General features: G+C 41.8%; 2 protein-coding genes, 2 long non-coding RNA genes and 3 pseudogenes across 24 annotated transcripts; 4 read left to right on the forward strand and 3 right to left on the reverse strand.

Moving 5' to 3' along the window:
• Window positions 1-19,400: 19,400 nt before the first annotated feature.
• Window positions 19,401-73,422, forward strand: IWS1 (interacts with SUPT6H, CTD assembly factor 1). Of its 16 annotated transcripts, none has more exons than XM_084998564.1 (16): window positions 19,401-19,696; window positions 21,354-21,533; window positions 22,134-22,252; window positions 44,793-45,942; window positions 46,761-46,953; window positions 47,526-47,583; window positions 52,706-52,803; window positions 54,871-55,021; window positions 56,282-56,364; window positions 58,287-58,416; window positions 59,409-59,526; window positions 63,513-63,624; window positions 64,193-64,249; window positions 67,377-67,488; window positions 67,895-68,049; window positions 73,053-73,422. In XM_084998564.1, exons 2-15 carry the CDS (start codon window positions 21,524-21,526, stop codon window positions 68,021-68,023), a joined length of 2,520 nt encoding a protein of 839 aa, XP_084854690.1. In that variant the 5' UTR covers window positions 19,401-19,696; window positions 21,354-21,523; the 3' UTR covers window positions 68,024-68,049; window positions 73,053-73,422. The 16 variants fall into 16 exon arrangements, with proteins under 16 accessions (XP_084854690.1, XP_084854691.1, XP_020932087.2 ...); XM_084998565.1 differs by having other exon boundaries at window positions 22,137-22,252; XM_021076428.2 differs by lacking the exon at window positions 67,895-68,049.
• LOC146395913 (uncharacterized) lies at window positions 28,015-33,068 on the forward strand. The gene is made up of 2 exons (XR_014829034.1): window positions 28,015-32,216; window positions 32,978-33,068. It is a non-coding gene; the product is annotated as an uncharacterized LOC146395913 (long non-coding RNA).
• Window positions 73,423-77,255: 3,833 nt separating the features above from the next.
• LOC146395914 (U6 spliceosomal RNA) lies at window positions 77,256-77,353 on the reverse strand (annotated as a pseudogene).
• Window positions 77,354-100,564: 23,211 nt separating this feature from the next.
• Window positions 100,565-104,707, forward strand: LOC100625336 (voltage-dependent calcium channel gamma-like subunit pseudogene; annotated as a pseudogene).
• A 6,437-nt stretch (window positions 104,708-111,144) lies between these two features.
• LOC146395915 (uncharacterized) lies at window positions 111,145-222,849 on the forward strand. 6 transcript variants are annotated; one of them, XR_014829021.1, is made up of 5 exons: window positions 111,588-111,714; window positions 117,088-117,279; window positions 133,367-133,528; window positions 135,260-135,390; window positions 136,062-138,943. XR_014829021.1 is itself a non-coding variant. In XM_084998581.1 (5 exons), exons 1-4 carry the CDS (start codon window positions 111,789-111,791, stop codon window positions 135,372-135,374), a joined length of 591 nt encoding a protein of 196 aa, XP_084854707.1. In that variant the 5' UTR covers window positions 111,729-111,788; the 3' UTR covers window positions 135,375-135,390; window positions 136,062-138,059. The 6 variants fall into 6 exon arrangements, 1 of the variants encoding a protein (XP_084854707.1); XR_014829022.1 differs by lacking the exon at window positions 136,062-138,943 and adding an exon at window positions 221,254-221,406 and having other exon boundaries at window positions 111,592-111,714; XM_084998581.1 differs by lacking the exon at window positions 111,588-111,714 and adding an exon at window positions 111,729-111,910 and having other exon boundaries at window positions 136,062-138,059.
• On the reverse strand, window positions 143,072-143,625 carry LOC110257007 (transmembrane protein 230 pseudogene; annotated as a pseudogene).
• Window positions 222,850-228,364: 5,515 nt separating the features above from the next.
• On the reverse strand, window positions 228,365-235,928 carry LOC110257062 (uncharacterized). The gene is made up of 3 exons (XR_002339235.2): window positions 235,670-235,928; window positions 231,718-231,882; window positions 228,365-230,829 (listed from the first exon to the last, which is right to left on the reverse strand). It is a non-coding gene; the product is annotated as an uncharacterized LOC110257062 (long non-coding RNA).
• Window positions 235,929-243,875: the final 7,947 nt, after the last annotated feature.

Raw genomic sequence — 243,875 nt, forward strand, 5'->3', positions numbered from 1 at the left:
GTAGAGCTCCTGGGAGCAGAGGGGGCTGGCTTGGGCTGGGACTTGAATGAAGGAGGGATTTCCACCAAATACAAACCCTTCTGAAAGAGGGGGCATCAGGTGGTGTGCCCTGGAAGAGGCCAGATTGGAGGGTGATGGTGAGGGCTTTGAAGGTGGGTGGAAAATGAGTCCACGGGCAATACCTGCTCCACCTGGGTAAACAGAGGATTGGTGGACCTCACCTGGCCCAACCAGAGCCAGTCAGGTTCTTTCCCTTTCCCAGCACTTTGGAGGGACCCCAGGCAGAGGAGTGGAGACCAGCTATCTCCTTTCAAATTGGGTAGAGGCCACAGCAGGGCAGCAACACTAAACTTGGGCCTTTTGGGAGACCAGGTTCCAAATGCTGGTGGGAGAGTGAAGGGAAAAGTGGAAGAGCCACAGAGATGGAGACCACTTGGTCCCAGAGTGAGGCAGTGGTCACTGTTGTCTGAGAGCTTTCTGTGCTTCCTGTAGTGAGAGCCCCACCTCTTCTGCTATACGTTCCACTGCTGAGACAGTTCGAAGGAGTTTCTCCTTCTTCTTTTTTTTTCTTTCTTTTTTTTTTTTTTCTTTTTAGGACTGCACCTGATGCATATGGAAGTTCCTAGGCTAAGGGTCAAATCAGAGCTGCAGCTGCCGGCCTACACCACAGCCACAGCAATGCAGGATCCAAGCCACACCTGCAACCTCCACCACAGCTCACAGCAGCGCCAGATCCTTAACCCACTGAGTGAGGCCAGGGATGAAGCCCGTGTCCTCATGGATACTAGTCGGGTTCCTTCCACTGAGCCACGATGGGAACCCCAGAGTTTCTGCTTCTTACAACCAACCAGGCCAGGAGCAAGGTAGGGGAGTGAGCTGGAGGTGACTTAAGGAAGGGCCACCTGTTTAGAGGAAGTGTGGGTCCACTCCCTACAAGGGCTGTGTTCAAATTCTGCCTGGTTCCAACCAGCCTCCTGCCCCTTAAAACCTCATCCAGTTTCTGGGCCAGTGCTAGCTTTTGGGGGGGTGGTTCACAATAGAAGGTGGCTTCTCTGCTTTAAAAAGATGCCGTGTCACTCCCACAGGATTGGCACTGCTGATCCTGGCAGCTCCCAGAAATAGTGAGCCCCCAGCTTTGGGACTCCAGAGACCAGGCTAGGTCCTTGATAGCCCTCATCCTACTGTCCTCTTGCCAAAACAACAACAACAAACCACCCAAAAAACAGAACCCTGTCCCCCCAAAAAACAAGAAACAAAACAAAATGAAACAAAAAAACAACAGGGGAACAGAATATCTGTGTAGTACAAAATGATTCATGAGATGTCTCTGTCTAGGAGTTCCCATTATGGCTCAGCAGGTTAAGAATCTAACATTGTCTCTGTGAGGATGCATGTTCAATCTCTGGCCTTGCTCCCAGTTGTTTAAGGATCCAATGTTGCTATAAGTTATGGCATAGGTTGCAGATGCAGCTCAGATCCAGCATTGCTGTGGCTGTGGAGTACGCTGGCAGTGGCAGCTCTGATTCAACCTCTAGTCTGGAAATCCATATGCCACAGGTGCGGAATAAAAAACGATATCTCCTTCCAGATCCTGTCTTAAACAAAATTTGATAGAAATACATTTTGGATACATACAAACTCGTCTCCTGCTTTTTTTTAAAAAAAAAAAATTTGACATTGAATCATAAGCATTTTCTTATGCTGTACCAAACTTTAACCACCAGTCTTTAAAGACAGCATGGTGGTCCACCCTACCAGTGCTCCATCATTTGTGTAACTGTCATCCCTGGCTAGACACCGCAGGCTGCTGGTCCACTGCTATCACCCACAACAGTGCAATGTACAAGTCTGGGCTCACAGCTTTGTATGCATTATGTCATTACAGGGAGATTCCAGAAGGGAACTTATTGAAACAAGGGGCTTGAATGTTTTGTCACTAATCTTTCTCAAGTGGTGCACCAAATCCTCCCTGCCAGCCAGAAGGGTCCATGGAACTGCAAGTACCTGTCTTGACTGCTATGTGGATTGGCAGAGCTCAAAGGGGAATACCCTGGAGTTCCCATTGTGATCAGCAAAAAATGAACCTTACTAATATCCATGAGGACGTGGGTTTGATCCCTGGCCTTGCTCGGTGGGTTAAAGATCTAGTGTTGTCATGAGCTGTGGTGTAGGTTGCAGACTCGACTCAGATCTGGCATTGCTGCAGCTCCAATTTGACCCTTAGACTGGGAACTTCCATATGCTGCAAGTGAGGCCATAAAAATTAGGAGGGGGCCACCCTGAGGGGCATTTCTCTGAGAGCCTCAGGTTCTCTGTTGCTGAGATACTCCAAACCCTGGAAATCAAAGTGGAAATCTGGGCCCTCAGGGCAGGACCTCAGCATCACATGTGTGGCCAGATTGTGCTTTCCCACAGCTTAATGCTACTTTCACAATTCTCAAGATGCAAATATTCTGCTGACCTTTAAAAATATGTTTCTTCGGAGTTCCTGTCGTGGCTCAGTGGTTAATGAATCCGACTAGGAACCATGAGGTTGCGGGTTCGATCCCTGGCCTTGCTCAGTGGGTTAAGGATCCGGCATTGCCGTGAGCTGTGGTGTTGGTCGCAGATGTGGCTCCGATCCCGCATTGCTGTGGCTCTGGTGTAGGCCAGCAGCTACAGCTCTGATTCAACCCCTAGACTGGGAACCTCCATATGCCACAGGTGCGGCCCTAGAAAAGGCAAAGAAAAATAAAATAAAATAAAATAAAATAAAATAAAAAATAAGATAAAATAAAATAAAATAAAAATAAAAATGTTTCTTGGAGTTCCCCTTGTGGCATAGGAGAAACAAATCCAGCTAGTATCCATGAGGATGTGGTTTTGATCCCTGGCCTCCCTTAGTGGGTTAAGAATCAGGGGTTGCTGTGAGCTGTGGTGTAGGTTGTAGATGCAGCTCAGATCCTGTGTTGCAGTGATTGTGGTGAAGGCTGGCAGCTACAGCTCGGATTCGACCCCAGCCTGGGAACCTCCTATGCCTCAGGTGCAGCCCTAAAAAGCAAAAAAAAAAAAAAAAAAAAGGAAAAAGAAAAAGAAAAAAAAGAAAACTGTTTCTTATTTGAGCCGAAAAAGCCTCTATGGGACAGCCTATGTTTCGTTCCATTTCTGTCCCGTGATCAAGGCTATGCTAGTAGCACCATAGCAACTAAAACAGAGAACAGGGAGTAGTTCATTTCAGTTCTGCCAACACATCATAGAGTGGCCTGAAGTGGCTTGTTTCCTGGTGACCCTGATCATCCCATCTTGCCTACAACAGCCAAGTTATCCATTAACGGTATAAAACGGCATAGCTGTGAGCATAGGTGCCTGCAGTTGAGTTTCTCTTTAGAGAATGTCATACTTCTCAGTCTCAAAGAGAACGGGCATTTTATGACTATTTTCTATGTACTGGGTTTCTTGCATGTGCCATCTTGCCCAACCCTCACCTAAGCCCTGCAAGTTAGGGGTGTTTATCCTCGTTTCACAAGAAGGAAATGAAAACCAAAGGAGTTAAGAAACTTGGAGTTCCCATTGTGGCTCAGTGGTAGCGAACCGGACTAGTATCCACAAGGACAAGGTTCGAGCCCTGGCCTTGCTCAGTGGATTAAAGATCTGGTGTTGCCGTGAGCTGTGGTGTAGGTCACAGACACGGCTCAGATCCCTCATGGCTGTGGCTGTGGCATAGGCCAGCAGCTGTAACTCCGATAAGACCCTAGCCTGGGAACTTCCATATGCCACGGGTGCAGTTCTAAAAGGACAAAAAAAAAAAAAAAAAAAAAAAAGAAAAGAAAAAGAAACTTTCTTAGGTCACGTGGCTAAAGTAGGTGGATGGGGGCAAGATTTGAATTGAGTCTATCTGACTCCAGGGCCAGTGCTCACAGCACTAACTGACACCACACCAACTATCAAACCATCCTCGGCTCCGCCTTCCCTCTCTCAAGAATGGATAATACACCCCATTTTTAGAGATTTTCAGGGAAAGTGCTTTCCCCTCCCGCCACCGCTTGCTCACCCTAGCCCAGGATCTGAAGGGCCCTTCCTTCCCCTTTCATTTCTGTGATATCCGAGGTGCTAGGGCCAAGGAACATCTGGGAAGAAGCAGGGCTTAAGTGCCTCTTTGGAAACAGCTATGCACAGCACAGGAGTGCTTGTCAGAGAACACATTCTATCCGGGTAGTGCAGAGTTTCTCAACCTTGGCATGATTGACACTTCAGACTATATTATTCTTTACTAGGAGTTGAGGGGAGCTGTCCTGTGCACTGTGGGATTTTTAACAACATCCCTGGCCTCTACCCGCTCTATGACCCCCTTGGTGGTGCAATGAAATTGCCTCCAAATATTTCCAAACGTCTCCTAGGGAGCAAAACCATCCTCCATTGAGAACCAGTGGGTAGCTCATAGGTCTGAGTGCAGTTAAGGCTGGGAGAGAGAGGAGGCCAGCAAGGGCCAGAACAGAATGTCATTCTGGAAGACATGACATCAAACTTGGCTTCCTTGACAGGCAAGAAGATACAACTCAGAAGATGTGGGAGGTATAGGGAAGGGGCTATTGGATTAGTGCTCCCTGAAGGACTGTGGTTCTGACAAGCCAAGGAAGTGCCTGAATCAACAGATCAGACCGAGTACTTCATCCTCCCTGGATCGGCATGTGTGAGGTAGGCATTGCTAGACTGGGTGGACCTCAGATCCAAAGTCCTGATGAGCTGGGGGGTGGAGGAGTGGGAGGCGTCCACCATCTCAGTCCATGAGGAATGACATTTCTATTTTGTGTGTTTGTTTGTTTAAATTTTTAGGGCCACAGCCATGGAATATGGAAGTTCCCAGGCTAGGGGTCGAAGTGGAGATATAGCTCCTGGCCTACACCACAGCCACAGCAATGACAGATCCCAGCAGCATCTGTGACCTACACCACAGCTCACGATGTTACCCCTGAGCAATCATGGGAACTCCTAGAGGAATGGCTCATTTCTAATTATGCTTTATCACCAGCCTTCTGAGGAACACACCCAGAGGTTCGTCCAAGGTAGCAGGAGGAGCACAAAATATAAGAAACATAAGAGTACTTTCTCTTCTCTGGAGAACTGTGGTCAGTCCAGCGACTAAATCTCAGTCCTCAGAGAGTTCCCATTGTGGCTCATCAGGTTAAGAACCTGACATAGTCTCTGTGAGGGTTCAGGTTCAATTCCTGGCCTTGCTCAGTGGCTTAAGGATCTGGCATTGCGGCAAGCTGCGGCATAGGGCACAGATGTGGCTCCGGTCCAGTGTTGCTGTGGCTGTGGCATAGGCAGGCAGTTGCAGCTCCTATTGGACCCCTAGCCTGGGAACCTCCATATGCCATAGGTGCAGCCTTTAAAAAAAATCTCAGTCTTGGGCCCTGGCATTTTAACTCAGGCCTCTGGTCATAAACAGGGAGGACCTCTGCTCCATGACCAGTGTCAATGGCATCCTGGTGACTAATTTGATTGCCCTGGGGAGGCTGAAGCAGTGGAAGGAGAAAGCAAAATTGATTATGTGCCAACTCAATAAAGCAGCTAAATTATGCTGATGATACTGATTGTGATGATGATAATAATGCTTTGTCTAGATCTTGGAAGAGGTTGAGGGTGAGTGGCCCACTGCTAAGAGTTTTAGTTATGAAAATATGAAGCATTAGGATGGATTTCTTACTCCTGGCTGGAATGCTCCTTTGTGCACCAAGGTCAAGTTCTTTCCCTTTTTTTTTTTTTTCTTTTCTTTTTAGGGACACACCCACTAGCATATGGAAGTTCCCAGGCTAGGGGTCCAATAGGGGATGCAGCTCCCTGCCTACCCCACAGCCACAGCAACTCCAGATCCTTAACCCACTGATTGAGGCCAGGGATCAAACGGGCATCCTCATGGATACTAGTTAGGTTTGTTAACACTGAGTCAAGTGGGAATTCCCCAAGGTCACTTTCTTTTCCTCTTGGTCCCACAGCTGGGATACACTTTCCAGCCTCACTCATGATTAGGCTTGGCCACGGAATGAAGGTTAAGTAATAAGCTTCACTTCCAGGCTCAGCCCATTCAAACTGCCGGTTACCATCCTTCACTGTCTCTCTTCTTCTCTCTGCTGGTGGCATGTGGAACTGCATGGGGATGGGGAGCCACAGAGTAGAAAGACCCTGGGTTCCTGAATGACTCCTGGGTGCAGAGTACCACTTCTATATTATCACTGACCCCACTGCCCATTTGCAAGAGCAAGAAATAATTTTTGGTAAGGATAACCTGACCCCCTTGCTGTACAGTGGGAAAATAAAAATTAAAAAAAAAAAGAAATAATTTTTGTGTGTCAAGCCACTGAATTTGTTGTTGTTATAATAGGTAATGTACCATGGTTAAAATGCAGTCCCTCTCCCATCCAAATCTGCCTTTGTGTTTCAAATAGCAGCTCAAATATTCCTTCCCCAGGAAGTTGGCTCTGACTGTTACAGTTCACTCTAGCCTCACCCTCTTTCAATTTCTAAGGCACTCGTTACCAAAGTCACATAATTTACCTACTAGCATGTTTTATTTTTTCTTTTTACAGCTGTACTTGCAGCCTATAGAAGTTCCCAGGCTAGGGGTTGAACTGGAGCTGCAGCTGCCAGCCTACACCACAGCCACAGCAATGCCAGATCTAAGCCACATTGTGACCTACAAGCTCGGGCAACTCTGGATCCTTAACCCACTAAGTGAGGCCAGGGATTGACCCTATATCCTTGTGGATACCGGTTGGGTTCTTAACCCACTGAGCCACAAAAGGAACTTCCTAGCATGTATTTTTTTTTTTATAGCACTTCCTGATGGACTGTAAGTTTCTCAAGGCAAGAATCACATGTTAGATTTTTTTTGGCGGGGGGGATCATCATAGTACCTGGTAAGAATAATGATAATAACTAGTGTATACGATGTCCCAGGAATCATTACTTATACATAAACACACTTATTCCTCGTGACAACTCTATGAGATAAATACTACTACTATCCCCAACTTATAGATGAGGACATTTAAGCACAGAGAAGTTCAGCCATTTGTCCAAGGTCACAAGGTAGAAAGTGACAGAACCAGGATTCACACCCAGAAACTTGGGTAAGGAATGAGTTTCCAGGTATCATATCATTTTAACCATAATATTTTCAGGTCTGTTAGCTTACCTGTTCAGTGAAACTGCAGCCCCCCTTGAGCAGGGAGCAATGGTATTGATCCCATTTGTTCCAATACTTGAAGCCGGCCAGTCCAGAGGAACTGCCACCCTACACCTGCTAACTGAAGGAACTGCAGACCAGCTGGAAGCAAATTGTGTGGGCAGGGCAGAATTTGCTCTCAGTGCTGGTATGTATTTACCATCTAGAGCCCTGGAAAAGGTCTCACTGCTACTTTAAACTAGTTTTGTAAAAAACAAGCATTTTTTTTTTTCCTGTGTGTTCCTTAAATCTAGAGACTACAACTCTTGGTAACTTCTCCTAAATTTTTTTTTTTTTTTGGTCTTTTGTCTTTTTTAGGGCTGCACCCGAGGCATATGGAGGTTTCCAGGCTAGCGAACTAATCGGAGCTGTTGCTGCCGGCCTACACCACAGCCACAGCAATGGCAAATCCGAGCCTCATCTGAGACCTACACCACAGCTCATGGCAATGCCAGATCCTTAGCCCACTGAGCAAGGCCAGGGATCAAATCCGCAACCTCATGGTTCCTAGTCGGATTCTTTTCTGCTGCGCCACGACAGGAGCTCCTCCTAAATCTTCTTTTAATTTTGTTATATTTCCAGCTTTGCATGTCAGGTTAAACCAGACTCTTGACCCAAAAGGAAGTCCAGAATCTCAAGGTGTCCTGTCGTGGTCCCTCACTGGCTGGTTCATTCAGTCACTTGCTCAGTGTGTGTTTACTGAGCCCCTGGCTTTCCAGCATACCATTCTGGGTTTCAGGGTGCAGGGTGGGGATGGTGAATCATGTAGTTTCCACATCTTGAAGATTGCATGGACACAGGGAAAATGGAAAGAACTTGCGTGGGAAGCTTCTACTTGCTCGTCTGATTGTTTTTCATCAAAGAATTTCACACATCCCCCCTTGTAGTCTGGACTTAGTGACTTACTTCCAAAGAATAAAATATGGCAAAAGAAAAATACTAACTTTATGTTAGGGAAATCTGGAAGACACTACCCTAAGTGGTGTGGCCTGAATTGTGGTACCCCCAAAATTCACATGTTGAAGCTGTATTCTTCCAGTAACTCAGAATGTACTCTTTGGAAATAGGACCTTTAAAGAAGTAATAATTAAGGTTAAATGAGTCTTATGGGTGAACTCTTGATCCAATCTGACTGATGTCATTATGAGATTAGGACACAGACAAGAAGAGGAACAAGGCAGAGACAGTAGGAAAAGGCAGCAAGCTACAAGCCAGGGAGAGAATCCTTAGAAGAAATCAACCCTACTGCCATGTTGATCTTGAACTTGCCACTTCTAGAGCTGGGAGAAAGTCTCTGCTTATTAAGCTGCCCAGTCTGTGGTATTTGTCACACCTTCCCTAGCAGGTTAATACACCAAGTGATCAGGTTTAACATCTCTTGGGATATGTCATATTCACATGCTGTGATGAGAAGATACCTCACCCCTTCCCCCAAACCCCATAACCCCAGTCTAATCATGAGAAAAACATCAGACAATCCAAACTGAGGGACATTCTACAAAATATCTGAATAGGATGCCTCAAAACTGTCACAATCATGAAAAAAAAGGGAAGTTTGAGAAACTGTCATAGACCAAGAGACAAAGGGGCATGAGAATGAAATGCAATATGGTATCTTGGTTGGGACCGTGGGACAAAGAAGGACATGAGGAGAAAACCTGTTAAGGGAGTTCCTATTGTGGCACAGCAGAAACGAATCCAACTAGGAACCATGGGGTTTCGGGTTCAATCCTTGGCCTTGATCAGTGGGTTAAGGATCCTGTGGTATAGGTCGCAGACAGAGCTCAAATCTGCCATTGCTGTGGTTCTGGTGTAGACTGGCAGCTGTAGCTCCAATTAGACTGCTAGCCTGGGAACCTCCACATGCGTTGAGTGCGTCTCTAAAAAAGACAAAAGACCAAAAAAAAAAAAAAGAAAAGAAAAGAAAACCTGTTAAAATCTAGGATTTCTCTTCTTGGCTTGGTGATAATTAACCCAACTAGTATCCATTTGGACGTGGGTTCGATCCCTGGCCCTGCTCAGTTGATTGAGGATCTATGTTGTCATGAGCTGTGGTATAGGTCGCAGATGTGGCTTGGATCCTCTCTTGCTATGGCTGTGGCTGTGGCTGTGGCTGTGGCCGGCAGCTACAGCTCTGATGTGACCCCTAGCCTGGAAACCTCTATATGCCAAGGACGTGGCCCTAAAAAAGAAAAAAAAAACAAACAATAAACAAAAAACTGTTGAAATCTAAGTAAAGTCTGGAGTTTAGTTCATAGTATGTATCAGTATTGGTTTTTGGATTTTGACAAAAGTGACAACAAATGGTAATGTAGGTTGCTAATATTACGGGAAATTGGATAAGGGATATATGGAAACTATCTGCACAAATTTTCTATAAACCTAAAATTATTGTAAAATTTAAAATACACAGAAAAGCAGAGAATCTATGTGAGCCCCTTCTTTCAATTCTTTGGGATCCATACTAAGGAGTAGATTTATTGGGTCATATGGTAATCCTGTGTTTAACTTTTTGAGGAATGGCCAAACTTTTATACAGTGGCTACACAATTTTACATTCCTACTAGCCACTGTGTAAAGATTTCAATTTCTCTATATTCTCATTAACACTTGTTAGTTTCTATTATTTTGATTACAGCAGCCATTCTAGTTGGTGTGAAATGACGTCCCACTGTGGTTCTGATTTGCATTTTCTAATGACAAATGATGCCGAGCATCTTTTCATGTGCCTGTTGGCCGCTTGTGTATCTTCTTTAGAGAAATGTCTGTTCAAGTCCTTTGCCCATTTTTGAACTGGGCTGTTTGTCCTCTTGTTACTGAATTATAGGTGTTCTTCATATATGCTAGATATTAAGCCCTTATCAGGTATATGATTTGCAAAAATGTTCTAATCTGTGGATTGTCTTTTCACTCTCTTGATAGTGTTCCTTTGATATACTAAGGTTTCTAGTTTGAACAAAGTCCTATTTATCTATTTTTGTTGTTATTGCCTATGCTTTTGGTGTCATTTTTAAGAAATCATCACTAAGTCTAAGGTCATGTAAATTTGCTTCTATGTTTTCTTCTAAAAGGTTTATAGCTTTAGCTTTTACATCAAGATCTTTGATTCATTTTGAGTTAATTTTTGCATTTGGTGTAAGATAAATGTCCAACTTCATTTTTTTTTTTTGTAATTTTATGTCCAGTTTTCCTGTCACCATTTGTTGAAGAGATGGTTCTTTCCCCATTGAATGGTCTTAGTATCTTTGTCAGAAATCTGTTGACCACAGATGTAAGGGTCTGTTGCTGGATTCTCAATTTTATTCAATTGTTCTATATGTCTATCTTTATGCCAGTGCCACACTGTTTTGACTAATGCAGCTTTGTAGAAAATTTTGAAATCAGGAAGTGAAAGTCCCCCTAATTTGTCTTATTCAAACTTGTTTTGACTCTTCAGGAGTTCCTTGCAATTGCATATGAATTGTAGGATAAGTTTTTTCTATTTCTGAAAAAAAAAATGCCATTGGGATTTCACTGAATCAGTAGATCATTTGGGGTAGTGTTAACATCTTAACAATATTAAGTCTTCTACTCCATGAACATGAAATACCCTTTTATTTATTTGGTTTTTTTTTTTTTTTTTTTTTTTTTTTTTTTGTCTTTTGTCTTTTTGTTGTTGTTGTTGTTGTTGTTATTGTTGCTATTTCTTGGGCCGCTCCCGCGGCATATGGAGGTTCCCAGGCTAGGGGTCCAATCGGAGCTGTAGCCACCGGCCTACACCAGAGCCACAGCAACGCGGGATCCGAGCCGCGTCTGCAACCTACACCACAGCTCGCGGCAATGCCGGATCGTTAACCCACTGAGCAAGGGCAGGGACCGAACCCTCAACCTCATGGTTCTTAGTCGGATTCGTTAACCACTGCGCCACGACGGGAACTCCCCTTTTATTTATTTCTAACTTCTTTAATTGTTTTTAAGTAATGTTTTGTATTTTCAGTGCACAAGTCTTCCACTTTCTTGGTTAACTTTATTTTTTAAGTATTTTATTCTTTTTTTTTTTTTTTTTTTGCTGTTAGAATTGTTTTCCTAATTTTCTTTTCAGATTGTTCATTACTAGTGTATAGAAAAAACCTAGGAGTTCTCTTGTGGCACACTGGGTTAAGGATCTGGCATTGTCACTGCAGTGGCCCAGGTCACTCCTGTGGCACAAGTTCAATTCCTGGCCCTGGAACTTTTGCATGCCTTGGGCATAGCCAAAAAAAGAAAAAGAAAAAAACTAATATTTTTATATTAATTTTTTTTTTTTAGGGCCACATCTGTGGCATATTGAGGTTCCCAGGCTAGGGGTCGAATCAGAGCTGTGGCCACCAGCCTACACCACAGCCATAGCAATTCGGGATCCGAGATGTGTCTTCAACCTACACCACAGCTCATGGCAACGCTGGATCCTTAACCCACTGATGGAGGGGCCAGGGATTGAACCCGTGTCCTCATGGTCACTAGTTGGGTTTGTTAACCACTGAGCCACATTGGGAAATCCTGTTAATTTTGAATCCTATATTTTTGCTATTCATAGCAGCACTGTTCATAGTAGACAAAAAGTGGCAACTATTCAAGTGTTCATCCACAGAAGAATAGATAAACAAAATGTGGTATATACATACAATTGAATATTTAGCCATAAAAAATGAAGTCCTAACACATGCTGAAACATGGATGAACCTTGAAAATAAGCTAAGTGAAATAAGCCAGTTACAAAAGGGCAAATATTATGGAATATCTAGAATAGGAAAATTCATTGAGAAACAAAGTAGATTAGAAATTACAAGGAGTTATAAGCAAGGGAAATGGGGAGTTATTGCTTAATGAACACAGAGTTTCTATTTGGGATGGTGAAAATATTTGGAAATAATGGTGATGGTTACATAATGTTATGAATGTAATTAATGCCAATGAATTGTACACCTTAAAAAATAGCTAAAATGGCAAGTTTTGTGTTTTATATATATTTTTTACTACAATAAAAATAATTTTAAAAAGGGGCTGTGAAGGTCACTTGGACCAACCATGGTTCCAAAGCTAAATTTCTTTATGACGCACTGGCAGTCTCTACTCTTACACTTCCGGTGACATTGTGCTCCCCACAAACCAAAATCAAAACCAAAACAAACTAAAACAAAACAAAAACAAAGACTCCTTTTGTAGCTTGAATAATTCAGCCACACACACGTAATTATGCATTTACATAGGCTTTGCTCAGTGTAGGGCATATGTCTATGGTTTCTATACAAGGTGAAAGAAGAATCCATGAAGACATCACTGCCTGGATCACTGGGCCTAGAGATGGGGCCCAATCATGGCAAATAAATGTGGGTTGCTTCCATACCATGGACAACTGGAGAATGGCACTTCTAGTTTTCAAATTTTAGGCTGGAACCATTAGTGGTCTGTGACTTGTTTTGCTGACCTAAGGCAATAAAACAACCAATGATTTTATCAGCAAAATTAGTTTATTCAGGAACAGCAAAGAATTGGGGTTCACTGAATGCAATCACAGGCAGGTCCAAAGAACAAAAGAGAGGACTGTTTTTTATAGAGAAGGGGGAGGTGGAAGGGGCTGTTAAACAGGGTCCATTGAAGGAAATTAGGAGTTTGGAGTATAGTGGCTTTTCTTTGGCTGAGTTGTGATAATCTCACTAGCTGGCTTTTGCCAGGCAAAGAAAAATTCTTCTTTGCTTCTGCTGTAATCTTCTTCCTATTGGAGATGTAAAGATACTCCCCTTTCTTTTCTTTTCTTTCTTTCTTTTTTTTCTTCTTTTGCTTTTTTAGAGCCACATCTATGGCATATGGAAATTCCCAGGCTAGGGGTTGAATCAGAGCTGCAGCTGCCAGCCTACGACACAGCCACAGCAACACCAGATCTGAGTGTCTGCAAACTACACCCCAGCTCCTGGCAACGCCGGATCCTTAATCCACTGAGTGGGGCAGGGATTGAACCCTCATCCTCATGGATTCTAGTTGGGTTCATTACTACTGAGCCACAATGCGAACTCTGATACTTCTCTTTCTGTTGAGTCTGCAACTTATTTGGAATAGTAAGGCATAAGAGTTCCCCTTTCTGACCTCCTAACTCCATTTTAAATGAGGCTCTAGGAGTTCCTGTTGTGGCGCAGTGGTTAACGAATCCGACTAGGAACCATGAGGTTGCGGGTTCGATCCCTGCCCTCTCTCAGTGGGTTAACGATCCGGCGTTGCCTTGAGCTGTGGTGTAGGTTGCAAACGCGGCTCGGATCTCGCGTTGCTGTGGTTCTGGCGTAGGCCGGCGGCTGCAGCTCCGATTTGACCCTAGCCTGGGAACCTCCATATGCCGCGGGAGCGGCCCAAGAAATAGCTAAAAAGACAAAAAAAAAAAAAAAAATGAGGCTCTACTTGTCAATTTTCATAGATATGACAGAATTAAATAGTATTGAATAAACATTACCATGTGGAGCAAGAGTGATATGTTATTAAAAAACTAAAAAGCAGAGTTTCTGCTCAGCAGATGTGGAAGTGTGGGTTCGATCCCTAGCCCAATGCAGTGAGTTAAACTATCTGGCATTGCTGCAGCTGTGGTGCAGTTCGCAGCTGTGGCTCAAATTCAGTCCCTGGCCCTGGAACTTTAATATGCTGTGGGTGTGGCCATAAAAAAAAAATGAAAACAACAACAAACTTAAAATCTTATTTCCACTCTTTTCCTTTTCCTCCCTTCAAAATTTTGTTTCTTGTACAATTTTCAAGTTTAAAAAATATGGTTACAGGCAAGAACAAATATATGTTCTCCTCTCCTTTGCACAAAAGATGGCATATTCTAACATAAGTTCTGCACTTTGCATTTTTTCCCCACACTTAGAAATCTTCTTATATATCAGTACATAAGAGAGCTTCTTTGATTTTTTTTTTGTTAAAGCTACGTAACATTCCATTGACAGATGTATCAGATCTTTGTGATCATTCCTGTTTGGATATTTAGGTTATTTCCAGTAGTTTTCAAATATTGCTGCAATGAATAATTTTGTAGATACAACATTTGTACATAGTCAAGTGTATTTCTGAAGTGAAATTGCTAGGTTAAAGAGCATATGCATTACTAATTTTTATAAATATTGCAGATCGCTTTTTTGTATAGGGCTGCACTAACTACTCTCCCCACCACCTTATTACAGAGCCTCTTCCTCCATGGCCTCGCCAAGGGAATGTTATCAGATTTTTTTCAGTCTAGAAGTGAAAAATATTACCTCAACATGATTTTAATTGGCTTTTATCTTATTTTAGGATATTTTTCACATATCAATATTTTCTCTTTTGTAAATTATCATATCCTTCGCCCGTTTTTCTCTTGAGTTTTAGTCTTTTTTTTTTGACTGTTTTATTAACACTTTATTTTTTAACTTAATTTATTTATTTATTTTTATTTTTTTCCCACTGTACAGCAAGGGGATCAAGTTATCCTTACATGTATACATCTTTTGCCCACACCTTTTGTTCTGTTGCAACATGAGTATCTAAACACAGTTCTCAATGCTACTCAGCAGGATCTCCTTGTAAATCTATTCTAAATTGTGTCTGATAAGCCCAAGCTCCGGATCCCTCCCACTCCCTCCCTCTCCCAACAGGCAGCCACAAGTCTATTTTCCAAGTCAATGATTTTCTTTTCTGTGGAGATGTTCATTTGTGCTGGATATTAGATTCCAGTTATAAGTGATATCATATGGTATTTGTCTTTGTCTTTCTGGCTCATTTCACTCAGTATGAGATTCTCTAGTTCCATCCATGTTGCTGCAAATGGCATTATGTCATTCTTTTTTATGGCTGAGTAGTATTCCATTGTGTATATATACCACATCTTCTGAATCCAATCATCTGTGGATGGACATTTGGGTTGTTTCCATGTCCTGGCTATTGTGAATAGTGCTGCAATGAACATGCGGGTGCATGTAGTCTTATTGTTCTCTAAGGGTATACATTCATTAGGGAGATTAGCCCTTCAGTCAATGATATGAATTGAAAAAAGATTTTTTTATCTTCCAGATCATTCATCTTTTGGTTTTGCTAATAGTGTGCTGTTTTTGCCATGCATATGTTTTCACATTTCTTTTATTATTATTTTAAGGTTTTTATATTTATGTAGTCTAATTAAAAAAAATTTTTTTTTGAGGGTCACACTCGTAGCATATGGAATCTCCCAGGTTAGGGGTCCAATTGGAGCTGCAGCTGCTGGCCTATACCACAGGCACAGTAACACCGGATCCTTAATCCACTGAGTGAGGCCAAGGATAGAATCCGAGTCCTCATGTTTACTAGTCAGGTTTGTTACTGCTGAGTCACAACAGGAACTCCTTTTTTCCTCTTTTTTTTTTTTTTTTTTGTCTTTCTAGGGCCATGTTCGCGGCATATGGAAGTTCCCAGGCTAGGGGTCCAATCAGAGCTACATTTGCCAGCCTACACCACAGCTACAGCAACTCGGGATCTAAGCCAAGTCTGCAATGATCTACACCACAGCTCATGATGATGCCAGAGCCTTAACCCACTGAATGAGGCCAGGGATCAAGCCCGTGTTTTCATAGATACTAGTTGGGTTTGTTAACCACTGAGCCTCGGACAGGAACTCCTTTTTTCCTCTATTCTTATTAAGGAATTCTTAGGTTGGGTTCTTGGTTGCCGTTTCAGTTGTTTACATAAATACAGTTATACCATTTATAGTATCCTATGACTGTTTCTTTCACATATTCTAGACATCCTTCCATGTGAGAGCTAAAGATTCAATTCAATTGTATCAGCAGCTGTGTGGTGTGCCATGGTACTGATGTTTAATGACTCATTATCCAGGATTAATGGGCTTTCAAGTGAGTCCCACTTTTCAGTACTAAAGATGGTTTGGCAGGACAAATCTCAAAACTTTCAAAATCTAGTGAGTTTTGAGGCTGGGATATGAGAATATAGCTGGGGAATGCAATTGTTTCATTTGTTTCTTTACCAGCAGGGCCCCCTAGTGGCTCAAGCACAGGAAAGTGGATCAGACTTGGAGACAGCTTCTCTTGACATAGAATAAAGGAAAGGGCCTTGAAATCTTCTGATTCAACTCCCTCATCTAACACAATAAGCTCAGAACTTGACCCAGAACTCTTATCTCTGAGCCCCCAACCCAAAGCTCTGCCAGTGCCAAGCTGTTCCTTATACTGTGTGATATTTCACTCTCAGAGGGGTTTAGCAAGTTACAGTGTATCAAAAGGCAGGTGGAATAAATCTTACATTCACTTAGGGAACTCCACGTCTCTGAGACAGTTAAAAGAGTTCTGGATAACTGCAAGCTTTCTTCTCCCTTCCTCTCCTCTACTCCTTAGTATCCTTGGTGGGAAAAACAGCCTGCCTTCTGAGTGCTGGCTCTGAGGAACAGCCAGCTGGTGAAAGGGGGCTCTGGAAAATCCTCCTGGAGCTCTGTTTGCATTTACAAGAATAAAGCTTTAACTAAGCACAATGTTTATTTCAAAAGTGTGTCTTGTGTAAGGTACTGGCTTCTTGAGTACAATAAATAGATTTGACATTTCCTCACAGCCTTCTGGGGCTGAGCACATTACTGTGTGTTCATTCAGCTTCTATCTTTCCGTTCTCCACACCACCATGTCAGTTAGGAACTTTATGCTAAAATTCAATAATTATCCTCTTGTTACAACAGCCAAAACATGGAAACAACCTAAATGTCCATTGACAGAGGAGTGGATCAAGAAGATGTGGTACATATACACAATGGAATATTACTCAGCCATTAAAAAGAACGAAATACCAGCACTTTTAGCAACATGGATGGACCTAGAAACTATCATGCTAAGTGACGTCAGCCATACAATGAGACACCAACATCCAATGCTTTCACTGACATATGGAATCTGAAAAAAGGACAGACTGAACTTCTTTGCAGAACAGATGCTGACTCACAGACATTGAAAAACTTACGGTCTCTGGAGGAGACAGTTTGGGGAGTGGGGGGATATGCTTGGACTGTGGGATGGAAATCCTGTGAAATCAGATTGTTATGATCATTATACAACTACAGATGTGATAAATTGATTTGAGTAATTAAAAAAAAGCAAAAAAAATAATAATAAAGAAAGAAAGAAACCATGTAAAAGGAAATACTTAAGGCTGTTGCCTAGTACTACATATCAGATACTGACTCACAGACTTTGAAAAACTTACGGTTTCCAAATGAGACAGGTTCAGGGGTGGGGGGATGCAAATGCTATAAAATTTGATTGTGATGATTGTTGTACACCTATAAATGTAATACAATTAAAAAAATAATAAAAATACTAATCCTCTTGTAATTGCATTATTTAGCCCAATTACTTTCATGACTGTTGATCTTGTACCTTTGGTGAAGTAACAAGATCTTTATTGGCAGGATTTACACTGCGTTCCCTTTCATTGAACCAATTCCTGGACTTCTGCCCTGTTCACTCTGCCTTAATTTACACAGGTATGGTCTCACCCATTCTCTTTAAAAGAGAACTTAGATACTGGGACTTCTTCTATTAGATGAATATTTAATTTTGTGCCTTTGGTTCCAGGCACTGTTAATTCCTTGCTCTCACAATTCTCAAAACAGCCTGAGATGTCATTCCTACCTCTGAAGGGGCAGACTTGAATTTAAAACCTAATTTCCACCATACAGGGGAAAGAATGCCCATGAACTCTCTTGCAAGAAAATGAGAATTTCCAGAGAGAAACCATCCATCTTTCTTTCTTCTCTTTCCATGTTCTTTTCTGGAGCCTAGCATTGGGTTCTGCCAGCATATTCTGACCGGCTAACAAAGTATTCCAGGGTTATCAAAGCTGAGATGTAGCTTGACTAATGGCATTCTGAGAATTCATAGCATAGCCAGCACCAGAGAATTCACATATCTCAACTCCACCGTATGAGGTGGACCTTTCAGGGCACCACCTGAGACCTTATAATAGGCTAGGCATGCCCAGAAACCCAGTCCAAGATATATGCTTTGTCAACTAACAAAAGGCCCTATTTCTGCAAGGCTATACCTCCTAGGAAATAAATATTTGCTTATACTTCCCCTGGCCCTCCTCCAATTAAAAGGCAATAACGTCGTCCTCTTTAAGACAAAAACAATCAAGCAAGGAAATAGACTTCATTCCGAGTATTGCAAATGAAGAGCACTCCAGATATGAAGATCAGTTTGTCTACGCAGGATAGTTTTATGCTTTCATAGGGAGGAAGGTAGAAAAAATTATGGATTGACTTGCAGTCAGGAAATATCAGTCAAGTAAACAGAATATGCTTATCTCTGTATCTAGCTAGTTTTAGAAGAGCAAAGATGTGAACAGGAAATTGAAGGGGTCTGAACCTGCCCTTATGAGCAGGTTCAGGAAGAAGGGGAAAGGTCTTTGACCTTGTCACAGGTAAGCAAGTGGGTCTTCTGTAAGTCTTATGGAACTCATGAAAAAGAGCAGAGAGTGAGTTTTACTTAAGAGACAAGGAGAAGAATGGTACTACTCTACAGTGAGTTGAACAGGTCTGTAAGTATCTTAACCACTGCTGTTTCCCAGGAGTATACAGGGCTCAAGGAAAGCACTTACAAGGCTCAAGTAAGGTTCAAAAATGTTACTCTTCTCCAAGATTTCATCCAGGGGCCCTTCTGGATGCAAAACCCTGTACTTCCTATCATTGACCAAAAGGCTTCTTAATATGGAAATTCAGTCGTTTTTTTAGAAAGGAAGAAAAATGCCTTGAAAAGAGACTCTTTTGTTCATGCCACTTAGTAAAGCATCATAGCGCGTTAGGCTTGGAACCACAAGTCCCAGAGAGCAATGCGACACTGCTTCCCCGTACTAAAGGCGGGAATCAGGAGCCTCGCTGCATGACGGGAACGATAGTTAATTACCGTAGCATGGAAATTTTAATTTTAGCGGGTCTTCATTTTTCGGAAGATCCTCAAACAAGGCGCAGACGGAGAGCCAATAAGGTAATATTATCATCTCCATGGGAACCAGAGATAGGTTCCTCCAAAGGAAGGTTTTAAACTGCAGTTTCGACTCCCGCTCTATTTTCCCACTAGTCTCCTTTCCGGCCGTGCCGTGCGTTATTACCGTCGCGTCTTCTCATTGGCCGGGTGACAGATGACAGCGCTTGCGCACTGCATTCTTTTGAGGGTCGTGGGCAGACGCCATTTTGGCCCTAGAGGTGCTTCTGGGAAGTAGAGCGCTGACCCACACGCTTTGCCCGCCCGCCGGGTTGGGCCTCTGCTGCTGGGATTTCTAGATCAAAGGGTTCTACCGCTGCCTGTTGCCTTATTCTCCGCACTCTCCAAACCCTTTGGTCGGGCGGGAGCCTCTGAGCACCGGGCCGCGCCATCGGTGGTCACAGCGCCGGGAAGGAGGTGACGGGGGCGGCGCGGGGCGCAGACACTCCCCGCCGAGAGCCGCCTGAAATGGACTCGGAATATTACAGCGGCGACCAGTCAGGTGGGGCAGGGACCTAGGATACAGGGCTGGGGGCGGAGTGGTTACTTGGCAGAACTTGGCCTCGCACCCGGCGGGAAAAGGGGGAGGCCCCGGAGACGTTCCTTTGCCGGACTCGGCCCGAAGAGGACCGAGGCAGAGCGGGGAGAGCCCGCCGACCGGCTGCGGGCCCCGAAGTTGGAATCTTGGAGAGAGGATTCTAGGGGGACAGCGGTCTTCTGAGTCGGCTAAAGGTGTTGAGATTGGGGAGTAACTTCTAGGTATTAGGCGCTTTCTTTGTGCAAAGTAATAGGGAAGGTCTCTCCTGATACGGGACTTTTTTTTTTTTTTTTCCCCCGTCTTTTCAGGAGTTGAGAGTATTTTTCGAGAATCCAAGGGGTATATGAGGGTATGATATCTTACCTCCTCCAGACGTTTCACTCGGAGTTGGGACTAATTCGATCTCGCCTGCAAACTAGTTTCTCCCATTAAAGAAAATGTAGAACACTTATTTGAGTTGTATACATATTTTAGAATATGTATCTCTGGGACCTAACTGGTGATTTTGGTGCCCGTCCTTCACATTGAGAGCTTTCCTTTTTCTCCTTGCTTGAGTTTGTTCTCCTTTCTTTGCCTGTTTACTCAACGAGCTCTCTGTCCCACTCCGCTAACTCTGTGCTAGGCACTGGAGATCAAGAGACGAATAAGGCAGGATCTCGTGGGGAATAAAAACGTTTCTTTTGCTTCCCTTTGTGTCCTAGTTCCATTGAGTATTCTTTATCAAAAAGTGCTTAAATAATTTTCTGAGCGTTAACTACCTTCTTTTCTGTTTTGAGTTACCTTCAATTCCTTATATGACGGCGAGTAGTAATGACAATATACTGCTTTAAACGTTTTTTCCTATGTTTTCAAATTAGTTGTCACTTCATTTGTGTTTTTAAATTATTTTTAAACAAGTACTTCATATAAAGTGCTGAAAGACATGAAAAGTTAGTTCCTTGAATGTTCATTTTTTAAGCTGTTTTTTGTTTTATTCCTGTATTCCTAATTTATGTTGTATCTTAGTGCATCTTTTTTAGGCATTTTGAAATGATTTCCTTTTATCCTAGGACTAGGATTTTAGCCTCTTCTGTGCCCTCTTCTCCCCCGTATTTTAACTGTTAAAATGTAATTTTTATTGACTAGTTAATAAAATATTAAATATATTAAAATTTATGCTTTACTCCTTAGCTAAGTAGTCATAAACATGTAGTGATTTCATTCTTAAACAAATTTTGGTTTTCTTGTAATTGTCTATAGTTCATTTTTGAAATTTATTTATTTTGGGAGTTCCCATTGTGGTTCATCAGGTTAAGGACCCAGCATTGTCTCTGTGAGGATGTGGGTGTGATCCCTGCCCTTGCTCAGTGGGTTAAGGATCTGGCATTGCCTCAGGCTGCAGTGTAGGTCACAGATGAGGCTTGGATCTGGTGTTGGCTATGACTATGGCACAGGCCTCAGCTGCAGCTCTGATTGAACCCCTCTCCCAGGAACTTCATTCCATATGCTACAGGTGCAGCCATAAAAGGAAAAAAAAAATTTTTTTTAATCAAACTTTCTAACCAAGGCTTCCCATGTCCTCCAACAGCCCTACATTCCTCTCAGTACAATTTTACCCTTTTTTTTTTTGGTTGATCTGCAGCATATGGAGCCCCTGGGCCAGGCTTCAGATCCTAGCCACGGTAGTGACCTTACGCTGAATCCTTAACTCACTGGCCTGAACTGGAGATCAAACCTGTGTCTCAGTGCTCCCAAGACGCTGCTAATTCCATTGCACCACAGCAGGCGCCCCTTACTTTGCATTTTTAAAGTATGCTTAAAGGTAGGTTGCAATTCGTTTTATAATAATAGTGTAGTAGTATACGCTCTCTCTTAAGGAGTTTGAACAATTTCTGGACTAGAGTTCTTTGTACTCTTCGTTCATAAACAAATACTGTACATCATGTACAGAGCAGTGTTCTGAGCTCCAGGGATTCAACAGCGAACCAAAATCCCTGCTCTTTTGGCACTTGCATTCAAGTGAGGAAAGACCCACATTAAACAAAATTAACTTGGTAAGTTGTGTAGTACATTTAGAAGGTGGTAAGTGTGTGCTGTGGAGAAAATAGACTGTTATTTTAACATAAAGATGAAATAAAGTGCATACTATTATTTAGAGTTTGTTGACTCGGTCCTCGTTGATATTTCCTAAGCTTCACATTCCTTTATGTATTTTCGCTGCCACATGTGTGAATAATACATGTTATCATTATTGGTGTTTGTACAAGTATTATACTGTTGTCTTATTCACAAGTTAGCATCATTAGTTATACTTCATCAGTGGTAACCTTTGCTCTTACATTATTCTTGATTCATTGTGTTCATTTCAGTTGTAGATGTCATCCATCTTACACCTTAAGTGGGTTTTTGTTTTATTTTTAAGCAGATGATGGTGGCGCTACCCCAGTACAGGATGAACGGGATTCAGGGTCAGACGTTGAGGATGATGTAAATGAGCAGCACTCTGGATCAGACACTGGAAGTGTAGAACGTCATTCAGAGGTATTGGCTAAACATCTTTGGGGAGGCTTTTCCCTTGCGTTCTCCGAGACTTGTTTTATTTAGGAGTTGAAGAGACCCCTGTCATAGGGTCTAAGCTTCAAACTCTTGAAGTAAAGGATTATAAAATAATAACAGAGAACTACTTTTAAAATAAATAGGGATAGTGTGGTTACTTATGTAATCACAGGGAAATAGTTCTGATTTAGTCCCATTTCAGATATTAGTCAGTTTCAACTGTGCTTATTGATTCAAAAGATAGGCCAGGCATTTGACATTTGACCAGGATTCCCCATTCCCAGAGTGATGTCTTAGGGCAGTGAGAGTTTGCAGTCTGAAGAAATACAATTGAAGTAGAAAGTAATGGGTGTTATCACCTATCAAATTTATATCAGGATTTGACTTTCTTCATGTGAACTGTACCAGTGTATACAGTGTATGTAATAACAGCAAACAAAATTTAAAAAGCTGTTTTGCTAATTAATAGAGAATAGTGTTGGATCTTGTGTACAGCATTTCAACATGTTTGGCCTAATACATAAATATATTTGAACTGTTTAATTTGCTTTCCTGGTTATAGAGTCAGTACTTCACAATGTTAACAAAATAAAATCGGGACTTTTCCAATAAATAAGCTGTAAGTTTTCAGAAAATACAAACTGAAACATGTAGGAAAGGTAAAGATGGCCAAATTTTCCTAAGATTCATATGCCATTTATTTGCTTGACTGCACATGCGGAGACTATTGTCCAGTTGTACATAGTACATGCAATCATTAGAGACTATATTATTGACTCTGCTCTTTGACATATTACCAGTATACACATATATCCAAATATTTATTGAGCACCTGCTATGTTTCAGGCTCTTTGGACATATCAGTGACTAAATGAGGTTCCACTGCCACCAAAATCCTTCTCTTCTTGGATTTATTTTCAGTAGGGGGAGAAAGACATCAAACAATACACATTTTTTTAAAAAATTGTGTAGTTTATTAGACGATGATAAATACTGTGGAGAAAGCAGAAATTTAGAACAGAGTGATGGGTGCCAGATGGAGGGCAGGTTTTGTTAAATTAGGAGAACCATGTAGACCTTATTAAGAAAGTGACATTTACGGAGTTCCCACTGTGGCGCAGTTGGTTAATGATCCAGCTTGTCTTTGGAGGTACTGGTTCCATCCCTATCCTGGTGCAGTGCGTTAAAAGATCCAGTGTTGCTGTAGCTGTGGTGTAGGTTGCAGCTCCAACTCACATTCGATCCCTGGCCTGGGAACTTCCAGATACCATGACCAAGAAAGACCAAAAAAAAAAAAAAGGAAAGTGACATTGAGTCAAAGCATGAAAGGAAGTAACAAAATAGCCACGTGGCTATGTGGGGGAGGAACATTCCAAACAAAGATCCTAAGGTGGGAGCCATTGTGGCAAGATAGAAGAACTAGGGAGCAGGTGAGATCAGAGGTAGGAGAGGAGGGCTTATCTTTTAGTTATTTTGATGTCATTCAGTTTTTTGTGTGCTCTTAAGCATTTAGACTAAATTCTAATTAATTATGTAATTGATAAGTAGAAATTGATAACGTAAACATTGTAAAGGTATATTTAATGTGTACTATCTTTCTACTTTGGAAAACAATATCAGGAGATTGACTCATGGCTTTATGCTTTAGTTATAAATGTAGTGTTGACTTTCTTTTTTCAGTTACTTTTTAAAAATTAGATAGATTCCAAATGAATGTGCATGTTGAAATTTGGAAATCATATAAAAATTTTAAAAGAAAATTAAAGTTAGCATGCTCCTGACAGAAATGACTGTTAGCTTTTTAATATTACTTCTCTTGGATTTTTACTCTCCTTTTTATATACAATGTATGTATACATTTTAAAGTTACTTGAGATTTTACTATATATATTTTGTATCTATATAACATTTTTATCCCTTTAAGATTATACTTATGTATTTCCTCATGTCATTAAAGATTCTCACTAAGCATAATTTTTTTGTACTTCTCTTTTTTTCTTTTTTTTTTAAACTAAGCGTAATTTTTAATGGTGGGATAATATTTCATAGTATGGATGGAACATTACTTATTCAACAGTTTCATAATTAATGTTTAGACTGTTTAGCTATTATAAGTTCTGCCATGAACATATTTTTGTGCTTTTCATAGATATTCCCCTCCAGGAGAGTTATCCTAATTTACTAAACTTGCAAATTAGTTTCACTTTGGTATCTAATTTTTTTTTTTTTTTTTTTTTTTTTGTCTTTTTGTCTTTTTGCTATTTCTTGGGCCGCTCCCGCGGCATATGGAGGTTCCCAGGCTAGGGGTCGAATCGGAGCTGTAGCCACCGGCCTACGCCAGAGCCTCAGCAACATGGGATCCGAGCCGCGTCTGCAACCTACACCACAGCTCACGGCAACGCCGGATCGTTAACCCACTGAGCAAGGGCAGGGACCGAACCTGCAACCTCATGGTTCCTAGTCGGATTCGTTAACCACTGCGCCACGACGGGAACTCCTGGTACCTAATTTGATACTAGCAAATTTGGTGCAATTTGCCAATTTTACCCTTAAAAGAGTACTATTATCTTAAATGGAGCAGTGCAGATTATAGGCCCAAAACTTAAAAGATATGTATTATTTTTCTGTTGCTGCCATAACAACCTGAACAGATTTAGTAACTAAAAGCAACAGAGATTTGGAGTTCCCATTGTGGCACAGTGGAAACAAATCCGACTAGGAAACATGAAGTTGCAGGTTTGATCCGTGGCCTCACCCAGTGGGTTGGGAATCCAGTGCTGCCGTGAGTATTGGTATAGGTCACAGACACAGCTTGGATCCTGTGTGGCTGTGGCTGTGGTGTAGGCTGCAGACCTCTAGCAGGACCTCTAGCCTGGGAACCTCCATATGCTGCAGGTGTGTCCCTAAAAACAAAAACAACAACAAGAAATTTGTTGTCTTAACAATTCTGGAGGTCAGAAGTCCAAAATGGTCTCACTGGGTAAAATCAAGTGTCCTGAGGGCTGTGTTCCTTCTCTAAGGGAAAATTTGTTTCCTTGCCTTCTCCAGTTCTACAGGCCACTTACATTCATTGGCATATGACTCCTTCCTCCATCTTCAAAGTTAGAGCCATAGCACCTTCAGATCTCTCAGATTCAGTCCTCACATCTGTGTCTCTTATTCTGACCCTCCCACCTCCCTCCTATAAGGACCCTCCCTCCTATAAAAACCCTACTCAGATAATCCGGTATAATCTCCCTGTCCTTAGTTATGTCAGCATATCCCTTTTACATATTCATAGGTTCTGGGAATTAGGATGTGGACATCTTTGGGGGAGGGCGTTATTTTGCCTGCTGCAAGATGGTACTCAAAACATGATTTTCCAAATAATGTGTTTTGCCCATTTGCATTTTGGAGTTTAGGCTAGTTGTTTTAATTCATTTCACTTATAGTACTCACTCAACATGTATTTTTTTAGACCTCAAAAGAAAGTGTTGAAAAAAATCAAGATAATCTTTTAAAACTTAAAATTAATGCAGGGGTTCTCTGGTGGCTCAGTGGGTTGAGGATCTGGCATTGTCACTTCTGTGGCTTGGGTCACTGCTATGGCTCCAGTTTGATCCCTGGCCCAGGAACTTCTGCCTGCTGTTGGTGCAGCCAAAAAGAAAAAAAAAAAAAAAAATCGAAAACTTAAGTCAGGATCTTTAACAGTTGTTTGTTGTTCCATATTGGAGTCTGAGGCAAAAGGAAAACTCAATACCTATCCTGTTACTTAAATTTTAATATTTTATTCATCATGAAATTTAAAGTGTGCAATTCAGTGGTCTTTAGTATATTCACAACAATCACTCATCACTGTAGTCAAATTTAGAATATTTTCATTACCTCAAAAAAAAACCTTATAGCTATTTATTACCTCCTTATCACCCCTGCCCCCTAATCCCACTTTGTTCTGGGCATTTTATGTGAATGGCATTATAAAACGTGTTTTGTGACTGGCATCTTTCACTTAATAATGCTTTCAAGGTTTATCCAAGTTGTAGCATCTATCAGTACTTCATTCCTTTTTGTGATCAGTAATATTCCATTCTTTGGATATAACACATTTTGTTGATTCATTTGTCAGTTGATGGACATGGTAAGTTTCCAGTGTTTTTGTTGCTGCACCAGTTTACATTCCTACCAGCAGTCTGTGAGGGTTCCCTTCCCTTCTACATCCTCTCCAAAGCTTGCTATTTCTTTGTTTTTTTGTGGTTTTTTTTTTTTTTGGTTTTCTTTTTTGAAAAGAGCCATTTTGACAGGCATGAGGCGATGTCTCATTGTGGTTTTGATTTGCATTTCCCTGATGATGAGTGATGCTGAGCATCTTTTCATATGTCTGATGACCACCTGTATATGTCTTCTTTGGACAAATGTCTAGTCAGGTTCTCTGTCGGTTTTGTTATTGGGTTATTATTTTTTTAATGTTGTATGAATGTATATTTTTTGGATATTAGCCTCTTATCAGATATATTTCTTAAAAATATCTTATCCCATTCAGTAGGCAGACATCATTTTGTTGATAGTTTCCTTTGCTGTGCAAAAGCTTTTTTTAAATTATTTTTTATTACTCAATGAATTTATTACATTTATATTTGTACAATGATCATCACAATCCAATTTTATAGCATTTCCATCCCACGACCCCAGCACATCCCCCCATCCCCAAACCTTTTTATTTTGATATAGTTCCATTTGTTTATTTCAGCTTTTGCTTCCCTTGCCTGAGGAGACATATCCAAAAAATTTTGCTGAGACCAGTGTCAAAGAGTGTATTGCCTATGTTTTCTTCTAGGAGTTTTATGGTTTTAGGTCTTAATAAGTCTTTGTTCCATTTTTAGTATATTGTATATGGTGTGAAAGTAATCCAGGTTGATTCTTTTGCATGTAGCTGTCCAATTTTCCCAACACCATTTATTGAAGAGACTGTTCCTTCCCATTGTATATATATATTTTCTTCCATTGTATATTTTTGACTTTTTTGTTATAGATTAATCAACCATATATTCTTGGGTTTATTTTTGTGCTCTTTTTTTCTGTTCTTTATATCTGTGTGTCTCTCTCTTTTTTCTCCTTTGTTTAAATGTGTCTCTTTTTAATGCCAATACCATACTGTTTTTTTTTTGTTTGTTTGTTTGTTTTTGGTTTTTTTTGCCCTTCTGCCATTTCTTGGGCCACTCCCACAGCATGTGGAGGTTCCCAGGCTAGGGGTCCAATCGGAGCTGTAGCTGCCAGCTTACACCAGAGCCACAGCAACGCGGGATCCAAGCCACATCTGCAACCTACACCACAGCTCACATCAATGCCGGATCCTTAACCCACTGAGCAAGGCCAGGGACCGAACCCGCAACCTCGTGGTTCCTAGTTGGAGTCATTAACTACCTAGCCACAACGGGAACTCCAATACCTCCAATACCATACTGTTTTGACTGCTGTAACTTTGTAATATAGTTTGAGAGCAGGGCATGTGATACCTCCAGCTTTGTTCTTTCTCAAGATTGTTTTGACTATTCAGGCTCTTTTGTGGTTCCTTACAAGTTTTAGGATTATTCTAGTTCTATGAAAAATGCCATTGCAATTTTGAGATGGATTGCATATGTCATCTTCAATTTCATCTGTGTCTTACAGTTTTCAGTTACTTTGTTGGTTAAATTTATTCCTAGATATTTCATTCTTTTTGATGCAGTTCTAAATGGGATTGTTTTCTTAATTTTGATAGTTCATTGTTAGTGTAAAGAAATGCAACAGATTTTTGTATATTGATTTGTATCTTGCAACTTTACTGAATTTATTGATTAGCTTTAACAATTTTCTGGTTGAGTCTGTGGTTTTCTGTATATAATGACAGTGTTCCTTCTTTCTTTCAGATTTGAATGCCTTTTATTTCTTTTTCTTGCCTAATTGTTAAGACTTCCATTACAATGCTGTATAAAAGTAGTGAGAGTGGGCATTCTTGTTTTGTTTCTGATCTTAGAGGAAAAGCATTCAGCTTTGCACCATTGAGTGCAATGTTAGCTGTGGGCTTGTCTTGTGGCCTTTGTTATGTTAAGATACATTCTCTCTTTACCCAATTTGTTGAGAGTTTTTGTCATAAGTTGATGTTGACTTTTGTTAAGCTTTTTTTTTTTTTTTTTTTTGCATCTATTGAGATGATTGTGTGATTTTTAGCCTTCATTTTGTTAATATATGTATTACGTTTATTGATCTGTAGCTGTTGAGCCATCCTTGCATCCCTGGAGTAAACCCCTCTTGATCAAGGTATATGGTTCTTTTAATGTATTATCGAACTTGGTTTGCGAATTTTTTGTCGAGGATTTTTACGTGTGTTTGTTCATCAGGGATGTTGGCTTGTAATTTTCTTTTCTGGTGTCCGTATCTGGTTTTGATATCAGGGTAGTGTTTGGCTTCATAAAATGTGTTTGTTTCCCTTTTTTTTGTTGTTTTTTTTGTTTTTTGTTTTTTGTTTTGTCTTTTAGGGCTGCACCCACAGCACAAGAAGGTTCCCAGGCTAGAGGTCAAATCAGAGCTGTTAGCTTCCAGCCTACGCCAGAGGCATTGCAATGCTGGATCCAAGCCGCATCTGTGAACTACACCACAGCTCACAGCAACACCGGATCCTTAACCCACTAAGCAAGGCCAGGGATTGATCCCACAACCTTATGGTTCCTAGTCAGATTCGTTTCCACTGTGCCACGACTGGGAACTCCCAAAAAATGAATTTGGAAGTGTTCCCTCCTCTTCAGTTTTTTGGCAGCATTTGAGAAGGACTGGTATTAATTCTTTAAGTGTTTGGTGGAATTCAACAGTGAAGTCATCTGATCCTGAACTTTTCTATGTTGGGAGGTTTTTGATTACTGATTCAGTCTCCTCACAGTAATTAGTCTATTTAAAATTTCTATTTCTTCATGATTCAATCTTGGTAGGTTCTGTTTTTCTATTAATTTATCCATTTCTTAAAGATTGTCCAGTTTCTTGGAGTATAATTGTTCTTAGTTTTTATGATTGTTTGTGTTTGTGTGGTATCAATTGTAATGTCTCCTCTTTCTTTTATAGTTTTATTTCTTTGCATCTTTTTTTTCCTTAGTAAGTCTAAAGTATTCTTTTTTAAAACAGATTTTAATTTTATTTAACTTTCTATTATCTTTTTAGTCTCTATTTTATTTCTGCTCCAATCTTTGTTATTTCTTTTCTACTAATAACTTTATTCTTTTATCTTCTTCTAGTTCCTTGAGATATAAAGTTGTGATTTGAGATTTCATTTTTTTTTAATGTAGGCTCTAAACTTCCCACTTATAACTGCTTTGCAATACAGCAAAACTTTTAGTATGTTGCATTTCAGTTTTCATTTGTCTCAAGATATTTTTTGAATTCTCTTTTTCCCCATTGGTTATTCAGTAACATGATGGTTTTTTTGGTTGTTGTTGTTTTTTATTTTTTATTTTCCCACTGTACAGCAAGGGGATCAAGTTATCCTTACATGTATACATTACAGTTACATTTTTTCCCCACCCTTTGTTCTGTTGCAACATGAGTATCTAGACAAAGTTCTCAATGCTATTCAGCAGGATCTCCTTGTAAATCTATTCTAAGTTGTGTCTGATAAGCCCAAACTCCCGATCCCTCCCACTCCCTCCCCCTCCCATGTTTAATCTCCACATATTTGTGAAATTTTCAGTTTTCTTCTTGTAATTGATTTCTAGTTTCATATTGTGGTCAGAAAGGATGTTTGGTGTGATTTCAATTTTCTTAAATTTATTAAAACTTTGTGGCCCAGTAGATGATCTGTATCGAAGATCGTTGCTTGTGCACTTGGGAAGAATATGTATTCTGCTGCTGTTGGATTGAATGTTCTGTAAATATCTGTTAAGTCTGTTTGGTCTAATGTACGGTTTAAGTCCAGTGTTTTCCTTATTGATTTTTCTGTCTGGATGATTTAACCATTATTGAAAGTGAGTTATTGAAGTCCCCTGCTATTACTGTGTTGATATCTTATTTCTTCCTTTAAGTCTGTTAACATTTGGGTCCTCTGATGTTAAGTGCATACATATTTACAAATATTAAATTTTTTGTTAAGTCTTTTATCATTATATGATGACTTTCTTTGTATCTTACAATTTTTGGTTAAAAGTCTCTTTTCTCTGATTATAAATATAGCTGTCCTTTCATTTGTTTTCCATATGTATGGAATATCTTTTTCCATCCTTTTTTTTTTTCAGCCTGTGTTTGTGCTACAAGCTGAAGTGAGTCTGTTGAAAACAGCATATAGTTTGGTCTTTGTTTTTTTGTTTTTTGTTTTTAAGGCTGCACCTGTGGCATATGGAAGTTCCTAGGCCAGGGATTCAGTCTGAGCTGCAGCTGTGACTCAGCGGCAGTCCCGAATCCTTTAACGCACTGTGCCAGGCTGGGGACCAAACCTGCGCCTCCACAGTGATTGAGCCACTGCAGTTGAATTATTATGCCGCAGTGGGAACTCCGGTCTTTTTTTTTCTTCCACACATTCAACTTTTGGTTGGGGAATTGAGTCTATTTATAGTAAATATTGGTAGATATAGACTTACTATTGCCATTTTGTTGTTTTCTGACTGTTTTGTCATTCCTTTGGTTTGCTCTCTTCCTTTGGTTTGCTGATTTTCTGTAACGGTATGCATAGATTATTTAAAAAATTTTTTTTATATAGCTAGTATATCTTTTTGCATTGTGACTGATATAAAATTTCTTGTACTAGACTTTAAGCTGGTAACTTCAAATACATACTGAAGTTATACATTTTTGCACTCCCCTCCCTGCATTTTATGTTTTTGATGTTAGTTTGTCTTTTTACCTAATTACCTAATCCAGTAATACATTCTTTCAGTGAACAGTTATTTTTAATACTCAGTGCATTTTAATTTCTTTGGTGTTTCCTTTTTTTTTTTTTTTTTTTTTTTTTTTGTCTTTTCAGGACCGCACCTGAGGCATATGGAGGTCTCCAGGCTAGGGGTCTAATCAGAGCTGCAGCTGCCAGCTTACATCAAAGCCACAGCAACGCCAGATCTGAGCCTCGGCTGTGACCTACACCACAGCTCACGGCAACGCCAGATCCTTAATCCACTGAACCAGGCTAGGGATCGAACCCACAACCTCATGGTTCTAGTCAGATTCATTTCCGCTGTGCCATGACGGAAACTCCTCCACTATATTTTTGAGGTTTGTTTTGTTTTGTTTTGTTTTTAGTGATTCTGGAGTTTACCACATGTTTTAATTTAACCAGAATCAGCTTTAGATTATGATAGCTTAATTCCAATGATACATATATTAAGCTTAGTGCTATGTAGCTATGTTCTTTTTGCCATTTTGTTATAGTATTGTTATACATATTATATCTATTAAAGTTAAAAACCCAACAATACATTGTTATAACTATTACTTTTCCAACAACAACAAAATGTAGTTCTCTGTTGGCCTCACAGTTAAAGAGTTGGCATTGTTACTGCTGTGGCTCAGGTTCAGTCCTGGCCCAGGAACTTCTGCATGCTGTGGGTGCAGCCAAAAAAATTTATTACTTTACCATCTGTTGTTTCCTTAATTTAATACAGCTGTCTTTTTCTGATAAATCTGATATCTGTTACCTACTTTTTTCCTGGTTATGGGTCAGATTTTCTGATTTCTTTGCATGCCTCTTAATTTTTTGTTGGAAACTGGATATTTTAGATTAACGTGTGGTATCAACTCTGGATACTGGTCCCGCCCAGACCAGGGGCTTGTTTTTGTTAATTGCTTGTTTGCTGACCCACTGGATTATTTTAGTGAATTCTCTTTCCTCACCCACAGTTTTAAATCTCTGATGTTGCATCCTCAGGAATGTGCAGTTTGGCAAATGTTCAAAGTTAACCTGGGATGATGGTAGTATTAGCAGGACTCTCTTTTTCTCTTTCTTTAACCAAAATCAGCTGTCCAACTCCATTGATTGCTCTGTTATTTTCTTTTACTTTTTAGGGCTGCACCCATGGCATATGGAAGTTCCCAGGCTAGGGGTCCAATCGGAGCTGCAGCTGCCTGCCTACGCCTCAGCCACAGCAATGCCAGATCCGAGCCTGGTTTGCAACCTGCGCCACAGCTCACGCCAGTGGTTTTGCTGGATCCTTAACCCACTGAGCGATCAGATTCACATTCTCATGGGTACTAATTGAGTTTGTTACCACTGTGCTGCAGTGAGTACGCTTGCTCTGTTATTTTCAACAATGCCCTACGGCATAAATTGCTCAACAAGATAATCTTATCAAAGTCTGACTCCTTTGAAGGAATAGTTTCTGAGGTCTGAGTTTTATTCGTTCTGACCCCAAGATGACTCCTCCCACCTTTCTTATTACCTGGTTATCTCTTGCAAACTAGCTGACCTATAGTTTATCCTGTATCTTGAATCTCCTCCCTGGTGCCTTCTACCACAACTTCCAGTGTTACTAAGAGTGCCTTAGCCTGAACTTCCCCAGGCTTGCCTAACAAATAAAGTCAGTTTCTTTGGGGAAAAATTAGAAGCTATCTAGGTGTTCCCGTTGTGGCCCAGTGGGTTAAGAACCGACTAGTGTCCATGAGGATGTGGGTTTGATCCATGGCCTCACTCAGTGGGTTAAGGATCTAGTGTTGCAAGCTGTGGCATGGGTTGCAGACATGGCTTGGATTCAGCATTGCTGTGGCTATGGTATAGGCCAGCAGCTGCAGCTCCAATTTGATCTCTGGTCTGGGAACTTGGATATGCCACAGGTGTGGCCCTAAAAAGAACCCAAAAAACAAAAAGAAAAAGAAATTAGAAGTTATCTAATTTATTCCCTACTTCTTTCCCAAGTAAAACTCTGAGCCAGGGCTCCAATTTAGTGGTGTGTTTGTATGTGAGATGGCAAGTTTTTCTCAGTGACATCCCACCTCTAGAAGCTGAGCTCTCAGTGTGGGGTGGGCATTGGTTAGTATCTGAGGTACTCCTGGCCTGTCTCTCTTGGCATGGAACCACTGTCACACAAATTGGGGCAAGGGTGTTAGGGCCCCAGTATTCTCAGCATGCTGTTCCAAAAGTAGCACCTTCTTACTGTGATTGAGGGCTGGCCAGAAGTTGGGAGCCCACACTTTCAACCACACTTGCCTAGAATTTGTCTCCAGCAACATGTAGCTGGCGGCAGATTGAGAAAGGATGACATCATGCTCTTTTTGGGAAGAACGCCCCGGGCCCCCCCGCCCCCCCCCCCCGGAAGCTGGAGAGAGAGAGAGAACCATCGGTTTTTGGCTGCAGCAACCTGGAGTATATTTTTGTGCATTTTTTGGGGTAGATGCTTATTTGCTTTTCCTTTAGGATCATTCTTTGGGCTTTTTTAAAAATACTTTTAACCGATTTTACTGGAAAGTGGGCCAGCTGAGGTTTTCATTCTCTCATATCAAAAAGCCTTCATTTGGTGTTATTTTTCTTTCTTTTGCTAACTGGTCAAAAGTCTATTATATTCCCCAGTTCACATCCCAGAAGAACCCAGGATGCTTTACTTGTCTATTACCACAGTCTCTATTGAGCCCTTTGGCTCTTTCATCTTATTGGGTCTCCTTCTTGTGTGGGTTTGAGTCCTGTCTGTGTCTTCCTCCTGCACCAAGAGCACAAGCCTTGTTCTGCTTTCCTAAACAGGAGATTCTGAGTAAGCCCACTCTTGGCATTTGGAGGCAGGCCTGCATATTCCAGGATGTTTAGTGTCTTGGTTCCCAAGCATTAAATGCAAAGATAGTAAGTAACATTCTCTCCAGTCATTGCCAACCAAAAATGGCCCCTCACATTCACAAATGGCCCCTTAGAGAAGGAGCCAGAACCACCCTTAGGTTGAGAACACTGAAGTGGACAAATGAAGCATCGAAAGCATAAGAAAGGAAACAGTAAATATCCAACAACATAAAAAAATGGATGATTAAAATATAAATAGAACATTTGTAAGAATGGCAGTGCAGCCATTAAAATTGTTTTCAAAGAATATTTCATGACTTGGGAAAATCTAACATGTTACTTGAAAGATACATACATACTATTAATTATAATTTTATTTTATTTTATTTATTTATTTATTTTTTGTCTTTTTGCTATTTCTTTGGGCCGCTCCCGCGGCATATGGAGGTTCCCAGGCTAGGGGTCGAATCGGAGCTGTAGCCACCGGCCTATGCCAGAGCCACAGCAACGCGGGATCCGAGCCGCATATGCAACCTACACCACAGCTCACGACAACGCCGGATCGTTAACGCACTGAGCAAGGGCAGGGACCAAACCCACAACCTCATGGTTCCTAGCTGGATTCGTTAACCACTGTGCCACGACGGGAACTCCCAAAATTAATTATAATTTTAGATCCTAGTTTACTTTTTAAAAGTAAATTCACACAGAGGAGATTAAGAGAACATTCCTTATAACAAAATGTAAATCATGTTGATCTTTGGGTTGTGTTATTAAAGGTGATTTTAATTTTCTTTATACTTTTCTGTATTAGCACATTAATATTTAAAATCAAAGGGAGAATAATTTGAATAGTTGTCCCGTCATTTAATGTGGTCACCTATTTTTATTAGGATGCATCAAATATTTTAAAATATATTTAAAAATTACATGAAGGGCACATGTGGAGGTTGGGAGGGTGGGCTAAGTGGTCTCTGAGGAATGAATGTGACATTACCAGATGGAAAAGCTGGTTAAGGGTGGTGGTAATAATTCTAGTTGGAGAAAGGGGCAGGTTCAAAGGCCTAGAATTGAGCAGAACCTGTTATATTTCAAGAATGGAGTATTGTGGCTGGAAAGTAGAAGAGCGTAATGGAAGATGATACTGAAGGGTTAACTTTGAGTTAGATGGTGTAATAGCAAATCTCTCTTGGGTAATGATGATATGATTTTATATTTGCATAACTTTTTAGAGTGAAAGGCAGAGCGATGGCCAAAATATGGTTTCAGATATTGGCTTTGTCACTTAATAACCATAATAACTGTCAACTAGAAAAATTATTTCATCTCTCTTAGCCTCAGCTTCACCATCTTGACAGTAGACTAAAAAAAGTTATTAGGAAGATAAAATAAAACTTACGGAACAGCTTTGAAAACTGTAATACCAGTTATAGTGTATGTAGGGAGGCAAAATTTTACCTCTACCCATCTTAGGTTTTCAGCTGGAACTCCTTAACAAAAAGACATTAACAAGAGAAAAACAAATGAGTTTTATTAACACGTGCAGCATACATCACACAGAAGAAAGAAAACCCAACAGGCAGAAATTCAAAGCAAAGCTTAAAATTCTAGCTTATATAGCATCTTCAACAAAGGATAACAATTTTGTGGAGAAATGACAGGACAAAGGAAAGCAGTTCTAGGCTTCCAAGGCTGGCCAACTGGAAAGGTAAATACATGGGAAGAAACTAATGTAGTAAAGTTTGTTTGCCAATTTCTCTGCTGTTGATGACAGTCTATCTCCAGTAAAGGGAATATCCTGCCTTTTAGGTAGAAAAAGGAAAAGGTAAAGAGAGCTACTCTTGGAATTCCCATCATGGCTCAGTAGTTAACGAATCCGACTAGGAACCATGAGGTTGTGGGTTCGATCCTTGGCCTTGCTTGGTGGGTTAAGGATCCAGCGTTGCCGTGAGCTATGGTGTAGGTCGCAGATGCGGCTCGGATCTGGCGTTGCTGTGGCTCTGGTGTAGGCTGGCGGCTACAGTTCCGATTGGACCCCTAGCCTGGGAACCTCCATATGCCACAGGAGCAGCCCTAGAAAAGGCAAAAAGACCAAAAAAAAAAAAAAAAAAAAGAGAGCTACTCTTGTGTTTTCTGCATATGAATTTCCTCTAGATCAAAATTTTTATGTCAAAGAGGCATATTTTGAGGTGACAGTGTGGTTCCCTTTCGTTATCTTATAATTATCCTCTATGGTGAGTAGGCAGATTATTTCTTAGGGGATAGTCCAGAGTTAATCTTTATGAGGTCGAGGCCACACTATTTTAAGGCAAAAGAAACTTACCATATGAAATAAAATTTAAAAGTAATGTTCTTAGGCTTAGGCTTGGTTTTTCTAAACCAATTTGTATATAAGCAATTGCAGTAATAAGTCGATTACATATTTAAATTATTTGTTTTTAAGTTATTAACATCTTTTTGGCTAGGTTCCTGAAAGACATATTAACATCAGTGGAATTTTCTTTTTTTATGATTTTTATTTTTTCCATTATAGTTGATTTACCATATTCTGTCAATTTCTTCTGTATAGCAAAGTGACCCAGTCATACATATGTATATATTCTTTTTCTCCTATTATCCTCCATCATGTTCCATCGTAAGTGACTAGATATTGTCCCCTGTGCTATACAGCAGCATTTTTGTTATCCACTCCAAATGCAATAGTTTGCATCTATTAACACCAGACACCTAGTCCATCCCACTCCTTCCCCCTCCCTGTTGGCAACCATAAGTCTGTTCTCCAAGTCCATGAGTTTCTTTCCTGTGGAAAGGTTCATCTGTGCCATGTATTAGATTCTGGATATAAGTAATATCATGTAGTATTTGTCTTACTCTTTCTGACTTCATTTAGTAAGAGAGTCTCTAGTTCCATCCATGTTGCTGCAAATGGCATTGTTTTGTTCTTTTTTACGGCTGAGTAGTATTCCATTGTGTGTATGTACTATATCTTAATCCATTCATCTGTCATAGACATTTAGGTTATTACTATGTCTTGGCTATTGTGAATAGTGCTGCTATGAACACAGGGGTGCGTGTATCTTTTTCAGTGAAAGTTTTATCCAGTTTTATGCCCAAGAGTGTGATTGCTGGGTCATATGGTAGTTCTATATTTAGTTTTCTGTGGTACCTCCATACTGTTTTCCATATTCGTTGTACTGTTTTCCACAATAGTTGTACGGATTTTTAAGTATATTTGTTCTGTGTAGAGCACTTTGAGACCTCAAAATCTTCACGCACCTTTCATGGTAGAGTAAATAGGGAAAAGGAGAAAGATTTATTTTAAATGTTTTTTTTTTCCTCTTCATGGCTGCACCCACGGCATATGGAAGTTCCTGGGCCAGGGATTGAACCTAAGCTGTAGTTGCAAACTAAGCTGTACCTGTAGCAATGCCAGGTCCTTTATGCCTTCCTGAGCTAGGTCAGGGATTGAACCTACAGCTCAGCAGTGATCTGAGCCACTGCAGTCAGATTTTTAATTCTCTGCACTACAGCGGGAACTCCTTAAAAATGTTTTTGAGGGAGTTCCCATCGTGGCGCAGTGGTTGGCGAATCCGACTAGGAACCATGAGGTTGCGGGTTCGGTCCCTGCCCTTGCTCAGTGCGTTAACGATCCGGCGTTGCCGTGAGCTGTGGTGTAGGTTGCAAACGCGGCTTGGATCCCGCATTGCTCTGGCTCTGGCGTAGGCCGGTGGCTACAGCTCCGATTCAACCCCTAGCCTGGGAACCTCCATATGCTGCGGGAGCGGCCCAAGAAATAGCAACAACAACAACAACAACAAAAGACAAAAGACAAAAAAAAAAAAAAAAAAAGTTTTTGAATAGTCATAAAAACATAGGGTTTGGGGTGTTTTTTTTTTTTTTTTTTTTTTTTTTGTCTTTTTTAGGGCTGTACCTGAGGAATATGGAGGTTCCCAGGCTAAGGGTCGAATTGCAACTGTAGCTGCTGGCCTATGCAACAACCATAGTAGTGCCAGATCCGAGCTATGTCTGCTACCTACACCATAGCTTACAGCAGTGCCAGATCCTTAAACCACTGAGCGAGGCAAGGGATCAAACCTGCATCCTTGTGGATACTAGTCAGATGCGTTTCCACTGAGCCATGATGGGAACTCCTGAAAACAGAATTTTTTTTTTTTTGGCTTTTTGCTGTTTCTCTGGGCCGCTCCTGCGGCATATGGAGGTTCCCAGGCTAGGGGTCGAATCGGAGCTGTAGACGCCAGCCTACGCCAGAGCCACAGCAACGCGAGATCCGAGCCGCGTCTGCAACCTACACCACAGCTCACGGCAACGCCGGATCGTTAAACCACTGAGCAAGGGCAGGGACCGAACCTGCAACCTCATGGTTCCTAGTCGGATTCGTTAACCACTGCGCCACCACGGGAACTCCTGAAAACATAATTTTTTAATAAAACAATTTGAGCATAATATGACCTAGTTGTCAGTTCGTTCGTTCTTTTTTTTTTTTTTTTGCTTTTTAAGGCTGCACCTAAGGCATATGGAGGTTCCCAGGTTAGGGGTTGAATTGGAGCTACGGCTGCCAGCCTGCACCACAGCCACAGCAACACCAGATCCGAGGCCAGGGATCAAACCCAAAACTTCATGGTTCCTAGTCAGATTCATTTCCACTGTGCCATGGTGGGAACTCCTAGTTGTCGGTTCTAATTTTTGTTATTTTACTTGACTATCTCTTGAACAGCATGGAATTAGTTGTAGATTGTGGTCACATGGTTTTTTCCCATGGAAAATTTATTGAAGGGAATATGCATTTTAAAATTCAGAGGCTTATATATTTCATTTGCGTAGAAAAGTAGTATTCCCATCCTGAGAGTCTCACAGAAAAAAAAATAGTGTGTGGGTCTTTTGAGTAAGAGGTTGTTTGGAAATGGTGCCTAGCTTCTCATTGTTTAATGACTGTAGCAAAGCCTAGAGGGCATGGCCATCCATCTGGCATTGAACTTGGTGACAGCCCCTTTAGCTCCAGCCTCACTTTGAATTGAGTAATGGTGGTGTCTCCTCTCATTTGATCTTTCCCCAGAGAGGCTGTGACTAATACAAGAAAGTATTCCTACGGGGAGTACATCAGAGCACCTAGAAGATTCTTTTTGGCCATTGCTGTCCTTGTTTATCTTATTTCTTACAAGCTCTTTTGATTCCATCTACACTTCCTTTCTTTGAGTTAGATTTTAGCCTTTGTCTTTGTTAGATTTTAGCCTTTGTCTCCTCCTACAAAATTGAGGAGAAAAACATGTTGCTTTGGTTCTTTTCTGTTAAGAATTCTCTTGTGGGGTTTCTGTTTTATTTAATTGGATTTATTTTAAGTATCTTCTGTATCCTGAAGTTAAATGCTTTAAAAAAGGTCTCTGGGGAGTTCCCGTCATGGCGCAGTGGTTAGCGAATCCGACTAGGAACCATGAGGTTGCGGGTTCGATCCCTGGCCTTGCTCAGTGGGTTAACGATCCGGCGTTGCCGTGAGCTGTGGTGTAGGTTGCAGACGCGGCTCGGATCCCGCGTTGCTGTGGCTCTGGCGTAGGCTGGTGGCTACAGCTCTGATTCAGCCCCTAGCCTGGGAACCTCCATATGCCGCAGGAGCGGCCCTAGAAAAGGCAAAAAAAAAAGATAATAAATAAATAAATAAAAGCATGAAGATAACAGTGAAGTTAATAGTTCTATGTGCCTGCAATAAATTTTTTTTTTTTTTTTTTGTCTTTTGAGGGCCACACCTGTGGCATATGGAGGTTCCCAGGCTAGGGGTCTAATCAGAGCTGTAGCCACCGGCCTACACCACAGCCACAGCAACACAGGATCTGAGCCGCATCTGCGACCTACACCACAGCTCACGGCAATGCCGGATCCTTAACCCACTGAGCAAGGCCAGGGACCGAACTCACAACCTTACGGTGCTAAGTTGGATTCATTTCCACTGCGCCACAATGGGAACTCCTTTTTTTTTTTTTTTTTTTTTTTTGGCAATAAAATTTTAATATGCAGTTAGAATCATTTGGATTAACTGTCAAAATGCAGGTTCTTTGACCCCCTTCCCCAGACTTACTGTATTACTGTCTATAGGTGAGAAGCACAAAGTTGGTTTTTAACCAAAGCTCCTCAACTGATTCTTCTGCAAAAATGTGGGAACTGCTGGTGGAATGATGCTGATGCTGGTGAAAGGGCAGAAATGAGTCTGAGAAGTAGAGGAGTTTGCTTCATCATTATATACAAGCTGTGTAGAAATTTTCTAGTACTGATCAGAGTGCTTTTTTTTTTTTAATCTTTTTAGGGCCACACCAGCAGCATATGGAGGTTCCCAGGCTAGGGGTTGAATCAAAGCTGTAGTCATTGGCCTACACCACAGCCACAGCAATGCAGGATCCTTAACCCGCTGAGCAAGGCCAGGGATCGGACCTGCATTCTCATGGATGCTAGTTAGATTCGTTTCCACTGAGCCAAAACGGGAACTCCTGCTTTTGTTTTTAACTGATTCTACGATCAGCCAGCTTTTGCAAAAGGATCCTCTAGTATAAAGCTTCATTTTATTATAGCTTCATTTTATTACATGCATGCTTGCTGTAAAGCTGGAGTTTCTCAAAGTCAAAGCTTTGCAGCGCTCCCAGAGCTATTATACTGTGTAATGAAACTGGGATTTCTCCAATTCTTCCTTATGCTGTTAAGATGATGTGTATTGACAAACTCTAAGATGAGGATTTCAGATAAATTTTTTGGAACTAAAGTCCAGTGAAACATGCTTTTGAAAATGTTGTTATAGGTATTTCCTCACAGAATTAACTTGTGTGACTTGATGATGAGTGTTTTATCAATCTGTGAAGGAAGGTTGGTATGCAAGTTCAACAATTTTGGGTTTAACTTTTTTTTTTTTTTTTAAATTATTTGTCTTTTTAAGGCTGTACCTGTGGCACTTGGAGATTCCCAGGCTACGGGTCGAATTGGAGCTGCAGCCACTGGCCTATACCACAGCCACAGCAACACCAGATCCAAGCTGCATCTGGGACCTACATCACAGTTCACAGTGACACTGTATCCTTAACCCACTTAGTAAGGCCAGGGATCAACCTGCAGCCTCATGGTTACTAGTCGGATCTGTTTCCACTAAGCCACGACGGGAACTCCCTTATTTACTCTTATGTGACATTCTTTGAAATTTATGAATAGATGTTTGCTTTACAGCAGTTTTATTATTTCCTTTATAATTTAAAAATGTTGTGGTGCTGGTCCATAAAGAGTGTGTTATTATTTGTATGCTGAGATAAAGGATCAGATCATTCATTATGGCTAACTACAGTGTGAATGATTGTAAGAGGGAGGTATGAGGCATTATAGACATTTCTAAAGCCTCTGAGGATGCTTAGAGGCTCAATTTCTCTGGCAGTTGAAATTATATCTTTTTTTAGCATTATTAAGAAATAGCATTAAAATGGCAATTTCTACTGTTGATTTGTTGTACTCGTATTTGACTTTTAAAAAACTGTATTTTGGATTTTTTAAACTTTTTTTTTGCTTTTTGGGGTGCCATCTGCAGCATATGGAAGTTCTCTCTAAGAAAAGAGAGTGGCTCCCAGAGCTGCTGCTCTGGCCATAACCCATTGAGTCACTGAATCATGACATCCTCTGTTGTTGTGGCTAATTAGGTCATGTCTCCCAGGAATTTAAAATTTAACTCCTGGATACTGAAATTTAGCGTGGTAAGAGCGGGGTCATGTTATTGCTACTGGTGTAGTGAAAGGGCCTTGAGTTTCCTTTTTTAACTTCCCTGAGCTGCCTTGATTCCTACCCTTCTTGATCCTTTAGCTGTTCATCCCACTTTGATTCTGGAGAGATTTTGTTTCTGGAGCTAGCCTGAGATGATTTCTGTTGTTTACATCTAAAATAAATTGAGTCACACATGATCATGTTGTTAGATTATGCCATGGGTGTGCATTCTAAAATCCTTTTACAGTTTTCCCTTTTGCCCTCTCCTTGAGTTGCCTCTGCTGGTACCCATATGTTTCACTTTCTGTCCTCAATAATGTAGTTAGTTTCTGAACTCAGTCATTACAAACCAGTTCCAAATACCTGTTGTCTTATTTATTTATTTATTGTCTTATTACGGCCACACCTGCAGCATATGGAGGTTCCCAGGCTAGGGGTCGAATCAGAGCTGCAGCTGCCAGCCTGCACCACAGCTACAGCAACACAGGATCCAAGCCACATCTGTGACCTACACCACAGCCCACAGCAAGGCCAGGGATCAAACCTGCGTCCTCATGAATACTAGTCAGATTCGTTTCTGCTGAGCCACAACCAGAACTCCCAAATACCTGTTGTCTTCACACCTTGTATAGCTCAGTCTCATATAGATCACTTCCTGTAGGCTTCCAATATATCACACCTCCCTTCATAATAGTGCATATTACACTATATTGCTGTGATATGTTTGACTGTCTTATTAGACAACAGTTTTGACTCTTAGGTCACACACTGAGACATTTTCATTCTTGGTTCTTAGCACCTTGCACATAGTAGACATTGAAGAAATACTTGTTGAGTTAATTATTCCTCACTTTAAACTATTCTCATTTAACTCTTTATTATTAATTCACAAATTCTTACTGTGATTTTGTATGTTCCAGACACCACTCTATAGTCTGAAGCACATAATGTGCCTTCTTGGTGAAGAAAACAGACCAAAAAATGCCTGCCTTCCTAGGACTTACATTAGATGGTTAATTTTTTCATCTATATTCTTTTGAAATATAAAAGAATTAAATTATGAAGTATGGCCAGAAGTAAGCTTTTAGCAGTGTATGGAGTATTGTACTGTATCACAAGATTCTGTGTTATTTCTTCTTTCCTAATTTAATAGATAAATGCCAGTTTTATTGGGATGATAGGATGTATAACTGATCAGGAATGGGTACTATGCTGTGAGTGTCCTGTGATAAAAAAAGAAAAATGCCTTTGGGAAATTTGAAAAGGTTATGATTTTAGAAAGTTTCCTGAATATATTTGAATGAATATAGCAGTTACCTTTTCTTTGGAACGCTGTGCTGTCAGGATGGTATTCAAATATGGAGGGGGAAAAAATCCTCAAACTTACTTTATAAGCTAATTTTATAATTTTTTGTATTCTTTTTGAAGTTGCAGACAGAGCATAATTAATCTTTAAATGAGCCTGAAGCAAGTTGAAGTGTGGATTTTGTGAAAACATTTTAATGCCATTAAGATTATCACTGTATGAAGTTTCCGTCATGGCGCAGTGGTTAACAAATTAACTAGGAACCATGAGGCTGCGGGTTTGGTCCCTGCCCTTGCTCGGTGGGTTAACAATCCAGCGTTGCCGTGAGCTGCAGTGTAGGTTGCAGAGGCGGCTCGGATCCCAAGTTACTGTGGCTCTGGCGTAGGCAGGTGGCTACAGCTCCGATTAGACCCCCAGCCTGGGAACCTCCATATGCTGTGGGAGAGGCCCAAAAAATAGCAAAAAGACAAAAAAAAAAGGGGGGGGGGGAAGCTTATCACTATTTTTTTGGTACTTAATTATTTCATTGCATGATATGCTGGGCATATACCTTATTAAAGACTTTTTGCTCCTTGGAAGTTGATCTGTGATCATTTCAGGTAATGTCAGCATGTATTCTAAAGAAAAATACTCAGCTCAGTAAATTTTTAAGGAGGAAAACTCAAGCACAGAAGTACTTTACTTTTTAAGTCAAAATATTAATTACTATGTTATTGAAAGTTCAGGTACTAGAAGGGAAAAAACTCCACATTCTAGTTATTAGTATTTTGGTCTGTTTAGTTTTGTATATTTTTCTCTACATTTTAAAAAATAAAGCTCTAATATGCTTATATCGTATTTGTACCATAGAGTTTTCAGATTACTTCATGTAACATTATATGTTAGTCTAGTTAGATTACTCACTGTTTTCCCTAACTTAAACTTTCGTGCCAAGGTTACTGGATGTATAACCAAGACTGCTCCAAGCCTCAGTTTTCCTATGAAAAATACTGTTGCGAGGAGTAAACTAGCAGGAGAGAGCTTGGCACGGTATTTGGCTATGTTAATTGTTCATCTCCTTATTTGTTCAGATTCACTTGGCAGAATGTACCCTATATATAATTTGGCCAAATAAAGTTTTATAATTTTTTCCTTAAAATAATTTTAACCTTTTAAAACCCCAAAATGTTCCTTTGTAAAAGAACTTGGAGGAGTTACTGTTGTGGCTCAGTGGTTTAGGAACCTGACTAGTATTCATGAGGATGTGAGTTTGATCCCTGGCCTCACTCAGTAGGTTAAGGATCCATTGAGCTACGGTGTAGGTCTCAGATGTGGCTCAGATCCTATGTTCCTGTGGCTGTGGTGTAGGCTGGCAGCTGCAGCTCTGATTCGACCCCTAGCCCGGGAACTTCCATGCTGTGGGTGCGGCCCTAAAAGGAAAAAAAAAAGAACTTGGATACATGTTTGCTTGTATTTATTTTTAAAATACATTGAGGAGCTAGAATTATGTGAGAAAGTTAGGATTTTCTTCAAAGTACAAGTGTCCTTTATAGTAATCTGGAGGGCATGCTTTGTAGATTTGGTGAAGGCAAGTTACCTTTCCTCATTTTGGGGTTTAAACCATATTAGCTATTTCACAGATAAAGGGCCTTCTTTAAAGTAGATGTTTCTTAGGATGAGAATTCTATATTTAGGCATGCATGTTCCTACATTTGAAAGAAAATAGTTGAAAATTTTTTTACATTTTTATTGCCAAACCCTTTTTTTGTTGTTGTTGCATTTTTCTAACTTTTTCTCCCTTAATTTTTCAGAACGAACATAGTGATCGAGAGGATGGCCTTAACAAAAGACATCGTGTGACAGACTCTGAGAATGATGACCCCTCAAATCTTAATGCCAGTGACTCTGAAAGTGAGGAGCTTCAAAGGCAAAAGGACAGTGACTCTGAATCCGAAGAGCATGTAGAGGCTCCTGCGAGTGATTCTGAAAATGAGGACATCAATCACCATGGGAGTGACTCTGAGAGTGAGGGGACCAGGAAATTACCTGTGAGTGACTCTGAAAATGAGGAACTTCTCAATGGGCATGCAAGTGACTCAGAGAATGAAGAGGTTAGGAAGCATCCTGCCAGTGATTCAGAGGTTGAAGAGCTCCCCAAAAGTCCTGCCAGTGACTCAGAAACAGAGGATGCTCTAAAACCTCAAGTCAGTGACTCTGAGAGTGAGGAACCCCCAAGACACCAAGCCAGTGACTCGGAAAATGAGGAGCTTCCCAAACCTCGAATTAGTGATTCAGAAAGTGAGGAGCTTCCCAAACCTCGGATCAGTGACTCAGAGAGTGAGGAGCCTCAGAGGACTCAGGCCAGTGACTCTGAAAATGAGGAGCTTCCCAAACCCCGTATCAGTGACTCGGAAAGTGAGGACCCGCCGAGGCACCAAGCCAGTGACTCTGAAAACGAGGAGCTTCCCAAACCCCGTATCACTGACTCAGAAAGTGAGGATCCCCCAAGGCACCAAGCCAGTGACTCGGAAAATGAGGAGCTCCCCAAGCCCCGTATTAGTGATTCCGAAAGTGAGGATCCCCCAAGGAACCAGGCCAGTGATTCGGAAAATGAGGAGCTTCCCAAACCCCGAGTCAGTGACTCTGAGAGTGAGGAACCTCAGAAGGGACCTGCCAGTGATTCGGAAACTGAGGATGCCTCCAGACACAAACAGAAGCCAGAGTCTGATGAGGACAGTGATGGGGAGAATAAGGGAGAGAATACAGAAATGAAAAATGACTCCTTTCATTCAGATACCCGTGCAGACAGGAAACGGTTCAACAGTTCTGATAGCGAGGAGGAAGAACCCAAAAAGCCCAAAATTGACAGTGATGAAGATGAAGAAAAAGAGGGGGAGGAGGAGAAAGCAGCAAAGCGAAAAGCTGCTGTGCTTTCTGATAGTGATGATGAAGAGAAAGCATGTAAGGAATTATTTTGGGCTGTTTATCCGTGGCTTTACTTACTGTCTAAACTTTTGAACTATGAAGCATTATTTCTTTTTCTGCAGTGTTACAGGTTATGTTCTCTCATTCAACTTGATATCACCAGGACACTGGTTTTCATTGGCAAGTCTTAATAAGTTTCCTTTGAATTGTTCTAGCAGTGTATGTTAACACTCAAGATGATAAACTAGACTGAGTTGCAATGGCAGTATGAAAGATTTATATGAAAATATTATTTTTTTTAACTGGAAAGGGTAATGTGTCAAAAAAATATGTTTACATGAAAACCCAACGGTATCCAGAATTAGCTGTGGGTCTCTTTGACAGCTAATGCATAACATCCCATCTAGACAGTGACTGAGCTCCCACAAAGTACCCATCTTCATTTGTTAAACATTGTTGAATGTCCAAATTCAAGGAAGTTTGTGAGGGACTCTATTTAGAGACTCTGTGTCTCTGCAGAGTATTCCAATCTTTACTGCTTGATTACTTTTTTATGAAACATCTTTTTTGGAAAAGACATTCCCTTAGAATGTGACAGTTGTTAAAGGAGGAGGGAAAGAGCATCACTTGTGTAGTTTACTAAGGGAGAAGAGAAAAAATCCAACTTGAGCAGTGACAGATGATTGAGGAACATGGGATTCCACAAAAGAATATCCAAGTCTGTTTTTGTTCTAAACGGTCTGTCATGAGCCTCTGGTTTTTTGCCACATACTGCCATTTTAGAGCACCTGTTGTACTTAGTTATGCAGTGACCATGATAGAATAAGATTAATGAGGATTTTCTTTTTCAACAGCAGCAAAGAAGAGTCGTGTTGTGTCTGATGCAGATGACTCTGACAGTGATGTTATATCAGACAAATCAGGCAAAAGAGAGAAGACTATAGAATCTGACAGTGAAGAAGAAGCAGGGAAAGAGGAGTTGTCTGATAAAAAAAATGAAGAGAAAGACCTGTTTGGGAGTGACAGTGAGTCAGGGAATGAAGAAGAGTAAGTGACAGTATAACCTTTATCTTCCAAGCATTTATATAAGGTGATAGAGAAGAGTTTGTTTTTCAAGTTTTTCACATTTATATTAAAATTCTGTGTTGAGGTGTAATACACTATACCCTGCCTAAAATTGCATGACTTTGGGGGATTCGAGATTTTAGTTCTTGGAACTGTTGCTACACACTACAACATGGATGAATCTCAAAAATGTTATCTTAAATGAAAGAAGTAAAGAGGATATATTGTTTGATTTCATTTACATGAAGTTCAGGAAAAATCAAAACTGATTTTTGATGGTGGAGATCAGAATGGTGGTTACCTTTTAGGATGTTGACGTTGAGGACTGACTAGAAAGGACCACAAGGGACCTTTCTGGGGAGATGGAATTGTTCTATATCTTGATTAGGGTACTGATTACATGAATGTGTTCTCTTTGTTAAAATCCACTGAAATGGACACTTAAGACCTGCACATTTTACTGTATGTAAATTATATCCAATTAGAAAAAGATTTTATAGTTCCTATGCAAATGAGAAGAAAGCAAGTTAAAGTTTTTTATATTTCTTTTCTAGAAATCTTATTGCAGATATATTTGGAGAATCTGGTGATGAAGAGGAAGAAGAATTTACAGTAAGTATAAGCTGGAAATATTTCTTCTTTGAGTATACTTTTTTTGTTTTTATGGCCGTGACTGTCTAATGGGTGATTCCAGTAAGTAGAAAACAACTATGATGTATCCAGTAGAGAAATCCAGAAGGGGGTAAAAGGATCTGCAAAGGCATTAAAGAAAAATAACAGGCAAAATAGAATTAAGAGGAGGGAGGAACACAACAAAAAGCACTTTATAATGCTGAAGAGAAAGATTCACAGTACTTATGGAACTTATAAATATAGTCATGACAGACAAAGTAATTTGGACCAACCCTTCTCGAGATGAATACAGAAGCTAGACAAAATTTTTTTAAAATGTGCTCATGATCGTAAGAACAGGATAACAAAAGAATTATGAAGCCAAAACCCAGCAAAAGATAGAAACCTAAAGAGGTAAGCTCAGCATTTAGAGCTGCTTTTTCTGGGATATTCACCTGTTCATGCCGAGGTGCTAAATGTAATCTTGATTGCCTCCAGGTTCAAGAGACAAAACTTGGAGGTCAGGACCTGCTGAAGTCAGAAGACCTAAAAATCCCATGCTTTGAATTGAAATTGCTAGGATTAAGAGTGAACTGGAAGTTATACTAGGCTTTGCTCAGATTTTAGGCCACACTTGAGTCATCTAGCAAGACAGAGAACCATGGGCTCAGAAATTTGATTACAATGATTCTTAACCCATTGGCTAGCTCTTAGGAACCTGACATGCAAGTGAAATCCTTTCAGCACAAAAGTAGCATCATCATAGACCTCAAATTATTTCTAGAAATTTTCACATACACAGTATGGTACACAATCATAGATAATGTTAAAAAAGAATAGTAACAACAGACAATAGAAGTAGAGCTAGGAGTTCTAGATACAGGAATTTTAGATACTGCCTTAAAAAAAATATATGTTCAGTGAGATAAAAGATTAAAAAGTTTCTCAGAACAAACGGTTTTTAAAAATACAAGGTAGATTCAGAAAAGAACCAAGTAGATATTCTGGAACTGTGAAAATGCAGTAACTAAAATTAAAAATTTGATAGATGAGTTTAACAATACATTAGACATATCTGAAGAGAAAATGAATGAAATGGAATGTAGGTTTGGAGGAACTATTTAGAATAAAGCACTGAGATCTATTAGTGTGGAAAATATAAAAAATAAACATAATTATACATGAGAAGGTTTAACATAATGAATTGGAATCCCGGGGGCAGGGGGAGATATACATACCCACACATAAATACATATATCAGAAGCAGTATATAAAGAAATCATTCAGGAGTTCCCATAGTGGCGCAGCAGAAACGAATCCAACTAGGAACCATGAGGTTGCAGGTTCGATCCCTGACCTCGCTTAGTGGGTTAAGGCTCTGGCGTTACCGTGAACTGTGGTGTAAATTGCAGACATGGCTTGGATCTGGCATTGCTGTGGCTCTGGCGTAGACCAGCAGCTATAGCTCCGATTCAACCCCGAGCCTGGGAACCTCCATATGCCACGGGAGTGGCCCAAGAAATGGCAAAAAGACAAAAAAAAAAAAAAAGTTTCATAAAGCCATAGATTCTAGAAGTTTTGCACATTATAAGCAGAATAAATACAAAGAAATCTACATGTAAATACATCACAGTAAAATTGAACAAAACCAAAGAAAACAGGAAAATCTTAAAAGCAGCCAAAGGGGGAAAAAATTACATTCAGAGAGGCAACCATTTTTTTTAACAGCTAACTTCTCAACAGAAATAATACAATTCAATAACTGCTATCTTATAATTCTTTTATATTCAGCAAAAGTACTTTTTAGCAATGAAGATTCCCTCTTTATTTCATCTTAGCAAAATGCCTGTTGAAGTGAAGGAAGTACTAAAGGCAGAAAGAAAATCTCAGGGGAAAGGTCAGGGATGCAGATAGGAAAAAAGCAACATCCTGTGGACAGGTCGAAATAGGTAGTGACCATGCAAAACAAAGTCATGCTGTGGTTTAAGATGTGTATAAAATTAAAGCATATGACAGCAATAACAAATTGTGAAATGCTTACAGGTCTTTGCAGATACACATAAAAGTATATTAGTAGTCAGTTGGTAAATTACGATGTGCTTTGTAATGTCTAAAAAGACTAATAGTATGTGTGACTTCTGGTAGAAAGGAAAAAAGAAATAATAAAGGCTAATCAATCTAAAAGAAGACAGAATATAAGAAATTTGAAAAAGAAATATAGGAGTTCCTGTTGTGGCTCAGAGGTAATGAACCCAACTAAGTATCTATGAGGATGCATGTTCGATCCCTGGCCCCACTCAGTGGGTTAAGGATCTGTTATTGCTGTGAGCTGCAATGTAAGTCACAGACTTGGCTTGGATCTTGCATTGCCATGGCTGCAGTGTAGCCCATGGCTATGGTATAGACTGGCAGCTGTAGCTTCAATTCCACCCCTAGCCTGGAAACTTCCATATGCTGCAGATGTGGCCCTAAAAAGAAAAAAAAGAAATAAAATAGAGGCACAGTTAGAAAACTGGAAATAGTAAGACAGCAGAGGTAAACTTTGATAATATTAGAAATCACAATGAAATGTAATAAATGCTCCAATTAAAGGACAAGATCAGACTGGATTTGAAAAATCAGCTATCTACTAATTTTAAAGTTCAACTGAAACAGAAGATAAAGAGAAGTTGAAAATGGAAGGATGGAAAAAGATACTCTATTTGAACACTAACCAAAAGAAAACTGGTGAAGCCATATGAATATCAAAGTGATAGACTTTAAAACAAAAAGCAATGTAGAAGATAAAGAGGGTCACTTTATATTGATAAAAGGTGAAATTGTACCTAGTAACATGGATTTAAATATGTTGTCTACAAAACAAAACCTGACACAACTGCAAAGAGAATGGACAAATCTCTAAGTGGAATGTAAAGAATAGAATAACCAGGCTAAAAAACCCACAAAAGATAGAAAAGGGAATAGCTCTTTTTTATATAATCTGGATATAAACCCTTTGAAGATTATAAAAGATAAAAATATCTTCTATTCAGTGGCTTGCCTTTTTACTTTCTTAATGGAGTCTTTGGTGAGCAAAAGTTCCTAATTTTAATGTAAGTCAACTTTACCAGTCTTTTCTTTTATGTGGAAAGTGTTTTGAATTCTAAGAAATTTTTGTCTATCCCCAAGATTATAAAAATATTCTCCTGAGTCATTCTTTAGAAGTTTGATTATTTCATCTGTCACGTTTAGTTATATAGTCCACCTGGAGTGGGTTTTTGTGTGCAGCATGTATGAGAGAGAGTCAAGATTCTCCTGGCCCCATGCCCCATTTCTAATATCCAGTTGACCCAGGTTATCCTTTTCCACTATTCTGTCGTGCCATCTATGTCATAAATCAAGTGTCGCTATATATTTTCTAATCTGTTTTTAATGTATCTTTTCTGTTCCATTGGTCTATGCTTGTACCATTAATGCATAACTCTTGCTATTTGGTTATTTATGTCCTTTAAGGTTGTTATTCTCTTAAGATTGCCTTAAATTTTTTTTGATTCTTTGCATTTCCATATAAATTTTAAATCAAGCTTTTGCAAAAAGTATAGACATTTTCTCTCTCTCTTTTTTTTGGTCTTTTCTAGGGCCACACCAGCGGCATATGGAGTTTCCCAGGCTAGGAGCCTTATAAGAGCTGTAGACACCGGCCTGCGCCACAGCCACAGCAACACAAGATCCAAGCCTCGTCTGCTGCCTATACCCCAGCTTATGGCAACACCAGATCCTTAACCCACTGAGCGAGGCCAGGGATTGAACCTGAAACCTCAGGGTTCCTAGTTGGACTCCTTAACCACTGAGCCACAACAGGAACTCCCTAGATTTTCTGAATGCCATGCATCGCAATTAGAAATTAATAGTAAGATCAACAAACATCTTTGCCACCCAAAAATTTAAAACATACATGTTATGCAGTTTTTGTGTTAAAAAAGAAGTCAGTACTTTGATTACTAAAGCAGAAGAGAATGAAAGTAGATGAATTTAGAGTCTAATTCAAGATGGTAGGAAAAAAAACCTAAAGAAAATAGAAAAAGAATTCATTCAGCAAATATTTGAGAAGTTGTATGCCAGAGATTGTTTGAACATTGCCCTCATGGAGCTTTTCCTCAGTTAAGCAGCATTTTACAAGAATAAGGTATGTCTCTAGTGTGGGAGAGTTGACAGTAACTGGTTATGGGTTCAGTCCAGTGAGAAAAACAGCATACCGGGTGAACCATTGAGAAGGCCTTTCTAAGTATAACATAAAAGACCATTTAAATTACATAAAAATTTTTAAAAATTATACCTGGAAAACATTACCATAAAGAAAATCATACTGTACAAATGTGAGGATAGTGCAATTTCTGTCATGTAGCGAAAGCTAATTTTCCTAATTTTTAAAGAGGTTTTCCATACCAGTAAGACAGAGATTCAACAGAAACATGGACATAGGATAGGATATAGATGGTTATTAAACACGAAAAATGCTCAGTGTTATCCTTTATAAGGGAGGGCAAGGAAAGCAACAGAAATGCTTTTTCTTTTTCACTTCAGATATTGCAAATATCAATGCTGCTATAGTAGTGAGAAGGTGGGGAAGAGGTACATTTATGCTTTGTTGGAAGGAGAGTTAATTGGTATAACCTCTGTGGAAGACAGTTCGGCAATATTTCTCAAAATTTCAAATACACATACCTAAATGTCAGTGGGGAAATGTATAAATTATGGTTGCAGTTATATGGTGAAATCATCCAAAGCCTTAAAAACAAAGATACGTGGTTATCGAATTGGTCTTCAGATTCTGTTGTTAAATGTGGGAAGTGCTGAACTGAGTATATCATACTCAGTGTGTAGAGTATGGTTCCACTTGTATAATAAAAGGGTGTAGTAAACACATGTAGTCTGTAAATGTAGACTACTCTGGAGGGAGACAGGAATACGTTGCTAATGGCTAGAGTGGTAGGAAGCTTTTTGCTATGTATCTTTTGGTATCTACTTAATTTTTGTTCTTTTTGAGTATATTACTTAGAAATGCAAAAAATTAAGAGCAGTTACACAGAATAGAGTCTGTGATGAGGTTGTGATAACTCTGGCTAACTTACCCTGCTTTTAGGGTTTTAACCAAGAAGATTTGGAAGAAGAAAAAAGTGAAACACAGGTAAAAGAAGCAGAAGATTCAGATTCTGATGATAACATAAAGAGAGGGAAACAGTAAGTTTGTTTTATTTTTTTAGAAAAGGACTTTGTTAAAGAGAACTTTAAAAATGAAGATAGAGACTAACGAACTATTTTCTTACTATGGATCCTCAAGTGTAGGAAAGAATCTTCCATTTTTTTTCCTTCCCTTCTGCTTCTCTATATACAGTGCTTTTGAAAATTATTTGCAGTTGCTATTTTTCTTTTTTCTTTTTCTTTTTCTTTTTCTTTTTATTTTTTTTGTCTTTTTGCTATTTCTTTGGGCCGCTCCTGCGGCATATGGAGGTTCCCAGGCTAGGGGTCGAATCGGAGCTGTAGCCACTGGCCTACGCCAGAGCCACAGCAACTTGGGATCCGAGCCGCGTCTGCAACCTACACCACAGCTCACGGCAATGCCGGATCATTAACCCACTGAGCAAGGGCAGGGACCGAACCCGCAACCTCATAGTTCCTAGTTGGATTCGTTAACCACTGCGCCATGACGGGGACTCCACTATTTTTCTTTCATTTGCCCTTTGCTCAGCTTTCTTAGTTTGTGGAGACATATAATGCCAGGCTTTTAACTTATATCCCATCAAGTAAGTTCTTTTGAAAAATAACCTAATAAAAACTTTGTTTTTTTTTTTTTTTTTTCCTCTTTGAGAGAGAGAGAACTCTTCGGGGGTGCCGGGGGAAAAGTTTTAGATACAATACTACTTGGTTATGTTTCATGTTCATTTGTTGAGATGGTTGGAATCAGTGTTCAGAAGAGTATGGTGTCTTGAAAGGTACCATTCATAGAATGATTTTTTTTTTCTTTTTTTTTTTTTTTTTCTTGTCTTTTTAGGGCCACACCCTCGGCATTTGGAGGTTCCTAGGCTAGGGGTCTAATCCAAACTGTTGCTGCCTGCCTATACCAGAGCCACAGCAATGCCAGACTGAGCTGAGTCTGCAACCTACGCCACAGCTCACGGCAAGGCCGGATCCTTAACCCACTAAGCGAGGCCAGGGATCGAACCCTCAACCTCATGATTCCTAGTCGGATTCGTTTCCACAGCGCCACGAAGGGAACTCCCATAGAATGATTTTTAAGTTACTATTTGTTGTAAAGATGATACTTTAAAAAATAGTCCTTAATTAGGACTCCTTAATAGTCCTTTGAATAGTCCTAGTGACATGCAAGAATTAAGCTGAACCAGTTTAGCAACACATTTGGAAATTAAATTATATAAACCATATTGTCTTATTTATACAGTAGTGGCAGGGAGCATGTTAGCTCCCTCGTTAAGTGTAAAAATTCAGGTGAAAATTGTGAAGGCTTTTTTGAGGCTCTTAGTGGGTTTGTAGATTTCCATCTTAATCTCAGTCACATTATGTTTTGAGAGTTTTATTTATCACTAAAAAACAGCATTTTATCTTTTTTTTTTTTTATGCTATAAGACAGAAATATTCAGATTATTGAACGCTACTTTATTCCCCCACAAAAGACAATGCAGCTAAATCTGAACCATAAAGTGGCAGGCAGTATCCCCTGAATGAGAACCTGAAATTTGAAATGTACCCTCTCAGACAAGTATATATGTGAGTGTGAACATAGTGTATAAAAAGTTTAGGACTGTTAGTATTTGATGTGTACCAGTTGAGGTAATACAGAAATTGAGCATAAAATCTATGATCAGCTATTCTTTTAAAAGAAATTTTAAAGGTACTTGTGCTTTAAAAGAAAGTAGCACTTTGTTGAGTTAGAATTAATAAAGTTGGTGGTTCTTGGGAGCTCCTGTCAGGGCGCAGTGGTTAATGAACCTGACTAGGAACCATGAGGTTGCAGGTTTGGTCCCTGGCCTAGCTCACGGGCGTTGCCGTGAGCTGTGGTGTAGGTTGCAGACACGGCTCGGATCCTGCATTGCTGTGGCTCTGGCGTAGGCTGGTGGCTACAGCTCCGATTAGACCCCTAGCCTGGGAACCTCCATGTGCCTCGGGTGTAGCCCTCAAAAGACAAAAAGACAAAAAAAAAAAAAAAAAGTTGGTGGTTCTTGACTGATGAAAGTAAATGTGTATTTAAAGGGGAATTCATATTTCACTTGATTTTGTGTTACTTCTTAGCATGGACTTTCTGTCAGACTTTGAGATGATGTTGCAGCGGAAAAAGAGCATGAGTGGTAAGCGCAGGCGTAACCGAGATGGTGGTACTTTTATTAGTGATGCCGATGACGTTGTGAGCGCCATGATTGTCAAGATGAATGAAGCTGCAGAGGTGAGATAGGTTACTTTTAGCTTCATCTTTCTCCCACGTGATTGGTTATGTGGAGCTTTTTTTTTTTATAATCATTTACTGTTCTAAATTTTAAGCATGGAAATAATTTTAATTTTTTAGTAATGTTTAGGGAAAAAGTGAAAAGATTTAAATATTAAGTAAAATGAGCCTTTTTTGTTCAGTGACTTCACTGGTATTATGGGGGAATGATTTTGTTCTCCGGTTTAGCTAGTTTACCACAAAATGATGTTTCTTCACATACAAAAAATTATAAACTTTATGATGTTATAAACCCATATGTCACTCTTTTACCTCTGATCAAGAAGTTGTATTTACCTCATTGCATTCTAAAATTCTGCCCAAACTGTAAAAATTGGCTAAGTATTATGCTTAAAAACAAGCCCTGCTCTTTCAGAGACAGTTGCTGAAGTATTATGAATCTAACTGAGGTATCTGGGATTTGTTCCAAAATAATTCAAAGGTGAAGGGAAAAGTAGCTAGAGAGATAGCTAAAACAAGGCTGGCCACATGTGTTTGACTGTTGGAATGTACATGACAATGAATCTACCATTTTGTTTTCTGTATTCGTAAAATTTAAAATTCTGTAAGTAAAGTAGGAAAAAAATAATCAGGCAAATAATAAAACTCTTCTTTAATAACTTTCTTTTATAAGCCTTATAGCTAGAAAATTATTCCTGGTGATAAACCAAAGTTTTCCGTGTATAATTTCTACCTTGAATGAACTCTTCAAAAATTTGACAGTTATGCCAATATAGTAAATTAAAATTGTTCTCCTTGATTTGTAGTTTTTGAAACTAGTTTTGTGGGTCTGGGCTGTCTATTCTTTTTTGCTTTTTAGGGCTGCACCTGCAACATACGGAGGTTCCCAGGCTCTAGGGGTCAAATCGGAGCTACAGCTGCCAGCCTACACCACAGCCACAGCAATGCAGAATCTGAGCCGTGTCTGCAACCTGCACCACAGCTCACAGCAACGCCATATCCTTAACCCACTGATCCAGGCCAGTGATCGAACCTGCAACCTCACGGTTCCTAATCGGCTTTGTTTCTGCTCCTCCACGACGGTAACTCTTGGGCTGTTTATTCTTTATGTAATTATTCTTATAGGAAAAATTTCAGTTTCTTAGAGAAATTGCTGCTTTATTTAAAGTTTACAATTAAAGTAGTTTAATAACAGTGGAATTCATTGTTAACAATTGCTTTCTTTTCTTTTTCTTTTTAAATCTCTTTCTTACTGAACAGGAAGACAGACAGTTGAATAATCAAAAAAAGCCAGCACTAAAAAAGTTAACATTATTACCTACTGTGGTCATGCACCTTAAGAAGTAAGTATTCTATTTTCTTTTCTATTTTTTTTTTTTTAAAGTATTCTGTTTTCTTGAAAAAGTGTTTTCCTTTTAATGGACTGATATTCAAACTTATGTACCAGTATTCTAGAGGGTTTAAAGAACGATCACCTCCTGTTGATTCACAGAAAACTGGCAATGAATAGAATTTCCTAAATTTGTTATTTCTTCACAAATTTTTCTTTTTTTTTTTTTTTTTTTTTTTTTTTTTTTTTTTTTTTTGTCTCTTTGCCTTTTCTGGGGCAGCTCCAGCGGCATATGGAGGTTCCCAGGCTAGGGGTCTAATTGGAGCCGTAGCCGCCGGCCTACACCAGAGCCACAGCAACGCATCATCCGAGCACTAATTGTGTTCTTTATAGACTATTTAGAGTCTGATAAAATTGTGTTGGTTTTCCCAATGTGACTGAGAACAAAGCGATTCCTGGAAGTCTACTTGAAGCATGTATTGTACACAACTCATGTGTCAAATGGCAAATGATGTTATTGGTCCTCCTGCAGGTTCTTCATTGATTTGCTCCCATTCCCAAGCAACTTTGAACGTAGCCATAGCCTTTTTTTGATGACTAAAGAAATGCATTATGTTTTTTGTTTTGTTTTGTTTTGTTTTTTTGGTCTTTTTGCCTTTTATAGGGCCGATCCCGTGGCATATGGAGGTTCCCAGTCTGGGGGTCTAATCGTAGCCGTAGCCGCCGGCCTACACCAGAGCCACAGCAACGCCGGATCCTCAGCCCACTGAGCAAGGCCAGGGATCAAACCCGCAACCTCATGGTTCCTAGTCGGGTTCGTTAACCACTGAACTATGACGGGAACTCCAAGAAATGCATTATGACACCAATGAGCCAAACACATGGTCTAGGACTTACTGCTGCCTCTATCCCAACAGACGAAATTATCTGTATCAAATTTCGTATATATAATCCTCATTCCCTGTTAACTTTTTTTGTTTTTTTAAGGCCACACCAGTGGCATATGGAGATTCCCAGGCTAGGGGTCAGATTGGAGCTATAGCTGCTGGCCTACACCACAGCCACAGCAACACCGGATCCTTAACCCACTGAACGAGGCCAGGGATCGAACCTACATCCTCATGGATGCTAGTCAGATTCGTTTCTGCTGAGCCACGAGGGGAACTCCCTGTTAACATAATTGATTCTAGTACATAAAATGGAATTTGAGTAGTATCACTATTTCATTGGGGTTTTTTTCTCCCAGGAGAATGGTATTCTCCCTGGTGTCCTGCAAAGAGTAGCACAATTCTGGGTTTTCTGTTAGTTGAAACAGTATGAGGATCACTATTCTAAACATTTTTTTTAGGTGTAATAATTAAAACTCATTATTCCTATTGTCTGAGTCATATCAGCATTAACCTAACTTGTGTAATTTTGGGGGTATTTTTTGTCTTTTTTTTTTTTGTCTTTTAGGGCCTCGCTGGCGGCATATGGAGGTTCCCAGGCTAGGGATCAAATTGGAGCTACAGCTGCTGGCCTACGCCACAGCCACAGCAACGTGGGATCTTAGCCGCATCTTCGACCTACACCACAGCTCACAGCAACGCCAGATCCTCAACCCACGAGCAAGGCCAGGGATCAAAACCCTGTCCTCATGGATGCCAGTTGGGTTTGTTAACCACTGAGCCATCATGGGAACTCCATGGGGTATTTCTTTGTCTTTAATAAATCATCTTTACCTATCAGGTCTGTTTGTTTCTTGAAAACAGGAACTAAATATCATATTGCTACTGAAACCTATGAATAGCTGCTCAGTAAATAATGATATGAGTAAGTTATTAGAAGTACTTTTAGGAAACACCACCAAATAGCCAAGAAAATCCAAAGGAAGCTACAGTAGAACCAACATTCATAGCCTTGACCTTCCTTTTTTTTTTTTAATTATTATTATAGGCAGGACCTTAAAGAAACATTTATTGACAGTGGTGTGATGTCTGCCATCAAAGAATGGCTCTCTCCTCTACCAGATAGAAGTTTGCCGGCTCTAAAGATTCGAGAAGAGCTCTTGAAGATTCTGCAAGAGGTTAGAGGCAGTTAATCTGACTTGTTTCTTTTCACCAATTTTCTGATGTGGTTTGTGTTATCATAACCTCTGTATTTTACCATATAGTTAGGTATTCTTTCTGCTGTAGCCTATCAGAAGAGATTTATTAAGTATGTTTATTTGGAACATAGCAAATAAAATGAGCATAAATAAAAGTAAGGCCTTTTAAAACTTCATGTAACTATAGTATTGAAGGAAAAAGATGTTGGCATAGCTCTGGTTTATCTGAGTAGTATAGTAGTGGTGGGCCTGTGCTGGGGAGGCACTTGAAGTAGAAGGAGCACCAACTTCAGCATCAGATAAGCATGTATTTGAATCTTGTCTGGGTCACCTTTATGTAGCTGTGACACCCTGGGCAAGCTACTTAACTTCTGAAGGAATTACTGAAGAACCTTCTATGTGCCAGGTGTTTTATATATACATAGGTTCATTTATTCCTCAAAACAAACCTGCGAGGTAGGTATATTTCCATTTTACAGATGAAGAAATTAAGACTCAGAGAAGTTAAATGCCTTGTCCAAGGTCACATGGATAGCCAATGGCTATGCTTGGGTTCAAATTTAGGTATATTTCCATTTTACAGATGAAGAAATTAAGACTCAGAGAAGTTAAATGCCTTGTCCAAGATCACATGGATAGCCAGTGGCTATGCTTGGGTTCAAATTTAGGTCTGTTTGCTTTAGAGGCCTGAAGTGACCCTTGTTTTAAACTGCTAACCCTTGAGAATGCCTGGTTTACACTTGTCACATTGTGAGTTTTACTTCAACTCCATAGTAGTACTGGACTCTCAACTCCTGATGTGAACATGAAGTATCTTTGTGCTCAATGTCTGTGATCCTGAAAATGGAACTTTTTTGGTTATTTATTCTGTTGTGAGTGAACCAGGTCTTCTTGGAGTCCCTCTAGAATAGAATGGCAGGACTCCCAGCTTCTGCATGATTAATATGTATGTGTGTGTTTATGTTCCCCAGCTACCTAGTGTGAGCCAGGAGACCCTGAAGCATAGTGGGATTGGACGAGCAGTGATGTATCTCTATAAACACCCCAAGGAGTCAAGGTCCAACAAGGACATGGCAGGGAAATTAATCAGTATGTACATTTTGCTTTCTGTTTGTTGTGTTTATGTATATAGACAGATGTGTGTATACAAAAGGTAACTTTTATTTTACCAATAATCATTTAAAATGAGTCAGTGAGATGGAATAGAAAATTTTTTTGATAACTTCTTATAGGTACCAAGCTTTTTTCCCCTGTAGTCTTAAAAGATTTCTCAGTATATTTAAGTGTGCTATCCAGTATTAAATATAACAAGTAAAATCATTTATTTTCTAATCGTGGATCAAGAACATGTAGAGAGAGAGGAATTAGAATGTAGGCCCTAGAGTCAGAGATTATTTAGTTCAAATTCACCACCTACCTTACTGCATATTCTTGGGCTAGTGATTTTTTTTTTTTTTTTTTTTTTTCCTTCTATTTTGGGGCCGAACCTGTGGCATATGGAGAGTCCCAGGCTAGAGGTTGAATCAGAGCTATAGCTGCCAGCCTACACCACAGCCACAGCAACTCGGGATCCAAGTCGTGTCTGTGACCTACACCACAGCTCATGGCAACGCCAGATCCTTAACCCACTGAGCAAGGCCAGAAATCGAACCCGTATCCTCATAGATCTTAGGTTCATTAACCACTGAGCCACGGAGGGAACTCCCAGGCTAATGATTTAAAGATCTAAGCCTTGCTTTCCTCCTCTGTAAAAGAGAATTATGTGTTTAGCTTGAATTGTAAAGAGTAAATAAGATGTATATAAAGCATGGTGCCTAGAACATAGTAAGTCCTTAAGAAATGTTAGCCATTGCTGTTATTTTGTTATTTTTATAATGGACTCCAAAGCCTTTTGTGTATTATTATTCAGTGTTACCAGAGAAGCCCAGAGCAGTCTAACTGAAATTCCTCTGGCCATATTGTTTATGACACATCACCTGTCTTCATCATCCTCCTTAACTCTTCCTGTGCTTCCTGTTGGGAAGGAATTTTTAAACTTGAAGACTAGATCAAAAATAGTAACTACTTCTGTATATGAATACAGTAGTTATTTTTCTTTTCTTTTCTTTTTTTTTTTTTTTTTTTTTTGTCTTTTTGCCATTTCTTGGGCCGCTCCTGCGGCATATGAAGGTTCCCAGGCTAGGGGTCTAATCGCAGCTGTAGTCTCCGGCCTACGCCAGAGCCACAGCAACGCAGGATCCGAGCCACGTCTGTGACCTACACCACAGCTCACGGCAACGCCGGAACTTTGACCCACTGAGCAAGGGCAGGGATCGAACCCGCAACCTCATGGTTCCTAGTCGGATTCGTTAACCACTGCGCCACGACGGGAACTCCAGTAGTTATTTTTCTATTGAATTTTTTTAATTATCAAAAGCTTTTAGAGAAATATAAATTTATAAACTATAGAAGTATTACCTCTTTGATCTTATTAATAATCTTTGACTTACTGCCTATTAAATAATGAACTTTTTGATGCTTTAATGCAGTGGTTCTCAACCTTCTTTTTGCCCTAGACAGAGAGAAGCAGACTGTTCCCAATGGTAATAAGTGATTCTGAACCCAGGGGTGGGGACAGTGGGTCAGTTTTCAAAGAGAGAGTTTTCAAAGTCTCCCTGAGGCACCTTCTTGCTTCCTTCTTAGTTTGGTAACACCTGAATTCTATCTGTAAAGGTCATTTTTTTTTTTCTTTTCTTTCTTTATTTATTTTTTTTTAAGTATACAGTGTTGGGCTTTTACTGACTAAACAGTAAAAGTTTTTGTTTTTGATTAGAATAAGGAAGTATAGGAATTTCAGTATTTTCTGTTTTCAGTATTTGTAAATGGTGCAACCGACAAGGGATTAATATCCAAAATATAAGGACAGCTCATTCAACTCAAAAAATAAAACAAAATCCAATCAAACAATGGACACCAGATCTAAATAGGAGTTCCCATCGTGGCTCAGCTAACGAACCTGACTAGTATCCATGAGGATTAGGGTTCAACCCCTGCCTTTGCTCAGTGGGTTAAGGATCTGGCATTGCTGTGAGCTGTGGTGTAGGTCACAGACACTGCTTGGATCTGTGTTGCTGTGGCTGTGGTGTAGGCCAGCACCTATAGCTCCTATTGGACCCCTAGCCTGGGAACTCCTATATGCCAGAGATATGGCCCTAAAGAGACAAAAAAAAAGATCTAAATAGACATTTTCACAAAGAAGACATAAAGATGGCCAATAGGCACATGGAAAGGTGCTCAACATTGCTAATTATTAGAAAAATGCAAATTAGAACCACAATGAGGAGTCACCTCACAACAGACAGAATGGCCATCATCAAAAAGGGTGCAAATAGTAAATGCTGGAGAGGGTGTGGAGAAAAGGGAGCCCTCCTACACTGTTGATGGGAGTTTAAATTGATGCAGCTACTATGGAAAACTGTTGGAGGTTCCTTAAAAAACTAAAAATAGAGTTACCATATGATTCTTCAATCCCACTCCTGGGCATATATCCAGAGAAAACCATAATTTGAAAAGATATAAGTACCCTAGTATTCATAGCAGCATTATTTACAGTAGCCAAGACATAGAAGCAATCCAAGTGCCAGGCAACAGACAACTGGCTTAAGAAGGTGTGGTGTATAATCCAATGGAGTGTTAGCCATAAAAAAGAATGAAATTGTGCCATTGGCAGAAACATGGATACAACTGGAGAATATTATACTTAGTGAAATAAATTAGGAAAAGACAAATACTATATGATATCACTTACATGTGGAATCTAAAAAATAATCGGAGCTCCTGTTGTGGTGCCGTGGTTAACGAATCTGACTAGGAACCACGAAGTTGCGGGTTCGATCCCTGGCCTTGCTCAGTGGGTTAAGGATCCGGTGTTGCCGTGAGCTATGTTGTAGGTCACAGACTCGGCTCGGATCCCGCGATGCTGTGGCTGTGGTGTAGGCCGGGAGCTATAGCTCCAATTAGACCCCTAGCCTGGCAACCTCCATATGCCAAGGGAGCGGCTCAAGAAATAGCAAAAAGACAAAAAAAATAATAATAATAAATAAAAATTAAAAACAATACAGGGGAGTTCCCGTCGTGGCACAGCAGAAACGAATCCTCTAAGAGCCATGAGGTTGCAGGTTCGATCCCTGGTCTTGCTCATTGCGTTAAGTATCCCATGTTACCGTGAGCTGTGGTGTAGGTCTCAGACACGGCTCGGATCTGGTGTTGCTGTGGCTGTAGCATAGACCGGCAGCTGTAGCTCTGATTAGACCCCTAGCCTGGGAACTTCCATATGCTGCAGGTTTGGCCTTTAAAAAGGCAAAAAAAAAAAAAAAAAAAAAAAACCTAAAAAACAAACAAAAGAAGAAAACAAATTATAGTTAACAAAGGGGAGAGAGGGAGGAAAGAGGAACAAATTAGGAATTTGGGATTAACAGATAGAAAATACTAAGCCTAAATAGATCAGCAACAAGGCTATACTGTATAGCACAGGAAATTATTATACCCAGCGTCATATAACCACCTATAAGGAAATATAATCTGCCCAGAAAACTGATACCTCTGTCATGATTACATGTTTTAAGTTATCTTTTTTTTATCTTTTGTCTTTTTAGGCCACACCTGCGGCATATGGAAGTTCCCAGGCTCGGGGTCTAATCAGAGCTGTTGCTGCCGGCCTGTGCCAGAGCCATAGCAATGCCAGATCCCAGCTGCATCTGCCACCTACACCACAGCTCACAGCAAGGCCAGATCCTTAACCCACTGAGCGAGGCCAGGGATCGAACCCCAAACCTCGTGCTTCCTAGTCAGATTTGTTTCCACTGTGCCTTGATGGGAACTCCTAAGTTATCTTTTTGAATTTTCTGCAGCTGGAGCTAGTTTTGATGCTGGTATTTTGTTGTGTTTATCCAATAAATGGTCCTAAAATAATGGTATCTTTAAGGAAAAAATATTCTAAATGCCAAAAATATGACATTACACTAGAATGTGATTATTTCAGGGAATGGTAGTAGAAGTGCTACTTTTATGGACTAAATAATTTTGCTTCATTGTAGATGAATGGTCCCGGCCTATATTTGGTCTTACCTCAAACTACAAAGGAATGACAAGAGAAGAAAGGGAGCAAAGGGATCTAGAACAGATGCCTCAACGGCGAAGAATGAGCAGGTATGAGGGAACAGGTATAAGTAAGTGGAGTAAATATCGTTGTGATAACGAGGTTTTTTTATAAATAAGATCATTTAGGAAACCTGAAAGATGATAAGATTTTCTTTCTTCTCAGCTTGATATATCTCATAGCACATAATATCCTTTAAGTTTAAATTTGGTGGTGTGTAGTAAACCATCACATCCCTTCCCAGCTTTTCTGGTTGGATCGAATCTCTACCATAGTTTTAGAGGTGGCTTATGTTGTTCCAGCCACTTACAGAGAAAAAACCTCCCCCCTCTCTCAGTCTCCTTTCCAAAATTCTTAAGAGAGAAAAATGTCATTGGTTCAAATTGTATCAATAAACTGGATGGAGTTGCATCCGCAATGGCAGGGTCATTACAGGTGAGTTACTGCCTAATGACACCTGGTGTGCAGATGATCGCTAAAATAAATAGTACCTTCGCAAGATTAGGAATTATTTTCCCTGATCCAACGTGAAGGTCTACGTTTGGTATTTAACTTTACTCTTTTCTTAGTTAAAAGAGTCTAACATTCCTAGTATCTCATCAGTTATTTTTTTCCCAGCACTGGTGGTCAGACACCACGAAGAGATCTGGAAAAGGTGCTGACAGGAGAGGAAAAGTAAGATTTTTATATTGATTTTCTACTTAGATTATATTGCTAATGTTCTGCTTGCTGCTTTGTTTTAAGAAAACAGCAAATGATGCTATGTTCACATTGGTGGTTGGGGGTTGATTCTAGTGTAACATTGAATATCCACATTGTAATGGGTGTGCTCTGGAGGATATAAGAAGATTGAGAAATAGTTCATTCAATAAAGATTTTGTTGCTGCTTGCTCTGTTAAGCTCTGGAAATACAGAATCAAATTAAAAGTAGTCCATTCTCTTAAAAGGTCTTTAGAGGGATTATAGCCACAAGGGAGAGTTTAAGCGAAGATGTGAGGTAAGCAGCAAGGCCTGTCTTAGCGGTGGCAACTAGACTAAAGTGGCCAGGCAGTAATGGGATGGAAGATAAGGTTGGAAATGCAGATACTGACCAAATTCAAAAGTGCTTTAAATCAAGATGAGGAATTTTCACTTCTCTTTGTGATTTCTTAGAAAGTTTTGGGAATGGACACGATGTCATCAGATTTGACCTGGAGTGCTGATGCTGATGGCATGATGTAGGGTGGGTTGCAGGGCAAAGGAACTGAAAGTGATATAGTTAAACCGAGACTATAATAGGGAAGCAGAAGGTTGAGAAGACCTAGCAGGCACAGAACTGCCGGGAGTTGGTGGCTTAGTGGGTGAAGAGTTAGCTAGAGTTTGAAGATTCCATCCAAAATTCTAACTTAATGTAGCCAAAATCATGGCGCTGCCATTCACTAGAGTGGCGAGGAGGAGTAGATATGAAGACATAGGTGAGCTTTGTTTGAGCATGTTAAATGTAAGATGACTGAGATAGTCCTATAAATATCCTGGCCTAGAATTGGAATTTGGGCTCGAGACATAGATTTGATGTAGTTACCTCCATAGCAAAGATTGTTGAATCAGGAAAGTACAGAGTAAGAAATAAGCTGAACTCTTCAGAAAGGGGTGTAACCAGAGTAGCCGGTGAAGGCCTGTGAGAAGATATGGTCCTGCAGGTTGAGGGAAAACCTAGAGGAGAAGGAAGCCACGATGGAGGGGCGGGGGTGGGTGTCAGCAGTCAGACAGCACCCAGATTGTAAAGGAGAATGAGAAATGAGCTCGAGAGAGCAAGTGTGCTTTGCTTATGCTTTGCCGATAGCAGCTGAGGGGAAAATAAGGGTTATGGGAAATTTTCTAGCCGGTTAATCTGTTCCTATATATGGAATTTACAGAAGCTTGATATTAACAATGGATAAACCATACAAGGGAATAGAAACTATTTAAAATTTTTCAGCCTCCTCTTCCTCTCCCCCCTCCAACCTCTCTACCACCCCACCCCCAGCACACACACTGACACAGACACACATATACCCACTCTATTTACCACTGGGGTGGGTAGTTACCTAAAAGTTGAGTGATTTGACTGCCCAGACATCAAATAGGCTTTACTCTTGAAGGATGGTAGTCTTACTTTAGTCTAGCATGGTAGTTCTCAAATTTGTACATAAAAGTTACTGTGTGTGATACCTTCAAATGCTGGCAAGGGTGCAGAGAAACTAGGTCATTGCTGTGGGTAAAATGGTATAGCTACTCTGTAAAATAATTGAGAGTTTCTTATAAGGTTGAGCTCGCAACTGCCATACAACCCAGCACTTTGCACAAGATTCTTGGGCATTCATCCCAGAGAAATGAAAGGTTAATGGTTGTGCAAAAACCTGTATGAGTACAGCTTTATTTGTAATAGTCCAAAACTGGAAACAACCCAGATGTCCTTTAGCAAGTGAATGGTTTATTCATACCATAGAGTACTGCTCAGCAATTAAATGGGACACAATTTTGGTAGATGTAACAACTTGGATGGATCTTCAGGGGCATATGTTGAGTGGATAAAGCCAATTCCTAAAGGTTACATGGTGTATCATTCCATTTATATGACATTCTTAAATTGCCAAAATTACATAAACAAATAGATTCACTGATCACCAGGAGCTAGGGACTAGGAAAATGGGGTAGGGAGGTGGTCTGTAGTGAATACAGGCACCTACACACATGATAAAATTACATGGAACTGAATATACACACACAAATAAATGAGTACAAGTGAAACTGGGGAAATGTAAATACAAGTTGGTGGATTATAGCAACATCAGTATCCTGGTTATGATCTTGTACTATAGTTTTGTGTGTTGTTATTTTGGGAGAGTCACTAGATCTCTCTGTGTTAATTCTTTTTTTTTTTTTTTTTTTTTTTTGTCTTTTTAGCTATTTCTTGGGCCGCTCCCGCGGCATATGGAGGTTCCCAGGCTAGGGGTCGAATTGGAGCTGCAGCCACCAGCCTACGCCAGAGCCTCAGCAACATGGGATCCGAGCCGCGTCTGCAACCCACACCACAGCTCACGGCAACGCCGGATTGTCAACCCACTGAGCAAGGGCAGGGACCGAACCCGCAACCTCATGGTTCCTAGTCGGATTCGCTAACCTCTGTGTTAATTCTTAAAACTGCATGTGAGGGGAGTTCCTGCCGTGGCACAGTAGGTTAAGAATCTGACCTCAGTGGCTTGGGTTGCTGCAGAGGTGCAGGTTCAATCCCTGGCCCGGTGCAGTGGGTTAAAAGGATTTGGCATTGCCTGGTGGGAACTTTCATATGCTGCGAGTGTGCCCATTTAAAAAAAAGAAAGAAAATAAGAAACAGACAAAAAAATTACTGTTTTGAGTTGCATGTGCAAAACCATGTAAAACTACTTTATGGGCATACTCAGTTTAGGGAGTCAGTTTGATTGACTACCTGATTTTTCACCTCACAAGTGAACATGGGTAAGCTCCATTAGACCAGAGAAATTGAGATTCAAAGTCCTGGTGAAGGAACCAGCCTTAGAAAGGAGAGGGTTATGATTATATCCGAAGCTGAGGAGAGGTGAAAAAGAATCCTGAAAATGCAGAGGAAGTGGGCTTTGGGAGGAAAGTTGAGCAGTTTATATACAGCAATAGGAATGATGGTGAGGCCAGCTAAAACATACAGCAGGAGGCAGGTTGGGTGACCTTTGGGGGGCAGAGGAGGTCCAACACATGTGCAGCCGAGAATGGATGGGCCAGGCCATGGTTGGCTACATAAGCAGCATGCTCTTCTTTCCGTTCTCAGGGCTCTTAGACCTGGAGATCCTGGATTCTGTGCCCGGGCAAGGGTCCCCATGCCCTCCAACAAGGACTATGTTGTCAGGCCCAAGTGGAATGTGGAAATGGAGTCATCCAGGGTAAGCAAACAGCCGAGGGGGGATGGGGGGGGAGTGAATCTCAAATGCAGGTTACTGTGTGTCTTTTACTTCATGTTGAAAACCCTTAACAGCTCTTAAGGTTTATCTGATTTAAAAAGAGCTATTTTCTCTTATATTGCTGATGAGCTTTACCCCAGACTTAGAGCAGCTTATAAAGTTGGGAAGATTCTTCTTACTAATCCTTTTATTTCAACTGACTCTTGAAGCCTAGAGTGTTCTGAGGGTTTTTTAGAACCCTCCCTTTCTCTTTAGCTGTTATAAGCAAATCTGTTGTGAAGTATTTAGGGTAGACACTTTCTCTGCCATCTCTGTAAATACCACTCAGTGATCCTCTTTGCTTCCAAGTAATCTTTTTTTCACTCTCCATTCAAACTACCCTTTCTAGCCTGGTATTCTTAAAAAGGGCCTAAGCCGATTGGAAAAGCATAAGAGGCGATTTGCAGAACAGAAACGGCTCAGCAAAGTGCACCGTGCTGTCAAGTTCAGCATTGAAGGCAACCGGATGCCCCTGTAGGCCTGGCCTACCAGAGTGTATGGGAGGTATCCACATGGAAGCATGCTCTGTGCATGGGCTTGAGTTGTCAGCAGCCAGAGTGAAAACAAGTGTGTGTGTGCTTACTTAACCAGAAAAGGCTGGGACCACCTTGAGTTTCTGAAAAAAATGACCCTAACATTCACTTATGACATTCTAGTCCTCTTGAATATCTAGAAATTGATATGGGATTCCCTTCCTTTATCCATACCCTAGAGAATAATAGATTACCTTGCTGATAAGTGTTTCCGAGTCTTTCTGACTGGTGCCCTTTTTATTAAAAGGTCTTTGTTAGGGCCTGGGATTATAGTGGTCTGCCTTACAGGCATATAAACTGGTCAGTAAAGTCCTTGGTGCCTTCTTGGAAGGGAGGTGGCTTGTTGTCAGTGGCATTTGAGGACTCGTTGCATAAAGCCTCAACACTCAATGTTTAGAAGATGAGTTTAATTAATACATACTCAGTACATGGTCTGAAATGAAAAAGACTTTGAAACATTCCTTAGGCCAGACTCACTGACTTGTCGTGCTCTGAGGTTAATAGTAGGGCCTTTGGAGTTACCGTGTGGTACAGTCAGGTTACAGACCCAGTGTCGTCACTGCAGCAGCTCGGGTTGCTACTGTGGCACAGGTTTGATCCCTGGTCCAGGAACTTCCTCATGTGCCGTGGGTGTGGCCCCTTTGTTGCAGTGTACACTTGAGAGTCCAGGTGTACTGCCTGCCTTTTGTGACTCTTCCATGACCCCTGCTTTGGCAGCTGTTTCCACATTCTTTTTTTTTTTTTTTTTTTTTTTTTTTTGTCTTTTTTTGTTGTTGTTGTTGTTGCTATTTCTTGGGCCGCGCCTGCGGCATATGGAGGTTCCCAGGCTAGGGGTCGAATCGGAGCTGTAGCCACCAGCCTACACCAGAGCCACAGCAACGCGGGATCCGAGCCGCGTCTGCAACCTACACCACAGCCCACGGCAACGCCGGATCGTTAACCCACTGAGCAAGGGCAGGGACCGAACCCGCAACCTCATGGTTCCTAGTCGGATTCGTTAACCACTGCGCCACGACGGGAACTCCTGTTTCCACATTCTACAGTCACCTTCCTGCCAGTTCACTTTGCTCTTAAGCTGCTATGAAAACAAAGTACACAGTCTTATTCACTGAGACTAAATAAAGGGGAGAAGAGCACTAGTTTGGCACTGAGAACCTCTTCGTCTTTACTTCCTTACCTTTTTCCTTACTTTTATTCATTCCCATGTCCCTTGCTATCCCTCCTCCCCACCAACCATCCCTGTTTCTCTTTACTTTTCTGTCTCTTCCTTCCTTTTTTCCCTCTTTCATAACACTTTTTCTTCCCTAGCACACTTATTTTTGAGAATTGAGAATGATAATATGGCAGAGAAAATGTAATAATAAAAAATCTTCTTTTTAATTGTAATCAATTATTATTTCCCCAATACATTTTTTTTCTACTGTACAGCATGGTGACCCAGTTGCACATACATGTACGCATTCTATTTTCTCACATTATCATGCTTCATCGCAAGTGACTAGGCATAGTTCCCAGTGCTACGCAGCAGGAGGATCTCGTTGCCAATCCATTCCAAAGGCAATAGTTTGCACCTGTTAACCCCAAATTCCCAGTCCATCCCACTCCTTCCCCCTCCCTTTTTTTCAATCACAAGTCTGTTGTCCAAGTCCATGATTTTCTTTTCTGTGGAAAGGTTCATTTGTGCTGTATATTAGATTCCAGATATAAGTGATATTATTTGGTGTTTGTCTTTTTCTGACTTAACGTTACTCAGGATGAGAGTCTCTAGCTCCATCCGTGTTGCTGCAAATGGCATTATTTTATTTTTTTTATGGCTAAAGTAGTATTCCATTGTGTGTATATACCACATCTTCCTAATCCAGTCATCTGTCAGTGGACATTTGGGTTGTTTCCATGTCTTGGCTGTTGTGAATAGTGCTGCAATGAACATGAGTGTGCATGTGTCTTTTTTAAGGAAAGTTTTGTCTTGGTGTATGCCCAAGAATGGGATTGCTGCGTCATATGGTAGTTCTATGTGTAGTTTTCTAAGGTACCTCCATACTGTTCTCCATAGTGGTTGTACCAGCTTAATAATAAAAAAATCTTAGTGACCAGTCCTTGTTGGAAGCATACCCTATGTCCTGAAGGGCAAGTGCCAGTTGCTAGTGTTGCCGGTTCTGATCCCACGCTCCCTGTAAGTGATGGGGAGGTGGGAAGAGGGGGTCCGACCACCTTCTAGAGCAAGAGGTGACCATATGAGGAGAGGGGAACTCAAGCAGAGTTCTTCCTTCATCGCCAACACTCCCCAGATCAAAATGAGCTGGTATTTATTTCAGCCTGTGTCTGGCTTCTAGAGCTCTGTCAAAAATAACAAGTATTAATGCATGTTTTAGGGACTGGTAGTCCTCTGAATTACATTTCAGTAAATTGTCCTTAAACCACCTGATAACCTTCCCTGTTGAAGAAGATTCCTTACATACTCAAGTCTTTCATGTTGCGTAGACATAATGAGTGCTACCTGGAAAACGTGTTTCCCAAAAAGAAAATTGGAGGGAGTAAAATGGCTTCCAAATTTTGTTTTAAATGTAATTTTTATACAAGTAAATATACTATAGACTAAACCCCATTCCCAGAGTCCTACTCTTCTCCAAGTCATGACTGTTAGCAATTTGATGTGTTATTTTTTAATTTTTGTTACTTGTTTTGCCTTTTGTCTTTTGTCTTTTTAGGGCCACACCCGTGGCACATGGAGGTTCCCAGGCTGGGGGTCTAATTGGAGCTGTTGCCGCCAGCCTATGCCAGAGCCACAACACCACCAGATCCAAGCCGAGTCTGCAACCTACACCACAGCTCACAGCAACGCCGGATCCTTGACCCACTGAACGAGGCCAGGGATCCAACCCACAACCCCATGGTTCCTAGTCAGATTAGTTTCCACTGTGCCACAACAGGAACTCCTTAAATATATTTTCAATAATGCTTTAAACTTAGTTTTTTCTCCTTATAAGGAGAAAATTTTGAGTGTAACAAGAAAAATCACCCAGCACTCAAAAGCAGTTCCACCATGCCTTAATGTTAACTTGGGGTTATTTCTTTTCAGTCTTTTTTGTATGCATACATGAACTTTATTACTGGTTTGGGGTTTTTTTGTTTATGGTGGTGTGTTTTTTTTTTTAACTTTTAAGGAAAATTATGATTGTATTCTTGTATACGTTATTGGGTTTGTGTTTTACTTAAAATGGTAAAAGTTCATTTGAGTAAACATTCTTCAGTGACTTAATATTGTATTGTAATACGATTGTAGCATATTTTTTTAGGCAAACCTGTCTTGCTAATAAGCTTTTAGGCTACTTTGGTTTTTCACTGAAAAAGCAGTGCAACACATAGTTTTACTGTCCTAAAGAAGTGGTATAGGGTTGACACATCAAGAGAGAAGTCTTTGAATTTGACATGCTAGGTACCAAGTTCTGTGTGTTTTCAGGCTTGGGGTACCTGGGCATCTGCCAGCTACAAGTCTTATGAGATGAAACTTGGAGGAGATTAGCACATCTTGGGTGTGTCCCAGTTGCTGAGGCTAGAGGGCTCAGACTTTTAGAGAGGTCCTGGGAGTGGATAAGGAGAAGTCCATGCTGATGTGGAGAGCTGCTGGGAATTGAGTAATTGTCAAAAGTCTGAGCAGGTAAGGTTTCCGATGTGGACTGACTACAAGTGCTAAAAATCCAGGCACATTGTCTGAAAGGAAGTCATATATTTGGGACTGTCCAGAAATCTAGAATATTCAATAGGGTGATAGTTGCAGCTCTTTTTCATCTGATAATGAACTTTTATGCTCCCTCAGAGTCTAGTGCCAAGTATTAAAATTGACATAATATTTGGAATTGGGATAGACCTAGAAAATCTAGGGTGGATGATCAACATAGCTCTAGTTCAAGAATGTTTTAGAGTTCCTTGCTTGTATCTGAGGTGGCATTTGAGTCCAGAGGAGAGATAAATCTTGAAGGGCTTTCCAGGTCAAAAGAACTTCACCACGCTGGTACCAACCCTAGAGTATCTCCTAGTCTCTACCTTATTTTAGCATTTCATGACTTGGGCTTCACAGGTGATTCAGTAATAAACATCAAATTCTAAGGAGAAGAATTTGAAAACCCCTCTCTTTTTAACCACTCAACATCCTTAAAGATTAGAATTGTTAGCAATACTGTAGTCAACAAGAAGAGTTTGCTCTATTCTTTGACATAAATGGCAGACTTTTTCAGCATTTCTAAAAAGTGTTGATTTCTTGGAGAACACATCTCTTCAAGACACACAAGCTTTTCAAAATATAAAAGAAAATTACCTAGCCAGAAAACCTTTAAACATAAAGGGCAACCAGGAAGAGATGCAAGTAAGCTCCTTGGATCAGGAGACTTAATTTAGTTTTCTTTCTGTGTCAAACTAGTTGATTGCAAAATAGCATTAAATAGTAGTATAGCTGATATTATTGTGAGCACAGGTTGACTGAATGCCAGCCTCTGTGTTTATCTGATATTATTATCTCATTTCCTTTTCTCAGCAGCCCTGAAAGTAGTTCAAATAAGGGGCCGTGATTTGCACAGGGTTATAGAACCCTGACCGGTGTCCAATCTGAAGCTAGAGTTCCAGCAAGTACTCAGCGTTTCTAACCTCATTTGTTATGCTTAAGCCTTTTTTCAGTGACTCTCCTTGCCTTAGAAGATCATTATTTTTTTATGCCAGCACTATTTGAAGGTATATATGTCAAGCGGTCACATCCATGTTTGGTCTTTGAAAGGGAGATGTTTTCTTCATTGAAATTTTAATATGCTTTTCTAACAGGGCTGTGTGCACTCTCTCTGTTGTTGGGGTCACTGACATATTCTGGTTATTCCAAACCTAGGAGCTCTTCTGACTGCTAACTTTCAGACAAAAAAAGATGAAAAACAAAACTAGCTTTATGTGTTTCACTAATTTGCTCTTTAATTTTTACCCCACTCTTAGTTTCAGGGGAGCTCCAAGAAGGGTATCAGTCGACTGGATAAACAGATGAGAAAGTTCACAGACATCAGGAAAAAAAGCAGATCTGCACATGCAGTAAAAATCAGCATCGAGGGCAATAAAATGCCACTGTGACTTTACCTGGGATGTTTCCTCATCTCTACTCTAAAGAATGCGTGATGGACTCTTTGGAGAAAGATATTTTAAGAAAATTTTTAGTGAAACTGTAAATGATTGAGCTTGTATCAAATGTTGTCATAGGACCCGCATTTCTCTCGGTTGTATTTAAAACCATTTGTTGTGCACTTTGTACAGAGGAATACTAGTCATACTTCTATAAACTTTACACAATAAAATTCCATTCTGGTTTTGGGGGGCTGTCTCTTCATTGTCTTCAAGGATGCATTCTCCATGGGGACGAATATTGGTTGTTGGTGATTGGGGGGAAAAAAAATCTTAGATATTTACAGTGGTTTGTGACCCTTCAAAGTTCAACCTACCCAACTGTGGTATAATTTGTCTGGTGTCCATCTTTGGTTCCTGACAACAAGCTTCTAAAACCCTTGGGATTTCCCAGGTGATGGGAATGTCTTTGTGATGCTAGTGAGGTAAGTCATGGTTGAACCCTAGATAACGTTAGGATTGGGGCTGGGCACCAGAAAGGGCCTACCACATGATTAGAGGGTTGGGACTTTGGGCAGGCCTGATGGAAATAGGAGGCCGTTGCTGGAGATTGGCTTATAGTCATGTGCCCAGTGAGGTAATCAGACATGCCCAAATGGTGAGACCTGGGTTAAAAACTCTGGACACAGAAGCTTAGTGGAGCTTCCAGGTTGGTGAACACACTTGTGTGCTAAAATGATGGTGTGCCTTGATTCCACAAAGAAAGGGTGCAGAAGCTCTGCGTTTCCTCCTAGGCCTCACCCCACTTTATGTGTATCTTCATTTGGCTGGTCCTCCTCATTTGAATCCTTTATAATATAACTAATCATAAATGCAGTGCTTTTCTGAGTTCTGTGAGTCATTTTAGCAAATTCTTGAATGTGAGGGGATTGTAAGAACCCCCAGATTTGTAACCAGTCAGTCAAAAGTGGGGATGGACTCCATTTGCAGCCATCATCTCCAGTGGGGCCAGTTGGTGGAGGACTGAGCCCTTAAACCATGGATCTGATGCTGACTTCAGGTCGTCAGTGTCAGAATTGAATAGCAGTGTCCTACTGGAAGGTGAAACAAAATGCTAACAAAATCTTATTTCTTAGTATTTCTCTTGTTAGAGAAAATTGTAATTATTTGATTTTAACTAAATTTGTTCTTCCTTGGGTGAATTTAATTTAAATTTTCCAGAATGAGAAAAAATTGAGAAATACTCTTAGAGGAAACATAGATACAATTGAAAATCACTTAAGTAATTGCTGATAAACAGTTGGTCGGTTGGGATAGAGAGTAATATAGCTTATGGCTATGTTGTTCAAGTCATTTTTATTAAAAAGACTCAGACTTATTTATGAAAAATCTGTGGTTAGTAAAGATGACTAAATCCAAAAATCAGCAACTTTTTTTTTTTTTTTTAATTGTCTCTTTTTACAGTCACACCTGTGGTATATGGAAGTTGCCAGGCTAGGGGTCAAATTGGAGCTGCATTTGTGGCCTCTGCCACAACCACAGCAAGGCTGGGTCCGTAACCCACTAAGCAAGGCCAAGGATCAAACCTTCATCTTCACAAAGACGTCAGGTCCCTAACCCACTGAGCCACAACAGGGACTCCAGTAATTGGTTTGTTGGGGTTTTTTTGTTTATTTTGTTTTGTTTTTTGTCTTTTCTGTCTTTTTAGGGCCGTACCCACGACATATGGAGATTCTCAAGCTAGGGGTCCAATTGGAGCTGTTGCCACCAGCCTACACCACAGCCACAGCAACTCAGGATCCAAGCCGAGTCTGCGACCTCCACCACAACTCACAGCCACGCCAGATCCTTAACCCACTGAGCGAGGCCAGGGATGAAACCCACAATCTCGTGGTTCCTAGTCTGTTTTATTTCCACTGCACCAGAACATGAACTCCCAGTAATTGGTTTTAAATATAAAATCTTATGATTGGGAAAGGGCAACCTTGGTTTTCAAAAACACGTGAGAATCTTATTTGTCATAAGAGCTTTTGAACAACCAAAATAGCCTGAAGTTTGTGCACTTTACTCATAAAAGGATCAGGATCACTTTTCCCTTCCTTTTTTTTTTTTTTTTTTAAGAGCCGCACCCACAGCATATGAAGGTTCCCAGGCTAGGGGTCTAATCCGAGCAGTAGCTGCCGGCCTACACCACAGCCACAGCAACACCAGATCTGAGCCTCATCTGCAACCTACGCCACAGCTCACGGCAATGCCAGATCCTTAACCCACTGAGCAAGGCCAGGGATCGAACCCACAACCTCATGGCTCCTAGTCGGATTGTTTCTGCTGCGCCATGACGGGAACTCCCACTTTACCCTTTCATCAAGCACAAATGTGGTAGTTTTAAAAAGCAGGTACATGAAGGTAACAGCTAACTAGTCGATGGAGATGGAGAACTTCTATGCAGTGTTGTGTGGCTTTATATTAAGACCCTCAAAAACACTTGTGAGAATAAAGCAGAACACAGCCATCTACTGAAGCAGACGTTGATGACCCTGATCGTTAAAAATTCTGAACAAGAAAAGTAAAGTACTTTTTAAAAAGATTTTAAAGTTATTAATACAGTAGTTTGGCATTTAATGGAATAGGTTATGCTCCAGACACCTGAAAACTTCACCTATGTAGGATAAGACCCCTGATGGTGCCGGGTGTTAATGTGGTAATCATACCTGAGGAATTAAAAAATGATAAGAAAAAATTACTAGTTTCTGTATAATTGATCATTGACACATGGTTGGAAGAGCCTTTAAAAAAAAAAAAATGGAAATAGTTCCCGTTTACAGTAATGTTGCAAGAATGGTAAACTCCCATATACCCTTCTATGTATACCAAGTGTTAACATTTTGCCACATTTGCTTCATCACGTATGAATAACTTGTTGACAGCTTGCGTCTTGATCCCCAAATGCCTAAGCAAATTTCTCCCCCAAAGAGGAATCTATAGTTTGTCCCAATGTTAATGTTAACTTTGACCACTTGGATGTAGTGATACAGAATCATATTTTTTTTCCACTAATGATTGTTGATTACTTTGGGGAAGTTGTATGTACATGTGTTAAATGCACATAAAATCTGCCATCATAAAGGACAATTTTTAAGAAAGAAATCTTTCCAGCTTGCAAAACTGAAACTACCTGTTGGACATTAACTTCTTATTCCTATCTCCCCTCAGCCCTGGGAAGCATCAGTCTAATTTTGATCACTCTATGTATCTCATGTAATCATACATTACCCTTTTTTGATTGGAATATTCATTCATAGCATAATGCGCTCAAGGTCTGCCCATGTTTGAGCATGTGAAGTGATTTCCTTCCATTTTAAGGCTGAATAATATTTGATTGTCTGTATATGCCACATTTTGTTTATCCATCTGTTGGACATTTGGTTGCAGCTACCTTTTGACTACTGTGAATACTACTTCCATAAACATGGGTTTAAAAATATTTGAGACTCTGCCTTCAATTCTTTAAAGTATATACCAGATGTGGAATTCTGGATCATAATTGTAATTTTTTTTTTTTTTTGGTCTTTTTTGTCTTTTTGCCTTTTCTAGTGCCGCTCTTGCTGCATATGGAGGTTCCCAGGCTAGGGGTCGAATCCCGGAGCTGTAGCCACCGGCCTACACCAGAGCCACAGCAACGTGGGATCCGAGCCACATCTGCAACGTACACCACAGCTCATGGCAACGCTGGATCCTTAACCCCCTGAGCAAGGCCAGGAATCAAATCCGCAACCTCATGATTCCTAGTTGGATTCGTTAACTACTGAGCCACGACAGGAACTCCAATCATAATTGTAATTTGATCTTTTTGATTTTCCTGAAGAACTGCTGTGCTATTTTCTATTTTACATTCCCACCAATGGTGCAGAAGGGTTCCAATTTGTCCACAAATTCACCAACACTTTTCTGGGTTTTATGTTTGTGTTTATTAAGATTTTTATTGGTGACAAAAGAGCTTAAAACAAATTGACCAGAAGTCAAAATTTACATTACCTTGGTACAGATACCCCTCAGTTTAGAAAAATCAAAGGAGCTGCTGCTAAAAATATGGAATGCTTCACAAATTTGCATGTTATCCTTGTGCAGGGGCCATGCTAATCTGTATCATTCCAATTTTAGTATATGCCGCTGAACTGAGCACTCCTCTGGTGTTTTTGTTTTTATTTTTCTTTTAGGGCCATTAGTGTGGCATATGGAAGCTCCCAGGCTAGGTGTCTAATCCCAGCTGCAGTGGCTGGCCTACATCACAGCCACAGCAACTCAGGGAGTCACATTTGTAGCCTACACTGTAGCTCATGGCAATGCTGGATCCTTAACCCACTGAGCAAGGCCAGGGGTCAAACCCACATCCTCGTGGATACTAGTCGGGTTCGTTACCACTGAGCCATGATGGAAACTACTCCCCACCCCCCTTTTATTTGATAGTGGCCATCCTAATGAATCATTCTAATTTTGATTTTGATTTCCCTAATAGCATCATTTTGTACTTTTTTTCCGTCTTTTTGGGGCGGCACCCATGGCATATGGAAGTTACCAGGCTAGGGGTCAAATTGGAGCTGTAGCTGCTGGCCTACACCGCAGCTCACAGGAACGCCTGATCCTTGACCCACTGAGCTAGGCCAGGGATTGAACCTGATTCCTCACTGATACTAGTCGAGTTCGTTAACTGCTGAGCCATGACGGGAACTCCCATTCTGTATTCTTATTGGTGCTTTGGATATCTTACTTCTTTGGAGAAATATCTATTCAAATCCTTTGCCCATTTTAAAGTTTTTTCTTGAGCTGTCAGAGTTCCTTATGAATTCTGGATAATGACTCTTTATTAAGTATGTGATTTGCAAATATATTTCCCATTCCTTGGATTGCATTTTCACTCTGCTTTTTGTACCCTCTGATTTTAACTTTGATATGTTTATCTTTTCCCTCTTTGATTGTGTTTTTCCAGTATCCAAGAAGTTGTTGCCAAATCCAGTGTTGTGAAGTTTTTTCTGTATTTTCTTAAAAGAGTTACAGTTTCTGGAGTTCCCATTGTGGCTCAGTGGAAATGAATCTGACTGGCATCCATGAGAACACAGATTCTATCCCTGGCCTCGCTCAGTGGGTTAAGGATCCAGCGTTGCCCTGAGCTGTGGTGTAGGTCAAAGATGCAGCATCTAGTGTTGCTATGGCCAGTGGCTACAGCTCCGATTCAACCCCTAGCCTGGGAATTCCCATATGCTGCCTGTGCGGCTCTAAAAACACACACACACAAAAAGTTATAGTTTCAACTCTTACTTACATTTAGGGCTTTGATCCATTTTGAGTTAACTTGATTTGATTTACAACTTTATATATATTTTTTAAACTGGATATCCAGTTTTCCCAATACCGTTTGTTGAAAAGATTATCCTTTCCCATTGAATGGTGTTAGCACCCTTGTCAAAAATTATTTGACCATATAGGTCTATTTCTGAACTTTATCATTGTAGGTCTGTCTTTATGCCAGTGTGATACTGCTTTGAGTACTGCAGCTTCACAGTAAAATTTTGAAATCAGAAAGTGTGAGTTCTCATAATTCATTCTTTTTTAAGACTGTTTTGGCTATTCTGGGTCCTTTGAGATTTCATATGAAGTTAGGATTAATGATACTGTTTCTGTAATAAACACTGGGGTTTTAATAGGAATTCCTTTGGTTCGGTAGATCACTTTGGGTAGTATTGACATCTTAACAATCTCTCAACCTATGAACACAGGATGTCTTCAGCTTTTACTATTTAACTTCTTTCAGCAACATTTTTTAGTTTTCAGGGTACAAATCTTACCTCCTTGGTTTAGTTCTGAGCATTTTATTCTTTTTGATGCTATTGTAATGGAATTGTTTTCTTAATTCCCTTTTAGAATTTTTTATTGTTAACAGAAACAAAAAATTTGTATTGTGCAGAAATGCAGCAGACTTTTGCATATTGATTTTATATCTTTCAATTTTGCTGATTTGTTTATTCTAACAGGTCTGAGGGTATTTAGGTGTAGAATCTTTTGACATGTCTTCATGTAAGACTATGTCTGCAAACAGATTATTTTGCTTTTTCCTTTCTAATTTGATATTTCTTTTTCTTGCCTAATTGCTCTAGCTAAGACTCCCAGTACTGTTTGATTAGAAGTCTCAAAAATCGGGGAGTTCCTGTCGTGGCGCAGTGGTTAACGAATCTGACTAGGAACCATGAGGTTGCGGGTTCGGTCCCTGCCCTTGCTCAGTGGGTTAACGATCCGGCGTTGCCGTGAGCTGTGGTGTAGGTTGCAGACGCGGCTCGGATCCCGCGTTGCTGTGGCTCTGGCGTAGGCCAGTGGCTACAGCTCTGATTCGACCTCCAGCCTGGGAACCTCCATATGCCTTGGGAGTGGCCCAAGAAATGGCAAAAAGACCAAAAAAAAAAAAAAATTCTCTGGATCACCTGTCTTACTAATCTATTATGATCCAGGAAATATTTTCCTTGTTGTTTTTTCCAATACCTAGAATCACACTATTACAATTACTCTATGTTGTGTTTATACATAGAATCTATTTCCTCAAGATGTTTAGCCATCGTCGGTTTTATTAGAGGCATGGTTACACACCTCTAATATGAGACAACAATCTTGTAAAATAGGGAGTTCCCATTGTGGATCAGTGGTAATGAACCCTACTAGTATCCATGAGGATGCGGGTTTGATCCCTGGCCCCACTCAGTGGGTTAAGAATCCCACATTGCTGTGGCTGTGGCAGAGGCTGGCAGCTGCAGCTCCAATGCAACCCCTAGACTGGGAACTTCCATATGCCATGGGTGCATCCCTAAAAAGACAAAAATAACAAAATAAAATAGAGTACAAGTAATACAGCTTAACATTAATAAAGTCATAGTGCAGCAGGGAGAAACAAAGCATAAAAAATTTGGAAACAAACAACAAATTTATTTTATTTTATTTTTTCTGTTGTCTTTTGTCTTTTTAAGGACACATCCATGGCATACGGAGGTTCTCAGGCTAGGGGTCCAATAGGATCTGTAGCTGCTGCTGGTCTACACCACAGCCACAGCAATGCAGGATCCGAGCCACGTCTTTGAACTACACCACGGCTCACGGCAACACCGGATCCTTAACCCACTGAGTGAGGCCAGGGGTCAAACCTGTGTCCTCACAGATACTAGTCCAGTTTATTAAACCACTGAGCCACGATGGGAACTCCTATTTTATTATTTTATTTTATTTTATTTTGTCTCTTTTTTTGCCTTTTCTAGGGCGCTCCCGCAGCACATGGAGGTTCCCAGGTTAGGGGTCTGATCAGAGCCGTAGCCACCGGCCTTCGCCAGAGCCACAGCAACGCGGGATCTGAGCTGTGTCTGCAACATACATCACAGCTCACGGCAACGCCAGATCCTTAACCCATTGAGTGAGGCCAGGGATCGAACCTGCAACCTCATGGTTCCTCGTCGAATTCGTTAACCACTGAGCCATGACGAGAACTCCTTTTTTCTTTTTTTAAAAACAAGTGGCTGTACTTGCGGCACATGGAAGTTTGCGAGCCAGGGGTCAAGCCATAACCACTGTAGAAGCAACACTGAGTAGTTATGTTGTGACCCACACGGGAAGTCTGGAAACAAAGAACAAATTTAAACAATGATTTTCATAACTAGATGTAATCTGGTTGCAACAAACCACCTAGTCTGCTGGAGAACTAGCTAGAGAAGCCAAATTCTGAAAGAGAGAGAGAGAAAGATTGATTTTTCACCTTTGTTTACAAATGTGCACTTTATCAACTTGTGGTAGGTCACAGCATAGAGAAATGTTTTTTCTGGACAACCAAAATTAAGCCAGTATTATTTTCCCAAAAAGTCATAAAAGTTATTGGAGTTCCCATCGTGGCTCAGTGTTTAACAAATCCAACTAGGAACCATGAGGTTGAGGGTTTGATCCCTGGCCTTGCTCGGTGGGTTAAGGATCCGGTGTTGCACTGAGCTGTGGTGTACATCTCAGATGTGGCTTGGATCCCACTTTGCTGTGGCTCTGGTGTAGGCAGGCAGCTGCAGCTCTGATTAGACCCCTAGCCTGGGAACCTCCATATGCCAAGGGTGCAGCCCTAAAAAGACCAAAATTTATATATATATATATATATATATATATATATATATATATATATATATCTCCAAAAGTTTTAAAACACATGGGTTCATTGTGAAACAATACTCATTCATTTAACCAAAGTCACAAAAATATTTCAAGAAGTAAATATAGATCACCCTTAAGGGCAGAGAAACTCACACAATCTGTTATCAAAAGCAGCACTCCAAAAATCTTTGTTCTCTTAACATTCCAAAAACACTTTGTTCTCTCTTTGTTCTCTGTTTCTTTTTAACAGAGAAAAATCAAACTCCAGTCTTGTACTAGCTTACGTTTAACAACAAATCCATGTAGTTAATTAAATCAATCTAAATTTAGTTAATCCTGACCATGCTTAAAACTCCTCTCAGGATTACTGTTCCACAACCTTCCATCACTTCCTCTATCCATGTTATTTGTTCCCTTATTTTTCCATCCAGAACAATCAGCTCTAGGAGAAAGTTTTTTTCTCCCATGCAGATTCCCAGGCTAGGGGTCGAATCAGAGCTACAGGGGCCAGCCCACCCCAGAGCCACAGCAACGCCAGATCCACTCCACATCTGCGACCTACACCACAGCTCATGGCAACACCAGATCCTTAACCCTCTGAGTGAGGCCGGGGATTGAACCTGCGTCCTCATGGATGCTACTCACATTCATTAACTGCTGAGTCACAACGGGAACTCCAAAGTTTTTTTCTCCTTAACAAAATATATTTCCACTCCTCGTATCTTCCTTTACTGAAAATATACATTCTACTTTCCTTGCATATTGAAATTTTCCTTTATTATTCCTAGTAGCTTTAATTACATATTACAAATTTAACCTTCAAAAACCTTAATCACTAACAAAATCTGTTAAGCAGTAAGTAATTGTAAACTCTCTGTCATACCAGAATTTCCTTGTGGAATTATCCCATAGCCTCATGAAATATATACCATAATTTCTTTCTTAAATATGGTATGAGGGGGAGTTCCTGTCATGGCTCAGTGGTTAATGAACCCAACTAGGATCCATGAGAATGTGGGTTCAAGCCCTGGCCTCGCTCAGTGGGTTAAGGATTGGGCGTTGCCGTGAGCTGTGGTGTAGGTCACAGACGCAGCTCAGATTCTGTGTTGCTGCAGCTGTGGTCCCTTTCCGACCCCTAGCCTGGGAATCTCCGTGTGCTGCAGGTACAGGCAAAAAACAAAAAACAAAAACAAAACAGTGGTATGAGAAGTTCCTGTTATGGCTCAGCAGGTTAAGGACCTGACTAGTATCCATGAGGATGCAGGTTTGATCCTGGGCCTGACTAGTATCCATGAGGATGCAGGTTTGATCCTGGGCCTCACTCAGTAGGTTAAGGATCTGGTGTTGACACAAGCTGCGGCGTAGGTCACAAATGTGACTCAGATCTGGAGTTTTCATCATTTCACTTAATTTAGCAAAACTCGAGAATTTCAAGTTACCAAATATCTGGAGAGATCTTTTTATTTTTTAATAACTACACTTGTGGCATGTGGAAATTCCTAGGCCAGGGGTTGAATTAAAGCCACAGCTGCCACCTATGACAGAGCTGCAGCAATGCCTGATCCTTTTACCCACCGTGCCAGGCCAGGAATTGAACCCATGCTTCTGCAGCAACCTGAAATGCTACAATTAGATTCTTAACCCACTGTCCCATGGCAGGAACTCCTGGAGAGATTATTTTTAAATAGACTTTTTTTTTTGCTTTTTAGAGTCACACCCATGGTGTATGGAGGTTCCTGGGCCAGGGCTCCAATCGGAGCCACAGCTGCTGGCCTACACCACAGCCATAGCAACGCCAGATCCAAGCCACGTCTGCAACCTACACCACAGCTCATGGCAACGCTGGATCCCTAACCCACTGAGGGAGGCCAGAGATGAAACCCACTAGCTCATGGTTCCTAGTCGGATTCATTTCCGCTGCACCACGATAAGAACGCCAGTAGGCATTTCCAAAACACAGTTATTTTTTAAAGAGTTTACCCCGAAGCTCTTACCTAACTTACTTTCAATTTACTTACAAGAATTTCATCATATCAAATTATTTTTCTTGCTGATAAATTTGCAACAGATATAGCAAGATATTATTTGACTTCTATTAAACCCAGGTACAGCAAAAGTATCATACTTGATGTTGATGTCTCTAAAGACTTGTATATATTAATTAGATCAAAAATCAACAGAATTCATCTTCTTTGTTTCAGGAAACTGTTCAAGGATGGACATGTGACCTGATCCCAGGAAACCTGTGCCTCAGCTTGCAATAGAACTCTTGTGCATGAGAAGCTCTCTCTCCTCTGGGGTCTAGCAGGCCACTTGCTGCTGACGAATCAAAGAGTGAAACCCACATGGAAAGCAGAGCAAAGGTAACTCCTGCTGTCATCCTTCAAGCCACTGGATCCAGCTGGACCTGAAGCTGACTGAAGCTCCATGGGCCTGGGCCACCTCGGAGCTCGCATGAAAACCATCAAAGCAAGGCACCACTTTGGCCACTGAGGCTTGTGTGTATCAGTGTGTTCAGCACAAACCAGGGCGGAAAAAAGGGTCCAGAAAGAGAAACCCCAAGAGTGTACCTGCCCCCCCCACACGCCTATGTACCCATGGTCACATGAACACACAGAGTTCAGGCCAGAATGGTGGGGATCATGGTGGGGTTGGGGAATTGCAGCCGACAGGGAAGAGGGTGGCTCCAGGTGGATGGGGGTGTTTCCACCTGGCATCTTTGCATGGTTCACAATTTGCTTGGAAACAGTGAAAATAAGAGGTACCTCAGGTGGGTAATAAATAGCTGAGTGCAAGTGGGACTCCAAAAAAGAAAAAGGCTATTTCCAAGAAAAGTCAAAATACCAGTTGCCCAGTGCTCTCTTAAAATCTGTAGCCAGACAGGAAAAGCCAACTTTGGGATGGTTTCCTTGAGGGGAAACATGGGAAATAGTTCAGGAAACAGAGAGAGAAAGAGGATGAGGGCTTGGGAGAGGCCTGGGGAGGGAGGCCTGGTGAGTCTGTGCTTTGGATACAAGGCTTTCACTGGGGGTGGGGGGATGAAAGAGTGTGAACTTAGACAGCGGTGGTGGTTGCTCGGCTTTGGGAATGGACTTAATGCTCCTAAATTGCACAATTTGAGAGATGACGTGGTTCCACTTTATTGTTTTAAAACATAGAGAATGTCATAAAGGACATGGAAGGAAAAAAAGGAAATTACAAAACACCCAAACACAAACCACAAGAGGGGAAGGAAAGTAAATTTCTGGATTGGGAGCAGGTTGCTAGTGCTGATGGGGAGCTGATGGGGATGACAATTGCAGGGGTGGTAGTGACCTTGGGGAAGGTGATTTCTGGAAAGGACCCAGGTCTCTTGCAAGAGCCAGTGTGGATTCTCCCCACAGGGATGGTAAATTAGGACCTACCACTGGGTGGCCTGCAGAAGTCAGTGCAGGCTCTCCCTGCCGAGGTGGGGAATCTGACCTGGCTCTTTGTATCTTGATGGAACCAGAGTAGCTTCTCCCTGCATGGGCTCTGCATTTTGACTTGGCTCTGGGTCTCTTGCAGAAACCAGTATAGCGCTCTCCCTGTAGGGGTGAACTTTGGTCTCCTGTGGGATCCAGGACAGTCTCTTCCACCAGGGGTTTTGAATTCTGACTGGCTCTGTCTCTTTTGCAGGACCAAGAGCAGACTCCCCCAGATGGGGTGGTCACCTGAAACCTGGCCCATAGTCTCCTTTTGGAGCCAGTGCAGATTCTCCCTGTGGCAGTGGCACCTCAGCACTGAGATCTAGGTCTCAGGTGAAGCAGGTACAGTCTCTGCGACCAGGAGTTTTGAATTCTGACTGGGCTCTGGCTCTTTTGAAGGAAGCAGAGCAGGCTGAGCCAGAAGGGGTGGTGGATATTGACTTGGCTCTTGTTCTCCTGCAGGAGCCAGTGCAGGGTTTCCCTCCAGGAGCAGTAAATCAACATTAATATCTGGGATTACTACCAGAGCGGTTCAGGTTCTCCCTTCAGCAGTGTTGAACTTGGACCTGGCTCTCTGTTTTCTGGTGGAGCCAGAGCAGATTCTCCCATCATGGGTGGTGAAATGAGCCCAGGCGTTGGTGCCCTGCAGGAGCCAAAGCAGCCTCTCCCTGCAGGGCCGGTAGATGAATGTTGAGAGCTGGGTTTCCTGCCAGAACAGGTACAGGTTCTCCCTGACCTGGTGGTGTCTTGTCATGTGGTTCTGGGTCTCCTGCTGGAGCTGTGAGAGAAGAAAAGATTCCCTGCCTTCCTGCCTCTCCATGGGCTAGTCCAAGGACCAAAACCTTCCCAGAACCTTGAGACAAATCCCAGCCCAGGAACTTCTCTGCCTATGGTCCACTAGGTGGGTGATGTGGGGTCAGTCTTTGCTCCTGGCCCAACACCATCCTCTGGGGACTCCCCCTTGTGTGGCCCAGAACTCAACCCCCACCCTCACTCACACTCACAGTGTCCCATCCCCATCTTCTCACCTTCAGGCTGTGCCTCAGTGGATGACAGACTGTCCATTGGACTCAGGCAACGGTTGACTCGGTTCTCCGTGCCAGAGTTGGATGTGCTGAGCTCTCCATGAGCCCAGGAGAGGACCCCCAGGGAGGGGACTCAGGAGTATTTGGTCTAGAGTCCTTCTCCGTTCATTGCCCACCTCCTGGTGGGTCTAAGGTGAGGGGCTCTGCAAAGACAGTGAGTGGCAGAGGACCCAGCCCTGAGGTATCAGAGCCCTGCAGGGCCATTATCCTATCACTGCTTCTTCTGCCTCCTTGACCTTCTGTTCCCAGATCAGGTGAGGCCTTGTCTGCCCAGATACTCACCTGGGAAGAATGAGATCCCCCTGGAGGGCTGGGGGTAAAGCTTGGGTACAGGGCTCTGCCCTGACTCTCCACACACCCCCCTTCTCCCCAGCCAGCTTTGCTCTGGGTTGTGGACACGACCCACCCAATAGGCATCTAACCCCTCATCAGACCTTGCTTAAGTCAGACTCACCCCTGAAAACCCCCACCTCCACACATCCAGGGAGGGGATGTAAGGGAGCAAACATTAGTGAGCAACCTTTAGTGGTCCTGTCAGCCACTGGTCAGCATTGTGGTGGGCCCTCCCCCAAGCAAGTGACAGTTAATGAGTGACTGTCAGCCCTGCCCCCTCCCGAAAGGAACCTGAATTCTGACTGAGGCAAGATGGTTTTTTTGAGACACCACTCTCCAGTCTTCTCAAGTCTGCTAGGTTTCTGATTAAATTCATTATTCCTTACCCCAACAACTGGTCTCCGAATTTATTGGCCTGTCCTGCAGTGATAGGAACACTTAGGTTCAGTAACAGGGACACAGAGCTACCGTGAGGGATCAGAGTGGTCCCTGGGCTGAAGTGAAGCTTCCTGTGTTCCTCTGGGTCCCTCCAGGCAAAGGCCCATAGGCGTCTGCCCTGAGATGTGAACAGTCTTCTAGATAATATTGTCTCTGCTGTGCCCTTTCCTGAGGCCACAGCCTCGGGAGAACGGGACACAGCAGAGCACATCCATCCCTCCTCTGTCATCCCTCCTCTGTCCTCTCCTGGAGAAGTGGGTGCCTGGTTACCCACGTTCCAAGTTCTGTTGGGCTCTATCACCAGGGAAGTGGGGTCACTTCCTGGGGTCCGCTTAGCTGGGCTTCCTCCTTACACAAAGCTCCCCAAGGCATCTGTGGGCTACTGAAGGCTCAGCATTCACCTCCCCTCACCCCATGCCATGTCTGTGCACAGTGACCCCACACAGCCACCGCACAGTTCTGGGGAGGCCTGGGTGCAGCCAGGGCCCCAGCTCTGAGGACACAGCTGCATTTAGACCCTGCTCCTCTTCCTCACCAGTGATGTGACCCTGGACAAGCCAAGTGCTTTGCAGAGTCTCCCCAGTGCTCCATCTGCACAGAGAGGTTCAACTGGCATCTACCTCCTTAGGGAGGCCATCAGGTCTATAGACCTAGAAACACCTCCATCGCCTGGAAACACCTTGGCCTGGTATCACATATAATCACTTCAATCTTCCATCTTCGGATTTCCCGTCGTGGCTCAGTGGTTAACAAATCTGACTAGGAACCATGAGGTTGTGGGTTCGATCCCTGACCTTGATCAGTGGGTTAAGGATCTGGTGCTGCCATGAGCTGTGGTGTAGGTCGCAGATGCAGCTCCGATCCCCACATTGCTGTGGCCCTGGCGTAGGCCGGCAGTTACATCTCCAATTAGACCCCTAGCCCAGGAATCTCCATATGCCACAGGAGGGGCCCTAGAAAAGGCAAAAAGACAAAAAAAAAAAAAAAACAACAACAACTTCCATCTTCCCTGCATCCTCCTCTTCTTGTTTTCCACTGGTATTTGCTGGCTCATTCTTGGGGAAATGAGATCCTATCTGGCAAAAGCAGAATCATCTTCCCCACACATGAGGAAAGAACAGGCACAGGTCCACACCCATCTTCTTCCCTGCCTGCCCAACCCCTTCATGTCAGAAAAATATGTCCCTCCTCTGTCAGAAGCCAAACCACAGGCAAAGGTCTTTACAAACAACTATTGTCAATTATCGCTCTCATCCTCTCAGCCCCCTTCCCTCTAGCAACCATAACCTCCTTCTCAGGATCTGTGAGTCCATTTATGTTTTGTTGTGTTTGTTCATTTTTAAAATAGATTCTGCATAAAGTGACATCAGAAGGTCTTTCACTTCTTCTGTCTTCTGTATCTCACTTAGCATGGTACCCTCAAGGTCCATGCTTGTTGTTTCAAGATATCCTTCTGTCTCTCTCTCTCTCTTTATTTATTTATTTTTTTCCTGTTTCAGGGCTGCACCTGTGGCATATGGAAGTTCCCAGGCTAGGAGTCAAATCTGAGCTGTAGCCACCAGCCTACGCCACAGCCACAGAAACATGGAATCTGAGCTGTGTCTGCAACACCACAGCTCACGGAGCAAGGCCAGGGATCACACCTGCATCCTCATAGTTGCTAGTCAGATTCGTTAACTGCTGAGCCAGGACAGGAACTCTAAGACATCATTCTTTTTTAAGGCTGACTCCTATTGCATTGTGAGTATGGGTATATATATACACACACACACGTATACACACATAATATATGTATATGTGCATCATATATACCATATATCTCATATATACATATAGGTGTATGTTTATGTATGTGTGTGTGTGTGTGTGTATATTTGTGTATATATATATATATATATTTAAATCTAATCATCATTGAATTGACACTTTGGTGGCTTCCTTGTTTTGCCTATTGTCAATAAAGCTGCCATAAACATACGGATGCATATATTTTTTTGAATGTGTGGTTTTGTTTCCTTCAGAAGGATATCCCCAAGTGTAATTCCTCCATTGTATGGTAGTTCTGTATTGAATGTTTCGAGAAACATCCCTGTTTTCCATAGTGGCCGTACCAAGGAATACTCCTGACAAAATGCAGGAGGGTTCCCTTTTCTCCACTTCCTGATCAAAACCTTTTATTTGTCGTCCTTTATATTATAGCCATTCTTTTAGATGTGAGATGACCATTTCCTTATTTTGATGTACATTTCCTTGATGATCAGTGATATGGATCATCCTTTCACATGTCTGGTGGCCATCTGTATACATTTTTTGGAAAAAATGTTGGTATTCTGCAATTTTTTAGTTAGGTTTTTAGTTTTTCAGAGGTTGGGTTGTTTTACTTCTTGGTCTACTTAGGATATGAATCACTTACTGGATATGAATCACTTACTGGATATGTCATTTGAAAATATTGTCTCACGTTCAGTAGGGTGCCCTTTAGTTTTGTGGATGGTTTCCTTTGCTGTTGAGAAGCTTTTCGGTTGGATGGAGTCCCATGGGCTTATTTTAATTTTGTTTCTTTTGCTTTGGGAGACAGATTCAAAAATGATATTGACATCTCAGACTGATGTCAGAGAGCACTCTACCTATGTTTTCTTCAAGGAGTTTTATGGCTTCAGGTCTTCCATGGCAGCATGTGATTCCTTTTGAGGTTATTTTTATAGATGACATGAGAAAGCCTTGCAGTTTGATTCTTGTGCATGTGTTTGTCTAATTTTCCTAACACTATTGATGAAAGAGGTCCTCTTTGCCCATGGTGTATTCTTAGCCCTTTGGTCATAGGTGAATTGATTATACAAGTGTGGGTTTATTTCTGGGCTCTCCATTCTGTTCCATGGATCTACATGTATTTCTTTTGTGCCAATACCATCTTGTTTGGATGATTCTAGGGTTGTAGTTATTTTGAAATCCATAGCATGACGGGTTCAGTTTTGTGCTTCTTTCTTAGTATGTATTGAGTCTTCGTGTCCGTTTAGTTTTCCATACACACTTGAGAATTCTTTGTTCTAGTTCTCCAAATAATCCCTTCGGTACTTTGATAGGAATGACGTTGAATCTCTAGGTTTCCCTGGAATGTGGAATCATCTGTATTCTCCCAACTGATTCAGCCCCCTCTTATGTTTTCCCCAGAGAGAAGCATTTCCTGGTTCCCTGCTCACCATCTTACCAGCTGGGCATTCTGCTAAAGTTTCTAGAAAACCCCTGTGGTAGATCTGTGAAACTCTAAAAAGGCCTTTGCAGGGAGTTGCCATTGTGGCGCAGCGGAAACGGATCCGGCTAGGAACCATGAGGTTGAGGGTCTGATCCCTGGCCTTGCTCAGTGGGTTAAGGATCCGGCGTTGCCATGAGCTGTGGTGTAGGTCGCAGAAGCAGAGGGATCCACCTTGCTGTGGCTGTGGCTGGGTCTGGGGTAGGGTGTGGAGGACTGGCAGTGAATTTATTTATTTGTCTTTGTCTTTTTAGGGCTACACCTGCGGCATACGGAGGGTCCCAGGCTGGGAGTCGAGTTGGAGCTGTAACTGCCGGCCTACACTACAGCCACAGCAATGCAGGATCTGAGTTGCGTCTTCGACCTACACCACAGCTCATGGCAACACCAGATCCTTAACACGCTGAGCGAGGCCAGGGATCAAACCGGAGTCCTCATGGATGCTAGTTGGATTCGTTAACCACTGAGCCATGACAGGAACTCCCTGGATTTTTTTTTTTTTTTTAAGCTCCCCAGATGATTCTAGTGTGCAGGTGCAGTTTGCAACCCTGGCTTAGGATCGAGCCTCAGCCTAACACTTTCACTTTATTTTCTACACTGCCAGCTAGCCTATGAATTAGCGATCTGTCTGTGTAAACCAGCATCTTCATGTCAAAGTTGACATGCTTGAGGGAAGTAAATCAGACACTTACAACTTAATGTTAATTAGTTCCTCGCACCCAGTTGCATTCTAAGTCAAGGAAGGAAGGAAGTTTGGAGGAAAGGAAGTTGGAGAATGTTGGGGAGGTGCCTGCTGGTGCCCCAGCCACAACTCCAGAGAAAAGACATCCACGGCAGCTGGCCAGCTCTGAGCATGACATCCAATCCTCCATCCACTGAGCAGCCAAACCAAGCTTAGGGACCACTGATGTACGGGGAAGTATCACCAGAAAGCAGATTTGTATGAGAAAGGAGATGGGACTATTAAAAATAAAAATAATAATAATAATACACACACACAAAAGAAAAAAGAAAAGAGATGGGAAGATGTCAGAAAGAAAAAATTTTCTTCTACACTCTTAAGTTTACCTAACCTAAGTTATGGATCTGGGATTCTTCTTCTTCTTCTTTTTTTTTTTTTTTTTTTTTTTTTTTTTTTTTTTTTTGTCTTTTTGCCTTTTCTAGGGCTGCTCCCGCGGCAAATGGAGGTTCCCAGGCTAGGGGTCCAATTGGAGCTGTAGCCACTGGCCTACACCAGAGCCACAACAATGCGGGATCCAAGCCACGTCTGCAAACTACACCACAGCTCATGGCAATGCAGGATCCCCAACCCACTGAGCGAGGCCAGGGATTTAACCCACAACCTCATGGTTCCTAGTTGGATTCATCAACCATTGTGCAACGACAGGAACTCCCTTCTTCTTTTAATTAATGGCTGTGTTGACCAAAAAAAAAAAAAAGCTGAGAGTTAAGTTTTTTGGAGGATGAAATTAAATTAGGACTTAAGCTCAGGAGATAGCATCTCAGGTAGCCCTGAGAAACAGCTACAAGGAGGCCAGGGAGAAGTTAGGATACGAGAGTTTTTGCAACAAAGGGAAGGTAGTAGGAACCAAAGGTTTACAGATAACTATTTTTCCTTCTTTTTTTTTTTTTTTGTCTTTTTGCCATTTTTCTTGGGCTGCTCCTGCAGCATATGGAGGTTCCCAGGCTAGGGGATGAATCGGAGCTGTAGCCACCGGCCTACACCACAGCCACAGCAACTCGGGATCCGAGCTGCTTCTGCGACCTACACCACAGCTCACGGCAATGCCAGATCCTTAACCCACTGTGCAAGGCCGGGGATTGAACCTGCAACCTCATGGTTCCTAGTCAGATTCATTAAGCACTGCGCCACAATGGGAACTCCCAGAAAACAAGTTTCTGTGAGAAGATAGAAGGGTCTGGGCTTAGTGGAATCACTCCTTTGATATGCACCTCAGCTGTGGGCCAGTTTTCTTTGTTTCTTTCCTGATTTCCCTCAGGCTCACCTGCCCACCCTTGGGAGTGACTGTTCTCACCGATAGCCCTGACACCTTTTGTTTGGTCCACTTAACTGCAGCCCAGGAGGCAGTATTTCAGAAAGTTCTGAAATGCTGCCCCAAAGAGGAAAGAGGGAATATCAAGACCTATCAAGTCCTAAAGGTGAAGGGGGAGGTGCATGCAGCCCTGCACATATTTCACTCTTTGCTGCTGGTCTCATGAAGGTTACTAATGGTCACAGACATCAGTCATCATTGAAGGATTTTAGTGTTTTTTAGATATGAGGAGATGCAAGAACTGGGCTCATAAAATGTCCTAAAAATATCTAACTATCCGAAGACCTGTTCTTCCATTTTTCTCAGAGCGCAGAGTGAGTGCCTCACTCCTGGTCTCCAGCCTGAGCTCCGCTCAGGGGGTGCTTCGGGTCAGCAGCAGCAGTGGCTTGTGTTTTTCTCCAGGTAGAAGCTGATGGCAAGTGCCAAACTTCAGTTCACAGCTGCACAAGCAGCATATGGGGGTTCCCAAGCCAGGGATTGAATCTGAACTGCAGCTGCGGCAACACCAGATCCTTTAATGCACAGTGCTGGGCTGGGGATGGAACCCACACTTACAGAGGAACTGGAGCCACTGTAATCAGATTTTTTCTGTGTGTGTCTTTTTGAGTCCGCATCTGTGGCATAGGAGTTTCTGAGGCTAGGAGTCAAATCAAAGCTGTAGCTACACCATAGCCACAGCAATGCCAGATCTGAGCCATGTCTGTGACCTACGCCACAGCTCATGGCAACTCCAGATCCTTAGCCCACTGAGCAAGGCCAGGGATCGAACCTGTGTCCTCGTGGTTGCTAGTCAGATTCATTTTTGTTGAGCTGAGACAGCAACTCCCTATGTCAGATTCTTAACCCACTGAGCCATGGAGGGAACTCTGGGGTCTGCAGTTAAACTAACAAAAGAGAAGTTCCTGTTTTGACTCAGTGGGTTAAGAATCTGACTAGTAACCCTGAGAATGCGGGTTCCATCCCTGGCCTTGCTCAGTGGGTTAAGTATCTGGAGTTGCCCCTAGGTGTGGTGTAAGTCACAAATGATGCTCAGATCTGGCATTGCTGTTGTAGGCCGGCAGCTACAGCTCTGATTCTACCCCTAGCCTGGGAATTTCCATATGCCACAGGGGCAGCCCTAAAAAAAAAAATAAAAGTGTGAATAAATAACAAACTGACAAAGACAAGATTATCAAGAGAAAAAGCAGATTTTAATCATGTGTATAAGGGCATTCACCAAAACAAACAAACAAGATTAAAACAATTTAACTCAAAGAGGTAGCTGGGCTCTTGTACCATCTTAATAGAGGGAGGAGCCAGGGCGAAAGGCACTTGCGGGAAAACAACTCTCTGGAAAGATAAATGGGCTCTTACGGGAACTGATGGAAGATAAGATAGTTTTGTGATGATACCTGTTTAAGAGTGACTTCAAGTTTCTAGAGACAGGAGTCCATTTTCCCAGATTACTCCAGGAAGGGGATTTTTGACAACGGAGGTTGAAGGGTGGTAGAATATGCCATGACAAAATATGTCACATTGATAAGGGTTTATCTTGAACTGAAAGAAATATCAAAAGCAACAAAGAAAAATTTTCTCTCTTGGAAGTTCTGGGCTAGGGGTTGAATGGGAGCTGCAGCTGCAGGCCTCCAGCACAGCCACAGCAATGCCAGATCCCAGCCGCAATGTGACATACCTGCAATGCAGGATCCTAAACCCTCTGAGTGAGGGCAGGGATCAAACCAGCGTCGATAACGATACTAGTTGGGTTCTTAACCCACTGAGCCACGAAGGGAACACATTAAGAACAATTCTGTTTTCCCTCTGTACTGGGAAGGGCTCCTCATCGCCTGAGAGGACCCTGGAAGACTCCAGAGCCTAATCACCCAGAGATGGCGCTGGAGGATCCTCGTCACACTTGACTCACTAGCCCTTACTTGCCATTACTGTCCCCCATATATTGACTTTCCTACAATTTGCCTTCCAGAAGCTCAAAGTTTTGTCCTGTAACTTTTCAAAAATGTGCTGTTCTCTTGTTCAGACGCTGTATGAGGCCAGCTTCTAACCACTCCTTTGAGTTACTGTCTGTGTTGCTCCCAGGTGTTCCGGAGATACCTATGCCAATGAACTTCTGCTTTTTCTTATTAAACTGTCATTCGTGGATTCCTGTTGCAACTTAGTGGAAATGAACCTGACTGGTATCCATGAGGATGCAGGTTCGATCCCTGGCCTTTCTCAGTGGGTTAAGAATCTGGCGTTGCTGTGAGGCGTGATGTAGGTCCCAGACTCACCTCGGATCTGACGTTGCTGTGGCTGTGGTGTAGGCCAGCAGCTGTAGCTCTGATTCGACCCCAAGCCCGGAAACTTACATATGCCCTGGATTCGGCCACAAAAAAAAAAAACAAATCACATTTGGCGGGGGAGCTAGGAGTTGGAAACAGCTGCTGCGGGTGCCAATGTGCACTGAGAGTCACTTGCCCTAAGCCAGCATCTGAGGAGCAGGCCATGCGGATGGGCCCAGTTGCTGAAGAACATTCAGTTCCATCAGACAAGTGGGAAGGATGAAACTCAGAGGGCTGGTTACGTATAGACAGATCAGACAGACCTAGAGAACATACTGGGCGAATATAGAGAAAAGTATGTTAATTATTCCTGATCCACTCAATTTTCATGAGATACAAACTATTTATGACACTAGGTATCACCCTCTGGATGCAGCTTCTTATGGGTGACTTCCATTCTGTCCCAGGGGTCCTCCGCCACAGGAAGCCCAGGGCTGTTGGTCAGATTAAATGGTCAGTTACAGCTGTGCCAGGCCTCCTAGTCCTTTGACTCTAATAGCATATGCATTCGCCCTGAGTCACCCCTGGCTGCAGGGCCCTTTGCTCAAACCTCCACTGTCGCCACTAGAACTCACCTTCACTGTAAAAGGCCAGAGTCAGAGAGGGACAGGACAAGTGAGCACTGCAGACCTAGGATTCAGGGGCCCATATGGCCCAGCCCCCTTGCTCCCCACCCCAGGTGTGTGTGTGAACCTGCTGCCTCTCTCCTGCCCACCCGCTCTTCTCACTATAAATTGATGTGATAACCTGTGGGATTCAGGCATCCTCATTTGGTCTCTGAGCCTTTCTATGGTGTGCCCTCTGGCTCCACCTGTTGGTGATGTGCTTGGAGGCTCCCACAGCATAAAGGGAGTTGGTTGCTCACAAACAGACTTGGATTAAGATATTCATCAGTGTGGCTGGTGGGAGGGGCTGTAAAGTCACCTCCTCTTCCTCACTAAGGTGAACAAATAAAATGAGGTGGGTGAAAAGCAGAGCAATCTAAAGCAATCAGAAGCAATGAACTTTTCATACTGGGATCCTCAGTAGGAAATAATTTTTACATTGCAACATGTATCTATGACCTGTCTATTTTTGAAGAGATTCATGAAACATTTACCGTAATAATGTTTGAGGTGCCCTGATATTTTCTATTATATTGTATTTATTTCTGATATGTGCTGATTATGCCCCCTGCCAAACTGATTTCAGGAGCCACTGTTGGGACCCATCTACCATCTGTAAAACACTGAATTAGACGTAGGTATAAATCAATAGGAATGGCCTTAAACTACGTTGTTGGGTGAGGACAATAGGAAACATAAAATTTATAGCACTGGAGTTCCCACTGTGGCACCGAATCCCACTGCAGGAGCTCTGGGTGCTGTGTAGGTACAGGGCAGATCCCCCACTCAATGTGGTGGGTTAAAGGAGCTGGCGTTGCCACAGCTGTGTCTCAGATTCAGTCCCTGGCGAAGCTCCATGTAACATAGGTGGGATGAAAGAAAGAAGAAAGAGAGAAAGAAATAAGGAAGGTAGGACAGACAAGAGAAGAAGAGTGGAAGAAAGAAAGAGGAAGAAAGAAGAAAAATGTATAGCATAATGCCATATAAAAAAGCAAAAATCAGAGTTTTCCTTCAGCACAGTGGAAATGAACCCAATGGGTAAAGGATCCCCATTGCTGTGAGCTGTGGTGTAGGTTGCAGATATAGCTTGAATTCAACCGCTAGCCTGGGAACTTCCATATGCTGCAGGTGCAGCCCTGAAAAGCAAAAAAAAAAAAAAAAAAAAAAAAAAAAAAATCACATACATATACACACAAAAGGATACACAATAGTTAAGGATATACATCAAACACAAAAGGCAATACCACTGGGGAGTACCATCATGGCTCAGCAGGTTAACAAACCCAACTAGCATCCATGAGGATGCAGGTTCAATCCCTGGCCTCACTCATTGGGTTAGGGATCCAGTGCTGCTGTGAGCTGTGGTGTAGGTCACAAGACACGGCTCAAATCCAGCATTGCTGTACATCTGATGAAGGATGGTGGCTGCAGTTCCAGTTCGACCCCTGGCCAGGAACCTCCACATGCCCCTGGGTGGGGCCCTAAAAAGACCAAAAAAAAAAAAAAAATGCAGTACCACTGGGGGAATGACAAAAGTAAAATAAACTTCAGGAGGATATGGAATGCAAGAATGCCCACCTGTATGATCTGAGAAATGTTGGCTGGGCTCTGAACTGGGGTGTAACAAAACAAAAATATGGGAAGGAAGGTCATTTACTGGAAAAGCTTGAGAATCACATAAATATCCAGGAAACATGTTGGAGCTGGAGAACTGTACATTTAGAATTCTTGAATTTTTTTTCTTTTTTTTAGGGCCACACTTGCAGCACAAGGAAGTTTCCAGACTAGGGGTCGAATAGGAGATATTGCTGAAGTTTATGTTATGGCCAGAGCAACACCAGATTCTTAATCCTATGAGAGAGGCCATGGATCAAACCTGCATCCTCACAGAGACATCAGGTCCTTGACTCAGTGGGCCACACTGGGAACACTGAGAATTCTTGAAATGAATTTTAAAAATCAGTTCATAACATCAGTGCCAAAATCTTATCAGGGGCAAAGTTGGAAGAGAAGAGGAAGAGAGGATGGTCCCCTCACCATCCACAAGTTAATATCAGCTGAAAGGAGGGTGGTCAGCTTTGGAGCTGGCAAAGAGGAGGCTAAGAGACCTAGCAGGTCACTGTACCCCCCTCACTGCAGGATCTGGGCCTCCAAGACTCGGGCCAGGGTGGGGAGTCGGGGGAGCTCTCTGTTGAGTGTACAGCCCTTTCCTGCCCAGAGTCTCTGCTGCCCAGGAGGCTGTGAGTTATACCTTGTCACCCTGCCCCCAGCCCTTGGTTACAGCTTTTCTGGACTGGCTTGGACCCCCAGGCCCAGCCCCCCAGCACTCAGGCCATCCACTTCCCTTTATTTTTTATTTTTTAATTTTTGTTTGTCTTTTTGCCTTTTCTAGGGCCGCTTCCTGTGGCATATGGAGGTTCCCAGGCTAGGATTCTAATTGGAGCTGTAGCCACCGGCCTATGCCAGAGCCACAGCAACGCAGGATCTGAGCCTCGTCAGCAACCTACACTACAGCTCATGGCAACACCAGATCCTTAACCCACTAAGCAAGGCCAGGGATTGAACCCCCAACCTCATGGTTCCTAGTCAGATTCGTTAACCACTGCGCTATGACGGGAACTCCCAACGCTATTCTTTTTTTTTTTTTTTTTTGATTTCTTGGGCCAATCCCACAGCATATGGAGGTTCCCAGGCTAGGGGTCTAATCAGATCTGTAACCACCGGCCTATGCCAGAGCCACAGCAACTCGGGATCCAAGTTGCGTCTGCAACCTACACCACAGCCCATGGCAACACCGGATCCTTAACCCATTGAGCAAGGGCAGGGATCAAACCCGAAACCTCATGGTTCCTAGTTGGATTCGTTAACCACTGCACCATGACGGGAACTCCCATCCACTTCCCTTTAAACTGAGCAGCCGGCTTTCCTGCAAGAAGGACATTCTCTCTCAGGAGCCTGAGCCAGGAAGGGAGAGGTCAGTACCATGGGGTGAGGGCTGCAGCAGGAAGGTCTAGAGTCTGGGCAGGGGACTGGGCTGGGTCTCAAGCAGGCAGAGTTATAGGAACAAAAATTGGACCAACTGGGGAAGGCCGGACAAGGGAAACAGGCCCTGAAAGTATGGCTGCTTATTTATTTACTAGCACAACACAGAGCTGGGCTTATAAACCGAAATCCTCCAAGGGCCAATCAGGTGACACAGAGGAGTGAACAGAGCCAAGGGGAAGACTGGAGGCCCCCCAGAGACCACAGTGTCCACAGGGCAGTCAGCCAAAGTGGCCATTGTTCCCATGCAGAAAAGGGACACTTGGGGCTCCAAACTGTTTCGGTTTTCAAGATGTTACCTCAGGCAGATAGTTAGGCAGGAGCAGAGAAGTGGGGGGCAGGGGGCCAGATGGCAGGAAAACACACGTCATGCAAACAGCAGGATCTATGGATGGATAAAGAAAAGCTGGAACCCCCACACTGATAGGAAACCACAGCTTTTGGGGTGATAAGTGCCCTGGGGGCAGACAAAGAAAGGTGGAAAAGACTGCAAATCTCCAATGTCTGGATATAACCTGTTGCTCATTATGCCCTCATTATAATAAAACTATAATAAAATTAGCTATGCAGATAAGCCATCATACTCTGATGGACGCCATGACACTTCCCATAAAATTAGTAAGGACAAAAATCCCCCCTCCCTTCAGGAAGGTGAGGCTGGGATGAAAATTAAGGAATACGACCCCCAACGGCACCTTCCTAGTGAGTATCCCACCCATATAACCACTGTGCCAAAATCTCAGGGCAGCTGCTCACCTCTCTGCCTGCCTCTTCTTAAGAGGTGTATTTCTCACTTAAATAAATCCTCAATTTTCCTTCTCAATTTTCTGTCTCCTTTCTGAATTCTAACTGCAATGAGACAAAACCCTAACCTTCAGGAATAAAGAGAAGCCAGAAACCCAGAGTTTTGGGAAAACCTCCCAATTTTTGAATCAACAACACTTTTGCTTTTAGATAAAAATGCTTTGTAGAGTGAGTTCTTTGGTGGCTCAGTGGGTTAAGGATTCAGCATTGTCACTGCTGTGGCTCCAATAATTGCTGTGGCTCAGGTTCAGCCCGTGGCCCAGGAACTTCACATGCTGTGAGCGTGGCCAAACACACACGTGCACACATACACACACAATTTGTGGACAAGGGGAAGCACAGCTGACTCAAGGCCTGGAGGCTCTCCCTCCCGCTCCGCCAGTGAGACCATCCTTTCCCACCTTATCTCTTCTTTGGATCCTCTGACAACCTACTTTACTTGTAAACATCAAACCTAAAGAAACTTAATGGTCCAGGATTTCCTGGGCTTCCCCAGAGCCTAGGCAAAGTGCTGTCTAAACCATGTAACTTCCCCTGCTCACCACCCATTCCTGGTGCCCAGTTGTGCTTCGTGGATTCTTTGATCTGGCAGGCAGGTTTTGTAATCAGGGAAGAGCACAGGCCCATTTTGGGGAAGGGATGGGTTGGCAGTCTGCCCTTTACACCTGCCCTGGGTGTGTCTGCTGAGGGGGACCATCCCCTAGAGACTGGGTGTCTTAGAGCATACTGATAAGTCCCAGCCTGCAAAGGTGCTAGAAGTCTCCCCAACACAGGAGACTAAGGTCAGCCTGGAAATCTGAGCTCCCATCTCAAGGAAGGACTTGACTATAGAAAGTGCAGACTCTACAGAAAGGCCATCCTCTGATGTAGGCCACCTACATGACTCCACATCATCCTCCAACCACGTGGGGAAGTTCTGATACATAACACAGTTCAGGAGAGATCCCTACTTCCTGCTTCATTCACTCATCGCTTCAACCATCATGAGCTCCCTTCCCTACCTCCCTCATCAGGAGCTGGTGACCTGGGGCTCTCTGAGGCTGACCCCTATGCCCTCATCGAAAATGTCACACTGGGCCCAGAAGGAAGCCTGTAAAGAAAAGCCTCAGGGAGGGCCAGGGAAGCCCCTAGGCCACTAGGATCTGGTAAACAAAGTCTGTATGGCTATCAGACCCCTGGGAGGACATAGGAAGGCAGAGCTGGAGCTGGAGGCAGAGGAGGCCAAGGGCAGGGGGATGCCTGCTTGGAGGGGATGGAACTGACCTGGAATCAGGAAACCCTGAGGGGGTTGCTGGGAGAAGAGGGAGACCATGGGGGTGAAGGCAAGGCAGTTAGTCATCACCTTTTTTTTTTTTTTTTTTTTTGGCCTACAGCAATGCCCAGATCCTTAACCCACTGACTGAGGCCAGAGATTGAACCCACATCCTCACGGATCCTAGTTGGGTTCGTTAACCGCTGAGCCACGTCGGGAACTCCTAGTCATCAGCTTTGAAACCTCCCAGTGAACAGGCAGCTCCTAGTGGCCTCCCAGTGGCTGCCTCAGGGTCTCCCAGTGTGTCTGCTCCACCTCATCTCCTAGACCAGGAGCTCCCCAACCCCAACTGCTCAAAGGAGAAAACCCCAGGGCAAGGCTCTCCCTAATGGTAGAGTGGAGCCTCCTGACCCATCTATGCTTCCCCAGTGTCAGAGGTCATGACATTCTGTGCCAGGCCTTTTGCTGGGCACTTCATAAACACAGCCCCATGTGTCACTCACAGCACCAAGATGAAGGTCCTTGCACCATTCCCCTCCCCTCACATCCTGGGGGTGGGGGTGCTCCTCCAGGCAGGCCTCTGCTGACTCAGAGTAACTGAGATGTGGAGGGCTGGGAGCCAGAGGAGCGTGCCCTGGGATGACTGCTGGGCTAGTCCCGACCCCGCCCTCTGGGCCCTCCCCCGGCTGCCCTGCTCCGCCCCTCCCAGGGGAGAAGTCGTGGGTTCAGAACTGGTGATTAGAGCCAAGAAGCACGAGGGAACCAGGCAGGAGCGCCCTCGATGTGCTGGATACCCTGAGAGAGCCTGGAGCCGGGAGCCAGGAGCTGGGGGCTGGGGGCTGCCTGCCCTAGGGGATATCGGACCTCACACTGGTCGCGACTTACAGCCCCTGGCTCTCCAGCAGGGGTGGGCAGGGATGGGCAGGTGGTTGCTCTCTTGGGTCTTGAGGGTGGGTAGGAAGCCTCCTGGGGCCAGAACTCCAAGGCTGTTCCTGCGCAAGGGCTCCTTGCAGGCCCCAGGGATTCCCAACTTCTTGGGAGAGGATTGTTCTGCTTTTCACTGAGGTCAACAGTCTCCAACCCTTAGGTTCACCAGAGGGGTCCCCTTGAGGAAAGCAGGCCTGTGAGGCTTGCCTTATGTAACAAAGTGAGCGTCTCTGGGGAAGCCAGAACTTTCTTGGGAGGCGGGGTGGGAAGACCATTGCCCCTCTCGAACTGATCATAGGGGCCAGGGTGGACCTGCTGGGGTTTGCAGACATGTCAGAGAAAAGGCTGTAGTGAAGGGGCCTGTCTCTCGAAAAGATTGAGTTTCTCCTTAGAGTGATGCTAGGTGTTCATTTAGGAGAACCTGCCCATTCCTGTCCCCTCCCCTGGGATGTGAGTCTCCCCAAAGGGAAGACTAAGCCTGGGGGACCTCTGCCCTGTGGGCACTGCCTTTAGAAGACCTGTCCCACCAGCTTGCCTCCTCTGGAGCCTCCCTGCTGGATGGTCCTGAGGACGATGAGAGAGGCTTGCAGACTTTGCCTGCAAGTGCTCGGACCCCAACAACACTGACTCCAGTGATGCCGCCCCGCCCATTTTACAGAAGAGGTGACTGAGGCTCATAGGTGAAGCACCCTGCCCCTGGTGGCCACCTCAGTGTCAGAATCGAGAGTCAGAACCAGGATTTCTTGGCTCCCAATGCCACCTGCCGTTTTTTGACTCTCTCTAAGAGGAGAAACTGCACCTACAAGCCACCCCCCAAAGCCCCCCTGTGTCCAGGGCACCACAGCCTGAGGGGTGGGGCAGAGAAGATGATGCAGGGATTGCTCCGCTTTGTTCTGGGACCTGCTGTGGGGTCCTGACCCAGCACCCTCCTGCGAGGGGCAGTGAGAAGGTGGGAGAGGGTGTGGTCTCCCCTCAAGGAGGTGAGGGCACAGTTAGGGAGGGAGACCTGGGAAGCAGGATTTAGAAGGAGGTGTGGGGGAGTGAGTGCTAAGTGAAGAGGGTCAGGAACTGCAGGCAGGACGAACTGGGGAGGGGGAGGGCTTTGTGCCAGGCTAGGAGGGGCAGGAAGACCAGGGAAAGGGACTTTATTTTTTAGTGGAAGAAAAAAAAGGGGGTTGGGGAAGATGAAGTCAACCCCTGGGGGTCTACTGGGGTGGTGGTAGGGGCTGTGCTTGGTTGAAAATAGTGCTTAGGAGCACTTAACCCCCTGCCTGGGACAGACCTAAGCCTTGATGGTGCTAAGAACTCATTTTGGCTCCACCAGGACTGCAGGAGGTGGGTACTGCAATCTCTAGGGGATAAAGAACCTGCCGGAGGTCAAAGTGCTAAAAAGGAAGCAGACAGCAAGTTCTCCTGTGGCACAAGGAGTTAAAGATCTAGCACTGTCACTGCAGTGGCTCGGGTCACAGCTGTGGTTTGGTTTTGATCGCTGGCCCTGGGGAATTCCACATGCCAGGAGTATCACGCAAAAAAAAAAAAAGCAAGCAGTTTGGCTTCTGCACCTGCCTGACCAATGCAGCAATGCAGGCAGGGGTAGGCCAGGCATTGAAGGGGGCAGGCTGACTCTTTAGGAAGCATTGAAGAGATTTCCAGCAGAAGAAGATGAGGAGGAGGAGGAAGAGGAGGAGGAGGAAGAGGAGGAGGAGGAGGGCCTGCCCAGGGCCTCGTCTGAGTTGGGGGTGAGAGGTGGAGTCAAGGGAGAAGTGGAGAATGAGGAGTGAGGAGCCCAAAGTGCCTACTTAGGGGTTGACATGATCACATGGAGCCCTGGGTTATAGAGGAAGACAAGACCTTGGCATTGGACTCAGTGGCCCAGGAAGGAGTGACACTATTGTTCTACAGATGACTGGAAATCATTCAAGGTTCTGGATGAAAAAGGGAAATTCATGCATTTTGTTAGTGGAGAAAGTCCAGGCTCTAAGAGATTCAACTGACTGGCCCAAGGTTACAGCTGGAGGCCTGAGGGTCAGGGGCTGCTCTTGTCCCCTCTGGTCCAGCAACCTTCCCTGACCATGCGGCCCCCTGGCTGTTCTCCAGGAGAGGGTTTCAGGCCCTGGATCACTGAAAGCTTGGAGAGGTGCTGGCAGCTGGGGTAAGGGGCAGTGGTGAGGAGTGAGGACTCCAATGGATCCTATTAGCAGGAATGGTTTCAGTAAATCGGGAACTGCCCACATGCTGTGCACGTTTATATACATATCCTATCTCATTGAATTACTGGTGTCAGAGTTTAAATGATGTCCTTGTGCTGATGGCTTTCTTGAGCAGTTATTAACTTACAGTGATCTCCCAATGTCCCCTAAATTTCCCTCTTTAACTATGGTCCTTTGTTGGGACTTCTGCACCTACCTGTACTTACTCCATCCCTATCACTTATAACCTCACCTGGTGACTTCATGGCTCAGGCTTTCCTGCAGGGCACTAACTCCACTTTGTAGATGAGAAAGCCAGGGCTAAGGAGGTGAAGAAACCACACAAACACCTTTAATGGTTTAAAGACACAGAGGTTTCAAACGTCTCTTGGTTTGTTTCTGAGCAGAGCTGCTTCTCCTAATGAAATCCAGAACAGACCCTTAGATTCCCAGTGTCTCCAGCAGGTAAGAGGGATCTCTTGTGGCTGAAGTGAGGGGCCAGTGCTGACCCCTTACTCCCCTGTGTTAGCACCTGGAAGCCCTCTAGGGAACATGGAGATGCAGTTAAAACCATAGCCCAGACCCTTGCCCAGGTGCTCTTTCCACTGCCTCAGACTGCCTTTGTCTTGGGTTTTTTTTTGGGTTTTTTTTTTTTTGCCTTTTCTAGGGCCACTCCCGCGGCACATGGAGGTTCCCAGGCTAGGGGTCTAATCGGAGCTATATCTGCCGGCCTATGCCAGAGCCACAGCAATGCGGGATCGGAGCCTTGTCTGCGACCCACACCACAGCTCACGGCAATGCTGGATCCTTAACCCACTGAGCGAGGCCAGGAATCGAACTGGAAACTTCATGGTTCCTAGTCGGAATTGTTAACCACTGAGCCACGACGGGAACTCCTGTTTTGTGTTTTGAAGGATTGTCCATGTTGAGTCAGGGTCCTGAGCCCTTCGGCAGCCCTCTGGACACACTGCCTCTGTGCTTTCTCCCAGACCCAGAGGCTGCTGGTCCAAAGTAGGCCCCGCCAGTCCTCCTTTGAGTCCTTCATCCAGACCCTTATCATCCTGTGTGCCTCCTAGTCCGAGATCCTCTCATCCATCTCCATCTGTGATGGCCACTGGCTCCTGGCCGAGGACCGCCAGTTTGGGCTGTGGCACTTCTGCACAACCTCCAACTAGACTGCACCGCAATGCCTCAGTGACCTGAGTCAGGCCCACGTGCCCGGGTTGGCCTGGGGCATGGCCCTGGCCCGCAGCATGGCCACCTTGGCCTGGTGCTCCTCATGGTATCCCAGGTGTCTGAGGACCTCCGCTCACAGCACAAGTGGGCCATGGGGTCCATCCTTCTCCTTGTCTCTTTCATCTTCTCATTCAGGGGGGTCCTGAGCTTCCTGAACCTGAGCTTCCTGATCCTTCTCAGGAAGCAGGTCACACTCATTGGCCTCACCCTGACCTCCTAGAGGCCTCTGTCCTCTTCTTCCTCAATGCCATCAGTGGCCTCCACTCCAACAGCCTCACCCACATCAATAGCATCACCCATCCCTTGGGCCAGCCTACAAAAGGTAGGCCCCCTTCTGAGGACGTCAAGTTCTACCAGAAACTGTGGTCAAGTTGGGACTCTTCTAACATGTGACCTTGAAATTGCCATCTCTTAATCTTTGGGTGGTCAGGCCAGTGGCCCAGGGGCCTTTGTAGCTTATCTGTAGCCCAGAGACCATTGGGTGCCTCAGTGCCACCAGCTGTACCTGCTCAGCCAAGTTATTAGGATGATGATTTTAAAAAAGAAACATGTTTTAAAGTCTTTTCTTGGCTCCTTCCTGGGATGGGAAGAGACTTGGAAGCAGGTCAGGTAGTACATGCCCAGGCTATCTGCACAGCCAAGCAGAGTTCACACCTACTTTATTGACTACGCTGGGATGTGGGCTATTGGGTTCCCGGGGTCTCCTGGATTGCTAGGAGTGAATCATTCTTCTAGTGGAGGGTGTCCCATCAGGGCCTAGGACTTTCTCCCACCAACTCAAAGTGCAGTTTCCCTGCCTTAGCTTTGGTCATGTCAGGGAGGCAGAGGTAAGGATTTCTTTCAGATAGTACATTTTCAAATGATTTGACTTTTCCTTGAGCCCTGCCATTTGGGGGCCCATCATCCCAAGGTAACCCCAGCTTCCAGCAGCTGCCATCCCCTCTGAGGACTCTCCCTGAGCCATGATGGGAACTCCCCCCAACTTCTGATACACTGTCCTCTCTGAGGTAAACATGAGTCTATATTGGGTGAGGGTCAGATACCCTCCAGGTTTCATTTTTGAGCCTAGAACATATTTCAAAGAGTATGTCTTGGAGTCCCTGTCTTGGTGCAGTGGTTAACGAATCCGACTAGGAACCATGAGGTTGCGGGTTCGATCCCTGGCCTTGCTTAGTGGGTTAAAGATCCGGCGTTGCCGTGAGCTGTGGTGTAGGTTGCAGACACGGCTCGGATCCTGTGTTGCTGTGGCTCTGGCGTAGGCCAGTGGTTACAGCTCCAATTAGACCCCTAGCCTGGGAACCTCCATATGCCACAGGAGCAGCTCAAGAAAACACAAAAAGACCAAAAAACAAAACAAAACAAAACAAAAAACCCAAAAAACAAAGAGCATGTCTCTGGAGCTGCTGGACTGCAGAGGGTGCAGGGGACTGGCCAGACCTCAAATGATGGTTAACAACCACCCTGGATGCCGATGCCTGGAGGGGAGCTGGACTGGGGACCAGTGGAGATGTCCACTTTTATTGGCAGATCTGCATTTTTGTGCATCTGGAATTGGCCCCTTTCCAGGTTCTTTTCTGCCCAGTAGGCGGAGTTTTGCCCTCAGCCCATTTCATTCTACACTGACCCTTTGCCCCATCCCCCCCTGATGAATTCAGGCCTTCCTCGGTTCAATCTGCATGACACTGCTTGCATGGGTTTTTGGTCTTTGCCTTGCTCAACCCCCCTTCTGGGCTTGACCGGGTGCCTAAACCTACATCTTGTGTTTTTTTTTGTTTGTTTGTTTGTTTGTTTTTTTAATTTTGATTCCAAGTTGCACAGACTCCATAGAGATTGAACAAAAGGTTTTGTTGCATCAACCCTACAGGCTGGGGTATTAGCTCTGGAAAATGGGCATCTGGCCTTTTGCCCCAGGGGCAGTCTATAGGGTGCAAAGGGGGTGACCTGGTCTGCAGGAGTGAGATGCAGCAGTGGGGCTCCAGGGCCACTTGTCCCAGGTCACTCAAAGCCAGGACTATCAGTGAGCCCACCTGCCAGCAAGATGGCCTTCCCTCTCCACTGCCGGGAGGGGTTGTCTCTGATTCTGTGCAGAATGCTGTCCCCTGAGCACAGAGGCCTTGTTTCCTAAAGGACTCAAATACTCAGTCTTCTTTATCCTCACATGTCTACTTGGGAAGAGGTGCTGATATTGGGGGAACTGGGATCCAGGGAGTTAAGGGTGAGACTAAAGTCCCCATTGGTGGGGCAGACATGCCCTGTCCCTCCTGCCCAGGAGCAGAAGAAGGGGACACAGACTCAGTACAAGGGGATTTGAAACCAAAAGCCCTGGCCTGAGCTGCCACTTCCTTGCTGAGTATCTTGGTCAAGTCACAGGACCTTGGTGAACCAGGTTCTCTTCTGTCAAATGGGATTCTGCCCCATTTCCAGCTGTACTGCAGATAAATGGTAACTCAAAGAGCAGTAAGAACAGTAGGTGCCTCATACCAGGTTGGGGTGACTAAAACAGACCGTGATCCCCTGTGACTTGATCTAATTCAGCTGCTGTCTTGAAGGCTCTGGGGTAAGAGCTGCTGGCTGGGTGAGCTGCAATAAGGGGCAGGGGGGTCCACCAAGGGCCTCAATTTCTCCTGCTTCCTGAGCTTCTAGGCTTGTCCCTGAAAACTGGAGCAGGGTGGTCAGGGAAGCCCCCTCCTCCAGGAAGGGGTGGAGGACAGAGCCAGAGCACCCTTCACCTTGTCTCTCAAGGGCAACAAAACTGACAAATACAGACCAAATCTCATCTCAATTAGCATTATTCCCCTGCCCGCTTCTGGAAGCCCCAAACAGGCATGGAGATCTGCCAGGCAGGGACTCCAGGCTGAGATGCAGGGTTTGAACCGAAGAGGCTTGCGTGGAACTAAGAGCTCTGATGAGAGTCTCTGTCTATACACCCTACTCATTTCCTGCCCTTCTTAACAGGCCCTGCCCTCAGGCTCTCTGGATGGGGAGCACATTTCTCAGAGGTCTGGTTGCCAAAGCCCTGACCCCAGGTGGCCAACCCTTCTCTGCAGTCCCAAACAGGCCTGTTCTTAGCTACTTAGGACATGGACAAGTCCCCAGAGCATCATGAGGGAGCACTTTTGTTATGGGTCCCATATACACAATTGCTCAGGGGTCCTGATGTGATAGGGAAGAACAAATCTGACTCTGTGTTAGATCTGTTTAACTTTAACTTTAACCACATGAGACCCATCCAACTCCCAGATCAGAGTTTGCCCTGACACCCATTGTCTGGAAGGGCCTGGAATCTGCTCTTATCATCACTGACAATCAGCTTCAATATATAAGCACCTCAAGCTGCTTTTCACTTGCAAAACACCTAATAAGAACCCTTGTGTTCACAGAAATACTGATGCCAGGTATCCATTTCTGGTCCTGGCTGCTCCTGCGCTCATCCTTTGGAAACTCTGGACACACTGCTTCTTGCTCACCCATCCCCCTACCACACTACCCAGGAAGTCTCCACCTGGGCAACTCCAAGTCCTTCAAAACAGGCTTCCCTACCCTTCCTCCAGGCAGACTCCCTGGTTTTCCTTCCAGTCTCTTTTGTGTTCATCTCCTGCTAAGGTGATCACAAGGGGTTCAAGTGCTGCTGCTTGTGGGTTTGTCTCTCCTGCCATGGAGTGTGTAATGGGAGCAGGACTCAGGGCTGATTCGCCCCCACTACATCTAGATGCTCAACATGAGCCCTGGCACATAGTGGGGGTGGAGCAGTGCTTCCAAAACACATGAACTAAATACCTGGGCTCTGTCCTCATGGAACTTATACTTCAATGAAAGAGATCTAATGGCTAAAAGGTGAATTCTAGGTCCATTCAACACAGATCAGGTGATCCTTTTCTGAATTCTTCATGTTTAAGCCAAGATCTCAGTAAATATTAACTGAGTAACAGTAACACAAGGTTGTAAATACCCTTCACAGGAGAGAGAATAACCAAAGAAGATTGTAGGAAGGAGAAATTTTTGTCTTTTGTTTTGCTTTTTAGGGCTGCCTCCACAGCATATGGAAGTTCCCATGCCAGGGTTGGAATTGGAGCTGCAGCTGCCAGCCAACACTACAGCCACTGCTGCATCTGTGACCTACACCACAGCTCACAGTAGTGCCGGATCCTTAACCCACTGAGTGAGGCCAGGGATCAAAGCTGCATCCTCATGGAAATTAGTTGGGTTCCTTTTTGCTGAGCCACAATAGAAACTATGGGAAGGAGCAAGTTTTGTAACTATGAATGAATGGCCAGTGGGGCTTTAGCAGAGATGAGGCAAAAGTAAGAGCTTGTGAGTTATGTGTATCAGTTAGGAGAAGCTTTTATGCTGAGTAACACAAGATTCCCCAAATGTCAATGGCCTTCAATAAGGTTAATGTACTCCTCATGCTACCTGCTTGCATGGCTCTGCTCATGTCATCCTCCCCTCTGGACTCAGGCTGACAGACAATCTCCATCTGGAGGCTGCCAGTGCCACATTAGAAGGAAAAGAAATGGTAAATCATGCACTGGTTCTAAAGTGTGTGCTCACATTGCTTTCGTTGTTCATAAATCCTTTTCCTTGACTGAGAGAAGCAAAGGCAAGGCTATATAATCCTCCAATGAGAGGGGAGCCCCAGCAGAAGGGCACAGAATATGGCCAATTTGTAGTCTGATTCTCCACCAGTCTTGAGATTAGGATGTTTATCTTAGGAGCAGTAGAAAACCACTGAATGCATTTTCCATTTTTAATAGGTACTTCCGGCCATAGTGAGAACAGCAGAGTGGTTTTGAGGAGAAACATTAGGAGGCTGTTCCAGTTTTGCAGGGATAGATAGTACTATAGACTAGGGCCCTGGCAATGGAGCTGGAGAGATGCCAGTAATCTTGTTTAGCTTTGTTTTGTTTGCTTTTTATTTTATTTATTTATTTATTTATTTATTTATTTATTTATTTGTCTTTTTGCTATTTCTTTGGGCTGCTCCCACGGCATATGGAGGTTCCCAGGCTAGAGGTCGAATCCGAGCTGTAGCCACCGGCCTACACCAGAGCCATAGCAACGTGGGATCCAAGCCGCGTCTGCAACCTACACCACAGCTCACGGCAACGCCGGATTGTTAACCCACTGAGCAAGGCCAGGGACCGAACCCGCAACCTCATGGTTCCTAGTCGGATCCGTTAACCCCTGAGCCACGACAGGAACTCCTGTTTTGTTTGCTTTTTAGTGCTGCACCCATGACATATGGAAGGTCCCGGGCTAGGGTTTGAATTGGAGCTGTAGCTGCCGGCCTGCCCTATAGCCACAGCAATGTGGGATCTGAACTGCATGGGCAACCTACACTACGACTCACAGAAAGCAATGCTAGATCCCCTACCCACTGAGTGAGCCCAGAGATAGAACCCACATCCTTATGGATACTAGTTGGATTTGTTCCTGCTGCACCTCAAGGGGAACTCTGAAACCAATAGTTTTAAAAGGCAAGAGGATCTAGTGCTGTGCAAAGAAAGCACAGGTGACTATGCGGACCCAGGAGGGTGGAAGAAACATAGCAGACTTGGCATCTCATGTCTTACCAGTTGCTGTTCCATCTTTTGGGAAGACAGCTAATCCAGTCTCTCTCTGTTCTTAGGTTCCCTGTGTTCTAATAAATCATCCTTCTTTAAAAAAAATAGTACTCTTACAGCAGGCAGGTACCTGGTCTGGGCAGAGAATAGGGACACAGGGCCACACGGCAGTAAACCAAACATGCAAAGAGTGGGATCATGGGCAGATAAAGAAAAGAAGGAACCCCCAGACAGATAGGAGACCACACATTTTGGGGAGATAAGTGCCTGGTGTCAAACAGAAAGGTGGGGAAGGGAGAGACTCTCCAGTGTTGGAATGTAACTTTTTGCTTATTTTGCCCTCATTACAATAAATTTGCTATTCATATAAGAAGGATCCATCATGCACCAATGCCAATACTCCCCATCAAAGCTAAATAAGGACAAAAATCTCTCCTCCCTTCGTGAAGGTGGAGCTGGGATGAAAACATAGGACTACAACTCCCAAACCCCATCTACTCAGTGAGCATTCTGTACATGCGGTTGGCTGCCCCTTATAACCGGCTTGCTAGAGAAGCACAGGGCAGCTGCTTGCTGCCCACCTCTATTTAAGAGGTATATTTCTCACTGAAATAAATCCTAACTTCTCTTTCTCAGTTTCCACCTCATTTCTGAATTCCTTCTGTGAGGAGATAAGAACCTCAACTTTGAGAACACTGTGTCAGCAGCAGAAGCAGCACTGGGCAAATGCATAGAGACCTAGAGCCCAGGCTCCTCACAGGCACAGGAAGCCCTGATCCTCCTCTGCCCGGGGTGCCCTCAGCAGCCACGAAGGGGAAGGATGTAGATGCACAAGTGTGAAACTGTGGACTCAGCCCAGCCCTTTCCAGGGAGTGTTGTGGTTACTGTCCATGGTACTCATGGGCTGACTCACAGCTGGAGAGACACGTTCCAAGACCCAGCCACAGCATGTCAGAGCTGAGGGGGTTTCAGGACCTTATTTTCCCCAGCACTTCATTTTACAGATGAGAAAACAGAAGGCCAGAGAGAGGGAGAACTTCCCCAGGGCCACACAGTGGTTGGCAGGCTGGGATTGGAAGCTCTCCACCAGAGGCTTACTCAGACAAACCTCATTTCCTTTGGGAGCCTCCTGGATGACACCCACTACTCGCAACAACTAACAGTCCTGAGAACCCACAGCTGCACGTAATAGGGGCTCAGTGGACATTTGCTGACTGCATAAGTCATTATAATGGGACACGAAAAGCAAGCCTTGAGGTGGGGAGAGGATCCCCAAATTCAATCTTGGAACAAAAGGTCTTGTTTCTTTTTGGTGTGGGTGGGTGAAATGGGGCTTGGGAAGGAAAGAGGTGAGTCAGGAATTCTCCTGTAAACAGAGGACAACAGGATATGGGAAGAGAATATGAGCAGATACATCTCAGGAAACAGCGCAGAGTATGCAGCTGCCGGACCCTCATCCCTGCTCTCTTGTATCTCACTGTCTCTCACTTGGAAACGGTGAAATGCTCACGAGTCTCCTGGAGAGGATGGTCACATGACCTTGATCTGGCCAATCAGCATGTTGCATCCTCCCCAGCCACTGTGATTGGCTTAGGACTGGGCGAGTGGCCAATCATGCTCCAGGGTGGGGTTTCTGTGCTGAAATTCTGGAAGCAAGGAGCTCTATTTCTGTTGGGAGCCTGTGGCAGTTGGCGGCCATCTTCCCCCATAAAGGCGGCGCATCTGAGGGTGACTCCAGTAAGCAGAGCCCAGAAGTCGGGAGAGATGACGGCTGCTGACTTCATAGAGCACCAGGTAACTGCCCTGCAGGAAGCGGTCTGCCTATGGATGTCTCAGGTATGTACGTCAGTCTCTCCTGCTTGTCAGCTTGTTTAGGCCATTTTGGTTTTCAGTTACTGACTTTCAATAAAATGGACGGTTCAGCTCAACTGGAGACCCTGGAACTGCATCAGTGTGGGTTTAACGTCCAAATGTCACCGAGAGACTTCAATTTACTCTGGAGATGCCAGTGGATTCAAGACATCTCTCTTAGGTCAGCTATAAATTGCAGGATAACCCAAATTAATACTTACAGTATTCTGTTAAGGTAGCAACCCAGGTCCCCGTTCTTTTTTTTTTTTTTTTTTTTCTTTGTCTTTTTGCCATTTCTTGGGCCGCTCCCGCGGCATATGGAGGTACCCAGGCTAGGGGTCTAATCGGAGCTGTGGCTACGCCAGAGCCACAGCAACGCGGGAACCGAGCCGCGTCTGCAACCTACACCTCAGCTCACGGCAACGCCGGATCCTTAACCCACTGAACAAGGCCAGGGATCGAACCTGCAACCCCATGGTTCCTAGACGGATTCCTTACCACTGAGCCACGACGGGAACTCCCCCAGGTCCCTGTTCTTGAGGACAAAACTGAGGGACAGGAGTTCCCATCTTGGTTCAGTGGTTAAGGAACCTGACTGGTGTCCATGAGGATGCGGGTTTGATCCTTGGCCTCGCTCAGTGGGTTTAGGATCTGGCGTTGCCATAAGCTGTGGTGGAGTTCTGCAGATGCAGCTCAGTTCTGGCTGATGTGGCTGTGGTGTAGATCAGCGGCTACAGCTCTGATTCAGCCCCTAGCCTGGAAACCTCCATATGCTGCAGCTGTGGCTCAAAAAAGACAATCAATCAATAAAATTAAATAAACTGAGGCTTAGAGAAGGGAGGTACCTGGGCTGTAGTGAGGAAGCGTGGAGCCAGAGAGAAACCCCAGATCTTGCTACTTGACATTTGGGAACCACAAGGTATGGCTTGTCCATGTGACGAGGCTGAGGTACCCAGGCCCATGCCAGTTACCTTGGGGGCCTGAGGCTTGGTAACTGCCCTGCAGCTGCTTGGAGACTCACAAAAGCAATTCCCACTGAAGGTCGAATGGGAGACCTTCCTTAACCAGCCCCACCACACCCTCCTAGTTCCTCCACACCCTGAATCCTTTTCTCTTGTTTGCATGACAATTATGGAGTCTTGATCATGTGATCACACAGGAAGTCCTCTTCAGGGGCTGCCATCTGGAGTTGCTTCAGGGGAGGCCAAGAGTGCCCATCATTTATAGGGACTGCTCCTTCCTTTAGGGCTTGGGGGAACTATTCCCCACTTGTGCACCAGAGTCCTTTTCCAGAATACGCAGGGGACCCCACTGAGTTTGGAACAGGATGCATCCACTGCTGTCCTCTCCACATCTTCCTTGAAACTCAGCCCCTGGACTCTTTTCTCCAAATTGTGGCCCCCATGGCACCACAGGAGAGACCACGCTGACAGTGAATCCAAGCTCACCCTTGGATGCAAGGGTGAGGTGATATCTGATGGCTGGGAACCTTAGTTTACAAGGGACCTCACTCTTCATGCTGTAGAGCTGGTCAAAGCCCCTGGGTTCTGGAAGCAGTGTGTGGCCCAAAGTGAATCCATGGATGTTTTGATGGCTGGAGGTGAGGTCCCTCAGCCCCTGAAGGTCCACTGTGTGTAGGCTCAGGCTGTACAGAGCAGAAAATGCAGAGGCCTGACCCTGAGGTGTTCATAGACCAAATATAGATGAGCCAGACAGGCAGACAGGGCACCATAGTGTGTGAGCTGATTTCCTGGATGAAGGCTTGGGGACAGGAGCAGAGACCTATATCTGCTGGGAAACTGGTTAAGGACAGAGAAATTTTTTTTTTTTTTTTGTCTTTTGTTGTTGTTGTTGCTATTTCTTGGGCCGCTCCCTCGGCATATGGAGGTTCCTAGGCTAGGGGTTGAATCGGAGCTGTAGCCACCGGCCTACGCCAGAGCCACAGCAACGCGGGATCCGAGCCGCCTCTGCAATCCACACCACAGCTCACGGCAACGCCGGATCATTAACCCACTGAGCAAGGCCAGGGACCGAACCCGCAACCTCATGGTTCCTAGTCGGATTCGTTAACCACCGCAGCACGACGGGAACTCCAGGACAGAGAAATTTTAATTAAGATTTGAAGGCTCGATCAGTTACATGTTTGCCTGAAGTGATGGCAGCCCCTGCTGAGAGTGGCTTAAAACACAAAGGCATCAAATCTTTAATGATATGAGAGGTGAGAGGTCCAGAAATGGTCTGGTAGCCCAAGAGTGTCCTCAGTGACTCAGATGCCACCCACCTCTCTACTCCACCATTTCCAGAATGTTGGTATTGCTCCCTCGTGGATGCAGTGTGGCTGCCTTGACTTCAGCCATCATCTCTGCACAGTTTGCACTTAAGTCGGAAGCAAGGGGGCAGTTTTTTCCCCTGCTTGTCTTTTTCAGGAAGGAAAATCTCTCACAAAAGCTCCCTGTTGTTGCTGCTATGTCCACAGTCTTCCAGGGCAGGGTCGGCACACTTTCCCCATGGAGGGCCTGAGGGAAAAGTTTTAGGTTTGAGGGACCTACGGTCTCCTTCATAGTGCCCTCTGCTGTTGTAGTGCAGACACAGCTTCAGCAATGGTTAGTTGAGGCTCTCACCCCACATGCTGAGATGTGTGTTTTCCGATAGGATCGTCATATAACTCTGTTGCTTTTAGGGCTCCAGCATAGTGATTTGATACAGGTACATATTGTGAAAGGATCACCAGAGTAAGTTTAGTTAACATCCATCCCCTCACATAGTGACAAATTATTTTTCTTATGATGAGAACTTTTCAGGAGTTCCCATCGTGGCTCAGTGGTTAACGAATCCGACTAGGAACCATGAGGTTGTGGGTTCGATCCCTGGCCTCGCTCAGTGGGTTAAGGATCCAGTGTTGCCGTGAGCTGTGGTGTAGGTTGCAGACGTGGCTTGGTTCCTACATTGCTGTGGTTCTGGCATAGACTGGCAGTTACAGCTCCAATTCAACCCCTAGCCTGGGAACCTCCATATGCCGTGGGAGCGGCCCAAGAAATGGCAAAAAGACAAAAAAAAAAAAAAAAAAAAGAGAGAGAGGACTTTTCAGATCTCCTTTCATAGCGACGATCAAAATCACAACAGTGTTGTTAACCAGTCACCTTGCTGAACACTACATCCCCCAGACATGGGTATTTTAGGGCTGGAATTTATGCCTTTTGCCGTCTTTACCTCATTGCCTTCCCGCCTCAACACCCCACCTCTGGCAACAACCAATCTTTTCTCTGTTTCTATGAATTTGGTAATATTTTGATTCCACATACAAGTGAGATTATACTTATTTTTCTTTTCCTGACTGACTTATTTCACTTAGCATGATGCCCTCAAGGCCCATCTATGTTGTCACAAATAGAAAGAGTTCCCTCTCTGTCTTTTTTTTGTCTTTTTGCCATTTTCTTGGGCCACCCTCGTGGCATATGGAGGTTCCCAGGCTAGGGGTCGAATCGGAGCTGTAGCTGCCGGCCTACGCCAGAGCCACAGCAACGCCGGATCTGAACTGCGTCTGCAACCTACACCACAGCTCACGGCAATGCCAGATCCTTAACCCACTGAGTGAGGCCAGGGATCAAACCTGAAACATCGTGGTTCCTAGTTGGATTCATTAACCACTGAGCCACGATGGGAACTCCAGAGTTTCCTCTTTTTTTGTGTGGCTGAATAAGGTTCCATTTTATATATATTCCACCTTTCCTTTATCCTTTCATTTATTGATGAACATTTTGGTTGTTTCCACATCTTGGTTACTATGAATAATGCTGCAGTGAACACGGATACAGATATCTCTTCAACATATTGACTTCATTTCCTTTGGGTATATTTTTAGGAGTGGAACTGCTGGATCATATGGTAGTTCTATTTTTAATGTTTTTGAGGAAACTCTATACTATTTTCCACAATGTCTGTACCAATTTATCTCACACCAAAATTGCATGAATTTCTCTTTTCTCCACATCATCCAAATGTTGATTTTGCTTTTTTTTTTTTAGGGCTGTACGTGCAGCATATGGAGTTTCCCAGGCTAGGGATTGTATTGGAGCTGCAGCTGCTGGCCTATATCATAGCCGCAGCAACTTGAGATCTGAGCTGCATCTGTAATCTACGCCACAGCTCACGGCAATGCCGGATCCTTAACCCACTGAGCAAAGCCAGGAATCCAATCTGCATCCTTATGGATCCTAGTCAGGATGGTTAACCACTGAGCTACTAAGGGAACTCCTTGCTTGTCTTTTTGATGACAACCATCTTGACAGGTGGGAGGCGATACCTCCCTGTGGTTTGATCTGCATTTCCCTGAGGAGGAGTGATATTGAGTACCTTTTCCTGTGTCTGTTGGCCATCTATGTGTCTCCTGTGGAAATATGTCTATTAGTTCCTCTGCCCCTTTCTAAATCAGATTTTTTTTTTTTTTTGCCATGCCTGTGGCATGCAGAATTCCGAAACCCAGCCACAGCAGTGACAGTGCTGGGTCCTTAACCACTAAGTCACCAGGGAACTCCAGATTGGTTGTTTTCTGGTTGTGGAGTTGTAGGAGTTCTTTCTATGTTTCCTTACCAGATGTGAGATCTGGAAGTCCTTTCTCCCCTTCTGTCTGTTGTCCCAACCTCTGGTTTCTGGACAACGGGGGACCAGGCCTTTGGGATCCTCAGGTTTTCCCACATGTGTTTACAGTAGTGGGCGGGGGCATGTTCTGATAAAGCTCTATGTGGCTGTGGGTCACTGATTCCTCTTCTAGGAGGCTGGCTATGAGGAGTGCAGTGGTGGGTGGGCCCCATCCCCCTGAGTCATCAGTTAGCTGGTCACGTGCTCTGGAATTCACATTTCTTAGCCCCAAAGTGAAGGGGCAGTTTGTAAAGAGAGGACCTTGCAGCTACAACACAGAGCAGATGCTCTTGTTCATTGTTGGGATGACATGGAAACAAGTTGTTTGGAGCTGGCATTCCCTCCACTCAGAAAGCTCCGTTTAGACTTCTGGGAGGCTGGGCCTGATCTGAGCCACTGTCCCTGAGGAGGGAAAGGGTTCAGGCAGGGGAGGGAGGCGCTGCTGGATTGCACTAGCCTTGCTGTGTGAGGACAGCTCGGTGATGCCTGGCACATGTGGTTCGCTTTGTGCACATAAGCAGAGAGGTCCTTTGGGGAGGACTGGCTTCTTCCTCTAGTTGAGGGCCTACTGTGGGCCCAGCACAACAGGCCTCTGCATCAAGGTTGGAAAGCCTGACACAGAGAAGTTGGGCAGTGTTTCCCGGTCACATAGGTGGTAGGGGCAGCACTAGGGTATGATGCAGACCTGACTCCCAGCCCTCAATCTTTCTCCTTTCCCAGGAGCCTTCATGACCACACTTGTCAGTGTCCCTCAGAGAGGCCTGGATGTCAGCACTGGAAGCCTTCCTTGCCTCACAAGCCAAGGTGCTGGAAGAGGGAGAACAGCGTGCATGTTGAACCCATGATGCCCAGAGGCTGCTCTCAGCCAGGGGCCCAGTGTACTCTCTGCCTGAGTCCTGGATGCATCCTCGGGTGAGTCACCACGTCCCCTGGGCCTCAGTTCTCCTGTCTGTATGGGGCTGGGACCAGCAGCTACTTCACATGGGTCTGAGGAATGTACGGAATCCTTGAAGCGGTGCCCAGCATGCAGGGAGCTGTGCGGTCACTGTGCTGGTCTTCTGACCTTTTCTTCTTCCCTTGGCTGGATGAGGAGAAGCTTCATTGCATGTATCTCATCTTTTTTATTTATTTATTTTTTTCCCCGTCCTTTTAGGGCCACATATGAGGCATATGGAGGTTCCCAGCTAGGGGTCGAATTGGAGCTGTAGCTGCTGGCCTATGCCACAGCTCACAGCAGCGTCAGATCCTTAACCCACTGAGTGAGACCAGGGATTGAACCTGCATCCTCAGGGATGCTAGTCAGATTCATTGCCACTGAGCCACGACAGGAAGTCCTGTGTGTAGTTCATCTTTAATCCATCTGGATTTCCCTTTTAAGTTACAAAAATGCTATTTCAAATGAATATAAAAACAGAAATTCACCACTAACTATATGTGGGCGGACTCAAAAAGCCATCTTTTGTATGGTTTCATTTCTAGGAAATACCCAGACTAGGTAAAAAACAGAAAGAAAAAGGATTAGGTGTTGTCAGGGGCCACAGGAGGGAGGAGTAGGGACTATGTACTTTGTGGGGTTTTTTTGTTTTTTGTTTTTTGGGGGGTTTTTTTTGTTTGTTTTTTTGTGGGTTTTTTTGTTTGTTTGTTTTGTTTTGTCTTTTTGCCTTTTCTAGGGCTGCTCCCGCGGCATATGGAGGTTCCCAGGCTAGGGGTCTAATCGCCATAGCCACAGCAACGTGGGATCCGAGCCACATCTGCAACCTACACCACAGCTCACGGCAACACCTGATCCTTAACCCACTGAGCAAGGGCAGGGATTGAACCCACAACCTCATGGTTCCTAGTCGGATTCGTTAACCACTGTGCCACGACGGGAAATCTGGGACTATGTACTTTGGATACAGGGTTTGTTTGGGGGAAAGAAATAGTCTGAAACTAGACAGTGGAGATGGTTGCACAGAATTGGGAATGTACTTAATGCTCCTGAATTACAAAATTTTAAATGGATAAAAAGCTTCAAATGCATTATTTTAAGCTTAAAACATGAAATATAGGATGCTTTAAATAAAGTGAAAGAAAAAAATAAAGTTCATAAAAACCCCAAAGAAACAATGGCAGGGGAAGGGAGTTAAAGTTCAGGTTGGGGAGCAGGTTGATGGTGTAGATCCAGTGCTGACAGCCATGGCGGTTGCAGAGACCACAGCTCACAGCAACGCTGGATCCTTGACCCACTGAGAGAGACCAGGGATAGAACCCCCAACCTCATGGTTCCTAGTCAGATTTGTTTCTGCTGTGCCATGATGGGAACTCCCCAGGATGCCTTCTTGAACTGCAGTCCAGCTGATGGGTGGTCTGAGGACCATCTTTGCTCCTGGTCCAACCCCAGTTTCTGGGGACTCCTCCCTGTGAGGCCAAGCTCTCATTCCTCCCACACATGCCCAGGCACCCATCCTCAGGCTTCTGACCTTTGGGCTCTGCCTCTGTGAGCTCCAGGTCCTCCAATTGATGCAGAGGAAGGATGACATGATGCTCCAGATCTGAGCCAGGTGTGCTGAACTACATGTAAGCTGAGAACAGGACCCTGAGGAGTGGCCCAGCGTGGGTGGGTTCTGAGAAGGAGAACTTCCCCAATCATCTCTGGGCCTGGTTCTGGAGTTCCCTTGATGGCCACACTCACTCAGAGCCTGTGTTGGCCCTGGTTGGTGTTATGGTGCCCCAGCCCCTCTCTTGGGGAGGTGGATGGGTTGTCCCCATTGCCCAGCTCCTGACTGATCTCCAGTGGTGTCTCTGCAATGACGGTGAATAGCAGGTGGATTGGCCTTGAGGTATGAGAGCTCTTTGTGGCCATTATCTCATCGCTGATTCTTCTGCCCACTTGAACTTCTCCCAGATGAGGCCCAATCCTGTGTCTTCATAGATATTCACCCGGGAGGAATGAGATTTCCCTAGAGGGCTTGGGATCAAGCTCAGGCAGTGTGATCTGCCCTGGATATTGACAGAACCCCCCTGCCCCAGTCAGCTTTGACCTTGGGTGTGGCCGTGACCAGCCCAGCTGGCATCTAACCCCTCATCAGCCTGCTCTTGCTTGAGGGAGATCCACAACTCACAACCCCTCCACCTCAACACATCCAGGGAGGGAACCTGCTGCTACCCATGTGGGATCAGAGAGGCCCCCAGGCTGTGCTGGAGCTACCTGTGTTACCTCTGGGTTTCTTTGGGAAAATGCCCTAGGCATCTGCCCTTAGACCTGAACTACACTCTGTATCTTTGACAAATGTTGTCTCTGCTGCACCCTTTCCCAAGGTCATGGCCTCAGGAGAACAGTGCACAGCAGAGCATATCCATTCCTACTCTGTCCTCTCCTTGGGAAGTGAGTGCCTGGTTACCCAGGGTGCAAGTCCTGTTGTGCTCTCTTGCTAGGGCAGTGAGGTCACATTCTTACATCCGTGTAGCCCAAATTCCTCCTTACACAAAGCTCCCCAAGGGTACCTCTGACAATTCACCCCCCACCCCCTGCCACATCTAAGCCCAGTGACACCAACACAGCCCACAGGGAGGCCTGAGTGCAGCTGGGGCCGCAGCTCTGAGAACACAGCTGGTGCAGACCCTCCTCCTCCTACTCACCAGTGATGTGAACCTGGACAAGCCATGTGCCTGGCAGGGTCACCCCAAATCCCTATCTTCACAGAAGGGGTCATTCTCGCATCTCCCTCCTAGGGAGGCCATCAGGTCTATGGACCTAGAAACACCTCCAGTACCTGGAAACCCCATGACCTAGTATCACATGGAAGTCCTGCAGAGACTTAGCAAAGGAAGGGTGACATCCAGGGCTGGCTGAGCACAGAATACAAAGGCAACAGGCCTGGCTCTGCTCTGGGATCTGGGGGAAGTCACTCCCCTTCCTGCCTGTTTCCAAGGACCCTCATGGAAAAGTTGAAATTCCATAAAATTCAGACATCGACCCCTCTGGCCTAAAAGCTTCCAAGTGCTCCTTTTATGTTTAGATTCAGGCTCAAATGTCTCATCTCAGCCCTTGTGCTGGGATGCCCCACGGTGGCTGCCAGGATTCTTGCCTCTGCTTGAGACATCCTTATGTAATCCCCACACTCCTGTGGTGGATGTGAAATAGGAGGTAATGGGCCCCTTGGCTGAGAACAGCTGGAACTTGCTAGGCTGAGTAAATTGGGCCTAGCTTCTCTTTGATGCTTTAAGGTGACAGTTAATGGCAGGAAAGGAGCTCTGGTGTAAAAAGATAAGATGACCACATCGGAATTCCTGTTGTGGCACAGCCGAAATGAAACTGACTAGGATCCATGAGGATGTGCTTTTGATCCCTGGCCTCGTTCAGTGGTTAAGGATCCGGTATTGCCATGAGCTGTGCTGTAGGTCACAGACGCAGCTTGGATCTGGCATTGCTGTGGCTGTAGTATAGGCCAGCAGCTATAGCTCCTATTTGACCCCTAGCATCTGAACCTCTATATGCCGTGGGTGGGGCCCTAAAAAAAAAAAAAGGATGACCATATCAATGAATTTTGAGGTCAAGAAGACCTCCCTGACTACACTTGTGCAGAAAGACTTCTAGGGGTCAGAAAGGGAGGGGACACCAGGCCATAAAAAGTTCTGCTAATCTTCCCATAAGTCTTTGCTCTGGAATCCATCTTGGCCAAAATATAGGGCACACATATTGAGGAGGGCCTCTGTTGGTCAGGTGTGAGAAATAAAACAAGATAATCGGCCAAAGGAAATCAAGACCCCAAAGGATTGCTCAATAGAAGTGATTTATTCTTTTCTTTTCTTTGCACTTTTAAGTTCAAGTTGGGTGTTTTATTTATAATTTAAAATTTAATTTATTAGATTACAGTTGATTTACAATGTTATATTAATATCAGGTGTACATCAAAGTGAATCTGTTATACATGCAAATACTCATATAAGTGATTTAAATCCCCCTCTCTGGCATCTCCTCATTCAGGAGGATGCCTGCACCTGCACTTCTCTTTTAGGTGTGTATTAACTGCTTTCCCTCTCTCTTAAATAAATGACTTCTCTGTATGCTCTCCTACATGTTGCAGTGTGTCTCTAATATAAACTTTGTGCCAGTTTTTTGCAGTCTTTACCTCCTTGAAAGATTTCTTTCTTTCAAGGGGGACAAGAATCAGGCAACTCTGCTTTTAGCCTCTGGCTGGTCTAGTGGTTAGGATTCTTGGTTATTCATCCAGGCTGCACAGCTTCAATTCCTGAGCAGGGAATTTGAGATCTCACTTCAAGCCATCACTCACTGCTGTCTCTCTGAGATCAGAGGAACATTGTGACTGGGTTCTAACATGTAGACTGATTGATGAAAATCATGTGCCTTCAACTCATTTCCTCTCTTTTGTGTTCCTTTCCCCCACCTGTGCCTCTCTATGTTTCTATCTCTTTGTCTCCACCTCTGTGTGGCTTTCTCTCTGTCTCTCTTAGGGTCCAGAGGAGTTCACTTCAAAATGTACCTTAATGACATGTAGGTAATTTTGAATTATTATTACTTACAAGAAAACTCCATGCAGGAGAGGCACTTTCTACCTCCTGTCAGTCTCCTTGAGACCAGTAAAGAAATCTCTCCTATGAAAGGTACACCACCTCAGGGCTGAGTTCTGAGTGCTGAGGGATGCAGACATGCTGGCTCCTGCAAATAAATTCATTCTGGGAACCTCCTGTTGGGACTACTGTTGTGCCAGTTAAAATCTTTGCAATGATCAAAGCCAACTCCTCTGTCTCTTTCTGAGCAAAGGCCTGAGTCTCAGCCCCTGTAGGTAGTCTGGATTTATTGGCCCAGGCACTGACCTATCCTGCCAGACATTTTGTACAAACACATCCACTGGAAGAGTTCTGTTGCCTCATCCAGAAAGTAAACAATGCCCCCACCCCATTCCCAAAAAACCAGCATACCAATATCTGCTGGTCTCATTCTACACAGAGTCCCTCTCAGAAATCACTTCAGCTCAATGACTTCCTCCTGTCCCCTTTCTCATCTTAAGGTGGGCCTGAGGGCACCGCCCAGCTGAGTTGGAGCCAGTATCACAAAATGGCCTGGTGTTAGCCCTGTCCATTCCACATGACCCACACACCAAATTGGCTATGAACACGGTGGTCCAGAGACCAGGGATGTGCATGTGCCTTCAAAGAAATCATTGTTCAGGAGACCCTAGCATCAATCTGCCATCTTGCCCCAATCCACCTGACTTTGATCTTGTTTTCAGTTGATATCTTTCTAGATCATTCATGGAGAAATTAGATCCTATCTGGCAAAAGCAGAATCATCTTCCCCACACATGAGGAAAGAACAGGCACAGGCCCACACCCATCTTCTCTGCCTGCCCAGCCTCTTCATGTCAGAAAAATATGTCCCTCGTCCTCCCTGTTTCATATTCTTACCTCTTTGGTCATAGGTGAATTGGTTATACAAGTGTGGATTTATTTCTGGGCTCTCAGTTCTGTTCTTTGGATCTAAGTGTATTTCTTTGGTGCCAATACCATCTTGTTTGGATGATTCTAAGGTTGTGGTATAGTTTGAAATCAGTGAGCAAGATAGGTCCAGTCTTAAGCTTCTTTCATTGTTTGTATTGACTCTTCAGGTTTGTTTGGGTTTCCATACACACTTGAGAATTCTTTGTTCTAGTTCTCCAAACAATCCCTTTGGTACTCTGATAGGAATGGCATTGACTTCTTGTATCGGACAGGAGCCTGGTTTCAGGACTCACTGGGGATCTGGCTTTGGAACAACACAGAGCTGCATCCTCATTGAGAGGAGCTCCATTTTCTTAGGACCAGTGGAGAGTTGCCACCATGGGAGGAAATGATGAAGGAAAAGTGGGGAGAAACTTCCTGAACCTGGCTGAATGCCTGGGGTGGGGTCCATCTGCTGAGGACTCAAACAAGGAAGGGCTTGATGTGGCCAGTCGTGGAGTTTTGGTTCATGTTGTGTGTGAGGCACACAGAGTCCAGTGTCCTACTTGGGCTTGTAATGTTCTGTGTTTCAAGCAAATTATGAGGGGACTGTCTTTTCTCTGGTGTGTTTCCCTGGCAGCTTTGTAATCAATGAACCGACCCCATACATGCAGGAGTATTCCTGGGTTCTCTTTTCTATTCTTTTTTTTGTGCCATGTCTACACTGTCTGGTGTTTGAATTCAGGTGGTGAGTTTTTTCTTGCACTTGTTCTGGTTTCTTAGTGATCCCCTTGGCTTCTTAGTGTCCTTTGTGCTTCCGGAAAAATGTCAAGGTTGTTGGCTCAGTTTCTGTGAAAAATGCCATTGGAATTTTGGTAGGAATTGTATTGTATGTGTCTCTTAGGGTGAAGTGGACATTTGAGCACTACTAAGTCTTTCCATTCATGAGCACAGGCCATCTTTCCACTTAACTTGCATCTTCAGCTTCTTCATCTACATCTTCACATTTTTTCTTTTCTTTCTTTTCTTTTTCTTTCTTTCTTTTTTTTTTTCTTTTCTTTTTTGCCTTTTATGCCACACTTGCAGCACATAGAAGTTCCCAGGCTAGAGACCATATAGGAGCTTTAGCTCCCAGCCTACACCATAGCCACAGCAACAGTAGATCCAAGGTGCAACTGCAAGATACTACAGCACAGCTCATAGCAATGCCAGGGATCAAACCCGCATCCTCACTAATACTAGTCCTTTTCACTGCTGCTGAGACACAATGGCAACATTTTTTTTTTTTTTAATTTTTGACCACCCAAGGGAATATGAAGTTCCTGGGCTAGGGATCAGATTGGAGCCACAGTCTCAAACTTCACTGCAAATTTCAAACTTTGATGCCAGAACTTCAGCCCACTGTGCCAGGCCAGGATCAAACCTGTGGCCTCGCAGTGGTTAACGAATCCGACTAGGAACCATGAGGTTGCGGGTTCAATCCCTGCCCCTTGCTCAGTGGGTTAATGATCCGGCGTTGCCGTGAGCTGTGGTGTAGGTTGCAGACGCGGCTCGGATCCCGCGTTGCTGTGGCTCTGGTGTAGGCGGTGGCTACAGCTCCGATTCAACCCCTAGCCTGGGAACCTCCATATGCCGCGGGAGCGGCCCAAGAAATAGCAACAATAACAACAATAAAAACAACAAAAAGACAAAAAAAAACAAAAAAAACCTGTGGCCCATTGTTCCCAAGACACCACCAATCCCATTGTGTAATAGCAGAAACTCCACATCTTAACATTTCATTGTCTTTGAATTCCTGGGTATTTTGTTCTTTGGGTGTTATTGTCAATGAGATGGTTTCCTAATTTCTCACTCTGATGGTTTATTATTAGTTTTCAGCAACACAACTGATTTTTGTCTGTTCATTTTGGATCCTGCCAATTCCCTTAATTTGTTTCTTACTTCTAAGAGTTTTTTGGTGTGTTTGTTGTGTGGAAAACTGGAATTGGAAATTTCACTGTTTCTAGCACATCCAGGCATCCACAATACCCAAGGCATCATGGATCCTAATACAGTTTCCCCACAGTGCCCCTTAAAAGCATTATCACTTTGGATGAGCAGGATCTGGGTAGGACTTTGCCTCTATAACCAAGTTTGATGTTCTTTCATCACACCAAATACTCCACTGTGTTTTCCCCACCACATGGACACTCTGTCATTAGTTTGTGTTCCTAAGACTATTCCTTGTTTTAAGGGCTTGTCAGGTACTGCTTGACAGGGCTGTGGTTTTACCTTACTTATAAGCTAACCAGTTAGCCTACCAGAGTCTCATGGATGCTGGCAAAAGACATGAGACTCTTGGATCAGAGACAAAGGACTTAGTTACTCACGGCAATAGCCGTGGCGAGAGCACTGGCATTTGAGCCAGTTCATGAAGTCCCACTTATTACAAGGTGATGCCCAGTGGGCCGGGTGACTCTGCTTTAGGCAGGGGTTTGCATTACAGGAGAAAATCCTAGAGCATAAGTGACCCAACTCTTCTATGGGGGTGGTAAGACTGCTGACCTTTGCCCTGGAGAGAGGGAAAGAGATGGTATTTTTATTATATCAAACAGAGAGCAACTCAGGCTTCTGCTCTGGTGGATGCCACTATTTCTATTTTCCAAGTCTGATAGCTATACAAACATCCCTGATGAGACACACTGAAATTTGACTGGGTTTATAAAGATGATTTTAAATGAAACTTTATCATCATTCAGTTCCTCTTTCCTTTGTTGAGAGTGTGAAGATATGCTCCTTTCTCTGAAGGTTGACTAATTGTATTCATACATAATGATTCTTTTGGTTTTATTTTTAAGTTGAAATTTTGTTAGTAAACATATGACGAAGTTCTTATGGGTTGGATCTTAAAGTAGTTTTTCCAGAAAAAGTGTGAAAGTATGTATGGAACCAGAAGAGGACCCTGGATAGCCAAAGCAATCTTGAAAAAAAAAAAAAAAAAAAAAAGGAACAAAGCTAAAGATATCATGCTCCCTGACTTCAGACTAATACAAAGTTGCAGCAATGAAAACAATATGGTATCATATAGAAACAGACACCTAGACCAATAGAACAGTATAGATATCCCAGAAACAAACCCATGAAATTACAGGCATCTTTTACTATGACAAAGGAGGCAAAATGACAATGGGGAAAAGACAGACTCCTCTAACAAGGGATACTGGGAAAATTGGACAGCTAATATAAAGTAGAATAAAATTAGAAAATTTTCTCATGCTATATACAAGAATCAACTTAAAATAGTTTAAAGACCTAAAGGTAAGACCAGAAATCAGGAAACTCTTGAGAGAAATGCATAGGCAGTGCACACTTTGACGTAAGTCTTAGCCATATTTTTTTTGGCTGACTCCTCAGGCCAGGGAAATAAAAACAAAAACAAATAAATGGGCATAATTAAACTGAAAAGCTTTTGCACAGTGAAGGAAATCATCAACATGAAAATACAACCAACTGAATGCGGAGAAGTTATTTGCAAATAATATGTCTGAGAAGAGATTAAAATTCAAAATCCACAAAGAGCTCATATAACTCAATACCAAAAACCAAATAGTAGTCTCTTAATAAATGGGTTAAGACCTTAGTAGACATTTTTTCCAAAGAAGACATACAGATGGCCAACAGGCCCATGAAAATATGTTCAACATCCCTAATCATCGAGGAAATGCGGAGTTCCCGTCGTGGCTCAGTGATTAACAAATCCGCCTAGGGACCATGAGGTTTCGGGTTTGATCCCTGGCCTTGTTCAGTGGGTTAAGGATCTGGCGTTGCCATGGGCTGTGGTGTAGGTCACAGATGCAGCTCGGATCCCGCGTTGCTGTGGCTCTGGCGTAGGCCGGCGGCTACAGCTCTGATTCGACCCCTAGCCTGGGAACCTCCATATGCCATGGGATAGACCCTAGAAAAGGCAAAAAGACAAAAAAAAAAAAAAAAAAAAAAAGGGAAATGCGTCAAACTATAATGAGGTATCACCTCACATCTCTCAGAATGGCTATGATGAACAAGACAACAAATAAAAAATGTTGGTGAGAACGTGAAGAGAACCCTAGTAAATGTGGGAAAGGAAATTGGTAGATACTGTGAAATTATAAAGAGTTTCTTCAAAAAATTAAAAACAGAAGTGCCTTTGTGGCTCAGTGGGGTAAGGATCTGGCATTGTCACTGCTGCAACTTGGATGGCTGCTGTGGCGTGGGTTCAGTCCCTGGCCCTGTGAGCTTCCACATCCTGCAAGCATGACCAAAAAGAAGAAAAATAAACAGAACTACTGTATTATGTGTCATTTCTATTCATGTGTATATATCTGAAAAAGTGAAAACACTAATTTGAATAGATACATTCACCATGGTACTCATAGCAGCATTATTTATGATAGCAAAGATATAGAAGTCATCTAAATGTCCATCAATGGATAAATGGATAAAGGGGATGTGATTATACACATATATACCGGATAGTATCTGTTCTATTAACTGGAACTTTTTTAGCTATAACTGGCAAATCTGTCCAATTAAGCCTTTACTCATGACTTTTCTCAGCCATAGAAAGCCCTGCACCTGTCTCAGCCCAACTTCATTCAAGTACAATAGCTGTCTTCTTTCCAAAAAGTGTCTTCTTACTAATCCGTCTCCAACCCTGATAAAAGTAATATAACTCCTCAAACACAATCACTCTGACTAGGAACTGTTACCACACCGCTGATGGTGATCTGCCTTCTAACTCAAAATGATATGAAAACAAATGTTGCTTTCTGCACTTCAAGTCAATTCAACTTTATAATAGTAACTGTTGGTATCAACCAACCATACACAGCATGTATTCACATCCCGAAGTCTGCGGAGGTCCCTGCAGACTCTCACGTGCAGAGCCTTCCTTTCCTGCACCATCCCATAGTTTCCTCTCCACTTTCCAAGTGACACCTTAACAAAGCTTATTTTACAGCAGGAACTCATCTTTAAGGGAAGGGGCTCGGGGGAAGGAAGTGAAGGCTGTGGGGTTTGTCACTGACTTTGGCTGTTTTGTGGGGGGAAACCCTGCACAGATTCAGACCTGGAAATTTGTGTGTGATGGTGGAAGGAAGGAGGGCACATGGTACAGGGACCCTCGTGTCCAGCCATGGGATGATCTGGGGAGCTGGGGACGAGCCTGGTGATGCATTCAGAATCCCTGGGCAAGAGGGAAAATTTTGCAATTATGCACATACTTTCATTACTTTTTCCTCCTGTGCCCCCTGAAAGTTGTAGGAATGTCCCTTTTCATTAGTGGCATCAAGAATGTCTGCTTCAGGAGTTCCCACTGTTGTGCAAAGGAATTGGCTGTGTCTTGGGGGCACTGGGACCAGCCAGCACAGTGGGTTAAGGATCAGGCCTTTGCCGCTGCTTAGGTTGCAGCAGTGCCTTGGATCTGACTCCTGGCCCTGGAATTCCATATACTGTGGGGTGGCCAAAAAAGGGGAAAACAAAAAGCAAGTGTCTGCTTCCCCTCATCCTCGAGGGCACAGAACTGTTCACTTCCTCTTTGTGCAAAAGAGCTTCGCTACCGCCTGTTAAGTGTGGACAGTAGGGATAGAATGTACAAGTGGTTGGAAAATATTGAAAATGTAATGGGAAGTTGCTTTAAAACACATTCGTTTAAGTCTCATCTTTTACGTATGTTTTAAGTATGTCAAAATCAGAATTTACAACAATTCGACTTTCCTGACTTTAAAGGAAATTATCTGTAATATATTTAAATTCACCTCTCAACTTACCTCACATCCAAATTAAAATGTCACAATGCTGGACAGTTTCTCATAACACAGTAACCATTTTAAGGATTCTTAAATATCAGGTCATTAAAATGTATTTTGCAGGATTCCAGTGTGACTAGCAGTGCTAAAAAATACTAGCCAGGCTACTACCAAATTTTTTTTTTTTTTTTGCTTTTCAGGGCCACACCCTCAGCATGTGGAGGTTCCCAGGCTAGGGGTCTAATCAGAGCTACAGCTGCCGGCCTACGCCACAGCCACAGCCATGCAGGATCCAAGTCGAGTCTGCAATCTACACCACAGCTCACAGCAAGGCTGGATCCTTAACCCACCAAGTGAGGCCAGGGATCAAACCCAAAACCTCATGGTTCCTAGTTGGATTCGTTTCAACGACGCCATGATGGGAACTCCACTACCAAATTTTTTATAAGAATGTCAAAAAATTTTGTGAATCATTTTTAGGACATATAAACAAGAGTTGTGATTTTAAAAATACTAGCCATTGCATACTATTTAAGACAATTTAAGATGAAATATATGAAAATGTAAAACTTCAGCATATTTAAGAGCCAAAGCAATGGCAGCTTCCTCCCCACACTTAATTGCTGGCATCTGAATATGTGGAAATTCCTGTGCCAGGGATTGAATCTGAGTTGCAGCTGTGACCTGTGACAGTAGCTGTGACAATACTGGATCCTTTGACCCACTGTGCCAGGCTGGTGATTGAACCTGTGCCTCTGCAGCGACCTGAGCCAGTGCAGTCTGATCTTAACCCACTGTGCTGCAGCAGAAACACCACAGTGGCACTTTTTTGTAAATTAGAGACTTTTCTTTTAAATAAACTTTCTCCTAATAAATCAAAATCAGAAGGTATTCAATTTTGTATATCTGTATTCAAATGGCAAATTAGGATATCTATAATCTTGTTTTTGATCATAATCCCCTTTCCCTTGAGAACTGATCTTTTGGGGGGCTATGACCTCAGCATGTGGAAGTTCCCAGGCCTGTGATTGAACGAGCAACACATAGCAGTGACCGAGACCACTGCAGTAAGAATGCTGGATCCTTAGCCCACTGCACCACAGAGAAACTCCAAATGTTAACTTTCAGAATGAGAAACATAATGGAGTTCCCATCGTGGTTCAGCAGTAACGAATTCAACTAGTATTCATGAGGACACCAGTTCGATCCCTGGCCTTTAAGGATCCAATGTGGCCATTAGCTGTGGTGTAGGCTGAAATTGCACCTCAGAGCCCATGCTGCTGAGACTGTGGTGTAGGCTGGCTACTACAGCTCCAATTAGACACCTAGCCTGGGAACTTCCATATGCTGTGGGTGTGGCCCTAATAAGACAAAATAAAATAAAAATAGAAACATGAAAATGTGAGTTGTTTAAACATTATACAAATTAATCTAAATTTCAAATAACATTGAAACACTGTCTTTCAAATATTGAGTCTGCTTGTTTACTTTCCCTCAGAGATCCAAGCACACAGTTCCCTTTACTTCATGCACGTGCCATCATCATATGGCTTCAAATCTGGCTTTATTGCTTGAATTTACTTTTCTCCGTGGTAAAAGAGGAAATTTTATTGCCCACCATGGCAGATTTTTATGATCTGGGGATGTACATGGAAATATCACTTGCACACCATATGACTCATCCAGGACTCACTTGTTTGTCCAGTTGCCTAAGGGTACCAATGCTGGGAAAGGGTATCTTCCTGTAAACCAGTGGAGATGGAGACACTGGTGAAGAAGTTCTCTTTGGATCTTTACACCATGTGCACAAACACTGTTTTAGAACAAATAACCCATTTTCTTATTAACAAACATTTCATTCAATAAAAAATATGATGCAGTATCTGTTCACAAAAATTAGTGCTGGGAATGGGACTTATGGAAGGAGGGGAAGGATGTTACTTCCTTAAAATGTACAGTGTCCTTGGTCTTTTGGAAGAAGGATTCATATTGATTGTCAAGAGCATGTATGAAAGTTGGAATGATCTAAAAATTAAGGAAGGGAGTTGCCACAGTGGCCCAGTGAATTGAGAATCCGATTGCAGCGGCTCTGACTGCTGTGGAGGTGTGGGTCTGATTCCCAGCCTTGCACAGTGGGTTAAAAGGATCTGGTGTTGCCCCAGCTACAGCATAGGTCACAGCTGCAGCTCAGACTCAAACCCTGGCTTGGGAACTTCCATGTGCTGTGGTTGTAGCTGTAAAATTTTAAAAAATATATTAAGGAAGAATAGTCTTCATTGGTCTAGTAGTAGATATGGATTGATGCGAGTGTCATCACTCAGCGACTATTAGACCATCTCACACATCCAGGATGGTCTGTATTGTTACTTACCTTGCAGAGAGGTTGGCAGGGATCCCATTCCTTCATGTGCTTGGAGTACATTGCACTGTCCTGCAGTTGATGAGTCAACTGTCAAGTGGACATACTGATTATATCCTCTAGTTTCACAGAAACTAATTCTTATAAAATGGACAGGTGACTGAAGAAGATTCCAGTTAATTTTCACTAGAAATCATTTGAACAACAAAATGGCCTAAATGGTGCTTGTACTGTTGGTAGGAACTCTTTTTATAGTCACATACCACCTGTTGAAACCATTTAACCAAACAGATCTGATGAGAAGTTAACATACAAATTCCAATTAGGATGTCTGTTTGAAATATGATGTAAAAGACTACTATGTATGTTTTTATGTCAGAAAATGGGATACCATAGAAGAGACAGATAAATATCTACAAGGATACAGCCTTCAAAGACTGAATCATGAATAAATAGAAAGTCTGAGAGACGAAAAATGAGTCAGGAAAGAAATAATCAAAATCAATCTTCAAATGTTTCTCTGCAAAGAAAAGAATAGCCCAGGACCCGATGACCTCAACGGTGAATTTTTTCAAATATTCCAAAGAGAATGAACCTTCTTAAACTTTTCTATTTTAAAAGGCAGAAATACAAGTAATCATTTTATGAGGCCACCATTATGCTAATATTGGAGCCATAAAGGACCCTAGAAGAAAACTATGTGCCAATCACTTTGATGAATGTCATTGCAAAAGTCTTCAGCAAAAGACTAGGAAACTGATTTCAACATCATTCACAAAGGATCATTATTAGGTGGAATTTATTCCTGGAATACAAAGATGTATTTTTCCTACATTACATTTTTCATTGCAAAATATGGAGAAAGACCCAAATAAGAGATAGTTAAAGGATGTTGGCACACATTTTATGCCTTGGATGATTGAAGTTCAACCTGATTAGAGAATGAAGTAAACAGCTAACTCAGTGAACCTACTATAAATTCTAACCTAGGTGTATGTTAATTTATGCATACAGTATGGGAGATGGTATAGAACATATATGGTTAGGACTAGAGTGGAAGCTAGATTCGGTGCGGTAGTATATAGACATGGGTGATAGTGGCTGTAGTGGTTCCTTACTCCAGGCTTCTCCTGCTCCACCCACACGTCTTAACTCACTTCCCTGCCACAGCCAAGCCTCTCAGTAATTCCTGTTCCCTTTCTCTGGATGACCTTTTCCTGTCGATTCACATGGCTGGCTCCATCTTGTCTTTGGGATGTCACTGTCAATGCTCACTCTGAGAAGAGCCTTTCCCTAGTTCCCTAAGTAGCCTTCCTATCAGCCACCCATGATTCTACCACACATTAGCCTTCTTCCTTCTGTGTATTTATCGCCATTTGAAATTGTCTCATTTGTGCACTCGCTGGTTGTCTGCTTTCCCCCGTAGAATGTCGGCCCCACGAGGGCAGACCCTGGGTCCGTCTTGTAGATCACTCTGTTCCCTGCCCATTCCCTGTAGATTCCTTTGAAAACAATATTTCAAATGGAACCATAGCAGTCAGTTGGGAAGGTAACATGCTTGACTTTATTATTTTCTATTTATGGGTGTAAAGAAATTTCTGATTATCAATTCTAATGCAGTGCACATCTCTGTGCATGCCATTTTTGTCCCCACCTCTGGTGGTTTTGTTCAGTAATGTCTCTGAGGCAGAGCTCTTGGCTCCAGGATTGGAGCATGATGGTGTTTCAGGCCCCTTCATACACATGGCCACAGCACATTCCAGAAAGTCTGAGTGAAGAGCTACCAGCAGTGCCACCACCCCTGAATGTGAGGGCTGAGAGACAAGAGAGAAGTCTGTAGATCAGCAGTGCACATGAAACATCTGGGGATCTGAACACAGAAGTTCAGATTCTGCTGCAGAGGTCAGGACCGGGGCCTGAGATGCTGCATTTCTAACAAGCTCCCCGGAGAATTCCCCCAGAGGCTCCATACTGCCTGCTCTCTCCTGTAAGTGTCTGGGTGGAAGCCCCTGGGCACCTGAGCCTCTGTCCTGTCCTTTTCCTCCCAGGCCAGCAGCACCAGCAGGAAAGCCTGTGCTTGTTTCTGGTCTGCTTGCCTCAGGCCCTGTGTCCGCTTGGCTCTCAGCCCAGGCTCCATAATCCCTGATGAATGTGTGGTCCTCTGGGGTTCTGGGTTGGGTTTTCTACTCAGTGTGGATGAACTGATCACTGAAATTCCCCAGGTGTTCCACGGTCCTGGGTGGGATAGTGGACATCAGTGACGACTATTCCTGCCTGTCCCCTGTCTCCTCATCTTATGCCTATAGTACCTCTTTTCTCCGGTGAAGCCCTCCTCTCCCATCATTTGCTAGTCCAGGTGGCTTGGAGGAAGGTAACCCTGTCTAACACCACAATTCATAGGGGAGCCTATCACCTAGATCAGGCCATTTAACAGAATTCATCTGCTTTGTTTCAGGAAACTGTTCAAGGATGGACATGTGACCTGGTCCCAGGAAACCTGTGCCTCAGCTTGCAATAGAACTCTTGTGCATGAGAAGCTCTCTCTCCTCTGGGGTCTAGCAGGCCACTTGCTGCTGACGAATCAAAGAGTGAAACCCACATGGAAAGCAGAGCAAAGGTAATTCCTGCTGTCATCCTTCAAGCCACTGGATCCAGCTGGACCTGAAGCTGACTGAAGCTCCATGGGCCTGGGCCACCTCGGAGCTCGCATGAAAACCATCAAAGCAAGGCACCACCTTGGCCACTGAGGCTTGTGTGTATCAGTGTGTTCAGCACAAACCAGGGCGGAAAAAAGGGTCCAGAAAGAGAAACCCCAAGAGTGTACCTGCCCCCCCCCCCCACGCCTATGTACCCATGGTCACATGAACACACAGAGTTCAGGCCAGAATGGTGGGGATCATGGTGGGGTTGGGGAATTGCAGCCAACAGGGAAGAGGGTGGCTCCAGGTGGATGGGGGTGTTTCCACCTGGCATCTTTGCATGGTTCACAATTAGCTTGGAAACAGTGAAAATAAGAGGTACCTCAGGTGGGCAATAAATAGCTGAGTGCGAGTGGGACTCCAAAAAAGAAAAAGGCTATTTCCAAGAAAAGTCAAAATACCAGTTCCCCAGTGCTCTCTTAAAATCTGTAGCCAGACAGGAAAAGCCAACTTTGGGATGGTTTCCTTGAGGGGAAACATGGGAAATAGTTCAGGAAACAGAGAGAGAAAGAGGATGAGGGCTTGGGAGAGGCCTGGGGAGGGAGGCCTGGTGAGTCTGTGCTTTGGATGCAAGGCTTTCACTGGGGGTGGGGAGATGAAAGAGTGTGAACTTAGACAGCGGTAGTGGTTGCTTGGCTTTGGGAATGGACTTAATGCTCCTAAATTGCACAATTTGAGAGACGACGTGGTTCCACTTTATTGTTTTACTCTTAAAACATAGAGAATGTCATAAATGACATGGAAGGAAAAAAAGGAAATTACAAAAACACCCAAACACAAACCACAAGAGGGGAAGGAGAGTAAGTTTCTTGACAGGGAGCAAGCAGGTCGATGGTGTCAATGGGGAGCTGATGGGGATTGCACTTGGGGAAGGTGATTTCTGAAAATGGCCCGGATCTCTTGCAAGAGCCAGCACAGGTTCTCCCTGCAGGGGTGGTGAATATAGAGCTGGCTCCGTGTCTCCTGCTGGAGCTCAAGCAGGCTCTCCCTGCAGGGCAGCTGCATTAGCACCTAGTATTGGGTGGCCTGTAGAAGTCAGTATAAGCTCTCACTGCCAGGGTGAAAAATTCACATCTGGATCTGGGTTGACTTCCAGGGGAAGTTCAGGTTCTCCTGACAGGGGTGGAATCACATGATCTGGCCCTGGGTCTCCTGCTGGAGCAGTGCAATTTGTCCCTCCTGGGATTGTCATTCCACATTGAGATCTGGGTCTCCTACTGAAGTGGGTGCAGGCGCTCTAAGCAGGGGTGGTGAATTTGCCCTAGCCTTTGGTCTCCTGCAGGAGCTCTTGAGACAAGTTCTCCCTGACCTGGTGGTGTCTTGTCATGTGGTTCTGGGTCTTCTGCTGGAGCTGTGAGAGAAGAAAAGATTCCCTGCCTTCCTGCCTCTCCATGGGCTAGTCTGAGGACCAAAACCTTCCCAGAACCTCTCCCTGCTGAGATGGGAAATCTGACCTGGTTCTTTGTATCCTGATGGAACCAGAGTAGCTTCTCCCTGCATGGGCTCTGCATTTTGACTTGGCTCTGGGTCTCTTGCAGAAACCAGTATAGCGCTCTCCCTGTAGGGGTGAACCTTGGTCTCCTGTGGGATCCAGGACAGTCTCTTCCACCAGGGGTTTTGAATTCTGACTGGCTCTGTCTCTTTTGCAGGACCAAGAGCAGACTCCCCCAGATGGGGTGGTCACCTGAAACCTGGCCCATAGTCTCCTTTTGGAGCCAGTGCAGATTCTCCCTGTGGCAGTGGCACCTCAGCACTGAGATCTAGGTCTCAGGTGAAGCAGGTACAGTCTCTGCGACCAGGAGTTTTGAATTCTGACTGGGCTCTGGCTCTTTTGAAGGAAGCAGAGCAGGCTGAGCCAGAAGGGGTGGTGGATATTGACTTGGCTCTTGTTCTCCTGCAGGAGCCAGTGCAGGGTTTCCCTCCAGGAGCAGTAAATCAACATTAATATCTGGGATTACTACCAGAGCGGTTCAGGTTCTCCCTTCAGCAGTGTTGAACTTGGACCTGGCTCTCTGTTTTCTGGTGGAGCCAGAGCAGATTCTCCCATCATGGGTGGTGAAATGAGCCCAGGCGTTGGTGCCCTGCAGGAGCCAAAGCAGCCTCTCCCAGCAGGGCCGGTAGATGAATGTTGAGAGCTGGGTTTCCTGCCAGAACAGGTACAGGTTCTCCCTGACCTGGTGGTGTCTTGTCATGTGGTTCTGGGTCTCCTGCTGGAGCTGTGAGAGAAGAAAAGATTCCCTGCCTTCTTGCCTCTCCATGGGCTAGTCCAAGGACCAAAACCTTCCCAGAACCTTGAGACAAATCCCAGCCCAGGAACTTCTCTGCCTGCGGTCCACTAGGTGGGTGATGTGGGGTCAGTCTTTGCTCCTGGCCCAACACCATCCTCTATGAACTCCCCCCCAACTCCTGACTCTTACTCACAGGGCGTCATCCCCATCTTCTCACCTTCAGGCTGTGCCTCAGTGGGTGCCACTCCATCCAGTGGACTCAGGCAAAGGTTGACTCGATTCTCCATGCTAGAGTTGGACATGCCAGAGTTGGATGTGCTGAGCTCCCCATGAGCCCAGGAGAGGACACCAGGGAACAGACTGGGTGGTGACAGTGAGTGGCAGAGGGTCCAGCCCTGAGGTGTCAGAGTCCTGCAGGGTCATTATCTTCTCGCTGCTTTTTCTGCCTCCTTGACCTTCTGTTCCCAGATCAGGTGAGGCCTTGTCTGCCCAGATACTCACCTGGGAAGAATGAGATCCCCCTGGAGGGCTGGGGATAAAGCTTGGGTACAGGGCTCTTCCCTGACTCTCCATACTAGCCCCCTTCTCCCCAGCCAGCTTTGCCCTGGGGTGTGGACATGACCCACCCAGCAAGCATCTAACCCCTCATCAGCCTGCTCTTGCTTGAGGCAGACATACCCCTCACAACCCCACACCTCCACACATCCAAGGAGGGGACACAGGGCTACCAAGTGAGATCAGAGAGGTCCCTGGGCTGGGCTGAAGCTCCCTGTGTGACCATCTTCTATGTGTTTGACAAATATTTTCTCTGCTGCGCTCTTTCCTGAGGCCATGGCTCCGGGAGAACAGGACACAGCAGAACAGATCCATTTCTCCTCTGTCCTTTCCTGGACAAGTAGGTGTCTAGTTACCCAGGTTCCAAATTCTGTTGGGCTCTATCGCCAGGGAAGTGAGGTCACTTCCTGGGGTCCGCTTAGCTGGGCTTCCTCCTTACACAAAGCTCTCCAAGGCATCTGTGGTCTACTGAAGGGTCAGCATTCACCTCCTCCAACCCATGGCATGTCCATGTACAGTGACACCAACACAGCCCACAGTTCTGGAGAGGTCTGGGTGCAGCCAGGGCCCCAGCTCTGAGGACACAGCTGCATTTAGACCCTGCTCCTCTTCCTCACCAGTGATGTGACCCTGGACAAGCCAAGTGCTTTGCAGAGTCTCCCTAATGTGCTCCATCTGCACAGAGGGGTCAGCTGGCATCTACCTCCTAGGGAGGTCATCAGGTCTGTGGCTTCAAGTCTTCCATGGCAGCATTTGATTCCTTTTGAGGTTATTTTTATAGATGACATGAAAAAGCCTTGCAATTTGATTCTTATACATGTAGCTGTCCAATTTTCCCATCACTATTGATGGAAGAGGCTATCTTTTGCCTATGGTATATTCTTAGGTCTTTGGTCATAGGTGAATTGATTATATAAGCATGGGTTTTTTTTCTGGGCTCTCCATTCTATTCCATGGATCTAGGTGTATTTCTTTTGTGCCAATACCATCTTGTTTGATGATTCTAGGGTTGTAGTTAGTTTGAAATCCAGAGCATCATACTTTCAGGTTTGTGCTTCTTTATCAGGTTTGTTTGGGTTTCCATACACATTTGAGAATTCTTTGTTCTAGTCCTCCAAATAACCCCGTTGTTAATTTGATAGGAATGGCATTGAATCTCTAGGTTTCTCTGGGATGTAGAATCATTTTCACAATCCAAAATGTTCAAATCCATGAGCTGGGCATATCTTTCCATTTGTTTGTGTTGTCTTCAATTCCTTTCATCAAGGTTTTTCAGTTTTTTGAGTAGAGGTTTTTGTCCTGGGTCAGAATATATTCCTAGGTACTGTATTTTTATATACATAACTGTCAATGAGGTTGTTGTCTTGATTTCTCAAACTCTTAACTTCTTAAATTCTTCTGCTAAGAGTTTGAGTATATAGATATGCAAGCATTTCTCTAGATTATGTTTCTGTCCTGCAAGTTAACTAAATTTTCTAATGAGTTCTATTTGCCATGAGCTGTGGTGTAGGTCTCAGGTGCATCTTGGATCTGGCATTGCTGTGGCTGTGGTGTAGGCCGGCAACTGTAGCTCTGATTTGACTCCTAGCCTGGGAACCTCCATATGCCATGGGTGTGGCCCTAAAAAGACAGTAAAATAAAATAAAATAAACGAAATTTTAAAAAATGATAAAATGAATTTATTTGCAGAATGGAAACTGACTCACAGAGTTTGAAAATCTTGTGGTTATCACAAGAGACAGGTTGTGGAAGGAGGGAGGGGCTGGAAGTTTGGGATGGAAATGTTTTAAAATTAGGATGTGATAATGGTTGTACAACTATAAATATAATAAAATTCACTGAATTTTTAAAAAGACATAAAAGAAAACCAAATTGGAAAGCAAGAAGTACAGTGATCACTGTCTACAGAAGACATAAACCTATATACATAAAATCCTAAAGATGCCACCAGAAAACGAGAACACATCAAGGGATTCAGTAAATTTACAAGAAAAAATACTAATATATACCTGCTACATTTCTACACACTGACAATAAAATCTCAAAAAGAGAAATTAAGAGAACAATTCCATATGCAGTCACATTAAAAAAAAGGAAATTCTTAGGAGTAAACATACCTAAGTATGTAAAAGACATGTACCCAGAAAACTTATCAGACTTTGATGAAAGAAACTGAAGACCCAAAAAGGTGGTTTGTTCTCTTTTCCTTTACTTTTGTTGTAGGCCGTCTCAAATATGTGACAAGTTGTACCTGACCATTTATGAGTGAGGCGTATTTCTAAACTGATTGTAAGCTGAATGTCTTATGAGGCTAGTGACTGGTGGGCTTTAGTGTAGCAAGCCTGGTTTCAGATGTATGGAGCTGGGCAGAATAGGGGCTGGGTGGGGTGAGTTTTCATGGTTCAATATACAGACCTTTCACTTACTCCTTCCATTTTTGAGTGAGTCTGGCATCAGTCCACCCAGTGCAGAGATTTTGATGATCATCACTAAAGAAACGTGTGGCTGTTCTTAGGGTTTCTTAATGACTTATTAAAATTCTAATCTAAATTTGTCTGCATCACTGCCCTTTATTTATAATCCTGTGACTTCCAGTACATGTCAAGTATCATAGAGAAAGCTGCTGATTCTGTGGCCACATATCAGGGAGCTAAGAATTACAGCTCAGTTATTGTTTATATTCTAAGCTACTTAAATTTTAGTCATGATATACAATGAAGAAAAAAAATCACTTAAATGAACATTTTGCTACAACACCTCAAACACTGATCAGTATAAACTGTCAACAGCAATTATTTCTAACTGATGAAATTGAAAATCTCATGTCATAGCAAAGACGAATTTGTGTAGAAATCTTTTTCAGGGGTTCCTGTTGTGGCACAGTGGAAATGAATCCAACTAGGAACCATGATCCCTGGTTTGATCCCTGGCCTCACTCAGTGGGTTAAGGATTTGGCGTTGCTGTGAGCTATGATATAGGTCGCAGAAGCAGCTTGGATTCTGAGTTGCTGTGGCTGTGGTGTAGGCTGGCAGCTGTAGCTCCAATTAGACCCCTAGCCTGGGAACCTCCATATGCCTCCGGTGTGGCCCTAAAAAAAAAAAATCTTTTTTGGTGACACAATGTCAGGTGTTGGCAAGTACAACTAGCCCAGCACCTCTCAGCCATTGAAATGAAAGTTTGAAATGATGGTCACTGACAGGGTTTTACCTCATTTAGTTTCCTGAAACGGAGGCCCCAAGTGGTAAAATAATTTGATCACACTCTCCAATTAAAATTTATGGACATTTTGGGCTCAAATCAGCAAGACCGCAACAGCAAGTGTTGACACAGATATGGAACAAGATGTGAGGGCATAGAGACCTCTCCCATGGCTTAGTACAGCCGCCACTTTGGAAAACAGTTTGACAGTTGTTATCAGGTTAAACACTTGATATTCAACCCAGAAATTCCACTTCCAGATCAGCTGATCACTGGAGCTTAGTCTGACCCATTGGCAGGCGGAAGACTAACCCAATCTACAATCTACTCGTGCTAAGCCCGCCCACCGGCCCTGCCCCGCCCTCCCTTATCCAATCACGCTGAAGTGATCCCCACACAGCTCCCTTATAAGAGGCAACCCACCGGGCAGATCCCAGCAGTAGCTTGTTTTCCTGGAGGTTCCTGTGGAGGCTTATCTGAAGACTGCTAGCCCTCTGATCTGCGGACACCCAACTCCAACTCCAGACCGAGTCTTCCAACTTCCAGAACCAGCTGCAGAGTCACAGCAGGGAGACCAGATTCCTCAGGAAGCAGTGAAGACCTTCCAAACGATTTCGCTCAATGGCCTCCAACCAAGGTGTCGATCTGCAAGAGGCCAGCCACCACAATGCATTAGGTGGACACCCCATGGGAACAGCTGACCCTGCACTGCCAGGCCAAACTTCGAAACCAATTGCTTATGTGAAACCCTTTGCTTATGTGAAACCCTTGAGCTGCCAGACCCCTACTTTTGTGCAATCTGCGCTCCTTGCACAGAGAGGTAGAAGCCACCGCAGGGAAAGCAGCCAGAGATCAGAAAGAGGCTGGAGCAGGGGGGCAGGCCTCCAGAGGAACCCCGGCGTCCGCAGGAACCCCGGCCTCCACAGAAACCCAGGCCTCCACAGAAATCCGGGCCTCCGTGGTGACTCCAGCCTGCACAGGGACCCCAGCCTCCATGAGAGACACTTGCTGGGGCTGGATATGCATGTGGAGCTGGACAACAGGGAGGACTCCGGCCACCCCGAGGAATCAGAAACCAGGCAGATGCTGACACTCCCTTTCACAAGAGAAGCAGCGGCGGCAGCAGCAGTAGAAGCAGCAGCAGCAGCGCCGGCCCCCGGCCCCCACAGGGACCCACTCCCAATGAGATACCAGAGGCAGACCAGCACCTATGGGTACTGGGACTTCAGGGGGTCCCAGCCTTCAGCCATCTGTCCCTACATAGGGTTCATACCCACAGGCTCAGCCTTAATAGCTATGCAGATGTCCCAAGGCACCTACCTGTATGTGGTCCCAGGGCCCTCCTCCCCCCGCCAGCCCCCATCTCTCTGACCTGGGCATTTGCTAAATGCTCCTGTACTCTGGAGACTCTCCAAACTCAAGCCCCATTCCTAATCCCTGTACTCCGGATCCAGCCTGCCAGCTCCCTCAGGATCCTGCCTAGGTCTGCTTCCCACAGAGTGGATGGGATGTGGTCAGATTAGTCAGTGCTCATCACAGCAGACCTTAGTGCCAGCTTCCCCTGAGAGCCGCTGGTGTGCCCTGTGCAGTGAAAGCACAGATAAGGATTTTCAGCCAGAAGAAAGAGTGGAAGAAAGGAAGAAGTGGGATGCGAGAAGGACCAAAAAGCTAGAAATGAGTAACTGTGTACAGTCTGAACAATATGATCCTTGAAGGAAGATGAATAAGCTGGAATTGAAGTTCCAAGAGGCACTGATGGAAATTTTTTTGGGGGGGTGGAGTTCAAAGGAGCTAAAATCACTGAGACTCTGTCTAGTCCTGGGGGTCCTACAGATGATGAATCTGAGAGCACAGGTACATTGGCATTTTATGCATATGTCCTGTCCCCACTGGTGACCTCTGAACAGCTGAAGTAGAATGAGTATTTCCATTATCAGTTGATTGAGGAACAAGTGGATCAAGGGAAATTTGATAAATCAAACAAAAGGCAGAGGGGTACTAAGAACAAGGAGAAATCAGGACACACTTAAAATACTAAGGAGTCATAGGTAGGCAACTGCTTCCTCACCTCCTGGCTTCAATGGGACTATTTAAACAGTTCATTTCACCATTAAATGGGTGTTGCCTATAGTTTTCTCAAACAGGCTTGATCAAGGTAAAGTCACTCCCATCTCATTTTGCTAAGAGGTTTATTATGGATTGGATTTTGTATTTTATTTTTTTATGATATACAGAACATCTTTATCTACAAAGGACAGAATGATCCGAACTATACACTGGCCAAGCTATCAGTGAACCACATCAGAGATGGGGCCAAGGATTGGTGAACAAAGTGTTTACATTTTGAAACCTTGGTCTGAGGTTTAAAAAATTCCTAGTTGCTGTTAATAAGAAAGCAAGTAAAGTAATAAATTCATTGAGTTAAAAAAAAAATTCATTGAGGAGTTCCCGTCGTGGCGCAGTGGTTAACGAATCCGACTAGGAACCATGAGGTTGCGGGTTCGATCCCTGCCCTTGCTCAGTGGGTTAACGATCCGGCGTTGCCGTGAGCTGTGGTGTAGGTTGCAGACGCGGCTCGGATCCCGCGTTGCTGTGGCTCTGGTGTAGGCCGGTGGCTACAGCTCCGATTCGACCCCTAGCCTGGGAACCTCCATATGCCACAGGAGCGGCCCAAGATATAGCAACAACAACAACAACAACAAAAAAAAGACAAAGACAAAAAAAAAAAAAAAATTTCATTGAGTTAAAAAAAAAATCAAGTAAAAAAATTACAGATGTACCCACACTGATATTTAATTTTGCCATGATGCGTATGGGGATAAGACACTTAGATCTATTTTCAAAAGAAATTACTTAGTAACAAGAAATCTGACATACTGCATTCTTCCATTTGCCACAAGAACATACTGACATTGAGGACTAGTTGAAAGAAATGCTTAACTCTAAAAATGATGGTGGCAGCAAAAGCTAAAGAATAACCTCCCCCTTTCTCATGCAATTAACACTGCTACTCCTTTTTTTTTTTTTTTTTTGGTCTTTTGTCTTTTTTTTGTCTTTTGTTGTTGCTATTTCTTGGGCCGCTCCCGCGGCATATGGAGGTTCCCAGGCTAGGGGTTGAATCGGAGCTGTAGCCACCGGCCTACACCAGAGCCACAGCAACGCAGGATCTGAGCCACGTCTGCAACCTACACCACAGCTCACGGCAACGCCGGATCGTTAACCCACTGAGCAAGGGCAGGGACCGAACCCGCAACCTCATGGTTCCTAGTCGGATTCGTTAACCACTGTGCCACGACGGGAACTCCAACACTGCTACTCTTTGTAATACATATGCATATGGAAAAATTTGTCAGGAACTTTTCCAGGGCCAGGAGATGAAAATCAGAGACTATCCTAATGAGCTAGTTGTAAATTCAATTAGCTTCTTTAGGACAGACCCATTAAAATCTGGCCACTGTTTGGTTAAACATCTGCCAGTTGCAGAAATCCTTAGTCCCTAGATATAGTTTCTGCTCAATGTCATAAAGTTAGGCTCAGTCTCATCTGTGACTCTTCTCCTCAGGGCTGAAGTGGATGTCAGTCATCAAAGTCTGGAATGTCATAAGAGTAACCCCGGTAGCCTTTGGATGCATAGTAGGTGATGCGCAGGTGGTAGAATCCTGGCAGGAACACCAGATGCCAATGATCAGGACAGGAACAGACCGGTCTGCACCCCCTTTGCTGATATAGCCTGCCAGCAGGAGGGAGCCTATGATAATGAGAAAGGCGCTAATCAAAAACAGCACTGTAGCAAGCGCAATGGCCTTATATGGGATCGTAGGAGGGCTTTTCTTAAACTGAAGGTCAGTGTAGCCATCGTCTGTACTGGAGAACCTTGAGTATTTCACTTTACTACTGGGGATTCCAGTAGTCAGGTTGGTACGAGACAGCATCATAACATGTTGACACAGCTATACTCGGAGCCCCGCGCCAACAGCTCGCTCACGGTTGGCAGAAAGCGCGCCCGAAGCCTCATGGCACACTTCCCCCAACTGCCTCCCCGCCCCCGACCAGCGGGGTGCTGGAAATGGCCTGGATTTTGTATTTTATTAAGTCGACTTTGACCAGCCTCATTTTGATTCATTTGTAAGAGACAATGTCCCTGGAAAATGAAGAGTTTTTTTTTTCCCATGAAAGTTTTTTTTCTTGTGTAGCCAATGATCCCTTTAAATAAACCCTACTCTCTGCTTCGAAAAATAAATAAATAAAAAATAAAATTTCTGGACATTTTGGAGTTCCCGTCATGGCTCAGCAGTTAGCGAACCCCGCTAGTATCCATGAGGATGTGGCTTTGCTGTGGCTGTGGTGTAGGCCGACAACTACAGCTCCGATTCGACCCCTAGCTGGGAACTTCCATATGTCATGGCTGCAGCCCTAAAAAAGACAAAAAGACCCCCCCCCAAAAAAAAGACCAAACAAACCCACAAAAACTTATGGGCATTTGACAATATAGATTATTTTTGAAGTGGGGCATCTCTGTAGCAATTACATTAAATCTTTTTTTTTGTTGTTGTTTGTTTGCTTTTGTCTTTTTACCTTTTCTAGGGCCGCTCCCTCAGCATATGGAGGTTCCCAGGCTAGGAGTCGAATTGGAGCTGTAGCCACCAGGGTACGCCAGAGCCACAGAAACGCGGGATCTGAGCCATGTCTGCAACCTACACCACAGCTCACCGCAATGCCGGATCCTTAACCCACTGAGTGAGGCCAGGGATTGAACCCGAAACCTCATGATTCCTAGTCAGATTCGTTAGCCACTGAACCACAACAGGAACTCCTCTTTTGGGTTTTGAAGAAGGATTGCCCACGTTGAATTTCCAGGCTGGGAGGATTGTGCGATCCTGGAATTCCTTACACCATGATCATCTCAGAGCCTGGCAAAGGAAGGTGTTCTTCCTATGAATCAGCCATCTCACGGCTTTCCCTATGCATGTATACAAGTATAGCATGTATGCCTGAAATTCCTCACAGGGATATTCACCATATTTATGGAGTCTTCATGTTTGTATTCATTGTACAATATGCAACATCTACAGTATTTAAGGGACCTTTTGGCAGGTGTGAAAAACGGCACTTTTTCTGGGCAAAGTGTTGTGACCAGACTGAGACTGCAGGTGGCAGCAAAAACTCAGACATGGGAAAAAGCCAGCCCACTAAAGCTTCTGTAGGATTGTCTCATAGTGGATCCTCTATTTATTTACAATGACTTTGAAAAAGACCTGAAAGCTTTAAGCAGCCATTTTAGTGGATTTAATAACCATCTTGAGTATCTGGCAATTTGAAGCCATCCTATCTGTTCTTCAGCATGAATGAAGATATCTGAGATTACTAGTACAATCTTCAAAGAATTACACATTCAAGTTGTTTTAAAAAAAGAATGTCCTTTTCATCAATAGGGCCTTATTAGTCTAGGTTTGACATTTAATGAGAGATAGCTTCCACATTATGGCCCTGACAGCCATATTCATGTTTTTTAAACCGGAACAAATTTTCCGCTTTTGACTGGGTCTCTAAGGACACAACGTAGACAGGAGACAGGAAGGCATCACTTGTAAACACATTTGGCTCTCCTACAGCTGATATCAACATTGCTGCTTTCGTATTTCATCTGATATTATTGGTTTGCATATGCCTGATTTATTTTTGCTCATCCCATAGTTTTAAAAATTTCTGCGAAATTTAAAAAATATTTTTCTTGTAGAGAGTATACAGCTTGTTATTATATCTTAACCCAATCTTGGAGTCCTTATTATTTATTACTAGTGTTCAAACTGTTCACATTTCTTCTGATATGTTTGATTTCCTAAGTTCCTTCTTACTTTATATTTACTGTTTATTATATTTATTATTATTCATGCTTTTCCTTTTTATAAATTTCTTCCATATTAATCAGGATGTTAATTTTTAAAATTCATCTTCTTTCTCTTTCTTCTTGAGCAATTCACAGTTTACTATATATCTCATATCTTAACTCATTTTTAAAGTTACAAGTCTCTATCCATATGCTGAAATCATACAAAAAAAATCAATGAGTCAATGACAAAAATGAAAGAGGAAATTAAAAAATACCTTGAGATAAATGACAACAAAAATTCAACCATACAAAATCTATGGGATGCAGCAAAAGCAGTTCATGGTAATAAAGGCCTCTCCCCCTAACAAGAAAAATCTCAAATAAATAAAATTACCTACCACCTAAAATAATTAGAAAAGAAAAATAAGCTAAATCTAAAGTTAGCAGGAGGAAGGAATACAGATCAGAGAGGAAATACATAAGAGATTACAAAGCAATAGAAAACAATAAGTAAAACCAAGAGTTGGTTCTTTGGAAGGGTAAGCAAAATTGACAGACCTCTGCCCAGCCTCACCAAGAAGAAAAGAGAACCTAAATAAACAAAATAAGAAATGAAAAAGGAGTTCCCATGGTGGCTCAGTGGTTAACGAATCCAACTAGGAACCATGAGGTTGCAGGTTCATCCCTGGTCTTGCTCAGTGGGTTAAGGATCCAGCGATGCCATGAACTGTGGTGTAGGTTGCAGATGCGGCTCGGATCCCGCATTGCTGTGGCTCTGGCATAGGCTGGCAGCTACAGCTCCAATTAGACCCCTAGCCTGGAAACCGAGAGAGCTGCCGAGAGAGAGGCCCAAAAATGGCAAAAAGACAAAAAAAAAAAAAAAACAAAAGAAAGAAAGAAATGAAAAAGGAGAATTAACAACCAACACCATAGAAATACAGAAAACCATAAAAGAAATTTATGAACAGTTATATGCCAACAAATTTGACAACACAAAAGATATGGACAAGTTTCTAGAAACATACAGGCTACCAAATCTAAATCAAGAAATGGGTAACTTGAACAGACCAATCACTAGAAGTTCAATAGAATCTGTAATTTAAAAATCTCCTGACAAACAAGTCAATGACCAGATGGCTTCATAGGCAAATTCTAAACATATAGAGAAAAACTTATACCAGTCATTCTCAAACTCTTCCAAAAATTGACAAGGAGGGAATACTCCCCAAGACATTCTATGAAGCCACCATTACCCTGATACCAAAACCAGAGAAACCAACAAAACAGATTATAGGACAATATCTTTGATGAATATAGATGCAAATTTTTTCAACAAAATATAAGCAAACCAAATCTAACAACACAATGAAAGATCATACATCACAACCAAGTCAGATTCATCTCAAGTTCATAAAGATGGCTCAATATACACATCACATAATGTGATATACCACATCAATGAAAGAAAAGACAAAAACTACATGATCATCTCAATAGATGCCAGAAAAAGCATTTGATAAAATTCAACATCAATTCATGATAAAAACTCTTACCAAAGTGGGTATAGAGGGAACATATCTCAACATAATAAAGACTTTATCACAAACCTACAGCCAATATAAGACTCAATGGTGAAAACCTGAAAGCCTTCCTGCTAAAATATAGAACAAGATGGGGATGCCCACTCTCACCAGTTCTATTCAACATAGTGTTGGAAGTTCTAGCCACAGCAATCAGACAAGAAAAAGAAATAAAAGGTATACAAATTGGAAGAGAAGAGGTATAACTGTCATTATATGCAGAAGACATGGTACTATTTATAGAAAACCCTAAAGACTCCAGGTAAAAATTACTAGAACTGATAAATGAATTCAGCAGGGTAGCAGAATAGAAGATTAACATACAGAAACTGGTTTCATTTCTTTACACTAACAATGAAATATGAGAAAGGGAATGTAAAAACACAATACCTTTTAAAATTACACCAAATTAGAATACTTATGAATAAACCTGACCAAAGTGGTGAAAGATTTATATGCTGAGAACTATAAGACATTAAAAAGAAGCTGAAGGAGTTCCCGTTGCGGTGCAGTGGAAAAGAATCTGACTAGGAACCATGAGACTGCAGGTTCAATCCCTGGCCTCGCTCAGTGGGTTAAGGATCTGGCATTGCTGTGAGCTGTGGTGTAGGTCACAGATGTGGCTCAGATCTGGTGTTGCTGTGGCCATGGTGTAGGCAGCAGCTGTAGCTCCAATTCAACCCCTAGTCTGGGAACCTCCATATGCTGCAAGTGCAGTGCTAAAAAGAAAGAAAGAAACAAAGAAACTGAAGATACTTCAAAGAAAGATATTCATGCTTTTGGAATGGGAGAATAAATACAGTTAAAATGACCATTCTACCCAAAGCTATCTACAGATTTAATGTGATCCCTATCAAATTACCCATGACATTTTCCACAGAACTCTAGAACAAATAATCCTAAAATTTATATGAAACTGTAAAAGACTCAGAATTCCCAAAGCAATCCTGAGGTAAATAACAAAGCAGGAGTCATAACCCTCCCAGACTTCAGACAATACTACAAAACTACAATAATCAAAAATAGCATGGCACAAAAACAGACATGGATCAATGGAACAGAGTAGAAAGCCCAGAAATAAACCCACATACTGATGGTCAATTAATCTCCCACAAAGGAGGCAAGAATATACAATGGGAAAAAGTCTCTTCAGCAAGTGGTGTTGGGAAACTTGGACAGCTTCCTGTAAATCAATGCTCACATTCTCACATCATAAACAGAAATAAACTTAAGATGGCTTTTTGATGATTTTTGTTTTTTTGCTTTTTTAGGGCCGCACCCGAGGCATATGGAAGTTCCCAGGCTAGGGGTCAAATCCAAGCTACAGCTGCCAGCCTACGCCACAGCCACAGGAACGCAGGATCCAAGCCGCGTCTGAGACCTACACCACAGCTCATGGCAAAGCCGGATCCTTAACCCACTGAGCGAGGTCAAGGATTGAATCCATATCCTCATGGATCCTAGTCAGGTTCATTAACTGCTGAGCCATGAAGGGAACTCCTCAACTTTTTTAAAGACAATTTTACAATTAGAAAAATAAAAGATAGTATAAAGAACATCCTTGATGCTGTTTATTCAGATTTACCTATTACTACATTTTACTCCAATTCAGTCTACCGTATACTTTCTCTCTGTGTACACACCACATGCACTCACAATTATTCTGAGGGTAAGTTACAAATATAACTCATCTACAGCTTTATCTCTAAACACTTTAGGGTACAGTTCCTAAAGAGAGTGCTGTTCTCTTACACACCCATATATGGTTATCAATTTCATAAATTTGATGGATATAGAGTTTCCATCTAATGGGACTGTTATGTTAATGCTTATGTTTTGTCAGCCGACTTAAGAAAGTCTTCTGTCGGGTTCTGACCCCTCTCCAGGGCAGTCCGGGGTTAAGATTTGCATTGAGTTACATCTCTTTAGCCTCTTTTAGCCTAGAGCTTTCTACAGCCTTTCTCAGTATTTTATGACATTACAATTTTTAAAGAGTATGGTCCCTTTGACATTTAAAAACTAGCAGATTGTTCATTTTGTGTTTTTCTTTCTATTTTAAAAATTAAGATTCTGGAGTTCCCGTCGTGGCGCAGTGGTTAACGAATCCGACTAGGAACCATGAGGTTGTGGGTTCGGTCTCTGCCCTTGCTCAGTGAGTTAAGGATCCGGCGTTGGCGTGAGCTGTGGTGTAGGTTGCAGATGCGGCTCAGATCCCGCGTTGCTGTGGCTCTGGCATAGGCTGGTGGCTACAGCTCCAATTGGACCCCTAGCCTGGGAATCTCCATATGCCGCGGGAGTGGCCCAAGAAATAGCAAAAAAAAAAAAAAAAAAAAAAATTAAGATTCTGAAACCAGTGGTGCTATTTACTTACTTACTTACTTACTTATTTATTTATTTATTTATTTATCTCTTTAGGGCTGCACCCAAGGCACATTGAAGTTCTCCAGCTAGGGGTGCAATCAGAGCCACAACTGCCAGTCTACACCACAACCACAGCCACAGCCGCAGCCGTACCACCTCCGAGACGGGTCTGTGATCTACACCACAGCTCATGGTAGCGCTGGATCCTTAATCCACTGAGCGAGGCCAGGGATTGAACCCACAACCTCATGGATACTAGTTGGATTTGTTGCCTCTGAGCCACAACAGGAACTCCCATTTTGTGTTTTTCTGATCATTCCATCATGATGAGATTCAATTTATGCTCCCAGCTCATCCTCACCAAGTGAGATCATGTCTTCCGTGGGCTATGTCAGCTGCCCTCCATGGGGGATGTTAACTTCGATCACCTACCCAGGCTGTTGTCTCATTCTCAACTCTATAATTATGGTTTTGTTTTTCTGTCTTGCAACTAATACGCAGTCTGGAGTGATACATACGCTTTATTGCCATGCAACTTTCCTTCCCATCAAAATTCTCTCCTAGGTTTATCATCGATGATTCTTTCCTGTTCCAATCATTACCCATGATGTTTGCAAAATAATGATTTTCCAACTCTCTCACTCTTGGAGAGTGCCAGTCAGATCTTGGCACTTTCCTGTAAACAAGAGCCCTCCCTTCTCATCATGTACCTACCTATCTACCTATCTAATCTACTGCATGGACCCATCCCTATGTTTTCAATGGTTTATACTTCAATACTGTTCTTAATCCCTGGTACTCAAATTAGCCCAGATTTGGCAGTAGGGGTCCTATGTCCCTCTTTCATAGTGAGAACTTGGCTCCCAAGAGTATCAGCACATTTAGACATTTGCTCATTTATAAAATACATCTAAAACAATTTCAGAATTACTTTGTCCACACTGCTGAAATAAGCAAACTACTAAAAAAAAATTCAGATTTTCTTACAATTCTTCCCCCACCTCAATGGTCCTTGCTCGTCCCCCAAATGAGGCTATATAGCCAAATACTGTGTTCATACAGTACGTGGATTGGCCCTTTCTTTTTTTCTCCCTTCTTCTTTTCCTCCCTCCCTCCCTTCAGTCTGGTATAACATTTATTTAAAGTACAATTAGGTTTGTTTCAGTTAGCTTTCAGGTTCCAGAGGATTTTTGTTATTGCTAGTGTTGTTTTTTTTTTGTTTGTTTTTTTGTTTTTCACTTCTCCTTATTCTTCTGGGAGATACTGTGTAGAGATGATATCAAATTCTTCCTTAAATGTTGGGTAGAATTCACTGGCACCTGGAATACACAGGCCTAGCATTTTCCCCTCTGGAATGTTTTTAACTACAAAGTCCATGTCTTTGATAAAGGATGATTTCAATAATTTCCCTTTGAGTTTTATAGCGTCTTTTAATGTATTTGTCAATTTCATCTAAGAGATCTTTTTTTTTTTTTTTTTTTTTTGCTATTTCTTGGGCCGCTCCCGCGGCATATGGAGGTTCCCAGGCTAGGGGTCGAATCGGAGCTGTAGCTGCCAGCCTACGCCAGAGCCACAGCAACGCGTGATCCGAGCCATGTCTGCAACCTACACCACAGCTCACGCCAACGCCGGATCCTTAACTCACTGAGCAAGGGCAGAGACCGAACCCACAACCTCATGGTTCCTAGTCGGATTCATTAACCACTGCACCACGACGGGAACTCCAATAAGAGATCTTTTTAATGTCTGGGAGCAGAGAAAGCAATCTATAGGGTTCCCCTTCCTCTTTCATTCCTGATGTTGCTAATTTGGTCTTCTCCTTTACTGCTGGTGAGTCTGGCTAGACCTTTCTATCATTTATTTGTTTGAGGTTTCCAAAGAACCAGGTTTTAGTTTCATGGTTTTTTCTCTATTATTTTTTCTATTTTCCATTTAACTCACTTATATCTTATATTATATACATATAGTATATGCACTGTTTGTGGGGTTTTTGCATTATGCAGTATCAAATTATACAGTTTATAAGAATACATTTGCTTGTCACAAATGTTTGTATTTAATTTTCCCCTGTCATTAGATCTTAGATTTGAATTAGTTTTCCCCCTTTTTTTCAGCATTGTGTGCTTCCCTTAGTAATGGAATAATGGAGATACAATTCTGAATTTTTGAAAATCTAAAAATATTCTTTCTTTGCTCTCACATTTGAATATTATGCTTCTGGACAAGATCCACAGATGAGAGTTCTCTCTCTCTCTCTATTTTTTAATTTTTTTTGTCTTTTTGTCATTTTAGGGGTGCACCCGTGGCATATGGATGTTCCCAAACTAGGGGTCCAATCGGAGCTGTAGCCTCTGGCCTATGCCACAGCCACAGCAACACCAGATCCAAGCCACATCTTCGACCGACACCACAGCTCATGGCAATGCCAGATCCTTAACGCACTGAGCAAGGCCGGGGATGGAACCTGGTTGGATTTGTTTCCACTGCATGAGAACAGGAACTCTGAGAGTTCTCTTTTAATCAAAAATCTGCAAATAGGAAGTTTGGTCCTAGCTGATATTCTCTTTCTAAGCAAGTACCTATTTTCTCTGTCTGAATGGTGTATTTTCTCCACGATTGGTGTTCAGAAATTTTAAGTGATCTGTGGCCATGTATGTCTGTTCTAATTAATTTTACCTGGGTATTGGTGAGCTCTTTCTAATAGAAATAAGTCTTCAGCTCAGAAGTGTTTTCTTATATATTTATGTGAATATTAATTTTTATTCATTCAGTGCTTTTTTTCCCTCTGACACTCTTATTCTCATAATAAAATCCCAGGCTAGGTCCATTCCTATCTCTTCCTTTATATCTTCTATTCCTTTGTATTTTGTTCAAAGTTCTCAGCTATTTATATCCAAGTTCACTTCTCAGCCAGGACTACTGTATGTCTCATGTCCCTCCCCAGAATTTCCAAATCTGTAAATCAGTTTTTGAATTTCTGAAATTCTTCTTTTGGCTCCAATGACATCAAATTTATAGAATTCTGGAGTTTAAAAAGATCTGAGGAGTTCCGGTCACAGCTCAGTGGTTAGCAAATCTGACTAGGAACCATGAAGTTGCGGGTTCGATCCATCCCTGGCCTTGCTCAGTGGGTTAAGGATCCAGTGCTGCTGTGAGCTATGGTGTAGGTTGCAGAGGCGGCTTGGATCTAGCATTGCTATGGCTGTAGTGTAGGCTGGTGGCTATAGATCTGATTAGATCCCTAGCCTGGGAACCTCCATATGCCGCAGGTGCAGCCCTGGACAGTACAAAAAGACAAAAACAAAAAGATCTGAAAGAGGACCACTTTCTACTATCTGGTTTTATAAATGAACAAGTAGGCTAAGAAGCTTAATAAATATCATAGAATAAGCATCAGGGCAAGAAAAGGCTGTCTAGACCACTGCTTGCTTTCTTCATTTCACTGACCACATCTTACTGGACAGGGATTTTTGTTGTTGTTTTGTAAACAAAAAAGTACTAATTTTCAATACAACCAGAACCAAATTGTAACAACAAAATCCACCATAACCAACAACAACAAAGAATAAATAAAGAAAAGAGAAGGGTAAGGGAGGGAGGAAGGAAAAACATCTGGTAAATGAAGTATGAAGCCACACTTTCAAAATCAAATAGCTAATAAACTAATAAAATCAGATAGCTGTATCTCTCTTTTAGTCACAGTCTTCCAATATTCAGTAAAAAAGAAGCAGAAAAAGAAAACTGCTGAGCAAACCAAGCCCTATCTTTAACTAAGTGAAAGGGAATATAAGAGTACTTGTGGCCACATCAGAGAGTAGCCTGCTGCAGAGACATGAATGGCTCCCCAATACTTTGATCACAGAGCTTCAAGTGCAAACGTGCTGAGAAGGGCAGGTGGGAGGCACTGAGGGCAAAGCTAGGGGCCGGGCCAGTGGGCATAAGGAGCAGGAGCAGACGTGAGGGAGAAAGCAGGTACCACAGGTGGGATTACAGAGCCTGGTGAACACCTGATGGAACAAGCAAGGCAAAGGTTAGTAACAGTACAAAGGAAAGTCACTACCTTGTCTTTCTTATTCGAAATTTAATACGTGAACAGAACACGCTGGAAGACACTGACCCCAAACCTATGGCCGTGGCTCTGAAGTCTTTCTCTGTCTGTACTATTTGTGGTCCTGGCTGGTGATGAGTCCACGCTGACCTTTGCCACTACTCTTTTAAAGATGAACAATAATGCAATAAGTGAAACACCAATAAGGCACATGCTATTTTTTCTTGCTCTTTGACCTAGAGATCTTTTACTCTGAATGTCAGGTTGAGTCCCTGGGATACACTCTTTGGAGACACAGCAAGGGGAGTTAAAATGACTTATTTTTATCTGTTTAATGACTTTAGAAATAGAGCAACATTTTACATTGAAGTCATAAATGACAAACTTGGACAAGAAGTAAAATCAAGTAGATCTGTGGAATGGAGACTCCCTAAGAAACATGGTTGGAAGCAGGTTGTCCCTTAGATGGGACAAGTGGAGCTGTTTTCCAAATGTCTTATGTCAGACCAGAGTATATTAGCAATCTGTTAATCAGATGGCCCAGATGGACACCAGCAAGGGAGACTCAAAAAAGGTGATTCTCTGGTATTTATACTCAAACAGATGGGTTCTTCCAAAGTAATTCAGTTTGCCACACTGCCAAATCAGCAGCTACTAAAATTAATACAGATTGGACTTGTTTCATAAATGGTCCTCTGTAGCAGGCTTCTTTTTTCTTTCAAATTGCTGCTTAAATTTCACCTGTTCCCTGAAATCTTTTAAAGCTAATATCTCCTGGAACATTGTCATCCAACATTTCTTCCTTCTTCGCAACACGACAATGGGAGGAAAAAGTATGTATACATGTATATGTAACTTTGTCCCCATGCTATACAGCAGAAAAAAAAGTAAAAATAAAAACAAAAAACAATAACCAAAAAACATTTCTTCCTTCTAGCTGTTTGATATACACATGGGCACCCAGATAACTCTCTGCTATCCAGCCTGACAAAAGATAAGGTGAATCAACTCACTGATGGAGATTCACTATGCTTACAACATACATAAATCAACAAATTTCACAGTTAGTTAGAAAATAAAATGCATATAACACCAAATAAATCATCTTAGTATCAGTTTTAAAGCATTAAGCTTTATCGCAATTTACCCCGTCCTTATTAATTGCACATTTTTGAACTTGTGCCAACACTCAGACACAATGGTCACAGAATTTATCAGATCACTGTTCATACACACACACACACACACACACACACACACACGCACGCACACACACACATATATAGTGCTAACTATATTCATGTTTTTAATGAGTCAGTTTGGGTGGTTATTCCATTCACCATGCTATGTTTCTTTAGAAGGATTTATGTTTATGAGCAAGTGGGATGGATTTATCTCAGGAATCCAAGTTTGGTTATACTGTAAACTCCTGACATTTAACTTTTTTTAATCGCATTATAAGTGCCTGACCTTAAAAGCTTTTCATTGCCAAGCATCTAGTTGGATGGCTGCTATCTCAAATAAACATACTACCCCAGACAAAAAATTACACAAAGAGCCAGGCTGCTCCACTCATGCAGTTCCCCTTTGCAGAAAGCTCTAGTCCAAAAAAGAAAATTATAGGCCAATACCTTTGATGAATATAGTTGGAGATATTTTCAACAAAATTGTAGCCAACAAATCCAACAACACGTAAAAAAGATCATACACCATGACCAAGTGGGAGTCATCCCAAATTCACAAGGATGGTTTGACATATGCAAATCAATTGACATCATACACCACACATTAACAAAAGTCAAAAACCATGTGATCATCTCAATAGCTGCAAAAAAAGCATTTGACAAAATCTAACATCCATTCATGATAAAAACTCTGACCAAAGTGGGCATAGAAAGAACATGTCTCAACATAGCAAAAGCCATCTAGGACAAACCCACAACCAATATAATACTCAGTGGAGAAAAGCTTAAAGCTTTTCTGCCAAAATTTGGAACAAGACAAGAATTCCCACTCTCACCACTATTACTCAGTGTAGTATTGGGAATTCTAGCCACAGCAATCAGACCAAAAGAAAAGAAATAAAAAGAATCCAAATTGGAAGGGAAGAGGTAAAACTGTCACTATATACAGGTGACATGATACTACATATAGAAAACCCTAAGGACTCCACACAAAAACTACTAGAACTGATAATAAATTCAGCAAAATAGCAGGATACAAGATCAACTTTCAGAAATTGGTTGCATTTCTGTACACTAAAAATGAGATATTAGAAAAGGAGTATAAAAATGCAATACCTTACAAAATTGCACTCCAGGGAAAAAGGATCAAGATGGTGGAGGGGTAAGACATGGCACTAACCTTCTCTCACAAGCACATAAAAAAAAAAACCCATTTATACGTAGAATGATTTGCACAGAACATCTACTGAATGCTGGCAGCAGACCCTAAACCTCTAAAAAGGGCAAGAAACCCTCCGTATAACTGTGTAGGACAAAAGGGGAAAAAGAGAGAGAAAGAAAGGGAATCAGGATGGGACCAGAACTCCTGAGAGGGAGCTGTTAAAGAGGAAAGGAACCCTCATCCTGGGAAGCCACTTAACTGACAGGGAGATCAGCTGAGACGAGGAACCTCAAAGTCATAGAGAAAAGAACAGCAGATGGACAGAGGAGGGCAAAGCAGAGTGAGAGCTGCATAGATCATCTGCACCACTGCCCTGGACAACACAGCCTGAGATGCTTGGGTAGGGGCTGGGCGCTGAGACTCAGGCTCTGGAGGTCAGTTTTGGGGAGAAGACTAGGGTTGGCTGTGTAGAGACAGCCTGAGGGGCTAGGGAGTGTTGTGTCACAGGCTGGGGAGTGGAGCACCACATCCAAGGGAACCTGGGAGAAGGTCTGGGAAGAAGGTCTGGCACAGAAGTAAGGTGCCATTGTTGGGGAGGGCGAGAAGAGGGGGGGAAGACTGCAATAGGAATATCTTTCCCTGTACACATGCAGACTCTCAGAAGGCAGGGTGCCTCTCCCACAGGCTATGGGTGACAAGGCACTATTTACCTGAGCTACAGGTGATGGGGCGACTTGTGCAGGCTATAGATGGTTGGGCATCTCTTGTGTGGCCTAAGGGCAGTGGGTTTAGTATTGCTCTACTCTTCTAGTTTTTGTTTGTTGGAGAAATTCTTTATTTCTCCTTCTATTTTAAATGATATTCTTTCTGGGTAGAGTATTCTAGGATGCTGAAAGGGATCCTCTAAATAAAAAAGAATTAAGAAGCAACAGGATGGAGGAATTCACAATTGGAGAGCAATCACTTAAGTCAGTAAACAGATCTAAAAGGAAAACAAACAAACCTATTGTTAAAGCAACAATGAACACAAGGAACACCAAAAGGACAAACATGAATATTTTAAAAAAGGACTTCAAAATTATAAAATGTGGGGAAGGAAAGTAAGAAAATCTAGACTCTCTTTTTTCTAGAATATGTTTGAGCCTATATGACTATCAGGCTAAAGCAAGCAGATATAGGAAAGGGTTAACATACTTGAAAAACAGGACAAAAACAAATCAAAGTCAAATATTACATCCACAAAAACTAAAAAGAGGACACAAGCATAAAATAAAAGGAAATCATTCAACAACAAAAAAAAAGAAAGGAACAAAGGAGAAACATAGAATCAACTGGAAAGCAAGGTTTAAAATGTCAATAAATACATGTTTATCAATGTATTTATCACCTTAAATGTCAGTGGACTGGGGGTTCCCATCATGGCACAGCAGAAATGAATCCGACTAGGAACCATGAGGTTGCAGGTTCGATCCCTGGCCTTGCTCAATGGGTTAAGGATCCAGGTTGCCGTGAGCTGTGGTGTAGGTTGCAGACGCCGCTCGGATCTGGCATTGCTGTGGCTCTGGTGTAGGCGGGTGCCAACAGCTCTGATTAGACCCCTAGCCTGGGAACCTCCATATGCCGTGGGAGCGGCTCAAGAAAAGGCAAAAAGACAAAAAAATAATAATAAATTAATTAATTAAAAAAAATGTCAGTGGACTGAATGCTCCAATCAAAAGACACAGAGTGGCAGATTGGATAAAAAAGCAAGAGCCTACAATATGCTATCTACAACGAGACTCACCATAGGGCAAAGGATACATGTAAATTGAAAGTGAGGGGATGGGAAAAGATATTTCATGCCATTGTCAAGACAGGAAAGCTGGAGTTGCAATACTCATATCAGACAAAATAGACTTAAAAATGAAGGCCACATAAAGGCAAAGATGGACAGTATTTAATGATAAAAGTATCCATTCAAGACAAGGATATTACAGTCATCAATATATATGCCCCTAACATAGGAGCACCCAAATACATACAACAAATAATAACAGACAGAAAAGGAGAAATTGATGGGAATACAACAATAGCAGGAGATTTTAACACCCCACTCACATCAATGGACAGATCCTCTAGATAGAAAATCAGTAAAGCAACAGAGATCCTAAAAGACTTGAGAGAACAGACAATTTACATTTTCAGGATATTTCATCAAAAAAATCAGAATATATATTTTTTTCAAGTGTACATGAAACATTCTCAAGGATTAAGCACATATTGGGGCAGAAAACTAACCTCAAAAAATTTAAGAGTATAGAAATTATTTTAAGCCTCTTCTCTGACCACAATGGCATGAAACAAGAAATCAACCACAGGAAAAGAAATGAGAAAAAACTTAGGACATGGAGGCTAAACAACAGGCTACTAAAAAACCAGTGGGTCAATGAGGAAATCAAAAGGGAAATTAAAAAATACCCCAGACAAATGAAAACAAAAGAGCAACCATTCAAAATCCATGGGATACCACAAAAGCAGTTCTTAGAGGGAAGTTTATAGCAATACATAGCCTTCCTCAGAAAAGAAGAAAAGAAATCTCAAAGTGACACCTTAACCCACCATCTTAAAGAATTAGAAAAATAACAAACAAAACCTAAAATCAGCAGAAGGAAGGAAATCGTAAAGATCAGAGAGGAAATCAATAAAATAGAGATTCAAAAAACAGTAAAAAAAAATCAGTAAAACCAAGAGCTGGTTTTTGGAAGAGTAAACAAAATGGACAAACCTCTGGCCAGACTCACCAAGAGGAGAAGAGAAAGAACTCAAATAAAAAAATGAAAAAGGACAAATCTCAATGGATACTCCAGAAACACACACAAAAATAAGAGAATACCATGAACAATTACATACCAACAAGTTTGACAACCTCAAATAAATGGACAGCTTTCTAGAGACTTATAGCCTGCCAAAACTGAATGAAGAAGAAATAGATCAACTGATATACTTAGATCTAAAGGAAATTTATTATGGGAATCACCTCACCTGATTATGGGAGCCCAGATATTCTCTCTTTTTGTCTTTTTAGGACCATACTTGTGGCAAATGGAAGTTCCCAGGTTTAGGAGTCAAATCTTCAAATCTCAGCTGTAGCCACTGGCCACAGCCACAGCCACAGCAATGGCAGATCTGAGCTGTGTCTGCGACCTACACCACAACTCACAGCAATGCCGGATCCTTAACTCACTGAATGAGGCCAGGGATCAAACCTGCATCCTCATGAATACTAGTCAGATTTGTTTCCACTGAGCCGCGATGGGAACACTGGGGGTAGAGGGGTGGAGGTTGAGGGAGGACTCAGATATTCTAGGACATGCCAACCACAATTTAGAGAACCAGGAAAGACAGCGGGTAGGGCTGCTGCTGGTCTAAGTCCTGAAGTCCAAGAAGATGGACATGCCTTCTCAAGAGCGAGATCATTCACCCCACACCCTTCCTTTTGCTTTATGGGGGCCTTGGATGAACTAGATGATGCCCACCCACATGCATGAGGGCAGATCTTCTTTATTCAGTCTATTGATTCCAGTGCTACTCTCTTTCAGAAACACTCTCATGGACACACCCAGAAATAATGTTTTACCAGCTATTTGGGCATCTCTTAGCCCAGTCAAGGTGACACATAAAAGTAACTATCACAATTGGCTCAGGAAGCCCCAGTAGGAGATCCCATGATGTGACTTGGGCCACAATAAAGGTCAGTTCGGCATTTATATACCAGCTCCTGAAGCAGTTGCACTGTTACAGAAGGAAGCTGTCCTAAGCAGGGAACAGAACAGTTGGCTCTTCTGTTTAGAAATCATTCATTTGGACTTCCTGTCGTGGCGCAGTGGTTAATGAATCCAACTAGGAACAATGAGGTTGTGGGTTTGATCCCTGGCCTTGCTCAGTGGGTTAAGGATCCAGTGTTGCCGTGAGCTCTGGTGTAGGTTGCAGACGGGGCTCGGATCCCGCATTGCTGTGGCTCTGGTGTAGGCCGGTGGGTACAGCTCCGATTCGACCCCTAGCCTGGGAACCTCCACATGCCGCAAGAGCAGCCCAAGAAAATGGCAAAAAGACCAAAAAAAAAAAAAAAAATTCATTCATTCACACAACAATCATTGATTCTTTCCTTATCATATATCAAAAATGTGCTAGATTTTGGAGCTCAAGGATTATTAAGACAAGGTTCTTGTCTTGGCTCTCAAGGGTACTGGGGAACAGAAAAATAAAGAGATATTTACAGTAAAATACTGTGCAAAGATGTCAGAAGTAGTGATTAGCATGACCCCATGAAAACTCCCTAAGGAAGTCTTTCAATATTTTGAGTATATAGCTTAGCAGGTTAATTAAATAATGTTAACAATTAAGCAATTAAGGTCATATCTCAAAATGTGTATTTTATTAATATTAATATATTTCATAAATATTGATTAAATCTGATGTTTTTATAGTTTTAATATACATCCTATACCCTTTTTACCCAAGTATTTTATACATTAAAAAATTTTTTTTGCTTTTCCATTTCAATTGCTTTACTAGCATAGAGACAGGATACTAATTGTTATATTTATACAGGCATGTTAGCAAATTCTCTTATTAATTTTAGTATAATGGTATTAAGTTTTGTGAATACAGCACCATTGACAAATATTTTCTTTTACATTTTATTATATTGCTTATTTTGTTTCCCAGTCTGGCTGCATTAGCTGGGATCTCCAAGACAACGTAAGAATAATTATGGAAGCAATGCTTTAGCATTTCATTGTTTATTATGATGTTTGCTGTTGATTTCATTTAGTTCTTATCATATTTGTAAAGGTCTCTTTATTCCTATTCTACTTCTACTTCAAAAAAATTAGGAATGGCTGTTGAATTTCATTGAAGGTTTTGAGCATATATTTACAAATCATATAGATAATGTATATTAATCCTTTAATATTTAAGGTAATTAAATTTAATAAACTTATTAATTTTGAATCGACTTTGCATTACCAGAATAAACCCTACTTGTTATTCAGTATTATGTTTTTTAAACTACTTTATAAAATTTACTTAATTTAGATTTTTGCCTCCATTTTCATGTAACATTTAATATTAAGTATTAAAATTATTCCAACTTTATAAGACAAGTTGGAGTTATTTCCTATTTTCCTCTGATCTGTAACAGTCTTAATAACTTCCAAATTATTTGTCCTTTAAAGGTGAGCCGGAAACTCAGGTTAAAAAAAAAAAATCGCCGTGAGCTGTGGTGTAGGTTGCAGACGTGGCTCAGATCTGGCGTTGCTGTGGCTGTGGTGTAGGCCGGCGGCTACAGCTCTGATTCGATCCCTAGCCTGGTAACCTCCATATGCCGCGGGAGCGGCCCAAGAAATGGCAAAAAGACAAAAAAAAAAAAAAAAAAAAAAAAAAAAAATCACCTGAGCCTAATAATTAAAAAAAAAAAAAAAAGCATCTATTTAAGTACAGATTACAATAATATTCCCTCATTTTAAGTGAACAGGTGAATAAATTTAAACAAATCAATATAACTTTGAAACCACAATTCTATGCAAGATGTAAAATATTTCTATCAACTCCAAAAGTTTCCTTGTGTACTTTTCCAGTCAACTCCTCCAGCCTTGGGAGACCCCTGGTCTGAATTCTAAGACTAGAACATAGTTTTGCATGTTCCAGATCTTCCTATAAATGGAATCACACAATATGTACAGTTTTGTGTTTATTTTTTTCATAAAACAGTGTTTTTGAGATTCATCCATGTTGTTGGACCTATCAATAGCTTGTTCTTTTTTATTGTTGAATACTATTCTGTTGTAATGGCAATACCCCACAGCTTGATCTACTTATCTTTTTTTTTTTTTTTTTTTTTTTTTTGTCCTTTTGCCTTTTCTATGGCCGCTCCCACAGCATGTGGAGGTTCCCAGGCTAGGGGTCCAATCGGAGCTGTAGCCACCAGCCTACACCAGAGCCACAGCAACTCAGGATCCGAGCTGCGTCTGCGACCTACACCACAGCTCACGGCAACACTGGATCCTTAACCCACTGAGTGAGCAAGGCCAGGGATCAAACCTGCATTCTCATAGATGCTAGTCAGATTCATTTCCACTGAGCCACGACAGGAACTCTGAAAACACCTTGACTTTGTAACGTAAGATATGGAAAAGTTTCTCTCCCAGCACAGAGGAGTAAACTCCCAGCAGACTCTAACTTCAACCAAATAACAACTATAAAAATTATCTACCTGAGAGCTCTGCAGAATGAACAAAAGGCAGAAAACTGGGGAGAGAAATTAAAATTTGGAAAACATGACCAGCATGAGATGAGTTTCCTGCTTTTTTATAGCTTGGCTTCAGTGGTAGACTGCAGATGAAGCATGGTGTTCACAGCTAGACTCTCAGAAAATCACCTGTCTCTCTGACCTGAGCAGCCAGGGGACAGAACCCGGGATTAACAAGGGCTTCTGGAAAGTGAAACAAAAATCCCAAAAAAGAGAGAGCCTAAGAAGGGGAACCCCAAATTCCTATGCATAAGCTCTACCCAAGGCTGACCTCTGAACAATACATACCTATGGCAGACGGCAAGCAGTGCCCCTAAAACGAAAGATCTGAACTAAGATTTGAACTTTCACCCACTGTAGGCAATTAGTGTCCTGCTAAAATGAAACCTCAATATTCTGAATACCAAAGAATCCAGAGTTCTGAATCTTAGAGCTTGACATTGACAATATCCAGGACACAATCCAAATTTTCTTGACATTCAAAGAATTAAAGAAATGTAAGAGGAAAGATAATCAATAGAGGATAATCTTGGATGACCCAGATGTTGGAAATATCAGACTTTGAAGCAGCTATTATAACTATGCTCAATGAAGTAAAGGAAAATATCATTGGAATGAAAGGATAAGAAATCTCAGAGAGAAACTATAAAAATAAATGAAATGTAAATTCTAGAACTGAAGAATTCAATATGTGAAATAAAAAATTCACTGGGTCAATTTAAAGCAGAACAGAGAACAGAGGAAAGAGGGAACTTGGAGGCATACCAATGGAAATTATTCAGTCTGAAGAACAGAGAGAAAAAAATTTAAAAATCAATAGAATGGGAATAATACCAAACAGTCTAACATGTATAATTCATAAATAAAGTTTGAAAAAATTAAAGTGAGAAATAGACAATTCCATAATTATAGTTGGGGATTTTAACACAATTATAATTAGATATCTCAGAAATTGATAAAACAACTGGAAAAAATCAGCAAAGATAACTGATTATGAACACTGTTAGCCACCTTGACCTAATTGAGTGTTTATATTTGAAAAGAAGAAGTCTGAAATCAATGAGCTAAACTTTCATCTAAGAAGCTGGGGGGAGGGAGTTCCTGTTATGGCACAGTGAAAATGAACCCGACTAGGAACCATGGTTGCAGGTTCAGTCCCTGGCCTTACTCAGTTGGTTAAGGATCCAGTGTTGCCATGAGCTGTGGTGTAGGTCAAAGACACGGCTTGGATCTGGCGTTGCTGTGGCTGTGGTGTAGGCTGGCAGCTGTAGCTCTGTTTAGACCCCTAGCCTGGGAACCTCCATATGCCTCAGGTGTGGCCCTAAAAAGCTGAAAAAAAAAAAAAAAAGCAGCAGCAGCAGCTGGGAGGAACAAAAAAGCAAATTAAGTAGAAGGAAAGAAAAACTTAAAAGACAGTGTGAGAAAGAGAATTAAGAAGTTAATATCATCTATGAACTGAAATGCAAAACCATAGATTAGCAGTGAATCAAATCCAGCTAAAAAAGAGAATGCATCCTTGGAGATCTCTTGTGATGCAGCAGGTTAAGTGTCCAGCGTAGTATCAGGTTTAACTTCAGGAATACAAATTTAATTTTCCACTTTAATAATTTAAAGGAGAAAAATTATATGATTATCTTCATAAATGCATAAAATGTATTTGATAAAATGTCATTTATTTGTGATAAAACTCTCGGAAAACAATAGACCTTTCAAATTTGATAAAGTGTGTGTATAAAATAAAATAAAACATGAAATTTTTATTTGTGAAACAATGAAAGCTTACTCTTGACATCAGGCAAATGGCAAGTATAGCCATAATAACTATTTCTATTCAATAGTATACTGGGCATCCTGGGCAATACAGAAAGGCAAAAAGAACAGGAATAGAGATGAAAAGGAAGAAAAAAAATGTCCATTATTTTGCAGGTAATACAATTGTCCCAAAGACATAAAACTCATAGGAATCTATAGATTAATTATTATTTTATTTTATTTATTTTTATTTTATTGGAGTATAGTTGATTTACAATGTTGTGTTAGTTTCAGGTGTACAGCAAAGTGATTCGATTATACTTATACATATCCATTTTTTTTGGATTTTTTTCCTTGCATAGGTTATTACAGAAAATATTGCTGGCCTACACCACAGTCACAGCAACGCCAGATCAGAGCCACATCTGCAACCTACACCATGGCTCATGGCAATGCCAGATCCTTAACCCACTGAGTGAGGCCAGGGACCAAACCCACATCCTCATGGATGCTAGTCAGGTTTGTTAACCACTGAGCCACGACGGGAACTCCCTCCCTGAGTTTCTTTAAAATAGTTGGATTTGTTTCCACTGAGCCATGATGGGAACTTCCCAGGAGGTTTTTTTTAAATTACTGATTCAATTTGGTTATGATAACTGATCTGTTCATATTGTCTATTTCTTCCTGATTTAGTCTTGAGAGATTGTATATTTTCAGAAATACATCCATTTCTTCCAGATTGTTCAATTTGTTGACATATTGTTTGTAGTATCCCCTTGAATTTTAAATCTCTGTGATATCTAGTTGTAATTTTTTCTCTTTCATTAATTATTTTATTTCAGCTCTCTCTCTCAATGAGCATGGCTAAAGGCTTACTAATTTTGTTTATCTTAAAAAAAAACTAGCTCTTGAGTTATGTTTTCTAGGTTTTTTTTTTTTGGTCTCATTTTATTTGTTTTCTCTGATCTTTATTTTTCCTTTCTTCTGCTAATTTTGGGCTTTTTTTGTTCTTCTTTTTGTAATTCCATTAGATAATATGTTAGGTCACTTGAGATTTTTCTTGTTTCTTGATGTGGACCTTATCACCATAAACATCCCTCTTAGGGCTGCTCTTTCATTGTTCCATATATTTTGGAAAGTTGTGTTTTTATTTTCATTTATCCTCAAGGTACTTTCTAACTTCTTCTTTGATTTCTTCATTGACCCATTGGTTTTTTTTTGTTTGTTTTGTTTTGTTTTTTTGTCTTTTTGCCATTTCTTGGGCCACTCTTGTGGCATATGGTGGTCCCCAGGCTAGGGGGTTTAATCGGAGCTGTAGCTGCTGGCCTATGCCACAGCCACAGCAATGCAGGATCCGAGCCGCGTCTGCAACCTACACAGCTCACGGAAATGCCAGATCCTTAACCCACTGAGCAAGGTCAGGGATCAAACCCACAACCTCATGGTTCCTAGTCAGATTCGTTAACCACTGCGCCACAACAGGAACTCCCGACCCAATGGTTTTTAGTTGCATGTTGTTTAGTCTCCATATGTTTGTGCTTTCCTGATTTTTCTTCCTGTAATTGATTTCTCGTTTCACATTATTGTGGTTGGAAAAAATGTTTGATGTAATTTCTATCCTCTCAAATTTGTTGAGGCTTGTTTCGTGGCCTAGCATATGATCTACCCTGGAGATTGTTCCATGTGCACTTGAAAAGAATGTATATTCTACTGTTTTTAGATGTAATGTCCTATAGATATTCAACTGGTCTATTGTGTCATTTAAGACCCTTGTGTTTTCTTTCTTTAATTGATTTTATGTCTGTATGATCTGTCCATTGTTATAAGTGGGGTGTTGTATTTCTCAACTATTATTGTATTACTGTCAATTTCTCTATTTATGTCTGTTAACATTTGGTTTGTATATTTAGGTTTCCTATATTAGGTACATATATTAATGAGTATTAAACTCTTGTATTGATCCCTCTGTCATTACATAAGGTCCTTCTTTGCCTTTTATTATAAATTTTGTTTTAGAGTCTACTTTGTCTGATATGAGTGTTACTACCCCAGCTTTCTGATCATTTCCATTTGTATGCAATATCTTTTTCCATCCCTTTACTTCAGTGTGTGTGTCTTTAGTTCTGAAACGTGTTTCTTGTAAGCTGCATATAGATTTTTAAAAAAATCAAATCAGCCATTCTATACAGAAGTTCCCAGGCCAGGGATTGAACCCAAGCCACAGCTGTAACCAGAACAAAAGCAGTGACAACACCAGATCCTTAGCCCACTGATCCATGAGGGAACTCCCACCCTATGTCTTTTGTTGAAGCATTTAGTACATTGACATTTAAAGTGATTGTTGAGGGAGTTCCCGTCGTGGCACAGTGGTTAACGAATCCGACTAGGAACCATGAGGTTGTGGGTTCAGTCCCTGCCTTTGCTCAGTGGGTTAACGATCCGGCGTTGCCATGAGCTGTGGTGTAGGTTGCAGACGCGGCTCGGATCCCGCGTTGCTGTGGCTCTGGTGTAGGCCGGTGGCTACAGCTCCGATTCACTCCCTAGCCTGGGAACCTCCATATGCCGCGGGAGCGGCCCAAGAAATAGCAACAACAACAACAACAAAAAAGACAAAAGACAAAAAAAATAAAAAATAAAAAAATAAAGTGATTGTTGATATTTATATATTTATTACCATTTTGTCACTTGTTTTCTGGTTGTTTTGTAATTCTTTTTTATTCATTTAGTTTCTTCCCTAGTGATTTGATGATTTTTTTTTCAAGTGGTATGCTTGTTTCTCTCTAGTTTTTGTATATCTTTTGTAAGTTTTTTATTTGTGGTTACATGGGGTTCATATATGTTGACCTGTAGCTATTCTACTTGTTTTAAATTGATGGTCATTTAAGTTCAACATGCTGTAAATGATTTATATTTTTTTATCTCCTCCCCTATTTTCTGTGTTTTTTGTTTGTTTGTTTGTTTTGTTATTTTTGGCTGCACCTGTGGCATGTAGAAGTTCTCAGGCCAGGGACTGAGTCCACATTGGATCCTCTGCAGTGACACCACCAGATCTTTAACAAGCTGCTCCACAAGAGAAATTCTCTGTGTTTTTGATGTCATATTTTATATCTTCATGTTTATCCCTCAACTATTGTAATTACAATTGATTTTATGGTTTTTATCTTGGAATCTTTGTACATTCTTCTTTAAGTGGTTGATCCACAGTTTTTACTATACATTTGCCTGTACTAGTGGGATATTTCCTTTTCTATAAGTTCTTAATTCTTATTGTAGCCATTTATTTTCTACTTAAAGAGGGCCCTTTAACATTTCTCATAGATTTGGTTTAGTATTGATGAATTCTTTTAGTTTATGCTTGCCTGAAAAGTTCTTTATCTCTCTTCAATTCGGAATGATAGTCTTGCTGGATAGAATTTCCTATGTTGTAGTTTTATTCTTTAAGTAATTAAATATTTCATTTCACTCCCTTCTGACCTTAAAAGCCTCTGCAGAACAATTATCTGATAGCCTTATTGGGGGGAGGAGGATGTTTCCTTGTATGTGATTCTTGGTTTTCTCTTTAGAGGGAGAAAGATAAAGTTTCTTTAAAGAAATTTTGAAGAGAGAGAAAGATAAAGTTTCTCTTTATGTTCAGCTTTTGCCATTTTAATTATCATACATAGATGGTATGTATCTCTTTGGATTCATCTTGTTTGAGACTCTGTGTTTTTGTACCTCGATATCTCTTTCCTTCTTCAGGTTTGGGAATTTTTCAGCCATATATTTATCAAATACATTTTTGATCCCTTTTTCTTTCTCTTCTTCTTCTGGAACTCTTACAATGTGAATGTTTTATGCTTGATTGTTATAGAGGTTCCTTAAACTGTTCTCCTTTTTAAATTTGTTGGGTTCTTTTTTTGTAATAGATCTTAACATCTGGTATATTGGGTTCTTTCTTGATCTTTTATTTTTAAATTGGCCTAGTTTTTTGTTTTTTGTTTTTTTTTTTCCTTAGGGCTACATGCAGCATATAGAAGTTCCTGGGCTAGGATTTGAATTGGAGCTGCAGCTGCTGGCCTATTCCACAGACACAGCAATGCCAGATCCAAGCCTTGTCAGCAACCTACATCACAGCTAGTGGCAATGCTAGATCCTTAACCCACTGATCAAGGCTAGGAACTGAACCTGCATCCTCAGGGAAACTAGTCGGGTTCTTGACTGGATGAGCCAAATGGGAATGCCTAAATTTGTTTTTATTTTTACTCTTCTAATTAGGCTATTTCCATTATTCTATCTTCCAGATCACTTATGCATTCTGTGTCAGCCAGTCTATAGTTAGTTCCTTCTAGTGTATTGCATTATATTCTTCAGCTCTATTTTTAATTTCTATTTTCTTGTTAAAATTCTCACTGTGTTCACCTTTTGTTTTTGCTACTTCAGTTAGCATTCTTATTACTAATGTTTTGAACTCTTTATCTGGCAAATTATTAGTTTTTTTCCTCAGGAGTTTCCTTTTGTTCTTTCTTTTTTTTTTTTTTTTTTTTTTTTTTGTCTTTTTGCTATTTCTTTGGGCTGCTCCACGGCATATGGAGGTTCCCAGGCTAGGGGTCGAATTGGAGCTGTAGCCATTGGCCTACACCAGAGCAACAGCAACTCGGGATCCGAGCCACGTCTGCAACCTACACCACAGCTCACGGCAACGCCAGATTGTTAACCCACTGAGCAAGGGCAGGGACTGAACCCGCAACCTCATGGTTCCTAGTCGGATTCATTAACCACTGTGCCACGAGGGGAACTCCCTTTTTGTTCTTTCAATGGAAACAAATCCCTTTGTCTTCTCATTTTGCTTAATTTTCTCTGTCTCTAGGAGATTAGGTGAAACAGTTACCTATTCCAGTCTTGAAGGGGTGCCTTGTGTGGGAGTATCCCTATGCAGTCTACATGTGTCTGGTGACTTTGGGGGAAGAGGTGGATCTGAAATGACATGAGTCATGTCTTCCCTCTGATATGCTGGTAGTTATCACTTTGGTGGGAGATGGTGCAGGAATGGAAAGGCTAGAGTCAAAGCCAGGTGTGAGTTGGGGCTTCTCCTATGCTTACTGGCTGTCACTGCCCTATCATGGCTGGGGCTAGGTCCCAAAGTGCTGAAGTAGAAACTCTGAGGTTCAAGTCCAACCTGGTTTTGTTCCCTTTATCTATGCACTCTCCCCTCTCCCAGAAATGGTATCTTCACCCCAGAGGAAAACAGCACTGGAACAATGAGGGCTAGAGTAGGCACTCAGCATGGGCTGGGGCATGCATTGCCAGTCCCAGAACATCATTCAGAGCTTGAGACTGCTCTGTATTTGTCACCTCTTCAAACACCAGTAATGACCACCCTCACTCTGTTTGGATGCCATGGGGTCCAAGCCAACTATGCCTCACAACTGTGTACTCTCCTTCACAACAGCAGCCTTTTCCATAGGTGTGGAGCTGTGCCAGGGCTAGAGGTGTCAGAGTGGATGTTGTAGTGGGCTGGAATGCTTTCTGTAGTAGTCAAGGGGAACTGGCACAAGTCCCAGGTCATTTCAGCCTGCTTCCTCTGCCTTTTTTTCTGGGAGAAAGCAAGCAAGCATGCACACACTCTTCACAAGTAGAGCCTGGGTTTCTTCTAGCCCTCCTGTTAAACCTACTGATTTTAAAACCAGCCAAAGGGACTCACCTTTCTGGTATTGGACCCTAGGGCTGAGGTGTCCAATATGTGGTTCAAACTGCTCATTCCCCAGGGAGGAGCTCTGAACCCATATAATTCTCCATCTCTTGTGTCCCCTGCTAGGTCTGCAGGTCCCAATCTGATGGTTTCTATTCCTTTCCTATGTGGCTCTGTGTGAATCTTTCCTACAGTCTTGGTTGTGTAATAGTCTTTATGCCAGTCTCCAGTTTGTTTTCAGTGAGAATTGGTCCACAAAGATGTATTTTTGATATGTTCATGGGGAGAGGTGAGAATTCTCCCACTCCATCACCTTAATCACATCCCCCTCTATAAGCATTATTAACACAATATCTAACACACAATAGCATTAACCAGGTACCCAAGGAAACATGACAAAATAATTGAGAATCATCAGAAACAGGTACTAGAATCTATTAGATTTATCAGAAATAGACTTTAAAATGAATGTTTACCATGTTCAAGAAGGTAAAAGACAATATTGAGTTTTTGGTGCTATAGAACAGAAAATACTTGAATATATTATGAAATAGAATCCTACAAATGAAAAATGGATAGCTGGAATTAAAACTCAGATTAAACACATTAGAACAAAAGAAACTTTTGAGAACAAAGCACAGAGTTAAAAGGATGGAAATTGTAGGTGAAAGGATAAGAATCATAAAAATCAATTTGTGAAAAAACAAACAAGTAAACATTTAATCCCAGAAGTAGAGGAGAGAGACTAAATAGAAACATATTGGAAGGGGTTAAGAGCTGAGAATTATTAAAAAACTGATGAAAGATAAGGTTAAATTTTAAAATTCCTACAAACTCTGAACAGGACAAACCAGGCTCATCGCAGAAAAATTTATGAAAAGGAAAGATAAAGAGAAAAAATAAAATAAAATCAGCCAGGATATGGAGGAAACAGCCAGAGGAAAAGACATTTCTTTCAAAGGAGCAATAACTAGACTAAGAGCCAGCAGCTAATTTCTAAGCAGAAACAATGGAAGTCAGAAGACAATGGTATAATAACCTAAAGGCACTGAGGTAAAATAAGAACCAAACAAGAAATTTATAAGCAGTAAAATCATTCTTCAGTAATGAAGGGGAAATAAAGACATTTTCAGACAAAAAAACCCTGAGACAATTAGTCACAAGCACATCTACACTAAAGGAAAAACTATAGGATTATTCTTTGGGTAGAAAAAAATTATCTCAATTGGAAATGTAGATAACAGTGAAAACAATGAGATTTAAACATTTGGATAATTCTAAATGAGTATTTACTGCATAAACAGTAATAGTAAAAACTTTTGGTCTTTATAATATGAATAAAAGTACACAACAATAATACATTAGAAGAGATAAAATGTTGTTAAAGTGTTCTAAGAATCTAGTATTTTCTGGGAATAGGGTCAAAGTAGCAATAAATATCAGATTTTGATAAATCACAAAGTTAATAATTATTATAACCTCTAAGAGCCTAATAAAATAATAAATAATTTCCCAGCTAATCAGGGGTCAAAGGTAGAGTGATTGGATTCATCTAGTCATTGGAAATTTGACTAAGCAAGATAAAATTTAATGAAATATATAGTTCTGAAGACATGGCCCCAATTTAGGGAATCAAAATTTGAATAACGGGCATGTATTTAGAGTTCTATCTTTCACTTATGGTTATTTTACCTTTTACTATAATTTTTAAGGAGCCAATTAGAATTTTTTTAAAAAGCCAATTGTTTCCCAAAGGATTTGTTTTAAAATGTTAAATTTTATGCATTTAATTCTTAACCAAAAATAAAATGGATTTTAACTATGTGCAAAATAACTGAGTGTCAAGTAACCAGTTATACAGCCAGCTCATTTATACTGAATTAGGCATTTTCTCAAACAGTCTGCAATTTACGTTAATTAAGTAAAGATTATCTTATGTTATACATTTACATAATGACATAAACGTCTCATTCTCATTTCTGTAAATGTTACTAGTCTCTTAAATTTCACTATTAGCCTCTTAGAGTAATTCCATATAAGGTTGTCATTTTCATTATACTTTTTCTGGCACTGTCATTGAGAGAATATTCAACCTAAAAGTTAAATAAGTATAAAAAAAAAGACTTATTTTGGAGCAAGGATTGGCAAACTATGGCAAATGGGCCAAAACTGACCTGCTGCCTATTTTTTATGTATCCTACAGCTAAGAATCGTTTTTGGGAGTTCCCGTCGTGGCGCAGCGGTTAACAAATCTGACTAGGGACCATGAGGTTGCGGGTTCAATCCCTGGCCTTGCTCAGTGGGTTAACAATTTGGCATTGCTGTGAGCTGCAGTGTTGATCACAGACGCGGCTCAGATCCCACATTGCTATGGCTCTGGTGTAGGCCGTCGGCTACAGCTCCGATTAGACCCCTAGTCTGGGAACCTCCATATGCCATGAGAGCAGCCCAAGAAGATGGCAAAAAGACAAAAAAAAAAAAAAAAAAAAAAAAGAATCGTTTTTGCATTTTTAAGTGGTTGGAGAAAAAAATCAAAGACCAATATTTCACGGTATATGAAAATTATATGAACTTCAAATATCAGTGTCCATCAATAAAGCTTTATTAGAACATAGCTGTACTTATCTGTTTACATGTTATTTATGGCTGCTTTGAGTGTTTGCAACAGAGATTGTAAAGCCTGCAAAGCCTAAAATATTTACTATCTGACCCTTTTAGGAAGAAGTTTGCCAATCCCTGTTTTAGAACATGGGAAAATATGAAGGTCTTCAGAAGATTCTTGAGTTAGTATATCTAATTAAAGTGAGAACTTTATGTTTTGGCTTTGGGTATTTGTAATGTTGACTAAATAAACTTACCTACAGATTATAAAAAAAAAAATCCATATAGGATTCTCTTGGCTTCAACAAGCTGTGTAATATTCTGCATAAACTGCATAAAATGATATGAAAACACAGTGATATACTTATTTTTTAAATATAAATAAGCTCTTATGCTTTACTTTTTTGTATCTTTTTAATATCTTATGCTTTTATGAAATCTTTTTTTTTTTTTTTTGCTTTTTAGGGCCGCACCCACAGCATATGGAGGTTCCCGGTCTAAGGGTCTAATCAGAGCTACACCTCTCGGCCTACACTACAGCTACAGCAACACCAGATTCTTAACCCAATGAGCAAGGCCAGGGATCGAACCCACAACCTCATGGTTCCTAGTTGGATTCATTTCCACTGCACCACAACGGGAACTCCTATGAAATCTTTTTAATGAAATTCTTAATAGCAAAATAGTTACGAAATACGTCAGATTCTTTTTTTTCTATAGTATAGGGATTAAACAGTAGTTTCGTTGAATGCATTGGTTTTGAATCTCTGTCTAGACAATTACATTTCTATGCATAGTTTAAGGCCCCAATCACTGATCAGGACGATCTGGGGAAGAGGGGACGTTTTATTGTTTATCTTCATTTTCCACATTCATCCAATAATTATCAACCAGCAAAGACTGAAATTTTAGTTCCATCTTGGCCACTGACCTGCTTTGTCAACTCAATGTACTTCTGTAGTCTTCTTAGTTTTCCTCTTAGCAACCTGTCCTTGTCTGTAACGTGTGTTAGAGTAATTTGATTTCTTGGTGGAAAAGAACTTCTGCAAATCCAAAAAGTTTTTGTTATCCTTCATTTGAATACTCATGTCTAAAGTTTTCCATTAAAAAAAGAAATTTCCCTGAGCATATTAAGTGCCTCACCACAAATCTAGGCTAAACACAGAGCATGTGCAGAACCCAGCAGTCTCCCTAAACACAGTGAGTCTGTGGTTTTATCATCTTATTGTTCATTGTTTCCTGAACTTGTTGCCTCTAAGAGGCTGCTTTTCCAGTATTCCCCACTAACATTTGTTTCTGCTGTCATGGCATCTTTCAACCCAACATTTTCTTGTTTATCATGAGTCAGAATAGTATCTGTAATAGTGAACTTAGCTTATCCTACTAGAGACTTCAGGCTCAGCTAAAGCACTGAGGAGATTCTAGAGCAAGATCTAGATGTGAGTTGTTCTGTTATGCTCAAAGACGTAGGTGACTACCACCTGAGCAGTGAAGAGGTGTAGCTCTGTATAGGACCTGAGTTTGCAGGAATAGGAGGTAAACTAAATGTTAAAAATTGATGAATTCAGGGAGTTCCCTCTGTGGTGCAGTGGGTTAATGACCCGGCTTGTCTCCACAGAGGTGTCCGTTTATCCCTGTCCCTGCGCAATGGGTAAGGATCCTGCATTGCCACAGCTGCGGCGTAGATTGCAAATGTGGCTCAGACTCCATCCCTGGCCTGGGAACTTCCATATGCTGCAGGTGCAGCTTAAAAGGCAAGAAAAAAATGATGAATTCAAATAACATCACAAATTAGGAATATATGAAAGTCACTAAAATGTGAATTTTATAGCACTGTCAAAAGAATCTTTAATAGTAAACTAAATTTTTCAGAGTGAAAACAGAGGATTGGAAGATCAGATCAATAAAGTCATAGAAACAGCACTATCAGTGATACAAATAAAGAAAAAAATCAACGTAGGCATTAGGTCTAGGAAAAGCTCAGATTTTATGAGTTTTTATGACATGAGAAAAAAAATCCTGAAAACAGGACTTTAACTTTGATCTAGATATTTAAGGTTCAAAGGTGCCAGGATAAGAAATATTATATGTACAATTATAGGATCAGGCCTGTAAAAGTATTCTAATGAGAATAGAGAGGGAAAGGGAGCTTAAGGAAACAGAAAATGGAATCAACTCATATAAAAAGAAATAAAGATATCAAAAGACTAAAGCACAGAATATTAAGAGAATAAAACACACATAAGTATATGACAGGAAATATGCATTCATCTTAGTGATTTTGCAGTATTATTGCTGCTGTGGTTTGCAAGATGTTTTGAACAGGGATCAAATCATAGAATTTCACCTTCTATAATGTCTGTCTAAAGAAGGAGTTTGCAAAGTAAGCATGCATCCTGCAGCATACTACCAAAGATATCATGATTTTTCCAAGTTAGAGTGCTCACAAGATTAAGCCATAGCCTGGAGACGCTTCTGTCAGACGGAAACAAGAGTGATGCTTCCCTGCTGGGATTACTATCCTAATTATCAGAGAGCCATTGTTTCTCTCTGCTCCTGGGCATCAAATATGCTGACACCCCCACCACCACCAACTTCAAATAACCTCCCACCAGTACTGAGAGTATTCTCTGGCTCGTGCTAGCCTGCTCTAAAACCAAAGGCACCTGGCTGAATGCCAGTTCTTAGTATTGCGGTCTTTGGCACATTTCCATCAGCACCGAAATTTAACACACACTCACACAACCTTAACACAATTTACAAGTTCAGTTCTCTTTAGCAACCAAAAAGAAAAAAGAGAGAGAGAAAGAAAGAACATTTTAGTATTCCTTTTAATGACAGCTTTATCTCTTGTCACTGAACTATCTTATAAGAAAAGCCTCCTTATATTGGCTTTTTAAGAATGAAAATTCTTTAAGGATAAGTTATCAGAAAAGGACTCATCTTCAGGCAAATTGCATTATTACAAAATAGGAGAGTATAAGCACTACTCTTAGCCAAATTTCCTCGGAAGTAGAACTTTATCCTAAAATTCTATCAAATTTCAAATAATTATAATAAATGTAAATGAATGTACATGTATTTCTCTTCCTTGGCTCTGAACGGGACCTACCTCCATTTTCTCCTTTCAAGCAATATTAACCTCCTTGACAAAAAAGAGTTACAATTCTAGATATTTACCCACTGAGAATAGAAATGCTTCCACCACTGCGATATTTGATTAATTTATTTACCACCCACTTTGTTTTTTTCTCTTCTAGTACAGCTGTGTTCCCCTCCACACCCAAATATGGCCTGAGTCCTGATCCACAGAGTAAACTAACTTCATTACAATCGTTGTCTGGCCAACTCTTTCCTCCTCCACATGGCTCCACCCTTCTCAGGGATCTTGGGTCACAGCCGAAGCCATGAAGAATGAATAGCAAAGAGAACTAGAAGTCTGGAGCCTCAGATTCTAGGCTAATCAGACTAACTGGCTGTGTTATCTAATTAAAGTGAGTCGCATCTGTGGGCCTTATAAAGTAACCAGGTTAGACCATCATCTAATATTTCTCCTTCTAAATTCTATAATTTTAAAGCTACTTTCTGTTTCCACTGTTTCTAGAAGGCGGGGGGGGGGGGAATCTAAAAGTCTAAAAGATGGTTTTCTGAAAACAGACCATCTAGCATTCATTGCTCAGTGACTGCTTACTGAACACGTACCGTGGTCCAGGCTCTCTGCTGACTAGGCACTGAGTGTTAATTAATTACACGTTTGTTCATTCACAAACTGTTTTTATAGAGGTGAACTTCGCATAGCATGAAATAACCATTTTAGAGTGAACAGTTCAGCGTTTAGTATATTCGAGATGTCGTACACCGCCACTACCTCTCCTCCAGAAAGAAACCTCAGACCTATTAAGCTATCTGTCCAAATTGTCTCCTCTCTTTTCACTTGTTAACCATGAATCTGCTTTCTGTGTCTATGGATTTACCTCTTGTGGTATTTCACATAAATTGAATCACATAATATGCAACCATTTTCATCTCACTTCTTTCACTTACAATACTTTTACAGTTTATCCGCATGTAGCATGTATCAGTATTTCACTCATTTGGGGGGCTGAATAATATTCCACTGTATGTATATAGCATGATTTGTTTATTCATTCACCTATTGATGGGCATTTGGGCTGTTACCGTCTTTTTGCTGTTGTGAGGGGTGCTGCTATTTGCTGCACGTGTATATCCATCAAAGTTTTTATTTATTTATTTTGTTTTCAGGGCCGCACTCGCAACATATGGAGGTTCACAGGCTAGGGGTCAAATGGTCAAATCGGAGCTACAGCTACTGGCCTATGCCACAGCCACAGCAACGCCAGATCCGAGCCGAGTCTATGACCTACACCACAGCTCATGGCAAAGCCAGATCCTTAACCCACTTAGCAAGGCCAGGGATCGAACCCGCAACCTCATCGTTCCTGGTCAGATTCATTTCCGCTGTGCCATGACGGGAACACCTCCTAATATCTAGTAAACATGACTCAAATACACAGTTTATGGTCAGGACTCTTATAAATACTTTTGGAAGCAATTAACTATCTTCCTGAACTGGATTCAGTCAAAGCCACTACACTGTCATCTAATCTCTGACTTCTCTATTTCTTTGTTCCTGGTTTTACTACTCAATAAGTTGAGAAAATATATAAAGCATCTCTTAGTCCTTGCAGTGTTCCTATAAATGTATGAAACTAGAAGGCAACAAACATATCTTTATAATCAATGCCACATACAGTCATATAAACAAGAAACCATTAACACTGAAAAAGGACCATGTTTTACAAAATGTTTCCAACTGATCAGTTACTTACTGGGAGAGGGAATAGGAAAGGAAGTGTCAGGCAATATTCAGATCAATTAAGGCAGCAAAGATATACTGTATGTATTTTTCTTCTTTATATCACAAGTTGTGGGAAACATTTCTTTTCTTCACTACATGATAATAATTTAATAAGGACTGACTTTATTTTTTACTTTCATTTTTTATTTTCTGCCCAGAGGCCAAACTGCAAAAATCATTTGAACTGCTGGTATAATTTTTAGACATAGCTTAATAAATACTTCATGCCAATTCCTGGTCCTTGATATCCAAGACATCTGTGGTTTTATATCCCAGTTTCTCTCCTTACTAGTCTAAGTGATCCATGCATTGTTTCCACTGATTTATTGGCTCAATGTCAATTTGTAAGAACTACAGTGGTTGGCAAGAACCTTAACACACACACACACACACACACACACACCCACACAGTGCTCTCTCTCTTTTTGTTATTATTTTTTTTTTGACCACACCCACAGCATATAAAATGCCCAGGCCAGGAATCAATTTGGAGCCATAGCTGCAACCTACACCACAACTGCAGCAACACTGGATCCCTAACTGGGCAGTGGGAACTCCCAGTGCTTTCTTTCTTATTTTCTCATCAACCTAGATTTTGGCTTCATATGGTTCACAAATTTTGAACTATTTATTTATTTATTATTTATTTATTTTGTCTTTTTGCGTTTTCTCGAGCCGCTCCCACAGCATATGGAGGTTCCCAGGCTAGGGATCTAATCGGAGCTGTGGCCACCGGCCTACGCCAGAGCCACAGCAACGCGGGATCCGAGCCATGTCTGCGACCCACACCACAGCTCACAGCAACACCAGATCCTTAACCCACTGAGCAAGGCCAGGGATCGAACCGGCAACCTCATGGTTCCTAGTTGGATTTGTTAACCACTGTGCCACGATGGGAACTCCTGAACTATTTATTTTTAATATCTCACCATAAGCTCTGACTTGGACTAAGTGTAAGCTTAAAAATATAAAGAAATTTTGCAAGCAAAGAGATATTATTGCCTTGGTGAGAAACTAAAATCTTTCTATTTTTCAAAAATAGGAATTACTATTTCTAGTATGGTACATTAACTGCTCTGGACAGTGCTAATTCTTTAGGTCCAATAATAAATGCATGCTTTCTTTGTATACATATAATGCTGCCGCTGCCATTCATCCACTTAGTGGGGAAAAGCAGTCAAATGAGTTCTTTGAATTGAGTTTTGTTAAGACTTTATTTTTTTTTTTTTTTTGTCTTTTGTCTTTTTGTTGTTGTTGTTGTTGTTATTGTTGCTATTTCTTGGGCCGCTCCCGCGGCATATGGAGGTTCCCAGGCTAGGGGTTGAATCGGAGCTGTAGCCACCGGCCTACGCCAGAGCCACAGCAACGCAGGATCCGAGCCGCGTCTGCAACCTACACCACAGCTCACGGCAACGCCGGATCGTTAACCCACTGAGCAAGGGCAGGGATCGAACCCGCAACCTCATGGTTCCTAGTCGGATTCGTTAACCACTGCGCCACGACGGGAACTCCTGTTAAGACTTTAGATTGGATTGACAGAAACTGAATGATCATCTAGGTATTAAATAGAATCTGATTGGAGATATTACTTAAGTTTACAGTAAATTATTGTCATACAGCTTTATGGAATATTTGTGCTCGTGAGATACCATGCATTAAATGTTGAATCACCTTAACTATATTAGCAGATTCAATAAATGAAGAAATATCATCTTGACGTCTCACTCTTTTTTTTTTTTTTTTTTTTTTTTTGCTTTTAGGGCCGCACTTGCGGCATATGGAGATTCCCAGGCTAGGGGTCCAATCGGAGCTACAGCTGCCGGCCTACACCACAGCCACGGCAACGCAGGATCCAAGCCGTGGTTGCAAAACTCCACCACAGCTCATGGCAATACCAGATCCTTAACCCACTGAGCAAGGCCAGGGATTGGACCAGAAACCTCATGGTTCCTAATTGGATTTGTTTCCACTGTGCCACAACGGAACTCCTTCATGTCTCTTATAAAGCAAAGAATCAAGAAAAGTAAATTATTTCTTAATTTTAGATCCATCTCACAAAGTTAGATTTTCATATTGGGTTTGTCCCAAAAGCAAGGTTCTAGTATCTTAATAAAACTTCCCATTTACACAGTTTTTTATTTTCCAAACGTTTTCTCTTATTACTGCACAGTTGTACTGGTAATAAGCTCATCTTATACTTTCATCTACACATATGAGTTAGATACCCTTGGGTCTTGCTGCTCTAAGCATGGTCTGAGAACCAGCATCATCATCAGAGTTCATTAGAAATGCAGAATCACAGACCCCACACTGTACCTACTGAATTAGAATCTGATTAAGAGATATGGTTTGCCCTGGGTTTTTTTTAAATAGAAAGTCTGGGGGAGAGTTCCCATCGTGGTGCAGTGGTTAACAAATCCAACTAGGAACCATGAGGTTGTGGGTTCGATCCCTAGCCTTGCTCAGTGGGTTAATGATCCAGCGTTGCCTCGAGCTGTGGTGCAGGCCAGTGGCTACAGCTCTGATTGGACCCCTAGCCTGGGAATCTCCATATGCCGCGGAGTGGCCCTAGAAAAGGCAAAAAGACAACAACAACAACAAAAAATAGTAAATCTGGGGCTAGAAGTAATATTTTACTGATCCGGCAGCTCAGAAATCTGTGTCTGACTATCCTGAGTTATAATGAACAAGTAACATGACTGTGAGAGAATGCCCTTCTAGAAAAAAACAATCTGGCATTTCTATTGTATCCGTGATACTATTTTGTGATTCTATTGTGTCATCAATTACATCAAACCATAAAACATGCAGGATCCAGGAAACAAGGTGTGGGTGCAGACAGATTTGATTGGTCTCAAGAGGACCATCTGTTTTCTCTGTCAGTTTTTCACCATCAATTTTATTAGCAAAGAGAATGCTATAACTAACTTTGCTTTCTTTTACATACAAATAAAAATAACAGGAGTTAACACTAAACTGAGGTTAAAAAGGAATAAAATGCACACTAAGTTTTACAAACAGCTCTCATCATACACATTAGCATTTCCCATGAACAGACTAAGGCTTTTTACAAAGACAAAGCTTTCTGTCCTGTTTCTCACTGCCATGAATAAAATATTAATGAGACCCACCTTTCCGAACAAAAATCATCTTCCCCTCTGGCTTACCAAGTGATTTTATGATAAAATCTTATCTTGAGAAAAATTTTTTAAATTACAAATATAAGAGTGGTGGTGTATTAATATGATAATAAATGGTAATTGGGTTTGCTGGGATTTGTCCGATTGTGATAAAAGAGAGCCCTCCAGAAATAATTCCCAATTCTATGGGTTTGTAAAACTACTTCAGATAGAAGGATGGCAGAGAGGAAAGGTGAAAAGCCAGGGTGTATCTGGGGACGATAATAAACAAGAAAGACATTAAAATTCTGTAGTACTTTATACTTGCTGGGTCTTTCTTTCTTTTCTTTTCTTTTTCTTTCTTTTTTTTCTTTTTCTTTTTCTTTTTCTTTCTTTTTTTTTTTTTTTTTTTTTTTGCTTTTTGGGGTGCAAATATCGCATGTAGAAATTCCCAGGCTAGGGGTTGAATCCAAGCTGTAGCTGTCAGTCTACGCCACAGCCACAGCATTGCAGGATCTGAGCTGCCTCTGGGACCTACACCACAGCTCACAGCAATGCCAGATCCTTAAGCCACTGACACTAGTTGGGTTTGTTAACCACTGAGCCACGGAAGGAACTCCCACTGGGTGTTTTCTTAAAAAAAAAAAAAAAGAAAGAAAGAAAGAAAGAAAGAAAGAAAACCCATGAAAAATGGTAATGAGATCCCTGGGTTCATAGTGAATATAGGGGAAACAAATAGAGTCAGGAAAAGCCCGAGAGGGCAGATGCTTGAGCTTGGTCAAGGGAGATGCTGCAAACTTGGAACAAACTTGGGAGTCTGCCTAGTAAAGCTTCTTGGGATGCCTGCCCAGCTCTCAAGCAACTGTGACCCCCAAGTTTACTTTCAGAGACGCAAAGGCCAGCCTGGAGGTGCAGTCCTATAAGACTTTCATCTACCTGCTCAAGATGACTCTCTCTTAATTGACTTAGGACCATGAAATTCCCTAAGAGAATATGTTGATTTTTTTTAAAAAGAGGAATGAATATTTTAAAGTCATTTTAGATCTCTTTTAACTGTTTCCTCCTAGTTTACCCTACAGAAGGGCTTCCTTACAAAGAGGAACTTTAAGTACAGGAATGGATTACAAGGGAGGTTGTGAAATCATCATATCAGACATTTAAAAATCAAATAGGAAGTTCCCGTCGTGGCACAGTGGTTAACGAATCCGACTAGGAACCATGAGGTTGTGGGTTCGGTCCCTGCCTTTGCTCAGTGGGTTGACGATCCAGCGTTGCCGTGAGCTGTGGTGTAGGTTGCAGACGCGGCTCGGATCCTGCGTTGCTGTGGCTCTGGTGTAGGCCGGTGGCTACAGCTCCGATTCAACCCCTAGCCTGGGAACCTCCATATGCCGCGGGAGCGGCCCAAGAAACAGCAAAAAGACAAAAAAAATAAAATAAAATAAAATAAAAATCAAATAGCATCTAAGGCCTTTGGGATGATTAACTAGATACTGTCTAAAGGCAGGATGATGCATGAGAAACTTCTTTATTATCTCAGTTCGGCAGCTCGCAGACATGTGCAAGTCTTGTGTTTAAAATTTGGCGTTAGTGGGAGTTTCCTGGTGGCCTAGTGGTTAAGGATTCAGAGTTGTCACTGCTGTGGCTCGGGTTGGATTCCTGGCCCTGGAACTTTCACAAGCCATGGACATAGCCAAAATAAATAAATTAAATAAGGCATTAATGTTGAGTGTCTAAACATTTCAAAATTTCATAAGACTATCTGAGATTTTGTGCGTAAAATAGTAGTTTGGTTTGCAAGACAGTATAAGGATACCTAACAAAATAATAATATTTGTATGTTTAAGATGATTCTTAGGTGTTATGCACTACCAGAAATTAGTATTTTCTTTCTTTTTTAAAAAAAATTATTATAGTTGATTTACAATGTTCTGTCAATTTCTTTTGTAGAGCAAAGTGACCCACCCAAACATATATATACATTCTTTTTCTTATATATTTTTTAATTTTACAATGATTTTTATTTTTTCCATTATAGCTGGTTTACAGTGTTCTGTCAATTTTCTACTGTACAGCTAGGTGACCCAGTCACACATACATGTATACATTCTTTTTTCTCACATTATCATGCTCCATCATAAGTGACTAGATATAGTTGCCAGTGTCTTTTCCTTATATTAATTTCTATCATGTTCTATCACAAGTGATTGGATATAGTTCCCTGTGTTGTACAGCCAGATCTCATTGCTTAACCATTCTAAATATATTAGTTCGCATCTACTAACCCCAAACTCCCACTCCATCCCACTCTCTCCCCCTCCCCCTTGGCAACCAAAAGTCTGTTCTCTATGTCTGTGATTCCTATTTGGTAGATAGGTTCATTTGTACCATATTTTAGATTCCACCCATATGTGATATCATATGGTATCTGTCTTCCTCTTTCTGACTTACTTCACTTACTATGAAAAGCTCTGGTTGCATCCATGTTGCTGTAAATAGCATTATTTCATTATTTTTACGGTTGAGTAGTATTCCAGTGTATATGTGCCATATTTTCTTAATCCATTCATCTGTTGATGGACATTTAGGTAGTTCCCATGTCTTGACAATTGTGAATAGTGCTTCAATGAACATAGGGGGTGCATGCATTTTTTTGAATGAAAGTTTTGTCTGGATATATGCCCAGGGCTGGAAATACTGGACCATATAGTAGTTCTATATTTAGTTTTTCTGAGGAACCTCCATACTGTCCATACTCTTTTTTATAGTGGCTGTTCCAATATACATTCCCACCAACAGTGTAGGAGGGTTCTCTAGAAATCAATATTTTCTTTTGTGTATTTTTAAAAATTCAATTACTCTTTCATGTGCTTCTGTGGTGTTTCCTATATTGGGATTATAAATTATATTTATAGGAGTTCCTGTTGTGGCTCAGTGGTAATAAACCCGACTAGTATCCATGAGGACGCAATTTGATCCCTGGCCTCGCTCAGTTGTGTTGCCATGGGCTGTGGTATAGGTCACAGATGCAGCTTGGATCCTATGTTGCTGTGGTTGTGGTTTAGGATGGCAGCTATAGCTAGCCTGACCCCTAGCCAGGGAACTTCCAACTTTAGGTGTAATCCTAAAAAGACAAAAAAAAATTATATTTATAGTCAAAGTATAAGCAGCATATGATAAATAAAGATGAAGTTTAAGTGAATTATACAGAAATGAGAAAAAAAAACTTCTCTGTCATTAAGTTCCTTCTTTCCTTTTTGTTTCACATTGTTAGATGCTTTAACTATGGAGGGTGACTCAAGTTAATAAATTACTCTTAAATTACAAAGTATGCAGTTATCAGACTTTGGTCAAGGCTGTTTAACATATTTTATAAATGATCCATTTACAATACTAAATGCAACTTATGGAAAATATTTTAATGTATTTGGAATGCCTTTCTAGCATTTTAAGAATGTTCTGTAATTCATTCATCCTGATTTTTGTTATACAAATTAAAATGTTAAACCACAATATACCATTAGTGATTTATTCCTTTTCATTAAAATTAAGGTGCTTAAATGTTAAAAAAAAATTCTCAAAATATCTTATATGTTATATCTCCCTAAACTTTGTAACATGCATTTGATATATTAGGAAAATGGTAGAAAATTTAGTGACTAAAAAATTAAAATAGGAGTTCCCATCGTGGCTCAGTGGTTAACGAATCCGATGAGGAACCATGGGGTTGCGGGTTCGGTCCCTGCCCTTGCTCAGTGGGTTAGGGATCTGGCGTTGCCGTGAGCTGTGGTGTAGGTTGCAGACCCGGCTCGGATCCCGCCTTGCTGTGGCTCTGGCCTAGGCCGGCAGCTACAGCTCGGATTCGACCCCTAGCCTGGGAACCTCCATATGCCATGGGAGCGGCCCAAGAAATGGCAAAAAAAAGACCAAAAAAAAAAAAAATTAAAATAGATGAGATGATTCCATTTTTACATAAATAAGTAACTATTGAGAATTCTGTTTGGGAATAACATATAAGCTAATCAGTTTATATTTCCATATATATAACTATGTAGATATAGGTATACAAAGATTTTTTTAAAAATCAGTCTTAGTTTGCATATGATATTTGTATACTACAGCCCCCAACAGGGAAGAAGAAGCATTATTTTATAATACTGTAGTATGCATTTAATGAAAAAAATTCATGTGTAGAAATGAACTTGTGTAGTTAAAACCCATGTTTTGAGGGTTTGTTTCAAGGGTCAACTATATATACACAATATAAATAGATATATAATGTACAATTGTATCTGTATCCATCCCCCCAAACACTCAGACACACCATACATATGCCAAAGAAAAGGAAAATTAATATGACCCTGAATCTTGAACTATACTTTATCATTGCTTCTTTTAAAGTAGCATCTATTCATTAAGCTTAAAAATAAACAACAAAACTATTTTATCCAAGGAAGTGATTATTGAGCACAGATCTCTGATAAGTTTGTACAAAATGTGAGAATTCACATTAGATATAGAAGCATTTATTAGGGACAGTTACCCTTTGGGTATGTCTAGAATTTGATAAAATCATGAAATAATTGCTTTGTATTTCAGAAGAGGCTCCAATTAGTGAATGAGTCAGTTGACTTTCTTGGCCTATATGACATTATCCATTTGCCTGACATATTTCTTGAAGCAATTATTTTACAAATTCAGGTTTTACATTGGTTTAGGGTTTTTTTTCTTTTTTCTTTTTTTCTTTTTAGTGCCGCAGCTGAGGCATATGGAGGTTCCCAGGTTAGGGGTCAAATTGGAGCTACAGCTGCCAGCCTACACCACAGCCACAGCAATGCTGGATCCGAACCATGTCTGCAAACTACACTACAGCTCACAGCGATGCCAGATCCTTAACCCACTGAGCAAGGCCAAGGATCGAACCCACAACCTCATGGTTCCTAGATGGATTCATTTCTGGTGCGCCACAATGGGAACTCCTTATGTTGGTTTAGGTTTTTATAAAATATCTTTTTAACCATAAAATCAAAGGGAGGTTTTATTAGCACATGACGATTTAAAAAAAAAAATGAGATACATAAAAAAAATCTATAATTCCACCATTTGTTTCACTTCCTCCCTCTCCTCCTGCTCCCACTGTTCATTAGTACTCCAAGAAGAGCCTACTGTTTACACTTTGACGCTACAAATTCTTTTCAATTTTCCCTTTCATGCACTATATCAATCAATCTGTCTACACAGGTTTTGCAAAAATAGATCAGGCTAGCTGTACTTATCAGAACAAGGGCCTAAATCTGAAAAGACTTGGAATGAAAGGCTTGGGCAAATATACCCTAAACCAAGGACCACTAAAGACTATTTTATAGAGTTGGACCTAGATGTTTGTAACTGACCCCCATAGGCCCTCACTATCCCAGTAAGGTGGTAATCTTTTTTTTTCCCCCTTGGTGTTTTGGGTTTTTGTTTTTTTTTATTTTGTTTTGTTTTGTTTGTTGTTGGTTTTTTTTTGGGGGGGTGATTTTTAGGGCTGTGCCCGAGGCATATGGAGGTTCCCAGGCTAGGGGGCAAATCGGAGCTATAGCCACTGGCCTACACCATAGCCACAACAACTCAGGATCTGAGCCGCAGCTGTGGCCTACACCACAGCTCATGGCAACGCCGGATCCTTAACCCACTGAGTGAGGCCAGGGGTTGAATCTGCGTCCTCATGGATACTAGTCAGATTCATTTCCACTGAGCCACAGTGGGAACTCCAAGGTGGTATTCTTGCAAAGAAACAGGACATTGTCTTTTAAGAAGGGCCCTGGGAGACCAGGGGAAGGGCTTAGCTCCATAGCCCATAAATTCAAGGCCCTGAGGCTGTGGTTGCCCATTTACGGCAATGAGGAATTATGAGCAGGGATGCAAGATTCTGGACACCAAAATCCTGGGTGCGGCAGTAGTCACCGAGTCTCTAGAGCCCTAACCCAGTCATGGACTTAATACTAAGTCCTGTCAGACTGAGGGCAGGGGAAGGAGTGAGAGGGAAGGATATTTGAATTAGCCTAAGGACTGAGACAAAGCTGAAAGAAATTATGAATTGAGTTACAAAAGCTGGGGAAGAGGACAGATGGCAGTGAGGTGGGGTCTAGCAGTGGCAAAGCCCAGGGATTCTGCATGGTCTGTCTATCGAAGCTGAATTACTTAGATGTTCACCTCCACCTTCATTACGTACCATATCAATTAATTTTACAATTAGTTTCAGAAGGTTTGGGGATTAAGTTGTTTCCTGTGCTAACATATGGATGGGAAGAAATGATTTCTTTAGGAACATTATGTCCTAAAATGCTGAAATGTGAAGAAGCACTGACGCTTAGACCATGCGTTTCCCCTTAGGGAAGGATTTCCCTCTACATTTTCTAGTGCAGTGTCCAGGCTGGTTTTCAATGCTTCATTTGCTATGGATTTCTTTTTCTTAGCAGTATGTACCTCACTCTTAAGTGTATCACTGCCAGGAAGTCAAATAGGCTCCCTCCATTTTCCCATTTTGTTTCACCTCCTTATTTGTAACTTGTGATAGTAAATAATTCCTTTCCCAGTATGGCACTTCGAAATAAGCACCACTGTGTTTTCACAAAGCTCTTTAAGACTTTCTATTGCATTCCAATCCAACATTTTACCTACAGGGTCTCCTGGTTTCAAGTACAACCATCGATTTGAGTCAGCACAATGCACTTGAGTGCTCATTGCCTGTTCCACCTAGATGAATATTTGTAAGTGTAGCACCTTTAAAATAGGATAGAAATCCCTTTGGGTATCTCTGGGGTTATTGGTGCTAGAAATAAGGAAGAGAAAAAATCTGTATTTCATGAGATTGTTCCAGTGAATTTTGAACCTTTAAAAAATTCTAGCTACAAAAACAACAAATCTTAACCACAATAAATCACCAATGGTTTCATTGTCCTGCTTTTATTCATAAAGACAAATATAATTTCCTAGCCTATCTTTTATTTAAATGAAGCCAGTATAATATTTAGGGTATTTTGGTAGCAACTAGGATATTTCACCTGTAACAGCTAATTTTTCAAGAAAGAATTAAGAGATGGTGTCTTCCTATGGGAAAAAAGAATCACATTCCTGAAAAAGATAACTCACTGTCAAGCCACAAATGCTAGCCGACTGCTGAACAGAAGCTTGCCGCTGTCCAGGCAATTTAGTTGGCAACCCTATCACTACCTGCTGTGTGTGTGTGTGTGTGTGTGTGTGTGTGTGTGTGTGTGTGTGTCTCCAGATGGCCAAAATGCCAAGCAAATCCTTGAATCGCAGGTGGTGCTGAGATGCTAATTCTGCATGGGAGATTGTGGGTGGGCACCCACCTGCCGCAGCAGGTAGGCTCTCCTGGCAAGCCACAGAATATTGCCATCCATATGTGGGTGGTGATTGATGATGCTGACACAGGGGAGTTCCAGACATGGAACCAGGCAGCTGAGTGAAAGGGCATTTTCTTTCCCTGAATACCTGATCTGAGATGTTTCTCAAGGTATTGTCTGAGGACCACCTGAATTGGGATCATGTGAGTACCTAATAAAATTCTTCAGTGGATCCCATCCCTGGCTTATTCAAAATAAACATCTAGAGACAGAATTCAGGAGGCTAAACTTTAAAAAAAAAATGCATTTAAAATAAGCTCTCTGGATGATTTTTTATGAGCACTAAATTTGAGAACCATTGATTCAATATTAGTGAGAAGATACTTAACATATGCAAAAACATTGCTTTATGGACTTAAAGAGAGCACAAAGGCCCATCTGTCCACTGGCACAGCTACATGCTGGCAGTAACCAAATGGCTAACCATGCAGCTTTCTCTGACCCCTGGGGGTCTTTCCCAAACAGTGAGTTCCCTCAATATTCACATATGTACAATGCAACTTATGGCAACCATGCAATTGTGATTTTCCAGGACAATTCCGATTTCATACTATTTCATCCTTTTCAGTAAAGCAGAGTCTATCTAAAGGAATTAAAATCTTTTAGAATTCTATAGCAAAAAAAAGTATTTTGATATAAAATCACCTATTTGAAAAAAAAAACCTCATTTTCTTTTTCCACATCAATCAAACAGCACCAAGAACACTCTATATGCATTCTCCTCTAGATTGGGGTGATGCACAAAGAGAGGAATTAGTGAAATTGCCAGCTTTAAGCTTTTAAGAAGTCTTAACAATTTCGTAAGAGAGGCAATAGTCTGAAATTAAAGCACTTTTGAGTTGCATGAAGCAGAATCCAGATAGAAGTATTGTCTTTGTGGATTGTTTTTAACTCTAAAAACTTGATTTTGAAGATCACGAGCCAGGTTTGAGAGAGAATATTCTATGTGAAAAAGCAGAGCGGTGAAAATGGAGCCATGACGTCAAGATTAATCTCTTCACAGATAGAACACGAAGTACATTTCTTACCTGCTGGAGTGAGAAATAAGCTGAGTGAACACAACTAAATTTGCCATGGATTATCCTTGAGAAAGGGCCTAAGGCCCTGGGCCACACTCTGAAGTGTGTAGTAGGGGTGGTTTGCTGCAGAGAGAAACTCTGAATAAACTGGGCAAGAATTCGGTCTTGGAGCAGAAGGACTGCTATTACATGTCTTCTTGGGATATTGCTTGGGAGTTTGCAAAGCTCACAGCAAAGCCCTCTGTGCCACGTGAATGGTAGAATGACTGTCTGAGTGGAGGGGTCTGAGGGTGGTCAGCTGACTTGGAGAAGCTTAGTATTGGATGGAGGATACAGAGTGACTTGCTGGACCCAAAAGCCAAGCAAAAAGGGTTACCAGAACCCTCAGCCGCTGAAGACAATGAACAGAGTATGAAATGAACAACTCCTGGAAGGTCCACAAAGGCAAGCACATCCCCTTTCTCCGAGCCGGGATGTTACATATGTGATATGGAAATAGGGTGAAAAAAAATCTCAAGTTTACCTGAGGGTTTTCACACAAAAGACATGAAGTTTTAAACTGGAAGTCACTGTGTCATGAGGTCAGTGAAACATCAATCTCCATACACCTTCATGAGACTTCATATGAACAAATTCACAAGTTAATAAAAGAATATTTTTTATACAATATGTTCTAACCAATGGTCATCTTATCGATACTAGCCTGTTCTACCTTTTATTTTCCTAGAACTGTTCTCCAGATATTTTAGGCTATGTAACTTTCAGCTCTCCAGTTGACTTAAGAATAACATGTCCCTTATTCTCTCTCATACCTTCTGTATCTCTGAACTGGGAAGGGACAGAATGAATGAAGGAATGGTACTCAGATTTGTATGGAGCCCCAATTTCAATAAATTAGGTGTTGAGGAGGCAAGCTAATCAATAACCAAGAGGAAAAATATACCTGGGATTTTTTTTTCCCTTAAAAACTTAGGTGGCCCTTAAACATGAGTATTTATACAATGTATTAGGATACCTGAACTGAAACAAATCTCGTTAAAACAACAAGCTGTTAAAAGTGTCTCTTGTCTCTGTTTTTCCTACTCTGGGTGCCAGAATCTTGAAAATGACAGTCAGCTCAAGAATACAAATCGACATTTTGATCTGGAGGATTCTTTACATCAGAAATAAAAAGATTAGCATTAGTAGAAAGTGGTTGAATACCCACCAGGGGAAAAATTATATACATTTTGCAATAGAGTATGTTTTCTTTTTTGTTGTTCATGTCAGTTCATTGACATATTGGTGCTATACTTTGAGGCAGAGACTACTGTATAATAACCAAATGACCTGGGCCCTTAGCTAGACTACTAACTCTCTTGCAGGTAGGTTTGGCCGTGTGTCTGATTTCTAGCTAATAGAATGTGATTGGAAGTGATGTAGGCCCTTCGGAGCCTATTCCTAGAAGACTCCCTCATGTGATAATATTCAGTAAACTTTCCTTGTCTGGCTTAATCTAATGAATATGGTGGCCTTGAGGGTCACGTGTTGAAAATGGCAGAATGACAAAGTGGAACAAGTCTGGGTCTCTAAATCACCACTTGCTTGGAGAAGAGTTGCCCACCAAGAAGAAGAACCCATTTTGAACATTGAGTGAGTAAGACATAAACTATCACATTAATTCACTGAAATTTCAGGGATTTCTTATTTCAATTACATTAACTAATGTACTTTATTTACAATTTCACATAACAGTTCACAAATATTATACAGAAAGGCTATGATATAAACTTGCATTTTCTTCCTCAATAAGAAATTTGTGGAGTTCCCATCGTGGCACGGTGGAAACGAATCTGACTAGGAACCATGAGGTTGCGGGGTTCGATCCCTGGCCTCACTCAGTGAGTTAAGGATCTGGCGTTGCTGTGAGTTGGGGTGTAGGTCAAAGATGTGGCTTGGATCTGGCGTTGCTATGGCTCTGCCATAGGCCAGCGGCTACAGCTCCAATTGGACCCCTAGCCTGGGAACCTCCATATGCCATGGGAGCGGCCCAAGAAATGGCAAAAAAAAGACCAAAAAAAAAAAAATTAAAATAGATGAGATGATTCCATTTTTACATAAATAAGTAACTATTGAGAATTCTGTTCTCAGGTGTGGCCTGAGAAAAACAAAAAGACAAAAACAAAAACAAAAATAAATAAAAGAAAAAGAAAGAAATTGGTGAAAGCACTTAGATAAATAGGCTCTGATGTTATTCAAGAAAAATATACAAAACAACTGAAATCATTAGAGTGTAATATAATTGCTACTTTATATTAAGAACCTACTATATTCTAGGCATGATAATAAGCATGTTTGCAGTTATCCTCTCATTTAATACTCTTTTATGATTTTACATTTCAGTACTAAGGTTATAAACTCAGGGAGATGAAGTCAGTATACCAAGATCATACTGCTGGTAAGTGACAGTCACAAGATTCACACCCAGACTTGTGATTCCAAACCTCAAGTTCTTGGACTCAATGTTATGCCTTGCATCTTCCTTTTGCTTATTTTCTATTCTGGCGTGGTCTGTGATAACTTTTTTTTTAATTAAAATATGATTGATCTACATTTTTGTGCCAATTTCTGCTGCACAGCATAGTGGCCCAGTCATACATATATATATACATTCTTTTTCTCAAACTATTTTCCATCATGTTCTATCCCAAGATATTGTACATAGTTCCCTGTGCTGTACACTAGGACCCCATTGCTCACCCATTCTAAATGTAATAAGTTTGTATCTACCAAGCCCAAACTCCCTCCCCCCGCCTTGATAACCACAATCTGTTCTCTACTCTGAGTCTTTCTACCTGTTTTTTTTCTCGTTTGTTTGTTTTTTTTAAGCTTTTTAGGGCTGCACCTGCAGCATACAAAAATTCCCAGGCTAGAGGTTGAATTGGAGCTGCAGCTGCCAGCCACAGCCACAGCCACAGCAGTATGAGATCTGAGCCACGTCTTCTACCTACACTACACCTCATTGCAACGCTGGATCCTTAACTCACTGAACAAGGCCAGAGGTTGAACCTACATCCTCATGGATACTGGTCGGGTTGTTTACTGCTGAGCCACAACAGGAACTCCTGGGTATTCTTTTTTAATGTAATTTTTATTTTATATTAGAGGATACTTTATTTATAATGTTGTGTTATTTTCAGGTGTACAGTAAAGTGATTCAGTTATACATATACATATATCCATTCTTTTCTGTTTTTTTCATATAGGTTATTATGGAATATTTTTAAATTTAATTTTTCTTTAAAGTATAGTTGATTTACAATGTTATGCCAATTTCTACTCTATAGTAAAGTGACTCGGTTAAACACATATATACATTATTTTTTGTATTCTTTTCCATCATGGTCTATCCCAGGCCATGAACTACTGGATATAGTTCCCTGTGCTGTACAGTAGGACCTTGTTTTTTACCCATTCTAAATGTAATAGTTTGCATCTACTAACCCTAAACTCCCAGTCCACCCCTCTCCCTCCCTCCTCCCCCTTGGCAACCACAAGTCTGTTCTTTTAGTCTGTGAGTCTGTTTTTCTTTTTTAGACAGATTCATTTGTGCTGTATTTTAGATTCTGTATATAAGTGATATCATAAGGTATTTGTTTTTCTCTTTCTGATTTATTTCACTTAGTATGATAATCTCTAGTTGCATTCATGTTGCTGCGAGTGGCATTATTTCATTCTTTTTTAATGACTGAGCAATATTCCATTGTATTCTTTTTTTTTTTTTTTTTTTTTTTTTTGTCTTTTTTGCCATTTCTTGGGCCACTCCTGCGGCATATGGAGGTTCCCAGGCTAGGGGTCGAATTGGAGCTGTAGCCACCGGCCTACGCCAGAGCCACAGCAACGGGATCCGAGCCGCGTCTGCAACTACACCACAGCCCACGGCAACACCGGATCATTAACCCACTGAGCAAGGGCAGGGACCGAACCCGCAACCTCATGGTTCCTAGTCGGATTCGTTAACCACTGCGCCACGACGGGAACTCCTCCATTGTATTCTTAATCCATTCATCTGTTGATAGACAGTTAGACTGGTTCCATATCTTGGCTATTGTGAAGAGTGAGATTTTGCACAGCAAAGGAAATCATTAAAAAATGAAAAGACAATCTATGGAATGGGAGAAAGTATTTGTAACAATCTAGCCAACAAGGAGTTAATCTTCAAAATATAGAAACAACTCCTATAACTCAACAACAAAAAAGTAAACAACCCAATCAAAAATGGGCAGAAGACCTAAATAGACATTTCTCCAAAGAAGACATATAGATGGCTAGTAGACACATGAAAAGATGCTCAACATCACTGAATATTAGAGAAATGCAAATCAAAACTATAATGAAGTTCCACCTCAAACCAGTCAGAATGGCCATTATTAAAAACCTACAAATGACAAATGCTAGAGAGAATGTGGAGAAAAGGGAACCCTCCTACAGTTTTGGTGAGAACGTAAGTTGGTGCAACCACTATGGAAAACATTATGAGGTTTCCTCAGAAAACTAAATATAGAATTACCATATGATCCAGAAATCCCACTCTAGGAAATATATCCAGTCAAAACTACAATTCAAAAAGATAAATGTGATAGGTTATTCTTTTCTTATGTCAGAGTCTTACTGCTTTTTTACAGTGATTTTTTTTTTAATTTTCCACCTACATTTGTGCCAAATTCTTTTTTTTTCTTTTTATTTGTATTGGATTTTCCTGCAAATACCTTCCACAAGTCACATACTTTCCCAGGAATTGCTCCAGGTGCTGGTCCATAATGAGAGTCCTTTGTTTTCTGATGGGAAGAGTGGGTTTTTTGGTTTGTTTGTTTTTGCTCCTTTTGGAGGGAAGAGTAACCTCATGCTTGGTATCCAAACTGAAAGTGGATCCCTTCCTTGGGTAAAACATAGATGCCACTTTATTACAATCGTATCTGGCTATAGCAGCTCAGGAATATGACTGAAAACAATTTCATACTTTGTGTTGTAAAGGCTGTTTCAATTATCTGCTGCTATAAATGACCACCCAAACAATCAAAGGTTTTTGTTTTGTTTTGTTTTATGGTGCAATCAATTGTTTTTAAACTTACTCTTATCTCTCCTAATTCTGTGGATTCACTGGACTTAGTGGGGTCATTCTAATTTGGGGTCTCTATAGATTTGAAGTTAGGTGTTGTCTGGGGCTGGAGTTTTCTGAGAACTCAACTGGATCCAAGGGAGTTTATTTCTTCATATCTGGTGCCTGGACTGAGATGGCTGGAATAGCTCAGGGCTTCCTGGGACTATCAATCCACATGGCCCCTCCATGTGGCTAGCTGGAGTTTTATGAAAATTTGAAAGTCTCAAGGAAATCTGAGGTCTTACATGATAACAATCTTCCCCTAGAGTGAACATTCCAAGAGACCAGGGTGGAAGTCGCAGGGTTCTTCTGACCTAGCCTTGGAAGCCTTACGGCATCACTTTCCCTGCATTCTGCTGATTCTGTGATAACCAATAGAATCAAGAGAAGGAAGTACACACAGGCATGAGTACTGGGAGGCATGGTTCATTGAAAGACCCCTGATTTACATGGGATGGTCTTTCCATCAGCACCTATATTGGGGGTTTTTGATTGGGGTCCTGAAAGGGTAGTTCAGTTCCCTCAAAATCTTACAGATCCTTCCATCACTGTATTTTGGTCAAGTTCCTCCAGGTCAAAGGAATTCGGGTGGTGTCATTCAGAGACACACTCAGAATTATTTCTACTCCTCACCGCGAGTCAGCAGCCTTCTGTTTCCTGGGATTCCTCTACTGGTTCCATTTTCCCTTCACTGTTTAACCCAACAGCCCTTTGATCAGAGGTGCTATGTGATGGGATTACTGGGGGTGAGGGAGACAGCAAATGCACAACTTTCATGATCTCAACTCACCATTCTGCAATGTTGGGCTTTTTAGGGGTCAAAACTAAGAAGGCTAAGTTCAAACTACGTAAGAGTGAAGGCACAGAGAGGAGCAGATGAAAATTAAAATGTCAGCTTTATAGCTAGAAGTCAGTTTTATTACTGATTTGCAGCTCTGCTTTAAATCTGTAGCCAAAGGGATTGCTAACGATCCCACACCCACCTTTCCCACAGGTTAAACTTTCCCCCTGCCGAAACCTGCCGCTAAGGTTATCATATCACGGAGAAAAAACCCAGAATGCCAAAGTCATGTGGCCAGGCTGGCGCCTCAAAAAATCCCAGGGCAGCCAAAAGTTACCCATAAGGCTAGTCATTTCTCTCAGAAGGAGGTGGAGAGAGGCTGAAAAGTCTTTTCTTCCACTCATCTCTTTACAGGAAACATGAGAACGGGGTGGGGAGGGTGGGGGTGGGGGGGAGGAGGGGTGCTTTTCCTTACTGTGTACTTGGCCACCGCTCCTCCCCCAGGGATGCTGAGGAGGAAGCGCACAGCACTCGGAAATTCCCAGCATTCACACCTCTCTCTGTAAGGAGGGCTGTTGGTGGCCTGCAGCAGCACGCCAGACTTCCTGAATTAGACATGTATATAAGCACTCCACCTACCTCTGAACTGTTTTTATACTGCTTCAAAAATACCATTGCAATGACCAAACAAAACCACATCTACAGAAGTGAGGTAGGAAGATAAGGATACATACAACTTGGAATTTAGGTTTATGATCCAGATCCCGATTATACTCTTCAATTACGACCTGGTAATTCCAGTTTTTTCCTGGGGTGGTTTATTTGAAGAACTATTTGTCATTGTCTGGTACAAATGAAGCAGGAATAAATACCACATGTTTTATATGTAGGTATACACACACACGCACACACGCACACACTTGTGTATGCAAATATGGGTGTAAATTGCCAGTTCATGGGAGAATATACATGTAAATGTGAGGTCTGTGCTTTCCCAACATAAATATTTCATTGTTTCTTTCCTTTTTTTTTTTTTTTTTTTTTGTCTTTCCGTCATTTCTTGAGCCGTTCCCTTGGCATACGGAAGTTCCCAGGTTAGGGGTCAAATCGGAGCTGTAGCCACCAGCCTACACCAGAGCCACAGCAACGCAGGATCCGAGCTGCATCTGCAACCCACACCACAGCTCATGGCAATGCCAGATCCTTAACCCACTGAGCAAGGTCAGGGATCGAATCCGCAACCCCATTGTTCCTAGTCGGATTCGTTAACCACTGAGCAACGACGGAAACTCCAATATTTCATTGTTTCTTATTAGGAGTTTTGAAACTGGAGGTTTGGACCCTTGTGTGTTGCTATTGATCTTCCTCTCATTGTTTAATTTGTGCATCAAACATGTATGTGTGCTTTGTTATTTGATAATTGTCACATTTACATAATATATGTGCTAAATAGACAAAGAGCTTATTTTCCTTTTAAATTAAAATTTAAAAAATATGAATCCATCTTTAGAAGCAAGAGCACTGATCAAAGGTTGCAGTGATACTAACATCAGGTGATGAAAGACTGCTGTGACTCTGGTGAGAAGTGGGTTCTGGTGGTGGGCATAGGGAACCATGTGATGAGCTTTACAGGTTACGACTCCACCACAACGCTGCCTGACAAGCAGCCAGCCTCTACTCTGGGTCTCCAGTAGTTACCCAATATCCCAGGAATGTTGTGCACATCAGTTTCTAAGAAAATTTTTTAAGATAGTGTAAGTAGATAAGGAGCAAAATGTTATGTTTAATAAATACTTACATAGCACTTATCAAGCATAGTTCTAGGTTCTTGACAGACATTAGCTCATCCAGTCCTCAGAGCAAACCTTTCAAGTGAGAAACTCCTATTAGCCGTGTGCTCCCTCTTGCCTGAGCACATGAGCTCAATAGTGTTCCTTTTTTTTTTTTTTTGGCTTTTTAAGCCGAACCTACAGCATATGGAAGTTCCCAGCCTAGGAGTCGAATCTGAGCTGCAGCCACAGCAACTTGGGATCCAAGCCGCATCTGCGACCTACACCACAGCTCATGGCAATGCGAGATCCTCAACCCCCTGAGCAAGGCCAGGGGTAAAAGCTGCATCCTCATGAATACTAGTTGGGCTCATTATCACTGAGCCACAGCAGGAACTTGCACCCAGTAGTGCTCTAATCCTAGCCATCCTACTATTCACCTAATAAGCAAATTACTTCATCTTGCTGGGCTTTAAATTCACCTTCTTTAAAAAATGATTGATCTGTAACTATTCTTTATTAAACATACCTTAGTGGTAGGGTAAGAACAAATGGAATGAACTATGATCTTCTCAAATGATTACCCTGATTCAATAGACTTCTAAATGTCTGCAAGTCTTTTTGAGTATTTTAAGGCGAGTTTATTGGAGTCCACTATGACCGAACAGTTAAGTATTGAGTGTTGGAGTTCCCCCCATGGCTCAGTGGTTAATAAGCCTGACTAGGATCCATGAGGTTGCAGGTTCGATCCCAGCCTCACTCAGTGGGTAAAGGATCCGCATTGCCGTGAGCTGTAGTGTAGGTCACAGATGAGGCTCAGATCCCACATTGCTGTGGCTATGGTATAAGCTGGCAGCTGTAGCTCCAATTCAACCCCTAGCCTGGGAACTTCCATACGTCATGAGTGTGGCCTAAAAAGCAAAAAAAAAGGGATTGAGTATTGTCACTGCTGTGGCTCAAGCTCAATCCCTGGCCCTGGAACTTCTGAACGCTGGATGCAGCAAAACAAACAAACAAACAAACAAACAAAAAAACCAAAGGTAACCTTATCAATTGTAGAGTATTTGTCAACAAATGTCTGGCTTTGTTGTGCTGTTCTAATTGTAGCAAATAAGATTTGAGGCAAATTGATCGATGTCACAGGAAAGGGCTTAAATGGAGAAAGTTTCCAAACTTGAAGCTTTAACTCCCCCAGGTTGTTATTTCACTTTGTGAGTTGCTTCCTCTGTGTTCTATCAGATTTCTTCTTCATAGTCTAGCTCCTGAAATGAATCCATCTACTCAGTTGTGTTCCCATGTCCAGACCTTACACTCTGGCCACCATTATAAACACTAATTGGTAGGCTCTGCGGAGAGGCTGAGGGCTGAATGAGCACCAGGAACAAAAGTAGGTCCTCTCCTTAGAACTGTATGAATGAAAAGGGTGGGAAAGGTCAGCTTGCTGCTGCCTGCCCTGAATCCGCTGTGCAAGAAAGGACTTCATCTGGCATACCTCCCAGCCAACACAATTTAAAAGAAATCCCATGAGGCAAAATTGTCTCGTTTCATTTTATCAGATCATATAGACCCTGTTATAAAGAAAAACACAAAAAAGAAACCAATCTCTTCCATACCCTCTGGGCCGAAATGAGATTATGTTTAGGCAGTGACTTTATGTACTATGAACTTTGCCTGTGGAGCCCTGGTCCTGAGACTTTGCTCTGCTTGGAGCTTCCATTACTGTTGAACTAGCCAGCGACTTACTCCAGGATCCTAGGGGGGGGGGCCTTGTGGTCATGATTGTAGGGTATTCTGTACCCATAGTGCCAAAGGACAGGAAGGGCAGCAGCAGGAGGACTCTCCAGATTCAAATAATCAGAGGAGGGACTCTTGGCAGCTGCAATGGGAAAAACATCACACACAACTTTCCTTTTATTGTGGCAGTGAAATTGTTAGATGGATAGATTTTTATTGGAGCAGAGAGATGGGAGAAATTTCTCTAGAGATATCTGCTTGCATTTTTGGGTAATAGGAATGCATGATGTGAATTTAGGCAGAAGTAGAAAAGTAAATGCCTAATGGATTCCAAGACTATGCCTTTAGCTGGTCATGACTACCTTCAAAACTTGGAAAATCTGGAGCTCCCACTGTGGCACAATGGGATGGGCAGTGTCTTGGGGGCACTGATCCCCCGCCCAGCCCAGTGGGTTAAGGATCTGGCGTTGCCTCAGCTGTGGCTTAGTTTGCAGCTGTGGCTAAGATTTGATCCCTGGCCCAGGAGTTCTATGTCCCTCGGGGTGGCCCAAACAAACAAACAAATCTGGATAATCTTATTTCTGAAGAATTTTAGGTGAAAACCACAAATGGTTTTTCCCTCTGCCTAGAATAGATATAGGTGTAAGAAGTTGGATAGGAGTTCCTGTTGTGGCTCAGTGGTTAACAAACCCCATTAGGATCCATGAGTATGCAGGTTCAATCCCTGGCCTCACTCAGTGGGTTAAGGATCCAGCATTGCCATGAGCTCTGGTGTAGGCTGCAGACTCAGCTTGGATCTTGCCTTGCTGTGGTTGTGATGTGGGCTGGCAGCTGCAGCTCTGATTTGACCCCTAGCCTGGGAACTTCCATATGCTGCAGGTGCAGACCTAAAAAGCAAAAAAAGAAAAAAGAAAGAAGTTGAATAATATGCAGCTCATGGACAGTGGTTTAAGACAGTCCAAACGCTTTCATAAAATGACCTGATCAAATGAGAAATTGAGTACAAGGTCATTCAACTCAATTGTGATGTTCAAGTGCACAGAAAATGCTTTAAAGACACACCTCATATCGATGAGTAAAAACTATCCAGTATGTGAGTATTTTATTTATTTATTTATTTATTTATTTATTTATTTATGCCTGTTTGTCCTTTTAGGGCTGTGTCCGAAGCATATGGAGGTTCCCAGGCTATGGTCCAACAGGAGCTGTAGCCACTGGCCTATGCCACAGCCATAGCAACTCGGGATCCGAGCCACATCTGCAACCCACACCACAGCTCACGGCAACGCCGGATCTTTAACCCACCGAGCGAGGCCAGGGATTGAACCCAAGTCTTCATGGATGCCAGTTGGATTTGTTCACTGCTGAGACCCAACGGGAACTCCTGTTGTTTTTTTCAATCAAGCTCATCAAAGACTTGCCACAGACAAATTTAAAGGCCGTTTAGGTGTTGAAGCAAACTTGAATAACTTCATAAACCCAGTGAACATTTATGACCGCTTTTTGATGATAAAAATAGAACTCTTCAGGGTTATTAATATAGACTCAGAACTGCCAATTTTTTTTTTAACCTAGACTCCCATTTTCTAAACCTAGATTCTCCTTTTCCTTTGTATTTGATTTGACTGGTCTTTCTTAATGCTTGGATGAGTTTATCAGTCCCTTCCCCTTACAGATTTCCTCCATCCTTACAACTATGGAGAAACTCAAGAAAGAGTTGTGCCTTGGTTTTTAGCTTTAATGCCCTTATGTATTGACTCACTTCTATAGTGAAACATACAAGGACTCAGGCAAACTAAGATCTGTGTGAATATTACAACTTTAGGATTCTTCTTCTTTCCTCTTTTTTGGACACTCTGTGGCATATGGAGTTCCTAGGCCAGGGATCAATCCAAATTTTGGTTGCAACCTATGCTGCAGCTGCAACAAAGCCAGGCTAGTGATCAAACCTGTATCCCAGCACTGCAGAAGTGTCACAGATACCAGTGTGTCACCGCAGAGATTCCTGGGATTCTTCTAAAATGCGTTTTATTTTTGTACCATGTTATACAGAAATCATTACGGTAGATATCTTAATTGACCTGTATGAATGTATGTAAATTGTGACATATTTACAATACAAGGAATATACTTTTTTACTTTAGCTGGTCCTTTAGTTTATGGATAAAATTTTTGCATAAAAACAGCACAATGTCATTTTCTGGAAATGTTTGCAGCTAAGCAGCTAGACCAATGCATTTTTCCTTCAAAACTACCTTTTTATATAAGAGTTTCATAGCATATCGTAGACATTTCCAGGACCTTTGTTCAGCAAACTGACATTAGAACCCTAATAAATTAATTTAATGAAAAAGGAGACATGCTTCTAAAGCATATATGTGGTGAGTCTAATGTCCTGAGGAATTGTTGATTGTAGCAGATGTGCTTCACCTGTCAAAATGATAAAATCTAGAAAGCTTTTACTTCTCCTGAAGATCACAACAATTTGGCTTTCAGACATATCATGGAGAGCCGTATTCACCAAAGGCCCAAAAATTAATGTTAACCCCATAAGTACTGGTACCTCATTTAAAATTTTTCTTTTATTTTTTAATTAAAGTATGGTTGGTTTACACTGTTGTTCTGATTTCTGCTGTACAGAAAAGTAACCCAGTCATACGTATATATACATTCCCTTTCTTATATTATCTTCCATCATGATCTATCCCAAGAGACTGGATATGGTTTCCTATGCTATAGAGTAGGACCTCATTGCTTATCCATTCTAAGTGTAATCTACTAATTCCCAATTCCAGTCTATCCCACTCCCTCTCCCCTCCCCCTTGGAAACCACAAGTCTATTCTCTATGTCTGTGAGTCCTATTAATATATAAATTCATTTGTACTGCATTTTAGATCCCACATATAAGTGATATCATATGGTATTTGTCTTTCTCTTTCTGACCTACTTCACGTATGAGAATCCCCAATTGCATCCATGTTGCTGCAAATGGCATTATTTCATTCTTTTTTATGGCTGAGTAGTGTTCCATTGTGTATATATACCGCATCTTAATCTATTCTTCAGCTGATGGACATTTAGGCTGTTTCTGTTTTATAAATAAGGTATTTTGTATCATTTTATTTGATTCTATATATAAGAGATATCATACGATGGTTGTATTTCTATGTCTGACTTGCTTCACTTAGTATGGTATTCTCTAAGTCCATCCATGTTACTTCAAATGGCATTCTTTTTTATGGTTGAGTAATATTTCATTGTATATAGATACCACATCTTCTTTATCCAGTCATCTATTGATGGACATTTAGGTTGCTTCCATGTCTTGGCTATTGTAAATAGTGCTGCAATGAACAATGGTATTATTAACTGTAGTCACCAAGCTGTACATTTCCTCCCCAGGACTAATAGCTGGAAGTTTGTACCTTTTGACTCCTTTTACTCATGTCACCTACTCCCCATATTCTACCTTGATAATTTTAACTTTAATTACTTGGTTCATGTTTCTTCACTGTAAAGTTATTTATGTGTACCTAATTACTAACTTATGAGGAGATACTTTGAGACTATATAAGCAAAAGATTTATTATAGTTTGGTCTTCCAATATTAGCATCCATTGATGATTCTTTCCTGAAACAATTATTACTGAGGTGTTTGTGAAGTGGTGATTTTCTTTTTTTGTCTTTTTTTTTGCTATTTCTTGGGCCGCTCCCATGGCATATGGAGGTTCCCAGGCTAGGGGTCTAATCGGAGCTGCAGCCACCGGCCTACACGAGAGCCTCAGCAATGCGGGATCCGAGCCACGTCTGCAACCTACACCACAGCTCATGGCAACGCCAGATCGTTAACCCACTGAGCAAGGGCAGGGACTGAACCTGCAACCTCATGGTTCCTAGTCAGATTCGTTAACCACTGCGCCACGATGGAAACTCCGTGATTTTCTATTTTCAACATTCCTTCTACAATTAGTTAGAAATCTGCTATTATTTCAGGAGAAATTCTCTCTTCCTCCTCATTTGTTTATTTATATTAGTATGCACTCAAATTCTTATTTTATTTAATGGGCTACCATTCATTGCACACACAAATTTACACACATGCACACACTTGTATTTCATCTTTATGAAAGATGAAAACCATGAATTTACAACAGTATCTCCAATTCCAATCCAAACACCATAGGGCTCATTAATTTTCACGTTTTTGCTAACTCCCTTCACTGACAGTGAGACCTAGCCCCAATTACTTGTAATAAATTCCTTCTTTGATCAATTCTTCTGAATGTAGCCAATCCCCCATACGTTGTAGCCACCCGTCTGTGCATGGATGCCAACCTCACTACACTTGGGCTGCAACACATTTTCAGTGTTGCTCTGTGAACATGATGCCTTCCTCATCCTGCCTAGACTCTGACACTCTGTGCCTGGCCATCCCTCCACATGGAGGGGAGTAAATACCTAAACATAACCAAGGTTCAGTTAATGGGCAGGACTAGGAAAGTGGATTTTGGATAGGCAGCCAGCACTGTCTGCTAAAGCACCCATTTCCACCTTGATGTTAGTAACACAGTTTTCCTTTGGGGAATCATGTACCTTCTCAAACTAACCTTGTGATCTGAGTTGGGCAGGACCTACTCTTAGCTCCAATGAGAGCAGGTTAACCACATAGCAAGCCCTTGACCAATGTGGTCAGTTCAAGGATGGGCACATGACCTAAGTCAGGCCAAAGAGAATCTCTTTCCACTGATGTTGCAAATCCTTGGACTTCTGTCAGTCATCCCTCCATCACACATGAAAATGAAGCCAACATAGAGAAAAGTATATCTATTATTTGGAGAGAGAGAGGAAGATTCCATACATCATTGTTTAAACACTTTGATGAAGCCATATCTGAAACTAGATACTCCTAGGCTTCTGTTATATGAGCCAATAATTTCTACTTTTTGCTTAAGCCAATTTGAAATGGGTTTCTGTCACTTGCAACCAAAAGCGTTCTAACCAATACAGTTGTACCTTAGATGGCTATTATATTCTCCCAATCACTAGGAAGGCTTAAATACCATAATTCTTAGCCTAATATAGTGGAATGAAGCAAAGACAGTAACTTTAGACTTTAAGTGAAAACTCAGTGGAAGAATTGAAGGGTCAACAATTGTTTAAAAAACTTCTGTCGGCACTAATATATTTTTGAATTTTATGCCAGACCTACTTAACTAGTCTGTTTCCTTTCCACATGTGAAAACTGGTGACAACAATACCAAAACTTTCAAATCACGCAAAGATCATGCAAGGAATTCTGAGCACACATTTTAAAGCAGCATCGGTTCTTCAAGAGATGCATCAAAGTGTGTTCTTTATTTTCTTTTCCTGTACTGGACTTCGATTCATCCTCTAGCTGCAGCCAATGACAAGTACTGCTATTAGACTCTCCAACATATGGTATATATCACTTTAAAAAACAAACTCATACAAAGAGACTTAGAAGGCCACATCTGGGCATCTCAAGAGAGTGGTTCCAAAAGTCAGAAGCCTGACATGAACAAAATGGGTGTTGCTGTCCAAAGACAATGATTTGGCTTTCTATGTTTACTTTAGTCATCTGTCCAGCATTGGGACAGAGGTCAAGCTCCCAGCCAGGCACCACAGCATCTTGCTTGGAGTTTGCAGAGAGAACCGAGACAAGGAGAAGCTGAGTCGGCAGGACTCAACTAGCAGCTGTGACAGGAAGCAGCTTTTCCCACAGCTGTGCATTTTGCGTTGTCTCTGTAAACCTAAAAGCTGGAATTGGGGGTTTTCTTTCTTTAAGATTACAGATTCCTCTTTGTCTTTGTCTCACCAGTGATTCCCGGCCCCCATCTGTGTTGGCTCCGCCCTTGGTTTGAGGCAGTGATAGTGTGACCCAGCCATGTGGTGGAACCACATGGTCCCCACCAAACTGCCACCCTCTTCCCGGTGGAAAAGACTTCACAGCCATAATCCTATAATCTTTGCTTCAAACCATGACTCCATTTCACTTGAAGAGGTTGAAATTAATGGCTTTTGTTATTTGGAATCTGAACACATCTGGATGAACTTTTAGTTAAACCGTAAAAATGGCAACAATATTCCCATTTTGAGGACAAATGTGATTTCATCATATCAAACCCTTAGAAAGTTCTGCTAGTTCTTGTTTTTTCATCCTGCTGAAGGTGACAAAGATAGCTAAGCTACTTAGTACTGTGCCTCATGCTAATCAGATAAGAAATGTCGTATGGAGTCAGGATAGAGGTGGACTAGTTCTGGCCGCATAGCATTTTAAAGACCTGACGATAAAGCTATAAAAGATTGCTGGCAATTTGTATATATATTCTTTGCCCTTGTCGGTATTACAAGGTACTGAATATAGTTCCGTGGACTACACGATAGGCCCTTGTTGATTATCTATCTTATATATAGTAATGTGTATCTGTTAATCCCAAAGTCCTAATATATCCCTCTCCCTTTTTTCCTCTTTGGTAACCATAAGTTTGTTTTCTGTCTGTGAGTCTATTTATGTTTTGCAGATAAGTTCTTTTGTATCATATTTTTAAATTCTTCATATATGAGTGATATCAGATGATGTTTGTCTTTCTGAGTTACTTCACTTAATATGATAATTTCTAGGTCCATCCATGTTGCTGCAAATGGCATTATTTCATTCCTTTTATGGTTGAATAATATTTCCATCGTGGCAATTACTTTTAATTATCATAACTAGAATAACTCTAACAAAAAAATTTAGATCTTTTTGAAAAGACAGTCTGTCCAAACTTTCCTCCAAAGACGACAAATCCAGAGTCCAAACACAGGGAAACTCATGATTCCCTAGATAAAAGAGAAGTTTTACGACTTAAATTTTTACTTGAATTATACACTTCTAGAGTGGTATGTCTAAGGAATAAATGGGGCTTTGTACCCCCAGTTAGATCTTTGGAAGATAGAAAACATCGTCACTTGATACATTTAATCTTCCAGCCTGCCACAAGGATGACCTTTATGTTCCATGCTGTAAAGTGTCCTTCCTTTGCTTAAATTGTATTAAACTATTTCTTTATTGAAGTATAGTTGATTTACAATACTGTGTTAGTTTATGGTGTAGAGCAGAGGGATTCTGCTACATATATATTTTTCAGATTTTTTCCATTATCATTTTTTACAAGATACTGAATATAATTCCCTCTTCCATACAGTAGGACTTTGTTGTTTATCTATTTTAGGTATGATAGCTTGTATCTGTTAATCCCAAACTCCTACTTTATCCCTCTCCCCCTTACCCTTTGTTAACCATAGTTTTGTTTTCTATGTCTGTGTGAGTCTGTTTCTGTTTTGTAAATAAGTTCATTTGTGTTATTTTTTTTTTTTTTCCACTCTCAGGGCCTGTGGAAGTTCCAGGCCAGGAATTGAACCAACCCCACAGCAGTGACAATGCCAGATCCTTAACCCACTGAGTCACTAGGGAAGTCCTGTATCATATTTTATTTTATTTTTTTTTTTTTTTGTCTTTTTGTCTTTTTTGTTGTTGTTGTTGTTGTTGCTATTTCTTGGGCCGCTCCCGCGGCATATGGAGGTTCCCAGGCTAGGGGTTGAATCGGAGCTGTAGCCACCGGCCTACGCCAGAGCCACAGCAACGCGGGATCCGAGCCGCGTCTGCAACGTACACCACAGCTCACGGCAACGCCGGATCCTTAACCCACTGAGCAAGGGCAGGGATCGAACCCACAACCTCATGGTTCCTAGTCGGATTCGTTAACCACTGCGCCACGACGGGAACTCCCCTGTATCATATTTTAGATTCCACATATAAGTGATATCATATGTTATTTGTCTTTCTCCTTCTGACTTACTTCATTTAGTATGAGAATCTCTAGGTCTATCCATGTTGCTGCAAATGGCAATATTTCATTCTTTTTTATTGATGAGCAATATTCCATTGTGTGTGTGTGTGTGAGACATTTTCCTTATTCACTCATCTGTCCGTCTATTGATGGACACAGATTGCTTCCACGTCTTGGCTATCATAAATAGTTTCCTTTACTTAAACTTGATCAATGGCTCTAAGTTGCCTCCTGCAGAGCATATACATTCTCTTAAATCTGGTCCTGCTTATTTCTCCTGCTTCAACTCTCTTCCTATCCTCTACCTGATGCTCCAAAATACTGAATTATTCAGGACATCCCTTAACTCTCTCTGGTGAGCCTCTCTCTCACTTGAGCCTTCGCATTTGCAGCTTCCACCACCAGGAACCCACTCTGCTACTTCATAGCTGGTTAAAAAATCACTGCCGGAATTTTAAAACTTAAGAATACCAATGCTTTGGACTTCCCGTGTGGCTCACAACAAGAATACCAGTGCTTCTTAGACATCTTTCCTGGCTTCCCATCTGTTTCTAGGTAGGGAAACTCTTCTTATTTGCGTCTGTGTTTACCGTCATCATAGCACTTATTAGTGTCTTTTTAAATTGTTTGCCTTGCCTTCTAGCCTGGGAAGGGCTTTTTCTTAATTCCTATATCCCCATAACCTACCGTGGTTCTTGGTTTATTGTTGGTGCTCAAATGTTGAATGAATGATGTGGAACATGGAGAATTGTTCTTAGTTAAATAAAGTTTAATCATTTGTGTTTGGTTGTTTTTAATTGGCAATGGCAACCACCATCTCTAGGTCACCATGTAAATCTATTTGGTTGGACATTTTTGGTTACATTGTTAGAAGCTTTGAAATGTATATCGAATCTCTGCTCTAGTCAACTGTAGCTGCACTAAATTATTCAACACGGAACACTGTAAGGCAAGCACATAAATTCACCATATGGAGCCAATAAAAGGTGTTAAAAACAGGAGGAAAAGTTACTGATAAAATGTGACAAGGTTTTCAAACAGGGGCAATATTTTCCATTTAAATTGTAGAGACCTTATTCACACTCATTGCAAACAAAGGAATAAAGTCTATAGATTTGTTTTGGAATAGTTGGAAGATGGAAATAGTCCTTGTACTCCCTGTACCCGAGTCATTATCTTGCAATGCAACACTTATTATCAAAATGTATGCCCCACCAACTCTCCAACCTAAACTTTATATCCTAGTAAAGCTGATTTTCTAACTATTTTCTAAATCCGCTGTCTTTAGTGCAGGTTTCATCCCTTGTCCATATAAGCCCTCAATTTGAAATAGTCTTTCTTCTATCCTTTGTCTAAATTACTTGAATTCTTTATTATCTTTTATTCTCAGACTAAATCCTACTACATTCAAAGAAACCTCCCCCTAGCTATTCTGGCCCATAGGAATTGTACCTTTTCTTCTTTTCCACTGGACTCATGTCTGCAGGACTTGTGCAGCCCCTCTCATTCCCTGATTCCAACAATCCTCACAGCCACTGGGATCTACAATCCACTGAAACCATTTCACTGTCCCCACATCCCTCCTGTCTCCTCCCCACACCTGGTGTAAGTGATGTCCATGAGCAATCATTATAATCTCTCCTTTGAATATATGTCAACTCTTATTTATGATACTTTCTGAGTAAAACTCCAATCCAGGTATAGTTCTAACTCTTTGTGCACGGGACAACTGCACTCACACAGCTGAGCATGGCTAGAAAATTGTCACCATGCTGACTGGTCTCACTTTGAATATATGAACACTAACCTTGAATGGGTTATTAATGCTGCCTGGCAATCTTTTTCTATTTCCTTATTCCACTTACTTTCCCATCATCACAGACAATGATATTACATTCTCACAGGATTATACATTGGTTTGTCCTCTAGCTATTTGAGGAAACTTGTGTTTGCAAGGCTGTATATAACTTGAGGGCAGGAGTGCATCGTCTGAGGCCCCTTTTATATCCTTAAGAATTCTAAGCACAGGCGCGGTGCCCTGTTAATGGACTAAGGTCTTTGAGTAGTTCTCCATCCAATCCTCAGCATGTGACAAGGAATTCTGAGAGGCGAGGAAATTCAGCTAAGTGTAGAAGGCCCAAAGCCATTTGATAGTGCCCCTTACAGAGAATATTGACCGAGAAGATGACAGGAGAGAGAAAAATGAGGGTCCTCTGTATTCACTGGAGGCAGCCAATCACGAGGCAAAAAAGCTAATTGTTAGGAGGACCGGCCATAGAGTCAAATGCCTGGGTTTGAATCCCAGTTCCATTACTAACCAGCCACGTGCCACAGGAATATTAGTAACTGATCTTTGCATCTATTTCCTTTTTGGCAAGTGACACCAAAAGTAGAACCTAACACATACAGTTTAGAAAGTTTCCATGAGATATGCATATCGAGCACTAGCACATACCGCTAAATGTCCAATAAACATCAGCTATTATTGTCAAGAATAGGGTGAGGCTGAACAGGTTTGCTTGAGCTTTTCTAGCTTAAACAGCAACATCAATCCTTTAATTCTGGTTACAGTATCTTTAGGATGTTATGTGACCTTAAATTTTTAATCCTGAGACCCTACGAGTTCCCGTTGTGGCACAGTGAAAATGAATCTGACTAGGAACCATGAAGCTGCAGATTCAATCCCTAGCCTTGTTCAGTGGGTTAAGGATCTGGCGTTGCTGTGGCTGTGGTGTAGGCCGGCAGCTACAGCTCCGATTTGACCCCTAGCCTGGGAACCTCCATATGCGGTCCTAAAAAGCCAAAAAAAAAAAAAAAAAAAAAGGGATGAGCAAAAGATGTGAGGTGAGGCTGATGAGCAGGGGACACACCCAGCAAGGTGTACATTTCCTTTTGCTGCTCTTCTCTGCTGTGGCCCTTAGAGTTGGCTTGAAGGGGAATGAATAGTGTTCTGATTGATGAAGCCTCCAAAATGCTGACAGAGTAAGCTGTGGCTCAGGGGTAACCAAGTTGAGAAATCTAAGTCTTTAAATCATTCATTCTTTCTTCTCTTCAGTCACTGATTTTCTGGCCTCTTTAGACGTTATATTCGTTTGAGCAGAGAGGGAAGGAAGGAGTGACATCAATAATTAAAAATGGACTTCAGGGAGAGGCAGTAATGAGACACATCGTCCCATAACAGTATTCTTACAAAAACATGCCTGGGCAGTAGCTTCTGACTGCAGTCACTTATTTCAGGAGGTTTTTTTCCCCCTCCCTATTAACTCTGTCAGAATCTGGTGTAAATTAGTCCATGCTAGATTTTATGAGATTTCTTTAAAAAAAAAAAAAAAAGAGCCTTCCTCTACTCAATTAAAGCTTTCCTCAACTTTAATATTGGATGAGGGAAAACCCAATGACCTAATTAACATCATTATATTTTGCCAAGAATCTGAGATCTTCATCCGCTTTGAATTAATTTGGGCTAGTTAATAATTGTCATTTGACAATTATTTGTCAAAGTCAAGTCCAAACAGTTACTAGTCTTATTTGATATAAAATGCAGGATGTGATAATCTGCTAACGTTTCGAGTTTTTTTATACGCCAGTCATTTGCTGAGCAAGGAATCTAATTGCATTGCCCTTGATCTAAGCGAACAGCAGCTTTCAACTTCAGTTGAGTTAGGACTGGTTATGAATCAACTAATCAGAGTTGATTAAAGTGGAGAATCACCAAAAATAATATATAGAAGCCTTAAAACATTTTGTTTTCACTTATAACATAGAACTTATATTCAGCTGCCAACTTTTTGATGTTTAGCCAATTTTTTTTTTTAATATAAGTCTGCTGAATGAAGTTGGGTGGGGGGTGGTTTTTCTTTTGTTTGCTTATTTGATTTCATAACCAATACCCATTTTCAATGGTCTATGATTTCCATGTTTGGTTTTTTTAAAGAGCAGCAGGGACTTCAACACATTTGGAAAGCATCTTAGATGCAGACTCTTCCTAGAGTTTTAAGATTGTTCCCTTAATTTTTCATAGTCATTGAATTTAAAGGTATCCATAAGGATATTGGGTGTTTTTTGTTTGTTTTTTGTTTTTAGGGCTGCACCCGAGAAACATATAGAAGTTCCCAGGCTAGGGTTTGTATCAGAGCCACGTCTGCGACCTATACCACAGCTCACAGCAATGTCCCATCCTTAACCCACTGTCTGGGGCCAGGGATTGAACTTGCATCCTCAAGGGTACAAGTTAGGTTCATTACTTCTGAGCCACAATGGGAACTCTGAGGATATTGATTTTTGATTGTCATCATGACAGGGACAGCACGTGGCTGAGACTTCCCCTTACTGCTTCCAAGTAGACCAGGAGTTTGACTCTGCTTTCAATTTTAGTGTTGCCAAATTCAATAGTGTTCTGGCCCACAAACTAGTTGAGCAGGAAAGGATTTCCAAAAACAGTCCAACAGTCATCACATGTCAAACATCCTGTGTTTATTTCCAAGGGACATCTGGATGTAAGACTCAGGATTGTTCTCCCCGAAAGTTCTTATTCAACCAACATGTACAGAAGTATCTTCTGTCACAGTCACTTTCAGGAGCCCATGATAACTGCTTCTTAAGTGAATTCATGGAATTTTTTAAAAAACACAAAAATTTTAGACATCAGAAAAAAGATATGGATGGGTGGGTACTGTTAATGACACTTGGTTGCAGGGTATGGTTAAGTAACCCAGTTCCCAAGTTAATTGCTTCAGGGACAATTCTAAATTGTCCCACAGTCATCTTGGCTCAGCGTTTTATAAATATAATCCTTATGCTTACCATTATTTTCTAAAACATCGCTTCAGCACCTGGGCTGTTCATGAATCCAGAAAGTGACTTTTAAAAATACCTTCTGAGAAGCAGTGTTGGGCATTAGGTCTATAAGACAACTTTGAATTGTTTCCTAAACAAGTACTGAAAAATTGTGGTTTTATTTTCTTTGGATCTTATGGGCTAGATGAGCTGCCCCAAAGCATTCTGCACTGACAGACATATTTATTCTGAGCTGTTTCCACAATAGCCACTAGTTACTTACTAAGCACTTGAAACGGAGCTAGAATAACTAAGGAACCAAATTTTAATTTTAATTTAATGACTTTATTTAAATTGTAAATAGCCACATATGATTAGCATCTACCATACTGGACAGTACAGCCCAGGATGTTAGTAATTACCCCTCTCAGGAAGTCCTGCCCATCCTACCAACAACACAGCTTAATACTGAGGAAATATTTTGTGCAGAGAATGCTGAGCTTTTGTGTTAACTATTTTGCTGAAGTTTCTCAGGAATTTGGTGGGAATAATAAGAATTTCTGTGTAGTTAATTCAGTTGGACTGAATTTATTGGCCACTTCCTTTGTATCAGACTTTGTATCAGACTCCATGCTGGTAAAATGGTCTTTGTTTTGAGGAAGCCCACAGACTAGCTTGAGAGAAACAAATAAGCAGGTGATGTCAATTCAATGAGGAGAAGTAGCAGAGGGAACCAGAAGTGGGAGAGGGAACCCCAGACAAGGGCGGGGGCAGAGCGCCTCATCAAGGGCTTCCTGGTCAATCCTGAACTGAGTCTTGAAGGCTTGGTATGAGTAGGTTAGGCAAAAGGATAAGGGGTGAAGATGAAAGAAGGATACTTAAGGCAAATGCTACAGCATGGGCAAAGCCTCAGGACTAAGAACAGCGCCCTTTGTTGCTTGAAGGAAAAGTGCAAGTCAAGGGAATCACAGAGACAAGGCTGGAAAGGTAGGTGAGTGTCCTACCTCAAAGGGGCTGATTGATTCAGCAAATATTCATTGACGACCTAGTATGTATCAGACACTATTGGAAGCTAAGTTCTGGGAACATAGAGATGAACACATGACTTGTCCTCATATTCACTGAGGAATAGAGAAACACAAGCGGGCGACTCTGAAATTGTGACAGAAAAAGAGAGAAAGAGCAAGATGCTCTGGGAACACATAAAAGGGGTACATATTCAACGCTGCTGTTGGGAAAACCTTCCTCAAACATTCCCATCCATTTATAAAGGGTCAAAATCAAAAGGCAGAGGTTGTAACTCTCATTTGAAAGAGAACTGGGATTTCCCATTGTGACTCAGCAGGTTACGGAACCTGACCAGTATCCATGAGGATCCCTGGCCTGGCTCAGTGAGTTAAGGATCTGGCATTGCTGTGAGCTATGGTGTAGGGTGTGGGTGCAGCTTGGATCTGGTGTTGCTGTGGCTGTGGTGTAGGGGGCTGCTGCAGCTCTGATTTGACCCCTAGTCTGAGAACTTCCATATGCTGCAAGTGCAGCTCTAAAAAAAAAAAGAAAGAAAGAAAAAAGAAAGAGAATTGGACAGCTGTTCTCAGTGCTGAGGTTGTGCAGTACAGAATGGATGGGTACACCCCAAACAGCATATCACTTGTCACTCACAGATATGTAATGTATAAAAAGTGTACTGCTCATTAATTCTTCTGGGATTTTGAATGTTTCAATTATCTGTGATAAGACTCTGGAAGGAGAATGGGGTCTGGCAACCCACAGATAATTGGTACTCTTGAAATAAGTTTCCTTTTAGGAATTATCTCTATTTCCCTCAGCCCAAAGTGCTCTGACTTGTAATTATGTTTAAACCACTGGTGCCCTTTGCATGTCGCTTCAACTAACATTCATGGAAGATTCTTTTTGAATGTGGGCTCCTTGAGGGCAGAAAGCATATGATTCATCTCTTCCTCTCACCCCCCAAGCATGGAATCTAACATATAGAGAGGTTCAAATAATATTTGTTGAAAAATGATGAATGTCGGAGTTCCCGTCGTGGTGCAGTGGTTAACAAATCCGACTAGGAACCATGAGGTTGTGGGTTCGATCCCTGGTACTGCTCAGTGGGTTAAGGATCCGGTGTTGCTGTAGGCTGTGGTGTAGGTCGCAGATACGGCTCGGATCCCGAGTTGCTGTGGCTCTGGCATAGGCCGGTGGCTACAGCTCCTATTGGACCCCTAGACTGGGAACCTCCATGTGCCACAAATGTGGCCCTAGAAAAGATTAAAAAAAAAAAAGAGAGAAAGAGAGAGAAATAATGAATGAATTAGTGAAAGAAGGCCAGGCAGGAGATAGATGTTACAAATATGAATTTGGTATCATGGCTTTGGTTGACAAGCTCATGCATGGTCCACGTAAAGAATCAGACACACACTGTCTACCTAATATAAAGTTGCATTTCCCAGGGTGTGTTCCATGAAACTCCTTTGAAAGATGATCTAAGGAAAGTCCATGGTCAAATAAATATATGGAAAGTCATGTATAACATATCCCATCTCTTATAGACTTGCAATTTACTCTAGGATATTAAAAACTCCTGAGAAGTCTGGCAGTAAAGAAACCTATTTAGACTATCATTTGCCAAATTACTTTGATCTGTTCTTTTCACACAACTTCCACTAACATGCCACAGAGCTAATGTTCTAAAGAGCACATTTTGGGCATTTCAGATAAAATGTGAAAAACACTTTTTGACCGTAGAGATATTATAAATGGATTATGATTATAATAAATAATGTTATAATTATAAACGCAATGTATATGTAACATCTAAAGTGCAAATCTGTGTTACCATAAAGAACCAAACCAAGCCCCCCCAAAAAAAACAGAAAAAAAAATGTGATCTTCTCAATATGTACAGAATGAGCATTTGACAGGGACATCCACACTCAGGCACAGCAGAGTCAAACTGCTGAAAACTGAAGAGAAAAACCAAAAAACTATATCTTGTGGTATCTGGTGGGGTATAGGACTACAAGAGAAATTTTGTGTTCTTCTCACCGAGAAGGAAAAACATGAAAGCATAATGCCTTGGGAACCTTTACATTTTCTTCCCAAGCTTTTTGCCACGTTTCTAGGTATGCGATAGACATTGATAGTGGTAACCATAACAAGGAGAACTGCTCATATTAGGTGAGCATTTGTTTAGAAGTAGAAGGCTGTCTAAATGAAACACATTCTCAAAATTTCTTTAATAATCTGTGTTTACCAAGGAAAGGATCAAAGACTATGGAATAAAACTGAACCCATTGCATTACATGACCCAGTGCACATGAAATAGCTTCTGAAACACACCTACTTCCTGCAGTATTAGTTGGCATCACATTGCAAGCCACATGAGTTTCTAATAATGAAATACGAGCTGGAAAAGCAGGCCTTTAAAAATAAAGTAACACCATTATAGTATACATGCTGGAGGTCACAATTACCAGTTGCTTAACATATATTGTATAGGTAGGAACAGCTTTAAAAAGAGCATTATAAGTGCCGAGTTAAAAAAAAATTCCCATTTCTCATATAACTGACAACTGGCAGATAATTTGCTTCCACGGGGGGAGATTCTTGTTCTGTAACATGTTCTGCCTTTATCATTGTGAAGAAGTCAAATGCTTTCCTTTCTGGGGCCTTGGGCTGAGGTTCCTTCAGCTCTGAGAAGGTACTTAACCATGAATGGTTGTGTCCAAATTCTACCACTAATTCTGTGATTTTGCTGTGAGCAAAGGCGGGGCTTCATAGAAATGTCTTTTTTGGCCCTTGACAGTGTTTCCAGGTTTGACTTCATGTATCTGTGAAACATGGACTGTGTCCTTGACTTTCCATGCTTCATAACTTGTGGTGACCATTGTAATATCATGATTTTACATAGAGCATTTATCCATGTGATATTTACTGTCTCCATACCTTTAAAAGTAGAGCTTTTATAATTTGCCAAAAGTAACACACTAAGTCAGTGGCAGAGCCAAAATATGAGCTAGGATTTCTTCATTTTTCACTGTTTTGCTCTCATAGCAACTCTAAATTTTGAAGATACTGCAAATAGAAATAAAGGGGGGGGGGAATGATGCAGCTTAGTGGAATGATGTTTTTCTAGTGACAAAGAAAAGTCCAGTGAGAGAGAAATACAAGGTCCTGCCCACTCCCCACCTTCATCTCATCCTTTCTCCCCAGTTGCTTTCTCTACTCCAGCCTCACTGGTCTTTTATCCACACCTGGAAACGATCAAGCTTTTTCCCACATCAGGACTTTCACACAAACTCTTTGCTGAACTTGGACCCCTCCTTTACTCCCTCGGCCTCCCTCACCTGATCTTTTAGGTTTTTGTTGACATGTCCCTGCTTCCAAATCTAAGTAAAAACCATGTCTTATGTATCTCAAGTTTCCTCCAAAGCCGAGGCTGAGACTTGTGTGTGAGTGAGGACGGAGGAATGAAAGAGACAAGAAAGATGAGTCAACACAGGATGGGTGATTGAGTTGAGCACTGCTATGGGCAACTAGTTTCTTGATCACCCAGGACCTTCTGGGAATCTTAAGAACTGCACCTCAGATCCTTTTGGTCATTTATCCATTGGCTCCTGTAGGGCATTTGGTTGAAAGAGGTTTGGCTGGCAGTCCAGTGCTATGAGGTTTAAAGGTCTCTAAACAACATTCAGTCTTAATACAGTGCAATCTTAAAAACAGGTGAGGTGGCTGTTTTCACTGGGATCTCCTAACCTTTCAGCCTCTGAGCCATAACTAAAGTGCTAGCAAATGCGTAGAATCAAGAAAACTTCATGGTTCCCACTGTAGCTCAGCTGGTTAAGAACCTGTTTAGTATCCATGAGGATGCAGACTCCATCCCTGGCCTTGCTCAGTGGGTTAAGGCTCTGACGTTGCCTCAAGCTGTGGTGTAGGTCACAGATGCATCTTAGATCTGGTGTTGCTGTGGTGTATAGGCTGGCAGCTGCAGCTCCAATTTGACCCATTGCCTGGGAACCTCCATATGCCATGGGTTCAGCCCTAAGAAAGACAAAAAGAACAAAAAATAAAAATAAATAATAATGAAATAGCCATTTGTAGCAACATGGATGACCCTAGAGATCATCATACTAAATAAAGTCAGTCAGACAAATACAAACACATATATGATATCACATACATGGAATCTAAAAAATGATACAAAAGAACTTGTTTACAAAACAGAAATAGACTCATACATAGAAGACAAACTTATGATTTCCAAAGGGGAAAAGAGGGGGAGGGGTAAATTAGGAATTTGGGATTAACAGATACATGCATGCGCGCGTGCACACACACACACACACACAATAGAAAATCAGCAAGGACCTACTGCATAGCACAGGAAACTACATTCAATATCTTGTAATAACCTATAATGGAAAAAAATCTGAAAAAGATCATCATATATATATTCAGCTTTTTGGGGTTTTTTTTGGTCTTTTTTTTTGCCATTTCTTGGGCCGCTCCTGCAGCATATGGAGGTTCCCAGGCTAGGGGTCAAATCGGAGCTGCAGCCACCGGCCTACACCAGAGCCACAGCAACGCGGGATCCGAGCCTCATCTGCAACCTACACCACAGCTCACGGCAACGCCGGATCCATAACCCACTGAGCAAGGCTAGGGATCGAACCTGCAACCTCATGGTTCCTAGTTGGATTTGTTAACCACTGAGTCATGATGGGAACTCCTAGTTTTTTATGTATATTTATAAACTGAATCACTTTGCTATACACCCAGAACTAATACAACTATGCTTCAAAAAAAAAAATTAGTCTATTTAAAAAAAACTCAAGAAGGGAGTTACTATCATGGCTCAGCGGTTGACAAATCTGACTAGCATCCATGAGGACGTGGGTTTGATTCCTGGCCTCACTCAGTGGGTTAAGGATCCAGCATTGCTGTAAGCTGTGGTGTGGGTCACAGAGACATCTCGGATCCTGCGTTGCTGTGGCTGTGGTATAGGCTGGCAGCTGAAGCTTTGATTGGACCCCTAGCCTCAGAACTTCCATATGCTGCAGGTGCAGCCCTAAAAAGCAATAATTAAATAAATACCAGGAGTTCCCATTGTGATGCAAGAGGATAGGCAGCATCTCTGTTACACCAGGATGCAGGTTCTATCCCCAGCCTGGCACAGTGGGTTAAAGGATGCTATGTTTTTTACAGCTATGGTGTGTGTCACAACCGTGGCTCAGATCTATCTGATCCCTTGACCAGAATCTCCATATGCCATGGGGTGGCCAAAAAAGAAAAAAATAAAAAGAAACCAAAAAAACAAACAAATTGCAAAAAACAAAAGATGAATAGTAAAGCATTTCATGTCACAGGCCCAGAAAACTTACTACTAACTCTCCCACTGCAGAGTAGGAGTATGTGTTTTGTGTGTAAACAAGTTAAGTGTTTTGACCTCTAAAGAAGCAATCTTTTTTTTTTTTTTTTTGTCTTTTTGCCCTTTTTCTAGGGCCGATCCTGCGGCATATGGAGGTTTCCCAGGCTAGGGGTCGAATTGGAACTGGAGTTGCCGGCCTACTCCAGGGCCACAGCAACGCAGGGTCCGGGCTGCTTCTGCAACCTACATCACAGCTCATGGCAACGCTGGATCCCTAACCCACTGAGTAAGGCCAGCTATTGAACCCGCAACCTCATAGCTCCCAGTCAGATTCATTAACCACTGTGCCACGACAGAAACTCCTAAAGAAGCAATCTTAATGACTCCTTCTTTACTGTACAATTGAAAAACATATCCCTCTGAGATTACATAAGGCAAGAAATTTATTAAGGGATTTTGGTCCACATTAAACTGTTGTCCTATGTACTTTGTATATCCATTCCTGTCTTCGTGGAATGTGTCAGACATGTTAGACTGTGAACCTTTAGGTAAAGACCACACTGAGTAAGTTGCCCTTTTCTGTGCAAAGCAAAATATTCTGGTGTAAATGCTAATTGTAAAGTTGTAGTATTTTTGAGGAACAGTTGTGAACCAGGATCATGAACATATCAAGGCGGATAAACATAGGAGGTTTACTAGAAGCTGCAATAGTGGCAAATCAGAAGATTGTGAAATGTAATAATTTAACATATATTTTTGCGCTCTAGCATGGCTTTAGCCTTTTTTGTATACAGATCTGTGTGCTTAGTTTGATATCCTGCTGGTATCTTGAAAGTCTTAATGATTTTGTCTTTGAACTTGTGCTCTGTGAGTGAGGTCTGAGGGGACTGCAGAGCATGTGCATGGGCAGAGGAAATGCACAACACTCACATCTACTGTTTCTTCACATCCTATTTGCATATGGTGTTCTCAATGCCCCACAAGCACAAGCATTCTAGTAAACCCACAGAGAGACTCAATACAAGCAAAAGTAAATGTTATATCTGTGGCTAAGGAAGTGGCCCAAGAGGCAAAGCTCTCCGTTCAAACTAGAATTTGTTTCAAACACCTGAAAGCCAAGGAGCCCTCTCACATCCTTTCTCACTGGTATTGCTTCCCTGTCTTAGCCAGACACTTACACTGAAATGATGACATTGAAGGGAAGGGAAGGCTAAAGCAACCCATAGATCCTTTCCCTTTCTGTTTTTCTCAACATACCAGTAAGCCAAAGTGGAGTGCTGGTAGAATGTGCCCATATCACAAAAGGAAATAACAATAGTTGAGTTTGTCTCGTGCAGCTTTTTCAGTGTTCTGGTAAGGATGAAATGCATGTGCATGTTTGCACTAGGAAATAAGAATTGTGAAATTTCAAGAGTTTCTGTTGTGGCTCAGCGGAAAGGAACCCGACTAGTAACAATGAGGATGCGAGTTCAATCCCTGGCCTCGCTCAGTGGGTTAAGGATCTGGCATTCTGTGAGTTATGGCGTAGGTTGCAGACATGGCTCAGATCCAGCATTGCTGTGGCTGTGGTGTAGACTGCAGCTACAGCTCTGATTCAACCCCTAGCCTGGGAACTTCATATGCCACAGGTACAGCCCTAAAAAAAAAAAAAAAAAAAAAATTGTGAAATTTCAGTGATTCCATATAGGAGTTATTTATTTATTTACTTATTTATTTTTGGCCATGCCTGCAACATGCAGAAGTTCTTGGGCCAGAGATCAAACCCATACCACTGCAGCAATCCACAGTAGTGACAACATGAGATCCTTAACCTGCTGAGCCAACAGGGACCTCACACATACGAGTTAATGCTCTTATGTTCAAAACTGGTGTTGAAAAGTATAGAGGAGTTGTAAAATTCATGCTAATAATTTTAAACTTTTTTTTTTTACTTAGAACATTTACTAGCAAATAAAAATATATATATATTACAAGTCAACAGAGAGACCAGAGAAGAAAGGAAAAACTTTTACATTTTAGTTTATTTGACACCACTGTTAAATTTTTATTTATTTATTTATTTGTCTTTTTAGGACCACACCCACAGCACATGGAATTTCCCAGGCTAAGGGTCGAATTGGTGCTGCAGCTGCTGGCCTACACCACAGCCATAGAAATGCAGGATCCGAGCATCTGCAACCTATACCACAGCTCACGGCAACACCAGTTCCTTAACCCACTGAGCAAGGCCAGGGATTGAGCCCATGTCCTCATGGATACTAACTAGCTGGGTTCATTATCACCGAGCCACGATGGGAAATCCAGGACACCACTTAAAACAAAACAAAACAACAACAACTTTTTGAACCAGTGTTTCCACAAACAAGTAGCCTTCATTGTTTGCAGAGAGTGGTTTATAAACGCAGTCTCGACTAAATGTAGAAAGATAGACTAGCGTGGTTTCTAAAGGTACTTTTCAGGCCAAATATTCTCCAATTCCTTGTACCTTAGATAAATCTTACAAATCCTTGAAGGTTCTGCTGGGCTAGCCCTACTGAATGAATCGTCAGAGCATCTCTGCCCAACAAGGACATCCATCACCACCCTTCTGTGCAACTACTATACACTCTACTTAGTTTTCCTGTTGAATATACGCAGGACAATATGTTATAACTTCTTTCCTTATAAATGTATCTCCCTTTTTAGGCCATGGGCTTCATAGAGGAGAGAGACTTAATTTACCTGATTCTATAACCTCTAGTACCTGGCTTAGAGTAGATATTCAATAAATGTGTTAATAAATCTTTCAAATTATTTTTAAAAATCATTCAAATTATCATCATCATCATTGCTTTTTTTTTTTTTTTTTTTTGTCTTTTTGCCATTTCTAGGGCCACTCCCGTGGCATATGGAGGTTCCCAAGCTAGGGGTCCAATTGGAGCTGCAGCCACCGTCTTACACCACAGCTCACAGCAAAGCTGGATCCTTAACCCACTGAGTGAGGCCAGGGATTGAACCGGAAACCTCATGGTTCCTAATCAGATTCTTTAACCACTGCGCCACGATGGGAACTCCATCATCATTGCTTTTTAGGATCACATCCAGGGCATATGGAAGTTCCCAGGCTAGGGGTCGAACTAGAGCTACAGATGCCAGCCACAGCCACAGCCACAGCCACAGCAATGTGAGATCTGAGCCACGTCTGTGACTTATACCATAGCTCACAACAACACCGGAACCTTAACCCACTGAGGAAGGCCAGGGATCAAACCTGAATCCTCGTGGATGTTAGTTGGATTCGTTTCCACTGAGTCACAACAGGAACTTCCTCAAATTATTTTTAATTACTTATGTATAGAATAGATTCAGGAATGTCTCTAGAGTAGGTGATTTTTTTCCCCTGAATTATCTCTCCATTTGAGTCAGAAGAGCTCTGGACAGGCACAATACCAAAGGAAGTGCTGGAGCTGGGATTTGGGTGGTATGTCCAAAACCTGTGCTCTTCTCACTATACTGCACTGTTTGCAATGAGAGGAGAGCTGAGTAGAAAAGCAGGAGCTTTCAGGGTATGGTTCCACCCATCTGCTAGAGCTTTAGATGTGGCTCAGGGGCCCAGAAGTGAAGGAGATCCCAGGGACTTGCAGCCTCACCTGTTTTCAAGCCTAAACTATGTAAAAAACAGAGGGTCAGTTAGCGATTCTGAAACCTCCTGCAACATCGAATTGAGAACCAAACATATTTCAGCCAAATGCCTTATTTTTTTTTTTTTTTTTTTTTTTTTTTTTTGTTGTTGTTGTTGCTGCTATTTCTTGGGCCGCTCCTGCGGCATATGGAGGTTCCCAAGCTAGGGGTCGAATCGGAGCTGTAGCCACCGGCCTACGCCAGAGCCACAGCAACGCGGGATCCGAGCCGCGTCTGCAACCTACACCACAGCTCACGGCAACGCCGGATCCTTAACCCACTGAGCAAGGGCAGGGACTGAACCCGCAACCTCATGGTTCCTAGTCGGATTCATTAACCACTGCGCCACGACGGGAACTCCCAAATGCCTTATTTTGAAATAGATGCCCACTTAGCAAAGATTCATTACCTACCAGAAACTTAGGTGGATCATGCAGATATAGTGACCTACTTGGTAGCTCTTGGCTCTCTCCCTCCTTTTCTTGTTCCTTCCACCTCACACCCTTGGCTTAGATGTGTTTTGGTGGATGCTGTGTTTGTGAAGCCATTGTGTATATTCCTTTAATGACAAAATATTTGGTTTTAACCATCATAATAAGGAACATTATTGGACTTAACAAATAATAACACATCCACTGCACCAAAGGTAACTTTTATTCTCTTTTATGCTCCTTTCAAGGTAACATCCTTGGATATACTAATAGGCTCAAGTCAAGCAAAGCCAAGAAAGTTCCACTGATGCAGCAGATAATTAACCTCCTGGCTAAATCCCACGGCCGAGACCAGTGTTGACTTGGGAAATCAGCCTATATTTTTCAAGTGCTCATTAACTGTAAGCCTTTTAAAAATTTCTTGCTTAGTGTATTTTAGTTCGTAAGCTCCAGGTATAGGTTTAAGGGCACAGCAAGAGAAATGGTGGCTATCGTTAATGGAAACTCTTGAATCATGTTAATACCCAAGGTCTGTGTGTGTTTGTGTAAGAACAAGGGGTGGGGTAGGAGGTGGGTGGGGGTGGAGGTGGAGAAGGAGAGAGAGAGAGAGGAAGGGAGGGGGGAGGAAAGAGAGAGCAGCCAACCTTCCCTCATTCACAAATGGACCAGTTGCCCTCCCAGTAGCAGTGTGGCAAGGGGAAAACCCCAGACTTGCTCTCAGGAGACTTGGGCTCTAATTCTACCTCTGCCATAAGATATCCGTGACCTTGCTTCCGCTCCCCTGAACTCTGATGGAATGAAGAGTTTGAGTATAATGATGATTGCGTTTCTACCAGCCTATAATATTCTAAGATCAAATCCTAGGATTATCAAAAAGACTTAGAATTTCTTTCTCTAGTTCATTTCATTCCAATAGGAGGTTCAGATGTGCTTAAGCGAGCTTCCTCATCATTATTCCTCCTGCCTGGGCTTGCTCCTACACCCCAAACTGGATCTTCTAATTTCTTATACATGGAGACTGTATATAACCTCATTTCTTTATGAGCCAAGAAGCAAGTCGCTAAGGCCCCTCTTCTCCAGTTCATCCAAGCTTAGCGCAGTATGATGTACTTCTAGGAACCAGAATATTGTGCTCTAGTGCTAACCACTGACCACCTTCACTGTGCTCTGAGTTGCAGGTCCACTAGCATCCTCAGGGTCTGATAATAGGCCCCTGAGTTCCTTCTCCTGACCCCTCCTCTCTACCCTAGGCCATACCACTGGGTTTCAGGCCTCTTCCTATTGACTGTCCAATTTCTTATTACAAAAGTACTATGTGATTACCAAAAGAAATTAGAAAAATTAAAGAGGTAGAGAAAAAAACACAAACTATAATCCCACTACCCAGACAACCACCCTCAACTGTTTGGCGTTTATCTGTAGTAAATTGTTGCGACAGGGACTCCACATTTGTCTAGACCTTCCTGTAACCACGCCCTTGGGTATGCCTCTCTGACCAATAACTCTGGGCTTGACCAATGGGACAGTAGCCAATGGGTCACAAGCAGAGACTAGAAAAATGCTTATGGCTGTGCTTGGTTTCTCTTACTGTCCTTGGAACATACTGCCACCTTGTAAACAGGACTATGCTAGCCTTCTGAATGACGAGATGCGTGCCTATATGCCCCTGTCATATCAAGACAACACTTAACAAATCCCCAGAAGCAGAGCTGCCCAGCTGATTCGCTCACAGGCATGTTGGTGAATCGAGTCAAGACCAGCAGAAGAACCACCAGCTAAGCCCAGGCCAGAGCTCAAACCCATGGAATCCTCAGCTAAATAAATAGTTGCTGTGTGCAACAAAACACTGTTTTATAGTCTGTTATGCAGCAAAAGCTAACTGATAAAATAAGCTTTAAGTCTTTATATATATATATTTAAGATTATACCAGACATGCTATTCCATAACAAGTTTTCTTCACATGACATTTTCCCAAGTCTTTAATATTATTTTCTTCCTCCATGTAAGTTCACCAGAGTGAGGATTTATGTCTGTTTTGTTCGATGCTATATTTCCAGCAAATATTACAGCACTGTAAACATAGAACTCAGTAAACATTTTTTGAATGAGTTAGTAGAGGACATGATCTTTTCTTTTTTTAAGATAATTGAATAGTCATGTGAAGTCACCACCTTTGCCCCATTCTGAGTTCATGTTTCTCTAATAGGTTTGGCATCTCAGGTTCCCAACAGAACTGAAATTCACAGGGGCTCTCCTACCACTTGGGAAATATATCTCTAGTCCTAAGTCCCAACCAGGGGGTAGCCTCTGCTAAGCAGCCTTTACAATTCAGTTTAAATAGCATGTCCTGTGGGGACATACTCGTCCCTCATCAGGGTTTGCAGACTGTATTAACCATGTCACAGTACTTTACAGGTTTATTTCTTCTCCTTCTTTGTGAACTTATAAGAATAAGGGTTCAGCTCCCAGAGTGCCCGGGACACAATAGGCCCTCAATCAATGGTTGTGGGATAAATGAACAAATTAACTCACAAATCCAACTAGGAACCATAAGGTAGTGTGTTCGATCCCTGGCCTTGCTCAGTGGGTTAAGAATCCGGCATTGCCGTGAGCTGCGGTGTAGGTCGCAAATGTGGCTCAGATCTGGCATTGCTGTGCTTCTGGTGTAGGCCGGAGGCTACAGCTCTGATTTGACCCCTAGCCTGGGAACCTCCATATGCTGTAGGTGAAAAAAAAAAATAATAATAATAATAACTCACACTGCAAAGGACTCCTCTGACAGCTGCACATATATAATCTTTCTCTTTTTTTTAAGAAATGCAGTCTTGGAGTTCCCGTCGTGGCGCAGTGGTTAACGAATCCGACTAGGAACCATGAGGTTGAGGGTTCGGTCCCTGCCCTTGTTCAGTGGGTTAACAATCCGGCGTTGCCGTGAGCTGTGGTGTAGGTTGCAGACGCGGCTCGGGTCCCGCGTTGCTGTGGCTCTGGCGTAGGCCGGTGGCTACAGCTCTGATTAGACCCCTAGCCTGGGAACCTACACATGCCGCAGAAGCGGCCCAAAGAAATAGCAAAAAGACCAAAAAAAAAAAAAAAAAAAAAAAAAAAAGAAATGCAGTCTTGTTACAAATAATGAATACAAATAATTACAGTACCATTGTGAAAAAGCATATTTATATCCCCCCCCAAATCATAATTAAGAAATACCACCAAAGAAGATATTTCTTAAATAGCTTTTATTCCATTTGGATCTTTTTAAGGCATGAGGAAATGAAGAAACTAGGGAAGTGGAAAACCAAAGTGGGACACGGGGAGAGAGCATAATACTCTAATTTAGTTTGTCATGGTCCATTATCTGCTGTGGATAGGAGGGTGACAGTATCGGTTTACATATTGGTTTAAACATAATTAAAACTTAGAGGTTAAAGCCTGAACTTAGGCTAATATCAAATAAAGAAGGGATATTAGGTCTGCCGTGGATTAGAGTTCTGTTTGGGATTCTTTGTTGAAGAGATAACACTGTGCTATTGTGAAAACTGCCATTCTGTGAAAACACTACCTAAAAGAGGACTCTGCTCAGGAACGTCAAGACGTGCATTATTCATGCACACATACACACATGAAATTCCAACACATTACTCTGATTGCTGTAATAAACTTAAAAGTCTGTGGTTTAGACAAGCAGCCTGGCTTTGTTATAATAAGGCGTAAACATAAACTCTAATTAATTAATGTGTAACAGTTCTTTCCTTTTAAAGGATTTTAGAAGTTCTGACTTCAGCTGAACATAATTCACACACATGAACGTTTTAATATAATCACCTCTAAATCTATGCCAATGACATCACTGGCCATTCTTTAACTCTTAGAGGGCAGAGATAATATCTTTTTTAGCGCTCTTAGGCCATGGGAGTGCATTTGAACGTCAGCTCTGTCAGGCCTTTGGCTCCGGCCAGGGGTTTTAACTGTTCTAGAAGAGTTTGGGGAAGCTACTCCAGCCCACGATCTAGATTCAGGCAAGTAGCTCTGATGATATCTGATTCATCTGTTTACACTTCCTCATAAGATTTCATTTAAACAAAGACAAAAACAGGTTTTATGTCCCAGTGCTATTAAGGACAAAGTCTTCTATTGAATTTCCTGACCCACAACACTGGCCCATGGCTGTGGTCTCACAACCACAGGCTGCACCTGGAACCATTTTTGTCCATTTTGTAAACAAGAACCCTTTACTCTCAAGAGGGAAGCAGAGGAAGAGGCTGTCAGCAGGTGGCAGGGGGACAGGCTGGAGCCCCTCAGCTGGCCTTTCAGGACCAAGCAAGACTGGAAATCATGGAGGAGCACCTGCATAGTAAACACTGCTAGCTCCATAACACACATCCAGTAAACAAAACAGGGACTACAACAACATTGTGAGGAATCATCTTTATATCCAGAAAATTCATCTTCATTGGGAAATACCTTGCTAACAAAACTTCAGTTTAGTTCAGGGTATCTGTGTTCCCAGTCCCAGGCAAATGATAATGATTCGTTTACGTCAATAATGCCAATCCTGTTTCCTCCTTTCTCTGCCTTTTAAAAAAACGCTTTGTTTTTAAAGACAGTTTTATGTTCACAGCAGGGTATAGAACAGAAGATACAGAGACTTGATGTATACCCCCCTGCCTCTCATGCCCACAGCCTCCCCAGCTACTGACATCCTGGACCATTTGTTACAACTGATGAACCTAACTGATATATCATCACCCCAAAATCTTAGGATTCATGCTTGGTGTGGTACATTCTATGAGTCTTGACAAATACATGACATGTATTCAGCAGTGTATTATCACACAGAGTAGTTTCACTGCTCTAAAAATCCTCTGTGCTCTGCCTATTTATCTCTCTGCCCGCTAACCCCATTCCGATCCCTGGCACCCACTGATCTTTTTACTGTCTCCACAGTTTTGTCTCTTCCAGGTTGCCATATTCTTAGAATCATATGGTATGTAACCTTTTCTGATAGGCTTATTTCACCTAGTAATATGTATTTAAATTTCCTCCATGTCTTTTCATCGATTGATAGCTCATTTCTTTTGATTGGTGAATAATATTCTATTGCCTGGATGTATGCATTCACTTATCAAAGGACATCTTGGTTGCAACTGAATTTTGGCAATTATGAATAAAGCTGCTATAAACATATAAACCCTGGAGTTCCCGTCGTGGCTCAGCAGAAATGAATCCGACTAGTATCCATAAGGACACAGGTTCGATCCCTGGCCTTGCTCAGTGGGTTAAGGATCCAGCATTGCCATGAGCTGTGGTGCAGGTCCCAGACTCAGCTCAGAGCTGCCATTGCCATGGTTGTGGTGTAGGCCAGCAGCTACAGTTCTGATTTGATCCCTAGCCTGGAAGCCTCCATATGCTGTGGGTGCGGCCCTAAAAAAAGACTGGGTATATATATATATATATATATATATATATATATATATATATATATATACCCAGTCTGCTGAGTGTGTGTAGGGGGATGTGTTTGGGAAAGATTTCACTTTCTTAGGTTTTTGTGTGGATATAATCCTTCAGTTCATTTGGGTAAATACCAAGGAGTGTGATTGCTGGACCGCATGGTAAGAGTATGTTTTGTAAGACATTCCCAAACTGTCTTCCAAAGTGGCTGGACCGTTTTGCATTCCCACCAGAAATGAATGAGAGTTCCTCTTGCTCCACATCCTTGCCAGCATTTGCTGTTGTCAGTGTTTTGGGTTTTGGCCATTCTAATAGGTATATAGTAGTATCTCGTTGTTTTAATCTGTAATTCTCTAATGATGTGATACCAAACATCTTTTTATAAGCTCTCTGGCCAAGTATAACTTCTTTGGCGAGGTGTCTGTTAGGATCTTTTCCCCATTTTTTAATCAGGTAGTTATTTTCTTATTGTTGAGTTTTAAGGGTTCTTTGTAAATTTTGGATTATAACCCTTTATCAGATGTGTCTTTTGCAAGTATTTTCTCCCAATCTGTGGACTGTCCTGTCATTCTCTTGACAGTGTCTTATACAGAGCAGAAGTTTTTTTGTTTGTTTGTTTGTTTGTCTTTTCTAGGGCCACTCCCATGGCATATGGAGGTTCCCAGGCTAAGGGGTCCAATCAGAGCTGTAGCCATTGGCCTATGCCAGAGCCACAGCAACGCCAGATCCGAGCTATGTCTGCGACCCACACCACAGCTCACGGCAATGCTGGATCCTTAACCCTTATACTAAGCAAGGCCAGGGATCGAACCCACAACCTCATGGTTCCTAGTCGGATTAGTTAACCACTGTGCCAGGACGGGAACTCCCGGAGCAGAAGTTTTTGATTCATTTAAGTCCAGCTTATCAATTATTTCTTTCACAGATTATGCCTTTGGTGTTGTAGCTAAAAAGCCATCACCATACTCAAGATCATCTAGGTTTTTCCCTATGTTATCTTCTAGGGACTTTATACTTTTGCATTTTACATTTAAGTCTATAACTTACTTAGTGTTAATTTTTGTGAAGAGTTTAGTCTGTATCTAAAATCATCTCTTTTTTTTTTGCATGAAGATGTCCAGTTATTCCAGCATCATTTCTTGAAAAGATTATTTTTGTTTCATTGTGTTGCCTTTGCATTATTGTCAAAAATCAGTTGAACATATTTCTGTGGATGTATTTCTGGGCTCTCGTTCGTTCGTTTTATTAGTCTCGTTGTCTACTCCTTCACCATTACCTCACTGTCTTGATCATTGTAGGTTTATAGTAAATCTTGAAGTTGGGTACTGTCAGTGTTCCAGCTTTGTTCTTCTCTATTATCATGGTGGCTACTCTGGACCTTTTGCCTCTCCATGTAAAATTTAGAATCAGTTTGTTGGTATCCACAACAACTTTCTGGGATTTTGACTGAGATTGCATCGGATCCATAGATCAAGTTGGGAAGAACTGACATCTTGACAATACCAAGTCTTCCTATTCATGAACATGGACTATCTCTCCATTTATTTAGTTCTTTGAGTTTATCCATCAGAGTTTTGTAGTTTTCCTTATATAGATCTTGTACATATTTTGATAGATTTTACCTCAATATTTCATTATTTATACTAAATGTTTCATTGAGGATGCACATGTAAATGCTATTTATTTTTAAATTTCAAATTCCACTTGTTCACTGTTAGTATATAGGAAAGCAATTGACTTGTATATTAGCCTATGATCCCCAAATCATACTATAATCCCTTATTAGTTCTAGGAGTTTCGGTTGATTTTTTTTCCGATTTTCTTCCAAAATAATCATGTCATCTTCAGACAGTTTTATTTCTTCCTTTCTAAACTGTATGAATTTTCTTTCTTTATTCCTTCCTTCCTTTCTTTTCTTTTCTTCTTTTTTTTTTTTTTTTTTGTCCTATTTCATTAGCTAGGACTCAGCATGTAGGATTTTTTGTTGTTGCTGTTTTGTTTGTTTGTTTGTAGGTGATGGTCTTTATCCACTTGAAGAAGTTTTCCTCTATTCCTAATTTTTGGTAAGTTTTTATCACGAATGAGTGTTGGGTTTTGTCAAATGCTTTTTATATATCTATTGATATGATCACATCGTGATTGTTCTTTAGCCAGCTAATTTTTTAGATTACTTTAATTGATTTTCAAGTGCTTTTCTGCTTTTTAACAGCTGTTGGGGTTGGGGGTGGAGTTGGGGGCTTGTGACCTTGTTCTGCATGGCCTTGGGTGAAGTCTTCTGAGTGCGTGTAGGGGAAAGTGTTCTAAGAGAGATTTCACTTTTATGGTAAATAAGGAGGAATATAACACCACTCTTCTCTCTTTTATTTGGTTTTGAATGCAGATGTGAAAGCTGGATATACCACTGCTACCTTGCCATCATAAGGGAGGGAAAGGCCAGTAGACTTGCAAAGACATTATCTCTGAAATCATTACAGCATCTTGTTATATGAGAAAAATATACTACTTTATGTTTAGTCACTACAGTTGGTGTTATGCTATATGCAGTCAAGCCTACTTTCAATTAATCTCATGTCATATCCATAATAAGACACATAGAAGTCATCAAAGAAGATGACATTATTGCTTTGATTCTGCAAATGCTGCTTTGGTACCTAAGCTTAGGAAAGACTGGCTCGAAGGGAAAGCTGACGGAGGACTGAGTGACAGGGAATCGACAGAGCATCTCATTGCTAGGGAACTCCTGGGTGATACCACTTCAGAGTAGGTAGATGAACATATGGCCAACGGCAAGACCCATGTCTCAGGAAGAGGGCAAAAAGCTATTCAAGAAATGGCAAAGTAGGAGTTCTTGTCGTGGCTCAGCGGTAACGAACCCAAGTAGTATCCATGAGGACGAGGGTTCAATCCCTGGCCTCGCTCAGTGGGTTAAGAATCTGGCGTTGCCATGAGCTGTGGTGTAGGTCACAGATGCGGCTCGGATCCCTAGTTGCTATGGCTGTGGTATAGGCCAGTGGCTACAGCTCCAACTTGACCCCTAGCCTGGGAACCTCCACATGCCATGGGTGCGGCCCTAAGACAAAAAAAAAAAAAAAAAAAAAAAAAAGAAGTGGCAAAGTAAAGTGAGGAAGCAACATGGTAGTAGAAAGTAGATGAGCCGAGGAAAGAAATGGGAAATTGAGTCCTGGCTCTGCACCTTTTTCTGCTATATGACTTAGTCTAATTATATAATCATTATTAGCCTCAAGTATCTCTTCTATAATATGAGAAGGAATTGTCTTCCTCACAAGATCATTGTAAAGATTAAAAGCTGTAGCATATTTAGAGATTAGTTACATCACCTTTGCTCCGTTATTCATTTCATATGTTCAGAACCAAAGTAAGGTTAGCAAAGAGATCAAGGCAACCTCTACTAGAAAGGCATAGAATGGAAGCTGGGGTGTTAATGAGTTATGCTGATAGAAGCTCTATGAATTAGAGGTCTCTTAAAGTCAGCCATCCAAGGCATCTACCTAGAGTCACTCAGCCTTAAACAGGCTGCAGCTAGGGAGCAAAAGAAAAAAGGCTTCCAAACCTAATTGAATACAGGTCAAAATATTAATATTCCCAGGGAGCAACAGAAAATCACAGGTTTCTTGTACTGCTTGTGATAATCTGAATGTTTAAGTACAGTAAATATTTGTTGAATTAATGATATGTTAGAATATTAGTGGTCTCTATAACAATGTTTACCTAGCTTATAAAATCATTTCAGTATTTTTTCCAGTTTTTACTGGAGGAAACTACCCAGGAGGAGGTCTAAACTGAATTAAAGAACACCTTGAGAGTTTGGGAATAAATTTGATATGATATTTCATCACAACCAAAGTAAATTAAAACTACATTATTTTAGGAAGAAGGAAAATCCGAAGGAGATTTAAGCAGTTTAACTTGTGAAGGAATGAGGATTAAATTAATTGAAATTGGTATTATGGGCACATTTAGTGAAAATTGCAAATATTTCCTTAGAGTAGGGAAGATTTCCCATGACTGGATTTCCTTCTAAAGTTAGATTTATTCATTCCTTAATCCAATAAGCAATTAGTGGGAATCTTCCATGTGCTAAGCAGAGAACTAGTAGTGCCTGGAGTATTAACAAAAAACATATGATTGTACTTGGGATTCATTGCTCCTCCTATGCAATGGGTCTCAAGCTCTGTATGCATAAGAACCTGGGTAGCCTGTTAAAGCGCATACTTCTTGGCTTACCATAGAAATTCTGATTCATGATGATGGGACTAAAAATCCTTATTTCCATCAATCATTCCAGATGACTCAAGTGCAGATGGGTTGAGAATCACACTGTGAAGCACATTATTCTCCAGCTAGGACCTATAAGCTAGTTGGAAAAAAAAAAAAAAAAATATATATATATATATATATGTATATGTATATATATGTATATATTAGGAGTTCAAGGATACAATATGACAGATCGGGATGAAGTGTGTCAAGGCAGAGGCAGGAAATCAGAATATGCTGGTTTAGGAGGCAGATGGACCTGACATTGTCTAGAAAGCTGTGATCATGGGTAATTAGAGCTAGACAAATAAAGAGTCCTGATTAGAACATATAATTATCCCACAAGTCAGTGCAAAGTGATAATTGAGACTAAGCAGGTCACAAGAACCAAGGGCAGTTAAGAATTACAGACTTTAATAGTTCACGTTGGGAGTTCCCGTCATGGTGCACTGGAAACGAATCCAGCTAGGAACCATGAGGTTGCAGATTCAGTCCCTGGCCTTGATCAGTGGGTTAAGGATCTGGCATTTCCATGAGCTGTGGTGTAGTATCACAGATGCAGCTTGGATCTGGCGTTGCTATGGCTGTGGTGTAGGCTGGCAGCTGTAGCTCTGATTACAGCCCTAGTCTGAGAACTTCCATATGCTGCGGGTGCGGCCCTAAAAAGACCAAAAAAAAATTACAGACTTAAAAAAAAAAAGACTAGAAATAAAGAAATAATTTGGGTGGTAATTCAGTTTTATCCAAAAGTTCTTTACAGGCTTCCCATTGGGAAAGAAAACAGCTCCAGGGTGAGGCTTGCAAGCAGAAGCAGGTCAGTGGTGCCCAGAGGAAAGTGAGGGGCTGAAATGGAACCAGGGGGCATGCCCACATTCAGAGAGCAAGAAGGAAAGTCTCCTGGGAAAGTGAAATACGTATGGTTCTCCAGCCTGAGTTTAACCCCCATTAGCGACAGAATAGCCATTTCACTGACTTAGCTACTGACCAGTAACCAAGGCAAGCTGATGGGCAGAGGAGACAGCAAAAAGTGAGAAATAACCACATCTTTTAAATGCACTTGACCAGTCACCCTCAAGGCACTGGAACACCACACTCTTGATGACCAATCTTCTTGAAGGCATAGTTCAATATTATGCATCAGTATCCTCATCTGTAAGACAGAAATAAGAATGAAACCTAACTCATCTAGTGGTAGTAAGTATTTAAGATATTAGATGTAAACCACTTAGCTTCCTGCTTTGTCCACGGTTAGCATTCAGGGAAATGATTTATTATTATTATCGTCATTAACCCTTTTCTGGGTTTCCCTTGGGGCCTGAGCAATAATAGGCCACTTTTTGCCATGCTTGGAGCTTTGGGGGCACTTTTGTTAAAATTTTAGTCAGCTGCCAATTTAATTCAGGAATATTTTTCTAATGAGCAGTGCCAGAGATCTCATCATCATGTCCTTTGAATGTGGGACCTACTCCTGACACTTATCGTTTCTTAACCCCATGCCTGGGGGTGCTTAGTGCCTGGTGTTTATGGATATAAACGACATCTCTCCCTGTGCTGGGTCCAGTATTCAGTGATTTATATGAATTATCAAATTGTTCCTCACCAAAACTACTTGAAGTAAAAACTACTACTGCCCTTATTCTACAGATAAGGAAACAGAGAATTTTTAAAATTGTGTCCACTTACCAACTGCCTTGTTATTGCATGAGCACGATTTCCAGGAAAATTTTTCTTTCCATCTTGCATCTCTGCAACTCATTTTTCTTTTTGTTTTCTTTCTTCCTTTTTTTTTTTTTTTTTTGCCTTTCTAGGGCCATACTTATGGCATATGGAAGTTCCCAGGCTAGAGATTGAATAGGGGCTGTAGCTGCTGACCCACACCACAGCCACAGCAGCGCAGGATCCGAGCCTTGTCTGCGACCTACACACTCATGGCAACGCTGGATCCTTAACCCACTGAGCAGGGCCTCATGGATACTTGTTGGGTTTGTTACTGCTGAGCCACGACGGGAACTCCTCTGAAACTCATTTTTCATCTGCTTCTTTTCTCTCTGCTTATCAGTCACGATTGTCACCAGGCACCTTTTTTGGGGGGGCGGGGGCGGTGCTTGGCTGCACCCACAGCATGTGGAATTTCTCAGGCCAGGGATCGAACCATTGCCATAGTAGTGGCAACACTGAATCCTTAACCACTGAACCACCAGGGAACTCCTGTCACCACACACATCTAAACTTTATAGTGTATAGCTTCAGCCACTTGGAGAAAATGTAACCTGATACTTTAGTCCAAGTCAAAAAGCAGAGGGGAGGGGGAAGGATTATTGCCAAGCCTGGGGGAGTTAGACTCCTACCCTGTAACAGGTCAACTATGTCCAACAGGCCTAAAGAACTATGGCAGCTTCTTTGTTAACAGCCAGATGGAGTGGAAGGAAGAACAGTTCCTAGAAGAAGGGGGTGCTCTTCCAAGATAAAGCAGTGTTGAAGGAGCAAAAAAAAAAAAAGATGTCCACTGCCTCTGTCTGGGCTATGCATTCTCCACAACCTCATTGCATTTTTAATATTTTGAACTCAAATTTTTAATCATTATCAGTTCAATACAGATTTAAGAAATACATATTTATTGCTTTGGGGGTTTGCTTCTTTTCATAGATTTCAATTCAGTATTTGGGGTTGTTTCTTTAAGAATTTAAACCAACACATCCCATTCCCTAAAATTGACAAAACAAAGCAACCAGGCAATGAGAATTGGATGTGAGACAGGCCTGTCTGGCCCCTGTTGTAAGCACTTTTCTAGAACAGTTGGACAAGGTTAGCAGGGTTCAGTTCTCTTGAGGGCGTTGAGCTCTGCAGGTGTTCGTAACTAGTGATTACAGAGCAGGCAAAGGGCTTGATCCTTTGAGGGAGATCTTTTAGTTCTCCTAATTAGCTGCCCAGCCCTCTCCCCTTTCCTTCCATCAGCGGACTTGTCTTTGATCTTAACTGTGTATGGAAAATGATTGCAACTAAAATAATAAAATGCCATAAACATTTGTTTTTTAAATTAATTTGGTAAAGTCAAACGGTGTAAGTAGCATTCAGTAGCTCTGGACAATTTTATGTCTTCTATGCATCATGTAATGTTTGGCATGTACTCAGTCTATTTTTGCATATAAATATGAGTTGGGGGCAGGAAGAAATCTGCATAACCAAAATTCCACCTCAAAATCGGATGCCTGACATCTACCCCTGCATCAGTCATGCAATGGAATATACCATAGAACAAAGGATGTTTTCTTTCCCTCCAAAACCTGAAAAAAAATTCAAATATGATGAACTTTTTATTTTTTAAAAGTAAAAAAAAATTAGCAATGAGATCCTGCTGTGTAGCCCTGGGAACTATGTCTAGTCACTTGTGATGGAGCATGATAATGTGGGAAAATAGAATGTGTACATATATGTGTAACTGGGTCACCATCCTGTACAGTAGAAAAAAATTTGTATTGAGGAAATAATTTTAAAAATAAAATAGGAGGAGTTCCCGTCGTGGCGCAGTGGTTAACGAATCCGACTAGGAACCATGAGGTTGCGGGTTCGGTCCCTGCCCTTGCTCAGTGGGTTAACGATCCGGCGTTGCCGTGAGCTGTGGTGTAGGTTGCAGACGCGGCTCGGATCCCGCGTTGCTGTGGCTCTGGCGTAGGCCGGTGGCTACAGCTCCGATTGGACCCCTAGCCTGGGAACCTCCATATGCCGTGGGAGCGGCCCAAGAAATAGCAACAACAACAACAACAACAAAAGACAAAAAAAAATAAATAAAATAAAATAAAATTTTAAAAAAGTAAAAAATTGTGTAAATGTATTTTAAAAGAAACAATCCCTCTGATTGAATAACACTATTTCAATTTTTAGAGTAGTGTATATAATTATTCAATTGCTTTAAAATAACTTGGCATTGTTCCTTCAGTAGAGGCCTTATTGCTTAATTGCAGCTGAGTCATTACCCCAGTCCCAAGCAATTAATCAGTGTTTCCTAAACTTGCCTAAAATAGGAATCACTTGGGGCTTTTGCTAAACATACAGATTCCTGGGCCCACCCCAGACCAATTGAATTAGAATTTCTAGGGAAGGCATGTGAGAATCCGTACGGTCAGAAAGCAACCCATGTGGATCTCATTATCAGAGAGGTTTGGAAAATACCTTTGTATTCCTTTGACAGTGGCATTATCTTTTTGAATTACTGTTATACACAGTGACCAGAAGAGTTTTATCGTTGGAAGAACTAGAACATTAGAAGTGCTCATAGATTATAAACCAGCACATGTTCTACTTTATAGATACTGCTTTATAAATTCCTATGATCTGAAACCAGGACCATGGAGTTACATATTTAACCTTTACTCATTCAGGTACTGCAGACATTTTTATTTCCTCAATAATATGCCCAAGATTAAATTCATTACCATCTTGAAAAAAGAACACAAGGAGGAGTTCCTGTCATGATTAGTATCCTTGAGGATGCAGGTTCCCATCCCTGGCCTCGCTCAGTGGGTTAAGGATCTGGCGTTGCTGTGAGCTGTGGTGTAGGTTGCAGACGCGGCTCAGATCTGGCATTGCTGTGGCTGTGGCGTAGGCCAGCTGCTGTGGCTCAGATTCGACCCCTAGCCTGGGGACTTCCATGTGCTGTGGGTTCGGCCCCCAAAAGACAAAACAAACACACAAAAAACAAGGAGGAAAATATCTCTTACTGAACATCTCATCATACATTGGGCATAATCTTAATAGTTGGTTTATGTAAGTTATTTACCTTAACCTTAACGATTACCTGGTGGGGTAAGTATTCATTTCCATTTTATAAATGCAGAAACTGAAGCTTGAAGAGGTTAATGAATTCTTCCACCGTCACTCAGTAAGCAAGAGAGACAGGGGTCAAATCTACCAAGCCCGTATTCTTACCACATACTAACCTTTAGAATTTAAATTCCAAGTTGCGAAGAATTAAAATTCACCAGGCAGAATAATCATGGGTTTGTGAACATTTCTTCTCTGAAGGCCAAAAGGGGGGCTTCTTTTTTGTTGTTGTTTTGTTTGTGTGTGTGTGTGCTTGTGCTGAGCCAAAGAGGGAGGAAAGGACAGATTTCAGAAAGTCTGATCGCCTCTTCCAGGATGAGAAGCCTCTTCTTGTAATCCGAAAGATATCTAGTTCTCCCCCTAAAAATTAACTCTCTGAAGAACAAATGAGAAAATTAATAAAATTGTAAATCTAGGTATGTAATATGTGTGATATATAACTGTGGAACTGGATTCTGCTCCCATTCATTCTCTTTTCTTACTCCCCCATGCTGTTTATTCTGGTTAAAGCGGTTGCAGCCAGCAAAAAAATGCACCCTTTAGGCTTTCTTGTTTTTTTTTAAAAAACCCATTTTTTAAAGGGTTTGTTTTCTTAGACTTGGAAGCTGTTGAAAGGTGCCAGATGGATGGCCTTGGAGTCCGTGAGGGGTGTTTATCTGCAGAGGAGGGCAGGTGTGGATGAGGCATCCTGAGCTTCCCACACAGCCCCGGTTCGGAGCCCTCACCCTCCTGGACCATAGTTAATATTAAGATGAGAAGTTAAGAGGACTCCCTGAAACAAAAACAGACACTACAAGTCAGCAGCACATTCCTTTGTTGTTGCCTTATGGTTGATATTACAAACTAAGATCCTCCCATCCAGTTAGTTTTAAAGTAGGCTGTTAAGGAAGTTTTTGGAGGAGGCAATACAGTAGAGGAATGCAGGATGAAGAGAGAAAGTAGGTGACAGAGGTGGGAGGATGGTGAGAAATACTCTGAACTTGACTTTTCATTCAAGGCTATCTGCGTTTTGTGAAGATTTCTTCTCCCCCCCCCCCCACCTTTTCTCTCTCTTTCCCTTTTTCCCTCCTTCCTTCCTTCCTCCCATTACAAGTGACTTCAAGAGGATAACTAATTAGTCTTTACCCAACTCAGCTACCTTTAAGTTGACCAATTGCAAGGCATTGGGGGTAGGGGAGTATCCATCCACAAAGCCTCAGTGTTTCACCTGTTTTTCCTTCTTTACTGTTAACTTACATTTTTTTGTTTGCTTTTTTTTTTTTTTTTTTTTTTTTAGGGCCACACCTGTGGCATATGGAAGTTCCCAGGCTAGAGGTCGAATCAGAGCTGTAGCTGCTGGCCTATGCCACAGCCACAGCAACACAGGGCCCGAGCCGTGTCTGCAACCTACACTGCAGCTCACAGCAATGCTGTATCCTTAACCTACTGAGTAAGGCCAGGGATGGGAACCTGCATCCTCAAGGATGCTAGTCAGATTCGTTTCCGATGCACCACAATGGGAACTTCTGACTTACAGTTTTTTAAGGTGTTTTGATTTCTGTAGAAACATACTTGCTTAGCATATCAGCTCTTTTGAAAGAATTTTCAGGATTTTTTTTCATATATTTATATATGCATATATTCACAAATATGTATTAAACTTATATAAATGAAATTGTCTGTTTTACTATTTCTATATTATTCAAAAATGATCCAAATTGGGAGCTTCCTGAGTTCCCTGGTGGCCCAGTTGGTTAACGATCTGGCTTTGTCACTCCTGTGCTCAGGTTTGATCCCTGGCCTGGGAATTTTCATTTGTTTTGGGTACAGCCGAAAAACAAAAACCGAAATACAGAAACAACAGATGTGGAGTTTCTTGGTGGTCTAATGGTTAGGACTCAGTGCTTTCACCCCTGTGGCCTGGGTTATATCCCTGGTCTGAGAACTGAGATCCCACATCAAGCCACTATGTGTGGCAGCTAAAAAGAAAAAGATCCAGATGGATTTTTGCCAAATTGAAGGTATGTTTATATGACAAGGTATACTTGTGGGGCTTACAGAAGGTGGTATCTCAGAGACATAGGCAAAATAAGAGCTGGGATTTTTAAATTTACAAATAGTTTATAATTCTCTGGAAGAGGGTTGGAGAAGCTACTAGCATCTACTAAAATTTTTTTAAAATTACAAAATGGCATTATTTAATTAAGATACTGTTAAAAATCCTGATGTCTGTTAAAACAAACAAAAAAGAAGCAGGTAGTAGGTTTCTATCAAAATGGTGAGTAGAATATATGTTTATCTTTTTTTCTTCCCAAAAAAATCTCTTGAAATGATGGAGCAGAATTAGAAGGAAACAGGCATACCTGACAAAGAACTAGAACTTATCAAAATATCATCCATGAAATTTAAATATCAGTGAATACGGAAACAATAGATTAGACAAGACTATCTGTATTGGAATGCTGAAGAAAACCTTCCAGAGCTGGAATGCTGCAGACAAAGATATGCCAAATATGAAAGAATAGTTCAGAAACTATAGATAGACAATATTTTAAAAGATGACATCTGAGAATTTTTTAGAACTGAAAACAAAAAACAGCAAAAACCCCAAACCCCATGAGGTTTCAAACTGAGGAAGCAAACAAAACCCTCAGCAGGATAAACAGGTTCATTAGCATATAGACTCAAGGTAGTAAAAATGCAGAATATTAAAGACAAGAAAATGTTAAAAGAAACCAGAGAAAAAGATGCAATATCTATTTTTTCAAGAAACTGACAATTACAGTGACAGATTTCTTATCACCAATGATAAAGGCTAAGAGTGAATGGTATCATATCTTCAAAACGGGGAGGGAGAAGAACTTTCATCCTAGCTTAACACAACTGAATAAACTACATTCAAAGGAAGGCAAAAAACAAAAAACAAAAACAGTGTCAGATATTTTGCTATTCACAAGCTCTCATTGAAAGAAACACTGAAGAATGTACTTCTGGAAAATGAAAAATTAATCCAGGAGAAAAGAGCAAATGAATTTGTAAGCACATCGGTAGAAAGAAATCAGGATTGTCTATGCTAGTAATACCACTACTACTAAACTAAGAGCTAATGTGAATAAATAAAGAGGAATTAATAGACAACATGAACATGGAAGGTAAGAGCGAAGAAATTTCTTGGAGGAAGAGGAGAGAGAAAATGACATTTTTTTGTAACAGCTTTATCAAGATATAATTAAACAATAATAAGCTATACATATTTATAATTTACAACTTGTTTTGTTTAACATACAAATGTACCCGTGAAACCAGCACCATAATCAAGTTCATAAATATATCCACTACCCTCAAAAGTGTCCTCAGGACATGTGAAATTCTTTCTGGTCTCACCCTCTCCCCAAACATTAGTCTGCTTTCCATTCCTATACATTAGTTGGCATTCTTTAGAATATTATATCAATGGAATCATACAGTACACACAATGTTTTGGAATCTGGCTTTTTTCAGTCAGCATAATTATTTTGAGATTCAACCACTTTGCTGGTATCAATTGTTCACACTTTTACTGTCAGTATTGTATTCTGTGAATATACCACGGTTTGCTTCTTCCTTCATCTGATGATGGGCCCTTGAATTGATTCCAGCTTTTGGTCATCACAAATAAAGCTGCTATGAATATTATGTAAAAGTTTTTGTTTGGACATACGCATTCTTATTTCTTAAGAGTGGAATGGCTGGACTGTATGGTTAGGCGTATGTTTGAATTTTTAAGAAACACCAAGTTGTTTTCCAAAGTGGTTATACCATTTTATAATCCCATCAGCTATGTATGAGAGTTCTAGATATTCTAAATCCTTGCCAACATTTGGTGTGGTCTTTTTTTTTTTTTTTTTTGTCTTTTTGCCATTTCTTGGGCCGCTCCTGCAGCATGTGGAGGTTCCCAGGCTAGGGGTCCAATTGGAGCTGTAGCCACCAGCCTACGCCAGAGCCACAGCAATGCGTGATCCGAGCCGCGTCTGCAACCTACACCACAACTCACGTCAATGCCAGATCCTCAACCCACTGAGCAAGGCCAGGGACCGAACCCACAACCTCATGGTTCCTAGTCGGATTCGTTAACCACTGAGCCACAACGGGAACTCCACAAAGAAACAATTTTTAAAAATGCTTTCTAGGGCCCCACCCGCAGCACACGGAAGTTCCCAGGCTAGGGGTCTAATCGGAGCTGTAGCTGCCAGCCTACGCCAGAGCCACGGCAACGCGGGATCCGAGCCCTGGCTGCGACCTACACCACACCTCATAGCAATGCCGCCGGATTGTTAACCCACTGAGCGAGGGCAGGGATGAACCCGCAACCTCATGGTTCCTAGTCGGATTTGTTAACCACTGCGCCACGACGGGAACTCCTGGGTGTGGTCTTTTTTAATTTTTGCCATCCTGATAGTTCTGTAGCAGAATCTCACTGTGGTTTTATTTGCATTTCCCTTATGAGGCATGATGTTGACAAATTTTTTTTTGGCCACACCTGCAGCATATGGAAGTTGCAGGGCCAGGGATTAAACCTGTGCCACAGCAGCAATCTGAGCCTCAGCAGTAACAATGCCAGATCTGTAACCGGCTGAGCTGTGAGGGAATTCCAAACATCTTTTTATATGTTTACTAGCATGGATATATTTCATTGAGTGAGTGTCTGTTCAAGGCTTTTGTCCATTGTTTTCTTTTTACTGAATTTTGAGAATACTCTATGTATTCTGGGTACAGCTCTTTCATCAGATATGTAATTGACTCATATTTTCTTTTAGTTTGTGGCTTGTCTTTTGACTCTGTTAACTGTATCTTTCAAAAAGCAGATGTTTTGATATTTGATAAAGTACAATTTATCAATTCTTGCTGGTAAATCTAAGAAATCTTTGCCTTTACCCAAGGTCTTTTAAAAGGCTTTTTGCTAATAATCTCAATAGAAGTTACATAGTTTTAGGTTTTGCACTTAGGTCTCTGATCCATTTTGAGTTGTTTTGTACTTGGTGTGGGGTATATATTGAAGTTCTTTTTCTACATGTAGGTACTGAGAATTCCTCCACAATCACGATTTCAACCATTTGCTGCAAAGACTATTCTTCACCAAATTGCCATTGCAGTTTTTTCCAAATATCTGATGTCCTTATATGTGTGTGTGGGGGGGTGTCCTTTTTCTGAACTCTCCATTCTATTTCATCTGCCTATTTGATACCAGTATCATACTCTCTTGATTACTATAGCTTTATAACAAGTCTTGTAATCAGATAGAACGAGTCCTCCCATTTTTTTTTTCAAATAATGGAATATTATTCAGCAGTAAAAAGAAATGAGCCAGACCCAGAGACTGTACAACACCAAGAGTGAACTCGAAGGTAAACTATGGACTTTAGGTGATTGTGATGTATCAGTGTAGGTTTGTCCTTGGTAAAAAATATACCACTCTGGTGAGTGATGTGCATTATGTAAGAGGCTATATATGCTTGGAGCACGGAAATCTCTGCACCTTCCTCTCAATTTTATTGTAAGCCTAAAATTGCTTTAAAATTAGCAAAGTCTTTTTTTTTTTAAAGAAATGTTAAAAAAGTTCCTATAACTTTTTAAATTAAAGCTATACAATTATCATCTAACCAAAATCTGTTTTTTGAAATGAATTCCAAAATCACACACACACACACACACACAAATGAACTATCAAGTCATAAAAAGACATGGAGGAATCAGAAAGATATATTTCTAAACAAAAGAAGCCTATCTGAAAAGGCTATATACTGTATAATTCCAGCTATATGACATTCCAAAAAAGGCAAAACCTATGGAGACAGTAAAAATACTAGTAGTTGCCAGGGGTCAGGGGAGAGGGAGGGATGACTATATGGAGCATAGGAGGTTTGGGGGGGGCAGTGAAATTATTATTCTGTATGACACTAATGACGAATAGAAGTAATTATATATATTTATCAAAACCCACAGAATATACAACACAAAGAAGGAAACCTAATGTAAACTATGGGCTTTAGTTAAAAATAGTGTATCAATATTGGCTCATCAATTGCAGCAAATGTGTCATAATGTAAGAAGTTAATATCAGAGGAAGTGGGTGGGGTAGGGAGAGCCCATGGGAACTCTTTGTACTTTCTGCTTAATTTTCCTATAAATCTAAAACTGCACTAAAAAGCAAAGTCTATTAATTCTTTAAAAATTTATATTTCATTATGCATTTATTTAATCAGATGTGATTATCTAAATTCACATATTAAAATGTAAACTTTAAAGCCAAAGCCATCCATTTAAGTAATTTTAATAAAGATTTATATTCCAAAAGAAAAAAACAAAACAAACAAACAGAAAAACAAAGTTGTTCTGGCTATTCTAAATCCTTAATATTTCCATGTGAATTTTAGAAGTGGCTTGTTAATTTCTACAAAATAAATCTACGGCGTTTTGTTTTTGTTTTTGTTTTGAATGCATGAAACCTATAGATCCATTTGGGGAGAATTTCATCTTAAAAACCTTGAGTCCTCTGATCAATGTACACAGTATATTGGAGAGTTTTCAGTATATAGAACTTTCACATCTTTTGCCGGATTTATCCCTGGTAAAAGGAAAAATATTACATTACTATATTTTATATTTTTGATGTTATTTTAAATGGCATCTTTAGTTTTAAAAAATTTTAAGTTGTATATATGGAGGAATTCTCTGTCCTGAGAAAATGGGAATCATGTGGGTATTGTTTTTTAATTTTTTTGTTTTTTTGCCACCCTGCAGCATATGGAGTTCCCAGGGATCAGATTTGAGGTGCAGTTGTGATCTATGCCACAGCTGTGGCAATGCTGGATCCTTAACCCACTGTACTGGACTGGGGATAAAACCCCAGTGCTGCAGAGACTCCACCGATCCTGTGGTGCCACAGTGGGAACTCCTAATTTAAATTTTTGAAAATTTATTGGTACTACATAGTAATACGATTTTGTGTATCAATCCTGCATTCCTGAAATCTTGCTAAACTCATATATTAGATCTAGTAACCAATTTATGGATTCCATAGAGCGTCTATATAGAAGATAATGTCAGTTGTGAATTAAAACAGTTGACTTTATCTTTTCCAAATTGGATTTTTTTTTTTTCTTTTTTCTTTTTAGGGCCGCACTCTCAGCATATGGAGATTCCCAGGCTAGGGGTCAAATTGGAGCTACAGCTGTTGGCCTATGCCACAGCCACAGCCACAGCCACACAGGATCCAAGCCGTGTCTGCAACCTACACCACAGCTCACAGCAACACCAGATCCTTAACCCACTGATAGAGGTCAGGGATCGAACCTGCATCCTCATGGATGCTGATCAGATTTGTTAACCGCTGAGCCACAAAGGGAACTCCAAACTGAATGTATTTTTTTTCCTACCTCATTGCACTGCCCAGACTCTTTCATATAATGTTGAATTAAAATGGTGAAAACAGATATTCTTTCTTTACTCCTGATTTTAGGGAGAAAGCATCTTATCTTTAACCATTTTATCTGCATGTTATTGGCAGTACATTTTTTTGTAGATGTCTTTTATCAAGCTGAGTAAGTTTTTTGCTATTTCTAGTCAGTTGAGGGTTTTTATCAGGAAGGGCTGTTGGATTTTGTCAAGTGATTATTTGCCATCTCTTGAAATGATCATGTGTTTTCTTTTTCAGTCTGCTAATGGTGAATTACACTGAAATTTCATGTTGAAACAACCTTGCATTCCTGGAACAAACCCCACTTGCTCTTGACCTATTATCCTTGTTCTATATTGTTGAATTACATTTGCTAAATTTCGTTAAGAATTTTTGCATCTGTGTTCATGAGGGATTTTGTTTTCCTTGTAATACCTTGTAATGGCTGGTTTTGGTATCAGGGTAATGTTTGCCTTCAGAAAAAGTCAGGAAATATTCATTCATTTTCAGTTTTCTGGAATAGTTTGGATATTGTATTCTTTCTACCTTAGGTAGAAATTCCCAGTGAAGCTCTCTGGGCCTATAATTTTCTTTGTGGGAAGATTTAAATGCAGATTTAATCATCTTGATTAAATTTCATCTTGAATCAGCTTTGGTTGTTTGTATCTTTCAAGGGATAAATGTGTCAATTTCATCTACACTATAGAACTTATTGACATAAACTTCAAAACATACCCTAATTATTCTTTTTAATATGTATAAAATATAGTGATGTTCACTGTCATTTATGATACTGGTTATTTGTGTCTTTTCACTTTTCCTGGTGAGTCTCACTAAAGTTTTATTGATTTTACTGATTTCAAGAACTAGCTTTTGGTTTCATCAGTTTTCCTACTATTTTCCTGTTT

Source organism: Sus scrofa, chromosome 15 (genome assembly GCF_054392235.1).
Source record: "Sus scrofa isolate SSC_HxYL_T2T_F1_AM1 chromosome 15, Sscrofa_HxYL_maternal_Yorkshire_Landrace_v2.0, whole genome shotgun sequence".
NCBI classification, from domain to species: domain Eukaryota; kingdom Metazoa; phylum Chordata; class Mammalia; order Artiodactyla; family Suidae; genus Sus; species Sus scrofa.

What these genes read in the sequence shown, in the direction of transcription:
- IWS1 (XM_021076422.2), top strand. Translation starts at nt 19,663, where the DNA reads ATGGACTCGGAATATTACAGCGGCGACCAGTCAG. An exon ending in TTACAGCGGCGACCAGTCAG is followed by an intron (nt 19,697 to 22,133) that starts GTGGGGCAGGGA and finishes TTTATTTTTAAG; the next exon opens with CAGATGATGGTGGCGCTACC. An exon ending in AAGAGGAAGAAGAATTTACA is followed by an intron (nt 47,584 to 52,705) that starts GTAAGTATAAGC and finishes CCCTGCTTTTAG; the next exon opens with GGTTTTAACCAAGAAGATTT.
- LOC146395915 (XM_084998581.1), top strand. Translation starts at nt 111,789, where the DNA reads ATGGACGGTTCAGCTCAACTGGAGACCCTGGAACTGCATCAGTGTGGG. An exon ending in ATTCAAGACATCTCTCTTAG is followed by an intron (nt 111,911 to 117,087) that starts GTCAGCTATAAA and finishes CTCCTTTCCCAG; the next exon opens with GAGCCTTCATGACCACACTT. An exon ending in AGTCCTGGATGCATCCTCGG is followed by an intron (nt 117,280 to 133,366) that starts GTGAGTCACCAC and finishes GCTTTGTTTCAG; the next exon opens with GAAACTGTTCAAGGATGGAC.